Here is a 288,358-nt window from a genome sequence, read left to right as displayed (position 1 = left end):
GGTCATTGTGTTTCTGACAAACACATCTTTTGTTTATTTTATTTTTTTAAGCACAATACACAATTTCTTAGACTTATGAATGTAGGAACTTTTCTTTTAAGTCAGAATGACTTTTCACCTTCCCATATTAAATGAATTACACAATAACAAGCCTTCCTATCAGCCCAAAAAGTAATGAGAACCAAAGTGCAGTTCATTAAACAATGATTGATGATTGCAATTTCTGATCATAATATTATTTTCAGGTGATAAACTTGAAACCAAACAAGCTACAATGGCTGTGTAGCCACCTGGGTCATACAACGAGAGTGCGCTTGGACCACTACAGGCAAATGTCTGGCTTCATTGAAAGAGTCAAAATCAGCAAAGTATTGCTGATGCAAGACATGGACCTTACAGAAAAGTTTGTATGAAAGAGTCTTGATGAAATTGGGAGCATTCCTTTTGAAGGTATTTTTGATGATTTTTAGCTCTGCTGTTTTCGGAGAAAACCCGAGTTATTGTCACAGCCAGCTCGTTGTTCGGCGTCTGCTGTCTACCGTCCGCCTGGTGCTAAAACCTTGACAATTTGCTCTATTATCAAAGTGCTTCCACCTACAACTTTAAAACTTCATATTTAGATGCACCTTGCTGAGTTTTACATGCCACACCCATTTTTGGGTCACAAGGTCAAAGGTCAAGGTCACTGTGACCTTCAAAAAAATTAATATCTGACAAGCTTTCATTTATTCAATACTGCATCCGCAGCCGAGCGTTGGCACCCGTTATGCGGTGATCTTGTTTTAATCAATTATAATTAAATTAGATTCAGTGTTCTAATGGTATAAAAATTATAAACTCAAAGCACATTTAACTTTTTAATATAATGATTGAATAATAAAAGTTTTGTAAGTACCAGATTTAGCAGTTAAATGCAAAATGTTAATGTTGTTCTAGGACAACACATGTATGTGTATATTTTTCTTGCATAAATGTCTTATATCTAATATATATATATATTTTTTTTTCTTAGCACTGATTTTGACTATTTGTTGATGATTAAGTGATTTGATATTGGTCTGGACTGTTATTTTTCCGAGGGCAGTCGTACTTGCCCAAGGCAGAGGGCCAATAAGACTGACCCGAGGACAAATTACAGGGCCAATATCAAACACTTACTTATTAATGATGTTATTTAAATATCTACATGTATGTATAACATTTCACATTTACTTTCTTATTTAATACTAGAATAGATTCAGACTGACTTTAAACAAAATGGCATTTCCCGGAGTTTCTTGCTGAAATCTATATTATTGTTTGGACCTACCTTATCAGCCAATCAAATTATTAAATTTGCAGGCTGTATATCTATATCCCTTTTCAAACCATAGTGGCCCTGCTATAATGTAGACTGTTGTTTTATTGTTCATGGCAGATGCTTGATTATTAAATTGATGAAAATCCGATAAATATGTAAGTGCATTTACTGTTAACAGTACACATTGTAAACAGTTGATGAATGTTTTCAGACATTTTAACATCTGGTCCAGAGACATGTGGTAATGAAAATAGAGCAGAAAGTCAAGCAGAAGTCGATGATGAGCACACAAGTCTTGAATGTCAAGCAGAAGTCGATGCTGAGCACACAAGTCTTGATGCCCCAGATGGCCATGGGTAAGTTAAATTAAAAAACATTGAAACAATGTACTTTAATATCCCCATTGGAGATCAATGTTTTTTAGCTGAGTTGCGCTTTCCAGTGTTTTTACTTTTCTTACTTTTTCGAATGGCTTTCTAAGATCTCAGTACTTTTTTTCAGCGCACCTGATTACAAAATGCTCATTGTGAGCATAGAGAAAACTCATTTTCTGATAGAACAAGAACTAGGGCTTAGATATTTGATGTGAATCTTGTCTATTAGACAATAGGTTGCGTTTTGGTCATGTTTTGGAAATTTATGCTGAACAAGCTCATCTGAGAAGACCAAAATAGCAGAATCCTCGGTGTCCTTTTGATTTAATTATCGCAACTGTAGTGTGTGTTGTCAGAAATAAGGACTATACATTTTGTAATAAGTTTTGAATTAGTGTTGCTTGCTTCTATTTGAATAATATTCTTTGTAACTTTTTCAGAAGCATGGACGAAGATGACCACACTATATCAAATGGGGATGAAGAGGAATTTGAGGGAAAGAGAAAAAGGAAGCCCCCCCAAAAAGGCTGCAAACGTCAGAAATTCACAGAGGTAGAAACGGAGGAAATAAAAACTTACTTTAGTGAATATCTAAAAAGTGGAATTTGTCCGCGGAAACAGCAGGTTGAAGATGCCAAACAGAAAAGTCGTAAAAAACATGGGCAAATATGGAAAAGGTCAAACAACAAGATAATTAAGAAAATTAGTGCAATGAATCATAAGAAGAAATAAAAACATGTTGTTTACTACCGGTACTCGGATGGAACATTATAAGAATACCTTCGAGGGACATTGAAAAGTTCATGCAACAGTGACTTGGCAAATATGGGTGATGTTTGTATGCAAGTGGTAATTTTTGTGTGTGCATTTTATTTGTTGAATTGAAACTTTACTATGTATATGTCTAAAGGTGGAAAAGAATCTGGTATATTATCAAACGTTAAAAATGCTAATACAAAAGCTTAGATACAATATTTTCCTTTTTGCTTCATCGATGCTTTTGGAATGTACCTTATTTATTTTCTTATATACCTGATTTCAAATAATTGATTACAAATAATTTAAGTAAAGTTTAAGGTATATAATTAAAACACATGTTATGAACATAAGGTCACAAATGAATTTTAGAAGCAAACTCTATTTTTAACTACTTAGGAAGAAACATTTTTCCAAATAGATTCTTTTTTCTCCTGTGGTTTTTCTTAGATTCACAACTTTTGTTATTTAAAAAAAAAGAGATTGTGTGTCCTTTCCAAAAGTTGCTTATAATATGTAACTTAAGCTGCCATATGTATGGTCCAAACTTGAAGAAAATGTTTTGGCAAGACCAATATGGAATCTGGGCCATGTGGGTCCAAAAGCTAGAATGTGTGCAAAAATTTACAAAAATAATTGTAAATATGCTTGAAGACACATTTTTTATCCATTTTTTTTCAAGATAATATCAAGTTTGACAAATCTTGAGGAAACTTTGTAAGAGTTGTCTAGACATTTTTAGTTTGAAATTGTTAGTTCAAAATACATTTGCACACACCCTAAGCATGTTTTTTTGCTATACAGTTACTGGTTTGTAATATTTTAAAAGGACGAGGCAGTTGAATAAAACACTGACAATTAGTTTTTTCTGATGGGAATGTTTACCAGTATGATTGGAATAATTTTTGTCATGCCACTGGGATTGAGCTCGATATAGTTGCCACAATTGCACTTGCGTGTCTGTATATACGTTGGTTTAGGTTTTGGGTCAGGATTGCTTGTCCAGCATGTATCGCCCTTATGCATTAACACTTTGTTTTTAAATAACTTGGCATAAATGTTAAACACCATGAGCCGGTGTGCAACACGAAAGATCCAGGTCTCTAGCTCAAAGGTCAAGGTCACACTTCAAATATCGTCAAATATAGATCCGTTGTATGGGTTCTGCGAGTTTGACAGTCCCACTACACAGAAAAAAAACACATGTCCAACACACGGGTGTACGTTAATGCGGCGATTAGAAAGCCTGGTGTTCATTGGCTCGTCGTTTTCATAAACAGGCTTCTAATTGCCTCAGATATAGTCGCTCAAGTCGATATAAGAGTTCAAAGGTAAAAAATTAGCATTATACACCTTGTCCGGTCTGTATCTCCCTTATGCATTGACACTTTTTTAAAAATAACTTTGCATAATTGTTAAAACACCATGAGCCGGTGTGCATCACGAAAGATCCAGGTCTCTAGCTCAAAGGTCAAGGTCACACTTCAAATATTGTCAAATATAAATCCGTTGCATGGGTTCTGCGAGTTTGACAGTCCCACTACACAAAAAAGCCACATGGTCCAACACGCGGGTGTACGCGCATGTGTCTGTTAGAAAGCCTGGTGTTCATTAGCTCGTTGTTTTCATCAACAGGCTTCTGATTGCCTCAGATATAGTCGCTCAAGTCGATATAAGAGTTCAAAGGTCAAAAATTAGCATTATACACCTTGTACGGTCTGTATCTCCCTTATGCATTGACACTTTTTTTAAACAAATATTTCTTGTTGGTTTTTGTCAGGTTTTTTTAATTATTAATTGTGTCTGTGTGCAAACAGGATACCAACTTTGCTTTATTGACACTGTGCTCGACAGGCATCTAGTTCTAAAGTTCATGTCATGTGTGTGTATAGGTAAATGGAGATATATTTTATACATATTAACTGTCTATACATGTTGTAAATAGGATTTATACCGAGTCTGTAGAAGAAATACGACATTCAATTTCAATATTTGTTTGACTTTCCCTAGGTGTTGTTTAGCTCAACTTTTCAAAGAAAATGAGAGCTATTGTACCCACCACGGCATTTGCTGTGGTCAAATTTTTATAAATCACAAATAACTTTGGGAAAATGTTATTTGTATTTGTCAATGTTAGTTTTTCATTACAAAAGCTTAAATTACAAAACTTCAATGTACTGAAAAGTAAGTGTAATCTGAGATTATACTCTGTAATAACTTGAACATATTGAAAATTAACATGTGATCTGAGCAAATATGTGACAAGTATTCAGAAAAGTTGACCAGCGCTGTCCTCTGGCAGCCCTCGTTTTTAATTGTTTTATTTTGTTCCATTTTGTTCTACTGCAGTAAAATCCATTTGCAAACATAGTTAAATCTGATATTAACTAATCTTTACACTCTTCCTACAGAGACGGATATTTTAGTTTAAGAATAAGGTCATTTTTTTTCAGTAACAATTTCATTATATCTTCCTTTGATGACCCACAATAATTGATATTAGGTTCATATTAGTGACATCCCACAACCATTTTGTTCATCTTATGCTATTAAAGTTTGTCCAATATGCCTGCATTTTGTCATTTACTGGTTTGCAACATTGTTTTGAATAGACCAATGATGCACATTACTTTTGAGCATTTATCTTGCAGGCAAAATATCCACTATATGTCTTTACATACACCTCTGAAAAATAAAAAATGTGTAGTTTTAAGTCATGTTGTGTAAATGTACCTGAATGTATGTTGAATTGGTGGGTAACCATGGTCTTGGTGTGTGATGCTTTACCGGGTATGTGGTTTTGTATGGCTGAAGTGAGAAAGAGAAGAAATTACATTATAAAATGTTGCCATTTTTAATGTGTGAATCCAGTAAGTTGTGGTTAAGCGCAATTTGATGCACAATGCGGATCATTTCATTTATAATATTTTTGAACATGATAAAGGAAATTTATGTCAATATTCCTTTTGCTTAAGTTTTGGGGAAAGTGATTACAATGGTTGAAATTTTCTACATTCAAAGAATAGGTGTTGTATTGTTTCTTTAGAGCACTAGCATAGATTGCAAATACTTGATTGTATTAGTTTACATTTATAAAAGTAGGCATTCGTGACAGTTATTTGATACGATATGTTTTTATTAACCAGGTTTTCCGAAGGAAAAAACTGGTTATTAGATTGGCGAATGCGGGCGGGCTGGCTGGCTGGCGGGCTGGCGGAATAAGCTTGTCCGGGCCATAACTATGTCGTTCATTGTCAGATTTTAAAATCATTTGGCACATTTGTTCACCATCATTGGACGGTGTGTCGCGCGAAATAATTACGTCGATATCTCCAAGGTCAAGGTCACACTTTGAGTTCAAAGGTCAAAAATGGCCATAAATGAGCTTGTCCGAGCCATAACTATGTCGTTCATCGTCAGATTTTAAAATCATTTGGCACATTTGTTCACCATTATTGGACGGTGTGTCGCGCGAAATAATTACGTCGATATCTCCAAGGTCAAGGTCACACTTTGAGTTCAAAGGTCAAAAATGGCCATAAATGAGCTTGTCCTGGCCCTAACTATGTCATTCATTGTGAGATTTTAAAATCATTTGGCACATTTGTTCACCATCATGGGACGGTGTGTCCCACGAAAGAATCCTGTCAATATCTCCAATGTCAAGGTCGCCACAACTAAAAATAGATTTAAAAAAAAAAAAAAAACTTACAAAGGGGGTTAATTTTTTTTGGTCATTTCAAAAGTTCAGTTTGAGTTTTCTCCCTTTATCAGATTTTTTTTCACAATGAAAACCTGGTTTTGTGACAATTTTGTCTCTTGTTAAACATTTCTAACATATGTGTCATTTGTTGGTACATGTATTTGTGTTAAATACATAGTTTTCCAGTGGAGTTGTAACTCTTTATTTGACATAATATGATCCCGCAATTTATTTGGGTGAAAATACACGCAGTGATATAGACACAGAAGTCTGAAAAACACACAATGTATCATTCGTTAGAAACAAAAATGAAAAGACCCACAATACGATTTTGATAGTCCCACAAATTATTAGACACACAATGTATCATTCGTGAGCCCGTCCGTCTGTCCGTCCGACTGAAACTTTGTCCGGAGCATAACTTTAAATCTACTGAAGGGATTTACTTGAAACTTGAAATATAAACAGATGGCAACTAGGAGAAGTGCAGTGACTAAGAACCACAACTCTATCTACCTTTGTTTTTTAATTATCTCCACTTTTATATGATTTTAAAGTAAATTTTTGTCTGGAGCATAACTCTAAATCTACTGAAGGGATTTACTTGAAACTTGAAATATAAACAGATGGCAACTAGGAGAAGTGCAGTGACCAAGAACCACAACTCTATCTACCTTAGTTTTTTAATAATCTCCCCTGTTATATAATTTTAAATTAAATTTTGTCCAGTGCATAACTCTAAATGTACTAAAGGGATTTACTTGAAACTTGAAATATAAACATATGGCAACAAGGAGAAGTACAGTGACCAAGAACCATAACTTTATCTACCTTAGTTATTGAATTATCTCCCCTTTTATATAATTTTAAAGTAAATTTTTGTCCGGAGCATAACTCTAAATCTTATTAAGGGATTTACTTGAAACTTCAAACTTAAACAGATGGCAAGTAGGAGAAGTGCAGTGACTAAGAACCATAACTCCATCTACCTTAGTGTTTGAATTATATCCCTTTATTTAATTTCAAAGTATATTTTTGTCCGGAGCATAATGAATGATCTCCATTATTTGTTTTTACAAATATTATTCTACTCTCTAAAACAAATGTTGTCATACAAGCAAACACCTTTTGGCGGGGATTTGGCACTACTGTGACAAGCTCTTGTTTTCTTTGAACTGTCCCTCAATCGGTCCTTCTGTCTGTCCGTCAGTCAGTCTGTCCGAAAACTTTAACATTGGTCATAACTTTTGCAATATTGAAGATAGCATCTTGAAAGTTAGCATGCATGTGTATCTCACGGAGCTGCACATTGTGAGTGGTGAAAGGTCAATGTCGTCCTTCAAGATCAAAGGTCAAATACATGGCTTCAAAGCGGCGCAGAAGGGGGCATTGTGTTTCTGACAAACACATCTCTTGTTCAAAAATACAATCATCTGTGAACAAATCTCATTAAGTAAATGACGCAATTTGCAGATTTGCTATACAGTATACCAGACACCTGTTAAATGAATTAATTTGGGTTATTTTAATTTAATTGACAACCATACAAACATTTTGTTTGTATTACAACACATTTTAAAATGCTTGTTACTCAATATGTTGAATATATGCATATGCTTTTAGAAGCCTTCACCAACTGTTTCAATTTGTAATATAATTTGTGAAAACATATGTACTTTATCTATTGTTTTCTTGTGGATATTAGTAATTTGATTGGTATAAAGTCATCAAAAGCAATATTATTGCATATAACTTATTATTTATTAATTAACTTTGGTAAAGGAATATACAAATAAGACATGCAGGCAGATATCTTTACAGTTACGATAATACGATATCACATACGGATATCTGGATATGAATTCTGGCATCTGTTAAAATCCTTTCTAGTAAAACGGTTTAGGCTCAATTACTCAATTGACACAAAATGAGCTAATTTATTAAAAAGTCGTCATTGAAAACATGAAACCTTTTATCATGATTAATATAATGAATTAATATTGGTTTAATTGCTGGATTCAAGGTCTATGTGATAAGTATAATTTATAATACGCACATGGTTTTAGTCCAATAAATTGAGACTGATTTATGCTTTTATAATCAATGGCACTTTGCATTGCGCATGGTGTTGGTTTTGCAATTCAAAATTACTGAAGTACAGATATAGCTCAAAATATGAACTTATATTGTCTATTTAAATTGTTAATGCATTATTGGTTCAAAAGTTAATCTATTGTTTAAGTAAAGCTTTACATATTAATTGAAGGTACAGCTTTTTCACTTTTAATTACTTTCTTGTTTGAAATTCCAATTAAAAAGAAAGGTCAGCATACAAAAGGCAACCATTAGCATATAAGCACATTGTTCTTCAATACCGTAGGTCTATTATACAAAGCAATCAGTTTTTCTTTGTTCCCGTCATTGATAAACAAAGAAACAAACTTTGGAAGAGTTTATAGGCTTGAATACATTAAATATGATATCTCTCCCTATAGAATTCCGTTCAGCTAAATTGTCATGTAAGCTCAAAAGAAGATATTTAAAACCTGTAATGTTACTAAAATGGAAATAACTTTATCATAACAAATCAACTTTGTTTTGTTTAAAATATACCAACTGATAATGTGTAGGTATGCAAACCATGATACAGCAATACTGTTTACCAGTAGTGCAATACGTATTTAAAACGATGAAAACATTTGGAAATCAAAGCACTGAAGTTGTTCGCTATTGCATAATCTTAGACGCAACTCAGTTTTCAAAATTATGTTATAGCTTTTTACATCGCTAGTTTCAAATGAACACAACCCATTCAAATTTATAAAGAGTGTGTCTTAACGCACGGTAAGGGTATCGCGTTTAAACGGTTGCATTTCTTGCATTACCTAAACAGTAAACGTTTTAACAACAGTCAATATAAATATAATATATGTTTGGGCTCAAATAACATAGCCGACTAGCCGTATGAAGTATATCGATGATGAACTGCGAAATCGGAGTACTTGTGGTAAATAACTATAGTATTTTACACCCATGTCTCATTATTTTTATTTCATGTTAAACTTTTATTTCTTTATATCCATATCCGAATTGTTTCTAGTTGGATTTGACACTTACAAAACTATACATAGATCTTAAGAAATATGCACATTTAACTCAATACGGTTACGTTTTTTTTTTAATGTCAACAAAAATAAGTGTTTAGAAAGTTTATTAATGTAAGAGAGACAGGTCTTTACAATGGAATTCTTTCACGGGAAAAATCGATCACGCGTCGCAGTTATGTAATCCAGTCACATGATACACAGCAGTTAGAGTAGTCCATATAAACGGACTCCCAGAGCCTTTGATAATTTTTGCTATTGCCGCTCTGGGAGTCCATACGCACCCCTTCTTAAACATGGGTGCAGTTCAGCGCACGGAATCCGTGCGCTTCACTAAACAAACGTCGTTCAAGACAAATTGAGGAAAATAATTAATAAACTTCATAAACATGTTAAATTTACCTGAATGGCAACCTATGGATGTTATCCTTTGCATGCACCCTATAAAAACACGACGATATTTCTACACACTTTTCTCGCTGACATTTTTATGTTTAAATTTGAAACAGTGTATTCTGTATCGAATACCACATCGTTATCGACTTTAATAGGCTCCATCACATTACCTGATGTGCGATATTGGTGTACTGCGACCTAACTAATATTGGGTAAATTTTCCAATATTGCGGATACAGCGTGCAAAAGAAAAACTAAGTCAATAAATATAGGATCTAGAACGAGTTGTCATATCATACCATATTATTAAACAAGTTCAGGAATTGTGTTAGTAAGCGAGCCTTTGGCGAGCTTACTAACGAATTTCCTGGATGAGTTTAATAAAATATGGTATGATATGAGAACGAGTGTCAGATCTTTTTATCACATGCTTTTAAATTGAGCAAATTAAATAAATATTAACGCAAACAAAATGATAAATCCTGAATGTTGTTTACATTTCGTGAAGTCATTTGACATTGCAACTTCATTTCAGCAAAATAACAAAATTCGATTGGTCAATAAATGAAAACTAAGCCAATGAAAACGCTTTAAAATGTTGTATTACACATGTGTAATATAAAAAAATATGTAATAGTTGTATTACACGGGAAACAGGGTATAGCATGTGATAAAAATCAATTATTTCTTGCTTTAATGGTAGCATTTGGATGAGTTTGTGGTTTAGACAGGTAAACTTTAATAAGTTCTTGCAGTTTCAGTGTTCCTTAACCCTTGCATGGTTGATAACATTTTGCACCCATGGACAAGAGAGAGAGCGCATTGCAACTCTCAGCAACCCATTGGGTTATAAAGCTGAGAGTTGAATTATTGCAACTACGGTTAGAGTTGCACCCCTTTGAAAAATTTTGTTTACTTTCTACGCAACAATGTCCAGCGAAAATAAATGGCCGAAAATGAAAGGCTTGACGATTTCAAAAGGTATTACCAGCAAAAATAAAAGGCACTGGCAATTGGGAACGGCACCTAGAATCTTTCGGAACGGTAGATATCGAGATTGGGAAAGGTCCGGTGCTAAAATTGGGAAGCCTCCTGTAGGCTTTGGGAAAGGTACCGTTCCCCGGTACTAGTTAAAGAAGGAAAAAAAACGCTTATGTCTATGCAAGCTTGAAAGCTAACATAGTGGGTCTGTACACTTCTTTCAACGCGTCGTAAAACAATCTTCGAAATAAGCACACGCCTGATCGCCCGTGGCGAGTAAAATTAATGCATGACACATACAATTTAATTCATGTTTGTGGCCCGCCAGGCATGTAAATTATTGAAGCAAATTGACAGTTTATATAAAAAATATCGTAAGTTGTTCTTGATATTTGCATATATATTTTTCAATTTTGCGAACAAACACCTTGCTGGAATTTGTAAAACAATAAAATTTGATTGGTTTAGCAACACCCACCTGCTTGGGCAATTTTGTCATCATTATTGTTTTTGCATTTTAGTCACATTCGATTCTTGTTGACAGTTTCTCTAGAAATTTATTGAGTAGATGCTTTTTGAATTTATTATTTCAATCAAGTAATACACTTCCGTTTTTGTCAATCTCAACAATATTCATTGTCAACATAGAGGCTATGCAGTTTCAAGGTATGTTGATGAGGCTAAGCCCAGTAAAATACTTCCAAATTAGAAAATTGACAATGATTTAGAGAAAAAGGAAGCCAAGAACTGTACGAGGACACCAGAGAACGCTCTTTTCAAGAGCACTGGTGTAACAATCGACCTTCCTTATTCTAGTGACTGATTAGATGTCATTGTATTCACTACAGTACCTGTTGAAACAAATGTTCAGTCTGCTTTACTATGTGTAGAATTTAAGTGCTAAAATGTTGTGATTTGTTTTATTTTTGGTTAAAAACGTTCGGGCATGTAAAAATTATGTTGGGCATGCACAAATTCTTAAGTAACTGGCCCGACTGGCATGTGACTTTTCAAAATAATTTCAAAGACTGGTAAAATTTCTTATAATTGTTCCTATTGGCATAGCTTTCTACAGCTTTTTTCCTGACCCAAGCATCTTGCATCTGACAAAATGTATGCTTATGTTGTTGAATGCATCATTCCTGGCTATGGACTTCAGGTTTCTGAGGTAGGCTTTGTGGTCTGGAGGTGGTGTTTCTCATCCAATAACTGCTTAATGTCCTCTCATCAAACCAGTCCTTGTGAAGAGTGTCTGTGGCTGTAGCATAAATCGGCTTTCTGAGTGATGCCCAATCCAACGCTCTTCTAGAGCATTTACAAAGGACAGCTTGCAGCTGGCAGTCTTTAACTTGGCAATGCTCAAGGGTTCAGGGGCCTTCTTTCTTTGCCAACTTTGTTTGGGCTGAATATGTATATTGGGTTTGGTAATGATGAGGCAGTGATCTGTCCAGCATGACGTTTGTCAACGGTTGTTGATTGAGGGGAAATATTATATGTGTTTGTGATCAGAAGTTCATGTTCATCACATGTCTGGAGCAAAAGAAGACAATTGCTGTTGCAGTGGACCACTCCATGGTGTCCATGTACTCCTTACTAGTCAGTGCCAACTCTTGCATTGAAGTCAATTTAAAGTTTAGCTTGTCTCAACTTAAAATTATTTTATTATTTTGGTCACCTGTGATGTTTATCATATTGATATACAAATAATATTCAGACTTATTAAAGTTATTTCTTGTAATTTGGAAAATTATAGAAAATTATAGTTATTAAAGTAATAACATAGTCAATGACAATTTTAGTTGAACATATTTTTTTATTGATTGTCATGAAAAATAAGGTCAGCTTAAGGTCATATTAATCGAACTTTTTGGGGGCCAGTGAAACCTCTGTATGCTTCAATTTGTCAAGACCCTGGGGCGTAATTGTAACATGGTTTAGTGGCTGTCTACTGTGTTTCAATAAATCATGACCCTGGGCTTATTTAACATGTTTTAGTGGTTGTCTACCAGGCCTTTTTCTGCCTATCTCACGGGTCCGATAGTCGGACCCATTCCCAATGCCAAATATGGATGTTTTTTTCCCAATTATCAAAATAAAATTCCCAATTTCCGACCAAAATAATGAAAGCCCAAAAATGCGTTTCCCGGTAGGTTCAGTGTTTCAAATAATCTGGCGTAGTGTTTTAACGTGCCAATGCGTGGAACATCATTGCATCGAATGTTCCATAATGCAATTTTGCGATCTTGAGACTTACGACAAAATGGCGGACGCTTGTGTCTATGCATTTCTTAAGACACATTTACGGTCATTTTTGTTCCGAATTAGCTTTTAAATATTGAAGTGCTGGATTATTCAGAATTATCAGGTATGTGTACGCATTAATTATTGTAAATTGGTTGAGAATCAATATCGATGGTCTGAGGTAAATAAATGTGATAGTTTCACTTTCAATGTTACTGTGGTTCGAAATAGTAAATTAGGGTTAAAAATACGGAAATCTGACACAGTCTAAAAATGTCGCATAATTTGAAGTACTATCGAAGTGAAATCGAAAAATTGACTAGAATGGCACACACAAACTGAATGTTTTGTTGGGGAATACTACCGCCAGTCAGTCTACGGTTAACCCAGAATCTGACTCGCCCATTAGCAAGCAAGTGATGTACATTTGCCACAGCCAGATTCAGAGTCACTTCCCTTTGTAGCTTCTTAACATTTGAATACTGTACATTTATGATATGATGTTCAGCTTTACTTTTGTGTTTCAAAAAATGAATTTTGAATAAAAATATGTTGGATGAAGGTCTTTCGACTGTGAATATTCATAAAAAATCCTAAAAATACTTAATGACATATCGATCTATAATGTATTTTATTTGAACTTCAATCATAACACAGTCTGTGGCTTTTTTTATCATACACATACTTACGTTAGCAGTGGACAATGACTGTTGCATCGTAAAAAAACAGTTTAATACTTTCTTACCATTTTTGGGCAATGCCTATCTATGAAAACCTTAGATTTAATAAGAAAAAATCAGAAAAATAATTTCCCAAATAAAGCTTTTGTCGACGAAAATTCTTCCCAATTTGGAAGATTTTGCGACTCGAAAAATCCCAATTTTGCTAACTACTTTTTCCCAAAATAGACAGAAAAAGGCCCGGTCTACTGTGTTTCAATAAATCAAATCCCTGGGGTGTATGTAACATTGTTTAGTTGCTGTCTACTATGTATCAATAAATCATTACCCCGGGGCGTATGTATCATGCTTAAGCGACTTTACTATGTTTCAATCAATCATGACCCTGGGGACAACATTTGCAACACAGTGAAGGTCGTCTATTTTACATGTTTTTACTAAAGTTGTATCGCAGAATAACTTTATTTTCTCTGAAACCACATGGCCAAAAAATGTAATTATTGGTTAAATTATTGGTTTATGACAATTTATTTTGATAATTTTTATTTATTTTAAGATATTTTAACTTGCAACATTGAGGGTTTTTATCAATACTTTTACAATCTCCTATTTATGTATTCATATACATGTCTTTGGTCTGGAAGTCTTGATTTGTATATACTGATAAATACTACTACTCTAACAGGTTGTTCACTATATATTGTACTAAAATAATTATTACAGCAGTAAAAGTACATGAATTACAGTTTTTTATGTGTATGTGTTTACAAATACAAAGAGGTGAAATCAACTTAAAGTGACTTTAATTTAGAAAAATATCTTTACTTATTTATAAGCAATAAAATATTGGTAATATGAAATGTTATAATTGGAAGGATAACACTAAGAATAAAATTAACCATTTTAACAAATCAGTCACACATAATAACATAAACCAGCCCAATTTCACCATTTAAAGTAATTTATATTTATGGTAACACAAGAAAGCTCACTTATAATTTTGATTTAAATGTACTAATAAATTATGGATGATTTTGGTAAATTACAATTTTATTGTTGTAGTAATTACCAGTACTCTAGAGAAATGTCTGTATGCTATTTTAGAAACACTTTTGTATGCGGTTAACATAATTATTTTCATGGAGCACTTTAAAATGTGTTTAAACCTTTGTACTTCACCACCTCAAAACAGTGTATTTATCTGTTCTGAAATAATCAGCTCCTTGTTTGTCAATACCCAGTTATTATTCCCAGCAAAAGGTGGCGGGATATAGAAATGGCATTAGCCTCAGTCTGTCAGTCCGTCCGTCTGTCACTAACTTTTCAGGGCTAAATCTCAGAAATTAAATAAGATATCAACATGACACTTCATGTGTGTATAGATATTAGTGACGAGAAGTGCCATACACAAGAACCATAACCCTACACTTTCTCAAATAAGAGTTATTGCCCCTTCTTATGATGTATTTGTTCATGGGCTATATCTAACATACCATACAAGATTCCAACATGAAACATCATGGGTGTATATATATCAATAAGGAGAAATGCCTTGTACAAGAACCATAACCCTCCTTTTTTAAACAAGAGTTATTGCCCTTGTTTATTTTTGTATGATGTAACTTTGCAGGACTATATCTCAGATATGGTACAATAATTTAATATGAAACTTCATGTGTGTGTAGATATTAATGAGAATTGCTATGCACAAGAACCATAACCCCACACTTTCTCAAATAAAATTTATTGACTTTTGCTGTTTTGGTATCATGTAACTTTTCATGGCTTTATTTTAGATATGATTCAATATTAATGCCCCCCTTCGAAGAAGAGGGGGTATATTGCTTTGCTCATGTCGGTCTGTCGGTCGGTCTGTCCACCAGGTGGTTGTCAGACGATAACTCAAGAACGCTTGGGCCTAGGATCATGAAACTTCATAGGTACATTGATCATGACTCGCAGATGACCCCTATTGATTTTGAGGTCACTAGGTCAAAGGTCAAGGTCACGGTGACCAGAAATAGTAAAATGGTTTTTGAATGATAACTCAAGAACGCATACACCTAGGATCATGAAACTTCCTGGGTAGATTGATCATGACTTGCAGATGACCCCTATTGATTTTGAGGTCACTAGGTCAAAGGTCAAGGTCACGGTGACCCGAAATAGTAAAATGGTTTCCAGATGATAACTCAAGAATGCACACACCTAGGATCATGACACTTCATAGGTACATTGATCGTAACTCGCAGATGACCCCTATTGATTTTGAGGTCACTAGGTCAAAGGTCAAGGTCACGGTGACCCGAAATAGTAAAATGGTTTTCGGATGATAACTCAAGAACGCATACGCCTAGGATCATGAAACTTCATAGGTAGATTGATCATGACTTGCAGATGACCCCTATTGATTTTGAGGTCACAAGGTCAAAGGTCAAGGTCACGGTGACCCGAAATAGTAAAATGATTTTCGGATGATAACTCAAGAACGCTTTTGCCTAGGATCATGACACTTCATAGGTACATTGATCGTGACTCGCAGATGATCCCTATTGATTTTCAGGTCACTAGGTCAAAGGTCAAGGTCACAGTGACAAAAATCGTATTCACACAATGGCTGCCACTACAACGGACAGCCCATATGGGGGGCATGCATGTTTTACAAACAGCTTTTGTTCAATATTTAACTTCAAGGGTGTATAGAAATCAATAAGGAGAATTGTCTTGCACGAGAATCATATTAACCTTACGTTTTCTTAAATAAGAGTTGTTGCCCTTTGTTGTTTTTGTATGATGTAACTTTTCAGGGCTTTATCTCAAACTACAAGATTTCAACATGAAACTTCATGGGTTTATATACACTACGCACCCGTGATTTTTGCCGCGATTCTCGCATCACCGCAATCGATGCAACGTGACAAATTGCGGTGTATCTCGCTGTTGCGCAATCAGCGCAAATCACGTTGTACCGCAGTGATTCCCCTTTTTAAGCGATTTACGTTGAGGGTTACACTACATTACATGTAACATATATGTATACACTTACATTATACATTGCAATAATAAAGCTTTTGATGTTGTTGTATACAATGGGCGTATTAGCTTAAATACTCCTGTTCCGACATGAACTTGATGAAGTAATGTCAGAAGCTTTAACAGCTCCAAATTAATATAACAGCGCAGAATGATCATGCAATAATTATTGAACATAACATGTAAACATTATTTAACTAATTGCATTAGCAGAATGTTTATTAACAATTACAATCAATTATATTCCAGGCCCGAATACACTACCACTGTTCAAATTCCATATTGTTTTTTTGTCCTTCATGATTGGTGTCAATTGTTAGGAGGCCGCATACGATTAAATTGATAACTTTCAACATGAAATATACACTTAACAATAAATCAGTGCATTAATGGTTTATATATAATTATGTGAAGTATGATTATAAACTTAAGAATTTAGTTGCATAAGATAATGTATCACTTGTGACCAACTCGATAGCTTTAAAATAATTTTGCAGAACAGAAATGTCCAAAGAGTATATTCATTTAACTGAAGTCTGTTGGAATGTGAAAGAAATTTGTAAAAGCTGAATAACATATCTATAATTAACATATTTCTCTTTACTATACTAATGGCAGTACACTGACATTGCTTATTTGATCTTTTGAATTGATAACACACTTGAATAATTATAATCAAAATAGTATACCTTAAAATGTTCTCTGGTCCAATTATGACTTTTGAAGATTATTTAGTACACATGCTTCAATAGCTCTTACAATCAGATTACCCTACCCAGTGAATACCTGTATATTGTAATATAATAATAAGATATAACTGCTCTGCAAATCTCTTTGTGTGAATGTAGCGTGAGGCAATATGAAAAAGATCTAGAATCCATTGAAGTGCTTTCATACCATACATGTACCTGCCACTATGATTTTAAAACAGGAGTCATTCGACTCCTAACTTGTCTATTTGACATGTTCACTCTACATCTACTTTACCCATTGAAGGATTTTTATCAAGTTTTGCAACAAGGATTAGGTGATTGGGACAATGCACAAAAGGCCTGAGTCAGTCTTACTTTCTCAAAATTAAGGTCACCACTTAAAGGTCATAACAATCTTGGTTGACAATATTGCTGTCTCTTGGGTTGCTTTTTAGCTAACCTGATTGCTCAGATGAGCTTTTTTGACCGATTTTATCTTTGTCTGTCGTCTGTCTGTCGTCAGTCCGTCCGTCCACATTTGTTCATAAACACTCTAGAAGCCACATTTATTGTACGATCTTCATGAAACTTGGTCAGAAGCTTCGTCCCAATGAAATCTTGGTCAAGTTCGAAACTGGGTTGTGCCGGGTCAAAAACTAGGTCACTAGGTAAAAAAAAAGGAAAAAACACTGTAGAAGTCACATTTCATGCCCAATCTTCATGTAACTTTGTCAATTTTTTTGTCTTTATGATATGTTGGTTGAGTTCAAAATGGTTCCGTACCATTGAAAAACATGGCCGCCAGTGGGTGGGGCAGTTTTCCTTATTTGGCAATAGAGAAACCTTGTAAACACTCTAGAAGTCACAATTTTTGCCCAATCATCATGAATGTTGGTCAAAACATTGGTTTTATTGATATCTCGGACAAGTTTGAAAATGGTCTAGATCAGTGAAAAAACATGGCCGCCAGCGGAAGGGGCATTTTTCTCTATAGGTATATAGTGAAATCATGTGAACGCTCTAAGTCAAGTCATATTTTTGGCCCAATTTTCATGAAATTTGGTCAGAACATTTGTTTCCTTGGTATGTCAGAGTTGAGTTTGAAAATGGTTCCGGTCCGTTGAAAAACATGGTTGCCAGGGGGACAGGCAGTTTTCCTTATATTTATATAGTAAAAAGGCTTGTAAGGCCATGTAACATGCGAGACAACTCTTCTAAATATTGCATTTAAGTTTACAGTAGTTACTCCCCTTTAACTATTTATGTTTTCATAATAATACAGTGTATTTTCTAGAGGCAGGGTTCGACATTAACTTTTTATACAGCAAGACCGTCAGACCAGCTCCTCTTAAAATTTACTAGCCCGAACCTGATGTCTACTAGACCATAAATGACATAGCAAATGAACACAATTGTGTCATGTAACTGTTTAATCAGGATTTATCAGTAAATAATCAGTGAACACCAGATTTTTTTATGCATAGAGTAAAACAATAAAATAACCCTTTTTTTGCTTATCTTCGTCAAATTCACGCCATGGGAACTGACTCGATTTTCCATCTAGGATAAAATTGACGTTTTCGTGTTTCTTCATATTTACGTTTCGTGTCAGTTAAGCGTCTGATTCTTTTTTATTAACTGATTTGTCGGACAAAAATCCGAACTTGAACAAAGCCATTCTATAAATAAATTACATTATCTTGTCTGCTACGCAAAAATGATTACATTGATGATACTGATTTTCGATACAAGTCGTAAAATCATGCTCTACAGTTTTACGACACTGTAGAAAATCATTAATATTCAAGACAACTTGAATATTATTATTTCCTGCAGAAATAAGCAATTTCTGCAGGAAGCTCTCCTTTGCGTCTAAAAATAGCGATGAATCATGTGAATGCTCCGCGTTTATTTAAATATACTAGTTTTGTTTTAATGTAAATAACGGATACAAGAGTAATTTTACACATTAAAAGTAAAGGTTTTCACAGCAGTTATTTATAGTTTTATGAATCAGTATAGATTTTTTTTTAATTTATGTACAACCAGTCGGACAAGCTAGCCTGCAGTTTTACTAGCCCAACCACCGATCTTGCTAGACAATGTCTGTCGGACGTGCCTTAGTGTCGAACCCTGCTAGAGGGCACATTTCTTTTCCGATCTTCATGAAACTTAATCAGAAGCTTTGTCCCAATGATATCGCGGTAGAGTTCGAAACTGCGTCATTCCGGGTCAAAAACTAGGTCACTAGGTCAAAAAAAGAGAAAAAACCTTGTAAACACTGTAGAAGACACATTTCATGCCCAATCTTCATGAAACTTTGTCAAATATTTGTCTTAATGATATTTTGGTTGAGTTCAAAAGTGGTTCTGGTCTGTTGGAAAAATGGCCGCCAGTGGGCAGGGCAGTTTTCCTTATTTTGATATATAGATACATTGTAAACACTCTAGAGGCCACGTTTTTTGTTCGATCTTCATGAAACTTGGTCAGAAGATGTGTCCCAATGATGTATCGACAAAGTTTGAAACTGGGGCATGTTGGGTAAAAAACTAGGTCACATGGTCAAAAAAAGAAAAACCTTGTAAAAACTGTAGAAGTCACATTTCATGCCCAATCTTCATGTAACTTTGTCAAAATGTTTGTTTTAATGATATGTTGGTTGAGTTCAAAAGTGGTTCTGGTCTGTTGAAAAACTGGCCGGGTAGTTTTCCTTATTTGGCTATAGAGAAACCTAATAAACACTCTAGAAGTCACAATTTTTGCCCAATCATGAAAGTTGGACAAAACATTGGTTTTATTGATATCTCGGACAAGTTCAAAAATGGTCCCGATTGGTGAAAAACATGGCTGGGGCATTTTTCTCTATCGGTATATAGTACAATCATGTGAACACTCTAAAAGTCACATTTTTGGCCCAATTTTCATGAAATTTGGTAAGAACATTTGTTTCCTTGATACGAGAGTTGAGTTAAAAAATGGTTCCGGTCAGTTGAATAACATGGCTGCCGGGGGGGCAGTTTTCTTATATTTATATAGTAAAAAAAAGCTTGTGAACACTCTAGAAGTCACATTTTTTGCCCAATCATCATGAAACTTGTTGAAATGATTGGTTTTATATGTATCTCAGAGGTGTTCGCAAATGGTCCTGATCGGTCAAAAAACATGGCTGCCAGGGGGGGCACTTTTCTTTCACTTTTAACACTTTTACCTGCACTGTTTGCGCACCTGTTAATAATACCCCAAAGGGGAGTAAGAACAATATAGATAGATAGATAAATAAACTGTTAAACTTCGAGAGCTTAGATAATTCTATTGATTTCTTCACAGTGTTTAAAACTACCTGCTTGTAGTGTGTGACATATGGTTTACTCAAACCATGAATTTAAGGTCACATGGTATTTTACATAGTTACATAGAGACGGTAAAGCTTGGTGATATTGGGATTGAACTTGATTTGTGTTGGAATTTATTGTGTTCTTTAATATTAATTTCTTGGGCTGATTAACTTAACAAACTAGCTTCTATGTTTGTGTATAACAAACTATTTTAATATAATTATACTTCAACTACTTTACATGTAAAACTTTATACACAGAGTATCAAAATTGGCGACAGGTTCATTGTCTTATGTTGTGAAACGTTGGCCTATGGTTGAACAGTTTTATCGCACACATTGTGTTAAAATTTATCTGTATTTCAGTGTTAATGTTAACTTCTTAGGTTTATAAACCTTTGGAGCTTGCTTTATTCCTTTCATTTGTTGCATATTTTACAAGAAATATACTTGAAATATTTGAACAAAAAGGGTTTAACTTTATAAACAGAGTAACAAAATGGCAGCTTCATTGTCTTCGGTTCCAAAACGTTTGCGTATGGTTGAAGACTTTTGTTGCACATCTTGTTTAGAGCAGAATCTTGTGGAATCTGCAGATATTTATTGTGAGAAATGTTTGAGGTTTTATTGTAAAAAATGTGTTATCCATCACAATCAATTGTTTACAAAACATACGACATGTGGAAGGGAGGATATTAAGAAATGGCCAGTTTGTAAGGCTGTGGAAGATTTTCTCAGGAAGTGTGAGATGCATGAGGAGAAAACATTGACACAGTTTTGCCATGACCACAGTCAGCTGTGCTGCTCTGATTGTTATGGAACAATTCACAGGTATCTCACACATTTATATTCCTTTAGTTATAATATGTATTCTTTATTTCCTCCGATATCAAAGATTCGAACAACATAACTATACTATAATCACAAAGCATGTCAAACATAGGAAGAGTGGCATAATTTACAAAATATATAATCATGAATAAATACAAACACACACACACGCACACACGCACACACACACACACACACACACACACACACAAAACAAATTCTTAATGATATCATTTCAGCTGTTATTATACATGTATTTACAATATCACATACCAAAGTCGAAAGCGAAAGTTGGTGTAATATTTGTAAACTTATAAACTAATCAACTTATAAAGTATTCAATTACTACACTATTTCGCTATTATCAATAACTTAATTTACTTTACCTTAAACGAAAACGAAAATTCTAGCTAAAGTTAGGTTATCCATAATATACTGACAATATCATCCTGTAAGTTATTACAAAGAAACATTATAGTCGATTTAAGCGAAAATAATATAAACAAGTTAAAACAGATCACATATGGGTTTGAGTGAAACGAAATTGCTAAAAAGGCCATCTTCAGTTACTGTTAATGCAAGACACACTAGATGTCAACTCATTGTCAATACGGGAAGAGTCATAAATAGCATAAATTTGCAGTGCCCGATCACTCTGTACAGTTCAACAATAAGCTTATTCCTTTTGGATTCTGTTTTTTCACAAAACCAGAGAATATGGTTCACAATATTGTCGGTGAAATTGTAAAAGATTGCACATTTACTTGCAAATTGCCTCGACATCGCCATACTTAGGATTATAATTAATAATAATTAAGATGCCAATACATTTGATTCAGGGGTTCCTCTGTCGATCGCCATTGGCGCCAAATGGCGCTAATTTTTTTTAAGTGGCTCCAATTTTTTTAAAGTGGCGAATTTCAAAAAATCGGTAAAATCCTATCCGAAAATGTACTGCGAGTCGAAAAGCACAGCGACCGAGCATAAGCGGCCAGCGTTTGTCAGTTATGAATATTGATTTACGACGATGTAAGCGACCTACAGTGTAGAGTGCACTGAAATCACGGAAGCGTGAAAGTGTTACAGTCGGTGTTTTTACTGCTATTGTCAAGTTTTATGGGGGTTATTATCGGATTAACGGTTCTTTTATGATAAAGAACACTCAATTATGTAACACTTAGGACAAACTGGCACAAAGATCAATGATTATAACGATATATAAGGCGGCTACTCTTTAATCAATACCATGGTAAGTGTAATGTTATTTACACATTAGTTAAAGATTGTTCATATTTTTTTACAGTTTATGTTGATGGCTTTCGTATATAAAGACACATATATGATTACATATTCACAAGCAATCATGGCTTTTCGTGACTTCTTTAATCCTCGAAAGCGTGCTTTAGAAATTGAAACAAATGAAAGCAATGAAAATCCTTCAAAATTGCAAAAACATGATAATTCTGTAGCAAAGCGAAAATTCAATGATTGCTGGAAGTCAGAATTCCCTTTCATTTCATAAGATGCGAAAACAAAGTCAATGTTTTGTGACTACTGTGTTAAAAGCCAGTTGAAAAATGCATTTACATCTGGTTGTAACGTTATGAAAAAGGAGTCCTTAACTAAGCATGTAAAAACAAAGGGTATGTTTGTGTGTGGTAGCAAATTGTTTAGTTTAAAGTGCATATTCACATTGCTTCCCAGCTGTATTGTTTGTATTGAAATTTGATTATACAGTATGGAAATAATAAAAACAAGGTCTCATGGTATTATTTATTTATTCTTTTCAGAACACCAGACTGTTTTTATGTATAAATAAAGCTTATTAAGACTTATGAAGTTACTTATTATTATTTATGTATTTACATACTTTTAAAAGTAATAATATAGTCAATGACATTGATGTTGTAATAATTAATTAATAAGGTAGAAATAACTGACAGTTTCGCGCCGCGAAAAAGTGGCGACAACTTTTTTGGGGCCAGTGGAACCCCTGTGAGTTTCACAATTTTGAAATAAATGATTCCTGCGTTCACCTGAGCCTTAACGCATATACTTCCAGTAAACGGTGATTTTGTTTATATATTCTCAAACAAATTCAATCTCAATATTTGCAAAATTTTGCTTTTGAAATGAAAAATCTTGATTATTGAGGAATAGACAGAAAATGTATTGTAAAACTTTTCAGGACGGCGAGTTGTGTTTGTTCCGTGTAGGGATTATAATAATAAACGTAAGACGGTTCACGATAATGTTGCTATATTTCTTCTTGTTCGATCACCAGACAAAACATCTATAACGTACAAATATATATAAGGTTCACTCTTTCTTTTAGTTGTGTTATGGTTACTTTTTGTTTCTTATGTTAAGTTTGAGGTTCTTATTTTTACTAGATGTTGTCGATTCAGAGTTGGAAATTTGAATGAATCTGCCTTCTGAAACTCCTTCTTTTATAGACAGTATCAGCCAATCAGGCAGCACGTTATGAAATCCAGACCAATGAAAACAATCGTTACAAAATGACATTGGCGTTCTAAAATGAATGATTCCGAGAAAATTTGGCTTCTGATGCAAAACTACAATTATTTACAATTTATGATGTGGCGTTTACTTGATATTTAGAAAGAACAATATTTTATGAATAAAATGGCACCACATATGGTTTCAATAGACAAAAATGTGATATCAAACGCCGGTTTCCAAAATAGACATTGACAGCTTCCAAACAAGATGGCGGATGAGAAATACAATTGACAAGTAAGTTGATTTTGATAACATGAGAAAACTGCATTAAATGCATTTAACAAATACAACTCCATTTAGCCATCAGGTTAAAACAATGACATATTAAATAAATAAAAGGGTGGCCTTTTTCGACGTTTGCTTATATAGCTCATATATGCCAAATTTCATTAACAACATATTCATAAATACATTTGCCACAGTAATGAATCACAGTGTTACAATATTGGTTAGTGACATAACAGTTATATAAATATATTGAATATATTCATTGATGATTTTTACCTAAGCAAATGCTAAGTAACATACAATAAGAATAAATATCATAGCATCATTAATTTGACAACTACTAAGTGAAAATACAATATGAGATAAATATTAGAAATTATTAGATGTTCAGAGTTATGGCTATATAAAGTTTTGTAACAACTAACTTGTTACATTCACCCCCCTGTACCTTAAAGAAAAACTTTAATTTTGAATTTTCAGGAGATCCTTCATATTGTGGAATAATACACTTCCTCAAGTAATATTTGCTCACTGTACCACAATGGCCGTCTTCTCTACAAGTAAGGAACTAAAAAGTCTTATAGTCATTATGGGTAGCTAATCCAATAGACTAAAGAAAACAGTCGGTTGCGCAACCTAATAAAATAAAATAATTCCATTCTAATTTGCCATTGGTACCTATTTCATTCCATTTTCCCATTACTTCTGTGTATATTCCTTCCTCTAAATTCCACAAAGGATTCTCCATTTTCTTTTAACGTTAATTTTCCTATACAACATGTAAGATTAGAATAATTGTTAAATATACGTTCTTTAAGACAATGTGTACACACAATAATGTTCACATTTCAACTGTAATTTCCCTTAATGATTTGAACAAATTATGATAATGCTAAAACTAAACAGTTGAACTAATGTCATCAATAGCAATGTTACATTTAACAATAATGACTTCAGTTAATTGTCCACCACATAAACCGATGCTTTACGTTTAGCACCGCCGTCCACGACGCCCTCGTACATCTCCACTAAAGCAACCGCCTGCGTAACAGACTGGCAACCCTCGCTGATACACTTAAACTTAAGTTCTGGGCTGATCGATTTGTAAAACTGGTTTAGTGCAAGCATTTCCTGCGCCTGATTACCGAAGTCTGGGTATGCACGCTGAGTCATGCATTTTAGGTCATCAGCCAGGTTAGCAAATGATTCCTCTGGAAAACGCTTACGGCCCTCCAAACGAGACATCCACAACGGGTGTTGTCGAGCTCGACCAAACCTTTGGCCCATCATCTGAATGAGCACCAAGTAGGAATCACGTTCGGCCCTACTTAGCGTGACGTAATATAATTGTGATTGACCACGTAGACTTGCCGCTAGGGTCAAAACTTTCTCTCGGGGACCCCAGTTACCCAGCTCGGCGCACAACTCGAAATGATTGAGATAGACTTCCTAATCTCCATCACCGTTGTACACCTCCGGCTTCATGTACACTGTTGAACATGGACGAGCAGGTCGGCGACGAAACAGATGAGGGACGTCCCCACCGGACAGGATTGACCTCTCATCGTCGGATGACGATTTCGGTTGCTCTCGAATGTCGTCCCCTTGTCCACGATTCATTATGAAGACCTCTTCATCATCCGAATTAGCCATAATATTGTTATATTACACTTTGCTTATTAAAATTCTACACATAAATTGATAATCATTAATACAGAATTATATTGTGTTGAGTTCACCTTTTTTTCATAAATAATTTCTGAAATTCCATCAATTTATTTCACCGTTTAACTTGATTAATTTTTTTTTAATCAGCAGAATCACACACGAACGCCGTAAGTATGGTTTATAGTATCAATGGCAAACTTTTAATTCTGAATAACACTGTTAGGTAAGCCATATCTCTAAAAAATATTATATTCTTATTTTATTACGTATTCTTAATTTCTGTCACACGCAAATACGGTAACGTTTGATAATAATATTTGCACTTTTTATTAAATTGCGTCGATTATCCCTTTAATACCGCTTCTCGATTAGGCTTTGGCCGAAATTACTGTATTTCTAAGTTTATTTTCATACTGAATGGTTTCCCACATAAAGCTATTTTTAGACACTCTTGACAGAAATAGCTCTCGATGACGTCTGCAGGCGAAGGTAAGTTGTCCCGTTGATTTACAACGTAATTTTTCGGACGGATATCCCACTTCTGACACCACTTGTAAAACTTTTCAGGACGGCGAGTTGTGTTTGTTCCGTGTAGGGATTATAATAATAAACGTAAGACGGTTCACGATAATGTTGCTATATTTCTTCTTGTTCGATCACCAGACAAAACATCTATAACGTACAAATATATATAAGGTTCACTCTTTCTTTTAGTTGTGTTATGGTTACTTTTTATACGCCCGTCTATGACGGGACGTATTATGGTATACCCCGCGTCCGTCTGTCCGTCCGTCTGTCCGTCCGTCTGTCCGTCCGTCTGTCCGTCCGTCTGTCCGTCCGTCCGTCCGTCCGTCCGTCTGTTAATGTCGTACGCTACGTCAAATATCCTTTGACAGATTTTCTTCAAATTTTAACACAATCTTAATATTGATAAACCCTGATCCCCTTTCGTTTTTGACGGAATTCTGAATTGTCGTTCCAGAGTTATGGGACTTTGTTCGTCAAAATTTCGTGATTTCATTGAATGTCCTACTGTAGCTCAAATATCCTTCGATGGATTTTTTTCAAATTTCAACACAATCTTAATATTGATAAACCCTGATCCCCTTTCGTTTTTGACGGAATTCTGAATTGTCGTTCCAGAGTTATGGGACTTTGTTCGTCAAAATTTCGTGATTTCATTGAATGTCCTACCGTAGCTCAAATATCCTTCGATGGATTTTTTTCAAATTTTAACACAATCTTAATATTCATAAACCCTGATCCCCTTTCATTTTTGACGGAATTCTGAATTGTCGTTCCAGAGTTATGCGACTTTGTTCGTCAAAATTTCGTGATTTCATTAAATAAACTGAAGTAAAAAAATGATTCAAAGGGTTATTTATTACCTTACTACTTCATTGGCGAACGACGGGCGTATCATGCGCTCATGGCGCAGCAGTTTATTGTTTCTTATGTTAAGTTTGAGGTTCTTATTTTTACTAGATGTTGTCGATTCAGAGTTGGAAATTTGAATGAATCTGCCTTCTGAAACTCCTTCTTTTATAGACAGTATCAGCCAATCAGTGAGCACGTTATGAAATCCAGACCAATGAAAACAATCGTTACAAAATGACATTGGCGTTCTAAAATGAATGATTCCGAGAAAATTTGGCTTCTGATGCAAAACTACAATTATTTACAATTTATGATGTGGCGTTTACTTGATATTTAGAAAGAACAATATTTTATGAATAAAATGGCACCACATATGGTTTCAATAGACAAAAATGTGATATCAAACGCCGGTTTCCAAAATAGACATTGACAGCTTCCAAACAAGATGGCGGATGAGAAATACAATTGACAAGTAAGTTGATTTTGATAACATGAGAAAACTGCATTAAATGCATTTAACAAATACAACTCCATTTAGCCATCAGGTTAAAACAATGACATATTAAATAAATAAAAGGGTGGCCTTTTTCGACGTGTGCTTATATAGCTCATATATGCCAAATTTCATTAACAACATATTCATAAATACATTTGCCACAGTAATGAATCACAGTGTTACAATATTGGTTAGTGACATAACAGTTATATAAATATATTGAATATATTCATTGATGATTTTTACCTAAGCAAATGCTAAGTAACATACAATAAGAATAAATATCATAGCATCATTAATTTGACAACTACTAAGTGAAAATACAATATGAGATAAATATTAGAAATTATTAGATGTTCAGAGTTATGGCTATATAAAGTTTTGTAACAACTAACTTGTTACATTATGTATTAAGACGTGGAAGTTTTTTATATCTTTTGCCTGTATTATTGTCTTGGAGAATCCTTGTTTTGAAACTGTTCTTTTGGCCAGGAAAACTGTGTAAGAAAGATTATTATTGTGGTTGTCGGAATTAAAGTTGCCCATAATAATTTGCAAGTAAGAACTACTTAAGATAATAAATTTGAGCCCTGTCTCAGGAATTACGGTTTGGTGTCATTCTTTCAAAGTTTTAAATTACTAAAAATTACTAATTACTAGCTCACATTTTTGGCTGGGGGTATATATTTATACGACAAGATATTCAATTTGGTTGTAGTACTGTGCTTTTCTGGAAACCATAGTACCAGGAGGAAACTCACTATGTCTGCTATGATGATCACAAAACCAATGTGCATGCCGCTAATAGGATTACACTTGCGTCCCCAACTTGAACAGCAAGTGTACAAACTATTGCACTAACGAGACAGCCCGTCTCTTTATAAACACACCTTCATTTGTTAAGCTCTTGCCAGTACTTTCTTTAGGGATCTATACATCATAATTCTTTCTATATTGGCATAAACATATAACTACACACAGAGTTAACATTTTATTTACTTTAATTACAATGAGCCTCCCTTCAAATTAACATACTTATTATTAGTCACAATGTGTACTATCATGTTATACAATGCAATGTAAATTATTTTCATTAAAAGAAAGTTGTGTGGTGACCTTAGAAAGCTGTGCTGATTGAATTGTACCTGCCTTAATTGTCCCCTACCGGTTTCACCGGAGGGGACTTATGGTTTTCGCTTTGTGAGTCCGTCTGTGAGTCTGTCAGTCTGTCTGTCACACTTTTCTGGATCCTGCGATAACTTTAAAAGTTCTTAATATTTTTTCATGAAACTTGCAACATGGATAGATGGCAATATGGACATTATGCACGTCATTTCATTTTGTTCCTACGGCAAAAATTGTGGTTATAGCAACCAAAAAAAATAATCTGAAAATGGTGGAATTTCTGACAATGGTGGAGCCCGGTAGGGGACCATATTGATTGACAATAGCCTTGTTAAAGCTATTTCACTAATAAAGTTTGCTCTTACAGATATTTAAGTGTCACTTAAATGTGTCTCAAAATGAGACTTATGAATTGTCATGTTCATATTAAATTAACAGCCAAAATAACTTTAACCACAAACTTAGGTAAAAAGTAGTAAAGAAATTGTTTGTAATTGAAGAAATGCATACACAACTTGTACAGATCAATAATGAAAAAATGCAACATGTGGTATAATAATGTATATATTGGGAAAAGTGTGTTATCAATAAATTATGTCCATATATTACTCTTGTACGCTAGTTTAAATTAACTAGATAACTTACTTTTTTATCACAACAAATACCATTTTTTTTTAACTAGCATGTATTGCATACGCAATTTTAGTTTTGTGTTATATATCATAGATTCATATCAGGGATATTGCTACAATGATTGTTCTTCAAGTATGGTTTCCTTAGCCTAACACTGTTTTAACTAAGAAGGGTTTATTGTACATGAACTTGTGTTTGTATGCCCCCGGATCGATAGATCGGGGGTATATTGTTTTGGCCTATCTTTATGTCTGTCATTCTGTCCCAAAACTTTAACCTTACAATAAAGTTTTGCAATAACTTTTGAAATATTGAAGATAGCAACTTGATATTTGGCATGCATGTGTATCTCATGGAGCTGCACATTTTGAGTGGTGAAAGGTCAAGGTCATCCTTCAAGGTCAAAGGTAAAAAAAGCAGCGCATAAGGGGGCATTGTGTTTCTGACAAACACATCTCTTGTTATTTTGATATTGCATTGCCATGATATGTGTATAGGTAGCCTACACGCAGACCTAGCTTTACAACTGGGGCTTGTTGGGTCGAAGTCCCTGTTATGACAGAAAAAACTAAACGTTTCTGCCAAACAACTTGAGTTTTGATGTAGGTATTGTGTTGATTGGTAACTCACATGGAGACCTAGCTCAGATTACAGTCAGTTAAAAGTCAAAATAAAAACAATGTTTGCACATAATAACTTAAGTTCTGTTGGAGGATTTATGTTGAAAATTATTATATGTTTTTAGCTTAGTAACTTGAAGACCTGGCTTGGGATTAAATAGTTACAACATTATAAATAATTTTTTACCAATGGGGGTATATTACCCCCACTTTTCAAAGCATGGGGGATTAATTGGTCAAATTGTGCCATGCTTGAAGGGTTATTTGGTAAAAGTAAAACAAGAATATAGCCGGGGTACAGACACACTACTTAATAATGTTAAACACAATAAACCATTAACTATGTGTATTCCTACATCATACATGTAGTAGGTTTCTTAAAGTGTTTCTTTTTTTAAAGGTCCTTGGTTTATAGGCCAAACATTATCAGCCTTGTATTGTTGGCAGATTTTACATTAAAAGTACACTTCGTCCTTATCATCCACCACCTTGAGCCAAAAAAAAATTGCCATCTTCCAGCAGTTGTTTTAGTGTGTCCTTTTTGATTTTAAAACAGAGGAAATTAAATCATTCAGTATTTGCAGTACAATGTTTTTACTCGATACAACTTTTGCCGTATAAAAATAATTCATTTTACTTTGAGAAGTAATTTGTTTGGGCTTCAAAAAAGCCATGCTGACCTCTTCATGTAATTTAATAAACATATAAGCGCTTGACTCAGTCTGTTAAAAAAGCAATACTAAATTTACCATGCGTCTAGATGATACAGAGTATACATACCGACTGCAGGCTAACTTTTTTTACAATCTGGCGCAAAAATTAGCTTTAATTATTATGATAACCAGTCTCATATTTTGATGAAAGACAACCAGCTGTTTATATTTTTTGTTTACGTTGTACGCAGAGAATTTACATCATTTGCGTAAGTCCAGATGGGCTTGCTTAAATGTACGCACGGAAATCATAAATTGAGTGTATCTTGATATATCTAATATGTATATTACGCTGATACCCATCTTATCTGGAAAGCTGTAGTTATTTAGAATTAATAAGCTTTATATCATGGTGGTTTTGTGGGATGGTCATTCTTCTTGTAAGCATTTAATAAAACAATTTGAAGGCCACAGATTTTTAGCTCATCTATTTTTTGAAAAAAATTTATGAGCTATTAATTGTCATCACCTTGGCGTCGGCGTCCGGTTAAGTTTTGGGGTTAGGTCCACTTTTCTCAGAAAGTATCAATGCTATTGCATTCAAACTTGGTACACTTACTTACTATCATGAGGGGACTAGGCAGGCAAAGTTAGATAACTCTGGCTTGCATTTTGACAGAATTATGTGCCCTTTTTATACTTAGAAAATTGAAAATTTTGGTTAAGTTTTGTGTTTAGGTCCATTTTATTCCTTAAGTATCAAAGCTATTGCTTTCATACTTGCAACACATACTATCATAAGGGGACTGTGCAGGCAAAGTTATGTAACTCTGACTGGCATTTTGACAGAATTATGTGCCCTTTTTATAATTAGAAAATTGAAAATTTGGTAAAGTTTTGTGTTTAGGTCCACTTTATTCCTACAGTATCAAAGCTATTGCTTTCATACTTGCAACACTTATTAACTATCATAAGGGGACTGTGCAGGCAAAGTATTGGACGGAATTATGGGCCCTTTATACTTAGAAAATTGAAAATTTGGTTAAGTTTTGTGTTTTGGTCACTTTACCCCTTAAGCATCATAGATATTGCTTTCATACTTGGAACACTCACAAACTATCATAGGGGTACAGTAAAAGGACAAGTTGCATAACTCTGGTTGTCATTTTTATGGAATTATGGCCCTTTTTTGACTTAGTAACTGTGAATATATGGTTAAATTTTGTGTTACGATCCACTTTACTTCTAAAGTATCAAGGCTATTGCTGTCAAACTTCAAATACTTTCATGCTATCATGAGGCTACTGTACCTGGCAAGTTGAAATTTACCTTGACCTTTGAATGACCTTGACTCTCAAGGTCAAATTATTAAATTTTGCTAAAATTGCCATAACTTCTTTATTTATGATTAGATTTGATTGATACTTTGGCAAAACTACTCTTACCTGACATACCACAATAGACTCCACCCAAACCATCCCTTGTGCCCTCCCCCCCCCCCCTCCGAATCCCCCCCCAACAATTTTTTTTTTTAATCTTCTCACAAATGACCAACACACCCTTACACTATACCCCCCCCACCCCACCCCACCCCCCAATTTCTTTTTGAAACGGTTAAAAAACACAAATATTTATTTTTATTATTTTATTTTTGAAATACCGTCCAACCATCGCACCCAAGAATCCCCTCCCCTCCCATCCACCCCCCCTCACCCCCTAAAAAAATTCTATTTTTTGCATTTTTTTTCGCATTTTTGGAAGATTATGTAATAAATGTCCACACCCCCACACTATACACCCCTCTTCACTCCACCCCTCCCTCCTTTGTAATTGAAATTGAGAGTCCCTTCACCTTTAAAAAGAAAATAGATGAGCGGTCTGCACCCGCAATTCGGTGTTCTTGTTTTTCTTTGAGTCCGTTTAGATTATGCTTTAGCATGGTTATTATTTCCTAATGATCAAACAATAATTCTCAGACAGCACTCATATCCCTTGGTCAATGGCAGAATTCAAGGTCTTAGGACATCACATGCCTTGAACGAAAGACAACCTTTAGGTTAACCAGCAGGGGACAAAAATATTTATAAATTGCACTCGTCCTGCAGGACAAGTGCATTAAAATTTTCACTAGTCCTGCAAACACATGCACTTGTCCTTCAAATATGTGTGAAAGAAAGATTGCAAAGGACTGATATGACTAACAATGTTTCCTATATCACTGCTAAAATGCTGCTTACTTAGTTATTCATGCCAGCTGATCACAGAAGAAATGTTAACTTACTTTATTTATGAGGAACACAAAATAAATAAATGAAGACAAATTTGTTTTTTCCTTTTTCTAATGCTTACGTGCTTTCCATTTCGGATGGTTGAACATTGCTCCTGCCCCCTTTAAAGAACGCTCGTATGTCAGACATTTTTCAGATGAAATTCAGACTGGTTGAAAACGGTACTTCGCAGTAAAATAATTCTTTAAAAAAATCAATACTTACAGTGAATGAAGTCAGATGGTTCCCTGTCAACATGGACGCGCAAAAAGCCAATATTTACTCCGGACACAGTCTCGCATAACAACGCGCACCTGCTGTATGAAATTTACAATTACGATTTCCGGTTCATTCGTGTTCTACTTTCGGAATAGATATGCTTTAAGAAATGATTTTATTTAATGAAAAAGAGTCTTACTGGTCAGAAAATACATATTTTAACATCAGTTTTTTTTCACTCGTCCTGTAGGACGAGAGCTTTAGGGAAATTCACCTGTCCTTTCAAGATTTCACTCGTCAATACGAGCGGACGAGTGGAATTTTTGTCCCCTGACCAGAATTCTTTGACGTATAATGTCTCTGAAGTTAAGTTTTTCCAATATTCAATATATATCTATGTATATATCCCTTTTCGACAAAGTATGTAAAACATGCGGTTAACGTACGTTATGCGTTAATTTAGCGTGGCGGTATTGGCACTGCGTTTCATGTGCACTTTTTCTTACCAAGTGAGTTTTTACCAAAACCAACAAGAAACTGCGTCAAATTTGAGCTTTGTGTTGTTAAAGTGTGCTTTTAACTAGATAAGAAAAAGTATGCTTATGACTATGCCATAATGTACGCTTTTATGTGGGTAACAACTGCGCTTTGTATATGTTGTATTTGTATAAGTGGTTTTTTTTGCTGTAATTTCAATAATGACAAGTTGGTAAAAAATACATAATTAGATTATAAATAAACAAAACATAATAGCATACTTATAATAACAGTTTATACATAGGACAAATATTGACTCATGTTGAACAATCAATATACACAAAAATGAATCAAAGAAATTAATATAATATGTTTATCTGGTCTTTGAGGCGACGGAGCGCGGCTCTCATTTTCCTTTACCTCTGCCACATATTGGTCGCAAATCGTTAGAACTCTCTGTAATGAAGTATATGCCGATTTTAAGCTCGACTGTTTTCGGAGAAAATCCAAAGGTATTGTCATAGCCAGCTCGTCGTGTCAATTGTCAACCTACAACTTTGAAACTTTATATGTAGCTGCAACTTGATGAGTTATACATGCCACATCCATGTGTGGGTCACTAGGTTAAAGGTCAAGGTCACTGCGACCTCTAAAAAAAATCTGACAAGCTTTCATTTATTCAAAACTGCACCTGCAGCCGAAGGGGCACCCGTTATGCTTTACTCTTGTTATACTTTTCTATCACAGAAGCTATGTTCTACAATCAAACTACTAATATTAAAGTATGTTAGCAGTTGTTGTAAATAAAATAAGAACCTTCCTTAGATAAAATGAGAAAAACTATTTGTCAAAAATATGCTTGTATATGGGGCATTGATCAAGTTACATACGATTAGAGTAAGACAGTGGACGTCATTCTCCTACTTGCCAACAACCTAGTGCAAGTGATCCAATAATACATGCACCAGTATAACATGTTTGTAAACTGGACTTATGATAAAAGGTAAGTTTGTATCATAATTGATTTATTAAATTAATGTTTAATGTACGTGTATTTTTATAAGAAACTCTCAATAGTTGACAATTTCGCTGCAATTGGTGGCGTAGGGAGGATGGCAGTGCTTAGGGTCCTGTGGATAGCGGTGGTGGCTCATTCTTTTTTCCCCTTTTTTCGAGAATTTCTACCTGCAAGAACATTAGGTGCATGCATTCGGGATACGAAACAATAACATACACAAATTCGCTATTTTGTGCAAGGAAAAGGCTAAATAAGAAACTGCATTGTGCATGCCACCTATGCAGGTTTTACTTATCTTAAACTATATGTAATTTACAGTTGGCCAAGCTTGTGGTACAGAAATATTGGCACACACCTGCAATGTATGTTTACATTTTGGTAAATATATTAAAGTTCATTGAATATAAAACATGTGTACATGTAATAATATCGGTCCATCATGAAAACTCAGTGTGAAGTGCACAGGGCCGACAGAATTGAAATGTTATGTGATGACCACAGTCAGCTGTGCTGCACAAAGTGTGCCTTCAATAATCACAGGTATTTCTGGAATACTTTGGCACATTCGTGTTTGAATATCAGTATTCTATGTCACAATTTAAATGAGAATTAAGTTTTGTCAAGTTGTCAATTTTATATATATCGTATTTTATCAAACACTTTTTTTTGCTGAATTTTTGTGAAAAGTATCAAATACAATTCAATTTTTCGACAATACTTTCTTTCAAATTTTTGGAAATGACTTATGAAATTAATTTGAAATTGTGTCTTTTCTAGACTTGTAATTTGTATTCACAGAAATACTGTATAATTAAGAAATTTCCTGAACTTCTTATTCATCGGAGTTGAATAATTCCTGTGATGGCATTTATAACCTGTTTCCTTAATAACCATGCATCAGAAAAACAAGAAGTTGGAAGGTGGGTTTCAATTCAAACAGTACAGAACTAAATTTTAGTATATATTAAATGCTCAGGTATGGGAGGTCTTTTAGCTTGGAGTTATTATAGAATATCTTAAATTACATTATACACTGGGTTCTTTGTCCAAAGTAGATCTCATGTTTGATTTATGATTGTATTGTTTTAACTTGTAAAACAAAGTGCATTCAACACAAATTATGAGCTCTATAATCACTGTCAGACCAGTCACACTGCATGAGCAATTCTCACAAGCCCTATAGACAAGACTACCTTTATGTGTACTAGAATTCTTGTCTAGTGTTTTATTGCCAATATTGAAGAAATCTCTATCCAGCTGCAATAAGAAATTAAAGCTGTCAAGAAACTACTTATGATTACCTAGATTACTTCGATTACCTAGAAAAAGTGATTGCCTGGTTTAAGAGCCCTGTATATTGTTATGCCCCCCTTCGAAGAAGAGGGGGTATATTGTTTTGCACATGTCGGTCCGTATGTCCGTCCGTATGTCCGTCCACCAGATGGTTTCCGGATGATAACTCAAGAATGCTTAATTAGGCCTAGGATCATGAAACTTCATAGGTACATTGACCATGACTCGCAGATGACCCCTATTGATTTTGAGGTCACTAGGTCAAAAGCTAGGTCACGGTGACTCAAAATAGTAAAATGGTTTCCGGATGATAACTCAAGAACGCTTATGCCTAGGATCATGAAACTTCATAGGTACATTGATCATGACTCGCAGATGACTCCTGTTGATTTTCAGGTCACTAGATCAAATGTCAAGGTCACGGTGACCCGAAATAGTAAAATGGTTTCCAGATGATAACTCAGGAACGCTTATGCCTAGGATCATGAAACTTCATAGGTACATTGATCATGACTCGCAGATGACCCCTATTGATTTTCAGGTCACTAGGTCAAAGGTCAAGGTCATGACCTTGTCATTAGTGCATATGATTAACTGTACACCCAGTGAGCATATATGTTATAGCCTTAACAGTAGTGGGTAATATCAAAACATAAATTCATTCAACATCTTTTAAAAACCCAGCTTTTACCTTAAATGACCTTTACATAATGCCAACATACCCTAATGAATACACTCCATTCATTCCTTTGGTTGATTTGAACAGTATCCCCCAGAACATTGGCAACATAACCACGTCTGTAGTATCGGATGAAACGCTAATCAGAGTAGGGAAATGCTGACTTCTCTTTTCATATTCATTTTGGCCCAGTTACAGTTAGGTATTACAGATAAAGTTCGTCTCCAATACGTTCAGGGTCCATGCTTGGTCAGTAAATTTTCAGGGGAAGATGGACTGTACTATTAATAAATACCTCATGTTGATAATATGATATTGCTGTTTAAGATATCAAATAACGATCCCATGAATTTCATGGAAATAAATTATTGAAAACCTAAAATATATTGGTAAATGTTGTTTGACTTGCATTTGTCTTTCAATTACCAAAACAATATAGTTTGCATGCTAGATCTGAAATCATTGAATTGTGTAGCCACACATACATGACGTACATGTACGCACTCAGTCTGTTTGAAAATCTTTCCTGTAATCCAGAATAGGCAACTGACATTTGCCATTTGGCTATAAATAACTCAGTGTGACTTCAATTTTTCTATTAGAAAGTATTGTGGTTTGATGTTCCATTTACAAGATGCAGAGATTTGTAAATAACAGTGTCATGTACAAATGGGTCTTATGCAATATGCTGCCAGCGTAGCTCCAGTCCAGCAGTCTTTTCACGATATGCATTATGTAGAGAATACTCAGAAGATATCACGAAATCTTGAGCTACGCTGGTCAAATATACTATAAGACCAATTTTTGCATGACGGAAATGTAATAGTGTTATTTGAATGTGTTAAAGGAAAATGTGTCTTAATCAAACATTAAATGTTGTCGCTGCAGTCCATTGCTTATCTCCAATTCAAGACGTTTATAATAAAAGTGGGTGCACTCTTCCCATTCATAGTAAAAACAGCTATTTTTCTCTAAACGATTATTCGTGTCCTCTTTTCCATCGCCGTTGTAATATGTATAATTATAAAATATTATTAGACTATTTATTTGAATTAAGATCTATAACATTCAATGATAAAACAATAACATAAAAACACTTTACTCAATAATAAATTTGTTGAAAAAAGTTTCACCTTTCCAAAAAAGTAATTACACTGGTTGATTTGAAGCTGTGCCGGAATGCAGAGGGGGGGTTTATCTTGAATTCTTTGAGAGGCAGAGACAGACTGAGACCGGTTAAACTGATAAGGCTAGAACTGTTTTGCCAAGAACTTGGGAGAATGATCATGACCCATCAAAAGGTGTGGTTGCAACTTTCTGCAAATAAAATTTAAAAAAACTATATTGTATAATAAAATCTAACAAACCCAACATGAGACAAAATGTCAAAATAGAGATTATTAAAATAACATTTTTATAGCACAACTTGAACAAATTACAATTTAGACAGGCACACAATATCATTATAAAAAAATGATAATATAGGCATATGAAATGGCTGATAAAAAGTAAATAAGAATTCCTTTAAACTGAAAACCTTTTCATAATAGACTAGGGGCTTTTTCTTCATTAGCAATTGGCATTTTTTGCACAAATTTGATGAATTTGCGATGCAAATGTTCAATATTTAATAAGTAAGCGACTATTTTTTTCACATTTATTACAGTTTATAGCACCTAATTTTTTTTTACAATTTTGAACAGTTTAAGACACATATTTTTTTCTCAATTTTAAACAGTAACAACTAATTTGTTCACAATTTTGAACAGTGTGCAACTTATTTTTCCACAACTTTTAAGATTGAGCGGCTAATTTTTCACAATTTTCAACATTGCGAGACTCATTTTTCACAATACTCAACATTGCACGACTCATTTTTTCACAATTTTGAATAGTTTGCGACTGATATTTTCTGACTTTTAAACAATGTGCGACTCATGTTTTCACAATAGACTAGGGGCTTTTTCTTCATTAGCAAATGGCATTTTTTGCACAAATTTGATGAATTTGCAATGCAAATGTTCAATATTTAATAAGTAAGCGACTATTTTTTTCACATTTATTACAGTTTATAGCACCTAATTGAATAGTCGCCACCCATTTTTCACAACTGTGAACAGTGCACGACTCATTTTTTCACAATATGAACAGTGTGCGACAATTTTTTTCACAAAATGAGGGGGCAAAGGTAGCTGCTCAAAGATGAGAAAAGCTCACTGCCAGAAATTTTATCAAAAATAACCCCATTGCTTTTTGGAGCTAAACAACCCATTCTATTTTCAACAAGCACACAGACCAATGACAGTAGGACTACTGGCCCTGACCGTTGGTTAATCAGAATGAAAATGGCTGTCAAAAATTGCAAAAATAATGAAACATGTGTAATGTGTATGTATAACGATGAAACTTACCAACCACTTGACCAGGAAACATATGGTTGCACAGACTATGTGGGATTCAGGATGCTCTCCCACTAATATCATGCATATCATTGGTCACAATAAGGTACACATCATTAATCTCAGCAATATATATCTCCAACTCCAAACACACAGCTTGCAAAATCACTGAATAATGCACAAAAGCAGCTTCCTTAGAAAGTTCAAAATCCACAAGCAGTCGCGTTCCCCACCCACTTTGACTTCGCAGCGAAACCGTTAACATCTCACTACTAAACGTATACTATGGAGATGGACAAGTTGAAAAATAAATCACTCTTATCACTTCCAATTAGCGCACTACGTTAAAATCCCGTTCCATTTAGTTATTGTCTTTATTGTTTGAGATTTTCACTCTACACATTCGCTTTGAAAATAGCGGTTGGTGTGTACTTGGAAGTACATGTACATGTCGAATGTGTTATTATAAAGAATATTGGTAATGCGCTTTTAGTTCAGAAATTGTAATTTTAAGTATCGAATTCTCGCTTCAATTTTTTCATTCAGTTAAATTATGAGTGTTTAAATTTTATTGTTTGTTGCTCACTTGCGAACTATTTTTTATGTGTAAATATGCATAGACACTAGCGGATGGAATCAGGCTGCTACTAATTTGCATATTTTACTACCGTACATCAATGAAATTAAGCAGTTGTTTGTTTTTGTTTGTTTTGTTAATATTTTCATATTTACTTAAATGTGGCATAATAAATAGAGTATATGGTTGGTGACTTTTGATATCATGTGATATCAAAAGTCACCAGTCATATATTCTCTATTTATATCACGGTCAACAGGAAGTTCTTATATCAGTCATGTGTGGAGGATGGTCATATTACTCGGAATCAGCTATAAAGTAATCATTTTTAGTAAAATAGATCAGTTTCAACAAAACAAACAATTTGATACCAAGATGTCATATATTTTAGACATAAAGTGCAACACAAACAGAAAAAAAACACATTTTTTGCAAATATTAAGTGTGCCCGTGCTCATGACGTCATTATTAACACGTCAAATGACAAAAGTCATCTTCATTCCCGCTTAAACTGCAGCTTTTTAGCGATTTTGTCATTATTTCTTTAAAATCGGGGACGTTGAGGTATGATAAACAGAATAACAGGTTATTTTTTATATTTACTAACACTATTATGTGATTTAAAATACATAAACTTTTTACAAACATTTCATGCGGTGGATGTTATGTGACTTTAAGGAAAAAAACAACACAACAATACTGAAACCTTTGTTTTTATTGAATAATTTAGAAAAGTAAATGTGTGTATATTTGTTGAAAATGTGCAGTCCACTGTGTTCAATATTAAGTACACTTTTAATACTGTAAAAAAATGTGTGTAATATAATCATAAACATGTTTCTTCGATTTCATTAACATTAGGAAATTTACATTTTTAATGTGAAAATAGCTCATGAACAGCGATTGGCTCTTGCTTTTCTGCCATTTAACTTTTTTTTTTGCAAATAATGCGAATACAATAAAAGTATATTTTCCACAAATTTTAAAAAAATTGTAATTTTTGTCATGTTGTGTAATATAAAGAAAATTGCAAAATTATTATTCACATATCCCAATTAAAAAAAATTATTGCCACTAGGCTTGCTACTGTATGGTATTTCAATATCACATATAAATAAACAATAGACCAATCTCTCGGATCCTCCTTTAATTTACAATGGCGTCTTTTCTTTTCCACAAATAGATCATGTGACAACAACAAAAGCAAAGTAATGACAATAGCTAAAAATAACAACACAACATATTGGGACATAGTAGACCATGAGGTTGCATGTCATAAGCCACTCATCACAGGCTAGATTGTTCATGCTGAGACTTTATTTAGAAATAGAGAACCCTCTTTTAACCTTTACCACTTAGATACATATTTTGACGCATCTGCAGTCTCTTAGAAAGTTAAATTTAAATACAGACTTATCTTACTACATTCAAGTTTTAAACGCTTCAATTCCAACCCTTGGGTACTGATTAGCAGCAAACAGCATAAAGCCTGAACAGCCTGTGAGTTACTCTCACGCTGTTCTGGTTTATGCTGTTTGCACATAGCCATTTTCACTTTGCTTTGAGTGGGAAAGGGTTAAGAAGCAGGGTTATTTTGTTTTGCATCTGTCCTTTGTGTCCGTTTGTTGGTTGGTCTGTAGACAAATTGTTTCCACATGATATCTAGGGAATACTTTGACTTACAGCCATGCAACATATTTTATGTTTACATGGAGGAAGATTAAGAGGTAAATCCATGTTTCGGTCAATAGGTCAAAAGTCACAGAAGCTTATAACATGAAATTACATGTATAAAGGTGTCGCAGTCAGTTTACGTACCTGTTATACCAATCATAACAATATTTTAAACAGATTTTCATTATCATAAAACACTGTACATGTAGGACAATTGGACATTCTTCATATATATTACAGTACTGCCCTTATTAAATGCTTTCATTCATTGACTTTTAATCCACTTAAGACAGGTGGTTGTGAACAATATATTGACTTTCATCGATGGCTTATTTAAAAATGTGTGGGAATATACATAAACTAAAAGTCATGCCTCTTTTCTTGCATTTGTTATTATTGATAGTGTGGTCAAGGTTTACAATATTAAAATTGAAAACAGTATAAACAACTAGAACATTGTTTTGAGTACATGGAGACCTCTACAATCCAATTTGTCCCACAACTGCACAAATGTCTTAAAATTATGAACAAATATATGGAGTTGCACAAGTTAACCTGATGATTAATATGTTATTGTAGAAGTATCCCTCTATTTGAGTAACGATTCTCACAATTGAAAAAATATTATCATTTGGTTAAAGGGACTGTCACATAACTCTTCTTATGTAAAAAAAAAACTTAAAAAAAATATCAAGGTGCATAATTTCACATGGTGGGTAATACTTTAAGAATAGTTAATCCCTTTTTCAGCTGTTTTCTTTGAGTTACTCACAACACAATTTTAAATGTGATTTCTTTGCTAAACAGGGGCCATAACTCTGGGTATGTTGAAAAAAGACATACCAAACTATGCATGTGGGTTAAATTACACAATGATAAATATTTATGTAAAGTGTTAGTCCTCTAGTAGCAATACTATTATGCCCCCCTTCGAAGAAGAGGGAGTATATTGTTTTGCACATGTCGGTCTGTCCATATGTCCGTCTGTCCGTCCACCAGATGGTTTCCGGATGATAACTCAATATCGCTTAGGCCTAGGATCATGGAACTTTATAGGTACATTGATCCTGACTCGCAGATGACTTGATTTGAGGTCACAAGGTCAAAGGTCGAGGTCACGGTTACCCAAAATAGTAAAATGGTTTCCAGATGATAAATCAAGAACGCTTAATATGCCTAGTATCATGAAACTTCATAGGTACATTGGCCATGACTGGCAGATGACCCCTATTGATTTTCAGGTCACTAGGTCAAAGGTCAAGGTCACGTTGACCCGAAATAGTAAAATGGTTTCTGGATGATAACTCAAGAACACTTATGCCTATTATCATGAAACTTCATAGGTACATTGATCATGACTTGCAGATGACCCCTATTGATTTTCAGGTCACTAGGTCAAAGGTCACGGTGACTCAACTTAGAAAAATGGTTTCCGGATGTTAACTCAAGAACGCTTACGCCTAGGATCATGAAACTTCATAGGTACATTGATCATGACTCGCAGATGACCCTATTGATTTTCAGGTCACTAGGTCAAAGGTCAAGGTCACAGTGACAGAAAACGTATTCACTCAATGGCTGCCACTACAACTGACAGCCCATATGCATGTTTCACAAACAGCCCTTGTTTATTTTACACTCTTCACATATTTTAAAATGTCATTTTTGTCTAAATAGGAGACACTACTACAATTATGATGAAAACAACAGAAACAAAATATAGAGGTGCGCATTAGCTCACATGCCTGGTTACTGTACTTGTAAAGTTGCAGGAATACATGCGAGTTACATACGACAAAAAAGTCACGCAGATGGATGAAAAAGTGCAAATCTATATACCCCCATATCAAGCCCAAGAAGCGTTAATTTATTGTCCATGCATGTTTTTATTTGACACTTTATACTTGTTTGAAGCATTACATAATATCACTGACTATTCCTTAGTATGTACATGTATTAATTGTTTATTTCAGCCAGTGCAGTAAAGTGACCCAGATTTCGGAGCTGACCAATACGCAGCCAACTGGCCTGGAGGGGCTGTCAGTGGAGCTGGAAACTGTTATGGGGGAAATTAAAACCCTGCAGATCAGTCAGGAGGCCAGCATTCAATCATTGCAGAGAACATACAAGGAACATAGTGCAGTTATGATAGAGCAAATGCGTGGCAATTTAAATACTTATATAGATGAATGTGATAATAATTCTGTGGGTACATCAGGCGGAAATGAGCAATATTTAAAAGAAGAGATGTGTAGGAGTGTTCTCTCTATCGTGAATGAATTCGATAATATTACTACGAAGGAACTTAACGAGATGAAAGATGAAGTTATAAGCATAAAAGGGTCAGTTACAAGTTCTATTCATAAATGCATCAGTCTTCACAATGACTTGTTACAATTACTTGAAATCGTTCAGAAAATTGGAGATAATAAGGAGCTCTGTCTTATAGCCAGCATAAAATGTAAGCATATAATACAGCAGGCATTAACTCTGCTAGGAAAGTCAGGCAAGAAGTTTAATGTCCAGTGTATTACTAAGCATAATGTGAGAATACCAAGTGATGAAGATGTATGTTATATTAGAGGCATATGTATTCTTCCCGATGGGCAGGTACTGGTTGTAGACAGGCATAATAAGAGAGTCAAGCTGCTGAACCAGCAGTACCAGGTGGTGAGTCACTGGGATGTGAATGCTTGGCCAAGGGACATTTGTTTGATCACACCCAGTGAGGTTGCAGCGGCTGTGGATACTATCAACAAACATGAGGTCCAGTTTATCACTGTCAACCAGGGAAAGCTTGTTCCTGGCAGGAAGTTACAGTTACAACATGAATGTACAGGTATTGCCCATCAACAAGGAGAACTTTTTGTCACCTCTGGTAAAGAACTGTACAAATACACGCTGGATGGCAAACTGATCTGCAGACTCTACCAAGATAGATCAGGTGATTATACAGGTAAGAATCATGTTGAATCCATCCTGATAACATTCCTATTATGTACAGGTATTTGTCTAACCATTGTGGGAAAAGGAGTCTAGTCAAATTGTGTTATTTTAAATCCATACAATGACAAATTTGTGAATTTTTATCCACTAAATTAACCGAATTGGTATTTATTTTTTTAATCAACAAATGTTGACCCATTAGGCCTTTATCTTGTTATTTTGAAAAAAAAATCATATAAATTATAGTTATATACTTTGTGAGATGATAATAAAATAAAATTCAGATGTAATACATTGTAGCAGAAAACCCACTGATGTATTATAAACTATTTGTTCTATAATTCATATATGCCCTTTGATTTCTGCAGTAGCCAATACAAGATTCAGAAATATTGATTTATAAACATGAGTAATGAAGTATTTTGACTGTCACTACATGGCATGTCTATAAATAGAAACTGAGTTCCTGGGAAAGAGACACTTTCTGACCCTGTCTTAATTTTGTGGTTGTTAAATGATTGTAGATGTACAATATGTTTACCTGTTGATAGAACTGTGCAATTGTTTCAGTTTGTGTAATTGTTTCCATCTGTGTAATTGTTTTGCTTCAATTCATATCTAACTCACCAGTCGCATTTCAACATGTCAAACGTTAACACAATAGCTCTGCTACTGAAGTTTATTGTCACGCTTAACTATTGAATTATTGAAATGTATGCATATATTTTAGATGTGTAAAGGCCTCTTTATAGCAACATATGCGTAATACAATATCACTGCAGTATGTTTGATAAGATTATTTAACATTTACAGTAATTCAATATCTTGATGTTACTCTGTTTTGCAGTAGACAAGTGTGCTGTGAGTCCCACAGGAGACAGGCTGTACATCACCAGCCACTGGCAGCACAAGCTTCTCACCCTGGCCAGGGATGGCACACTCCTGGCTACATACACAGACCCAGCACTAGGGCGCCCATATGGTCTACATGTGACCCCTGCAGGCCAGGTGCTGGTCTGTGGATGGATGTCCCACACTGTACTACAAGTGGGCTGGGAGGGAGAGAGTAAGCTGGCTACGCTGGCTACTCAGGAGGATGGAGTGTGGGGCCCATGGTCAGTCTGCTACAGCAGCACAACATCCTCCATCATTGTGGGACAATATCGGGACAATATCCTGGTGTTCAGAGTGGAATAGTGTGTACATGTATGTATTAGTTGTTGTAATTAGTGATAAGTATTTTAATTACAATGTGTTGTTTAGCATACCAACATAGTAGTGTGTGATGTTACATTACAACATTAAGTGTGTAGTGAAAGATACAAATAATTTATGTACATGTACACATATTGTTATCTGCTTATTCAATGTGAGGGGTTTTGTTGGAACATTAGATCTAATGCATATTATGTTATGTTGTCATAACATTTGTGTCATTATGGTCCTAACATTTAGTTCTTGTAAACTGTGCATGAAAAAACAAAGCATTTCAACTGAAAATTTCATATTTGTACATAAATGCACATGTACATAGCAACTGAGGCTATTTTTAGACTTTTATTTCTATAAACACCATGCCATGTAAGAAATGTATATGGATGAATATTTTTTAAATAAAATATTGTTTAAGTAATCTTTGGAGGAGCATATATTGATATTTTACGCAATGTTTACAGAAAGGTAACACTTGATGTGAGATTTATTAATTTGCCATATTTTAAGCTGTTGAACATCTGTTATTGATTTTTATTACATTTATATAAATTTGTGTGAGTCCTAAATATACATACAAGAAAAACATCAAGCTATTTTGCTGCTACAGTCGCTGCTGAGTCAGGACAAGGATGCTGAGGATGTGATGGACAAGGATGACCTGAATACACAGAAGGTAACAAAGACGTTTTAATTATCAGGCCTTTTCATGGCCAATTTGGGAAAAAATGCAATTTTGGGATATTTATTTTTTTCGTGCGAAAAGTCCATTGATATCAGAAAAACAAATTTAATATAACTATTTCTAATACTTAAAATTAAAAGAATAAAATCATATTATGCTAGTAATATACTTTTTTTTAGATCTTATTGAAATGTAATTGAGACATATTAATCATAAGGCACTTATTATGCCCCCCTTTTGAAGAAGAGGGGGTATATTGTTTTGCACATGTCGGCCTGTCAGTCTGTCGGTCCTTCTGTCCGTCCACCAGATAGTGTCCTGATGATAATTAAAGAACGCTAAGGTCTAGGATCATGAAACTTCATAGGTACATTGATCATGACTGGCAGATGACCCCTATTGATTTTCAGGTCACTAGGTCAAAGGTCAAGGTCACAGTGACTCAAAATGGTAAAATGATTTCCGGATGATAACTCAAGAATGCCTACGCCTAAGATCATGAAACTTCATAGGAACAATGATCATGACTGGCAGATGACCCCTATTGATTTTCAGGTCACTAGGTCAAAGGTCAAGGTCACAGTGACTCGAAATAGTAAAATGGTTTCCGGATGATCACTCAAGCATGCTTACGCCTAAGATTATGAAACTTCATAGGAACAATGATCATGACTGGCAGATGACTCCTTTAAATTTTCGGGTCACTAGTTGAAAGGTCAAGGTCACAGTGACTCGAAAACAGTTAAATGGTTTCCTGATGTTAACTCAAGAATAATTAGACCTAGGATCATGAAACTTCATAGGTATGTTGATCATGACTGGCAGATGACCCGTATTGATTTTCAGGTCACTAGGTCAAAGGTCAAGGTCACAGTGACCGAAACAGTCAGGTCACTAGGTTAAAGGTCAAGGTCACGGTGACTTGGACACAGTAAAATGGTTTCCTGATGATAACTCAAGACTGCTTACTCCTAGGATCATGAAACTTCATAGGTACATTGATCATGACTCGCAGATGACCCCTTCTGATTTTCAGGTCACTAGGTCAAAGGTCAAGGTCACGGTAACTCGACACAGTAAAATTGTTTCCGAATGATGTCTCAAGAATACTCCTAGGCCTAGGATCATCAAACTTCATAGATACCTTGATCATGACTGGCAGATGATCCCTATTGATTTTGAGGTCACTAGGTCAAAGGTCAAGGTCACAGTGACAAAAACCGTATTAACACCATGGCTGCCACTACAACTGACAGCCCATATTTGGGGCATGCATGTTTTACAAACAGCCCTTGTTAAAGAAAGAAAAACGCTTTGCGTATGGGTCCGTTTCACATACCCATAAATACGCCAGGAAAAGACCTGCTTATGTATTCCCTATGTATTCAGAATGCAAAAAAGATGAGGTGGGAAAGAAAAGTATGAATTTACTTAAGATAAAATATCCTCTTTACTTGTTTGTATAGTGTAAACTCGTATACATATTCATCCGAAATTTCGTGGTCAAAGAGACTTTTACGGACATATAAGTTAACTTTGTGGATTTCTCAGTGCAGAAAAATAAATGATGAATTTGTGTCAGTTACTTTTCTGTGTGTGATACATTTTTGGATCAGTGAACCCTTAAAATCAACCAAAATAATGTCCCTCAAATAATAATGGTTTACAGTGTAACCTGTGTATTAAGAATGTTAAAGATGAAATTGACAAGAATGATATGATTTAACAAAACATAAAATGGCGTCTTTTATTGTGTATATCATGTTTACAGCAGGACTTGTTTTAAACTCAAACTCTTCTTCAGCTCGATGCTTTCCAACTTATCATACAGGAACCTCAGTTACACAACACCCGAGAATTTCTGTCATCCTCATTAGACCTTGAGTTTTTATAAAGTTGTGAGATATTTAATTAAGCTTATAAATATGATTCCATGGAATGCATTTGTTCTCAATTAGAAGGACCCCGGCCTCATTCCCAGAACAGTGTAATAAAAGCTTTAGAGTTAGTTTTCATGCATGCAATGGCAACAATGTAAGGTTGCATGGGAAAACAAGACTTAATGCATGTGTGTAAAGTGTTGTCCCAGATTAGCCTGTGCAGTTTGCATATTCCATATTGGCAAATCAGGGACAACACATTTCCCTTTTATGGAGTTTTTAATTTAAATGAAGTTTCTTCTAAATAAAAATTCCATCTATGCAGAAATTCCATGATAAGCCTGTGTGGCTGCACATGCTAATCTAGGAAGACAGTCTACAATCTGTTACAGAGTTGTACAAGGTGATATATTGTGAGCATCGTTTTTGGAAAATGGGGCTTAATGCATTGCAAGTGCAATCCACAGGTAAGCCTATGCAGTGTGCACACAGACTAATCCAAGTATGATAGTTTACGCTTTTAGGAAATTTTCGTTTAAAGGGATTTCTTCTGAACAAAAATCAAGTCTTGATGGAAAGCGTTGTCCCAGGCAAGCCTGTGAGGACAGCGCAGGCTAATTTGGGACAACACTGTACACATGCATTAAGCCCAGTTTTGCCAGAACAGGGCTTAAGTTAAGTCTGTGTCAAATCTGTTGTAGAGGGGTATTTATAAATTCTGATGAGAACAAATATGAGACAATGATGTACATGTACATGCAAATTAAAAACAATTGTTTAACGATACTTATATTAGGAATGTATGATATTTATTACTTACTGTAAATGGGTAGTCAAGCTAGTAAACATAGTCTTATTTGATTGTGGAATCTTAATTTATTTAAATAAATAAACAAGAAAAAATGCAAGAACTTTACAATAAAAACAAATGTGGAGAAGCTATTGATGAATAGAGTCTTGCTCATAGATAAGCAAAATTGCAATTTTCTAATAATTATAATATATTTAGCAGTTTATTAGAGTATTATAACTAAGCATTATACCTGACTAAATAATTAAATTATTTATCTTAATGAACAATCATGTATCAAAATAAATAAAAGTTTAATAAAATAAAGCATTGCAAACACTATATGAACTGTAAAATCGTTATAATTTGTGGGACATTAATTAATCGTTGAATTTGTGGGTTTACTGATGCATAAATTCAATTCAAACCCATTCAAACACCAAAACCAGAAATCCATGAATTTATTGTCCGCAAAATAAAGTTCTTGAAAACTCCAAAATGTTATGCCAACATATTATCTGACTGATGGCAACCCAATTTTCTGTATAAGTTATTGCTGTTTTTTTTAATGTGAAGATAAATATGACAACTTGCTACATACTGTACTTTACCATGTATTCCTTGCTGTTTAAAACCTCAAAATTTCACTTTAACAAGTTGGAGCACGTTATTCATTATTACAATGCTAACTTGTGAAAAATAAATCATTATGCAATCCTAAATATTAAATACAGATTCAATGTTTGGTAAGTAAGGTGTTTCAACATACATCGTCAAGGCATATTCATTTTTGACTAAAACACTATATTTTTAGTTTACTTTCAATTTCCTTTTCAGAAAACATTATAAGCAAACAAGACAAACGTCGCAAATGTTGAGGCAATCCTGACTCCCTTCTTGCACAAATACTACAACTCGCTCAGGAAATTCAGCACACCACCTATGAACATCGCACAAGGCGTCTACATCAATACTTCCAACAGCTGAGTCTTGGTGAGTTGCTGGAGCTGAAACAATCTGATCCACAGATAGAGCTGGCGCTAAGTGACTCGTCTGTTCACGTGACTGACCTCCATATGTTGCTCTCGAATAATGTGAACCTGACACCTGAGGTCAAACATTCCTGGTTGCACAAATAGTACAACTGCTCAGGAAATTCAGCACGCCACATATGAACATTTTCTAGCAAGGCGGCTGAATCAACACTTCCAACAACTTAGCCGTGGTGAAATCCACTTACGTCGCGACGAGTAACTCAAGAGGAAACAATCTGATCTCACAGTTAGAGCAGGCTCGGAGTGACTCGTATGTTAATGTGACTGACCTCCATATGTTGCTCTCAAATAATGTGAACCTGACACCTGAGGAGCATTGTTGTCAAACATTCCCGGTTGCACAAATAGTACAACTGCTCAGGAAATTCAGCACGCCACCTATAAACATCTTCTAGCAAGGCGGCTGAATCAACTCTTCCAACAGCTGAGCCTTGGTTAGCTCGATTTCCGTCCTGACAAGTCGCTCAAGGTGAAACAATCTGATCCACAAATAGAGCAGTAAACGTGACTGACCTCCATATGTTGCTCTACAATAATGTGAACCTGATGCCTGGAGCAGTGTTCTCCTACATTTCCGGTTCTGGTTGGTGACTTTGGCGTCGAGACTCACACAAACTCTGTTTATTGCCCTGTCGCAGCAGCAGTAGCAGCAACAAAAACAGGAAGTATTTCAGCTGTGCTCTGGGAAAAAAGGGCTTAATGCATGTGCCTAAAGTATTGTCCCTGATAAGCCTATTAAGTCTGTGACCACACTTTCTAAATATATACCTTTAATAAATAAAAAAGTCCACACAAGCGGAAAGTGTCGTGGCTGATTAGTTTGTGCAGACTTCACAGGCTAATCTGGAATGACTCTTAACACTTATGCATTTAGCTCAGTTTTTAAGGAGTTTAGAGTTTCATATTTAGTTCACGTAACATCAGTTCTTTTTCTGACCTGTTTGGAGAAAAGTTCTTATTACCAATCAGGAATTTTGGGGTTGTTGCTGTTCAAACTGAGTTAATAAAATGCATATAAGAGTTTATTTGATATCAGTTTTAATCATAGGGGGTCAGCGCATTTTTTCATACTTTTTTGTTTGTTTTCACTTGTATATTAACCCCTTGCATAAATTATACAAAATACTGATGTTTTATTTAAATTAAACAATTATTGAAATGCAGACAACATTTTTAAAAATTAATCTGCATTTCATTTATTATTAGGTTACAAAATTGAATATATTTTTACATAAATTGAAATTAATCACCTGTCCAGGTTTTCAGTTTACAAAAATGCCTCTGGAGTGAGAATATGAAGTGAAGATATTTATTAATTATTGCCCCCGGCTAATTGGGGTATATAGGAATCACCTTGGACAGACGTCTGTCTGTCTTTTCATATGTCTGTGGGCGTTCACTTAAAATTCAACGTTAAGCATTCAAACTTTCAGGTATTGTTATATCTCATACGAGGTTGTGCATGTACATTTTGTATCATAATACTCTAAAAATTACAAAACTTAGACATTCTATAACCTCTGCTACATAGACTTGTGGCATTGGGGGATATTCTATGTAACAATGGTTACAAATTATTGTTTATTCATTATTACAATGCTAACTTGTGAAAAATAAATCATTATGCAATCCTAAATATTAAATACAGATTCAATGTTTGGTAAGTAAGGTGTTTCAACATACATCGTCAAGGCATATTCATTTTTGACTAAAACACTATATTTTTAGTTTACTTTCAATTTCCTTTTCAGAAAACATTATAAGCAAACAAGACAAACGTCGCAAATGTTGAGGCAATCCTGACTCCCTTCTTGCACAAATACTACAACTCGCTCAGGAAATTCAGCACACCACCTATGAACATCGCACAAGGCGTCTACATCAATACTTCCAACAGCTGAGTCTTGGTGAGTTGCTGGAGCTGAAACAATCTGATCCACAGATAGAGCTGGCGCTAAGTGACTCGTCTGTTCACGTGACTGACCTCCATATGTTGCTCTCGAATAATGTGAACCTGACACCTGAGGTCAAACATTCCTGGTTGCACAAATAGTACAACTGCTCAGGAAATTCAGCACGCCACATATGAACATTTTCTAGCAAGGCGGCTGAATCAACACTTCCAACAACTTAGCCGTGGTGAATTCCACTTACGTCGCGACGAGTAACTCAAGAGGAAACAATCTGATCTCACAGTTAGAGCAGGCTCGGAGTGACTCGTATGTTAATGTGACTGACCTCCATATGTTGCTCTCAAATAATGTGAACCTGACACCTGAGGAGCATTGTTGTCAAACATTCCCGGTTGCACAAATAGTACAACTGCTCAGGAAATTTAGCACGCCACCTATAAACATCTTCTAGCAAGGCGGCTGAATCAACTCTTCCAACAGCTGAGCCTTGGTTAGCTCGATTTCCGTCCTGACAAGTCGCTCAAGGTGAAACAATCTGATCCACAAATAGAGCAGTAAACGTGACTGACCTCCATATGTTGCTCTACAATAATGTGAACCTGATGCCTGGAGCAGTGTTCTCCTACATTTCCGGTTCTGGTTGGTGACTTTGGCGTCGAGACTCACACAAACTCTGTTTATTGCCCTGTCGCAGCAGCAGTAGCAGCAACAAAAACAGGAAGTATTTCAGCTGTGCTCTGGGAAAAAAGGGCTTAATGCATGTGCCTAAAGTATTGTCCCTGATAAGCCTATTAAGTCTGTGACCACACTTTCTAAATATATACCTTTAAAAAATAAAAAAGTCCACACAAGCGGAAAGTGTCGTGGCTGATTAGTTTGTGCAGACTTCACAGGCTAATCTGGAATGACTCTTAACACTTATGCATTTAGCTCAGTTTTTAAGGAGTTTAGAGTTTCATATTTAGTTCACGTAACATCAGTTCTTTTTCTGACCTTTTTGGAGAAAAGTTCTTATTACCAATCAGGAATTTTGGGGTTGTTGCTGTTCAAACTGAGTTAATAAAATGCATATAAGAGTTTATTTGATATCAGTTTTAATCATAGGGGGTCAGCGCATTTTTTCATACTTTTTTGTTTGTTTTCACTTGTATATTAACCCCTTGCATAAATTATACAAAATACTGATGTTTTATTTAAATTAAACAATTATTGAAATGCAGACAACATTTTTAAAAATTAATCTGCATTTCATTTATTATTAGGTTACAAAATTGAATATATTTTTACATAAATTGAAATTAATCACCTGTCCAGGTTTTCAGTTTACAAATATGCCTCTGGAGTGAGAATATGAAGTGAAGATATTTATTAATTATTGCCCCCGGCTAATTGGGGTATATAGGAATCACCTTGGACAGACGCCTGTCTGTCTTTTCATATGTCTGTGGGCGTTCACTTAAAATTCAACGTTAAGCATTCAAACTTTCAGGTATTGTTATATCTCATACGAGGTTGTGCATGTACATTTTGTATCATAATACTCTAAAAATTACAAAACTTAGACATTCTATAACCTCTGCTACATAGACTTGTGGCATTGGGGGATATTCTATGTAACAATGGTTACAAATTATTGTTTGACTAGACAGCAATTACACTTTTTTAGCTGATTAAGCATTTTCCAGTAATATTTATAAGGATTAGAAGATGTTGTTTTCTTCTAAGTATTTTGAAAAAAAAGCCATATTTTGCTTTCAGTTTGAGTCAGCCACATAACTTGTTAATTTAATAATTTAATGGTCATGAAATAATTTCTATTGCCATTCTCTCTCTGATTCTAGAATGGCAATTGTTTGTTACTGGCATAAGTATATGTACTCAGTAAGGCCAGGAAAAGGTTAATTTAATGACCACACTACTACGACTAAAATGCATTTTTATGTGTGTAGAGGTTAATTAAATAATGATAAAACTCCTGTACTTTTTAGCTGTTTCCTACAGGACCCCGTACAATCACAGATTGGTGCCCAGCTGAACAACAGGTTCTCTCTCTTAAGCCAGGCCTGAACGCATGGGGTCAGTTCCTGTGTATGGGTGGTATGTATGGATATGTGTCCATGACACACAGGCTAATCAGGGATGACACTTTCTGCATAGACTGGATTTTTGCTAAGAAAAGCCTTCCTTTAAACTAAAAATACAAAAAAAGCAGAATATGTCGTCCTTGATTAGCCTGTGTTGACTGCACAGGCTAATCTGGGATGACACTTTATGCAGATGCATTAAGCCCATTTTTCCCAGAATGAGGCTAATATTTTGCCAACAAACATTATCTTTCGTGATGACCTTATATAAATGTTTTTGTGGACACCACAGGCTAATCTGGGATGACACTTTAAGCACATGCATTAAGCCCAGTTTTCCCATAACGCGGCTCATATCATGACAAGTTTTATAGTCACCAGCCAGATTGTCTGTAGCAGCTCAAAAATATGGTCCTGGAATGAAGGTAAAATTGGCAAATCAACCGTGTCTGCCTTTGCACTTAAATGTAACACAGCCTTTAAACAGTTGAAGTTTGTCGGCATTCTTGTCCTTCGTTTCATTGGTGTATAAACTGTCTGAAAAGTTGGGTCTTTTCTATGCTTAAAAGCAATCAGAATTTCTGCAAGTAGGCGTAATTTTCTCGACTGTGCATATGCATTTGAGTGTACTGCTCACATGGATAAACTTTGTAGTGCTTTGTTGTGTTTTGTTCCTTTGTCTAATTGTATTTCATTGGTGACTATTTCATTGGACAACATGTCAATGAACAAGGCACCCTTCCTTGAAAACCTCACCAAACTAATAAACAGTTTGACTGCGTTAAACATGACCGTTTGGGATTTCAGGTCAAATGTCAAACTAGTACCAATCTGTGCCCAAAAAGCAGCCGTAGCCGTGGGGGGCAGGTTCATGATGCAACCGTGGTCTCATTGCTCTCTGAACATCTCTTTCCCAACAGCAACAGTACAGCAACATGACCTGTAAGGCATATTCACTTGTCACTAATATAACTCTAGTTTTAGTTTACTTTCCATTGCCGTTTTAGTAAACATTATTAGCCAACAAGACAAACATCGTCTAAGTGAATGTTAATGACAATCCCAACTTTCTCAAACAAATACTCGCTTATTGGGTATTATTGATTCATGGTCTTGGAAAATGGTGTTTAATGCATGTTCGTTAAGTTTCTTCCCAGATATGCTTAAATTTCTTTTTTGTTGAGAAGAAACATCACTTATGCAAAAAAATCCATAAAAGAGGGAAGTGTTTTCAGTGATTAACCTCTGCGGGCTGCATAAACGTCAGTTTTTCAATAATTCTTCTGACCTTTTGGGGAAAGGCATCCATTGGGAATTGTTTGTTTGAAATTGGTCTAACTGGGTAAATACCATAGGTAACAGTTGACATAAATCATTATTAAGTTGTGTCTGGTTTTTTGGCTGAAAATAAGCCTTTAAGCCAAACGTTTGTTTTGTTTTTCTCTTATATATGACAAAAATATCCCTTGAATAGAAGGAACAAACATCCACATTTTTTTATTCAATGTCATTTTTATAAAACTTATTTGACAGCTGGACATAGGTTCAGGTTGTGACACTCAATAGTGCTCCACCACTACATCTACCATCTACAGTGTGACTACGTTAACTGGCCATTAACGTTCATACTTTGTTGTTTTTTTCTTTTCATAGTCATATCATACTGTAAATAGTTTATTTTAATGTTGTAAATAAATTGATTTATTGTTCACGTTTATTTGTATCTGGTTCTGGAGGGGTTATTGCGCTGGGTTATCACAGCTTCTGTAACCCTGACCGTTACAATTGCTCATGACTGGCAGATGACCCCTATTGATTTTCAGGTCACTAGGTCAAAGGTTAAGGTCACAGCGACTCGAAATAGTAAAATGGTTTCCGGATGATAACTCAAGACTTCTTACGCCTAGGATCATGAAACTTCATAGGTACATTGATCATGACTGGCAGATGACCCCTATAAATTTTCAGGTCACTAGGTCAAAGGTCAAGGTCACAGTGACTCAAAACAGTAAAATGGTTTCCTGATGATAACTTAAGAATTATTAGGCCTAGGATCATGAAACTTCATAGGTACATTGATCATGGCTGGCAAATGACCCCTATTGATTTTCAGGTCACTAGGTCAAAGGTCAAGATCACAGTGACAAAAAACGTATTCACACAATGGCTGCCACTACAACTGACATCACATATGGGGGCATGCATGTTTTACAAACAGCCCTTGTTGTAATTTTATATAAGTTGACTGACAGAAAACATACATTATTCTATAAAAGCTGGAGAATACATGTAGTGAAGCTTTTGCTGTCTTTGAGACGGCTCTTGTTAAGGTGATATATACTGGTATCATGTTTTGGAATACATGTTTTGAAATAGATGTCTTGTTTTGTTTCCAGGGGTCATACCGTTGCCAGTTCAAGCTTAGAGGACCATGTTCCCCAAATCCAATGTGGCCCTATATCTCAACAGGTGAGTTTTTTCTCATGCATAATTGGTGGCAGTTATGTATTTAATGTGATGTATACTAAGCAATTAGGTTCTGGATACGATCACCCCCCTGGGAGTATTTAAATTGATACTGTACAGCCATTATTGATTCTTGATCTGTAATATTTGTAGATAATTGTAGATCTGCTCAAAAATGAAATAAAATTATCAACAAACATTATGTCTAAAACCTTTATTAATTATTATTTAATCCAGTAATTTAGGATGTACCAAATATTTCTGATTCAACAAATCCACAAAATATCATGTCATAAACATGTACTTTGTTTTTTGATATTTAACATTGTTGCATTTTTAATGAATATATAATTAAACAGTTTTTTTAAATACTTGTAAAGCAATGAATTTGACTAACAAAAATACTAAACTTTTGCTTCAATGTTTAAATGTCTAGTTGTCTTGCTTACAACAAGAGTGCCCAAAATTTGATCATGATCAAGGAAGAAAGAAAGCCACAGGATAAGACCCAATAAGAACAAATAGCTGCTTTAGCATCAATAGCCTATCCCTGTACAAGGCTTTCAAATGTAATATGGTAGTGACATAGTAGACATGTTGTCTTCCTAGCGACTGGGAGGTCAGGCTTGGATCCTCACTCTTGGAGCATTCTTATAAGGAGTCCTCCAAAGACATAAAGTAATCCTTCTAGCCAGAAAACAGGCTCAAAAGTGTCTTCATAAACCTTAGGTTGTTTGAGAATCGTGCTTAATAAATTGGATTAAATGAAATGTGTAGTTATTGTTAATACTTATATTGATACACACATCTTTGGTGAATTATTCGTTTATTGACTGGTTAATTACAACTTTTCACATGCTTTATAATGATGTTATACCATATATACTTGATAAACGGACGGGAAAATCTACCTCTGATTTTAATTTAAATGTTGTGTACCACCCTCAAATTAAACTTGACCTATTTCAAATATGTGCAAGTATTTAATTTGTAATGCAAAGATACAACTTTTTATGAACATTTACATTTTTGCAAATTTCAGTTTTTTCAATATGTTAAGTTGTGTAAAGAATTTAAAGCACTCTTCCTATGAGGTTTGTCTTAAATCTCACCTCTATGCTCAAATTTATTCCTTTGTAGCTCTTCAATTATTTGACAACGCGGCAATCAACATGGTTCCATTCCAGGAATACCTGGCAGAGCTAATGAACAGAGCCAGTGCGTAGAACATGATTTTTAGGAGGAACAGGATCCTAGGCCCAATATCAACCTAGTTCCAATCTCGCGAAGATGTCCACCAGCCCCCCCTAGCACAAGCCTCATTAGCCCCAAGGTGTTGTCATGATGCCCCTGGACAACAGCTCTTATCGGGCTCTTCCCAATAGCAGTAGATCAACATGGCATATCAGGTGGGAACGTCAATTTACAATAATTCACCCCTCACAAACCAAGCTTGGGACTGGGTATATCATTAGCGTTTGACACAAGCGATTATCATATAAAACTTAGCAATTTGGTTAGGGTTTAGCAGGCTTGTATGTGAAACAACCCATTGCTGTTCATAGTAATACTAGTAATAGTGATTGGTATGAGAGATAAAGAAAGTGAAAGGATGAAAGTAAGGTCAGGTTCCATAATGATATGAAACGAAGAATTCGATTTGCAACCGATTACTAATGACAACCCTTGGTATATTGGAGTCACTCTGTCAGTTGGTTGGTAGGTCAGGGGATTTGTTTTAAAATTTATAATAGTTTGTCTCATCACCATAAAGTGTAGATGGTTTTCTCACAGATAAAGGTTTTGATTGGCCAAGCTATGCTTTGTGCCCAATATAAAGTAACATACCCTGTATCATATCGAAGAGTGGCAGTTTGAAACTGCATAACTGATATTCTGAAGCCAATATACTCCTCAAAGTAAGTTTGCGTGGGTTGGTTTGCAGGGGTATATTTGAATCAATCTATCGGTCGGTATGTATGCCTGCCACATTGTACATGTGTACTTTGTGTCGCGTAGTGTTCCGCCTTTTAACATAGAAAATTATTTATAGGTTGTTTACACCATGTAAAAGTTCAAGGCATTGTTTTCATATGTTGTAATATTCTATTAGTTTTGTGCCCTTAAATTTAGACCAATCTTGGTTCAGATACATCTTTGTAAATTTATGTATACTCGTGTCCTGAACTGATCGTTTAGTTTTTTGCATTTCAACATGAAACTTTCTATGTATGTTGTTCATACTACCTGGAAGTGCAAGACTTACATTTTGTCTATGTCACACTACTTGTTGCAGAGTTATGTGCCCTTGAAGTAAAGCACATGATTCAAATAACTAATATGATGCTTTTTGTCTTTGCATGTGATTATTGCAAAGTACCGGTAGCTAATGACAACATTTTTTAGATAAATTTTACTAATACTCAAGTTTTACATCTTCTTGAGTTGTTAAATGATGTCATAAGGTCGCCGTGGTAAATGGATATGGTGTCCGCCTAGCAACCGGGAGGTCACAGGTGCGATCCCCAACGTGGAAGCATTCTTTGGATCTCCCCCAAAGACACCAAGTACTGGTTCTAGGCTCAGGAAACAGACTCGAGAGCGTTTATATAAGCCTAAGGCTTTCGATGCAATCGAGCTAAAGTAAATAGGTTAAAACTAAATGGCGTCATGGAAATAAACTTGATGACGTCATGCAGTGTAGCTAATTTTGCCTTGTTATAAGTTTGATACTGTTAAATGAAACATGTACTGTGTAACATAAATTTGTTTCAGAGCGTCATACTGAATCTGAACGATGTGATACAGAGTAGTGAATACTAGTATATATTTGGTTTACGCTACACTTTCTGACCGTACGTGATACATAAGAAGCCATGTAACCGTAGATTATTTTCTTTCACAGCATGATGCCCCATGATACAACAATTGTAACAGATCTCTCTCTGATGGCGGGCAGCTTTACACGAAGCCAAACCAGCGCTTCATATTTAGCTACCAGCAGTATCTATGCAACCTTGATCACTCAGCAACAGCTAAATCAGCAGCAGGGGTTTAGTCAGCCAAGAAACATGTTCGGGCAGCCTAGCCTGTCTAGGTTGCCTCTCAGAGCCAATCGGCTTGCCTTGTTGCTTAGCCAATCCACTACCTATGTCGCAGCACAATATCTCATCCGGATCAATTCCACTGCTGGTGCAACAGCAGGTCTGTCCTCTGTACAGAGCCGTTTCTATGACGATGAAGTCCTTCAACTTGCCCCAGTACTCGCTTTTGCGTCAGGGTCAGGTTCAAGGCCTCATGGGCTTTGGTGGTCTGGGCAAAATGGGAATGTTAGACAGGTAAGATGGCACATGGACCGTTTAAATTGAGATCTTGGTGCAAACTTTTTGTCTTAAGTATTTAAATAACACAATGATTATTAAATTAATTGTTTGCCTTGGTCCATTTAACACGATGTTGACCTGTATAACTTGTTGTTACATGACATTGTTAAAATATCACAATACAAATAGTAGATAAACTTTTTTTATACTAAACTTTTTTTATACATTTGATTTAATTTATATTTATTTCTCTAGACACAAACAAAAACGTCCATAAAACAAATCTTACAAAAATGTAAGCCATTGCAGCTTAATATCAAATTAACATTATTATAATCCATTGCAGGAAGAGAGATAAAGATCTAAATAGATATTGATCTCAGATATAAATTAACTTGCACAAGTTTTGGCCTCCACAGCTAATTATCACCCTAAAGTTTCATATGTTCATATTTCACTTACGTAAATATATTGGAAAAAAGGCATTATATCAGATAATTTTATTGGCATTTCATATTTTACTCCCTGATTTAAATTTCTGTTCTTAAAAAAAATTCATCAATTCATGTTTTAACAATTGCACATTTTACACCAATGTTTGAAGGTCTTAGTCATTAACATGTTGTAGTGTCCAAGTACCTGATAACTTACTCATCAAGACACATAGAGAAAAAATGGAGTCACTAAGGCACTTTCTATTTTGAATTTTATCCCTTATTGAAAACGTGAATATTGTTTTATACGTTATCAAGAACAAACCTTTGTCCTCTGTAGAATATTGTTTATGGTTTTGGGAATTTGTTATTGTAATACTTTATTTTTATTAGAAATTATTACAATATAATGAGAAACATATTATTAAATTACACTTTTGTATGATTAAACAATTATTTGACAGTTACAAAAGGCTGTTTTCCTCATTCGAAATTACTTTGACAGTTTTTCTAAACATTGGTTTAGTAAAGGTCAAAATGACGTAGGTCAAAAGTTCATCGAAATATTATATTCTTTAAAAAGCCATTGACTGGCCACTTCAAAACCTGACATGTTGGACAAGTGTTGGATGAAGACTATCCAATATTGATGTATTTTACATGTACTTTTTGTAAAGTGACAAAATTATCAAAGTTGGATTACTTTTTATGCGTGTTTTTATTCAAGAATTTTGAAATCAAAATGTTTTGTGTTTTTTTTGTTAAATCAAATGCGTATTTATGCTTTTTTACTTATGTTATGCTGAGCTTTAGTTATATTGTGTTGCTTTATGCTTTTATCCTCACTTATGGCAAATCATATTGTATCGCAAAATGCATAAATGTAGCACAACATTTATGATTGCATTATGCAATGATGGACATAACCAGGCTAGCTAATTCAGTTTGTAAAGTGCGGGACTAAACAACTGAAAATGACATGTTTGACCTTTAGCCAAGCCATATAACATCGGCTGTGATTAGTCATGAAATTATTGCCACGGTCATTCATCTCGTACCTCTGATTTGCGAAAGGCAGTTATCAGTTATTAAGGTCAACCAGAATATAACCAGAAAACACCCCCCCCCCCAAAAAAAAAAGGGGGTGAGTATGTTAACTGATGGCATTTATATGACTGAAATACTGTTTAAAACAGCGGCAAATGCAAATAAAGAATTATATAACTCAATATTATACCAATATATTGTAGTACATATATATTGTATGGTATTGCAATATGCATATAATGTAATGAAAAACAAAATTAGTTATTCCATTGTATTTTGTGTCCCCATAATTCAACAAACAACAAATCCGAGTTGTTTGTATGTTAATGGTGAAAACATTCATTCATAAAAGCTCCGTGAAAACGTATGGGAACAATGTGTATAATATCACCTAAAATCAAAGTGCTTCCACCTACAACTTTGAAACTTCATATGTAGATGCTCTTTGACGAGTTCTACACGCTTTATTTTGGGGTCACCAGGTCAAAGTTAATGTGACCTCTAAAAAAAAACAAATTCTGACAAGCTTTCATTTATTCAAAACTGTACCCACAGCCAAGCGTTGGCACCTGTTATGCAGTGCTCTTGTTTAATACTTTTCTATGCCCCCGAAGGAGTGCATATAGTGATCACACTGTCCATCCGTCTGTCTGTCCGTCACAATTTTCGTTTAGGTTTCGAAAAATGCTCATTACTTCTATATTGCTTTTGATGTAACATTCATATTTGGTATGCATGTGTATATGAACAAGGCCTTTCCATAGGCACACACATTTTTACCCCTTTGACGTTGACCTTGAACTTAGGGTCCGCGTTTGGGTTTCAAAAAATGCATTTAGGTTTCGAAAAAATGCTCATAACTTCTATCAAAGCGTTTATCTGGGCATATGTCATCATATGGAGACAGCTATTGTTTTTATTATTCCATACACTGTATGTTTTGCGTTTCAATAACATATTCAAAGAATTGATTTAAACGATTATGAGTTCCTTTTTAATTACAGTTTTTAATTACAGTTTCATCTTTTGAAGATAACAAAATGACCGCACAACATCACATCAGGAAAAAAATTGACATGTCCTTTTAAATATTGTTCATATGTTTACTGTAAATGAATTGCCTATGGAACACGAAAATATTAATGAACATATACCTTTAAATATTGTTCTGTCATTAATAGTGAACGAGGTAACATCTGAACATTGCATCTATGACTACAATGAGGAAGTGATAGACCCCATGAAAAGGGAGGAGACAAAGAAATACTACAAGAATTTTTAACAGCTTTACTTAAAATTGGTTTTTTAGTTCAAACCTTATTAACAAAATTTTCAGTTGAATGAAGAATGTTTTTGTTGAGAGAAACCTCAATATCGGTGAAAGATATGAGACTTTGCATTTTTAATGCAGTAAAAATATATTAATAAAAGCAATGGTTTTCGTTCAACATCGTCAGCCAAACAGTGTCAGTTACTTTCCTTGACAAATGAAATGCGTGTAGAATATCTACACACATGCGCCATCATAAAATATCAACAAAACTCAATTAGTGATGAAGATGCACAAATTTTTAATGACGCTGGATGACGCTTTTTCCAATCATACTTATGAAAAAAACAATGTTTGACATTTGAACACACACTTTAATGATGTCACAATACACATGTATAAGAAGTTTAAGCTTTGCTTGCGTATTCAAATAAAAAGAAAGTTTGTTGCTTTTGGTGATTGATTGAATACTCGTTTTCAATCATAGTTTTAGAAACTCGTGAACTTGTTTTTTTCTATCACCAAAATCATCAAATATTGTTTATTTAAGCTTGGTTGCATGGAATAACTACACAATTTCTAGTAATTTTCCAACTCCAAATTTAATTGCTAGAAGATTGGTTTTAATGATATCTGTTTATTTAAGCTCGCTGACATGTATGTGAAAGCCTATGAATCTCTGAGACACTCGAGTCTGTTTACTGGGTGGAACCATAACATCGGCCCTGTACATTTGTCCAAAAATGATTGTATTTTATTTGTTCCTTTTTTCAACTGACTTTTTTCCAGTAAACATGGATTGCATGGCATTGAGTTTGGTTTGGAAGCAGTTACTATCACAGAACTTGAGCCAGTATCTCCATGGTGCAGGAGTCTATAAATATTGTGGAGCTTGAACCTTGGGTGAGTTTGCAAGACAAGCGCAGGCTATTGTTATGGCCCCACATACAGAGGAGGGTGGAGTCATATAGATTTCCCTTTGTTCCTCCATATGTCATTCTTTTCGTCTTAATTTTGTCTCGAGCTTAACTTAAAAAAGGATACTAATTCTGCAGTTGATAAAACTCTCCAAACATATAAACCAGCATTTGAACTTGCACTCTTTGATCTTTGTGTTTTGTTTCTTTTGAGGTTAATGGAGTTTCAAGACAAAAGTGGAATGTTGGGGCATTCGTGACCATGGTTTAAAACCCTGTTCCTATTTCATTGAGGACAGACGAGTTTTCTCAGAAATTCTTTTGATAATACACTGTAACTCCATTATAGTGCGGTCCGTTATAACGCTGTGTCCAATATAACGCGGGGGGTCCTTGGATCCCGTTTTTTCTCCAACCTTCCATTTCTGATTCAAATCCATGTTATGCAACTTCATGTATTTTCATAAATTCAAAGAAGCCAGCGATCACAGCTTGATTGCTTTTTCCGTCCGTTTAATTGATTTTAATCGATTAGAGGTTAAACGACACTCAACAGCTAATTGGTGTTAATTTGTTGTGTAATGCCAATAAAGGTGTGAAAACTCGCGAGTCGGTGTTTGTTACATGTATTCCCTATCAGAGCGGTTCGGTGCGCTAATTTCAATAAGGCAAGTGCAAGCGGAATAATTATCAAATTAAAGTTATTTAAAATGATTACCTGTTTATGTTTTGTATTTTTCGTGTATTGTATTTCATTGTATAAACTATGGCTGTGTAAGTGTGTTATCGTTTATTATATGCTACACATGCTTGAATAATAAAAATATCTTTGTGTGTGTTTAATGTTTCAGTACGTATACGAAAAATAAATTGTGAAATCCTGACGATTTATTTACATGCTAACGCAGTGTAATAGTTAACAGAGATGCACTTAAATTTTTGCCCGTTATCAGAAAGTCCACGGAAAGCACGTTTTTTACATGCTGCGTATGATGCAATAAAACATTTTTTTCACATATTTTTTCGTAAGTGATGTAATTATATTGGCTTATCGGATAAATGTGCTCATTAGAAAAGCGGTATGTATACTGTTATCGTTCGATTCAGTTTATATATGCATGTATTTGCGGATGACAACACAGCATGACAATACACAGGACCTATATTATAGGCTATACTATACCTGTTTTTATAGCCCCTTAAATAAATAAGCTCAAAACTTATAACGCTGTCCGTTTATAACGCTGTTGCGTGGCTTGGACCCGTCATCCGCGTTATATTGGAGTTACAGTGTATGTAATATTGTTTTTTACGGCAAAAATTATCTTTTTCCGATATTCCATCCAAAATTGCCAAATTGATGGTTTGACTTAAAGGTATTTAGAATAAAGAGGTAAAAAAGACACAAACATTTAAATATCTATAATTTAATCTTATTAATCTCCTAAACTATGTATTATTAGCTCGGCTGTTTTTTTGGAGAACCAGAGGTATTGTCATAGCCAGCTAGTTGTGTCCGTCGTCGTGGCGTCCGCCGTCCAGGTCATGCTAAAACCTTGACATTTTGTCAAACTTTGAACATAGGCTCTAAAATCAAAGTGCTTCTACCTACAACTTTGAAACTTCATATGCAGCTGCACCTTGATGAGTTCTACATGCCACACCCATTTTTGGGTCACTACGTCAAAGGTCAAGGTCACTGTGACCTCTAAAAAAAAAATCTGACAAGCTTTCATTTATTCAAAACTGCAACCGCAGCCGAGCGTGGCACCCGTTATGCGGTGCTCTTGTTATTTATTACCAGTTAAAGCCTTATAACAAGGGATACCAAGCTATGGCAGAACTGTTCATAATCTCCTGCTTTTATTGGTAACAAAACAAAAAGATAAACTGAAATTTGCAATAATGTGTCTTCCTTTCTTTCAGACGCCAATTGACAAATCCAAACCGTCCAATCAGAAAGACAGTCTGTTGCTGCGGTTAGTCAAATCTAGGATGCTCAGTGATAAACATAAATTAACACATGCTAGTCTCTAATTGCCTGCATTGGCTGTGTTGAAGTCTTGCTGTCCGTTCTGAACACTTACAATAGAAGCCCTCATCTTAGAATTTTGGGAAAGGTCGAAACCCACTGGCATGGTGCAGACTAACATCGCAGAATGACAAAGAAGTACAAGCCCGGTGACCAGCAATAAACTAATGTGGCCAGCTATGTTGTGTCATGTGACCAGCCAAGCTGTGCATAAAGAGAAAACTATAGTTCATGTCTTGTGGGATTTATGACGCTTTCAGTGATTTGCTGTTCTATGTTTTTGTGATATATATAGTTAATTATAATCAAGTGAAGATTACTTGTTTAAAGTAATTATGTAAAGTATTATTTGAAGTTCAAAAGAGTGCAAGCCTGTGTTGCTACTTTGTCTGTATTCCGAAAGTTTGATCCTGATGTTGGTAAAACATAGAACATAAACATATTTTTTAGGGATGCAAGAGGTTACAAAAATCATTAACCGGTTAACCCTTTCCCGTAACCGGTTATTAACCGGTTAACCGAAACGCCTCAAGTAGTGAAAATGATTTAGAGTACGTAAAAAATTTCATACCGCTCGAACAGCTCTGTAGAAACAAAATTTATTTTAAATTTGAAATCGCTTGCGTTGATAACATGCCAGTTTCGTAATAAAATGTATTGTACAATTTATTTGAATAATTTTGTAAATTTATGCTATATATTTTATTTAGTTTTCCTGCGTACATGCACAGGGGTAAAAAATTTAAAAGCTACACAATGTTCATTTTCACGTGTTAATAACTTATTTTTGGTTGGGCCGCTTATTTTACGTTCGCGTCGTATCGCTCACAAAAATGGTGTGTTCATTCTGTTTTAATTTTTGAAACTCAAATTGGCTTAATAAAGACACGTTTTTTTCCCTTTCTATTCGACGTTAAGTGGGTCATGTGTGTCCAATGAATTCGCATCTCTTCTAATTCGATACTTACATATTTTGTTGTTTGCATTTTAGCGTTTGTAGCCGAAGTAGTATCGTTTGATTTTCATTATACAATTAAAAATGTGGGTAAAATAAAGAACACGAATGCAAATTAAATTAATTTTGCACGATATGTAAGTTGAATGTTTAATATAATCAGTACATTTATTTAATAGCGAAGTAACTAAGTATAATGATCGCAAATACTGATAGTTACGTATGTTTGTTAACGTACCATAGCGCGAAAATTTTAAGCAATTACACAAATACTAAATTCAATGGTTTTATTTTGTATCTATTTTTAATTGATGTTTAATTATTTAATAAGTTAATAACTTGTTTTCTTTAATAACACTCTCATCGGACGGTAATGGTGGAATCATTAGACGTAATATTATCATAATTATATTGTTTTTTGATAAACAAAAGGACGTTAACTCGTCAAGATTTCAACTACGGATGCAATTCTTGATAAAAATGTTACTTATAAACACGGTATTTTTGCGAGCAATCAGTGTTGGGTATTGGTAAACAAAACATCAAAATAAGCCGTCTAATAGTTCAACTGTTTTTTTATCGCGAGTTCAATAAACGTGTCAATTACTTCTTCGCTAATAGCTCCCACTCACCGCAATTCGCTAGTTAAATTTAAGCGAGTAAAAAAAACACAAAAGTGTCAGTTATCAAAACGTACCGCCTATTTGTTATCACAAAGGTATTGATTAATTGTTTTATTACTTTGATTGTTGACACGTTATTTATTACCGTCAATCGTGCGGCATGTTGTTCTAACTAGTCGCCAGCGCAAGTTGGCAATATGTCACGCGAAAAAAGTAAAATCGTACGAATAATTCCATGAAAAAAAATAATCAAATATTTTTTCCAGGTTAACCTTTTTCCGAAAATGTAATCGGTTAACTGGTCGTTTCGGTAGGTTAACCGGTTAACCTCTTGCATCCCTAATATTTTTTATTACATTGATTTCAAACTTAAGCAAAGTTGTTTAAATAATATTGTTAACTTGAATAAATTTTCAAACATTTATCGGCTTTTTTCATGAAATAAGACAATCTACAGTATTGTTTTTGCCAGTAATATAGTAAGACGTGCTAGTTAAAAGAAATTGTTTAGAAAGATTCATGGACGCTTCTATTTTGATTTGCCTGTCTTTGTGTCTGTATACAATACTCATCAGTTTGCTCATTATAGTCACTTTTTAAACAAGAATCTTGAGTAGTGTCAGAAAATTATAAAGGAAAAATATTAATCAATTAAGGACAAAATTATTTTATCTTCCGTAAATTCCGTCAATTTTTGTATTGAAAACCGGTACTTTATTAATTAGTTACAATTTTTAATAATTGTATAAAAGCTGTATACATTTTCAAAAAGCTGATAAAAGATGCAAAACCTAAATTATCATCATTTGATGGAAGATTATTTGAATTAAATGAAATTTGGAAGATTATCTTAATTTGAATTGTAATGGTTTGTTAAATAATTAGAAAATATCTATAATTAAGTGGAATGCTTTTAATTTTTTTAAACTTAAGATTTTAATTTTTCTTTTAGTAAGCATGCATCAAGATGACATAACTTGTTAGTGTTTAATGTTCATTGTTAGTTTTGATCTCTGTATTGGGACACAATACTTCATGATGCTTTGTATAAACTGTGCATACTCGTATAAAAAATTAAATTTTCAAGTGAGTAAATGAGTGAATAATTTGACCAAGTCAATATATATTTACATTGTGCCATTGTGGATATTAAGCAAAACAAATCATTTGCTGGTGTCAATTGTAAAAAAAAATCAATTTGATCAATTAACTGTTTTATGTTATAATTTTGATGTACATCTTTTAGATGCAAGGCAATAGAAAGAACCTAAATGACAAATAAAAACACTTGTATACCATACTTTTTATCTGTCCAATAATAATTTAAGCAAATGCTTGAAAAAATATTTAATTAAAAATATTAATACTGGAAAATTTGAAATCAATTACATACAAGGGAAAGCAATGTGATGTGGTTTAAATTTTCAATTACTGCAATTGTTAATAAATGTTTTATTATTACTTTAGATGCAATTGAATTCTCATTGCACCACAAACACTTGTTTATGTGTTGTAACAGAATGTATATGTAATCAAATTTATTTAAAAAAAATATTAAATTTAATGACAATACAGTGTTGATTTTTTTGTAATTCTTACTTTTATTATCACATGTTCTGAAAAAAATGTCACTTTGAGATATATTTTATACTATAACTATGATATAATACTTGCTAATTATTCTATGCTTGATACATGTATATGGCTGATATTTAATTGTGATAGTTTACCAGTTGCGTTACAGTATTCTTCACGTTGACCTCTCCACATTAACCAAGAGTGCAATCACAAAAGCAAGTGTCAATAAATCTCTCGATTTAAAACTGCAACAAATGTCAGACTTTCCAAAAAATGTGCTTTTTTTATTCAAGTTGTTTGAATGGCTGTTTTTGTTCTGTTGTTAATTAATTCAAATAGGTTTTAATATTTAAACTACATGTCATATTTCAATCATATCATATTGATTGTAACATAGAAAACAAAATAAACCTTTTTGATTAATTTGTGTGTATGTTAAGTAAAAGTAAATGCCATTTTAAAATCATGTCTTCATTTGTTCGTCTTACTCAAAAGTGACCTTTTGCAGTGGAAAGGCTCTATTGCATAAAATGAACTTTATCGAAAAAGCCCCAAGGCATTTTTTGATTGCTTGTGTACCACATACTTATCAGGGATTTCTTAATTGACTACATGATTTTTTACACACCAGTTTGACCTTCGTTGATATTTTCTAAATTGTGACCTTATTGTTAAGAGTATTTTACTAGTACATGTTGAAGTATTTCTGTTAAGTGTAACCGAATATTTGATAAAATTATTTAAACATGTTTAACTGTCTTTGTAATTAAATTGAATATTTTCTATAGTAGTTCATTCAATTACCATAGTGTTTTGTTGAGCCAAATCACATTATATGAATCATGGTTTAGGGTCAACCACTACTATAATCAGTGGTTTATTTGTAGAGGGATATAATCATGTGTTTGTATATTTGTGTACTTGATAAACCAAGTTTGTTGTTCCAATGTTGCTAAGGTATATATCTATCCCTGAAGTTGTCATATTATTGTACCTTGACTCTGTGTTGCTATCACAATTAAAAAAAAATCAAATTCGTTTTCCGACTTCTATATAACTTCATTATTTTAAACAAGAAATATCTTTTTCAAAGATATACGGCGTTGATGTTAATTGTTTTTGTTGATTTTAAAGGATCGTCATGAAAATAAGATCAAGTTATGACTCATGTCGGGGATTTTTTTTTCTGAACAATTCTCAGTCGGATGATATGCATATAAGTTTAAATGAGGACGAACATACATATAATAATATCAGAGACCCTACTCCGATACTGTAAAATGTCCAACGAAGGCTAGAATTTGTGAAAACAAGCTTGGAGATAAAGATGTGGTGTGTCACTCTACTTATAAATCGCCTGGTCAACCACACGACATGACCGCTCCAGATATAAAGTACAAGGAATATCTATAAAAAGACGTTAATTGCAAACATACGATTTCAAAACAGACAATTTTATATAATTAGACGTAGTTAAATTAAAAACTAAATAATGCTCAACGTGCACCACATGTTTATCTTGTATCCGTCGTAAATCTATTATTTAGTTAACTGTATTTTTTTATTGCATACACTGTTTATAAAGTTTATACGATTTATTATGGTATATATCGCGATGTGTTCACATATATATTGGATTATATAATTTAAGAGTAGTGTCACTGTGTCTATTTACTGAATAAATAAAATATTTATCAAGCACTCGTTTAATCAGATATGAACAGCTCACACGTGTGGTTAGATAATTACACAATTTTCCTTATATCATGATACTATTCTATTTCGGTATATTTGTTCTCACAGTGCAATTTAACGATAGGTTGTCAATTATTTCTTTCCATAGAAGTCATGTTATTTTATATCTTGAACGCCTAAAAATGCACACTCAACTGGGATACAAACGAATTCTGTTAGTATATCAGTCCGCGGTCACACTTTTATTCAGTTTAAAATCATGAGAATCATTTATTACAGAGCTTTCATATTACATATGGTGGTCGGTATTTATGTGTTGATTTGTGTTTAGTAGGTCAATAGTGACGGCTTTGCCATATCAATATATGTGTCAGAGATTGATTTATCGAAGAAAAAAACGCTTGCAACTCTTTATTGCATATGAACAACGGAAGATATGCGTTATCAATCAACAAATAGCTCGTTACCAAGCATTATGACGTCTATATACGCCCCGCCCCTTTTAGGGGGCATTTGGTAGACATGATATGTCACCCTTGAGAGGATTTTGATAAATATGCTGGTCTATCGTATTGATACCCTTAGAACATTATTTTCTTACCACCTCCAGGATCTATTCAGTCCACCCGACCCCCCCCCCCCCCCAGATAACTAAAAGCGGCTTTGTTAAATTGTAGGGTCTTATTTTTTCGCTACTTTTCTGCTTTCTAAACGAGGAGGCACTTAACTATCTCTAGGTACAAACTACTTTTTACTGTTATATGCACTTGTGTCTCATGAATATTCACAAGTCGACAAAAGTTGTTTTAGTTCTTTACCTCAGTTTTCATGACGATATATAACCCCGTGGATTTCGATCTTTTTTTAGACCGAATGCAAATTAGCGAGAGAAAAAATATTTCACTAAGTAGCGAATACTTACTATTCTAAAACTGCAATTTTCTTTAAGCATTAATGCTTGTGCGTAAAGCGTCGTCCCATATAAGCCTGTTCAGGCTAACCTGTGACGACACTTTACACAAATGCATTAAACCCCGTTTTCCCAGAACGAGGTTCATAACTGCTCCGCTCCTACAAAAATTCACTCAATGTTTATAGTTATATTTTTCTTTAAAATTAAAATCCAAAATAACAAGTTAAAGGTTTGAATATCTTCGTACTTGAACAGAATTCGCATCTGTATTCAGTTTATTTTTCAATTGACAAGTTAACAGATGTTCGTTTTTATTTACAAAACAAAACAACAAAATTTCACTTTATTTAGAAACAATGCTATATTTTTTGGAATTCCGTCATATAACTACAATGTATTGCAGTATATAAATATTCCTTTCACCTGATTTCGGACCCGCGTCGTGTGGATGAACAAATCGTCATGGTTACCACTGGATAATGTTCCGGTGTCGTTATAAATGTAATAAATGCCTTTTCCCAAACTGTCAGCAAAACTACAAACGATTCAAAGATTTATCTTGATTGATTGATTATCATAAAAAGTGCTATTTTTGTTTGTTTAAGAGCTTAATCTGTTTGTTTAAATATAATGTCTGCTTTCTCAATTAAATCTACATTGTTGTTTTTTTGCCGTCTGAACGATCTGTGATTAAAGCCAATTAAGAGGAAAACCAAGTATTAAGTCTTATATTTAGTACTTGTAAAACTGTTGGTACATGTACATGCGTTGTCAGTCAAGACCATTACTGTTAGAAGGTGATTGTGTATGACAAATGCACACGGAAGTGCGGTGCTTCTGTTACCGGTGGCGCTTTTGGGGTACCCGGACGAGCAAGATGGTTCCGTCGTCCTTTCGTATGCACTCCGAACGGATATTGCGTCCTGTCTCGCATCTGACGGCATTATCTCCCGGATATGACAAACGGTCCTGAACTCACAGACCGCATGTGACCTCATTTAACCAATGAAAACGTGTATTCTGTTTTCACGATACGATAAAAATGCCAACGAAAATAAAATAAACATTAACTCATATCTGTGGGTATATTATTTACATTCATGGTGTACATAAGCTGTTCGTACGAGATATAAAGCTCATAGCATTTACTTAGCCCTTAACATAAACCTTCGTATGACACTTTTTGTTGTGGGGAGTTTTTATTTAGCATAATCTATTGGGAAGTGTTTTATGATCTTTAATATTTCCGTCTTCGAAAAAAAACACAAATATGGCTAACGCAGTTTTCGAAGAACAAAGACGATAAGGGAAAATGTTACGCCACTTCAATATACGTCTTATGAGCAAGCAATCTTTCTTGCGTAACTCCTATTCGTTCAGAATTATGAGTTGTGTGCTGACCAACATAAGCAATAAGTTCAATGATCTTGCAAACCATTACCTTAATATTGAATATTAAAAAAATTAACATTTGAAGATAGGTGTTCCTGAAAAAAAAACTTTAAAAACATTATGAACAGTATATAAAGGTTTAATAAAATAATCTTAGATGCCGGTATATGAAAAAAGTATTTGAATAACAAACACGTATACCAAGGAGCCGCGTTCTAGAAAAATGTCCGCCCAAAGTGGGTTTTCGTTAAAGATACATGTATTTCATTTAAACAAACTATTCCATAAAAGCGGAAAGTGCGTCGTCCCCGATTAGCCTCTGCGGACTGCACACTCTAATCCAAGACGACACTTAACGCACATGTCCTAAGCTCAGTTTTCCCAGAACAAGGTTCATAAGGATCAGGGCTTTCAGATAGAAGGGAGTTGAATATTAAGTTACGGACAACACGCCGCAGTTGTTGAATCTTAAAACTAAAAGACACTAACGAGAAGAATGCACGATAACATTGAAACTAATGCAGTAAACAACAAGTGAAAATGTTTGCAATTACTTCTTTAAAAACAGCATTTTGAAACAAGTATGCATTCTTTCATTATTCGACGGTTTATATAGAGGGGTGTTCTCTTTGTCTACACCTTTCTTATTCTGCACATATATACTGTTATAGTCAATGTAAGACATGTATCAGGTTTTGTCATATGAATTGTAAGTACAACGACTTTTTACTTAGCTCAATATACATTTAAGGCTGCGCATACATCGTGCGAGGCAAGTAATCAGCCGTAACATTAATTGATGTTATAGAGTACCATGTTTTCCCAACCATCGACGTAATATTATGACAAACGTTAGCTATACCCTATTTTATTACGTAATTGTGTTTACTTCCGTTGCGTCATTTAACGTTTCTGATTGAATATCAAAAGCAACATGATTTAACATGGACAATTATCCTAATTTTCAGTATACTCGTTGTTTTCGTTGGCAAAGCTAGGTCACATGTACATGTTTTTATCTATATTAGGCAAGTTGCTTTTTATATGCAGTCAGTATCATTAAATGACCTCCTGGAAGTAATGAAAACGTCAAAATGACGTCATTAGATTTATTATAATCTGCTCTGTCTTTACGGTTTGCTTGAAAATGAATGGTGCTCGGTAAGATAAATTTGCTATACGTCTTCTTACTGGCCCGCACGATGTGATACAGGACAGCACACGTATATTAATCACTAACCAATATTAAAGCTCAATTGGTCGTTATCGACTAAGCTACTCCTTAAAAGTAGTTTACTAAATGAACCCTGGGAACGGAAATACGCTTAAAGCCATTTGACTATACCCCAGGGTATTTTAGTATACATCTCCCGTACCCCGTACTTTGTAGTATACTAAAGATTATACCCGGGGTACTTTTAAGTAATACCTCATCCTACAATGACCAATCGATTTATATCAAAACATACGGAGTAAATAAGAAACCGTGTGACAAATTATACACGGTCAGCATGTGACTTCATTTAAATAAAGATAAACGTGTATTCTCTTCGAGCTAGGATAAACATGCACTGAGATCAAAAACATACATTAATTCATCTCTGTGGGTATATTAGGATTAACATTCAGGGTATACATTTGCTTTTCATACGAGATCTAAAACCCTTCGATTGCGGAGTGCTTATTATTCATAACATAGGAATACTAATCCCTTTACCTTATGAGTATGGTTAGTGTCGATGTTATTAATGAACAAGTTAACTGACTGTAATAATTTATTTATTTATATACCGGTACATTAAATGCATATTCTACCACAGTCGAACACGCATGCATATAAGAATGAGAAGGGAGCTTACCGTGGGCTATTACCTCGATATACCAACGATTGTTAGTATGACGTCACTTTGATTATCCGCGCACTGTTTATGAATGAAGACGACGTCATTTGATTTCATCGTTGTGGTGACGTCACGTATTCGCGGAAAAGTGGAGGAAGTTCGGTTAATATAATTCGCATTTATAACCTTTAAATCGCGGATAACTTATTAATGAAATTGTGTTAGAATCCAAATTATCGACGTGTAAGCGTTGGTTATTGCGGTAATAACCAACGGTTCGTCGTTCCGATGCTTGTTTCCAAACAACTCGGGCTACGCCCTCTTGGTTTAATTACTACGCATCGGAACTCCAAACCGTTGGTAATAACCACAATAACCAACGCTTACACGTCGATTATTTCTTTAAAAAAATACCCGTGAATTAATTACAGGTAGTTAATACTCATGTTGCAACAATTCTGTTTGTATTATGTCTCAATCTACACACCTCAAATAAGCCTTTTTCTTTGACAACTAGGTTTAATGCATGTGCATAAAGTGCCGTCTCATATATGCCTGTTCAGTGTGCACATGCTATTTAGGAAAGACACTTTCCGCTTTAATAGTAATTTTCGTTGAAAGGAATTCTCTACTTAAAGTTTATGCTTAAAGAGTTGTATCTGATTTGCCTGTGCACACGAACAAGCATTTAGCTCAGTTGTCACAGACCGATGTTTAAATAAATACGTACTAAGCATGTCCATATAGTTCTTAGCAATCTTCTTTCATCGTTTCACGTGTTTAATAGCGCAGACTTCTCTAAACATATTACTGTTTGTTTTCTCCGGAAACCACCTTAGTCAATTTTGAAGCGAATTGTATTTTAATTTTTATTTGAACGGCGGCTTCATGATACACATTTTGCAAGAATATGACCAGAATATATTAGATAATATCTTATCATAAGGTATAGCTATGGTATGTGAGAAAATCCCTGCACGACAATTGGAACACGATGTAACATCCAAAACTGCGTATGATTTAGTTAACACTTGGTCAAAGTCAAGAACCTCGTGAAAACATTACGCTACGCTCTTGGAAGAATGGATTTAATGCATTCGTAAAGTGTCGTTGTAGGTTAGCCTGTGTAGTCTGCACAGGCTTTTCAGAGACGCCGCTTTTATGAAGTTTTGCGTTTACAGAAAGTGGATTCTAAAAGACAATCCTGTGAAGGCGGAAAGTGTCGTCCCTGACTAGAATATGCGGACTGCACAGTCTTTACCCACATGCATGAAGCCCAGGTTTTCCAGAACGAGGCTCCATTCTGTATTTTACACGGAACAGATCACCAAAGTATCAATAACATGCACGTGGGCAATTGATAATGGCATATATTTAAAAAAATAAAATCGCGTGTATAATGATAAGCGGTAGATCAGCCTCAATTTCCCTGTTTCACTCTCCGAAAATATACCCAATATGGGTAATGTAGTTTCCAAAGAACACAGACGATAAGGGAAACGGTTACGCCTCATCGATATCCGTCTTATGAGCAGTCTTTAAACGACATCTTAGTATTGCGTAAGTCATAATAGTTCAGAAACACGAGAAGTGTGCTGACCAATTAAGCAATAAGGTCCGTGATCTTCCAAAGCAATACCTCAATCATGAATATTTAAAAATAAGACATTCATGGAATGAGTGTTCGTGAAAAAAAAGAAACTTGAAAACATTATTCAAAAAATATTTTATATTAAATACAATAATCTTAGATGCCGGTACATAAAAAAGTTAAATCATTTGAATAACATACACGTGTACAAATGAGAGGCGTTCTGGGAAAACTGGGCGTAATGCGTAAAGTGTCATTATTGATACGCCTTGCAGTCGGCACCGGCTTATCAGGGACGACACTTACCACTTTTAATGATTTTTTTCGTTTAAGGAGGTGTCGTCCAAATTTAAAATCCAGTTTAGACGGTAAATGTCGTCCCTGATTAGACTTACACACTTTCGCACATGTATTTAGCCCAGTTATCCCGTAGAGCGGCTCAAACTATAACGGGGCATATTCTCAATCCTGAAAACAAGGACCAATGCACCTCCATAGAGGAATTTTAATGTAAAATTCCTTTCTAATAAGGAAACGTAAGTTATAGTACATTTACAAATAACAAACATCGATATGCTGTAATAAGAAATCTTTATTTCGAATATCAGAAGAATTGTTTTAATGGCATCTTATACTTGTTTTAATAAATTGTCTTACAATTTTTAATAACCATTATTTTCTTTAATGTTATGGAAAAATATGTGAGTGTTTTAATGAAAATATGCTTTCGTCCCTGTACCAAACTGTAGCTGTGTACGCGGCCCGCTAGGCTCACTCGGTAACTCAACTTGTTTGTATAGCGAGAGATTTAGGGTACATTTTGCACATTCCGGTGACAATTACGACGTCTTAGCGGTTCTTTATACGGATTTTTGTTCATCACATACAAACGTTACAGGTTAGCGGTAACTTACATTTTATATGTGTGCTTTTGAATCTGATCCACGTTAAATTACATAAAGCAGGAGTGCATCATGCTGTTTTCATATGGCCCGGCATCTGATATTGTTTAATATACATGCATTTAAGAACATGTTCAAATATTCAGTGCAATTATTTGTCAAACCATATTTAAAAACAACTTTTAAAATAAAAAAACAACAACAACATATAATTGCGCTTATTGAACGTTGGCATAAACAATTTTAAATACCCGTTTACAGTATATTGTTAACGCCGCATATGCATATGCATAAAAAGGACGTCCAAACCAATGGGCTTTTATGAAAATTGATATGTTTTACTATTGTTGGATCATAACCGAACGCATTGCCTTCTTGAAATGGATACAAACCTGACCGAAGCATAAAGCCTTACGAATAAACCCCTTGATTAATCTTGTATACAAAGAGTATACATATGTCAGTTGTTGTATTTGGTGAGAGTTATTATAATCTGCTTTTTCACACCGAGTACAATAATATACTTAAAAATAATAATATATATATATATTTATTTCACATCAATTTGGTGACTGAGAGAGCTTGGGCCGTTAACCACTGCGGCCTCAAAACAAATTGTTATTAATTGCCGAGCATATTACGCTACACGATTTTTAATGACAATATAGCGCCGTTGAAACGTGTCCAGAAATCATAAAGACGCCATGGGAACACCGAGCGTGTATGTGCACATCGAAGTTTATGAGGTCCTACCGCGCCGGAGGCTGCATTATGTGTGTACCCGGAGTATGTCCAAGCACTAATAAATAATTTACTGACTAGAAACACAAAGTCGTAATTAACTTTTAACTACAGTTGCAGTTTCCAGCTACTCAGTATTTAAGTGTTTGCTAAAATACATTCAATGGTTACCACCAGACGAAATTGACCTTGAGCGGGGATCGAACCCGGGTCGCCAACGTGAGAAGCTCGTTACGAACCAGCGTTAAACGGACATCTTGCTTGGTGGAACAGCAATAGCGCCCCATGTCGCGGGAAATACCTCTAAGTAAAACCCGAAGTTCATCTTACTGGTGGCGTCTTTGCAACAGCAACTCGGTAGAACGCAACGATACACCGATGAGACGCAGACGCTGGGTTTCCGCGGAACGACGCAGAAATGGTTCCTGGATCGCTTGAGACTCTACGACAATCTCACTGCATTCCGTCCATCGGGTCCAGTAATAAACTGTCCCGCCTACGGCGTGCTTATGCCTTATCTATTTTCGTTGAAAGTTTTTAATATGATTACAGAAATCTATAAATTTCGATAAAACGTGTAAATGCATCATTTAGGTATCATTAATGTTCAGAAAATGATTTGTCGAGTTGATGAAATTCTTTTTGAATTGACATTTTTATCGAACAAAAATTTCCCAAGCTTGGTTTTCCAAACAGATTTCAAAGAAAATTAATTTATGGTCCCGCCCGTAGTACGGGGGAGGTAACAGCGCTGTTTACTGGCTTTCTTGATTATCATTAATAACGTTTGATGAAAGTATTAAAAGTACAAATTACTACGCCTACAAGCTTTCATAAGTAATATATACTGCTACAACAGTAGGTGTTTAAAAACAGATCAGTGTAACGGTTTTTGCGGCATGTATAACGGCTCGCACGTCTTGTTGGTCGCATTGTACACATTATTTCAGAATTTAACATGATTTAACTTTTTTATTTTCCGTCGCTTACAAATAATAGTACTTGATTAACGATCTGTTAATATGTTTCACGTTCTATTAATATGGTTCGCGAGTGTACAGACTACCCGCTTTCCGTTGTGGTTTGCGTTTCCGTCTTATCAGTGCAACATTATACAAAAATTACGAAATCTCTTGATTGCATATAATACAAATGTAGGCTTTTGTAGACCTACATCTATATATGGCTATACATATACTAAGCTATGTGTAAAATATATATTTACACTGATTATCGATACTGGTTAGATAAAGCTGTGTACGATATGACATTGGCCCTTATTTACTCAACGAAAAAGGACATCATTCGTTCTTTTTACGAAACTGTTTGGCCCTTTTCACGGTGTTTGGCACTTTTAGTATCTAACTATCGTTGGACCTGAAAATAATTCGCGAATCATGAATATTTCATGACAATGGGGGAAATTTTCAGTGCAAACGTATTTAAAAGAGATATGTATAACAATATTGTTTATACGTTTGTAAAGGTTAAAAATAAAGTACATATTGTCATTTCCGTTCACTTAAAACCCTTTCCGCGGATATGGGCCCTCTGGCACTGCGGTCTTCAATCATATCCCTCGCGACGAATGGAGCAAAAGTGCCTCTTGTTGTGAAATTCATGTGATTATGAAGCAACTGATTATTTGGCAAATTTTTTTCAAGGAAATTGTATGCTTTTGCTGAATCATAATTCGGCATAACAACGACGCTATCACCGAGTTGGGATAAGGAATTTATTTAAATTTTTGGTACGAAATTCGGAGGAACGAATTGATCTAAAAGAAGCTTTTTTCACGACCACATAAAATATTGACGCAGTATACAACGCGGGAATATCGGTTAGCCTTATTTGTAAAGAGTTAGACACTCGCTCATACAAAATGACAAGAGTTAGGAGCATTGTCGCAAAGGATGTCGCAAAGTCGTTTGCATTGAACATCTGAGTCCAAAAATGACAAGAGTTAGAAAAAAATTGCTTTAATAGTGTTTCACGGTGCAAGCAGTCAATAAACCTTAATTTATTCACAAGAAAAATGACAAGAGTTAGAAAGAAACACGTGCTTTAACTGTGTTTTCGGTCACGAGCGGTCAATATACTTTATATATTTACACGCAAAATGACAAGAGTTAGAAAAAACCTGTCGTTTTCATTGAACATCTGAGTCCAAAAATGACAAGAGTTAGAAAAAATTGCTTAAATAGTGTTTCACGGTGCAAGCAGTCAACAAATCTAAATTTATTCACAAGAAAAATAACAAGAGTTAGAAAGAAACACGTGCTTTAACTGTGGTAGGCCTTTCTCATAATACATTCATAATGTTTGTTTGCCATATATTTAAGTATAAATAATGAAATTGAACCACAAGAAGACACTGATACAATTCGCCCCACGACAAGTTCGATCCCGTTTGCACGGCCGTTAATACTAATAGGTTTGAAGTTAGTTGATACCGTGCTCTGAATTGCCAATACAACATGTAATGCAGGTCTAGTTTGATTACTCTTTCTAAATCAGTGATTGCTTTTGCTCAAAATAGCAGCCTCGTACAACCTGTCAATGGCAAAAAGTAAAACATTTTCTGTTGGTCTCATTTATAGGACGCGCAAATTATTAAGATATACTTTTTGTATGGGCTAAATTCTTTGGAACATCTCATCGGGAAAAAGTCTCAAATGTGTTGGACACCAGAACGTCTAAATGTTCATAAATTTGCGTAAAATTGCAAAATAACATTGACCAACTCATTCAGTTTTAGTTCTGAAGTCCATTTTTACCTCAAATATTGTCGGATTGAAGTTAGAAAGGCATAAATTCTTCAGTTTAACTTCTGCTTAAATCTCAAAACAATCACTGACCTGTAGCCATGCCATGAAACTGATTTAAATATGAACCAATCAGAAGAAGGCATTACGGTGTAACGTGTACACGTAATTTTATTTAACATGAGCTTTTAACACCGACTTTTACAAACTAGATCTTGTATGCTAATCTTGGTCGATTTAATGAGCATATGTTCAAAACAGATATGGTGCAGTTTCTTTTCACTATTCTAAGTTTCAGCAAGTTATTTTGCATGTCTTTTTCGCACCTGTCCTCTGTCTGTGTTGTTTTATGTACTTACATTCTACGTTACATAGGACGGTATACTGTACGATCTGTATCAATATTATTTATGTACAGTATAAAATTAAAAGATGTAATTTATTTCAGAACTTTTTAATTGTCATTTTAGGAAATAAACAATGCTAAATTAATCCAGAAAAGTATAATAACATCGGTTTACTATGTAACACTCTGCACCACAACAGACAAACGCAAACTGTATTTTTTCGTCGTTTATTCTTCCACATTTAAACCAGATGCTTTACATCGAGGTCATGTTATCAATGTATATCTACACAGCGAGCTAATCAAGAGAAATTGAAAAATTGAATAGCGGTTGGATTTAAATTGCTCAGGCGTACAAAAATCAAAGTGCCATTCCATAATTTTTATGGAACATTATCGAGAAATGAATTATCTACACAGGTATGTAAATATTATTGCAATCCGTTGATATTAAGTGTCTTATATCGGGGCTTGAATGTTGCGCACAAAATCTTTGCGCAACAATATAGACAAAGAAGGCAAAAATTCCACCATAAATCGAATTGTTCAGCCGTTCACCGCTCCAAATATTACCAATATAAAAAGTAGCTTAATATTTGAGAGCCTCAACAAGTTGGACTAAATTTTCTTGAAGTCTGACCAAATTTCCCTTCCCCCCCCCCCCCCCCCCCCCCCTAAATGCCAAACTTTTGGACCAATAAACTCATTAAGAAGGTTATAGAAGGATAATTTCTTAGCATGTCAAACAGAGCATGTCAAGTTGCTTCTGAACAACAACAGGCTAATTATTGGTTCGCTAATGTTGCAGGGCATATAAGATTGTACGTTGCTATGCTCATCTGTTGCGTTAGTTCTGGCTACCATAACTTTAAATGTCGCTTTTTATGATTTTTGACTGGCGCGACTTTAAAGTTATGGACCAACCCCATTAGGTAAGTCAACCAAAAATTTCCGAAAAGTTGACAGTTAACAAAGACCGGTCCAAAACAGCTTTTAAATGAAGTTATTGGCCCAAATCAACCACATGATCGGAAAGAATGACATTTTTCACATGTAACTGATATATTTTTCACAAAATGCTATCTTAAACATTTGACATTTATCTTTTCTGCTCTAACATATAGAGAAAAACAGCGATGCGAGATTTTATGGTCATATGACGTTATTTCTATTTTTAGTAACATACCATGTGCTCAAGTGTTTTCAAATTCAGAATTGCATTTCCCAGTATTTTAAATTATTTTTGCTTGTTTTGTAAACAAATTGTAGTGTAAATACAAACTCAAAGAAAACAATATTTTAAATTACCTGATTCATTTGAAATCAGTCTTTTAATCCACCAGACGTAAGTTGTTAATCATAAATAATAGATGTCAGAAAATAAAAGTAATGTTTACAATTTCAGCAAAAAATGTCAAGGGCTATCCGAAAGTATCCAAATGAAAACTCGTCACGTGACAAAGCGACAATGGCGACAAAATTGTGAATTTCAGGCTGATAAGAGTTATTTTCATCTATTGTAAAAATGCATTTGAAACAATTTGAACCTTAAAATATGCCCCGATGCAGTATTTTATATTCATTCACCAGTATATGTAGAATTATTATACCTCACTTTTATTGACAATGCTAAACTCCCATAGGCCATCGTGACATAGAAATACTGTCAGACCCAGCGGGAATAAATTTACTGTCCAAAATATACTGTATCCCGCTGCCATAGCAATCACGTGCCACCAGCGGGAAAAAATTACTGTACAAAAAATACTGTATCCCGCTGCCTTAGCAACCACGTGCGGACTGCTTGAAAATTATACTGTCCCATTCGCGCATGCGCAGTACGCAGTTTTGCCTTTCCGCTTTAAACATACGACAAAATGGCAAGTAAACGTTTTTCAACGATAAGCGTGGACGTTTTGAAGGCATTGGATTGTGACAAGGACTCTAAAAACACTAAACGTGTAGTTAAACATGGTATGAACTTGTACGACGAATATCTTCGTTCAAATTACATGGATCTTAGTGATCTCGCGGAAAATCCAGTGGAACTTAACAACCAGTTATTAGGTTACGCTTTTTCTGTGCATCTGTACGTCAAAAAAACAGCGAGGAACTAAAGAATAAAACTTTGGACAGTCTGAAGTAGGGAATATCCAAGCATCTCTTAAGCACGTATATAATTAATTTGAAAGACCAGCAATTTTCATCAAGTAATGAAGCCTACAAGTCAAAAGTCAAGCAGCTTAAGCAAAGTGGACATGGGAGTGTCGAACACAAACCTGTAATATCTGACAGCGATCTGGAAAAATTAAGTGCCAACAGTGTGCCGTTTAATATTAACATATTAACACTCAATGTGGTTTTCAAAACAGGGTGTGGTTTAACTTAATGCACTTCCTTCTGAGGAGAGGTCAAGAGAATTTAGGGTCGTTGACGATTCAACCGGGAGAAAGTTTATACACCAGGTCATCGCAGAATCAACAAAAAATCACGGGTAGGTTCAATTAAAAAATATATATTATGCCAACCTTTCAAATGGTAGTAATTTTACTAAAAGCTGGCTGTTACTGCAAAGAATTATAACTATAAAAGATGGCTGTTAATTTGTTTGACAGAGGGAAAAAACCCATGAATTACATAGAATTTTAGTGGTGAAACCACCTGGGTGAAACCGCTTAATCTTTAAGCAAAAATATCTATTTTCGGTTTCAGGCAATTTTAAATGTCAGACCAGTGTTTTCAATTAAATGAATGCATCCTTTTAGGATTGACGATACGCCTGATGATACCACAGGAGAAGGAAAGATCTATGAGCACCCTGGCAGTACGTTTTGTCCAGTCCGATACTTTGAGAAGTACCTATCTAAACTGAACCCTAAACTTGAAGCATTATGGCAAAGACTGTTAGAATCATTTCAAGAGACCAGTGACATTTGGTATTGTGCTGCATCATTAGGAAAGAATACTTTGACTTTGTTAGCCAGTGAACTTTTATTTTTGTTATCAAAATATAAATAGTTATTCATTGCTGAAATTTTCTACAATTATTGAATCTTAAAATTGTTCATGGTTCTTATAAATTGTTCATGTTTGAAAAGTTTGTTTGTTATAATAAAATAAATATTACATGTCTGACAGGGTAACCCCTGTCAGACATGTAATATTTATTTTATTATACCGAACAAGTGATAAGAAATTGACTGTGTTAACCTTCAAATCCTCCTCGCTTATGGTTGAAAAACGTTTGCTGGCAATATTGCTTGCCATTTTGTCGTCTGTTTACAACGTCATAAATTGCATACTCAAGTGATAAGAAATTGACTGTGTTAACCAGTGTACTTTTATTTTTGTTATTAAAATATAAATGGTTATTCATTGCTGTATTTAAATACAATTATTGAATATTAAAATTGTTCATGGTTCTTATAAATTGTTCATGTTTGAAAAGTTTGTTCGGTATAATAAAATAAATATTACATGTCTGACAGGGTGACAGTAAATTTGTCAACTTTCGGAAAAATACTGTCAACCTCGGCTTCGCCTTGGTTGACAGTATTTCCTCAAGTTGACAAATTTACTGTCCCCCTGTCAGCCATGTAATATTTATATAATGTATCCAAGAAAATGAACTGTCTTTGATTTATAGCGTGACATGAATATTTTACGACTCTGGTTGACTTTCGATATGGGGTTTGCTTCAGCGTACAGGTCTGTCAATACTATATAAACTGTACGCTGAAGTTTCTTTAGCTACTGTTTCTTATGTCATTATATCTCACCTCCTACAAAAATGACCTAATCTGATTGGCTTAGAGGGGTCATGTGCCAGGGTTTTTTATCTTATTTTGGGGAAAAAGCCTGGCATTTTTACGAGGAAAAATAATCGCGCGAAATGCTGGATTTTGGGGAAAAAAATCACGCAAAACACTGGATTTTGGGAAAAAAAAGGAAAGTCCTAAATAATCAATTTAACATATTTTGCTGTTTTTAAAACAAATTGAAGGCAACAGATAATGAAATTATGCATTATGTTATATTTTCTACACTGGATCAGGTTAACTTATGTATTTGTAGTTAAAAAAAAAAAATGGGGGGGGGGGGGGGGGGAGAGGGTCTGGGGGAAAATTTACCTGCTGAGGGGAAAAATATCCTAGGGAAAAGGGCAGTTTTTCGGGGGGTCCCAAAGAAGGAAATAAAGCCCTGCGTGCCCATTGTGTATTTTCCATATACCCCTAGTAATTTCCATAGACCCTGAGTAATCAAGTAGTTGGTTGAGATATAATCGTTTCACAGTTAGTGACTGATGGTGTATGGGATAAACCAAACACAAATAAAAAATTGAACAAAACAACAAGCAAATCAACCAATTTAACTAAACTAAAATGTAGGTCCACGGGTAAAACAAAGCATAGACATTACTATTTAAGTCAGGAAAGTGATAGTGGTGTTCAAATGATTTAATCCGGATAATATTGATTGAAATCATGTCCAGTACTCGGTCAAAGCAAGACTGCCACTGATTGTTTTGCAAAATGTTTTTAAAGGGATAAATGATCAGGCTTACGAAAAAGAGAGTATGGCATGAATGGGATACATGCATGCAGTGATTTTTTTTGCTCAAATTTACAGCCGAATTTCGGCTGCTTCCCAATCGCAAAAATACACGTTTTTTCCCAAAATTCTGACCAAAATTACCCAAAAAAAGCCCAACTTCCAAAAAAAAAAAAAAATTTTTTTTTTTTTTTTTTTTTTTTTTTTTAGAAAGAAGTCTCATATAACTTAATTATGATTTCTTAAATCTAGGTCTCAACTTTATTTTTTTAACAATGTACAAAATATATAACTTAAATTTAGTCATTTTTGTCCATAAACTATATTCCCAAACTTGCCACTTTTATGGATTAAAAAAACAACAATTTGACCCGACTCCTTTTCTAGAAAACTCCCTGAACATGCACTTAAAAACAATATCACTTCTGTTACTTATAATCCTATTAATAATGCTTAATTTTTCCCAATTTCATGGTTTATCGCGCTATTTTTCCCAATTTAACGGTTTATCGCGCTAATTTTCCCAATTCAAATGGCACAGGCTCTAACAAATTAAAGCAAAAAAAATCACTGGCATGTCATGGTGTATTTTTATGTCCACCACTATAGTAGTGGGGGACATATTGTTTTTGCCCTGACTGTTGGTCCGTTGGTCTGTTGGTCTGTTTGCGCCAACTTTAACATTTTGCAATAACTTTTGCTATATTGAAGATAGCAACTTCATATTTGGCATGCATGTGTATCTCATGAAGCTGCACATTTTAAGTGGTGAAAGGTCCAGGTCAAGGTCATCCTTCAAGGTCAGAGGTCAATTATATGTGGCCAAAATCACTAATTTTATGAATACTTTTGCAATATTGAAGATAGCAACTTGATATTTGGCATGCATGTGTATCTCATGGAGCTGCACATTTTGAGTGGTCAAAGGTCAAGGTCAAGGTCATCCTTCAAGGTCAGAGGTCAAATATATGTGGCCCAAATCGCTTATTTTATAAATACTTTTGCAATATTGAAGATAGCAACTTGATATTTGGCATGCATGTGCATCTCATGGAGCTGCACATTTTGAGTGGTGAAAGGTCAAGGTCATCCTTCAAGGTCAGAGGTCAAATATATGTGGCCCAAATCGCTTATTTTATGAATACTTTTGCAATATTGAAGATAGCAACTTGATATTTGGCATGCATGTGTATCTCATGGAGCTGCACATTTTGAGTGGTGAAAGGTCAAGATCAAGGTCATCCTTCACAAGGTCAAGGTCATTCTTCAAGGTCAAACATCATATAGGGGGACATTGTGTTTCACAAACACATCTTGTTAAATCTTGTCCTCCATCTGTAATTTAAATATACGAAGATCATCGTAAGGTAATACGGAAATGTAACACTTATTTTTCCAATCAGATCCCCTTCCTATCCTTTACATTCCCATCCATTTTTACCAAAATATTCACATCTCTCATCTTTTCTAGCACTGCAACTCTCGAAAACTTATTAAACATTGTTTTCCTTTCATGCTTGCAGATGAATTTCTGCGACTCTGACACTCCAGTCTATGTGCTTTTATAATTTAAATTACACGTATTTCAATCTGATAGGTTCCCATTATAATACTGCCAACTTTCAAAACATAATATCTGGCTTTTCCTTTTCCTTTTCCAAGCCTGGCATAATTTTGATGTCATCTTCCAATAATTTCAATAATATTTCAGACACCAGTACAAACATCGTTTTGGCAGCTATATTTCAATAAAGCATTTTTCGTCAAAAGCCCCATACAACAGAAAACACACACTTAAAATTAATATTTTAAGTTAGAATGCAATTGATGTCATCAAAATACTCAAAAAGCATATACCGGTAGGATATTAGAAATAGCCACATAATACAAAGTCTCAGATTGTTAAATGGCTTTTATGTATGAAGAGAAAAAGAACTCTTTAGAAATTAGTCACCACGGAGGGATACTTGACCTATACATAACACCAGCAGACACGATTGAATACATTCAAATATTTTAGTGGCTGATTTGAGAGAAATCCCATTGAACTTTAGCCACATCACTGTGTCTGTGCACAGGGTAAAGCATGTAACACTGTTCAGTGTAAGGAATTCCGGACTACTCTCTCAATGTTCAAATGACACATAGACACGAATTGTGGCTCAGTTACAATTGCACGTTAAAATCCATCTTGCAGAATTTCAGGGTCTGTACGCAGTCACTAAATCGTCAAGGGAAGAGTTAATTGACTATCGATAAACACAGTTTTGCTTTCAAGGTGAGAAAACAAACACTACTGAAATAGAAGTGTCTCAATGAGATGGAAATCGTTTAATGATCTAACCACAAATGTTTTCTGTACTTGGTCAGCACCTCTGGAAATGGTTCCTGAACGCCTGAATAGGCTACCCTAATTTGCCAGTTTGCTATATTTGCTATTTTGAATTCAATTTTATATTGTAAAGCATTGTGCTAAAATGTGCCATTTACAAATAGCAATGAGGTTTTTAAAGACTTGTGTCATGCAAAAATGGGTCTTATGCCATATGCGCTCATTATAGCTATATCCCACCCAGATTACGCATCTTGCAGTCTAGCAAGGCCCTTGCTACACTTTGGAGGATTGGAGCCGGGGCCCTTAGCGGGGGGAATTTCGCATTGTTTTGGGCGAAAAGGGGAATTTTACAAGATCTTTTCACCAACCATTCAACACTTAAAATTGTTATATTTTAATGTAATTTACATAAATATACATTTAATCAAAAGTTAATAGCACGATATCAGCTGGCAACATAGGTATACAAGTAAAAAAAAAAAAAAAAATTTTAAGGGGGGAATTTTTAGCTGAAATAGGGGAAAAAAGTATACACTGTAACTCCAATATAACGCGCTCCGTTATAACGCTGAATCCAATATAACGCGGAGGATGCTTGGATCCCATTTTTTCTCAAACCTTCCATTTTATTTCTGATTCAAATCCGTATTATGCAACTTCATGTATTTTCAGACAATTCAAAGATGGCGGCAATCACGTGTTGATTGCTTTATTCAACCGTCGGTTGAACCGATTATAATCGCCTCGAGGTTAAACAACACCGACAGCTAATTGGTGTTAATCTGTTGTGTAATGTCAATAAAGGTGTGAAAAACTCGCGTGTCAGTGTTTATTACATGTATTCCTCATCCGAGCGGTTCAGTGCGATAATTTCCATAAGTTAAGTGCAAGCGGGATAGTTATACAATTAAAGTAATTCAAAATGATTGAAACATTCTTACTTTGATATGGTTGCAGTTTGACTATATTAAATGAGCGGCTGTGAAATATACTGCCTACTGTATAAAACAACTTTTTCTGTCATTTCATTATCATTCTAGTATTATGTCATTTAATCTTTCAGTTCGTGTATAAGAAATTAAATAATGCAGACGATTTATTTACATGCGAACGCAGTGTACCGGTAATTGTTCACAGCTAGAGTTTCACTTTCATTTTCGCGCGGTATCAGAAAGTCCCTGGGAAACACGATTTTTGCAAGCGTATGACGCATTAAAACAATTTTTTTTGTACATGAGTCGTATTGCATTCAATCTAAATTTAAAGTCGCTCGTCCAATGAAAGCTCTGCCCCATAATGCACTGTACTCTTAACACTTCTGAAAATGGCATATATGCGTACGGTTGTGTTTACGAATTTTTTAAACATATATCGTCATTAATGTTCAAGATTATTATTTTTTAAGTGATGTTGCAATTTTATTGGATTATCGGATAAATGTGCACATAAGAAAAGCGGTATGTATACTGTTATCGATACGATTTGGTTTATATGCATGTATTTGCGTAAACACAGCATGGCAATATACATGACCTATATTATAGGCTATTCTATACCTGTTTTTCTATAGCGCCCTGCAGTAAATGAGCTCAAAACCTATAACGCGGATCCGTTATAACGCTGTTTCGCGGCTTGGACCCCATTGACCGCGCTATATTGGAGTTACAGTGTACTATTTTAAGGGGGGAATGGAGCCGAATTTCGGACCCATAACTGGCCAAACGAGGGCCCTGTCTGATCAGGAGATACATAATGAGACCATTATAAACCACTTTGAGTGATTTTATAGGGGAAAGCTTTGCCTCTGTCCAGACTGCGCAAATGCTCAGGCTGTTTGCGCAGGCGGGGCTTGAGCTGGGCTGGCATAAACGCCATAAGACCCATTTTGCATGAAGCGGCAATGAAAGTATGATTTGAATGTATCAAAACAAAAACTGCGTGTTTATCAAATATTAACAAACTATATATTCCGATGGTAGAGAAATAAACACATAGTAAGCCATGTGAGTGTAACCAGGATTCGACATTAAATTTTTTTACAGCCAGACCATCGGATCAGCTCCTCTTAAAATGTACTAGCCCGAATCTGATGTCTACTAGACCATAAATGACATAGCAAATAAACACAATTGTGTCATGTAACTGTTTAATCAGGTTTTATCAGTAAATAATTAGTGAACACAAGAAAGTTATTTTGATGCACAGATTAAAAAATAAAATAAAACTATTTAACAACATAAATTGTTTGTTATAATTTCACTGTTTATCACCAGTTAAAACAAATGATGTCTGTACAGCAGGTGACATTTATTCAACGTCATCAAATTCTGGCCTCCTTGACCGCTGTGCTCCATGCAACCACAGCTCCAAGGCCCTTTTCCCATCATAATCTGTGTCAGTTTTACCGTCGGATTCTTCTTTATTAACCTATTTGTCGGACGAAAATCCAATTTTGAACAAAGCCATTCTTTAAATTACATTCTCTCGTCTGCTACGCCAAATGTTTACATTGATGATACCGATTTTTGACAGAAGTCGTAAAAACATGATGTAAAGTTCTAAGACACTGCAGAAAATCATTAACAGTCTGCAAAACTATTACTTTCATCTTCATAGCCAATGTGGCTATGAAACTTTCAACATTTCATAGCCAGAGGCAATTTTTCAAAGCCAAACTTTTGTCCATTGATATTATTATGAAAAGACGTCAACAGTCCTTATTATACATGTAATGCAATTAAGGGTTTGAGTTGTGAACAAATCAGTGGTGTTTAGACTTTTATCCAATTCTTGATATCTGGCTTATTCACAAAAGAACTCTACACAGTATTTTGTTATTCTAATCTGAGTCAGCATATGATAATAATTTCAGCATCTGATATATAGTCAGTCTGAAGAACTACATCATGATGCACGGCCACATCCATTGTAACATCAACTGCCTGGTCACATGCATTATGCCAACATTGATGCATCTGTTGATTTGGGCCCAGGGCCCAAAATAGCCCTATGAGGTTTGGCAGGGGTTTCAATTGTCCCAAATTTGAAATTCGGAAAATTAGGCCGGGGGACTGGGGCCCTAACAAATTTCTGATGAATACAATGCGAAATATTATAAACCGTCTGACCGTATCACCGCATGTGTATTAGTCATTCTATTATTGTTAATTAAGAATGTGGAAGATAAATTATAATCGACGACAAGCGGTAACTTATAATCGACGACAAGCGGTAACCGACGACAAGTACTGTATCCGAAAACGACAGTCCGAAAAGGACGTGTTTTTCCCAGGAAATAAAATGTGCAATATCGTTTAACTGAAGAAAATTAAAAACCAGTTACCTAGCAAATACATCATCATTATAGAGTTTGTTTAACATATTGCCTAACAAAATGATATTGCACTGCTTTACTTCGCTAATCGATCACTTAAAACTTTGCATGCTTCGTAGATTTTCTTCTGAAAGTAGTGAAGATTTTTCGTCAGTTGCAGTTCATGTCCGTGCCATCCGCTAACCAATCAGAAATTAATAAATAAAATACCGAGCAAAATCTGTACCGAGGGCAAATTTCTGGAATGCTAAAGCACACGAACGAATTTTCGTAAATTGATTATTTATCGGTTTATTTCCAAACTGTCTTTTCGGATTTTTTTCATCTCAAATCAGGCGATCGATATTCAATTTTTATATCGCCAGAGCTTGGATTTCATCGCATTGGCGATCAGGCGATGGGTTAATTTTGCAGACTGATTAATATTCATGACAACTTGACCAATGAAAACAAGCAATTTCTGCGGGAAGCTCTCCTTCGCGTCTAAAAATAGCGATGAATCATGTGAATGCTCCGCGTTTATTTATATACGCTAGTTTTGTTCTGATGTAAATAACGGATACGAGAGTTATTTTACACATTAAGAGAAAAAGGTTTTCGGTTAGTTATAGTTATATGAATTAGTATAGATTTTGTATGTACGACCAGTTGGACAAGCTAGCCCACAGTTTTACTAGCCCGACCAATGATCTTACTAGACAATGTCTGTCGGACGTGCCTTAGTGTCGAACCCTGGTAACCCAGCAAGAAAAATCCACAAACACAAATGGGATCAAACCCGGTACCTCCCGGTTTCAAATCAGATACTAACGTGTCGCTATAAAAGCTAGCTCACATAGCAAGGCAGTATAAGTTCTCCTTATACCAAACCCAGCTAAATTGTACACAAGCACCCTCCAATTGTGAAATTCATCCACAAATTTCCCCAAGCCACGACATATGAGGGATGTCTGACACACATTTAGGGTTTTTCACGTTGGGCGCCAATGTAACCCAGCCAGAAAAATCCCCAACCACAATGGGGATTGAGCCTGGGACCTCCCGATTCCAAATCAGGCAGACACTCTACTACATTGCTATAAAAGCTAGCTCATACAGCAACTTCAGCAAGGCAGTATAAGTTCTCCATATACCCAACCCATCTTTATGAGGACTATATGATGTGAACTCAAGTAGTATAATTAGCTCTATTAGCCGGAAGAGCTTATGTCATGGCGTGGTTTCCGTCGTCTGTCCATCCGATAAAGTCCACAGTTTTCATCCAATTCTTTTCAAACTTGTTCAGTGTCTTTATATTAATGAGGACTCGAACTCTATTGAAAATGGGTTACATCAGAGTAAAAAGTCCAGAATTATCTCCCCTTGAATTTCAGAAAATTGTGAAATTTAGGGCTTGTTTACACAATAAAGTCCACAGTTTTCATCCAATTATTTCCCAACTTGCACAGTGTCTTTATCTGAATGATGAGTCAAACCCAATTGAAAATGAGCAATATTGGAGTTATAAGTCCAGAATTATCTCCCCTTGAATTTGAGAAAAAAATGGAAATTCAGTTTTTATGCCCCCCTTCGAAGAAGAGGGGGTATATTGTTTTGCACATGTCGGTCGGTCCGTCGGTCCGTCCACCGAATAGTTGCCGTATGATAACTCAAGAACGCTTAAGCCCATGATCATGAAACTTCAAAGGTACATTGATCATGACTTGCAGATGACCCCTATTGATTTTCAGGTCACTAGGTCAAAGGTCAAGGTCACGGTGACTCGAACCAGTAAAATGGTTTCCGGATTATAACTCAAGAAAGCTTGCGCCTAGGATCATGAAACTTCATAGGTACATTGATCATGACTCGCAGACGACCCCTATTGATTTTCAGGTCACTAGGTCAAAGGTCAAGGTCACGGTGACTTGAACCAGTCAAATGGTTTCCGGATGATAACTCATGAACGCTTACGCCTAGGATCATGAAACTTCAAAGGTACATTGATCATGACTCGCAGATGACCCCTATTGATTTTCAGGTCACTAGGTCAAAGGTCAAGGTCACGGTGACTCGAACCAGTAAAATGGTTTCCGGATGATAACTCAAGAACACTTACGCCTAGCATCATGAAACTTCATAGGTACATTGATCATGACTCGCAGATGACCCCTATTGATTTTCCGGTCACTAGGTCAAAGGTCAAGGTCACGGTTACTTGACACAGTAAAAACAATTCTGGATGATAACTGAAGATAGCTTACGCTTAGGATCATGAAACTTCATAGGTACATTGATCATGACTGACAGATGACCCCTATTGATTTTCAGGTCACTAGGTCAAAGGTCAAGGTCACAGTGACAAAAAACGTGTTCACACAATGGCTGCCACTACAACTGACAGCCCATATGGGGGGCATGCATGTTTTAAAAACAGCCATTGTTTTATGTGATAAAGTTAGTAATTTTCATCCAATTCTCGGCAAACTTGCACAGTGTCTTTGTATCCATGAGAACTCAAACCATTTTTTAAAAAGAGCAATATCCAAGCAATAAGTCCAGAATGACTTCCCATTTAATATGAGAAAATTTTGAAATCCCGCAGGTTTTTTTTTCCTTCTTTGTGACTCGCCGAAAATGCCCATTTCCCCTCGCATTTTTTTCCCCTCATGTGGTCAATTTTCCCCTTGATTTTATTTTTCCCTCCCAATTTTTTTTATATTTTTATATATATTTTTTAAACCTTTAATTATATAAAATTACCTGATCCAGTGTAGAAAATAGAAAAATATTGCATAATTAAATTATCTGTTGCCTTGAATTTGTTTTTAAAAACAGTAAAATATGTAAAATTGAATATTTAAGACTTCTTATTTCCCCAAAAATCTGGCGTTTGGCACAATTTTCCCCAAAATCCGGCGTTTCAGGCGATTTTTTTCCCCTCAAAAAAGGCCAGGCCCTTTCCCCAAAATCTGATAAAACCCCCTGTCCCGCTTGTTTACGCAATTAATTCCACAGTTTTCATCCATTTATTTCCAAATTTGCACAGTATCTTTATATCAATGAGGACTTGAACCCTATTGAATATGAGCAGTATCGGAGAAATAAGTACACAATAATCTTCCCTAGAATTTGAGAAAATTCTCTTTGTTTGCGCGATTAAGTACACAGTTTCCATCTTATTCTTTCCAAACTTGCACAGTGTTTATAGCAGAAGAGCGATTCAGGCCCTCATGGGCCTCTTGTTTGTATCGTCTAACACTTAGCGTGGTTTGACTATAAAAACACACATTACATGTGGTGAGTATGCGAAATTGTCAAAAAAAAAACACACAATAGTTAAATTTGTGTTTCCTATTTAATTATTTAGACACGTACATTTTCAAACTTTATTTCAAAGTCAGCATTTAAGTGGAATATCTTTTGTAAAGATATTTCTTGTAATATTTAATTGTTTTTATACCCCTGGTAGGGTGGCATATAGCAGTTGAACTGTCTGTCAGTCAGTACGTGTGTATGTCAATTTGTCCGTCCGTCCGAAAAAAACACTTTAACGTTGGCCATAACTTTTGCATTATTGAAGATAGAAACTTGATATTTGGCATGCATGTGTATCTCATGAAGCTGCACATTTTGAGTGGTGGAAGTTCAAGGTCAAGGTCATCCTTCAATGTAAAAAAAAATTAAAAAATTCAAAGCCGCGTTCTCATGAAGATGCACATTTTGAGTGGTGGAAGTTCAAGGTCGAGGTTATCCTTCAAGGTCAAAGGTAAAAAAATAATAAATTTTCAAAGCGGCGTTCTCATGAAGCTGCACATTTTGAGTGGTGGAAGTTTAAGTACAAGGTCATCCTTCAAGGTCAAAGGTCAAAAAAATAATATTTTTTTTATTTCAAAGCGGCGCAATAGGGAGCATTGTGTTTCTGACAAACACATCTCTTGTTTATATTTTGTTTTAGCGATAATAAAGCATTTTTGTCCTTGTCTATAGTATACCTATAGTTATTTGTGAAATCATGTTCAACGTTTTATAAATTGAGAACTGTGAATGTAAACAAATCTTAGCTTATACTATTGCATTGTTAACACCATTGATACAACGAGGAAAGTCAATAATGAGAAGAAGGTAAACTGTTAAGTTTATATACAAGTGAAATTTTTAAGTTTAGTTGTGCTAATGCTTATTTCAATAGAGAACTCTCTTTTTTGGTGTGGCATAATGATATACTACATCACCCAAGCAAGTTGTGACATAACAATATACTACATCACCCAAGCAAGTAGTAACATAACGATATACTATGTCACCCAGGCAAGTAGTAACATAACGATATACTATGTCATCCAAGCAAGTAGTAACACATACATGCCATACGTCCCGATCTCGGCGGGACAGTCCCGCTTTTGGGCCCTTTGTCCCGCCGTCCCGATATGAGACGATTTGTCCCGACATTCGTAAAAAACGATGTAAGGTCTATAGGTTCCCAATAAAATTCGCTATTGAAGCTCTGTTTCGCTAACACCTACCCCCGCTAATCCCTTTATTGCCCCCAATTAACAATCCGATTCTACTTATCGTGTGTACCAGTGTTATTTATGACACCTTGTCAGCGATTTATCGGCTAATTATTGATTTTATCAGGCATTCACACCATGGTGGTCTTCAAGATAGTGGTCGCTTATTACTATCGATAGTTGTATTATAATGAAATAAATGTTGAAAATGTGTTTATTTTTGTATTTGTTTGAAACGGTTTACAAAACAATTGTTTTGTAAAATTAACTCTACGTAATTAATGAGTCTTTTACATTCAATGTTTAGTTCATAAATAGCGGGATAATCCGAATGTGCAATATACCAAAATCGCAACAAACAGTCCAATAAGTGATACCCATCCTGTCTAGTGTAATTGGGTGTAATTGTAATAAAAACAACAAGGTGCTATGCATGACAGTTTGACCCTACTCCAATTAAGCTAAAAACCACGAGGTGCTATGCATGACAGTTTGACCCTACTCCAATTAAGCCGCGACAATTGACAAGTAACAAACTGCGCATGGATACATGCTTAAAAAAACATCGCAACAAACAGTAAAAGTGGTGCCCATCTTGTCTTGTGTTATTGTAATAAAAACAACGTGTTGTTATTCATGACAGTTTGACGCTACCCCCAATACAGCGCCGACAATTCACAATTCAGTTTAATCTGTGTATATAAGAAGAAAACAAAATATGATTATTAACATTAGAGAAAAAAATTCGAGTAAAGCAGCCATAGACTTCTCTTGTGCTTTTGTTTTTGTTGGTGTAAAAACGGTTGAGGCGTTGTTGAGAGGTAAAATAAACACAAAGACGGTTTGCTTCCACCAAAAACCTACCTCTGAAATGTGTTCGGCCGCGCAATCCGTGTGTAACTGATGTAACTGTTCGGTAGATAGTTTACTGTAACCCGTACTTTCAGTGTACTGGATAGCCTCCCCTGCGTTAATGTTTGCCATTGAAATTAATATCATGAGTATTGTTGTCGTAATGTTCTAGATTTTGTACTCTAAAAAGATGAATATTTTCCTCGTTGTTTGCTATTGTCTTATTTTATAAAACTGTTATTGTTATGTTTTAGATTCCATGCTTCATATCAGATGTTTTATGTCTTGAATAAAAGTATCATGAGTTTTTGTTAGTACTATACTGACTACAGTAAAGTTGGGATGATATATCGTTTTAGGTGTCCCGCTTTTGGGTCAAATGTCCCGACAATTTTTTATGGAATGTCCCGCTTTGGAACTTAAAAATTATGGCATGTATGAGTAACATAACGATATACTATGTCATCCAAGCAAGTAGTGACATAACTATATTCTACGTCACCCAAGCAAGAAGTAACATAACGATATACTATGTCACCCAAGCAAGTAGTATTAACATAACGATATACTATGTCACCCAAGCAAGTAGTGAATGATGTTGTTTATATTAAGAACGAGAATGCCCTAATGACATCACATTGATTTAATTGATGTATTTTGTTTTACTATCAATAGAGTCATGAAAACACCTCAGTAGCTGATAAATGCAATATTCATATTGCTCATGAATAGCCAAGGAACACACAAAACACAAGTCTTTTCCTTAAGGTTCATTTTTTTGCATTCTAAAAAAAATCACTATTTTACACTTGTCTTTACTTCTACATCCTGTATCCCTGATTTGTCTTGTAAAGCACACATAGCAACATATTTGAGCGAGATAATTGTTATATTATTTCAGTTTTATAATAAGATACCATTAATCTTCAATAAAACATTGAAATATATCGGGGGTTATGATGAAAACAGTTCCTGCACCCCCCCCCAAAAAAAACAACAACAATTTCAGGTAGCAATGTTGGTAAGTTGATTTCAATTAGTTGAGAATCTGATAGGGTGTTTGATGGCTGAACAGGTATTAAGGTATTAATAATAAGTATTCACAGAGGTTTGTTGACCTTTTTGGGAAATAACTAATGAGCTAATTATTTTTCTGTTTTGAATACACAGTTGATGTACAGAGGACACTTTGGCAAGCAAGGGCTCATGCATTTTAGGCAAGAGAAATAGAACTTGAGCCAGACGCTGGACATTCACGGACTTTCCTCCTGTCTAGGTGGAAGTGACTGTCGTTGGAAAAGTGGTATTGTAAGCAGCAGAAATGTAACTCAAGCCAAACACTTTACACTATACTGACCTCCCTCCTGTTTGGTTGAAAGTGACTGTTGTTGGAACAGCGGTATGGTGAGCAGCAGAAATGTTACTCAAGCCAAACACTTGACACTATAATACTGGCCCCGTCCTGTTTAGTAGGAAGTGACAGTAGTTGGGATAGTTATCTAGGGAGCAGCAGAACCAGAATTGAAGCCAAATATTGGATATGTACTGACCTCTATCCTGCCTAGGTGGAAGTGACTGTGGTTGGAACAGTGGTCAAGTGAGCAGCAGAAATGGAACAGCCAGACACTGGACCTATACTGACCTCCCTCCTTTATGGTGGGAGTGACTTTGGTTGAGATTGTTGTCAAGTCAAGAATTACAAGCCAAGTCTTGTCAGGTAAGATTACATTGATATCAATAACAGCCACAGCCTCAGTGGCATGCAGCCCAATCACAGATTGCATGCTCAACTGAGGTTAAGTTCTTAGATATGTGCTATTGTGATCAGTCTTTGTCTGCTGTCAAATGTGTGTTGCCTGTCATGTTATGGTAACACAGGAAAAAAGTTTTTAAAAACTGGACATGTGTTTTCAGTTCTAACCCAATTGAGAATGAATCCATATTACATGTAGATACTGTGTGTTGTAAATTTGGATTGGACATTGTAATTTTAGACAATTATTCATCACAGTGTTGTAAGTTGCAAGTTAGTCTTATCAATTATCAAGTCATTATCAAGCATGTTATTTATCACTTGTAGCAACTCAGTCAAATTATTTTAAATGCGTGTTTCATAAATTCCATAAATATACCTCTAACATTTAAGCATGCTAATGACATCTTTAGGTCTTTAGTATTAAGTGTTTATGCAGTGTGCATTCCTGTTTCAAAAAGATATTGAATACTTCTTAAATTCCATTAAGTTAATGGAAAACCTATAATAAACTTATAATTCCTGCATAAACAGAGAAGTTTGGTACAATTTTTAATTATGAGTTGTTTCCCTTGGACTGATCCTAATGGTATATCTCCTTTTTTCCATTTTAAAGTGTAAAATATTGTAACCATCTCTGAATAATATTACAATGCCATGAAGTTGGAGCAATCTATAGCCAGATCAGACTAGAATATGTAATCTACCCTGTGTCTCGTCTAAAAATAGTAGCATATGTTTCTACTCAAATTTCTTTGATGTTTATATATTATCACAGCCAGACCAGTGTGTGCTTTTCACCATTTAGGGAATGGGGCCAGGTCCCTTGTGAAAAATCATGTTGTTTTGACTTATATTGGGAATAAAATACTGATATTTTTATGCTAACAAATCATTAAAAATTGAGAATAAAAGTGATTTAAAAAAAACTTGATAAAAAAACGTTATGAAACCGAAAGCAGAAGTTTTGAACAAAAAATTCAGTCTATCTTACGGAGGTTGCGAAGATAGTCACTGTATGGCCATTGGTTGATTCAGCATACAATCTATCTTGTGGAGGATTCTGTAGATAGTTGATGTATAACTTTTCCATATTTTCAAAATCTGAATACTTAACAAATACTTACACATTTCCTTGAAGCGTTTACGTGTTTGAAACTTCGGTTAATATCATTATTCTTCAAGCACAGTATATCGCAAAAGTTGTTTTAATTTGTGCATATATTTATGATCTTCATGTTTTTATTTATGCCAGAAAATGTGGCTGATATTACGGATTCCAGGTGGCGAGTTCACATGAAAATAGCCTTTATCAGTTGCAACTCCCATGAACCAGAGGGTCAATAGCTGGGAGTTGGAGTATTGGGACAATGTATAACCCTTGAAAGTCTCAGATCTAGAATCATTAAAGTGGGGTTGTTAAAAAAAAAAGAATGATTCTTATCAAAGATAATTGATAAATATAACAAATATTTAAATCTTGGTGAGCAAAATCTGATCATTGTGTTTGCTGCATAAAACAACTAAATCATGAACAACCATACCATTGCAAAGACATTATGTTTTTTATGGTGGTATTTTTATTGATTTTGCGCTCATTTGCAGTTCTAACTGATATCCATGTTTTTAAGATGGCAGCGTTATATCCTCTGTTTATTACATTGCTTAAGTGCTTGCCTGTAACAAAATTGCATGGCCTGGATCTTATTTTAAGTATTTCAAGTTAATAAGTGTAAATTAACCACAATTTCAAATTTTACATTTCTATTTCATTTATTATTATTGAACAACAAACACATATATCTCAGCAGTAACATAAAACTGCTCTGTCATACAAATATAAACAACTGATGAGGAACATCCCTAATGTTATTTAAATTAAAGTTGACTTAAGGTTTATGTTGAAAATAATATTATAACATATATGTTGTCTTTCAAAGCTTTTTTGTGAGCAAGAATGTGGCAGTCCAACTGGTGTTTTTTCATAAAAAATAAAACAGGAGCGTTGAATACATAGGACACTTATAAGGGATTGTCTGATATTATCTGATTTAACTGTAAGGTGGTTAACACTCATACTGTTTAATTTGTTTGTTATTTCATCCGTGAACACTTAATAGCAGATCTTAAACTCAATACATGTACTTCAAACAGTTAAAATCAGATCATCATGCAACTTGTTAATAATGGTTGTAATATATCCGCTGTAATAATGTTAATGTATGTAATATATAGGCTAAGTTTGTTAACCAGCCAGATCCCATTAAGCACATCTGAATTGTTTAAATCGTAAAACAATGCCCAAATTCCCTTTTCCTCTCTACTCCCATAGTTTGCATCTGGAGATCATGAAACATGGTGGTAATGTTTGTTGGCATATAATATCCAACACGTTTGATAACCATCAAAATCCCAGGAATACTTCTGAATTATGGCACTTTAATTATCCCAGGTTTGCCAAGTTTTCTCCTCTATAAAAGTTTTTTTTTCAATTACTCGAGTTTGATTAACCATTATTGATGATATTCAGATATAGCAAGTTTAAATGGAGACCAATCTAAAGTTTGTATTTGATAGGTGTTTGGGTCAAGGACTATTTTACTAAAAATGTATACTGTATTTTACCATGCATAGCGCGCGGTTTTTTACCTTCAAATTTCAAAATAAAAATTCAGTGCGCGTAATACATTGACACAACGCTTTCCTGGTTGCTAAATTGCAAAAAATCCATTTCGTAATCGTAAATCTTCACAATTGCCGCCATTTTTGTTATTGCAGAAAACTACACCCTATAATGTTATAGACTGAAGGGGCCGTTGTCGAAACAACATATAGCGGGAAAGGTTAGGAATGAACGGGGTAGTAACAGTTTTGACAAAAATTAAAAGATGAAAAAAATGTCTTTGTTGGTGTTTTCACACTTCTTCATTGATTGTTCATTAAAAAAAATCGAGGTATATCGATCCCTGTGTGTCGCGGTATTGTTTGTTAAAGTTTTTGTTGTCATGAAAACTCGTTGATTTACAACGCAAAACGTCTTATTTGAACTGAGGCTAATTATTTCAATCATATTTTTCAACTTCGCTTTTGCTTTATTTTGATAATTTAATCCAAAGTTTAATGTTAGCAATTCCGAAAATTTGCACTCTATGTGAATTGACAGTTTGACGTCATCAAAGGAAAGCCTCTTCCTGTCTGAAGCAATAAAATGACAAGTTTCTCGCCGACAAAATTGGCTTCCTTTGTCTAGCAATCAACATGCCGAACCAATCCTGTGTTTGTTCCTCAATGGCAATCGTCCAATTAAATAATAGCACGTGCAAAGCTCCGCCTTCGAATCTTTTGAAGAGAACGGAGGTGGAGTTCAACGGTTAATTGAGCAAGTGTTTTACGTAGGTTGAGTTCCGATTTGCCGAAATTACTCGGCCCTAAGCATTGAAACGACCAATACGTTTATCAATGATTTTCCGATCTCTGCATAAATATGCTACTGTGCGAGTATACTACGTAGTTTACAAACCAACAATAGAGATATAGACTCGTTTTATTTTCTTTCAATAGAGACAAACAAATGATATTTGTCAAATGGCTTTACGCCGATAACGCCAACTGTATGGAATTGAGCGTTCGGGTGTATTGTTTGTCTCACTATAATATCAACTAGACGCAGTGAATGCGCGAAATACCGGGTCAAACTGGATTTAATGGGGAGCATCTCTTAATGGGGAAATATTTAAGTCGATGAAAAATAAAATGGGATCCACGGACGATTTGCGTAAAATTGGACATTGCGATGTTGCGGGTCTGCAGAAGAAGATGTCATACGATGTTGTGAGCGGCAGGAAATGAAAATGTTACACTGTTCAAATGTGAGTAATAGGTAATGGTGGTTCGAATTTAACGCGCAGGGGTCTAAAAAAAAAACACGCGCAGTGCGCAGCAATAAGGACATATCGGTGTTCACGAGAGAATAATCTTAAAAATTATCAAAAAATATAGTGCTATGCAACCCATGCTCCTGATCGTATAAACGCTCCCTACTTTAAAACAAAAAATTAAGCGCCCGAAAAACTCAGATTAAATAATTGCGCAATATAAGAATGGCGGCCATTTTCGGCCAAATTTTCGGGTTTTTGGTCTTGAATTCTTTTTTTTCTCCATTTTGGCTTTAAAAAATCGCATGCGCGTTATACATGGTAGCGCGTTATACATGGTAAAATACGGTAAACAATTTCAGCTCAATAACTTAAGTTTTGATAAAGGTATTGCATTCAAATGCTCTGTGTGGGAAGCTTACATTGAGACCTAGCTTGAGATTGCATTTGGGGTTAGACAGTGTCAATTTTACAACAAAGAGGGCATATGTTTATGCTATAGAGCTTACGTTTGGAAGAAAAGACTGACCAAGCTTTAGATTGCATTTGGGGCTGGTCAGTGTCAATTTTACAACAAAGAGGGCATCTGTTTATGCTATAGAGATTACGTTTGGACGTATAGACTGACCAAGCTTTAGATTGCATTTGGGGTTGGTCAGTGTCAATTTTACAACAAAGAGGGCATCTGTTTATGCTATAGAGCTTAAGTATGTAAGTATAGACTGACCAAGCTTTAGATTGCATTTGCAAGGGTTGGTCAGTGTCAATTTTACAACAAAGAGGGCATCTGTTTATGCTATAGAGCTTACGTTTGGAAGTATAGACTGACCAAGCTTGAGATTGCATTTGGTTCAAGGTCACTGTCTCTTAATGTAGAAAAATAGTTTCTGCTCAATACATTTAGTTTGGATGGAGGTATTGCAATGACATATTGTGAGTAGGTTGTTGTCATGTAGAGTGATTCTATCGTGGAGAAGTACATTGTAGAGACCGATTGGAGTGGTTAATATAACAAATATAACTTAACAAGCAAACAAACAAACATAAAATATTCGATCCTTTGTAACATGACTTTGGTCATTTATGCATTATTGTTTAATAATCCTTCGCACTGTTAGTGCATTGTAGCCTTTTAACCTGTGCATTGTATAAACAACTAGGATTGACTGAAAGCCACTACATTCAATCAGTCTTTTTCAACTGATTGATATTTTGTTGGTTTGTTGTATTCTTTTATAATGTGCTGTACATTGTCATGTTTCAGTAAAAATGCCATATACCTTTCAGCATTTAGGGAAGCGGCCTGGGCCTTGTATCTTGGGGAAAATAGCAATGCTTTGACTAAATTTGGGAAATTTGAGTATTTTATTGCATGCTAACAAATACTTTAAAATTGAGAATAAGTGTTTTCCATATTGTATTTACTTAGTGTCAACCCACAGAGCTTCATAGAGAAATTAAATCAATGTTGCATTTTGTTTTCATAAAAAAAATGCGTGCAAAACTTCAATTGTAAAATTGTAAAATTTACCAATGAATAAAGTTACTTTACATACATGTGTAGTACGTATAACAAGTTGTATAGTACTTTTTTTGTATTGTGTTACTAATTTTGGTGTTAAATATATACTTGCTTCATGAAAACAGCAAAACAAAGCATATAAGATTTGGTTTTCAATTCTATATACTTTTATGGCCAAACTGAGTACAATCTTACCTTTATTGACGCCAATTACCGTATTTTTACTTGTATATCGCGCTCCCATGTATAGCGCTCATGCGATTTTTAAAAGCAAAAATGGAGAAAAAAAAGAAATCAAGACCAAAAAACCTGAAAATCGGGCCGAAAATGGCCGCCATTTTTAGATTGCGCATTCATTTAATCTGAGTTTCTCGAGCGCTTAATTGTTTGTTTTAAAGAAGGGAGCGTTTATACGATCAGGAGCATGGGTTGCATAGCACTATGTTTTAGACAATTTGTAAGATTATTCTCTCGAGAATATGGGGGCCCTAAAAAGGGTCGTTGTGGTCAGCGTGATGGTCTAGGTGTTGTCTATAATGGTCTTCTGTTGATGTCTGATGCGTCAAAACCTTTGAAATCATCGGTGTCATTGTCGCTGTCGAAAAACTTCGACAATAGCAAGTGAACGTTTAAAACTACACTGTTGAACGTTTAATATTTATACACACTGAGGTGCCAATGCATACTTTCAAGTTCTCAAGTGTCAATTAGGGACTCAAATGCTAATTAGCGTCTCAAATTACTCAACAAGTTAATTTACTTATTGCTACATGAAAGATGTCAATTACGAAGTGCAAAGACCCCGTTCACACCTACCTTATCCTGGGAAACACAACTCCTTCACACCTACCTTTATCTGCATTCATTTTATGTCGAAACAGCCCCTTAAAATGCGATCAATGAAGAAGTGTGAAAACACCAACAAAGACATTTTTTTCATCTTTTAATTTTTGTCAAAACTGTTACTACCCCGTTCATACCAACCTGACCCGCTATTTGTTGTTTCGACAATGGCCCCTTCAGTCTATAACATTATAGAAAATGGCGGCATTTATGAAGATTTGCGATTACGAAATGGATTTTTCACAATTTAGCAACCAGGAAAGCGTTGTGTCAATGTATTACGCGCACCAAATTTTTATGTCCCCCACTATAGTAGTGGGGGACATATTGTTTTTGCCCTGTCTGTTGGTTGGTTGGTCTGTTGGTTGGTTTGGGCCAACTTTAACATTTTGCAATTTTTTTGCTATATTGAAGATAGCAACTTCATATTTGACATGCATGTGTATCTCATGAAGCTGCACATTTTGAGTGGTGAAAGGTCAAGGTCATCCTTCAAGGTCAGAGGTCAAATATATGTGGCCAAAATCACTCATTTTATGAATACGTTTGCAATATTGAAGATAGCAACTTGATATTTGGCATGCATGTGTATCTCATGGAGCTGCACATTTTGAGTGGTGAAAGGTCAAGGTCATCCTTCAAGGTCAAATATATGGGTCAAAATTGCTCATGTAATGTCACTTCTGCAATATTGAAGCTAGCTATTTTATATTTGAAATGCATGTGTATCTCATGGAGCTGCACATTTTGAGTGGTGAAGGGTCAAGGTCATCCTTCAAGGTCAAACGTCATATAGGGGGACATTGTGTTTCACAAACACATCTTGTCATTTTGAAATTTGCAGGTAAAAAAACTGCGCGCTATACAAGGGAAAATACAGTATAGAAGATGCGAACATTTTGGTTATAATTAGTGTAAGCAAACTTAACTGTCTTTGGTCAGTTTTCAATAAAGTTTTAAGAGTTTTGCATCGTAAATATTTGATCATTTTAAGAACAGTAATTTGTTTGAAATGTCGCTTTTAATAATGTCAAGGAATTTAGCAAATTAAATATAAATACACTGTAACTCCAATATCATATAGTTTGTAAATTTGTTGAAAGTGCAACCCGTTTCACATCTGTATTGTAGTTAAACACAAACAACCAAGCACAAATCAATATGTTATTGATTAATTTGTAATCAATTTGCAGAATGTTTATCAGTCAGGACTGCATGGTGTTGATCACACATCGTCATCTTTAAATTTTGTTTATTGTCTGTGATCCGGATCCGCTACGTGTTGGCTGTATAATCTGCAACAACACTGAAAAACACAATACACACAATTGGTAATAAACTTGATAACAATTAGCGCTATTCATTACTTTTTTTATCTAAACCCAGTGGACACATTCGATACAGCTTTACTGCGTTCGCATTTTACATCAATGTCAGAAGTATGTTTGCATGGATTACGCTGGATTTTAATGTATCATGCCTATGCTAATTCAATGTTAATTTTGTTTAAACATTGGACATAATTATTCGTTAGGATCTAAAATTCTCCAATCGGTCCACTGGTGAAATAGACAAAAATTAATGCCTGACAAATAATAATGGTACAGTATTTTACAGTATTTTGGTTGGGAGATAAGATGTATTTTGTGACACTAACTTATTAAAATGATTTGTTTTGCAAGTAAACTGGTGAGAATTGCTCTTAGTGATGTTTGAAACATTCTGCAGACTCTTGCATGATATTTGTTTCATGTGTAAATAATTTAACCAAAACATGAAGGACAATTAATATCATTTGCATATTTCAGTTTGTTAGACCCCACCTCCCCCACCCACCCTTACAGGACAGTTTGAAATATAGACCAATCAGAAACAGCTTTATAAGTAGATTAACTTTTTATCAAGAATAGTGTTATGCAACACTGGATATAAACAACTTCATAAGGGTGATGGATGTTTATATTTATAGATGCTTTTGAACTCATTACATAAATGAAACATTAACTATAAGTACCTGGATTTTTTTTTTCAAATTTATGAATTTGATGCACCTTTTTGAGTTGATTTCTCATTAAATAAATGAATTTCTTTATTTACGTACTGAAAGTCCATGAACCAAATGTTCAAGAATTATGGTAAATTGTAGTAAGTGTGTAGTAACTATGATTACTTAACTTGTTAGTCTATGAACTTAAGATTCATGAAAAGTTCATTAATAACAAAAATACTTTTATGAACCTTTTTTGGTTTCATTTGGAGTTCATGAGCTGTTAATTAACTTACATAATGGTTCATGAAAAAATCATATAAATCATGAACTTTTTTTGGGCATGACTTGGACCTGCAGGCTGTCAGGTTACAAATGGCGGTTAACTGAGATTTTTGATGTTGGTAATTCATCTTTACAGCATTCTAAAGATTTGCTGTATGTCACGAAAATAGTTGGGTATCTTGTTGCGCCTCTACGGATAACTTTGTGAATACAAATATTTAGTGTAATTTTATATTAATAATGTTAATTTATACAGTTTAGCTGACAATGATGAAACACAGTATGCAGTATAAATTGGATAAGTAAGTGGATAGTCTTTGTGAAGTTTACTTTAATTTCCATAATTGGAATGTGTAAAATGATTAGGTAAATTTATTTTTTCCCCTGTATTCATCATTTTAGCGATCTTGTATATCCTGTACGTATATATGACAAACTAAATTGTCTCACGGCATATCTTGTTCAGGTGTGCAGGAATAATATACTCTGAAGTCAAATGGGTCACATTTTAAGAGAGCAATTTGACATCAGTCTTTTCACTGTGTCATCAAAGCTTACTATCTATTTTATGTGTTTTGCATTTAAGTCACATGCCCACTTGTTGTAAAACCACCAGTTTCCTAATATCATATCCATTACTTAAAAATGGGTTAACATAGTTGAAACTAGCATATCGACTAATATATCATTGATATTAAAAAACACTTATAAAAACAAATCCTTAAGTCTTTCTAGATCATCATTGACTTTCTTATCAACATGGTCAGAGTTACAGAAATGTTCCATCAAGTACCGAAAAACAGGGTCGGACTTTTTCCTGATCTACTACATCATACGACTGTCCATCGTCATCATAGAACTGATCCTCTGAATGCACGTCATGGTAGTATAGCATCGTCAATATGTTCCTTCTGGCTCTTCATATTTTCATTGACCTCTTGCAAAATCTAGAGGACTTAACAAGTGAGTCTTTAGACATAGAACTTGTGGACGTGGAACACTGAAATTTGCTATGAACAGTTTTGGGTGTATAAATTGCAAACAAACTAATCGTCTTATCTCGCAAGTAGCTTAATTGCACTGACAATTGATCAATCTGCTAGTGCACATCTCATTTGAGCACAGAAGTTGTATGATGTAATAGAATTTATTTTGTGACACTCCTAAAGATTAAGGGATCAATTTTTAAACATTCAAGAGCAACTTCCATAATAATTTATTGTTCATGTAAGAACAGTTCATGCTAGGAAACTTCCATTATGGGCTTGGGCACCCAATATTTTAAATTTGTTACGCGACCAGAACTGTCTGGTAAAAGACGTTGTGAAGAGTATACTGTCAGTTTTAATTGCGCAGATTATTATACACTCTTAAATGTTCGGCGCAAAACACTGAAGCGATGGAAAAATGGGGAAAAAGATTAAATGTTACAAAAAGCTTGTAGTGAAAACTAATTGCCATTATCTTAAATCTTATCTGTTGCCCTGTAAAGGTAAAGTTGTATCTGGGATCAACTTAGATTGTAAACATATCTTGGTATGATAGTTTTAAACTCTCTTTTCCTACCTGAGGCTAATGCGTCTGTTATATTATACATCACTATGATTGAATTTTAAGTTGTAAGAAATATTTCATCCTCATCAAGTATTTAAGGATAGACGCATACATTATTTCTAAACTGCATAAACATTTTATATAATTTAAGGTGAGTATTTTAATAAGATGTGACATGAGGCTTAGCAACAGAGGCATGGCTTGCCAAGCGCTAAAATGTTTTGTGCCCAGTATGATTTACTTCTTCTTTATATAAAATGCTTACTTGATATTTTTATTCATAATAATATTTCATTCTTGATAAACACACAGATATATTGAATGATGCTAAAAGGATCTTGGAATCCCATTTCAGCACTGGTATTATTGTTTACTAACCCGGTACATTTTGCATGAAGTAATAATTATTGAAATACATCGCACTCTAAAATACCAACCAAATAAAGATGTGCTAAAAAGTGATGAAATAAAGCTTATGTGTATTCATTTGGTTGGTTATTATTAGGATCAATTCGGCTGAAAAAATAGGGAAATTGATTCTGCAGGGCCGTGTTAGAATGTCATGGCCTATGACAAAGTCATTTTATTTTTTGAATATTCAGTGTTTTACTTATTCAGCAGTAATTCTAAATAAATTTCTTTTTATGAAACTACAACTAAATACTTTGTATCCTGTAGATTTAGGGAGGATTCTGTATTTATCACTTTTCCTGTTCTTCCGCCTTTCTATCATGTTTGTTATTTTAGGCCATTGCTGTGCAATATAAATAATTAGGTATCCAATATAGAGTAATTCATTTTAAACAGTTTCATATTAAGATTTTAATAAGCAAGCAGCTATGCAAATTTGTAAAAAGAATTAATTTTATAGCATGATTTTTTTACAGTTAGGCCAACATTTTTTTATTATTTGTTTTACGAGAAATTTTTCAAAAAAATGGAGACGGGGGATAAATAAAAATAAAAGCATAAAAAGTGATCAGTCGACCAAAAAAATAAAACTAAAACTGTCTAAACTGAATTTTTATTTTATTTTTGAAAATGTAAAATCTCAGCCAATTTATCTGTATGTATACTTGCAGTAACATTTAAGTGTTTTATATATCTCATTACAATGTTGTAAAAGCTTTGTTTAATAATAATAAACATACTTTCATATATATTTATAGGTAAAAGCACCTTATGCATGTATATTACTTCAATATAGACTAAACACGCCAGGTGTGTATTGTAGTATAGTGATCGTTAAACTTTGGTTGAGTGTATATCATATGTATGTTTATAACAAATATAGCATGCCTTTGACTTAAATAAAAAAGACTATAACAATTTTGACATTATTTAATAGCTTAAACAACCAACTTTCTAACTTTCATCCATGGGTGGAATATGTACATTAAAAACTACTTTTTATACAACAGACTTGCTTTATATCATGATAATTTGTATCAATCATGAAACAAAATTGATCCGCGTAACAGGAAAAAGGACCTTAGGCAATTGCGACCATTTTGGCTCCAAAAGAGCAGTCTGATTGGGATCCAAACTGTTCAACATTCAGTCAGTACTTCTAAAGATGTTAAGCGAACACTTTGGATCCTGATCAGACTGTGCTTGAACTGATCTTGATCCAAACTGGTCACAGTCACCCATAAGTCCCTTTTCCTGTGATGCGGCTGAAATACAGGTTTATCATATTATATCCAACCCATTATTTTGAATACTGAAGACTTCACTCTATCAGACTAGTATTAATATTATTCATATCTCTATAACTCTCTCTGAATATCAAATGAAATGCAGCACATGCTTTTCATAACACTATAACTCTCTGTTTCTTAAATGAAATATTCACATTTTATGTACTAGAACTTTCACTATGTTAATTAGCCTAATATAATATACATCAAAATATGTGTCAAATTACATGCTAGCATAACATGAAAAATATGTATCTAAACATGTATATTATAAAATGTTACAACACACAAAAAGTACAAGAGAAATATAAATATTGTCTGGAAAATAATTATTTTAAATACTGATATGGAACAACTAATACAGTAACTGATCAACTAGAAAGTAATTAATACTGATATGAAACAACTATATAATACAGTAACTGACTAGAAAGTAATTAATACTGATATGAAACAACTAATACAGTAACTGATCAACTAGAAAGTAATTAATACTGATATGAAACAACTAATACTTATAGACTCCCGGGATTGACTAGAAAATAATTACCGGTAATACTAATATGGAACAACTAATACTGTACAAAAAGAAACAATAACTGAAAAATGAGTACTTTATATATGTCATAGCAGTACAAAAACAAACATGGCACTTGCCAGTAGAAAGACAACGCACAAATCCTACATCTATCAAGTACAACTGTTAAAACTTTTATACTATATTCTGAAAACCAGACATAACAACTTTGCAACCATTATGGCACCACGTCATCAGCAAAACCTTTGAACAATACTTGTCACATAGCACTTGTGCAGGTTTTCATAGAACAGCCAAGTTAAAAAACAGCTGAACTACCTGAACTCACTCGGGTAGAAGAGGAGCTGATCAATCTTTGTTTATATATTTATTTATTTTTTTAATTTTGACCTTGCCGTCCAGGATAGCCCATGAAAGTGCAAGCACTTATTTCCAATGGGGTCCTTTTTTTAGTTCTTTTGCTGAAGAGACAGCATACAGAAGAGACAGTATTGAGATACAAGGAATCTGTGTGCGATACCCTAGCTCCTTGCAAATAGATCCCTTGGTTCTTTTACGTGCTGAGTGTATAGCACCGATACATGCGAGAATTACCTGGGTTTCATACCAGTACATCTCTAGTTGGGTGGGAAACACTTGAAGCATTTCTGAAATTTCCAGTGCCCCGGCCAGGAATTGAACCAGGGACCTCTGGAATGGTAGACCAGTGTGTTACCACTAGACCACCACACTGCCAATCAATTTATCAATTTAAAAGGGCCTTTTCATGTTTTGGTAAATTGACAAAATAAAAAAAGTTGTTTCAGATTCGCAAATTTTTCGTTTATATTATGATATGTGTGAGAAAACAGTAATACTGAACATTAAGCATGCTCTAAAATATCTATTATATGCATCTTTTGATGATTTAAAAACCTGCAACGTGAAACGATTGAATAATGTGGAAAGTTCTGTTGTTGTCGTTATATTTTGTGAAACTTGGAGGATTGCTTATATAGAGTAAAAATTACACTCCCTCATAACATGAGCGCGGATGGCCGAGTGGTCTCTGCAAATACGTTTATAATTTTTATGTTCGTTTCACATACAGTACAGCCAACGCCGAACAAACATATTCTGCGATCCGCGGCAGCAAGGCGCAACGAGTCGATGCCAAGTCGGCCGTTGAAGCAGCGTCAGTATGCGGCGGCAAGTCGCATTTCGCCGCAATCTTCGCATCTGTCCGCCGAGACATGCCGAGGCAAGCCACAATCCGCGAAATGACGACGAGTTGATACGCATCTTCAAATCAAAATCTTTTTAAAATGGTTAGTTAGTCAAAGAAATTTAAAAGAACAATTATAATAATATTTAAATCATAATTAATTTAATGTGCGCGGATTCAAAATAGATAAACTAGTTAATAAAAAAGCATGCTGTTTTGTTTTTAGTGATAGCATTCCCGTTTCTCAAGAAATTGCTGTCATCTAGATAGAAATAATTATAATTTTAAAAGAATGCAAATAAAAAAATCAAATTTATAAAAACAAAATACGATTATCACGGGCATGTATTAATAAAATTCCAATAATCATTTGCCATTGTCATTTTTAGAATGGGCTAAAGTTCTTTAAATTACTTTGTGTGCGTTTATTGCGCCGTATGATTATTGTCTTTATATTAAACGATCAACAAACATATTTGTTTAGGGTTTAATTTTTACAACAAAATGTATAAGCATATAAACAATGTCACGTATTTATGTTTTCGCGCATACGAGTGGTCAAGACTCCTGCAGGTGGTGGAATTATTATTGCTTGTTTTTGCTATTAATTGTATTTTAGCTGAGATGATTAGCAGTTTGAAGCCAAATCAATAACCAACACTTAATTGTTGTTTTGTTAATTATCAGCTTAATATAACTATTGTTTGACTATGCGTATATAAAGTAGTTTCATTTTGTTTATATTATACATTTGATATCGCGAATCATTGCCCGATAATCCCGTATATTCCAGTTTTAAAGCAAATTCCGGTAAATATTTACGATAAAAGTGCTCAAGACACACACACATTCGCAATTATTCTTAATAGAGATGACATCGAATACCTATATCGGTATTCGAATATTCGCAAATCCATTAATCGAATATCGAATATTCGCATAAAACGGCTGGATTGATATAACTTTTATTACTCAGTTTCGTATCCAGTTGGGATATTAAACATTAATTGACCCAGAAATACAATTGAATATACAATTGTTGTGTTGAGAAATAGAAAGGAAATGTAGCTTAATTGTAAAAATAACTTTGATAAAGCCTATTTAAGCGAAATATATCAGAAAAGACTGAAACTTGTTCTGTGTTAACTTCCATTGCTTTGTAAGTTATATCTGTTTGCTGAATACGAGGCTGTTTGTTAACGTTGGTATCGAATAATTGTATCGCTGTCGGCTAATGCTATGACCGATACTGTAATCAGGCACAAATAGAAGAAAAACATCATGTTATATAGTTTTAGTTTTATTTGAAATGTTAAAGTAGCGATAGCGTGTATGTTTATATAAAGAAACATATCAATAAGGCATGCAAAGGACACCAAATATTCAAGAACAAATATAAGGAAAAACATCATGTCTTAAAGTTTTGTTTTGCTTTATAACATACTTCAATGCCAAAACGACACACTTTTGTTATTTTTCGCGCTGAACCGGCCCGTTGACGGTTAGAAACCAAGAAGCCCGACGTAGGTTAAGTAAAGCGCGCCTCGATGTAGCATTCTAACACGACACGTGCCAAATTTTATATAAACATAGAAGAAAATCGTCTGTGGTATATTCTGGAATAATAATGGGCGGAGCGTATACACTGAAAGCACGCGCTGTTAATAAATGAAAGTCGGAGATCTGATCGACAGAACAGCTGAAATATAAATTTTGCGAAAATGAGTAAGTTCACACATTTTTATGGCTGTTCATACTGTGATCACAGAAACTTAATTATTATTCGCCAGTCAAATGAAGCCGTTAATTGGCACCCCATTGACCAACACGATTCGGGGCCTTTCTTAGAGTGTGCATATTGCATTGCGCAATCAACGCTGATACGGGCTGCGTTATTAGTTTGACACGAAGAACGTCACATCATACATGTTAATCCCAAGTGATTTCGGGTGCCAATTAGTGAGCGGTTTGCAGGTTATTAAATATTAAGGCTAGTGTTTTATACAGGAAGGAAAAAGGGCGTGGTGCAAAATTTCAAAAAAGGGCACTTTAGCGCGACGACATCCATAACAAGGGCACAAATATATCTGTATAGTGACTTAATAACAAGCTTTGTTACACACAAACATTGTATGTATAGTTTTGAGATTTATTGTTGAATAATTAAACCAACAAAATCCAGAATGTATATTTTATTATGTGTTTTATATTTTCATGTAGTAACAAAAAGCAAGATTAAACACCATAGGATATATATCTTATACAAACTATAGCTTTTCAAAGAAGTCTTAGAATACTGTTAAATGAGTTACCCTCTTAAACAATTATTTATATTTAAAACGTTACACACATTGCACAAACAAGTCCTTTATATGCATCTTAAATGGAGATTCACAAACACTAACACTTTGTTGAATAGTCAGAAAGTTCTGCGTAATGACATTGTTTTCATGACCACGTGTTGTATTGTGTACATTTTATTTCGCAAAAAGTGTAACTAGGAACGGCGCCGTACTGTCTTTTGTTCATTGTCAATTAATTCAATACACGTTAATTGGTCTCCGATATAAACATGTTTTGCTTACAAAGCAATTTGCATCAATTTCTAATTTACGTTTCGTCGAAAGTGGAATGCCAAAATCGGAAAGCGTACGTTGCGACATTCTAAACACGAATGATAAGTGGTACAAGTTCAATATTTTTGTAAAATTCATATCTGTGTTTGCCAATTAACATATTTTGACAAGTTACAAACGGGTCATAATGTTCTTAATTGAACCAATGGTGCAGGCCTACTACTGTTACAACAATAAACAACTTTTGGCTAAACAGGGTCCAAGAAGGGGGATCAACTTCTTTGTCGACATTCACACGTTATTGTAATCAAAACATCGTGACAATAAACAAGCACGTGCTCCAATTAAGCGCGGTCTGCCTAACCGTGAACAGCAAACGTGTTAAGATTGTCGTCTGCTACAATTCATCAACACACATCTACTGTGAGCCTGCGCCAATTGGATAGGAGGCGGAGCTTTATTTTAATCGACAGCTTTAATTTGAGCCTGTGCCAATTGTAATGGATAGGAGGCGGAGCGTTATTTTAATCGACAGCTTTAATATGTCACAGGTTGCTATTTTCGGCGTATGGCCAATTTTCAGGAAGTACAGTGGACATCATGGGGTTTTGTAATCGGCGTATGGAAACAATTATCGGGCGTAATATACGGCCGTACGCCGCTAAGTGTACGCCCTGTAAATTAATTTTTATTTACTTAAAACTGTTTTGCATTAAATTGAAATCCAATCAATATTTTACAGATACAACTGGTGTTTTTTTCGGCGTAAGCTGTATTAAGCCAGCTTTTCACCTTAGCCTGACCTTTGTAAGTGTCCAATAAAACTCAAATAAAATTTTCCGCGGCTAGGTACGAATGAATACACTTCATTTATTCCATTGGCTGATTTGAGTATACCACCAGAACATTGGAAACATATCCGCGTCTTTGTAACACTGTTTTACTGTATGAAACAATTTTATCTCTAATAAAAAGGCTTAATAGATAGAACAGTTTTACACTCAATTCTCGACATCAATACAGTTTGTGCGTACACCTTTGATTTTCAGAGTATTACCAGTGCAAAAGCGTTTATACTTAAAAGGCTATGTTCTCATATTTAGTACTTACTTCCATATTCCTGTCAACATGTTAACATGTAAAAGTATAAAGAGCAGTGGAAGCGAGGCCTCACTTTAAAGCATTGCATTTCAACCCGCGAGTTTTCAGGTCAATTCGCGGACATTCAGAGTTTATATACAGGTCATCACCGGAGTTCGCGGCCAGTAAAATTATTTAGACCAGAAATATGTTAAATGAAGATATTCAGCAATATAATTATGGTATGTCAATAATAGATTCTTAATGTGTTTTCAACAATACAATGATAAATATTATTTTTGATAAATTTAACAATAATTATTCCACCATATTGCCTAATGTACTAAAGTGATATTATGAGCATGTAACAGTTTATAGGTGTCTATCGCAACCGTTGATTATTTTTTATGTTTCTACTTCATATACACTTATATTAATTAATGCAGCATCAACATACTAAAACAATATACCAGAAAGAGAAAAATAATGCATTTGAATATCAACCGTACTTTCGTTTGACAACTGATCATGCGTTTACGAGTTGAACCTAAATTTAGTTTTAGTGCAGATTTGTTCATACGACACAAAGACACAATATTGTTTTACGGATCATTTCGGCTTACATGACTGGGTGGGTCACGTAAGAATATCGAATATAAAATTTATTTTTATAAACAACTGGTAGCAAGGTGAGTTGCAGATAATTGATCAGTAACCACATTTTAACTAACTATTTTGACCTGTTAATTCTTTTCAGCTCAATTCAACAGTGCAAAATGCCCAAAATATCACTTTAAGCATGAGCACGATGATTCTCGATACTGTTAATAATCGAATCAAATAGCAATGCCCGACAAACCACTAAAACAGGTTTGTTCGAAGAAAGCGCCTATAAATACGGATACTTCTCGTGTGGCTGGTTGACTCATATGTTTAAATTTCACTTCCATTCTTCTTTTGGTTTTCTGTTTTGTATCTATAGGTTTATGACCAGCAATATGTTATAATGTAAAATAAGCCGCGAAAACTCCCCGTAACATCCCGTACTGCGTGTGATGCAGCTAAGAACTGCACAGAAAAAGACATTCGCTATCCTTGATCTCATTCATTAAACTATTTAAGCCGTATATCTTTTTTAAAGATATTTCTTGTTTGAAGTGTGTCAATAATAATATGCCTTAAATTGCTTTTTTAACAATGTAACGGTAGAGATCCGTTACAATGGAAGAATAGAATTTGGAAGAGAAAAACATCTCTACCCAGCGGGGCTCAAACCATGTCTGCTAGAAATTCTATAGCCCAAACCACTTGACCATTAAAATTGTTAACATGTTATACTTGATATAAGTGACCAACGTGTTGTAACAAAATTAAAAGAAAACAAGAAAATCATTCAAAATTATCCAGTCGTTTTATGTTCTTTAATCCTTTATAATTGTAAAGATATCAAATGATGATAATTCATAAAGTAGCTGTATTTTCATTATCATTTTTAGCACGGCTGTTTTTGGAGAAAACCCGAGGTATTGTCATAGCCAGCTCGTCGTTCAACGTCTGACGTCCGCTGTCCGCGTCGTGCTTAAACCTTTACATTTTGTTAAAGTTTTGAACATTGGCTCTTAAATCAAAGTGCTTCAACCTACAACTTCGAAACTTCACATGTAGCTGCAACTTGATGAGTTCTACATGCCACACCCATTTTTGGGTCACTAGGTCAAAGGTCAAGGTCACTGTGACCTCTAAAAAAACACAAACAAAAACAAAAAAACATTGCATTTTATTAAGGTTTTGAACATTGGCTCTCAAATCAAAGTGCTTCAACCGACAACTTTGAAACTTCAGATGTAGCTGCACCTTAATGAGTTCTACACGCCACAGTCATTTTTTGGTTACTAGGTCAAAGGTCAAGGTCAATGTGACCTAAAAAAAGAAAAAAAAAAAAGTTCATTTATTAAAAACTGCACCCGCAGCCGAGCGTGGCACCCGTTATTTTATTTTTATCTGTGACAAAATTTTGGAAAATTGTAATTTTGACAATCTGTGATCAAGTCCCTTTAAGTATGGTCATAAAACAACTTAACCAGCATACATCATTATTATTTATATCACGAAGATTTAAATAACTTCATATCATCATCAGGTCACTGTGTTGAGTCACAGGCAGCACCTGTACCAAAAGCTCAAAGTTTTTTTAAAAGTAAGAGTTCAAATTATAAATATGGCTGTAGGGCAGATCATAAGCTATTGTAAGTTTAGGTCAGTACAAATATCATGCATGTTTGAAATAAAATGCTGCAAATAATCACTATTGTGTTGCGTGCAACCCCTGTGTCCTTAGAGTTAATGTACAAGTAAAACCAACATCATTACATAGACCAAATATTTGCAGGATACAATTTGTTCTTGGCTTTTTAATATTTTGATAATAAACATGTACATGTATGATGAGCCTAAAATTTGTTTTATATACTCTTTGTTTGTGTCCAAACATGTCATCTATGCATTATAGGTGATATATTTTACATGATACTTAACATCATGCAAACATTTTCTGATATTTGTTACATTTAATAATTTTTATTTGGGTACACCATGGTATGTTAAGCATTGCAAAACATTGCGAGCCATCTCGTAAGAGAGCCTGTTGTTCCCAACTGTTAAACAGGTGCTGGCGTCTACAGTTTCTGTTAAAACCATTTATTATTTTTCATCCTTCTTAGATTACATGATTCAAAAGCATCCATGTCTAGATTCCTTTGCTGATATGTAAATGGGTGTAATATGAGCACCAAAACTGATATTTTTCAAGCTTTCTGGGTGACACACAATGCTACATGGTAAATAAATTGAAATAATTCCATGCCATAAGCCAGTAAATAAAGTGCTTAACTTGCTTAAATAAAAATGTATAATGGTAAACATGTAAATAGATATAATGAACCATATTTTATGAGGGGTAATATATTGTTGTTTTATTCAAGTCAAACGCAGGTGTTCCATTGTCCATGAAGGGGCCTTGCATGTCATTAAATGAATGATAGCATATTAACATGCCAAGTTCACAAATCTTTATTAATCATTTCCTTTTTAGCTCCACTGGCCAGAGGCCAGCGGGGCTTATGTCATGGTCCTGTGTCCGTCGTGCATGCGTGCGTGCGTTAACTTTTTCTTTAAACATCTTCTTCTCCTAAACTAGTCCAATTCTGATAAAACTTTTCACAAAGGTTCCTGGGGTGAGCCTCTTTCAAATTTGTTCAAATTATGCCCCTGGGGTCAAATTTGACCCCGCCCCAGGGGTCAATAAATTGAACATATGATTACATAAAGCCTATTTTGTGCAAACTTTAAAAATCTGCTTGTCCATAACCTTTTGGCCTAGTGCTACTGCATTTGGTATGTAGTGACATTTAATAGTTCTCTACTTTGTTTGTTCAAATTATGCCCCTGGGGTCAAATGTGACCCTGCCCTGGGGGTCACAAAAATGAACATATGCTGATATAAAGCCTATTTTGTGCAAACTTTAAAAATCTTCTTGTTCATAACCGTAGGGCCTAAGGCTACCTAATTCGGTATGTAGTGACATCTAATAGTTCTCTACTTAGTTTGTTCAAATTATGCCCGTGGAGTCAAATTTGACCCTGCCCCGGGGGTCACAAAAATGAACATACGCTTAAATAAGGCCGATTTTGTGCAAACTTTAAAAATCTCCTCATCCATAACCATATGGCATAGGGCTACCAAATTTGGTATGTAGTGACATCTAATAGTCCTCTACCAAGTTTGTTAAAAATAAGCCCCTGGGATCAAATTTGACCGTTCCCCAGGGATCACAAAATTGAACATATGCTTATATTGGGCCTATTTTGTGCAAACTTAAAAAAATTTTCTGTCCATAACCATTGGGCCTATTTCTACCAAATTTGGTATGTATTTAAATCTTAAAGTTCTCTACCAAGTGTTTTCAAATTATGCCCGTGGGGTCAAATTTGAAACTGCCCCTGGGGTCACAAAAATGAACATATGCTTAAATAAGGCCTATTTTGTGCAAAATTTGTTGTTCATAATTATAGAGCCTAGTGCTACTAAATTTGGTATGTAGTGACATCTAATAGTCCTCTACCAAATTTGTTCAAATTATTCCCCTGGGCTCAAATTTGACCCTTCCCCGGGGGTCACAAAAATATTAAGCCTGTTTTGTGCAAACTTTAAAAATCTTCCTGTCCATAACCATTGGGCCTTAGAATAGGGCTACTAAATTTGGTATGTAGTGATATCTTATAGTTCTCTACCAAGTTTATTCAAATTATGCCCCTGGGGCCAAATTTATCCCTTGAAGGCTCCCATTAAAAAGTTGTTCAAGAAAATTTGATTCGTCAAAAAACATGGCCACAGGAAGTCGTTGAACTTTGCATGTTTATGCGTTTTTGCTATTTATTCATTATGGGATGAATAAACTACTTTCTTCTCAAACCAAAAGTTTATCAAAATACACTTGGAATAACTTTTTAATTATAAGAGATAAATGCATACATGTCGAGTGTGAAAGGTAAACCAACATGTTAACTATCCATAAATGTTAACCCTTTACCAAACGACACATTTTGGACTGCCCCAAAGTGAAAGAGATTGCAGACGAGAAATAATATTGTAATAATAACTATTTATAAATTGGCTGGATGGGGTAGAAATCATTGTGATAAAGGAGATTTAATGTCCACACCCCCACACTATACACCCCTCTTCACTCCACCCCTCCCTCCTTTGTGATTGAAATTGAGAGTCCCTTCACCTTTAAAAAGAAAATAGATGAGCGGTCTGCACCCGCAAGGCTGTGCTCTTGTTTTATTGAACATGAACAATAACTGACGGAAAATCGTCGCTTCTTTCCGAAATTCGTACAAGTCAACAAAACGTTGCACATACAGTCAATCTTGTATTAAGAGACCACTTAAGGGAGTAATCAAAAGTGGTCTCTTAATAAAATGGTCTTTAAATAAAAAAAGGCCATTCTGGAAGAATGCTTACCCTCAATTTTAATCTATATAAAGGATAATCTCTTTTGTCAACAATGATTTAAACTTTTATAATAAAATGAATATAAACACAATACATAAATAATATTTAACTTATAATGTGTTTTATTTTTCACTTATTATAAATTACCATTTATTATAAATGAATTGTGTGTACATATTTATTTGCAAAAACAACATAGACAAGGAAATATTTTTCGCGTTTTTTTTCCACCTTACACATTATTTTCCACGTCTTCAAGCACCTCCGCTTTATGCATAAGAATGTTCTGAATTTGAGTTTTACCGACTCCAAACTCATCTGCGATTTTACGCCCAAAACCCGAATTTTCTCGTTCAACGTTAACACTTTTCGTTTTGACATTTTAATTTCTGCATGTACGCTTAAGGAAATCTGACTCGATTATGATACGTAATGAGCTGAAAAGATTAAAACACGTCAATTGAAAACAAACAAACAGACCTGATTGGAAAATTTATTAAGTAAATAGCAATGTGATTGGCTAACAAATATCTACTAATTAGCATAATTACAAATTGGTAATGTACGGATTTCGACAGATGTTGCCGATTAATAGTTTATTTACCGCACTTCTCAGGAAATGTTTGTCGCGTACAGTGCATTGTTTCTGCACCTGTTATCTATACTCGAGAAAAATCGGCGTTGTCTCTTAACGATCCACATAGTAAACTATTTAAGCTGTAGACTGTGCACAATACGTTCCCCTATTATTCAACTCAATAAATTAATACGCAGTCTACAACAATACCGGTCAGAACCGGTCAACGAGACAAAGCATAATCATAATGGTTGTGAAAACAAAGCAGAGGTGTAACAGTACATCTTATCGGCTTAGATAAACAATTAACACGGATTTGTCCCTGAAAGATCGATAGATTAACCACTTTTACCTCCTAGTGGTCGCTTAATACAAGATTCGGACATCAAAATACACACAAATCAGCGGTCGCTGGTCGCGTAAGACAAAAGTCGCTTAATACAATATCATTATATAGCGAAAAAGCTCCGTGGGATTTCAAAATGGTCGCATAAGACAAAGGTCGCTTAATACAAGTGGTCGCATCCACAAGATTGACTGTATCTGCCATCATGAAATGTTTTTAGTGATTGATTAGCAAACTGCCATCATGAAATGTTCTAAGTGATTGATTAGCAAAGCTGCCATCATGAAATGTTCTAAGTGATTGATTAGCAAAGAAAAGCAGTTCAATAGCGTATTGTAAAGCAATATGTTAACCAAGTTATATATTGATTACATATTTGCATGGTGAATGTTTTCCATTTTTTGGCATTCAAACGATTTGCACATTTTGTTTCATGTGCAAAACACATACATTCATTTTTTGGATTGTCTTTTTTCAGATACAGCATTTTTCACTGTTTTAATTAATGTTGACGTCCATTGTAAACAAACCTATAATGATGAATACACATGCGTTGATATGGATGGTCTGATTAATAATATTTTGCTTAGTGTTCACCAGAAATTGCAACTAGAAAAACTATAAAATAGTACAATTAGGGAGGGCTCAAGAGGTGGGGGGGGGGGCATTGCCCTTCTTCTCTGTTGGGGACCTGTGTTTCCAGATCCTCGGCCTAATTTTCTGGATTTTAAATTTCGGACAATTTAAACCCCTAATCACATGCATTAAGCCTTGTTCTTAAACAAACAAATCCAAACAAATCTTTTGATATTCATTAAAGTCTTCCAAATCAGCAATTCAGTTATATATATATATATATATATATATATATATATATATATATATATATATATATATATATATATATATATGATAGTAGAATTGGGTATAGCGCGAATCATGCAATTGCATTGGTTTGCCCATTGCGCTCATATTCATATGAAAGCAAACACAATTTAATGCAATCCTTAAAGGCTCTATAAAGGTGACAAATCCAATTATTATGCATATCAACTGGTCTGATTTTTACCGGATTTCAGTTACTCTTGCATAAAAACTGCTAAAAAAACAGCTTAGGTACAACGTTGTCAAGAATTATGGAAGATAAACCCGTTTCATAATTGGAAGAAATGTTTACATTTTTGCAACTAACGTGATGTGTAGCTTCAGAGCGGTGACATATGCTAAAAATAGCCGAAAGAATATTCAATTTTAATTCTATTTTAAACAACTTTTAACCAGCAGAAAGTAACTTATTAGATCACTGCAAACGTTTTAACCATTTAGAAGAGACCTACTTTGTGGGTGATACCGGAAAACGTTAAAAATCATCGTTATATTTTTGGTGACCCGAGTCACTTTCACTTTCTCTTTTCCGAGTAAAAAGCGATGTAAATAAACTGATTGTTTGTAAACACAGTTGACTTGGAGGACACTTTATTTTGAGCTCAAAACAAGTTGTTTTGCTTATTTTTTATTGTAATGTCCAATAGCATATATATATTGTTTTTTGATAACCTTTATAAATAAAATATGAAAAAAATATTTAAAAAACCGGTAAATAATTACGGATCTTCACCTTTATAGAGCCTTCAAATAGTATGAATATAAAACGTGTTTGTGTCTTCTATAATAATTGTTTATTGCTGCCTGTTTTAAAGAAATGCATTTAAAGTATAAGATACAAAATTTATTATGTTAATGCGAAATTTAGCTGATTTAATGACTAGTTGTTCACTATTCAATTTTAAAATAAAATTTCCAGAAAATTAATGACAAACATAAGAGAATTTTTGTTTCATGTAACACAGGCTTTTTCCGCTCCATTTTGGGAAAACGCCACACTGGAATTTTGGGAATTTCGCGTCGTGAAAACCCCCATCTTGGGAAAAAGAATAATCGCAAAATTGGGGAAAATTATCGCATGTAAATAGTGTTTCTTATATTTCAAAGAAGCCGTTAACTGGTAAATAACGACTATTTGGATAACTTATTATTAGTTTTACAAAATATTATGAACATGTGTGATAAGTGCAGGTTTTTTCATCTGAATTTGGGGAAAACGCTTGGCATATTTTGACGTGAAATACATCGCGAGAAGCGCTGTATTTTGAGGAAAATAAGGAAAGTCTTAACCCTTTACCACTTAGTTACGCATTTTCAAACATTTGTAGTCCCTTAAAATGTTATATTTAATTTAAGACCTTTATTACTAGATTCAAGTAGTTAAGGCTTCATATCCAAACCTTAGGTACTGATGAGCAGCAAACAGCATAAAACCTGAACAGACTGCGAGTTACTCGCAAGTTGTTCTGGTTTTATGCTATTTGCCCATAGCCATTTTCACTTTGCTTCTAAGTGGGAAAGGGTTAAACAAACATTAACATATTTTACAGTTTTTAAAACAAATTCAAGGCAACAGATAATTTAATTATGCAATACTTTCTATTTTCTACACTGGATCAGGTCAACTTATATATTTTAAGGAGAAAAAAGAAAAAAAAAATTTTTTTTTTTTTAATTGGGAATTATTTTTTTCAATTGGGAAAAAACAACCAGATTTGCATTGGGAATGGGGCCGAAATTTCAGACCCGTGGCATAGGGCGGAAAAAGCCTGTAACATGTGTCTAACCCACTCTTAAAGGTCCAAGTTAAATCTGCTGTGACATAAAAAAGCTTGTCTGGATATTAACTTTATTATTCAGCATGCAGTCTTACAATAACTTTGAAGATCTGTTGGTCTGTCCTTTACCAACTAAAAGGTGCATGGACTATGTTTAGATTGCTTTGACCTACATGTACAGTAATGCAAATAAGTATGACAGTTACTTGAGAAAACAGGAATATGCCAATCAACTAATCCAGTTATATATTTAATAATGTACTGAATTCCTGTGCTGGCTGATTTATAACTTTAGGGTATAGACATCATCAAATGGGTGGGAATGCAGGGATCCATGTTTTGCACAGATCTCTTGTTATTAATTTGTTTTGTTCTTTGCATGCGTATGCTGCTACATGAAGCATGCTCATAGATATTGTGATGGTGGAGAAAATATTTCCACATTTCTTTCAGGGATTGCTGTGTTTGAGAAATAAGCATATAGTTCAGTATTAGTATTATTATTATTGTGAAAACCAATCCCATGTCAGTTTTGAGTGTTTTTTGTTGAAGCCATAAATTGCTTGTTTATTGCAAAATCTGATAATAGTTGTGTGTGACCATCATGATTTAGTGTTTTGCGTACAAGTTACATTAAGATAACATCTTTTGATTTTTAAATCTGCTTCTTATGCCCCCGGTAGGGTGGCATATAGCTGTTGAATTGTCCGTCAGTCTGTCTGTGCTTCCGTCCGAAAACTTTAACATTGCTCACAACTTTTGCAATATTTAAGATATCAACTTGATATTTGGCATGCCTGTGTATCTCATAGAGCTGCACATTTTTAGTGGTGAGAGGTCAAGGTCAAGGTCATCCTTCAAGGTCAAAGGTTAAATATATGACTTCAAAGTGGCGCAATAGGGGGCATTGTGTTTTTTACAAACACATCGTTTGTTTTATCCATAAAGTGGTTACAACATGGCAGTTAATATTGTTTGTCGTGTGTTGTTTGAATATAATTGATAGTAACTGCCCCCCAGTGGCAGGGTGTGAGTGGCACCCGTACGAAAATATAAAGCAGAATCCACCAGGAAATAAGACGGATTCCACCCTGAATATGTGAAAAAATAAGTTTTTCCTGCTAGTACTAGGTGGACACGGATTTTGTTTTAAAAACGCCTAAGAGAATTTGAAATTCCGCCTAAGGCTTAGCAGGAAAATAGAACTTATTAGACGGGAAATGACGGCAATATTTTTTTCCGTGTAAGAAAGGTGGAAAAAACTTTTCTTTCTATGATAACTGGGAAAAAAAACTTTAAAAAAATTGTATGATGTTCTTAGACGGATTCTTGACCTAGTCTCTTTGGCTAGACGGATTTTTGGTCTTAGAAAATGTTTTTAGGAGGAATTTCAGACTTAGGATTTTTAACGAGAATTCTAAATTGTTTTTAAACTTACATTTTAGATATAACTCATAATTCCTATGCACATAATATTTTGTAGATATATATTACACTTTTTTTATTTACATAAAGCTTTAAACACAATCATTGTTTTTAGCCAAAATAATTACATACATTCTGGCTGTACATTTTCCGCATTAAAGCATGCAGAAAAGGAGTAAAAATATGTGGAAATATGCAGAATTATGAAGAACTATGTGGAATTATGAAGAAATATGTGGAATTATGAAGAAATATGCGGAATTATGAAGAAATATGTGGAATTATTAAGAAATATGTGGAATTATGAAGAAATATGCGGAATTATGAATAAATATGCGAAATAATGCGGAAAAAGACTGACAAAATGCGGACATTTGATTTTTGTATGAGATTGCGGACAAATGTCCGCATAATTTGTCCGCATATTGTTGCGGACATTTGGTTTTTATATGTGGAAAGTAGATTTTTTATGCGGAAAGCTTAATGATTTTGTATGCGGAAAATACACTCTTATATGCGGAAAGTTAGGACTTAGTTTATTTCAGGCTATTTCACAGTCAGATGTGTGCGGAAAACACTTTGTCATTTTTACAAGTATTCTGGACTTAGGCATTTTTGTACAAAAAAATCTGAGTGCTGTTTCAGACAAAATTGTTGTTGTTGCTGTTGTTGTTGTTGTAAGAGCAGTAGCAGTTGCAGTTGTAGTTGTTGTTGTATCAGTAGCGGTGGTGGTTGTAGTAGTAGTAGGAGTAGTAGTAGTAGAGGTAGTAGTAGTTATAGCAGTAGTAGTAGTTGTAGTAGTAGTAGTAGTAGTAGTAGTAGTAATAGTAGTAGTAGTAGTTAGTTAGGGCTGCAACGGGTACCCGAAATATCCCATGATATCGGATCCAACTTCAGATTCGCGGGTACGGATCCACCCCTGGAAATTTCGGTTCCGAATATTTATTTTTTCATAGTTGTATGTAACCTAGCGCTGTTTTCACGAGTATTGTTTTTATGCAGAGGGGTTCTGTTTAAAAGAAAAAAAGGTACGTATAAAAGTCGATATTTATTGATGTGTGACAGTCAAATAGCAGATCATTCAAGATCCTTCAGCTTTTATTGCCTAAGAGTGTCATTGGACATTCCGTAAATCAAAACTAATTCAAAATCATGGAGGATTTACACATGACAAATGCAATTCCTAATGGCAATAAGTAAGTTTTGAATCCTTATTGTCTCTCTGAGTTGTATTAAAAACAACGGTAGTGGATCCAGTGTGGCTGGAAAGTTATTCAGGTAAATTTTGCATAATTTCGAGACGGGCGACACGAATTACCCAAATCTACCCAAACCTTCCCAAATCTTCCCAAATCTACACATTATTAGGAAATTACACATTGTCTCGAGTGAAGATGAAGCATAAAACACAACAATAGTGCCCATCACACAAACATGATGCAAGATTATTATTTTTACAAAGTCTTCTGTAGATTTTGGTAGATTTGGATGAATTTGTGAGTGGTGTAATACATATGTATGAGAGCTTTTAACTGAGTTCAGGAGTTAAGTAAAAAGACGCACTGGTGGGCGGATTTATAATGTTCTTGTATATGCGGCTTTGAGGTTATTTGGATGCATATTTGCCTTTTAAAAAAGCCTTTTCACAGATGGTTGCATGTATTGCAGTTTGTCTGTAAATGCTTTATATTAATAAATGTAAACATTGGATCTAAACAGCTCCAGTAAAAAAAAAAATCAAGAATAAAATTAAAGAAAGAAAAAAAAGGAACCCTCAACTGGGCTTGAACCATTGACCATTGCAGTAAAAGTCTATCGCTTAGACCACTCAGTCATCCGTGCTCATACAATGAATGATGTTTTTATACTTTATATCAGCAATCCTCGTCGTATCGTAAAATATAAGGACAACAACAGAACTCTACACATTATTCAATTGTTTCGCGTTGCAATGCTTTATAAGATTTTAGGTTTTTAAATCGTCAAAAGATACATATAATTGATATTAGAGAGCATGGTAAATGTTCAGCATTACTGTTTCCTCACAAATATCGTAACTGCAAATAAAATTTGGAAATCTGAAACACTGTTTTTTTAACTTTATCTATTAGTCAAAACGTGAAAAGCCCCTTTAAGGTGTTTTGTTCGGATTGGCGGTACTGCAATTTTAAATGGCACTTTACAGTTTTGTAAATCAGTGTGTTGTATTTAATTATATATAAAGAATCTACAATGTATGACCTTTTGGACCATCTGGTGACAGCACGTGACCGTTGTCGTCTAACCCTGCCAAGGTGAAACCAGATCTGTATAAACATTGTGCAGTCAATGGCTTCGTAATGTTTTATTTGATTTTTTTAATCTGTGTAATAGGCGTCTACTTTTAACATGACACTTGGGAGTATGACCTCTTCTCCCATAGTGACATGCCATGTTTTGCGTAGCAGGCATCGTTCATGTAATGGACATCAACTTTTAACATGACACTTGGGAGTATGAAGCTTCTCTCATGGTGACATGCCATGTTTTGCGTAGCAGGCGTCGTTCATTTAATGGACATGCACTTTTAACATGACATTTGGGAGTATGACCTCTTCTCCAATGTTGACCTTCCATGTTTTGCATTGTATGCGTCGTTCATTTAATAGACATGTCGATTTTGGGACTCACTTCCCAACAGTGAAGCACACTTTTTGACAGTAAAGTCTGGCTCACATAGTACAGTTATGTGTATGCAATTAGTTTTTTGAACAAAGGAAATCCACGAATTTAACAGCCCATTAAATAAACAAAAACACGAAATCTCATCCTGTCAAATCGTAATGGTTTGACAGTAATTTGTGACTACAATAGTTATATCCTAAATAAACATTCAATTTAGTGTTCCTGCCCTTAACCGATAAATACTAATTATGTATATGAACAAGATCTTACATTATAGTGATGCATGCTGTATTCATGTTTGATTGTTTTTCTCATTTATATATATATATATATATATATATATATATATATATATATATATATATATATATATATATATATATATATATTATATATGTATTTTTTTTTATTATAAAGGTTTAACGGATACAGTAATTTCGCATTTAACTCCCTAGATCGTACACAAGTGGTTATAGTTCAAATTCATACAGTGAAATGAACTTATATTTATTTATCCCTACGTGTCCAGTTTGAAACGCAAACGATTTTTTCACTGAATATTTAATAGTTTCCTTTTCATTTTGTCAACGTTTGTTAACAAGTACATTGTTTAGACATATACAGTGAAAACTCGCTATTAAGACCACTTGTGGGACTTTTCAAAAGTGGTCTTAATAGCGAGGTGGTCTTAATTCTGAGTTTTCATGAATTTGATGGACATATAATTACAACAATGTAAATATTCACTGTACTTTTATCTGTTTGCATACAATATAACAGTCATCCGTTTATACATTGTATTTATACATTGTACGAATATAGTATTTCAAGTTGTTCATTAAAGAAGTGTAAATACATGTATATGTACTTTTCATCAAGATCCTTGATGTTTACTTAACGAATGAGTCAATTGTCGTCTGCTTAGCATTTTGTCGAATAAAAGTCGAGATTTTCTTTTTAGAATAGCTTGAACCCGAGTCTTTCCAATGCCGAATAAATCGTCGTTGAGATTTCCCATCACTTGCGTCGATAAAATCAATCTTTTCTTTTAAACACAACTCTTTCCGTTTTCGCTTATCCATTTTGAATAACGATATGGTATAAAAGTCGGTTTTTATATCCATCACGAACAAAACCGTGTTACTCAAATATCCTAACTGTTAAATTATTCGCCGTAATAAATCTTTAAAGTGTGTACCAAACAACTACCAATTTACCCATCAAAGACTCAATAATAATAATAGCTAATTGTCAATCAATGGTTAAAAATTATAACAAGTGCCGAAAATCTAACACCTGTGTCGCAAATCGATGCCAAAAACCGTTGTCGTTAATTGTGGTTAATTGGGTCAGAATGGCTTCGTTCACAAGCCCGATAGTACCACAACATCAGATCAAGTAAGGTGTGAAAATTACTGGTCGTTTGGCGGGTGTCAATTAAGAACAATATCGATAATTGGTACTGATTAAAGTGGTCGTAATAGCGGATTAGCGGGTTGGTCGGATTAGTGAGTGTAACGACCATTGAAATATAGAAGGAACAAATCGGGACTGAAAAATGGTGGTCGACTTAGCGAGTTGGTCGGAATACCGAGGTGGTCGTAAAGAGAGTGTTCACTGTACTGTCGTTTTTTGCTAAAACATCAATGATGTACAATTGCAGCATTATATATATATAAGATGTCTGTTCGTGCATCGCTTTTTCCTCTGGCTGAGCCGAATAAGTATGTTACACATATGCTTGCAGATTTATTTCCCTTAGCGCCCCCTACTTCTAAATATGACATGTCACCGGAATGGTTTCAATGAAGAACAAGTGGGTTTTGAATAAATCTGATGAGGCAAAAAATACAACAAACAAGACGTACTAATAGTACGCATCCTTATAAAATTATGGTATTATATTGAATGGGCTGTGGTTGTTTGGCTAAAAGTGTTGCCTAAGACGGCTGTTATAAAGTTAACAGAATGGCAGAACAGGTAAAACGAATTAGTATCTCCCCTTCATGTGAAATTGGCTGAAATCATAGGTAATTTTAACAATCAAAATGAAGGACAACATGTGTTGTGCATAAAATTGCAATTTATATGGATAAAATATGCATTTTGTATTGCGCGTTTTGCTCGGATCTGATTATATATCATGTACGAGTATATTGTTATTAGATAAAAACTAGATAAAAACTGGGATCAACGCCTTGAAACGGTTAATGCAAATGATTGATGTTTGTAATCTTTTAGAGGGGTAGGTTAATCTTACACTTAGCCCAGGACAAATAATTACTCTGTCAAATGCTACATGTATAACGAACCAAATTTACTTGCAGGCAGAGATAGATAAGCCTCGTGCGTGTTTGGCATATCGATCCAAAGGTGATGACACATAGGCCGTGTGTCCAGTTTTGAAAATTAGCTCAAATCCACGCAGACAATTAAGCACTTAATTACAAATTAAAACTGTCTACTATATTTACTTTTTTATTATTTAAGGCAAATTAAAACACACACATACGATAGATAAATACATATATATTTTATAGTCATAGTAATACATTGATTGATTTTGTTTAATGACTTAACAATTGTATGCATCATACAGACATCACATCCAAAACAAAGACTAAACATCAATATTTGATAGCCCAATACAAGAAAGTGTCACACTTGCTTTTAAATTGTATATTAATACTTACAAAGAAATTTGCATGAGCGTTTTTTTCGGAAGTGCATTGCAGATTATAATTTTTTTTAAATTCGATAGAATTTTGTTTAATGCTCTTCTTCGGTTTTGAAAACAGAACAGAACAGAACAGAAAGTTTATTCATATAACTTGGACATTTCCAGTTCATCGTTACATATACATAACTTACAATATATAAGCAATAAGCACATGCATAGTAATGCGAAAGTGACCAAACTAGTACATAAAAAGGTGTTAAAAATGCCATCATATCACTCAACGTTTGCATTCAATTTATCAGATCTCATTTTAAAAGCATTTTTACAATATATTGCGAGTTTATAATTTAGGACTTTGGTTTTAGTGTTTGTTAACAAAAGAATAAATTTATGCATACTAGGTCGGTTATAATAGAATTTGTCAATATACATTTTTCTTATATCGGTATAAAGAGGACATACAATTACAAGATGGTATTCGTCTTCAATATCATCTGAGTTACATATAATACATTTGCGTTCGTTTTTAGGACTATTTATATGTCTCCCAGATTCAATTTTTAACATGTGGGACGAAATTCTTAATTTTGATATGTATTTTCTTAAATTAAAGGTTTGGATTATGTTAATGTAATCAGATAGTTCAAATCGATGTTTCAATTGTTTGTATAGAGTTAATAAACTTTTAACATTTAAATCATTTTAAGCCACAAGCCTATGTAAATATCAATAAGTATATTTTAAATATCGGAATAAACTAAACTTTACCTCAATTCATTGAAAAATCGAAAACCTGGTCAAAATCGGTTTTGAATCGATAAAATAATACATGTATATAAATGATCATTAATACATGAAAATCGTTGCAGCGTCGTGAGTTATGCAAATTATATCTATGTTTAGCTTTCGATAAATATTATTAGCATTTGGAATATACCTACATAGATTTAGCAAACTTAATCTCCGTCTGTAACAGATTTATTTGCATCAGTTCTAATATTCTCTCCGCTAAATGCGCCCTTATCCGCAATTTTGTTTGTTTAGGTTTGTTAAGGTTTGAATTAACGTGTCGAATTATGAATATTTATTAGGTCGTTTTCGTAGTTTACCGTCACGACTCCAAAATAAAAATCACTATATTTTTGGTTTTCAACCGATTTCAACCGGATTTGCAGTGATATCCTCAATAAAAACACGTTTTCTTATGATTCTGCCCATATATATAGCTATGAACTGGGACTTTAATAAGGTGCTATCGTTTGAACTTTATATGACCTTGTCTTAAGAGTCAGCCAGCTGAGCATAATTGGGTAACGCACACGTCCATGCCAGGTTACGGTGTGACACATATTGTATCCTCATTTTGGGAGCACTTTTAGCAAAACAACAACAACAATAATTTTCCCAATATCAGTCGAAACGCCGCGAATTTTGTTCCCAATCCATAGGAACTTGGCCGGCATTCCCAAAACGTTGAAAATAAAACACTGCCTATGGTCAAATTTGGTCATTGTAAAACATTTCTTAATATGACTAGAGATTTCAATAGCCGCAGATTATTGCATTTTTAAGCAAATACATTGAATTTGCTTTGTTTTTGACAGAAGGGATTTTTTTCTTGAGTACCAACCCATCATGATCAATATTGTCACTAGTGATTCAACATCAAACATACACATTCACATGCCATTGTAATGACCCAGCTATGTAATTAATTGACACCACTCCTGTGTATTGAAATCACCCTCTATCAATAAAAGTTACCCCATGGGCCGTCACTTATCTTATCTCAATTTCATTCATGTCACTTAAATAAATATTCATGTGGGAACAGAACAATAGGAGCTATATTTTTTTCTCTGGTATGCGATTTGAAAAACGTTCACTTCTTTGAGCTGAATAAATTATTTGACAAGGTTGAGTGCAAATAACAAATTTCAAAGTAGTATATGGCCCAATTATATTTGAATTCTGTGAAAAAACCTTTCAATAGCTCAAAACTGAATTCACCCTCCCAAATGAATATATTTATGGTAAATGATGATCTCATCAAATAACCACATGCTGAGTTATAATTGCACACTTTTGATTATCTACACTTAAGTTGTCAAAACTATCAATAGGATATTTCAGAATGTTTGAATATGGTTATATCCATGCAAACTTAATGACCTGCGTTAAATATTTTCCAAATAACTGCCTTGTATAACTCTTTGCGAAATTGTCATGTCAGGCAATTTCAATTGAAACCCATTGAATGCTTTCATTACAAGTTTTACACTCATAACATCCATGAAAAATAGCCCCATACTTGGAATGGAATCAAATTACAAGTACAGTAATCCTATTCAGTTAACAATTTTGAAATATCATTGTACTTCTAATTAAATAATTGTAAAATGGATATATTGTGGACCCTAAATAATGAAGACCATTCAAGCACATAAAATTAATAATGCCTGAGTCATTACTTGATAGTAGCTGAATTGTGTTTCAGTATAGATTCATACACCCCTTTCGGTTGTTAAAAAGTGCACAGGTAGACTTAAATATGTGAAAATCAAAGTTTGAAGAACAGCAGCTTAAACGCAGTATATCGCCCTGTGAAAATCAGAATGTAAAAAAGATATGTACATTGCCAAAAAGGCAATTCATTTCTGCGTTGAATAAGACCATGTGCATGGAAATCGCTGCAAAATTGATGAAGTTATTGCTGTTCAAAGCGATGCACCCAGTGTTCGGTTGATTTTGAGTTCAATACCTTGTTTAATATATATTTGATAGTGAATTTTCTTTCCAGAGAAGTTGATTTATCGTTATAATTCGGTTATTTTTTTTATTCAAAATGATGTTTATACCAATTAAAACCATAGCCACACGCTAACCACCTGTGGGCTGAAATGGTACAAGGAGGGCTGGTTGGTGTGATTTCATGTGACGAATTTGTTAAGTCAGTTTGTTGGATCATTTCAGTTGATTAATATTCATGTTACAAATGTATTTCTTTATGAAGGATATGTAAAACCTCGGCTTTATTTCCGCATGTTTCTTCTTAATATAACTAACTATGTTTCATCCTATAATAATACAATCCGTAAAATAATATAATGTACATGTAACAAGAGATGTCAAAAGACAGATTTCGACTTTTCGAGTGCTTTACAGTATAACGTAAGCCATCAATGGAAAATTGTTCATATTCAATAAGTTCAAGGTAATATAGTCAAATTCTAAGTGGAAGAGGACCATAATTGAAACATATTGATCCCTTATGTTTTAAAGAAGTTGTACTTTATAGACGATTCCGAGTTCAGGAATATTTGCCACAATCTATTGACTATTTGTAAAGACATAAAACAAACTAATAATATTTTAGTTTAAGTTTGATAGCAATAGCTTGGGTGGGGGGATGGTGTGACGGTCCATCAAAAAAATAAATAAATACATATTTGTTTTTTACCATGTTTAAAACAAATTGGGGTTGGGATTGGGGTGGGGGTGGAGAGGGGGGTATAATGTGGGGGTTTGATCATAAATTAGATGTTCTTTCAAAAATAAGAAAAAGAAAGGAACAAAATAAAACAAAAAAAATTGGGGGGAGGGGGGGGGGAGGTTCTATGGTGGGGCGTGGGGTATGGTTTGGGTGGAGTTCACTGTGGTATGTCAGGTAAGTGTTGTTTTGTCAAAGTATGATTCAAATCTGATCATAAATAAAGAAGTTATGACAATTTGAGCTCAATTTAATAATTTGAACTTGGGAGTCAATTTAATTCAAAGGTCGATGTCTAATTCAACTTGCTTGGCACAGTACCCTCATGATAACAAGAAAGTATTTGAAGTTTGAAAGTAATATTCTTGATACTTTAGAAGTAAAATGGATCTATACAAAAAAAATACAAAATATTCAAAGTAAATTAGAAAAAAGGGCCATAATTCCGTCAAAATGCCAACCAGAGCTGTGCAATTTTATATGAAACATGCCAGCTGTCAATCAAATTGTTCTGGGTTATCATATCAGCCAATCATTGCTGAGGCAGCTGGATACACGCCCTCCACACAGAGGTGTATCCAATAACTGTGCATGTCACAGATCAAAACCGACTGTAGATACTGCTTAAACAACAAAAGCAAAATTATAGAAAAGGTTTCCACATTTCAAAATGAACTCACCACAAATTATCAAAAAGGTTTTCCAAAAAACAACATTTAGAGTATTTTCCTATGCAGGATAGTTTAATTTTTTTTATGAAACTGATAATCCATTTATTTGGCATGGGCCATGGTTTTAGACTTGATTCAGATAGAAAGTTGGTAAAAAGCATTATTCCTACTTCATACGTTGTGGGAGTAAATTTATACTGTATAGTTTTAGTTATATTCATTGAAATTCCACAGGATAAGGCTATAGTATCATAATATTAACCCTGTATTATGCAGTCTTTTAATATGGCATACTTGTCTAACCATATTTCTGTTTCTGTATTTTACATATATGAACATCCAAACACTTGTCATAAATGTACATCCACCTTTTTACATTCTCTACATATTTTCTAAATATGTGTGCACATGTTGCATGTTAACTGCTTATTCATGACCTCTGGGGTAGTGTGGTTTTGTACATTACTTGATGAAGTTAAAAATAGCCATGCTGAGGGATCATAATGTTTTCTATAAATAAAGAAACGTCTTGAAGGCTGACATAGTAATAATTGTTCAACGGTCATTTGAGAATAAAGGTCAATTGCAGTCAACGGTCAGTCTGGATCCCCCCCCACGAAAATCATTCTATAATACACTTGAGAATAACGGTCAATTGTCCATAGCGGCCAACGGCCAGTATAAAATTATTTCACTTCGAAAGTCATGTTTAAACTGAAAACAACGGTCACACGACAGTCGTTTCGAGTCGCAAAAATGAAGAACACAAATGAAACAGGTGCAATAACAATAAAAATGTGCATTCATATCGCAAAAGCATTAGCGCGTGACAAAGTCAATAGATCTTTATCTCTGATAAGATGTAAAAGACAACACTAAGCTGGCGAGTGCTGGTATAAGAAGATAATAAAAGCATTAGTGATCGTTCAGGAAAATATACATTGAATTGCAACTTTTATAACAAACTAAATATTTTTAAGTAAGTTTGTGAACACTCTAGCAGTCACATGGTTTGCCTTATTTTCATGAAACTTGCTCAGGCCATCATTCTGTTCTAATGCTGAATTCAAAAATGGTTCTGGTCCATTGAAAAACATGGCTGCCAGAGGGGCGGTCAGTTTTCCTTATATAGCTTTTGCTTACACTAAGAACAGTCTAGAAGTCATATTGTTTGCCCATTCATCATGAAATATACTCGGAGGTTCTTCTTAGGATATCATGGCACATATTTTAAATGGATGTGCTCCATTTTAAAGCATGCCCTCAAGAGGGCTTTGCAGGAATCTACCTAAAGAAGGAGTTTACATGCTGGGTTTCAGTACACTGCTGCTCATTGGCTGTTTAACTTCGGTATTTTAATACACTATTTCTAATTGGTCGGAGTTAAAAACCATCCTGGAAAGGAAAATTGAAAGATACCAGTTTTTAAATTGTACACATTTATATCAGATTAAAAATAGTTTTGATATAAAAAATTTGCAAGAAAATTTTTAATTAGCAAATCGAAGGTCAAAGGTCGAATGCATATTAAAAAGTTGTGCAATTTTCACACGAAAAACCTCAGATATTGATAAACTGGAACTCTTTTATAACAGAGCCAATTTGGTCCAAGCTGCGAACCCTAGTTATAAACGGAACTGCAAAATGAGTATGGCAGTTACTGGGATGGATATTTAGGACGTTTATAAACATAAAGGTCAAAGGTTTTTGATAATTATGTACTGTTGGCGATCGTATTAAAACTGTAGTTTGGTTGTTAATGTGAAGAGATATGCAATCCAGGTTTGAACTTTTTTAATAATGTTAAAATGTATAACTGACATTAATAAACAACAATAATAATGATGACGTCAACTTAATTTCACTATTCAAGGCGACGTGGCAGGATGTTCCGCCAAAATCACAACATGTGGAGATGCTTTGACCTTTGAAATTCGTATCCACAAAAGTTACGTAAAAGTCTATACAGACTGCGACCAGATTATATATAGAATAAAATATACAATTTTTTTTTGAATCTGTTCAGAAAATATTCGGCATCCTTATAAAATTAGTTGGACCAGATTTTTATTTTTATATATTTTTTTTATGTATAATAAAATTTGCACAGAACTAATTCTGTACCAAAAAATGTAGCTAAAAGTAAAGTAAAATACTGTCAATATTAAACATTTTTATTAGCTCATCTGTTTTTTGAAAAAAAAAGAGCTATAAGTTTTTTTTTATCACCTGAGCGTCTGCGTTGGCGTCCGGTTAAGTTTTGTGTTTAGGTCCACTTTTCTCAAAAAGTATCAAAGCTATTGCATTCAAACTTGGTACACTTACTAACTATCATGAGGGGACTGGGTAGGCAAAGTTAGATAACTCAGGCTGGCATTTTGACAGAATTATGAGCCCTTTTTATACTTAGAAAATTGAAAATTTGTTTAAGTTTTGTGTTTTGACGGAATTATGTCCCTTTTTTGACTTAGTAACTTTGAATATTTGGTAAAATTATGTGTTTAGATCGACTTTACTTTTGAAGTATCAAGGCTATTGCTTTCAAACTTCAAATACTTTCATACTACCATAGGGTACTGTACCTGGCAAGTAGAACTTGACCTTGACCTTTGAATGACCTTGACTCTCAAGGTCAAATTATTAAAATTTGCTTAATCCCTATGACTTCTTTATTTATGATCAGATTTGATTCATACTTTGACAAAACAACACTTACCTGACAAACCACAATAGATTTCACTGAAACCATCCCCCACGCTCCACCCCAGAATATCCCCCCTCCAATTTTTTTTTCCCTTTTTTTTCTTATTTTTGAAAGATCATCTAATAAATTACCACACCATCTAACTATACCCCCCTTTCAACCTTCCCCCCGATCTCACCCTGACCTTCCCACCACCCAAAAAATTCTTTTTTATTCCCCCGAAGGAGGGAATATAGTGATCGGACCGTCAGTCCGTCTGTCTTTCCGTCACACTTTGCATTTAGGTTTCACGTTTATGTTTAGAAAAATGCTCATAACTTCGTTGTCGCTTAAGATAGCAACTTGATATTAGGCATACATGTGTATCTCATGGAGCTGCACATTTTTGTGGCACTTCTGTCCTTATGTTATCTATTGGTTCTCAAAGTTCGTTTTAAGTCGCGTTGTGTAATTTTTTGTTTTGACTTAAATGTCCCAGGTTCGTAAATTACTCATCAGTTTGCAAAATAAGGCAACAAGTCTTTTTCTAGCATATAACAACTTTTATTCTTGATTAAATGTTCGTATATATATATTGTATTGTAAACGTATCTTATTCTTATTAGTATGTAATTCTTCTTTAAGAAATTGAGACAAGAAATAATCATTAAAGAAATAAACGAGATACTCCAACACAAAATATAATCCATCCAGAAAAACAAATGTCCAAATGTCCGTCTCTCTTGCACTATCCCGTGAAGCCAGAAATTGGGATGTTCATTGTGCGCTACCACAAAAGGCTCGGCTCGAGGCTCTAACACGGTCCGTTTTATACAAAAATAGTTACCTTGGCGTTGACCCACTTCCCGTCTGTAGATCTGCCATAGTCATAAGCACTTTTCTATGGAATTCCATAGAAAATATTATGGAATTCTATGGAAATCCATGGAATTTGATGGAATTCCATCCACTTGCCAATTTTCCATCTGAAGCTGTTATGGAATTCCACGGAATCTCGACTAAAATTCCATGCATTTCCACGGAATGTATGGAAAACACCATGGAAAGTTGGACTGTAGTAGCAGTTGTTGCTGCTGCTGTTGCTGCTGTTGTTGTTGCTGCTGTTGCTGCTGTTATTGTTGTTGTTGTTGTTGGTGGTGGTGTTGTTGATGCTGTATTAATTAAAGTAGTAATTCTGCAGAAGTAGGAGTAGTTGTTACTTTCAAAGCAATTTCTACACTTGGACAGGGTTAAGAAATTTAAACTTGTAGAAATTGAAATAGAAAGCAGCAACAACAACAGCAGCAACAACAACAGCAGCAACAGCAGCAGCAACAACTGCTACTACAGCAACAACTGCTACTACTGCTACTTCTATTGCTACTACTATTGCTACAGAAACTGTTAATGCTACTACTTCTACTACTACTACTACCACCACAACCTCTACTGATATAAAAAACACTACTGCTACTACATCAATTACTACAACAACAACACCTACTACAACAACAACAACTACTACTACTAATACAGCTACTACATCTACAACTACTACTACTACTGCTGCTGCTGCTGTCGCTACTATGAAGTCTATTTGGCTATTTGTAAGTGTAAGGTGTTCTATATGTGTTCTTATTCCCCATAAGAACTTAAAGCATTCTAGATGTGTTCTAGAACTACATTTTAAAACATTTTTAGAAATTTTTGACCATATTTTGTCCTTGAAATGTTCTAAAAAGGTTCTTGAAATTATTGGAACAGTTTCAGTCCTAAGCCATTTTCCACAAATGTTCTGGATTTATTCTAAAAAAACTGTTTTGGAACAATTCCAGAACATATGTTTTAGAACACAAATATGGAACAGTTCCAGAACTGTTCCAATTTCTAGAACAAATTTATAATTATCTTTATTGCATTTTCTTTTAAATACAAAATACATGATGCAAATAAATTCATACATGTATTAAACTACAAATACATTTCAGACAACCAGCGAAAATTTTCTAAGTTATTTTCCATTGATTTCCATCCAAGAAAATGTATAAGTTATTTTCCATAACGATTTCCGTTGAAAAAAATGGCTAAGTCCAACTTTCCATGGTGTTTTCCATACATTCCGTGGAAATGCATGGAATTTTAGTCGAGATTCCGTGGAATTCCATAACAGCTTCAGATGGAAAATTGGCAAGTGGATGGAATTCCATCAAATTCCATGGATTTCCATAGAATTCCATAATATTTTCTATGGAATTCCATAGAAAAGTGCTAATGACTATGGCAGATCTACAGATGGGTTCCAACATTTCTGATTGGGACTTCCGTAAGTAAAGGTCAGGAAGTCAGGACTTCCAAAATTTATTTCTTAGTGCAAGCCCTGTTACAGAAGCAAAGGAATGTTTTAAGACAATATAACATTGTTATTGTTTAGTACCATAAGGACATACATGCCTGAATTGTTCTGGTCCAAATTGGGACATTCCATAAAAATCATCGGGACATTTTACTTAAAAGCATGACACTTAAAATGATAAATCATGCAACCTTTACTGTAGTCAGTAATCAGTACACTTGGAGACTTTTCTAACGCAACACTTTTCAAACTTGAATTTCTCAGTAAGCAGGGCTCGCGCTGTCGATCACCACTCGAGCTATTTGCCAAAATATTGAGAATTTGGCTCAAGAAAAATCCGATTTGCGAAAATGCTAAAATCTCGTAAAATTTTATTGAAAACAGCCACCATTTTAACCCGAAACTGGTTTTCTATAATTTTCTCTTTGTTTCACTGAAAGTATTCGCAATTTGAACAGTGAACGAAAACCGGTCTGCACATGTATCGAGACATGTTTTGACCATATTGTTATTGAAGTGCCTATGGTAGCTGGCCAATCAAAACTGAGCTCGCTTACACATAAAATGACGTTGTTGAATGAAACGTAAAAATGGGTGGAGCTTTGAATACACAGTTAATATTGTTGTCTGCAAACAAAATAGCGGCCGGTCGCAAATGTCGCATTATAAGAATAAAAATGAAAATAAGCGTGACAATAAATTAATTATTTCCAAGCTGACTATCGATCTAAATTAAAGATTGATAATTAAATGATTAGTTCTATGTCGTTGATGTTACAACTTTCTGCCGATTTTCGATTGAAATGAAAAGGTGATAATTAATTAATTTGATCGTTTTACTCGCACACTATGCTAACTAACAGCGGCGTATTTTAATTAAAGTTAAATTAAAGTATCGAGTTTGTAACACTTCGGAAGAGTAATTGATCTAGTTGACTATAAAAATGGAAGTAACCACTTTGTCTGTACAGTCTCTAACATGGCTTCTTTAACATTAAAGCGTCCTTTGGACGAAAAAGAGTCTGAGCAACCAAACAAAAAAAAACAATCACACAAAACTAGAGCATTCCAAGAGTCTTGGAAAGTTGATAACAATTGGCTACGCTTTGACAATGAATCAAAATTAATGTACTGTGACTTATGTATTAAGGTGCAGAATTCCAACACTTTCACTGTAGGTTGCAATATCTTGAAAAAAGACTCAGTGACGAAACATGCAAAGTCTAAAGGTAAGAATTTTGAAGATGATACAAATTTAAATGGGAAATTACTTTGAAATGCTATAGTCTTTTATGAATATCTGCAGATATACTTTGTATTTATTTTTTATTTTCAGATCACACTCATGCCGTTGATGCCAGCAAGCAGTCGGTGTTCATGAAGTCCGCCTGTGACGTGGCCATAACAAAAAGTGAGGCAGCGGTAACTGCAGCTCTAAAGAATGTATACTTTGCTGCTAAGCAGAATCTTGCTGGTTCTGTGATTCCTGCCCTAAATGCTCATTGCATAAATCAAGGTGTCTCACAACTATGTGATCTAAGGGTTAACGGCCATACCACCTATGAGCACCACCAATCAATTAGCGAGTTCCAAGAATGTATAGCCGAGTCTTTGCATTTAGAATTGTTGGACAAATTGAAACACTCTCCAAAATTCAGTCTTATGTTAGATGAGTCAACCGATGTTTCTGTGTCACAAAATTTGATATGTTACGTTAAAATTCTGGACAGTGATTGTTTTGGAAAAACCCATCGCAACATACAAATTTCTGTACACTGCTCACTTTATGTGTGATGTGCTCAAACCCATAGCCATTTTGTCAAAAATGTACCAGAAGAAAGACTTGTGCTATTCTGAGGTTACCCCCCTTTTGACAGCCACTATTCAGACTCTTGAGCACCTGTCAGAGACTAGGTCAGGTCCCATGATGACAAAATTTCTGAAGGTCACCCCCAAACACCAGAGTTTGATAAAGATGGCTTGTGCACGTTTGATTATGAAGGTCATACCATCACAGACAGTGTCAAACAAAGAACTGAAGCTGAGTCTGGGTGCACACAGTTCCTTAACAACATGGTCAAAAGTCTCAACAGCAGGTTTTCTGACAACAGTGATGGGTCTGTCCTTACTGCCATGACCCCAGTATTCCAGTCACTCAAATACTGTCAGACATAGACACTGTCTCTGACTACTTAGGGACTGTAGGTATTGAAGGCTCACAGTCTGAACTGCTCTGCTTTGCCAATTTTGCAAGAGCCAGCCATAACTCTGGTAACAAGTCAGTGACTGATATACACTTTGCAGCAAATTTGGCAATTAAAAATGTGAATTCCTATCCAGCATCAGCAGAAGCTGCCAAAAGATTGCTAGTGTCCCCAGTGTCTACAGTAGATTGTGAACGGGGGTTCAGTAGACAGAATATTATTAAAACAGATTTAAGAAATTGTTTGAGTGTTAAAAATTTGGAAAATCTGTTGAAAATCTCTATTGAGGGAAACTATTGTAAAGATGTAGACTTTAAAGGGATCTACAAACTGTGGGCTGGAAAAAAGCAGCGCAGAATACTAATGAAATAGAATTGTACTGAGATATGCTATGACTTGTGTTCACTGTATATGTATTGATGTGTTTGCAATGTATTTTGTGATTGAAATATGTGCTGATATTTTACATGCCATTTAACTATTTTGTCAAAAATGTGCTGATTAAAAATTGCACTATTACTTTGTTAATTTTGATTGAATGTACATCTATTAAATGATGTATGTTTTTTTTGACAAGTACAATAATCATTATTGACTATAAAATTGAAAACTGTATGTTATATTATTATATGTGAAATGTGCTTGCTGTCATTAAAAGAAATATAAAAAAAGCAATAGTATATATTATTATTTGATGACCAGTTTTCACGTGTCGACACACGAAAACTGGGTGGCTCAAAGAAATTTTGGGCCAGCGCTAGCCCTGAGTAAGGGGTTGAGATTTGTATTTAAAATTTTAAATGTGATCATTTGAGTACATTCTGAGCAAGCTCATGATAAAATCATTCATCTGTGACGATTTGACGCTTAAACATATGGGATATGTACAGCTTCGTCTTTTTTGCCATGGAAACGGTGAAACGCAATATTATTCTAAATTTATTTCAATTTCCTCATTTGAGATGGTTTCTTACACCAGGAAAACATAAGATTAATTTAAAAAAAAATGTATGGCTCATATGAATATTCAGAAGCGTAACCACGCATTTTGGCAAATTGAATGCTACCTACCCCATGTGCTTAAGCGTCTGATCGTCACGGATGAATGTATTTATCATTAGCTCGCACCAAATGTAGTCAAATGATCACATGTACAATTTGAAATGAAAATCTTTACTTGTAAGAGATATACTCAGTATATGAATATATAATAGAGATATTCAAGTTTGAAAAGTGCTGCGTTAGAAAAGTCTCCAAAAGTCATTTGCAGGTAACCTGCAATTAGCCAAAATGCGCTGTTGCGCTCCTAAATATTCATGTGACCCATACATTTTTATACGCCCGTTTTTTCAAAACGGGACGTATTATAGTTTCACCCTTTGTGGGCGGTAATGGCGGGCGGCGTCCACAGCAGTGTCCGCTCTCTAATTCAAATAGTTTTCATCTGATCTTCATCAAACTTGGTCAGAAGTTGTTTCTAGACAATATCTAGGTCAAGTTCGAATATGGGTCATGCTGGGTCAAAAACTAGGTCATGGGGTCACTTACTGCATTTCAAGGATTTAGCATGGTGTCTGCTCTCTAATTGAAGTAGTTTCCATCTGATCTTCACCAAATTTGGTCAGAAGTTGTGTCTAGATGATATGTAGGTCTGACAAGTACAAATATGGGTCAAGGTAAAGTTATCAAGTTGCACAAAACCTTCAAACGGGTTTATGTGTGACAGTTTGGCACTCTTGTTTAAAACTATTTTATGTTATCCTGTTGTAAGCATCCACTTAAAGTGATAAAATTGAAATCAATTGATAATAATATTGCATTTCACCATTTCCACGTGCAAATGGATGAAACCATTCACACCCCATGTGCTAAAGCGTTCGATCTTCAAGGATGAATGATTTCACAGTGAGCTTGCTCAGAAAGTATTGTAATGATCACATGTAAAACTTAAAATCAAATTCTTAACAAATTACTGAGATATTCAAGTTTGGAAAGTGTTGCGTTAGAAAAGTCTCCAAGTGTATATTACTTACAAAAACACATAATATCTGGCCTATATAGACGAAAAATGTGCAGTGATTCATTTTGAAACCTACATCAGTGTGTCCCTGGGACTCCAATATTTTGAAACAATGGGTCCAAACTGAAAACAATGGGTTCCAGATTGTGTCTTTGTAAATTTGTTACAAATAATCTACTTAACATGATACGCCTAAGCCAGGGGCTCTTTGTGCAATTTTAGAGTTAAAAATATAGGTTTATAACAAGTACAGGGCTCTATCTTGGCTCAGATTTTAGGGAGAAGTCACTTCTCCCTCAGCTCACAGTAGGGAGAAGTTTTTAAAAATAGGGAGAAGTTTTCAGAATCTGGGGGAAATGTAACGATCGGTCCTAAATGGGACTTATTCTAGCAGATGACTAAAACATAAGGTTTTGTTAAGGCTGTTAATAACTTTTAAAGACAATCAGTCAGTTGTTACATTATAAACTAAAAAAGAAAAACAATTAAAATAACACATCTTTATCCCTAATAAAAATGTTTGTTAGAGAAACAAATTTTCATTATCACTTTTATTTTCAGTGGATAATATTGATATGCGCTGCATATCAGGACAATGACCATGAACTTTAAACCAAACACTAACTTTTAACATGATCTGTTAACTGTTAACTTTTAATCTGTTGTGCATCTGTATAATTCCTTTTTATTCACCTGAGCATTTACACACGGCATATGACAGCCAAAACATATCATATATAACGGTCCGTATTATTTACAGCCATTTTACACATAAACAATATTCTGGTTGTACGCCAGTGGATTTTTAAATTTCTTATCCGAATTACTTGTCCGAATTCAAGTGCTGTCACCTGCCTTGTGATTTTCACTGTTGTTAACGATGCATATTTATGCCCCCCTTCGAAGAAGAGGGGGTATATTGCTTTGCTCAGGTCGGTCTGTCGGTCGGTCGGTCTGTCGGTCCATCCACCAGGTGGTTGTCAGACGATAACTCAAGAACGCTTGGGCCTAGGATCATGAAACTTCATAGGTTCATTGATCATGTGTCGCAGATGACCCCTATTGATTTTAAGGTCACTAGGTCAAAGGTCAAGGTCACGGTGACCAGAAATAGTAAAATGGTTTTTGAATGATAACTCAAGAACGCATACGCCTAGGATCATGAAACTTCATGGGTAGATTGATCATGACTTGCAGATGACCCCTATTGATTTTGAGGTCACTAGGTCAAAGGTCAAGGTCACGGTGACCCGAAATAGTAAAATGGTTTCCGGATGATAACTCAAGAACACATATGCCTAGGATCATGAAACTTCATGGGTAGATTGATCATGACTTGCAGATGACCCCTATTGATTTTGAGGTAACAAATTCAAAGGTCAAGGTCACGGTGACCCGAAATAGTAAAATGATTTTCGGATGATAACTCCAGAACACTTGTGCCTAGGATCATGACACTTGTTAGGTACATTGATCGTGACTTGCAGATGACCCCTATTGATTTTCAGTTCACTAGGTCAAAGGTCAAGGTCACAGTGACAAAAATCGTATTCACACAATGGCTGCCACTACAACGGACAGCCCATACGGGGGGCATGCATGTTTTACAAACAGCCCTTGTTATATTTTAAGCTCATCTTCAGTACTATGTAAAACATTTATATGTATATTGGATTACTGCATAGTAATAATGACCAGTTACATATTAACAGTTATTTTACGATAAAACATCACTTGTCCATGAGACGCCAGTTCATTGTCAGCCATTTGACGCAGTGGTTCAGGGCTCGCGCTAGGGGGAAACGTGAGCGACTAAGTCGCTTTCTTACGCCAATCGTCACCTACAATTTCAGAAATTGTAGATAAAAAGCCACTTCCAGTCTCTCTCTTATAGAAATTTGTTTACATCCGGTTTTCTCGATGTCAAGGTCTGACTCAATTTTCCAATATACTGTCGCAGCCTGGATTGAGCGACAGGTAATTTGAGGTAAACCCCGCCCCGATTCTCCCAACCTCCAAACTTATCGAATCGGCGATCGATATTGATCAAGTCAGCATTCAAGTCACATGGTAGCTGTCCAATCAACATTGAGTTCGCTCACACATAATAATTCATGCTCAGATACTGTATACTTGGAACAATAAAAAAAGATAATTCTCAGTTGATCAAATTACATTTCTACCGACTATTGATCTGAATTAACAAAAGGATGATAATTAAATAATAAGATCTATGTCGATGATGTTACACCTTTCTGCCGATTATCGTTTGAAATTAAAAGGTGATTTTTTTTTTTTACCCACAAACTATGCTATCGTAAAGCAATGTGTCAATTAAATTGTATATTAATTACGTATTTGCTAGGTTTCCGGGTTTCATTATTTTCCTGTCAAACGATATGCTCAAATTGTTTCATGTGCATAACGCGTACAATTTTTCGGACTGTCGTTTTCGATACATTATTTTTCGTCGATTATAATTTAATTTTGAAGTTCTTTAAAGAAAAAATAGAGTAAAAATAATACAGATGGGGTGATGCGGACGGTGTGGTTTATCATATTTCAAATTGTTTTTAGATGAAATTGCAATTGGAAAGACTATAAAAAATAACAAATAATTATTAAGAAAGCATATGCTAAATGTCATTTTTCAAACATAAATATTTATCTGGTCTGACAGTTTTATTAAGCTTATGTTATCTATTAAACATTTCCCATCATTTGAATAGGAGAAATTCATTACCTCTAGGGCATTTTGAGTTATGTGCTTTCTTCTCATATAATGAATAATGGAATGTATAACACAAGTTGGCTGTTTTTTATGCCCATGGTGATGTCAAAATGGTGTGGTTTATCATATTTCGAATTGTATTCACGTGAAATTGCAATTGGAAAGACTATAAAAAATACCAAATAATTATTAAGAAAGCATGATATGCTAAATGTCATATTTCAAACATAAATATTTATCTGGTCTGACAGTTTTATTAAGCTTATGTTATCTACTGCTTCATAAACATATTATCTTTGAAATACTTTAGTCAATATAATATGATATTAACATCAAAATGGATTGAATATAGAGCTAGTAAAATGTTATGTATCTGTCGTGCCTATTATTACTTGGTTAATTAGAACTGCTGGAAAAATTAAGATACACAACAGAAATATAATTATGTGTACTACAGTGGTATACTTCAATAATGTGATACACATGTATGTGTGTTGTAACGCCCTACATGCAAACCCCTGTGTCCAAGTCTTTCCACTTCTCCCTAGAGTCTCCTCACTTCTTCCTAAATCAGTGTCCAGAGAGAAGTCACTAAAATTTGAGCCCAGCGTGAGCCCTGCTTGATACTGTATTTTGGTATGCATTATGCGGTTATGTGTTCTAGATTGTAAAATTCTTGTCTTTATTTCATTGTTGACCTATGATCCTTAAATGGCGGGCATAATTTGATATCAGCACAGAGTGTCATAAGATTTGGTATGTGGCATCCATCAACAATGTTTATTTATTATAAATGACACTGAACTGCGAAGTATCCGTCTACGGTATGCGACAGGCTCAACAGTGCTCGACAAGCACCGTGAATGGGCTTTAGCAATCATAGCTGCTGCAATGAAACACTGCTAACATGGGCATTGGTGCAACCAACCAAAACGTTTTTAAAAAGTCGTCATTCTTATCATCGTAATGTATACCAGTTTCACCTATTTATATCACCTGCTGGTACTCAAAAGGTTGTATAACATTAAATGATTAAAAGAAATAATAAAAAAAAGTTACATAGGGACTGTTTTTAGCAAAAAGTTTTTAGTGGTTCAAAAAAGTTTTTTCGAAGGATTCGAGAATTTATTGAAATTTAATTTTTTTCTGCAGGGTGGGGAGTTTATGTCTGGATTAAAATGGGATTGTAAATAGATACCTTGAATGTTATGTTTGGGCGTGAAGTGAGGCGTGTAATCAGACCATCTAATATTTCTATTGAAGATGTTAAATAAGACTAGATAGTGAATTGTTGAAGAATTCTTCTTCTTTTTTGCGCCTCAATTTTGTCAAGGTGTGACATTTATCATTGCTTAGTCTCATGTTAATGTGAAATTTGGTAATAAATAAAATATTTTCGTGTCTCAGTACAATTAAAGTGGAAACTATTTGACAGAAAATGTATTTTTCTAATATTTATTTGATTAAAGTGCTGTAGTAATTTCCCCAAGTTATGCTTGCTATTTGGTTTTATTGTGTTTATAAAATTTACAACATGTGTATTTTTTTGCAATTATCCAAGAAACCTTTGATGAGATTGTTGAAAATTTGATGATAAAAAATATAGGTCAATGTATTTAAAATGCCATAGCAACCATAAACATAATATATGGCTGTATATTTTTCAAATATGTTATGTTTAAATTATTCAGAACTTGATTTAAGATTTTTGGAATATTTATTAGATATTTTTATATAAGGTATTACTTTATTGGTATTTTTATCACTGTTAGACTCGAGCATGACTATTCATAGACATGATACTAAGCTATTAAATTCGTTTTAATGCCCATTACACATAGTTAACATGTGGAAACACTATGCAATTAAATTGACAGTGTTTTTTTTTCATTTTTACTAATGATCCAAACATTGATAATGTTCACTAAAACAGAAAAATCATATTATGTTTACCTTAATTGATGACCCCTTTTAAACTAGTGGGTAAACTATAAACCAATTTTAGGAAACCTTTCAAAATGGTGTTGCGATGTTTTTAATAGGAAAGTATTATGTTATTGTTTGTGACGGCAGTCTGGCGTATTAATCAATAAAACATGCTTGAAATTAAAGTATTGAATTTTAAAGCATTGTTAAACAACACTTAAAAGTGTACTTAAATATACAGAGTTAAAAGTTTATCATTGCAGAGTTAGACATTATGATCCATTAATTATAAACTTCACTGAAGAATATATGAGTTGTTTTAGCTGTGAAACTCAGTTAATTATAATAAATGAACAGGTATAATGCACTCAGGTATATAACATACACAGTAGATTTGCTTGTAAACAGGCCAATATTGTATTAAGTTTAGTATTTAAGAACAAATACTTGATTATCACATTGTATTCAAAGTAAGGTTGTATGAGAATAAATGTTAAATGAAATAATACATTGTTTAAATTGATTGAGGTACATTACCCTAGTTGCTCTCTGGGATGGCATGCTCAATGATGCTGAATCTTTATTAAAAGTGTTTGCTTGAGTTACAATTTAGTATTGGGTTGTAGGTTACAATTTAGTATTGGATTGTAGGTTACAATTTAGTATTGGATTGTAGGCTTATTTGAGCCTTGCTCTGGGAAAACAGGGTTAAATGCATATGCTAAAGGTGTCGTCCCAGATCACCTTGTGCAGTCCACACAGGCTAATCAGGGACAACACTTTCTGCTTTTGTGGTATTTTTCATTTAAAGGAAGTCCCTTCTAAGCAAAAATCCAGATTTGGCAGAGAGTGTAGTCCCTGATTAGCCTATACAGACTGCACAGGCTAATCTTGGACTGCATTTAACGTACATGCATTTTATTAGCTCATCTATTTTTTGAAAAAAAATTATGAGCTATTGTCATCACCTTGGCGTTGGCGTCTGCGTTGGAGTCTGCGTTGGCGTCGGCGTCCGGTTAAGTTTTGCGTTTAGGTCCACTTTTCTCAGAAAGTATCAATGCTATTGCACTCAAACTTGGAACACTTACTAACTATCATGAGAGGACTGGGCAGGCAAAGTTAGATAACTCTGGCGTGCATTTTGACAGAATTATGTGCTCTTTTTATACTTAGAAAATTGAAAATTTGGTTAAGTTTTGCGTTAAGGTCCACTAACTCAGAAAGTATCAATGCTATTGCATTCAAACTTGGTACACTTACTTCCTATCATGAGGGGACTGGGCAGGCAAAGTTGGATAACTCTGGCGTGCATTTTGACAGAATTATGTGCCCTTTTTATACTTATAAAATTGAAAATTTTGGTTAAGTTTTGTGTTTAGGTCCATTTTATTCCGTAAGTATCAAAGCTATTGCTTTCATACTTGCAACACTTACTAACTATCATAAGGGGACTGTGCAGGCAAAGTAATGTAACTCTGACTGGCATTTTGTCAGAACTATGTGCCCTTTTTATACTTAGAAAATTGAAAATGTGTTAAAGTTTTGTGTTTAGGTCCACTTTATTCCTACAGTATCAAAGCTATTGCTTTCATACTTGCAGCACTTATTAACTATCATAAGGGGACTGTGCAGGCAAAGTTATGTAACTCTGACTGGCATTTGGACGGAATTATGGGCCCTTTATACTTAGAACATTGAAAATTTGGGTAAGTTTTGTGTTTTGGTCCACTTTACCCCTAAAGTATCATAGATATTGCTTTCATACTTGGAACACTCGCAAACTATCATAAGGGTACAGTAAAAGGACAAGTTGCATAACTCTGGTTGTCATTTTTATGGAATTATGGCCCTTTTTTGACTTAGTAACTTTGAATATATATGGTTAAATTTTGTGTTTCGATCCACTTTACTTCTTTAGTATCAAGGCTATTGCTTTCAAACTTCAAGTTCTTTCATGCTATCATGAGGTTATTGTACCTGGCAAGTTGAATTTTACCTTGACCTTTGAATGACCTTGACTCTCAAGGTCAAATTATTAAATTTTGCTAAAATTGCCATAACTTCTTTATTATGCCCCCCTTCGAAGAAGAGGGGGTATATTGCTTTGCTCATGTCGGTCTGTCGGTCGGTCGGTCGGTCGGTCTGTCGGTCCATCCACCAGGTGGTTGTCAGACGATAACTCAAGAACGCTTGGGCCTAGGATCATGAAACTTAATAGGTACATTGATCATGACTCGCAGATGACCCCTTTTGATTTTCAGGTCACTAGGTCAAAGGTCAAGGTCACGGTGACTCGAACCAGTCAAATGGTTTTCGGCTGATAACTCAAGAACGCTTACGCCTAGGATCATGAAACTTCATAGGTACATTGATTACGACTCGCAGATGACCCCTATTAATTTTCAGGTCACTAGGTCAAAGGTCAGGACCCACCCCACCCCCCCCCAATTTTTTTTAAAACGGTTAAAAAACACAAATATTTTTTTTTTTTTTAAGATCATCTCACAAATGACCACCACACCCTCACACTATACCCCACCCCCCACCCCACCCCACCCATCAATTTTTTTTTGAAACGGTTAAAAAACACAAATCACAAATATTTATTTTTATTATTTTATGTTTGAAATACCGTCCAACCATCGCACCCAAGAATCCCCCCCCCCCCCCCCCCCCCCCCCCCCCCCCCCCCCCCGATTTTTTTTTCGCATTTGTGGAAAATAATGTAATAAATGTCCACACACCCACCCCTCTTCACTCCACCCCTCCCTCCTTTGTGATTGAAAATGAGAGTCCCTTCACCTTTAAAAAGAAAATAGATGAGCGGTCGGCACCCTCAAGGCGGTGCTCTTGTTATTAAGCCCTGTTTTCCCAGAGCACGGTTAATTTATTTGTTGAATTTGATTTGTCTCCCTTTAAACCTAACATTGAACATAATAAAGAGTTGAAGTAAGAACACGACTTTTTATGCCCCCAACGGGTGGCATATAGCTTTCGCATTGTCGGTCTGTCTGTCTGTATGTCTGTCCGGCACACTTTTCGTGTCCGCTCTATGTTTCAAGTAGTTCTCATCCAGTCTTCACTAAACTTGGTCAGAAGTTGTACTAGATAATGTCTAGGCAAAGTTCAAACATGGGTCATGCCGGGCCAAAAACTAGGTCACGGGGTCACTTAGTGCGTTTCAAACATTCATCATGGTATCCGCTCTCTTATTTAAGTAGTTTTCATCCAATCTTCCCCAAACTTGGTCAGAAGTTGTATCATGGTAATGTCTATGCCAGTTCGAATATGGGCCATGCCGGGCCAAAAACTAGGTCACGGGGTCACTTAGTGTGTTTTAAACATTCAGCATGGTGTCCGCTCTCTTATTCATGTAGTTTTCATCCGATCTTCACCAAACTTGGTCATAAGTTTTATCTAGATGATCTCTATGCCAAGTTCGACATGGGCCATGCCAGGCCAAAAACTAGTAAGTATAAGAAAAAAATAATTTCTACAGTTGACAAGAAGATATTCCTGTTATTTGCATGCAAAGAATTGGCAGAAAAAAACATCTACAAACTGCAGCAGATAACATATGTAACAAACAACAAAATTTAATTATTGAACATCTGTTATGCAGCAATTAATAGTTTAATAAAATAAAGGCGATGTATATCTCAAAAACATATACACAGTTATGCTTTATGTAGTGACAAAGTTACAGTTTGGGCATCCGTGTCGTGGGGACACATTTCTTGTTGTTTTAATATTTTGTTACAATGTTTTTGGTTGTATAAAATAAAGATTGTCTCTGATGATGCATTACTTGTTTGATTCATCAATATAAATTATATTATGTTCATAGCTTGGCTTTGTTAATGATTGCGTAGTAAGTAGTTAGGCCATAAAAGCTTTCCTTTAATCATCAATCTCAATAAGTGATCATTTCTTCAAAACATTATTATTGGTGTTGTCTATTGTACAAATTATGTATTAATCACTCAGATTTATACACATGTATATGGACATTTTATTCATTTATAGATAACTTTCTTACATCACTTTCATTCAGCTATTAATTATAATTTATTCGAGTGGAATTCATTGTATAAGGGTAACTGTAGAAGGTGAGGAATATACATGTATTCATGGAGTCTGGGACATATTGTTTTTGCCCTGTCTGTTGGTCTGTTGGTCTGTTTGCAGCAACTTTAACATTTTGCAATAACTTTTGCTATATTGAAGATAGCAACTTCATATTTGGCATGCATGTGTATCTTATGAAGCTGCACAGTTTGAGTGGTAAAAGGTCAAGGTCAAGGTCATCCTTCAAGGTCAGAAGTCAAATATATGTGGCCAAAATCGCTCATTTTATGAATACTTTTGCAATATTGAAGATAGCAACTTGATATTTGGCATGCATGTGTATCTCATGGAGCTGCACATTTTCAGTGGTAAAAGGTCAAGGTCATCCTTCAAGGTCAGAGGTCAAATATATGTGGCCCAAATCGCTTATTTTATAAATACTTTTGCAATATTGAAGATAGCAACTTGATATTTGGCATGCATGTGCATCTCATAGAGCTGCACATTTTGAGTGGTGAAAGGTCAAGGTCAAGGTCATCCTTCAAGGTCAGAGGTCAAATAAATGTGGCCCAAATCGCTTATTTTATGTATACTTTTGCAATATTGAAGATAGCAACTTGATATTTGGTATGCATGTGTATCTCATGGAGCTGCACATTTTGAGTGGTGAAAGGTCACGGTCAAGGTCATCCTTCACAAGGTCAAGGTCATCCTTCAAGGTCAAACATCATAAAGGGGGACATTGTGTTTCACAAACACATCTTGTTTTTTTATATTTCTTATGCAAAGCATATCTATTGGTATTTATTAGATTATAATAAAATTGCATATACCAATAATGAAAATTGAGAATTATGTTTTTCAATAAATAATTACAACGGTGAGGGGGGGAGGGGGGTTGAAGGAGGATGAAAACTTTTTTGTCATTGATTAATAGAACAATAAATGATAGTTACCATAATTGTGTGATTTTGTAACTTCCAAGACAGGGCCCTCACACTACTTTGGGGGAAGGGGTCCGCAGCCCTTAGGAGGGGGAATTTTCGCGGCGTTTCCCTTTTTGGGGGATTTTTTTACTTACTCTCTCATTATTTCATTTGTACATGTTTGCACTATATTCATTGCATTTTTCATAATATAGTTTGTTTGAAAAGATTAATTTGAAATAGAATTGAGATATAATAATCATGAGACACATCTTTCTATTAAAAAAAAAAAAAAAAAAAAAAAAATTTTTTTTTTTTTTTTTTTGGGGGGGAGGAGGGAATTTTTCCCCCAAAAAGGGGAAAAAAGTATACTTTTCAGGTGGGGGACTGCCGCCGAAATTCAGTGGCAGATTTGATAGATTGAGGGCCCTGCAAGAATACTTAAATACAAATAATATGACCAAGAAGCAATATGATGACATCATGATCATCAATAACAATGACAATTATAATAATTGCAAAATCTCATGGTACACTACGCGACCCGTGATTTTTGCCGCGATTCTCGCATCACCGCAATCGATGCAACGTGACAAATTGCGGTGATTCCGAGCAACAAGAAAATGAATGGGTGATGTCTTGGCGACCGTCGCGCGATGTATCTCGCTGTTACGCAATCAGCGCGAATCACCGCTAATCACCGTGAACCGCCGTGGTTCACCTTTTTAAGAGATTTACATTAAGGGTTACACTACATTACATGTACATGTAACATATATGTATACACTTACATTATACATTGCAATAATAAAGCTTTTGTTGTTGTTGTATGCAATGGGCGTATTAGCTAAAATACTCCCGTTCCGACATGAACGTGATGAAGTAATGTCTGAAGCTTTAACAGCTCCAAATTAATATAACAGCGCAGAAGAATGATCATGCAATAATTATTTAACATAACATGTAAACATTATTTAACTAATTGCATTAGCAGAATGTTTATTAAAACTAACAATCAATTATATTCCAGGCCCGAATACACTACCACTGTTCAAATTCCATATTGTTGCAATATACATGTAGCGTAGCACTGTGTAAATTGTAAGTTGCATAGTGTTTCGTCATTGGTCAGTTATAAATACCTTGTTTCTCTACATGGTATTTGATTTAAACTTTGATCTTACCGTGTGTGTTAATTGGCGTTATTAATTATGTTAATACTTATTTTTGCATTTCATTAAGAATTATAACGTGTAGCCCTTTTGTTAACAGTGTTTAGCAAAATATTTGCGCCTTAAGACACGGGAAATTTAAACTTTCATTTAAAGGTTAAATGTAATCGGTAGATTACATCTAATTATTTGGACTGAAATATGCTATACTTATTTATTTTCTGTTTCAGGCTCCAATACGGATAACTCGTGTTACTCGCGTTACTTTCCGAGCGTTGTACATACACTGTAACTCCAATATAACGCGCTCCATTATAACGCTGAATCCAATATAACGCGGACGGTACTTGGATCCCATTTTTTCTCCAACCTTCCATTTGATTTCTGATTCAAATCCGTAATATGCGACTTCATGTATTTTCAGACAATTCAAAGATGGCGGCAATCACATGTTGATTGCTTTATTCAACCGTCCCTTGAACCGATTATAATCGCCTCGAGGTTGAACAACACCGACAGCTAATTGGTGTTAATCTGTTGTGTAATGTCAATAAGGGTGTAAAAAACTCAAGTGTCAGTGTTTATTACATGTATTCCTCATCAGAGCGGCTCAGTGCGATAATTTCCATAAGTTAAGTGCAAGCGGGATAGTTATACAATTAAAGTTATTCAAAACGATTGAAACATTCTTACTTTGATAAGGTTGCAGTTTGACAATATTAAATGAGCGGCCGTGAAATATACTGCATACTGTATAAAACAACTTTTTTCTGTCATTTCATTATTATTCTAGTATTATGTCATTTAATCTTTCAGTCCGTGTATAAGAAATTAAATAATGCAGATGATTTATTTACATGCGAACGCAGTGTACCGGTAATTGTTAACAGAGTTTCACTTTCATTTTCGCGCGGTATCAGAAAGTCCCCGGGAAACACGTTTTTTGCATGCGTATGACGCAATAAAACAATTTTTGTACATGAGTCGTATTGCATTCAATCTAAATTTAAAGTCGCTCGTCCAATGAAAGCTCTGCCCCATAATGCACTGTACTCTTAACACTTCTGAAAATGGCATATATGCGTACGGTTGTGTTTACGAATTTCTTAAACATATATGGTCATTAATGTTCAAGATTATTATTTTTTAAGTGATGTTGCAGTTTATTGGATTATCAGATAAATGTGCACATAAGAAAAGCGGTATGTATCTTGTTATCGATACGATTCGGTTTATATGCATGTATTTGCGTCAACACAGCATGGCAATATACATGACCTATATTATAGGCTATTCTATACCTGTTTTTGTATAGCCCTGCAGTAAATGAGCTCAAAACCTATAACGCAGATCCGTTATAACGCTGTTTCGCGGCTTAGACCCTATTGACCGCGCTATATTGGAGTTACAGTGTACATTCACAATGCTTGATAAGCCAGAAATCGAAAATACATTACTGTTCTATTTTTAAGTACATGTTATTATGACATCGTGGTAAATAATTTGTTGGTATTAAATCATTGCCTATATATTAAAGCCGTTAAACATTGTGTTTGTTTTGCTGAAAAAAAACACGAGTATATCAATTTATGATGATGTATAATGTACATGCATTTCTCTGGGTTTTCACGCCAAAAACAAAAAACCCTCAACATTTGATTATTTAGTGTGTACTGTCCAGCGGATGATAGTGTTTGTTCAAGTGTCTAATTGGCACTATTTGTACGTGTTCAAACTGTGAAAAGATGTGACAATCACAGAAACAACAGGATGGCGCTGCCAATTAAGTGCGATAATGGATCAAAGGGCATTGACAAAAAATAACAGTTTGGATATATTTTTCGGCGTTTACTCAGATGGTCTCTCACAACAAAAAAACTATACAAGTCAAGGTATTATGTTTTACTTCTATCAGTAACGCTACGGATACGGCGTGTTTGATTTGAATTGACTTTAAAAGAAATATCAAATTGTTGGCGATATAACTGTTTTAAAAATACCAAAGATACATTTAACTGAAATCAACAGAATTCAATGTTCTCTGCGCTACGCAGTTTGTATAAAAAATCAATACTTGCACACTCGTATACCTTGACCTTGTACATTGCCGCATATTTTTCGCGCTCTTTTGTCGGGAAATATACATGATGACTATATTGAAAGCATTTGTAAACGTCGTGTTAACATTAAAACATCGGAAGTGTGTTTCGGATTATAAATTTTTATTATCATTTGGGAATTTAACGGAACATTTATACTTATGGTATATTTGTTTTGAATTGTATATTAATTTGTTACAACGCTTTACGTGCGAAAAAAATGTTTTGATAATATAATGCATTAATAGCACAATTTCCAGGAGGAAAACGTTTTTACATGAAGGCGTATGACGCAATAAAACGTTTTTTTGTAAGATCGTATTGTATCAATCTAAATTTAAAAACGCTCGTCCAATGAAAGCTGTGTCCCACATTATGCGCTGTACTCTTTACACTTCTGAAAAATGGCGTAGTCATATGGTTGTTTTAATGAAATTCTCAAACATATTTACCGACATAAATGTTCAAGATTATTTTTTTGATGTTGGATTATCGGATAATTGTGAACATTAGAAGCGTTATGTACATGTATAAAGTTATCGATGCGATTCAGTTTCTATGCATGAATTGGCGAGTCATCGTTGTCACTGCGATCACGGCGAATTGCGGCGAATCGCAGCGAATCACCACAACATTGAGGGGATTTAGCGCGAAGATTATCTTGCTCTCGCGCGGCGTCGGAGTGACGAGTCATGTGAAATCGCGGTGATTTTCCACCCAAAAAGCAAAATGCCCGCCTTGACTTCGCAAATTAGGCAAAAATCACGGGTCGCATAGTGTAATAGCTTGCATGTAGAAAACTAAAGAAAAAATGTTTTGTAAGTGATATTTATGTCAGGTCTAACTCTTTCAGTGCTGGAACGGAATTTTGAAGGCCTTTGCAAACAGTTTGGATCCAGATGAGACGCCACAGAACGTGGCGTCTCATCAGTATCCAAACTGTTTGCTATTCTGATAGTATTCTTTGAAAAAAATCTAAGAAAATGCTAGTTTTAGAAATTCAGCAGACGGCATTTTAGCAGACGACAAATTTCCCAGCATGCAAAGGGCTAAAGTGATAGAGGACAGAAATAATTTCATGTTGAATGGCAGCTTGGCAAAAATTGGTTCCTGCAAATGTCACAGATTACTATTATCTGGGGACTCACATTTCAATGCCCATGAACAATCCTGTGTATGAAGTTTCTGATGTCACGCCAGGCGGGTTTCCCACAACGGCCCACAGCTTGAAAATTAATTATTTGCAAACTGTTGCAACAAGGGTCAATATTTTGAGGAAAATAAACTTACTGGAAATCGTTCAATGTAATCCTGATCCGGCGACATATGTTTCAATTATAGTTGTTAATGCTTTTGACACCAAATGGACTTGATATTGGAAAGGGTTTTACATGAAATAAGTATCATACCGTGCTTGCTAAACAGTGGGTTATGATAATTTTCAAGTGTAAGATTTCTTAATCAATTAGAGAACTCTAAAAAAAATTTGCGTTGATATTTGGGACAATTAAGTGTAATTATACTTAGATAATTAAACAATTGGTTAAGTTTTTTGTATTGGTCCAATTAACTCCTATAGTATCATAGCTATTGCTTTCAGACTTGGAAAACTCACTAACTATCATAAGGGGACTGTACAGGGAAAGTTGCATAACTCTGGTTGGCTTTTTGACGGAATTATGGCCCTTATTTGTCTTAGTAACTTTGAATATTTTGTTAAATTTTGTGTTTAGATCCGCTTTACTTCTAAAGTATTGATACTATTGTTTGCAAACTTCAAATACTTTCTTACTATCATGAGGGTACTGTACCTGGCAAGTTGATGTTGACCTTGACCTTTGAATGACCTTGACTCTCAAGGTCAAATTAATAATTTTTGCTTAAATTGCCATAACTTCTTTATTTATGATCAGATTTGATTCATACTTTGAAAAATCAACACTTACCTGACATATCACAATGGACTCCATCCAAACAGCCCCAATGCCCAACCCCAGAAGCCCCCCTCGAAAAAAAAAAATACTTTTATTTTTTATTTTTGAAATCTTAAAAAAATGACCACCCACCCACATTATACCATCCTCTCCATCCCCCCAAACTCCACACCCCCCTACACCAAAAAACTTTTTTTTTTTTAAACATGGTCAACAAGAGATTGCCAAGCAATATTGTCCCCTACCGGTGAAACTCCACCATTGTCAGTAATTTTTTATATTTTGTTGCCATAGCAACCAGAATTCTTGACGTAGGGACAAAATAAAATGACGTGCATAATCTCCATATTGCCATCTATCCATGTTTCAAGTTTCATGAAAAATATGAAGAACTTTTAAAGTTATCGCAGGATCCAGAAAAATGTAACGGACAGAGAGACTGACAAACTGACAGACAGACTGACAGACAGACAGACAGAGCGCAAACCATAGGTCCCCTCTGGTTACTCCGGTAGAGGACAAAAAAACAACACAAATATTTATTTTGTTTTTAAAGGACCGTCCAACCATCCCACCCAATCTATTGCTATCAGACTTGAAATAAAATCATATTAATTTGTTTTATGTCTTTATAAATGTTCAATAGATTTTGGAAAATATACCTGAACTCAGAATCGTCTATAAAGTACAACTTCTTTAAAACATAAGCGATCAATATGTTTCAATTATGGTCCTCTTCCACTTAGAATATGACTATATTACCTTGACCTTTATGTTGAATATGAACAATTTCCCCATGATGATTTACATTGTACTGTCAGGCACTCGAATAGTTGAGCACACTGTCTACTGACAGCTCTTGTAATATTTTGGTATTGACTGTGTATTTTAGCAACTCTAATAATGCAAATAGATATTGTTTTTTTATATTTAAAGCAAGTCTTGTTTCAGAAATTAAACTGTATAAGTTTCTTCGATATGGTTTAACTGACCTACAAAATCATTGTTTTGACAGATGGCATCCATTGTTAATTGTATGAAGTATGCAGAGAAGCTGACGAAATGTATATACACAACCGCGTAGAAGTAAACATATCAGCGTATTGTCTGTATCTGTTTCTAATGTTTGTTAATCAGGAAATTATTTAATATTTGTTATAGTAAACAATAAATATTTGTAAATATTTTTTCTCTGTGATTGGCCGTGTGTTAAGAAGCCGTGTGATTCGGTTGATCGATGCCGAGGCAGAAACAGACGCGGCGTCACACCGTGAATTATGGCCAAGTGCCTCGGCAATATGCTGAGTGAATACTCCTGTCAGAAACATCGAACACAAAAGAATCTGTGTTGGTATCGCGTGAGCAGTTAACTGTAACTGGGTACATATATAAATCTTGATTTGCCAGAGTGTCACAAAAATTTAGGTCCATGTCTTTGGAAATGCTTTCTTTATATACTATCCCTTTCAGTATACAAACTATACATACAAAATGATTTAGATGGTTATGTTGAGAGTAAATTATTATCCTGCAAAATTTGCAAATCATGTTGTTTTTCAAGGAATTTATTGATGTGTTATTACACTGACAGTTGAACAATGAACATCTGTTGGTATGGAATAATGAATATGTGTTCCTGTAATATATTTATATGATTTTAAGGGTTTAAATCCACACACCTTGAAATGAAATACATGGCATATTAAATTTAAGTATAAATAAGAAACATATTGTTTCTATGCCAATTAGAATATATCTGATGGTTACAAGGTAGAAATCCGTCTTTGTTTGCGCTTTAAAATGTAAACATAATTGCGTTTGTCGAAAAGGACTTATACGTCTAGAAATCCTACTTTCGGTTTTAAAAGCGATAAAGTTTGAAAAATAATAAATAACTTGCTAACTAGGCTATAGATTTAATTTTATCGATGCCAATTAGAATATATCTGGTGGTTTCAAGGTAGAAATCCATATTTATTGCGCTTTAAAACTTAAAAATAATCACGTTTGTCGAAATTGATGTATACATATAGAAATCCTACTTTCGGTTTAAAAAAAATAAAAAATTACTTGCTAACTAGGCTATAGATTTAATGACAATTTTGCACACTTTCAAGTATAGCATGTATATGCATTGATTAACATGAATTTCATTTCAAGGTGTGTGGCTTTAATAGATGAAAACAACATATTCCAAAACAGGTTATTTATCATACAAAGTAAACGGATATCCCCATGCTAAGTTGATTCACATTAATTATGATGATAAAAGCAACCTTTTCAATATCATATCAGTAATCATAAAACAGCGGTTTTGTAATTGTATGTACCAGTTCATGCAGATATCAAATAAAAAACATTGTCAATCGGAACATGATACCAGTGTTTTTTTTTCACTTATAGGGGAATTGTGGCGGGGGCCGTCCAAAGGGGATTTAAATGCGTCGTTTTTTAGGGAAAGGGGAAAATAAAAAATTCACTCTTTTATTTGTAATGATATTTATTATATGAATACACATGTTTGTATGAATATAATATTCACAGCAGAATGTCTCTGTCCTTTTTCTGAAATATATATCGATGATTTTTTCAACATTAGTTTCAGACAGTTCAGCCTTCATGCACAATCTCAGTTTCCTTAGCCATTTTGAGTCGAATTGAGTTTTTTTTTAAATCGATTAAATGGCAAATTTGAGCATTTTGTATCAATAAAATGGACCAAATTGGAATGTTTTTATCAACAAATATTGACACAATATAAATACATCAGGCCTTTTCCTGGCCATTTTGGGAGACAAATGCATTTCATGTGAAAAATTCACTGATTTTGAAAAAAACTAATCTAATTTAATATAACACTTTATAATAATTAAAAATCATATAAATTATAGTTATATAATTTGTTAGTTATTTATGAAATAAATTTGAGATATATTTGTCATGATTATGAAACAGTTCTTTCTATAAAAAAAAAAAAATAATTTTTTTTTTTTTTATTACTTCTAGAGGGGATTTTTTTTACAAAATTGGGGAGAAATATATACTCTTTTTTTAGGGGAATGGGGCCGAATATCGGCCCCGAAATGGCCATAAAGAAAACACTGGATACTATTACCAGGAGTGGTGATGCAGTTTATATGGCTCAAACCAAATGAAACATCGTAATGCTGGGCGCTATTTATTAATGGATTTTTTAGGTGTAATATATTATTGATGATTGCTTTTTATGATTGAGCTCAGGTGTTTAGTAGCGAAGTAGACGCCATGCATATAATTAAAGTTCCGAAACTACCTTAAAACGTCTCATTTAAAATATTCATTATACTTAACCACAACTTACATGTAATGTAAATGCCCCAGGTTGGTTTTACTTTATCAATGGGATATATCAGGGCATTAACAATCGACAGGGTAAGCTGTTTGCTGCTGGTGAGAAAAGATCACAACATTTTATAATTCCCATCACCCTTTATCATGTATCATGTATTTGTATGCTAATTTCTCTAAGTGAAGGCATGTGTATACTTCCAGAAAGCATTAAATTATTGGTATCCATAGAAAATGACTTGAAAACTGCAGTTGGCTGACAGCAGCTGTAAATAAATGATTCGCACTAAAAACAATGTTTGTTTAACAAGAGACTTGGGATAAATTATAATCAGTTGTGATACAGGCTTTTTCCGTCCTATGCCACAGGTCTGAATATCGGTTCCCAAAGCTAATCTGGTTGTTTTTTTTCCCAATTGAAAAACACATTCCCAATTTCAACTTCCAACGATTGCAAAGTATTATACATAATTAAATTTAAATTGCCTCTATGTGAAAGCCTCATGAATTGTACTGAAATTTCTGTAATTGCAATGTATCAAATGACTGCTTGAATAGCAATTTCCTTTTCTCCAAATCTTTATGCTCCCTTTCGAAAAAAAGGGGGCATATACAGGGATTTCAATAGATGCAGAATCCTGCGTTTTGACGCGAGCAAATTAAAAATGACTCGTTTTTGACACTACCCTTTTTTCTGCCGTGCGTCATTTTGACGCATTGAAAATTTGACCCGTGCGTAAGTCAGTTAACATCTCGAGTTCCATGGTAATAAATCCCACTGTGCTCCTAATTGAAATTAATGTGTCAGTATTTAAAACTCGGTCTATAATCGAGGGAATACCCCAGGCATTGTTTATCTTATCTCATCTCCTTCAATACACATGTCACCTTCTTAATAGTGCGTGCGCACTAACTGGGTAATTAGCAGCACGATTACGTGATAATTGATTGACCATCCGATAATTGCAGGTTTTTTTGCAGACTTGCATATGGCACGGTTAAAGTAAGTCGGCAAACGTAATTAAAGAAAAAACACAATTTATAAAAGGTCTATTAATTACGTAAATCCACAAGTAAGTCCAGCGAGTTTTGTCAGTTTGTTAATTTACCGATAATTACGAGTACCACCCATCTTATATAAACTGGAATCACAGTTCATTTTTTATACTAACATATTTCGGACATGTGTAGTTTTCGGATAAACAGTAATAGATATACTAGATGTTCCATGCATTTTGATTGTGTTTTGTTAGAAAAGCTACCATAGGGATTATGATAATATAATGACGATAAATATGTGATGAAAAGGTGCTACCGGTACATATCTTAAATTACTTAAATGTGTTAAAAGGAAGTAGATTTAATGTACCAATTCATTAAAATATGTTGTGTTTTTATGTCCCCCACTATAGTAGTGGGGGACATATTGTTTTTGCCCTGTCTGTTGGTTGGTTGGTCTGTTGGTTGGTTGGTCTGTTGGTTGGTTTGTGCCAACTTTAACATTATGCAATAACTTTTGCTATATTGAATATAGCAACTTGCTATTTGGCATGCATGTGTATCTCATGGAGCTGCACATTTTGAGTGGTGAAAGGTCAAGGTCATCCGTCTAGGTCAAATATATGGGTCAAAATTGCTCATGTAATGTAACTTCTGCAATATTGAAGCTAGCAATTTTATATTTGACATGCATGTGTATCTCATGGAGCTGCACATTTTGAGTGGTGAAGGGTCAAGGTCAAGGTCATCCTTTAAGGTCAAACGTCATATAGGGGGACATTGTGTTTCACAAACACATCTTGTTTATCATGGTATTGTTATTTTATAAAGCAATATAACTTTTTAAGATATTATGTTACTCTTAGAGCATATTTTTATCTAAAAAATTGAATAATACAGACAAAAACACAATTAACGCGCTTCAAAATTGACCCCAGCATTTTTCAATTTGACTCCGCAAAATTTCAGTCCAGGGGTCATTGACTCCTGGTTTTTAAAATCTATTGAAATCCCTGCATATAGTGATAGGACTGTCCGTCTGTCTGTCCTTCTGTCTGTCCGTCTTTCCGTCACATTTGGCGTTTAGTTTTGGAAAAATGCTCATAACTTTTATGTCCCTTGAGATATAACCTTCATATTTGGTATGCATGTGTATATGGACAAGGCCTTTCCATACGCACAAAAAAATTTACCCCTGTGACCTTGACCTTGAACTTAGGGTCCGCATTTAGGTTTCGAAAAATGCTCATAACATCCATGTCCCTTGAGATATAACCTTCATATTTGGTATGCATGTGTACATGGACAAGGCCTTTTCATACGCACACAGATTTTTACCCATGTGATCTTGACCTTGAACTTAGGGTCCGCGCTAAGGTTTCAAAATCTGCGTTTAGGTTTCTCAAAATGCTCACAACTTCTATGTCCCTTGAGATATAACCTTCATATTTGGTATGCATGTGTATATGGACAAGGCCTTTAATACGCACAAAAATTTTTACCTCTGTGACCTTGACCTTGAAGTTAGGGTCAGCGTTTAGGTTTCGAAATCTGCGTTTATGTTTTGAAAAATGCTCATAACTTCTATGTCTCTTGAGATATAGCCTTCATATTTGGTATGCATGTGTATATGGACAAGGCCTTTCCATACGCACACAAATTTTTACCCCTGTGACCTTGACCTTGAACTTAGGGTCCATGTTTAGGTTTCAAAATCTGCGTTTAGGTGTCGAAAAATGCTCATAACTTCTATCAAGCGTTTATAGGGGGGCTTAAGTCATCCTATGGTGACAGCTCCTGTTTCTTTATCATTTGGCGAATCTCTAAATACAGTTTCCTTATTAAAGTGGTAAACCGAGGTAAATAAAATGTTGGGACAAATATCTTACAGCTCAGGAACAGTTGGTGACATTTTACAATATTTTTAAACCTATTTAACTTAACATTTGTGCTTTTTATACGCCCGTATAAAATACGGGACGTATTATGTGAAACCCCTTGGCGGGCGGGCGGGCGGGGCGGCGGGCGGAAGGCATCACTTTGTCCGGACTCTAATTCAAATTGTATTCATCCGATCTTCACCAAACTTGGTCAGCAGTTGCATCTAGTTGATATCTAGGCCAAGCTCGAATATGGGTCATGCCGGGTCAAAAACTAGGTCATAGGGTCAATAAGTGCATTTTCAAAGGGGCCACTTTGTCCGGACTCTATTTCAAATTGTATTCATCCGATCTTCACCGAACTTGGTCAGCAGTTGCATCTAGTTGATATATAGGCCAAGTTCAAATATGGGTCATGCCGGGTCAAAAACTAGGTCATAGGGTCAATTAGTGCATTTTCAACGGCGCCACTTTGTCCGGACTCTAATTCAAATTGTATTCATCCGATCTTCACCAAACTTGGTCAGTAGTTGCATCTAGTTGATATCTAGGTCAAGTCCTAATATGGGTCATGCTGGGTCAAAAACTAGGTCAAAGGGTCAATTAGTGCATTTTACTTTGTCCGGACTCTAATTCAAATTGTATAAATCTTATCTTCACCAAACTTGGTCAGTAGTTGCATCTAGTTGATATCTAGGCCAAGTTCGAATATGGGTCATGCCAGGTAAAAAACTAGGTCATAGGGTCAATTAGTCCATTTTCAACAGCGCCACTTTGTCCGGACTCTTATTCAAATTGTATTCATCCGATCTTTACCAAACTTGGTCAGTAGTTGCATCTAGTTGATATCTAGGTCAAGTTCGAATATGGGTCATGTCGGGTCAAGAACTAGGTCATAGGGTCAATTAGTGCATTTTCAACGGCGCCACTTTGTCCGTACTCTAATTCAAATTGTATTCATCCGAAACTTTTAAACAACTTTTTATCCTGCGTCAAAGTGGTATGGGGGTATAAGTCACATTCAGTGACAAAGCTCTAGTTCAAGTTGAATTCACCAAACTTGGTCAGAGGTAGTATATAGATTATATATCAGTCAGGTCTGATTGGAGACATGCAACCGATTAACACATGCAATATTTTTATGCAATATTTTTATCCAGTTTTATTTTGCGATATTTTCATCGGGTTTATTTTTTATGGATATGTACGATTAAGCTAACTCAAAGCAAACATAAAACGCAAAACGTCTTCCTCGGGACAAATGGTTCGATTTGAGTTGTGGTAATATATGTACTGTAAATGACGATAGCTATGCAAATGTGTGCTTTTATTATACGCCCGTTTAAAAAAAACTGGACGTATTATAGTTCCACCTTGGCGGCGGGCGGGCGGGCGTGCGGCGTCCACAGCAGTGTCCGCTCTCTAATTCAACTAGTTTTCATCCGATCTTCACCAAACTTGGTCAGAAGTTTTATTTTGGACAATATCTAGATCAAGTTCGAAAATGGGTTATGCCGGGTCAAAAACTAGGTCACAGGGTCACTAAGTGCATTTCAATCATTTAGCATCCGATCTTCACCAAACTTGGTCAGAAGTTTTATCTAGACAATATCTAGGTCAAGTTTGAAAGTGGGTTATGCCGGGTCAAAAACTAGGTCACAGGGTCACTTAGTGCATTTCAAGCATTTAGCATGGTGTCCGCTCTCTAATTGAAGTAGTTTTTATCCGATCTTCACCAAACTTGGTCAGAAGTTGTATCTGGACAAATTTCTAGGTCAGGTTTGAATATGGGTCATGCCGGGTCAAAAACAAGGTCACGGGGCCACTAAGTGCATTTCAAGCATTTAGATGGTGTCCGCTCTGTAATCGAAGTAGTTTTCATCCGATAATCACCATACTTGGTCAGAAGTTGTATCTAGACAATATCTTGGTCAAGTTCGAATATGGGTCATGCAGGATCAAAAACTAGGTCACAGGGTCACTTAGTGCATTTCAAGCATTTAGCATGGTGTCCGCTCTCTAATTAAAGTAGTTTTCATCCGATCTTCACCAAATTTTGTCAGAAGTTGTGTCTAGACAAAATCTAGGTCAAGTTCAAATATGGGTCATGCCGGGTCAAAAACTAGATCACGAGGTCACCTAGTGCATTTCAAGCATTTAGCATGGTGTCCGCTCTCTAATTGAAATAGTTTTCATCTGATCTTCACGAAATGTGGTCAGAAGTTGTTTCTAGATGATATGTAGGTCAAGTTCAAAGATGGGTCATGGTAAAGTTATCAAGTTGTCCAAAACCTTCAAACGGGCGTATCTTGTGACAGTTTGGCACTCTTGTTGTATTTACAATTGTATTTGTTTGTACATGATACAAGACTCCATAAAACTCATAAACAACATACACAAGCACACAGTGCTCTAAAAATGTTTAACAAAGAATTGAAGATTAAGATTTCTCATTATTGCCCTGTAGAGACGGCGTCCTGCTGTGTGTCAGTCTGTCGGTTTGTCTGTATAATATGTTCTATGTATGTGAAGCGAACTATTAAGTGTAGATGTACAGTACAGCCAACGCGAAACAAACATAATCCTCGGTCACGCCACGGCCAGAACATTAGTACTCGGCGGCGGCCGCGGCGTGTGTTCACGCGGCGTATCAACAAGGCACACAGCATCGATCCGCGCAACGATGCCGGGTCTGTATAAACCTCGCTTACTTTCGCGACATGAATCTGCATACGTACGGGGCGGATCGAGTGCAAAGATAAACACCTACATGTACATTTGTGTAGCGTCGAAACCTGGATTTACGCTACTTTCATAGTTATTATTATCACGTTCTTTATAGACTATTTATATAATTTATGTAATTATAATTATCACTCAAATATATTCGACATGTAATGCGCCTTAACAAATTATCGTTGAATTATTACACACAACTGTAAATGTTTTGTTCGATTCTCAAATGAGCTATATTTAATTTGTAATCCAAAACATGTTTACGAATTAAAATGCTAACGCGACATTAACAGTTAAATTATAGCTTCAAATAAACGGTGCTTTATCCTTTGTCTCAATAAGAAGTGCACGAAAATTATGCAGACGTCACATGTAGAACGTCGCATGGAAAGTATGGGTGTATTTTGTGTTGTATAGAAACATGAACATCACGTCAAGCGATTTACGCGTGTTCAGTGGAAAAAAACCCGTCCTCATTGGATGTTATTCATCACATCTTTAAATAGAAACAAATGCCAAACTGTATTTGACACTTTAAACAAAATGCAAATGTTTGCATTAGAACTTTTATCGTAAATATTTACCAGAATTTGCTTTAAAACCCAAATATACAGAATTATTGGGTAGTGATTAGCGACGGAAAAAATAGTTAGTATTCAGTAATAGATACATTAAATTAATAATGATTTTAAATATTATTATAATTGTTCGTTTCAAATTTATAGACTAACTAATCATTTTAAAAATATTTTTATTTTATGATGCGCATCGACTCGGCGTCATATCGTGGATCGCGGCTTACCTCGGTGGACAGATGCCAAGCATCGCGGCGAAATGCAACGTGCGGCTGCATACTGACGCGGCTTCAACTGCCGACTCAGCATCGACTCGTTGCGCCTTGACGCCGCGGATCGCGAAATATGTTTGTTCCGCGTTGGCCGTACTGTAAATGACACAATTTTCAATCGCAGTAATGTAAATGCTCCTGAATCATGTGCACATGAACTTAGCCATGGCAGGTTTGCAAAGCCTCTGTCAAAGCATTGGATGGTATACATGGGTAATGTTTGTTACAAATCTTTCTTTTTATACGAGACAGCTTCAGAAACAATGATATAGCAGGGGTGGCGAAATCTCAATAAACTATACTTGTCCACGGACAACCATTTAGGAAATTTAACTTGTCCGTTGCTGAACTACACTTGTCCGTTATATGTTTATATGAATTATATGATTACATGATTAATGTAAAACAACCTGGAATATACCAAAATGAGTATGATTTGCTAGTTTTGTTTATAGTTGTATTTCAATAGTACATTCATTATAGCAGTATATTATAAACAATATAAAGACTTTCTTAAACTTTTAATCTTGCAAAGCTATTGTTATAAAAACATGTGTTGAACATAAGTACATCGTAATCTTAACAAATTAAACTAGTCCAATATGTCGACTTAATCAGACTGAGGCTCTGCGCCGCTACTGGTAGCAATTTGATTATCATCAACTGGTAACCATTGAAAATCTGTGAGCCACGTTTCTTGAAAAGTTCTGGTGCGTTTACTTAGATCATATTTTTTATCATAATCTTTCTTAGTTTTTTTGGGAGGTGGACTGCTCAAAGCTTGGGATTTCTGCTCAGTTGTTGAAGATTTAAAAAAACTAAATGTTCCATTTTTACCATTAAAGTCGTCTTAAATAACAAGTTAGACCGTATTTTGATACTTTTTATTTCCGTCTGATTATAAAAAAAAAGAAACCAGTCTGTACAATGTCTAACAGTCGGGCCAAATGTTAAAAATGCGGCATGCTCCCGGTCTCTTATAGAATAAGGGAGATCACTGCGCAGGAGAGTGCCCGTATTTTAGCTTGATTGCTCCGCAAATAGCACTGACAATGTAATCGCATGTCAACATCCAGTTTTGTAAAACTTAATTAGGGCTTTAATACAATGTATTTTTTTGTATACCTTGACCCGATTTAAAAAAAAACTTGTTGTCCACGGACAACTTAATTGAAAAAAATCAGTTGCCCAGACAAGCAAATGTACGACTCGGGCAACTCGGACATTTGATTTCGCCGACCCTGTATAGCTGTTGAAATGGTTGAGTGTATGAGTGTGCATTTGTGTGTCTGTTATTGTATGTGTGTGTGTTTAGGTTTGTACAGACAGTAACTTCATCATGCAGCATGCAATTTTATAATAAATAATTACATAAGACCATTATTAGGAGAAGGTGTTTACCTTACTTAAAGGTCAAGGGCACACTTACAGGTCGAAGGTCAATCCAGACTGATACTTCAATAGTAATTATGCACTTCTTCAAAATAACTTGCCAAATATGTTTAACAGTTACATGTAGAAACCTCTTTCATGTTCCCTTTTAAGGTAAGGTAACTTTTAGATGTCATTTGTCCTATTTCAGCATTATACAGCATGGCGAAACTTAAAAATGGTCACGCATAAGGCATGTCTCCCTAATAATAATTACAGCGGATTATTTTCAGGTTTGCAGAAATGATATATTTTGATTTCAGATAGATCATGTGTTATTGCTTATTTAAAAAAGTCCTTTTAACATGCAATTTCCGCTAAGTAACCAGTTTATGTGATTTTCATAATAATAGCGTGTTCATGTCAACTTGTTGTTATTGCCAATTTATTGTACATGCATATCATATTCCTTTTTATTCAGTTGATTGAGAAATTTCTGAGATAAGGAAACATCTTACTTAATCCAAAGCAAAGTTGTCCACCAAAAATGGACTTAATAAATGTTTCACATTTACATTTACTGTATGCTAACTTGGCAGTAGCAAAGCCTGATGGAATGTCTTCAAACAAAGATGGTGGTACTGTCAAGGTCACAAAGATGGCTTGGTACAGCTCTGGTTTGTTGACTTTCCTTTTCAGTGTTCACGTCCGGTATGCAAAGTAAGAATTACTCTACCTTATTTTAGCAAATATCTTTTTAAAAGGAATTCATGGAAAGGAGTTTATACTCTGTAAAACACTTGCTTTTTTATTAATGTTTTGTTATGCATTTCATTTTCATTCTATGCAATTCAATTGATAGATGAAATTTACAAATTCCAAAGCAGGGTATTTATCATACAAAGAAACATTATATTCCCGTGGTAACTATATTTACATTTAAACATTTCGTAACCATATCAGCTATAATCTCTTTTCAGCCGAATAGAAACGTAATTGCCATGTCATGTGGTGATTTAAAGAAATAACATTAAAAAGGATACAATTAACAACGTCTGTAATATACTTTTGATATCACATACCACATCAATTATGTTAATTTGTTTTGGATAGGTGGGTTTATTTCAGAGGGATAGCATATTTTATGTTTGCGTTTTATTGCTCTCAGGTGTTCAGTAGCCATGTAGTCGCCTTGCATATCATTAAAGGCAGGATAGCATCTTAAAATGTCAAATATAAATGAAATATCACTTTTCACATGTACATGTAGTTTATAGTCACAATGAAACATTTAAATCTATATTTGTGTATTTGGTATTGCAGGGTATGTTTGTATCAAAACTGAAACTGAAACTGATTTATTTGATTAAATGCCTCTTTTTATGCTTGTATATTCAATGGCGTTGTACATGTAAAAATAACATAAATTTCATACAAGTTACGAGGTAAAAAGCTGACAACATATAAATATAGGCAGTAACTAAAATCTGATAACAACTTTAAAATAACCAAACTAAATAAATACAACAAAACACTATTTAAATTAAGTTAAATAAATAAGTAGATAAATAATTAATGAATTAATGAGTGAGTGCATTGATTTTGGGGTTTAAACACACATTAAATGAGCACATTAAAAAGTTTATACAATTTAAAACAGTGTGTCAAACTTCCTAAAATAAAATGTCTTCAGGTTTGTTTTGAACAAATGCAATGTTTCTTACTGCCTGATCTCTAATGGAATAGTGTTCCAGACTCTTGGGCCAGCAGTCCGGAAAGCCCTTTCGCTGAATGTTCATCTTTTGTTTACAGGGACTGTGTAGCTCATCACGTTATTGGAGGCAGATCTCAGGTTCCGCTTCGGAAATTGGAGCATTAATAGTTCCGTTAGACAAGCCGGCGCGTTTCCGGGGGAACAATTGTACATAAATGTCAATAGTTTGAACTCTATTCGGTATTTTACCGGTAACCAATGGAGGTAAAAAAATGCTTGCCTGGAACTATCGTATTTTTTCCCATGTAAAACTAGCTTTGCACGGTATTTTGAATTATCTGCATTTTATTAAGATCACACTGGGCGGCTCCATACAACAACACGTTACAGTAACCTAGATCTTAAACAACTAATGATAAAACAAGAATCTCTGTGGCTTCACTTGTTAAATATTTTCGAATGCTTTTGATTTAAAATAATTAAGCATGGCTGTTCTACATTTACGCGTTATATGCTCCTTAAAATTAAGTTTTTCATCTAGAAAGGCACCAAGATAGCGTATAAACTTTTGTTTTGGAATTGCATCATTTATAATGACAACCCACTCAGTCACACACTTGTCAAGTTGTTTCCGATTACCAAACATTAGAAATTCTGTTTTTGAGTTGTTCATTTTGAGCTTATTTCCATTCATCCAGTTGTTAATGGTTATTGTGCAATCTTGAAGGTCTTGTATTGCTTTGCGTTCCATTGATGGTGTTGGAGTAAAGCGTATATTTGCAGTGTGATCATCAGCAAATACATACACAGAAATATGCGGCGGAATGACATTGAAGAGAGTTCCTGCGTATGTTAAATATAGCCAAGGCCAGAGACAGCTTCCTTGTAGTATCACCTGTAGTGAGAGCTCTATTCTGTTAACTCTGTATACAAAAAACGATCTTAGTGAGAAAAAACAGAAAGAAACTTGTACATGTATTATCTCTGTAATACCGTTCTTTAATGGACAAAACAGTTTTGATAATACATTAATTTTCTTAATGTCACCTGCTCCTCCTACACTATTAGCACTAGAACCTTGAAACTTACACACCTAGTAGCTATGAGCATATGTGCGACGATGACAGTGACGGAATTTTGATCTGACCCCTGGGTCTAAAGTTATGGGGGTTGGGGCGGGGCCGGGTCAGAGATTTTCACTCATTTTGTGATGTTATTTTACATTAACTTCTTCATTTCTGCACTGATTTACTTCAAATTGATACTGAGCCTCTCTTATGACAATACGGTCAATCTCAATATGCATGGCCCCCATTACCAACCCTGGCGCGCCCCGGCCACATAGGCCATGCCAACCCAAAATTGCCTTTTACTATAATTTCTTCATTTCTACACCGATTCACTTCAAATTGATACTGAACCTCTCTTATGACAATACGGTCAATCTCAACCATTACCAACCCTGGGGCGCCCCGCCCATAATAGGCCACACCCACCCAAAATTGTCTTTTACTATAATTTCTTCATTTCTGCACAGATTCACTTCTAATTGATACTGAACTTCTCTTATGGCAATACGGCCAATCTCAACCATTACCAACCCTGGGGCGCCCCTGGGTCAAACATGCAGCGTGGGGATACGCGTCCGCCTCTGCCGCAACATCTCTAGTTTTGTTTGTATTCAGTGTACTTATTGCAAATGCTAAACCTGGAAATATGAATACAAGTATGTTTTCATTTAACCTTGAAACTGTTGAAAATGCGAACATTGTTTTTTTTAAATGTAGGACTCATTTTTTAAGTCTGTGTAGCCCTTCTTTCACTAAAATGTGCATGTTTTCTTTGAATAATCAGATTTTTCTTGCATCAAAGAGTCGAAAAATTGTCATAGGTGAAAATAAGGATACCTGAGCTGAGATTCAATTTGTTAACTTATTATACTATTTAAAAAAATATCAACAAGATGCAATGCAAAATATGTGTAATTTACTGATATTTTAGTCATAAAGCACGGTGCATCGGAATTTATCATACCACCCTAGCTATTGATATCTGCCTGATATAATGTTGCCTGATACATTTGTTTATATGATGGTCAACAGGAAGATCTTATATCAGTCATGTGTTGAGGATTCTCATATTACTCGGAATCAACTACAAAGTAATCATTTTAGTACAATTGAATCAGAGTCAACAAAACAAACAATTTGATACCAAGATGTAATATATTTTTTATTTTATATTTTAAACCCAAAATGCAACACAAACAGCAAAAACCATTATTTACAAATATTAAGCCCACATGCTCATGACGTCCTTATTTACACGTCAAACGACAAAAAGTATTTTTTTCTGCTAAAACTGCTGCTTGTTAGTGTTTTTTTCATTATTTCTTTAAAATCATGGACGTAGAGGTATGATCAACAGAAAAAGAGGTCTTAAACTCTTAGTTGTATGTTTAACAGAAAAAACAGCTCTTAAACTCTTAGTTTTATGTTTAACAGAAAAAACAGCTTTTTCAGTCTTAGTTTTAGACCAATCTCCATGAAACTTGGTCAGAACATTTGTTCTAAAATAGCTTGGCTGATTTTTAAGGCCACGACTTTTTTTTTTATTGGTTTACAAAAATTATTTTGAAAATGGTCCATCGGGCGGTCGAAAAAAAAAAAAAAAAACATTGGAAAAAAAAGTTAATACTAATAACATCAGAACAAAGACAACATATCTTTTATAACCTTAACACAGAGACAAAAAATCAAATTATGCAATGAAACACATCTATATCTTTAAATGAAATGAGTCCTAACAGCACCTTTTGTAACATCAGGCAATTTTAAACACTCCATTACATGACATGCGTTCTTCTCTCATTAAAACGAAAAACTGCGCTTCATTTCCATAATTGGATGCGCACCATTACGCAATGCGATGCCCGTTGCATAAATCTTATATAAGATAAACTACTCATACACAAATTACCCGGTATGTGTTTGCTCTTACTCGACTTATGAGATCGTACATGAACAAAAAATCGAGGTAGATCGATCCATGCGTCGTCGCGGTAATGTTTGTCAAAGTTGTTGTTGTCATGAAAACTCGTTGATTTACAACGCAAAACGTCTTATTTGAACTGACGCGAATTAATTTAATCATATTTGTCAACTTCGCTTTTGCTTTATTTTGATAATTTAATCCAAAGTTTAATGTTAGGAAATGTTTTTTTACTGGAATTGTAAACAAGGAGTCAGCTAAAGTCTTCCGAAAATGTGCAGTCTGTGTGAATTGACAGTTTGACGTCATCAAAGGAAAGCCGCTTTCTGTCGGAAGCAATAAAGCGACAAATTTCGCGCCGAAAAAAATGGCTTCCTTTGTCTAGCAATCAACATGCCGAACCAATCGTGTGTTGGTTTCTCAATTGCAATCCTCCAATTTAAAAAAGCACGTGCATAGCTCCGCCTTCGAATCTTTTGCAGAGAACGGAGGCGGAGTTTAACGGTTAATTGAGCTAGTGTTTTACGCAAGTTGAGTTCCGATTTGCCGAAATTACTCGGTCCTAAGCATTGAAACGACAAATACATTTATCAATGATTTTCCGAGATATACCGATTAGTTCCGATTTCCAAACTTTCTGTACAGGTCCTATAAACTATGGCGGACGTGTTTACAAAATTCCTAAACACATATATCGTAAATAATGGTAGTGTTTTATTGGATTATTTATACTAATTACCAAATACTTTTTTATCTACTATAATATCGGGTTTGTTTAATATAATTAACATGTTAAACAATATAGTTGCGTCACAGACTCGGAAATAAATTTTGATGGGGTCGACATTTTACTGACGCTGATTTTCTTATTGTCTGTAATTTTTACCCGAAATAAATTTTGACAAGTGCCCATAAAAGGACTGGTACATAATGTGTCACATTGAAAAACATCCCGATCTCTGCAATATATGTGAACCAATCGTTGATTGTACTTACTTGATTTTATTCGCAACCGTACTCAAACCGGATTGTTTTTTTTCTCGTTTCGCTCGTTTTGCAGTGCGGTCGGGAATAAAATATTTTTAAAAAAGACGATTTTCCGATTTTATTTTTTTTCCCATTTTCCAAAAATTAGGGTCGGCGGTTTTGTAAACCAAGAAATATAAAAGTCGTGGCCTAAAAAGGTTGTGGTACGTCAAAAAATATGGTCTTTAGTGGGCGGGGCATTTTTCCTTATAAAGCTATAGCAAAACCTTGTAAGCACTAAAGAAATCACATTTTAGTTCAGTTAATCTTCATGAAACTTGGTCAAAACATGATGTCTGGGCTGAGTTCCCAAATGTTTCCCATCCGTTGAAAAACATGGCCGCCAGGAGAGCGGGGCATTTTTCCTTATATGGCTATAGTAAAACCTTGTTAACTCTCAAGAAGTCACATTTATGGTCCAATCTTTATGAAACTAAGTCAGAACATTTATTCTAATGATAGCTTGGCTATAGAATGCCTATTCATTTCGAAGGTCAATGTTTCAGGGGGCATTTTCTCGAATTAGCCAAGAGGTTGTTTGATTTTATTCATTCAGACATACCGGCGGGAAATTTATTTTAAATTTGATTGGCTTCTGAGAAGGTCGTGAAAGGTCAAAATTTATGTCATGTTAAACAGCTAAGCCGAAAAAAATGTTTACCTGATTATTAAGATTCTGTGTTTTATGCCATTAAATTTGAATCCCAATATGCTGGGAAGAAAAATCACCTTCTTTGCAGTAATGATTTTTGTTAACTTTTTATATATTTTTGTACTTTGAAATTTTTACTTATTTTCAGCTGACATGCACTACTTTGAAATTTTCAAAGTCCAACAGTTACTAAAAAGCTTGCGCAAGCTTGCATCCAAAAAAGCTTGCGCAAGCTTGCACAAGCTTGCAGAAGCTTGCAGAATTTTGTATTAAAATACTTGCAAGCTTGTGCAAGCTTGCCGCAAGCTTGTACAAAGTAAAATTTAGCTTCGCAAGCTTGCGGCGAGCTTGCCGCAAGCTTGCCGCTAGCTTGCCGCAAGCATTCATTTTGGTTTGGGCACTTCCACACTATACACCCCTCTTCACTCCACCCCTCCCTCCTTTGTGATTGAAAATGAGAGTCCCTTCACCTTTAAAAAGAAAATAGATGAGCGGTCTGCACCCGCAAGGCGGTGCTCTTGTTTGTCTTAGTCACTATAAATTTTTTGTTAAATTTTGTTTTTTGATCCACTTTACTTCTAAAGAATCAAGGTTATTGCTTTGAAACTTCAAATACTTTCTTACTATCATGAGGGTACTGTACCTGGCAAGTTGAATTTGACCTTAACCATTGAATGACCTTGAATCTCAAGGTCAAATTAATAAATTTTGATAAATTGCCAAAACTTCTTTATTTATAATCAGATTTGATTCATACTTTGATAAAACAACACTAACCTGACATACCACAATGGACTCCACTCAAACCATCCCCCACACCCCACCCCAGAATCCCCCCCCCCTTAAAAAATATTGTATTTTCCTATTTTTCTTTTGAAAGATCATATGATAAATGACCACACCCCCACATTATACCCCCATCTCGACCACCACCCCTACCCCATCCCCCACCCAAAAAGATTTTTTTCAAACATGGTAAAACAACACACAAATATTTATTTTATTTTTGAAGGACTGTCCAACTATCCCATCCAAGCTATTGCTATCAAACTTGAAATAAAATCTTATAAGTTTATTTTAAGTCTTTAAAAATGTTCAATATATTGTGGAAAATATACCTGAACTCAGAATCATCTATAACATTCAACTTCTTTAAAACATAAGCGATCAATATGTTAATTATGGTCCTCTTCTACTTAAAAGATGACTATATTACCTTGATAGTGTTTTTCCCAGGCCATTTCAGCGTGGCGAAAAGCCACGTCGCCCTCCCGGATCGCCATGCTGCCCTTTTCAAAGGCAAATTTCGCCACGCGCCCTTCTTTTCAAAGGCAAATTTCGCCACGCGCCCTTATCGATAACATCTTTACTACCTTACGATCACGATCTAACTTGGTCCGCAAAATCAGCGTCTTTGATTGTCTGTGACTGTGCTTGATTTACTTGAGAGACGTCAACGTCTAATCGACCATATTATTTGAGCAGATTTAATCTATTACAGTGCTCGATTTATAGGTAGACTGCTCCAAAGCTTTGAATTAGTCATGCGTGAATAACTCCGTGTCAGTATCAATCGATAATGCAAGAGGCTATGTTATACCAAGCGCACTTACTTCGGAGACTTTTGATGAAAAACTCGATGTTATGCTCGTGGCTATTGTGCATTGCATGCATTATTCAGTTATATCAAAACATATATTTTTACGCATAATTACATTTAAAAACACAAACAAATTTATTCTTTATCGCTTTTGTCTTTAAGATAATTAGATCTAATTATTGAAATAATTTTTGAGACGTGTACTAATTTAACAAAATGCGAATCGCGTATACGATTTAACGTTGCCATGCGCACCTGTCGCTTATATCATTTGACATTTGAACAACATGGCGGACTATACAGAGTTAAATTGCGACTCGGCAAAAATGGCAAATAACGTCGAAAACGATCGAATTAACGATGGAGATTATACATTAAGAAGAAATTAATGAAATGTCTGTGATAATCAACGATGCATAAAAATGTTTTAGATAGCAACAACATTATTTATTTATTTGTAATCTACTTGGTGGATGTATGTCACGGAAACGAGTGTTTGCATATTGTTAGCGATCAATTTACTCGCAATGTTATTTTAAACATCTGGCAAGATTATTGTTATAAAATGGGATAAGACAAACATGGTTTCATTTATATGTTAGTGGATCTGTGTATAATCAGATTCATATGCATATATTGCTTTATTATGTTTGTCGTGCTGTACAGTTTATTGAAACAGCATGGAACTTAATTGTACATTGCAAGGTAAATATATTAATATAAATCATAGTAAGTTAAATGCATCAATTACCATTTAATGTGCTTGTTTATATGTTATATTTTCCACAACTGCTTCAGATGCGATTACATGTTTCCCCGTAATTCAGGTATTCAGGGAACGTTTTTGCCCTTTTTTGCCTAAACTGCGCGCTAAAATGCCTTTTTTGGAAGTTATGCGACATGCCCCTTTGCCCTCCTGGGAAAAACACTACTTGACCTTATTGAATGTGAACTATTTCCCCATGATGGCTTAGGTTATACTGTCAAGCACTGTCTTCTGCCAACTCTTGTTAAGTATAGCAGTTATATTTCCAAGACCCACTCACTGCTGGCATTAATGATTTTGATGGTAGTGATTTTGATCATGATGTTGTTGTCCTGATCAAGGCAAGTCTCAAACGTGCAAGACCAGCTCTCAAATACAAAGAATGATGGTAGTGTAGTCAATTGTTTTTTATGCCCCCCTTCGAAGAAGAGGGGGTATATTGCTTTGCACATGTCGGTCTGTCGGTCGGTCCGTCCACCAGGTGGTTTCCAGATGATAACTCAAGAACGCTTGGGCCTAGGATCATGAAACTTTATAGGTACATTGATCATGACTCGCAGATGATCCCTATTGATTTTGAGGTCACTAGGTCAAAGGTCAAGGTCACAGTGACCCGAAATAGTAAAATGGTTTCCCGATGATAACTCAAGAACGCTTAGGCCTAGGATCATGAAACTTGATAGGTAGATTGATCATGACTTGAAAATGACCGCTATAGATTTTCAGGTCACTAGGTCAAAGGTCAAGGTCACAGTGACCCAAAATAGTAAAATGGTTTCCGGATGATAACTCAATACGCTTATGCCTAGGATCATGAAACTTGATAGGTAGATTGATCATGACTCGCAGTTGACCCCTAATTATTTTCAGGTCACTAGGTCATAGGTCAAGGTAACAGTGACCCGAAATAGTAAAATGGTTTCCGGATGATTACTCAAGAACGCTAATGGCTATGATCATGAAACTTCATAGGTACATTATTCATGACTTGCAGATGACCCCTATCGATTTTGAGGTCACTAGGGCAAAGGTCAAGGTCACGGTGACCCGTAATAGTAAAATGGTATCCGGATGATAACTAAGGAACGCTTTGGCCTAGGATCATGAAACTTGATAGGTAGATTGATCATGACTCGCAGATGACCTCTATCGATTTTCAGGTCACTAGGTCAAAGGTCAAGGTCACAGTGACCCGAAATAGTAAAATGGTTTCCGGATGATAACTCAAGAACGCTTATTCCTAGGATCATGAAATTTCATAGGTACATTGATCATGACTGGCAGATGACCCCTATTGATTTTCAGGTCACTAGGTCAAAGGTCAAGGTCACAGTGACAAAAACATACTCACACAATGGCTGTCACTACAACGAAGAGCCCATATGGGGGGAATGCATGTTTTACAGCCCTTGTTAAATTTGTGATCCGAAACACTCTTCCCTATTTAATTTTTACTCGACGTTATCACATTCTTTAAACAAACTGTAAAAGTACAGTGTGTTTTGATCTTTTCTCTCGAGAAAAGCGCGCGCAAATTATTCCCTACATGAGCAACGTCACGTCAAACGCATGGAAAGCGTGCGTGCATTAAATTTCCGTTTAATGTTCCGTGGTTAAATTTTAACAGAATGATATAGCGAATGATTTGGAATTCGACATTTCCTCAAAATTAATCGCAAATCAAACACACACTGTATATTTATCGTTACGGACGTATACATAAGTCACTATATAAACAGTTATTGTACTATATACTGGTGCAACAGAAAATCCAGACAAAACTGGATTAAGTGTTGGGTGTTGTCAAAACGAATCCCGGAATAAACCCCCTTCGGAATAAACACCCTTCCCTAAAAATAGTAAAGCGGAAGAAACCCCCTTTCACAATTTGCATAAACGGAAGAAACACCCTTTCATAGCGAAACAAACCCTCTTCCATTTTTCAGACAGGCGGAATTAACCTCCTTCATGACTGTTATTCAAACTGTTCGAAAACATTGACACGTAATTCGATTCACAATTTTCCTGTTGGAAGCAATAATAAACATTTTGTATATTACATGCTCACATTAGTATCACTACATTATATATATCAGAGACAAAATATAAACTGTGCAGTGACAATCTTGTGTCAAGCTCGTATGTATCAATAGGGGTCGTCGTCAACCGGGTTTCATGTTTTAGTTGTATACGTATACCAGGCCACTTTTATCTACTGAAAAGCATTTAAAACAACAAAATTATGAAAAAAATAGTGGTTGATGTATAACAACAAAAACACAAATAACACTATTAAAAAGTGTTATAAGCGGTACGTTGACCATATCTTGTGTCAATTTCATAGATCTGTATGTGGGCTTTTAATTGCTAATTATATATAAAAAAACAGATTGACATAATTATACACCGAAGTTTGACAGGGAGTTATGTAGGAGTCACGCTGTTGGGCGGTCGGTCAATTGGTTGGTCGGTTGATTGGTTTGGATGTTTGTCCGAAGCAAATGTTTAAAGTTTGTTGAGCGACTTCATTTGTCAAGCTATTGAATCGAAACTTGGAATATTTATTCCCCTATAAAGTGAAGATGTGCAAGACACGTTTTCATGAGCAGTGATCCACACGTTCTTGAGTTATTTAGCCTTGATAGTAAGCCTATTATGGCAAACGTATACAATTTTCTCCGTTTGTAATGTGATCTTTTTCCATATTTCTCAAGAAAGATAGAATTGAAACTTGAAATATGGCATTCACATGAAGTGTATGATGTTCAAGACACAATTTTGTTTGCTGTTTCAAAGTGGTGAGAGAGTATGTTAAGTCATGTTTGTGACAAAGCTGTAGTTTATGTAAGTAAAATGCATCACGTATAACGATCATGAAGTTTAAACTTAATTAGTTTTAACCCAATTCCAAATCATGGAACAATTGTTAAGAGTTTAATGGGCAGATATATTGACTTTAATTTAACATAAATGAAATAATGCATATTGCCACTTTTAACCTGAACATGTTTTTAAATAAACCTTGTAAAATTCTACTTGCAAATTATCTGATAACCTGTGTACTTCTAATATTATGCTTGCAAAAACTGTGCATATTTCTTTTAAATGAGACACTGCATACATATATATCAGCACATGTAATTTAATCATGAATAAGGCACACTTCTAATATTGGGAGATTAATCTCCAAGTATATACATGCTTGACATTGATGTCAATAGATGCTACAAAGTGGTTCACTTCTGCAAGATTCTACACATCCATGTTCTCAACAAGATATTGTTCCCAAACAGTCGATACTTACAGATAATTCTTACTCACTTTAAGATCAAAACCTTCGGTGGATACCGTAATCCTGATAAGTAAACAAAGATGAGAAGCTATTTATCATACGTGATATGGAGAGTCCTCAGTTAATCTGCACTAATCGGAGCAAATTATCAGCTACATTTGTTTGAGTGGACAGAAACCAACGCGTTTATCTTGTAATCTAAAAGTGCTCAGTTTAAAAATTATTATAGGGCGGTTAACTGCATTGCTTGTAAAACTTGGTTGACAAATTAAATTGTTGCAAAATTTTGTCCAGATCTTCGACTTGAATCTGAAAAAGCCATATATACATGAACATAATAATCTGCAATTCTGTCGTGTGTGTTTCTTTCCCCATAGTAATACGGTATTCGAATAGTAAAGCTTTATGCGAGTGAACTCGTTTATATTCGAGGGTGAAGATAGCTTACTTATAGCCCTCTACTGCTTGATAACCCAAGCTAAAATAAGTCGTAGCTTGCTGATTCAAGCCGAAATAGGTAACAGTTTGCAACTTCGATGATACGCGTGTCACAGTACAGAATGCATGCTTAAATATACGTAGTACGTTTGAAAAAAGAGTTTTGCTAAATTATAATTAGTACTTATAAAACAAAGTGTATTTTATTTCATTGAAACGAATTTGGTTTGAAGAAAAAAAAATGTGTCTGTTCAAAAGCGCTTGGTTCGATATATATGTTTACTTATTTTTGCGTGTGTACTTAATCGATTAACTCTTAAGGCTTCTAGCGCAATCGCTTGTATAATTCTATCTATGCAATTAATTATAGCAAATTGTTCGTTATTCTACCGATTACAATGCTTTTTTTTTCAGTAACGTGTTCATCTAAATCATTTTTTTTCAAGTGTGTTTGGAATTGGATTAAAGGTAGATCCAAAAGTGTGCTTCTGCTTGTTGGCGCTGTTCGGCAAATGTTGCTGTAATTTCACCCGAATTATATTTTAAGTTGTGTCCAAATACATCCTCGCTTGAAATTAATTCCTGAGTCAGACAAAAAAAATGTGATAAAAGTCATAAAACTTATCCTCGGCGGTAAAACAATTTGGCCGCCTGTGAGAAGTTTGTTTGAAAAGCTCTCCAAAAACAAGGGTATTATCATTAAGTGTGGGAAATCTTAACTCTGCACAAATGTAAAGACAATTATCCCCATCAAGTGATATCTACTGATAGCATGTTCTGATTTCTTCGCCAAGCTGTTTGTTTTCACTGCTGATGTGTGCACAATCATTTTATCTTATCTGAGTACACATTGCTCACGAAGACCTTTTGTGACAATATTGTGTGCGTTGTCTGTTCGTTATCATGTACCATATTAACACTTCAGAGCACACATGGATTGCTCAACTTTCACGAAACTTTTTCAGCACATTTGTCGCAATGATATTTCGGACAACGTCACTAGGTCAGATTTAAAAAAAAAGGTCTTGTGAAAACTCTAGAAGAAACATGTGTTACACAATCTTAATGAAGCGTACCCAGAACATGTGTTTTTATGATATATCAGCAGAGTGTTTGGAAACAGTTTTTGTTCGTTAAAAACATGGCTGTCTGCGGGAGGGGGGTAGCAGCTGTTATAACATGGGTATAGTCAAACCTTGTGACACTCTAGAAGTCTGATGTTTTGCACATTCATTATGAGACTTGCATAGAACCTTTTTTTCAAATGAGCATATCAGCATTGTTTGAAAATGACCCTTGTCCTTTTAAAAACATGGCCGCCGTTGGGTAGGGCAGTTTTATGTGACTATAGTGAAACAAGGTGGTGAGGCTGTTGTTCGAAGCTATAGTGATATATTGTGCCAAATGACTTTCCACGAACCAGGAAAATGGCCACATAGCGTATGTAGTATTGGTTACCATGATTACCAACACAATTTTAGGCATTTACTTTTGTTAAGAATGAAGCTTGTAAATGTGGCTATATAATAAAGAGGTTAGTTATCACAGCAAATGTAAAGCATTCGATTTAAAAAAAGAAAATGATATGTCAATACTCAAATTTTCGTTTATTTTTCCATTTTGACCATGAAATGACCTTGACCATGACCTTTGGTGACCTTGGTGATCTGTTTGGTAGAAGCCCTATATCAATGGATTACTTCTAACATATATTAAAGTCAGTACATATAGGTGTTCAATAGACAAATTCAATTCATCTTTATTAGTAATTGAATCATAAAACGGCGGCCATCTTGGACGCCATCTTGGATTTCTAAGCCCTCCAGCACTTTCCAGAAAAACAACATCTTGTTCTGAAATCTACAGACCCTGACGAACATTTTATATTAAACCCTCTGTTTATGAGTTGTGGCCAGTTAGATGTTATAAAGCTTAACAAATTTGCTGCAATAATATCCTGAAACTCTATGCGCATAAATATCTCAAGTCTTCATGAAATCAGGACAACAAAAATGTTTTTAAGTCCTTAATTGACCTGGCTATAGTAATGAGATTATTATAAGCTCAATTACTCTATGTATGTCATATGCTTTGTGTTTTGTAAACATGCACACAATATTGCAGGTACATGATAGCAATAAATAATAACAAAGCCATCCATACTATAAAGGTCAATGGCAAAGCCTGTGAGAAAAATTTCAACGCATTGAGTGTAATTCCCCCAAACAAACTAGACTTACCTTAAGTTGACGTTTGGTTGGAATTCTGTGTAGTCATATGACAACTGGAGGGATCAAATGAGATGTGCACGAGCAGATCGATATATTGTCAGTCTTCAACACGATTTCAAAAAAGTTATGTCCATATCAAATGAATACAGATGAAAATTTTAAACTCTCACCAAATAAAATAAAGGGTGGTGAGGGAGGGCATTTGATCCCTCCAGTTGTCATATGACTACACAGAATTCCAACCAAACGTCAACTTAAGGTAAGTCTAGTTTGTTTGGGGGAATTCTATTACGTCATACAACTTCCGTGCTCAAATGAGACTTCAACACTGAAGGACATGACTTTTTTGAGCTACGATATAAATATGGGCCAATATTTAAAGAAAACCTTTAAATATTACCTTATAATAATGTGTATCTATTGCAGCACAGCAGATTGAAAATCTTCACAGTTCTCTATTGGCTTCTCATAATACTGGGCAAATGTTCTCTCACTTGACCACCCAGCAACTTTTAGAATCTCCGCCAATGGTAAACCACTCTGCTTAGCTTTCGAAGTTGTAGCACAACGAGCACTATGCGTTTTAAACTTATTTACATCAATCCCAGCTTTACTCATCATGAATTTGACCCATCTAGCAATAGTAGTAGGTCCAACAGAGTTATAAGGCTTAATATAACTGATAAACAAATTCATATTTACTCCACGTAATATCCTTGTACGTGAAATATATTCTTCAAGTGTAGTGTACACACATATAGCATTATCTAAATTGTATTTCTTTAGCATAACAAAAGGGTTTACTTTACCCTTACGACATTGCTTCAATAACCCACTATAGTATACAACAAAGAATGAATCTTCTTGTTTCATTCCGTCCAAAGTTAATAAACTAACTGAATGTGAACGACTTGCTTGAGTGAGCACAATAAGAGTTACTAATTTGCAACATAACATCTTCAAAGTCAAAGATGAAACTGGTGTCAACGTCTTCAAATAACGCAGAAGAATGGCCACATCCCAGGTCTCTGTATATTTAACACGTCTTGGCCGTAAATTGAAAACTCCTGTCATATATCTGACAACTAATGGATGTGAACCAACAGAATGTCCATCTACTAACTTACACAAATTTGACAATGCACTACGAGCAGTGTTCAATGTTTCATAGCTATATTTTTGTTTGTATAAATAAGTAAGAAATTCTATTACTGATTCAATAGTCGTTTGAAAAATATCACTTTTCCTTTCGCAACAGAAGAGAACCCATTTCTTGATGTAACACTGATATTGCTTCTTAGTGGATTTTCTCCAAGAAACCATGAGAATTTCGACAGATTCTTCCGATAAAGCTCGGCTTTTGAAGGAATTCCTGATATATGACATACCATCAAATGCAACTTGTTCACCAGAGGATGTACCTTTTTGGTTCCTGGAACATTCAAAGTCTGTTTCTTCACCTTCAAGATGAGAGGATCCTGTATCAACATCTCGAGGATTGGAGTAAACCAATTCTGCGTTACCCAAAGAGGTGCCACCAGGACCATCTCCGCAGCATCCGCCCGTACTTTCTGTACTAGGCGTCCCAGCAAACTGAAAGGTGGAAATGCATATATCAGCATATTTGACCAGTTTAATGCAAATGCATCCACAAAAGCTGCATCAGGATCAGGTTTCCAGGAGACATATCTGTCAAGTTGCTTGTTGAGCCTGGAGGCAAATAAGTCAATTTCAGGCATTCCAAAGCATTCGATTATCTCATTAAATAACATCGTATTTAACATCCACTCTGTATTATCTTGAAATTCTCTAGAAAACTTATCTGCAGAATTATCAACACCAGGAATATGGGTGGCAGACAACCAGATATTTTTCTGACAACACCATGACCAAATATCATTTGCCAAGGCATTCAAATGTTCTATTCTACCTCCCATATTATTGAGATATGCCACTGCACATGTATTGTCTGTTCTTACTTGTACATGACAATTTTCGATAGATTTGCAAAATGACCTTAGTGCATGTGAAACAGCTAACAATTCCAGGTAGTTGATGTGATTTTGGTACTCAAGGTCTCTCCATCTACCTCCTATTTCATTTTGCTCACAAACAGCTCCCCAACCATCATTTGAAGCATCACAAGTGATTACTAAACTTGGATTTGCATGAATGAGTCTCCTTTTTTGGTGACCAAGATTATCAATCCACCATTGGAGCTCATTTTTAATGCCCTTACAGACATTCATCCACGAATCAAAATCACCCTTCATGTTTTGTAAAGATAATATTTTTTGTCTCTCAATTACTCTATAATGAAGAGGAGCAAACTCAACAGCAGAAAACGTTGAGACCATGAGACCCAAAACCCTAGCAACTTGTCGAATTTTTGCGAAAGTCATGTTTTGCAATTCTGAACATGCTTGGACAATGTTTGCAACTTTTTCTTTGGGTAAAGTTACTGTCATGCTTACAGAATCAATTAGATTCCCAAGAAATATTATTTGCTGTGTAGGGACCAAAACAGATTTCTGTTCATGTGTAATGAAACCTACATCAGTTATCAACCTGACAGTATCTTTAACATTTCTTTCACAATCTTGCATAAAAATAACTTTCAGCTGTTGTGTCGATCAGATCCGCGACTTTTATTTATTTATTGCCGAATTATTACGACAAACATATGATCCCTGAAGTGGACCCCCTAAATATGAAATCAAAAGTATATAGCATTCAACTTGAAAATATATTTTATGTATAAATCCGTGTAAGTCTGTTAAGTCAATTAAACGTTAAAAAACGTATTGAATCTAGCAATTTTCTTAAACAAAAAGGAATAAATCAATGTTCCTTAGACAGAGAACGACAATAGCAATCGGTTTCGGCAGTCAAAGAGTCGGTTGGCTGATGACACAAGAATCACAGCTTCCCGAATGTTATGAAAAAGTTTTGTCATCCCTGACTATGACCTGTCTCACCGTAATTATCTAACAAATGCCAGTCCAAATACATTGCAGCTTAGTTTCTTAACAAGATATTCAAAAATCCTATTATTAAATGATACACATATCTATTTGTGTGGCTGTTATTGCAATTGTAATTTCTATTTTTTATCGTTGTCAATCGCACCGTCAAGACCTTTTTTACTGCAATGAAACCAGATTATTTTACAACTATTATCTGTAGCAGGTAGGTTATGTACAAAGTTTTCTGAACCTACTGTCCTGTACAAAGTTGAATAGTTTTGCGAAGACTGTAACGTTAGTCACATATCAATTCCTGTCAATGAAATTGCATTACTATTTTCACCACAAAATATGTTAAATGGTAAATGCAGTGTGTTTTATTCATCAAAACATAAAACAAACATAATAGTATGTTTACCAGTTAACATGAATGTGAGCAAAAAATATTGCGGTCATGTTTCAGGCAATATTTTGACGATATAATTGAATTTGTAAAAATTACTAAGTGTGTTCTGTTTTAGTATAGGAGTCAGTGTGCTTTAAGTGTGTCATACAAATCAACCCAAAGCTTTGATACAAAGGTACAACAATATTAATTGCTTTTTGTACAAAAATTGTGCAACCTTTATCTGTATATCATATGTAAGGGCAAAGTACAAATAGTTTAATCACCCCATGTTTTATTAGTGGAAAACCAATTGATAAAGTCTGATACTATTTAAATTATCTTACATTCACTTCACCTTTATAAATGATCTCGTTGTAAAACACCTGACATGAATAAACAGGTTAACTGTTCGAACATCAACAGGACATTTTGGATTATCGTCCTTATAATCATAGAAACATATTAGTTCAGATTGTTGACGTTAAATATTTATCTCAACCTAAGATAACTACAATATGGGATTGAATTTATCAGCTTAGTTAGGTATGAAAAGTCTTTGTACTGTGATTTCACAAGCTCTGATTTGATTGTGGTGTATGGGGTCAGTACATGTAAAATTAAGGGCCCGTAATGTGTTGATAACATGATTCATTTAATTCAAACCCAACAAACAAACAATTGTCAGCTCAATAGGAGCAGTTGATCATCTATTGCAGAATATAGTATATGATGCAAACTGATGATCGCTAAACTTTGGCTGACAAGAAATTCACCTTTTGGACCGACAGGCTAACATATTCCCAAAGACTGAGAAATCAGATCCAACGTAGACATTTAAGAGGTCGAGAAAATAACATATAAATAAGCCATTTTCTGGGGTCCTATAACATTTGACATGACCTACACTGACATGATGCTACATTTATACTGAGTTTACCCTATAAAAGACAGAATATGACTAAAAGATAAATATTTTGAGTTAAAACACATACAGGATTTTAAATGGTGTTTTTACAAACGATTATGACCTCATCTTTCCAACCATGCATACTTAAATATAAGAAAGTATGGTCATGCCGTTAATTGAAATAAAACTTTATACTCTCTTTATAGAAAGACATAATTTATTTGTTATTAATTGAAATAAAACGTTACACTCTCTTTATAGAAAGACATAATTTATTTGAATATTTGTAACTTTTATGTTTTTATGCCCCCCTGCGAAGAAGAGGGGGTATATTGCTTTGCTCATGTCGGTCTGTCGGTCGGTCTGTCGGTCGGTCCGTCCACCAGGTGGTTGTCAGACGATAACTCAAGACCGCTTGTTTCAGGGAGTTTTCTCATATTGTGTCGTGTTTATAGAAATCAAGAGTGTATATATGCAATAATTATTGATATTGTATAAATACATCATTGAGTGTATTTAAAATATACACTTAATATATTTAAACGTACTTGATCATTAAACAAAAATGAGTATGTTTCGAGTAGTTTGTTGTCACTGGGTATCAGGTTGTTTAGCTCTCAACTAGTTTCACCCTAGGTCGTTTTGCTTTTTAGCTCATCTATTTTTTTGATAAAAAATTATGAGCTATTGTCAACACCTTGGCGTCAGCGTTCGGTTAAGTTTTGCGTTTAGGTACACTTTTCTCATAAATTATCAATGCTATTGCATTCAAACTTACTAACTATCATGAGGGGAATGGGCAGGCAAAGTTAGATAACTCTGGCTTGCATTTTGACAGAATTATGTGCCCTTTTTATACTTAGAAAATTTAAAATTTTGGTTAAGTTTTGTGTTTAGGTCCATTTTATTCCTTAAGTATCAAAGCTACTGCTTTCATACTTGTAACACTTACTTACTATCATAAGGGGACTGTGCAGGCAAAGTTATGTAACTCTGACTGGCATTTTGACAGAATTATGTGCCCTTTTTATGCTTAGAAAATTGAAAATTTTGTTAAGTTTTGTGTTAAGGTCCACTTTTTTCCTAACGTAGCAAAGATATTGCTTTTATACTTGCAACACTTACTAACTATCGTAAGGGGACTGTGCAGGCAAAGTTATGAAACTCTGACTGGCATTTTGACCGAATTATGGGCCCTTTATACTTGAAAATGTGGTTAAGATGTGTGTTTTGGTCCACTTTATTTGAATTGCGTAATAAGGCAAAACGCTTGTTATATATAGCCCTGGGACATGTTTAGGCCCCTGAAGTAGGGCACATATTAGTCACACTGTAAGTCCATGCCTGACTTCTTGTGTGTGTGTGAGTATTATGTCTGAAATTAATATCATTTATGTAATTTTTGCATTCCTTTAAAGATTTTAATGCCACTTCATATTTTATATTTCCCTGACTACCAGACAATGTGTCAAACTAAATCCATGCTCTAGGTTAAAGTGTCTTATTTGTAACATAAACATGCCTGGGAGGATTTTCATATAACCTAGGAATATTATCTTCCTCAACCATACCGAGTCACTCATTAATACATAAGGCGAACAAAACACTGAACACATACAAGAAAAGCATAGCATGAGTGCAACTGCTAGAAATCACCCTAAATAAATGTACATGTAGAATACAATTAACCCTTTACCAAATAGATACGTATTTTGACGCATGTGTAGTCCCTCAGAAAGTAACATTTAATTTAAATCAGACCATTCTAATTAGATTCAAAATTTAAAGGCTTCATGTTCAATGGAGCACTTGGTAAAATTAATTGACCATTCCCCAAGAATCACATGTATGGATTCATTTAGCATAATAACTTCTTCTGTTTAACCACAATGTCTACAGCGTTGATATTTTGTATGTGAAATCCAAATGTGTTCCACTAAACAGACTGTTATAGATATGTTCCCCAGGTTTCTGAAGTGGAAATGCTTCATTGTCGCATAATTGATATAGATTGATACATGTAGTTGAATTATTTGTAAAATCCTCTCTATACAAGCCAAGTGAGAGGTGTAATAACATCATATAGTGTTCCTGTACCTACATACATGTAGTTGAATTATTTTTTAAATCCTCTCTACAAGCCAAGTGAGAGGTGCAATATTTGGCATGTTACATCATATAGTTGTCCTGTACTTAGTTGGATGAATCATTATTTAGGATTCAAATTGACCATGTCTGTAGTTGTTTACACTGAAATATTTCATAGTGTACATGTATATCGTAGTATAACAACTTAACCCTTTGCATGCTGGGAAATTTGTCATCTGCTAAAATGTTGTCTGCAGAATTTCTAAAATTAGCATTTTCTTCGATTTTTTTCAAAGAATACTATCAGAATAGCAAACAGTTCGGATACTGATGAGACGCCACGTTCTGTGGCGTCTCATCTGGATCCAAACTTTTTGCAAAGTCCTTCAAAATTCGGTTCCAGCAGTGAAAGAGTTAACATACAAAAAGCACACACATTTAATGTGGTATGTGATGTCAGATATTTTTTTTGGACCTCGATAAAAAACTGTTCAACACATGCCCCTGGGGTAAAATTTGGCCATGCCCCATTACACAGGTGAGCGATCAATGCCATTCTTTGCCCTCTTGTTTCAAAAAATAAATAAATATAACGATGTTCCTTTTTAAATGTCTGCTTGAAAAGAGAGAATATGTATTGCTTAAATAATTTTTATGGTAATTGGAAAATATTGTTGTTATACCCCTTTAAGCTACTGTAATTCTTTAATAGTTCTTAAACAATTTAAACAGCTTTATGGTAAACAAAATAATGTTCTTTTGTACTGACCAACATAATAATCAATAATGCATGTGCTTATCTAACATTTAGGGATAAAACACACGGGATACTAGACACTTTGGGCTTGTTTGGGCCATAAAACGCAATCCCGGTGGCTTTTTTCAGTAGCACAGTGTCCAGAAACTAACGAGTTCGGGTAATAAAGCACAGAGATTATGATCTGAAAACTGCATGGAGTGTGAAATAAAAACAAAATGCCGACAAATCAAAAGATTAATCGCCTAATGTTACAATTCAATATTTTAAGGTGGGGTTCTCACTGCATTTCTTGTTGCATTCGCATACGCTTGTATTACTTGTTATAACTTATATTCTCGTATTATTTATTAGAATACAGACTTAAAATTTATATGGTTGGAATTAGAATTTATTTCTCTACAATATTTACATTGACACAAATGATGTGAAATGCAAGAAACTAAGTGAAAATTAAGCCTAAACAAGACAGGTGTACTAGTTGAGAATGTTTCCATTATTTTCCCAATAACCCTATTGAGATGGTGTAGTCAGGCTTATCAGCTGTATATGGAGTCACTGTTATCAGAACAGCAGGACTGGTATTGGCCTGGAGTGGCAGATCAGATAAGAGGTCTATCAGGGAAAGGGTTAATACGTCCTTGGGAAGATGTAAAGAGGACACAGTTTTTATATGAGCCTAGCACTGGGAAAATGGGGCTTAATGCATGTGGGTAATGTGTTGTCCCAGATTAGCATGTGCAGTCCACTCTGGCTAATTGGGGATGACATTTTTCGCTTACACTGGATTCTTGCTTAGAAGAGACTCCATTTTAAAGGAAAATACCTTTGAAGTGAAAAGTGTTGTCCCAGATTAGTCAGTGCAGTCCACTCTGGCTAATTGGGGATGACATTTATTTAAGCTTAAACTGGATTCTTGCTTAGAAGAGACTTCATTTTAAAGGAAAATAAGATTAAAGCGTAAAGTGTTGTCCCTGATAAGCCTGTGAAAACTGCTATCTATAGCGATTTTGTTTTTTATTTAGCCCTACTTTTTAATAGTACAAATCACTACTTTGCCCTACTTTTTGCTAAAATCTTGCCCTACTTTTGCCCTAGTTTTTTGTGGAGAGGCAGTAGAAAGCCTGAACAATTCTACTTCTTGAAATTATGCTGTTTTTTACTCATTTTAAATTTTAAATTGTCTACAAACAACCACTGTTGACAAAAACACTTAAAGGTCACTTTAGTTAAAACCAAATTGTTTTAGCTCAATTGTTAGCTTTATTGCATCATAACAGCCCATTGCTTATTCAGACTCTTGAGTCTGTTTTCTGGTTGGAACCAGGTCTGGGTGTTTTTTTTGGGAGATCTTGAAAAAATAATCCTGACTGTGTATAGAACTCGGTGATTTCCTGCAAGGTACACACCTCATAAACTAATCCTATGCAATCATTGGTGCAGATGGTTTAATACTGATTATTGATATGGTCAGTCAGCTTGCAAAAAAACTCAAATATCAGCTATAAGAATATGCATATGTTCATCAACTTCTGTTTGAGTCAGACTCATAAAAAAATCTGTCAAAAACCAAGTTGAGCATGATGAACAAACTCATCTTAAAATTGAGGAAAAACTTTTTAGTTCTTTAGAGTCAGAAAATTGAGTTTAGTATTTTTGTGGTACAATGCCCAGGTCACAGTGGATTGCAACAGTACTGCTTTTAATGTACATTCAATGCACTTAAAAAAGAACCATGTCTCATGAAAACGTTTTTAACCCTTTCCCCCATAAGAAGCAAAGTGAAAAAGGCAATGTGCAAGCCGCATAAAACCAGAACAGCCTGCAAGTAACTCGCAGTCTGTTCAGGTTTTATGCTGTTTGCTGCTTGTTATTAACTAAGGGTTGGAAATGAAGCCTTTAAATCTTGCATTTAGTAAGAAAGGTATTTAATTAAATGTACCTTTCTAAAGGACTACAAATGGGTTAAAATACGTATCTAAGTGGTAAAGGGGAAAACACTCTCCAGGAAGTTTTATTTGGATCCTGGCAAACATGACCTTAAACATAAACCTTTTATTGAATAAATATTTTAAAAGCCTCCTTTTATAAATGAATTGGCCATACTGTTAACGACGTTAACTGCCTGCTATGTTGCCTAAGTGAAACAGATTTGGGTTCAAAAGTTGATCTCATATGCATGCTGTTGTTACGGAGACAATATAATTTTAGTTTTGAGATCGATATCTTCAATATTTTGACGCCTCCGGTTGTCCTTGCCATGGTGGAGTAGTATTTTTTGCTAATCCTGTCAGCTGAAGATGTTCCATGAAGATCACTTGTCCCCCAAGCCACATATCCCTAGTGTTATGAGAAAAGCATGTTCGTTTTTGAAAGTCGTGTCCAAAATGACATGTTGAGATAGGAAATTAAGATAAGACATACCAAATAGGGCAAACACGATTACTGGGGCTTTTGAAGTGAGCTTACGGTCGTCTAAAATTGATCATTTAGATGGGAAAGTTTATCAGTGACCGAAAATCGATGTGGAATTTACTGTCGAATATTATTCAAGTATGGGGAGATATGGACCTGAAGTGTCAGTGGAAAACACATACCCTGACTTAGCCATATATTAACAGTCATTGAAAATGTCAAAACAAAATAAACAGACTCTAGATTTAATGAAAAGCATTTATGAATTTTTTTTTATGGAAGAATTTGGCGAAACAATTTCAATAGTCCATGGTTGTGAAACGTCAGAATTGCAAAATGGAGATGATGGTATTTATAATCAAAACCAACTGGTCTAAGTGGACAGTGTTGCCGTCCTTAATAGATGATTAATTGTGGTGCTAAAAACGCTCCTGTCAGAGAGTGATTTATTTTTGCCATTAATTTAATTTACACGGTTTTCATAATAGTTCATTATGAAATAAACGCAAATAATGTGAACAAGCGTGTATATGTGAAGAGTTTAGCTGCTGTGACATGCCATTAGTTTAGAAGCTCTTTAAAATTTCTCTCGAATGACTCGCTAATTGAAAAGAACTTTGTAACATAGTGTTTTTTTTGCTGGTTAATTATTAAACTGACAAAAACTGCTTCAGTTAATTGATTTGCATTATGTTTCAAACAATGACATGAAATTCATGTCATATTAATCATTGTGAAAGAATGCCAGGCTTTGACAAAGAGAGATAACTCTTGTCAAAGGGAGGTTACTCTTGTTTCGGAATGATGATACTATGACTGAATTTGTTTTATTTGAACAGATTGTGTTTCACAGCAATTTGTGTGCAAGCCAGCAGTTTAAAAAAGCATAATTATTATTTATGATGTTTCAGCTTTGTTCAACATTTATTGACATTATTTATCAAACTTTAAACAACATAAATGGGTTGGTATTTTTTCTTAGCAGTTATGAAAATTTTACACTGTAACAGCATTATCATTATCTTGTTAAAATAAAAAAAAAGGTTTGCATTTTAAGTTTTAAAAAATGTTTGATTTAAATATTATTACAAAGTGACCATTAGTTTGCATTGAAAATAAGCAACACAATTTTTGCAATTGGATTGGATAAATTATGGCGAGAAATCTTGGTTGAAAGTGACTGTAGGCAGCTGATAATTTCACAAGATCATTGTAGTATCTGCTGATAAGCCAATTATGGCTTACATGCAATAATATATCATCATACCTAACATGATTATAATGTGTGTTTTTAAGTTATCAACATTTAAGTTTTCAGGAATCTTTCAAGGCTGCAATTTAATTGAATTTTTAGTACAACTTAACTTCAATGTTTGTTTTTCTGCAAACAAAGTTTGCAATTTTGAAGATTGCATTAATCTTATCGCCACACGTTGATGAAATATTACAACTGGGGGTATTGATAAAACATGCCATAAATCACGCCACATAGTGAGTTTTACCAAAGTAATTATCAAAACTTCGAATTCAATAACTTAATTCACACATTGTAAGGAAATTACTCACACACAAACATACAGTGGCGTTATCAGGCCCCACTGTTTGTCTGCCAACCGTCGCAAGTATTTTTGAATCGTTCGGGTTAGGGCCTGTTTAATACTGCGTCAAAATAGGTGATAAAGCTGGCAATGAGCCCTGCATGGTGCCTTCAAGTTGGATTTGATGAAAACACTGTAAATCCCTCAAAAAGAAGACCAAAATTATGTTAAATTCTTTAATCAATATGTCTGGTTTTTTTTTTAATGCAATGCTATAATAATGTTTATCTTTGAAATTTGCAGAGCAATTTAACCCTTTCCCACTCAAAAGCAAAGTAAAATGCTCTATGACAAAAGAGCACCCTGCCCTTTGCAAATACAAGCTGAAGGACTGCTTATTCCTTTCCCTCTTAAAAGCCAAGTAAAAATTGCTATGTGCAAGCAGCATAAAACAAGAACAGCCTGCGAGTTACTCGCAGTCTGTTCCGGTTTTGTGCTGTTTGCTACTCATCAGTATCTAAGGGTTGGAAATGATGCATTTAAAACTTGAATCTAATAAGAAAGGTCTTTAATTAAATTTAACTGTGTGAGGGACCACAAGTCTAGTCATTTAGAAAGTTAAATTTAATTAAATACCTTTCTTACTGTATTCAAGATTTAAAGGCTTCATTTCCAACCCTTAGATACTCATGAGCAGCAAACAGCATACATATGGATTTATTTGTCAATTTAAATTAAATTGGGGAACATAAAATTGTCGAATTGATAAAACTTGAACATCTCTATTTACAAATGGGAATTTTCGGACTGTATTTTGGAATTTTTTTTTTAGCATTCAGCAACAAAAAGGGCAGGGTCGTAGGTTTGAATCTTTGACAACAGGGGGCTTTACGCTGCCGCTAAGGCCTACCTGAAGCACTGTATAAGAACTTAACCCATTTATGCCTAGTGGACTCTCACATTCTTCTACATTGGATCAATTTATTTCCAAAAATAGGGACGTCTAGTATATTTAAGCCCCCTTTCGAAGAAGAGGGGGTATATTGTTTTGCACATCGGTCCGTCGGTAGGTCCGTCCCTCCGTCCACGAGATGGTTTACGGATGATAACTCAAGAAAGCTTACGCCTAGGATCATGAAACTTCATAGGTACATTGATCATGACTGGCAGATGACCCCTATTGAATTTGAGGTCACTAGGTCAAAGGTCAAGGTCACAGTGTCTCGTTCTTGGATGCAGTTTAGAACCACATTTGCTGATTATATTATGTACTGGTGTCGCGGGGTCTATCTACCAGAGCTAGTGCTGTCCCAAAATTTCTTTGAGCCAACCAGTTTTTTAATTTTCGGTGTGCGAAAACTGGTTTGGAAATAATTATATATACATGTATTATGAACTTGTTATGCCCCTGTTCGAAGAAGAGGGGGTATATTGTTTTGCACATGTTGGTCCGCCGGTGTGTCGGTCGGTCTGTCCATCAGATGGTTTCCGGATGAAAACTCAAGAACGCCTAGGCCTAGGATAATGAAACTTCATAGGTACATTGATCATGAAAGGCAGGTGACCCCTATTGATTTTCAGGTCACTAGGTCAAAGGTCAAGCTCAGAGTGACTTGAAACAGTGAAACGGTTTCAGGATGATAACTCAAGAATGCTAAGGCCTAAGGATCATGAAACTTAAACTTCAAAGGTACATTGATCATGACTGGGTGATGACCCCTATTGATTTTCAGGTCACTAGGTCAAAGGTCAAGGTCCCAGTGACTCGATATAGTAAAATGGTTTCCGGATGATAACTCAACAATGCTTACGCCTAGGATCATGAAACTTCATAGGTACATTGATCATGACTGGCAGATGACTCCTATTAATTTTCAGGTCACTAGGTCAAAGGTCAAGGTCACAGTGACTCGAAACAGTAAAATGGTTTCCTGATGATAACTCAAGGATAATTAGGCCTAGGATCATGAAACTTCATAGGTACATTGATCATGACAGGCAGATGACCCCTATTGATTTTCAGGTCACTAGGTCAAGGTCACAGTGACAAATAAAATATTCACACAATGGCTGCCACTACAACTGACAGCCCATATCGGGGGTATGCATTTTTTACAAACAGCCCTTGTTAACATAGACACTGACTGGTCAGAAAAAATTCTCTAACACTTTTTGATGACCATTATTCAAACTTCAATTTGTTGTTGCCAAAACAAAATAAATGCATACAAATTGGTGCAGATTTTTTTTTAATATCATAGGAACCGTTCATTAATCATGCAGATCAATTATAGTCCGGTTCTCAAATATAAATTGTTTGTGGGTCGGAGATTTTCATTGCGGGTGCATGCTTGTTATGCCCCCCTTCGAAGAAGAAGAGTAATATTGTTTTGCACATGTCGGTCCGTCGGTCTGTCCACCAGATGGTTTCCGGATGATAACTCAAGAACGCTTAGGCCTAGAATCATTAAAATTCATAGGTACATTGATCATGACTGGCAGATGACTCCCATTGATTTTCAGGTCACTAGGTCAAAGGTCAAGGTCACAGTCACTTTAAATAGTAAAATGGTTTCCGGATGATAACTCAAGAATGCTTAGGCCTAGGAACATGAAACTTCATAGGTACATTGATCATGACTGGCAGATGACTCCTATTGATTTTCAGGTCACTAGGTCAAGGTCACAGTGACTTGAAATAGTGAAATGGTTTCCGGATGATAACTCAATTATGCTTACGCCTAGGATCATGAAACTTCATAGGTACATTGATCATGTCTTGCAGATGACCCCTATTAATGTTCAGGTCACTAGGTCAAAGATCACGGTCACAGTGACAAATAAAATATTCACACAATGGCTGCCACTACAACTGACAGCCCATATGGGGGGCATGCATGTTTTACAAACAGCCTGTGTTAACATAGACACTGACTTGTCAGAAGAAATTCTCTTTTTGATGACCATTATTCAAACTTCAATTTGTTGTTGCCAAAACAAAATAAATGCATACAAATTGGTGCAGAGTTTTTTTTTAATATCATAAGAACCGTTCATTTACCATGCATGACAACCAAAGCCAATACTGTAAAAACAGGCGAAAATTGCAAAAGGGTACTGTGTGTAATATGGGTCAATTATGGTATTTACTTACTTTACGACGTACATTTACCTCCTAAAATAGACCACCTAACTTTCCATAATATGCCTACATTGACCTCTCCCAACCATTAGTTTTGTGTTATCAGCAAATTAAAGTTAGAATGTCACCTTTTCCGACAATTTTTCAAATGTCGCCGCCAATGAAATCAAAATTTGTTTATTGATAAATGTGTTACCTGGGCCTAGTGGCTTTTGATTAATCATAAGTAAATTATTTAACCAGTGAGGAAGGCGACATGAAGTCAGGAAGTAGCAGATTCAAATCCTGACGCTGTCAAGGAACGGAATTTGTTGCCCTAAAACTTGTAATTCTGTTCAAACATGCTGGAACATCTGGCATCGTAGTGGCTGTGATTTTGGTCCAGTTATACAAAAAGGTACCATGGGAAGGTGTGCAGTGGTTTTTGTTATCACAGGATAATGTGTCATAAGCTATATTAACTGCGTTATCTTTAATAAGGCCATGTCCCCCTGTCATTCGCATTGACAGGTCAACTCTCAGGCATTATTGCAAGACATAGATTGTAAATTATATTAGGGATTTATAAATGTGACACCCTCTGCTTTTTTTTTCTTTTCAATATAGTCTCTTCTTAGCAAAAAACCACTGCCACTCACCGCTACCACCACCACAGCCACCCACCATCACATCTTCCACCCACCACATACCAACTTACACCCACCACCAACCATCACCACCACCTACCACCACCAACCACCACTGCCACCCACCACCAACACACACCACCACAACACCAACAAGATCGAGATGGTCCAACACAGGGCCGCTTGATGGGTTACAAATGACTACTCATTTCACAACAGTGTCACACACATGCTAGACAAATTAGGGTGGCGTTCACTTGAGAACAGAATGTATGACTCCCGGCTACTGATGTTCTACAAAATTGTCCACGGACTGGTTGCTGTACCAATGCCTCCCTACGTCACTCCTCCGACCCGGCTCACTAGACATTTGCATCGTCTTTCATTCAGAAAAATCCCCACCCCAATATTGTACAGGCACCTACCCGGACCAGTTTAGGCAGGGGTTGACCAAACTATACCACAGTTTCTAAGCAGGTTGGCTGTTTTTAACCTTTTATCTGAATATTTCTTCTTTTAACTAACACTATCACCTTTGTTTCTATGTCTCACAAATACATTATGTATTACTTTTTATCTCCTATACACTTCTTCCTTTATTTTCTTAATTTCCTAGCACTGACACGCGCATGCTTGTAATGTTTACTGTTGGCGACTAGCTGTATATAAAGATAGATAGATAAACATGAATGTGAGCAAAAATATTGCGGTCATGTTTCAGTCAATATTTTGACGATACACTGTAACTCCAATATAACGCGCTCCGTTATAACGCTGAATCCAATATAACGCGGAGGGTGCTTGGATCCCATTTTTTCTCCAACCTTCCATTTGATTTCTGATTCAAATCCGTAATATGCAACTTCATGTATTTTCAGACAATTCAAAGATGGCGGCAATCACATGTTGATTGCTTTATTCAACCGTCCGTTGAACCGATTATAATCGCCTCGAGGTTAAACAACACTGACAGCTAATTGGTGTTAATCTGTTGTGTAATGTCAATAAAGGTGTGAAAAACTCGCGTGTCAGTTTTTATTACATGTATTCCTCATCAGAGCGGTTCAGTGCGATAATTTCCATAAGTTAAGTGCAAGCGGGATAGTTATACAATTAAAGTAATTCAAAACGATTGAAACATTCTTTCTTTGATATGGTTGCAGTTTGACTATATTAAATTAGCGGCTGTGAAATATACTGCCTACTGTATAAAACAACTTTTTCTGTCATTTCATTATCATTCTAGTATTATGTCATTTAATCTTTCAGTTCGTGTATAAGAAATTAAATAATGCAGACGATTTATTTACATGCGAACGCAGTGTACCGGTAATTGTTAACAGAGTTTCACTTTCATTTTCGCGCGGTATCAGAAAGTCCCCGGGAAACACGTTTTTTGCATGCGTATTACGCAATAAAACAATTTTTTGTACATGAGTCGTATTGCATTCAATCTAAATTTAAAGTCGCACGACCAATGAAAGCTCTGCCCCATAATGCACTGTACTCTTAACACTTATGAAAATGGCATATATGCGTACGGTTGTGTTTACAAATTTCTTAAACATATATCGTCATTAATGTTCAAGATTATTATTCTTTAAGTGATGTTGCAATTTTATTGGATTATCGGATAAATGTGCACATAAGAAAAGCGGTATGTATACTGTTATCGATACGATTCGGTTTATAATATAAATACATAAACTTTATATGCATGTATTTGCGTCAACACAGCATGGCAATATACATGACCTATATTATAGGCTATTCTATACCTGTTTTTTATAGCGCCCTGCAGTAAATGAGCTCAAAACCTATAACGCGGATCCGTTATAACGCTGTTTCGCGGCTTGGACCCCATTGACCGCGCTATATTGGAGTTACAGTGTATATAATAATTGAATTTGTAAGAATTACTAAGTGTGTTCTATTTTAGTATAGGTGTCAGTGTGCCCAGTGTGTCATACAAATCAACCCAAAGCTGTGATACACACGTATAATAATATTTACTGCTTTTTGTACTAAAATTGTGCAACCTTTATCTGTATATCATACAGTACAGCCAAAGCGGAACAAACGTATTTCGCGATCCGCGGCTCAAGGTGAAACGAGTCGATGCCGCGTCAGTCGTTGAAGCCGCGTCAGTATGCGGCGGCAAGTCGCATTTCACCGCGAAACTTCTCATCTGTCCGCCAAGGCATGCCGCGATCCGCGACATGATGCCGAGTCGATGCGCATCATGAAATAAAAAATCTTTTAAAAATTATTAGTTACATGTAGTTAACAAATTTTGAAAGAACAATTATAATAATAATCAAAATTATAATAAATTTATTGTGCGCGGATTTTATTAGCATATACATGTAAGCATAGTAAATGTGTCTGGCCAATTAAGTTTGTTTCCCGCCCGTAGTGTATGTATTTCACACATAAACGAGGCCACGTAACTATGTTTTCGCACATACAAGTGGTCAAGGCTCCAGCATATGGTGGATTTATAAATTAATTGCATTTTGATTTTGCTATTATATTTAAGCTGAGAAAATTAGCAGTTTGAAGCCACATCAATAATCAAGACGGTGAGGACGTATTTGTTGTTTTGTTAATTATCAGATTATTATAACTATTGTTTGAATATGCGTATATAAACACGTTTTATTTTGTTCATATTATATACTAAATATCGCTACTAATTACCCAATAATCCTGTATATTCCAGTTTTGAAGCAAATGCTGGTAAATATTTACGATACACAAACATTCTCGATATTTCCTTTAGTATCAAATACATTTTGGCATTTGTTACTATTTATAGAGATAATGAAATAACGTCTAATCGGGGCGTTTTTTTTCCTACTGAACACGCGATTTACGCCTGACGTGATGTTCACGTATTTATACAACACAAAATACACCCAAACTTTCCAAACGACATTCTACATGTCTGCATAATTTTCGCGCGCTTTTTATGAAACAAAGGATATTTTAGCACCGTTTATTTGACGCTAGAATTTGCCAAATGTCGCGTTAGCATTAAAATTCGGAAGTGTGTTTCGGATTACAAATTTAATAATGATAATCGAACGAAACATTAACAGTTGCGCGTAATTAATTCTACGCTACACATACATGTATGTAAATGTAGGTGGATATCTTTTCACTCGATCTGCCGCGTACGTATGCGGCGGATTTACTCCTCGAAAGTACACGAGGTTAATACAGACTCGGCGTCGTTGCGCGGATCGATGCCGAGTGCCACGGCGTACTAATAATCTGGCCGTGGCGTAGCCCCGGATTATGTTTGTGCCGCTTTGGCTGTACTGTACATAATGAAGTTAACATAGACTTAACAATACAAATTTGATGTTTGAGACACTAAGATTGTAAAATCTATAGAAACTTTAAGTTGAAATTGGTTATGGTTAAATTAAAATTGTTAGAATTGTAACCCTCTACATATTCATGCTCTACATACACATAATTGCTGAAGGAATTTAGTTGTTAATACCAAGTCATGACCACACACTTCAGTCACTTCTTGAGAACTGTACGAATTCTTCTAAACAAGGAAGAATACGGACAGCTGGTCTATTGTTAATGAGAGGTGTTTAATGGAAATTAAGTGATGTCAAAGCATATACAAAACAATATCATCCCTGGGATTATGCTTTTGAATATGTATTATTTCATCCTATGAAAATCCCTGTGCGGTCAACAAGTTTGTTTTAAGAAGGTGACATGTGTATTCTATTTTGTCAATTTTATTGTAAGCGCAATAAAATGCAATATACAAGTTTTAGTCAAATGACTTGGCACGCAAAGGACCCCAGCCTATTATCAATATCATTGAATAAAACTCTGTTCACAGTGATCTGCCATTGCTTCAACAAATGTTCCATTTTAGCCCGCGCAATTGAGAGATTCGCACTATTTTTCCAAATATCAAGGACATTTTCAGCATGAGGAGTATGTTTCAAGATCACAGGGATATCGTCTTTGCCTAAAAGTTTGAAAGCTGATTTACAATTTTCTGTCAACATGTAGTATATCTTTACTTAACAGCCTAAGGCAGAGCGTTGTTGTATTGGCAAATCAATATTGGCCAATGAGAGCGCACACTTTGAACGAGCGACAATACTCGTGAACAGTCGTTACCTGCATTTAAATAATGCAGACGACCCGTAATGTAGTTGTTTTACCACACTAATTGGACTCTACGGTAAAATCAATGAGGTTTATTAGAAAACTGATAATGGCAACTGGATATAAATTGTGCATTTTGTGCATAACATTGTCAAAATATGTATTCGACCCGTAAAACGTTTTTACAAACTATTGTTAAATTCACTACATCCAACCGTAAACGTTTTGTTGAATTCTCAAATTAACATAAATTAACATAACTGAATGTTTAATCCAATGTTTAATCCAAAACACACTTCCGAATTGTATTGTTGATGCGATATTCACAAATTCAAATACACAATATTAAATTCTAAATATGTATAAACAATTTCTCAAAACCCTCATATTTTGTAGAAAAAAAATGTCCTACATTTTTCCTTTAGTTTGATGGTCCACTGCCAGTAATTAAGGTTATTCAAGCTTGAATATTGTTGCGTTAGAAAATTATCTAAATGTAATACATTGTATTTTAATTAAAATAATTTAATATGTATGGAAATCATGTTTTATGGCACGGGCAATATTCATGTAGTAATTTAATGTTTCATATTCATATTTATTGTTATGCCCCCGGTATGGTGGCATATATCAGTTGAACTGTCCATCAGTCTGTCTGTCTGTCTGTCTGTCTGCCTGCCTGCCTGCCTGCCTGCTTGCCGTCCTGCCTGCCTGCCGGCCTGTCGGCCTGTCTGTCTGTCTGTCTGTCTGTCTGTCTGTCTGTCTGTCTGTCTGTATGTCTGTCTGTCTGTCTGTCTGTCTGTCTGTCTGTCTGTCTGTCTGTCTGTCTGTCTGTCTGTCTGTCTGTCTGTCTGTCTGTCTGCCTGCCTGCCTGCCTGCCTGCCTGCCTGCCTGCCTGCCTGCCTGCCTGCCTGCCTGCCTGCCTGCCTGCCTGCCTGCCTGCCTGCCTGCCTGCCTGCCTGCCTGTTTCTGTCTGTCTGTCTGTCTGTCTGTCTGTCTGTCTGTCTGTCTGTCTGTCTGTCTGTCTGTCTTCTGTCTGTCTGTCTGTCTGTCTGAAAACTTTACACTTGGCCATAACTTTTGCAATATTGAAGATAGCAACTTTATATTTGGCATGCATGTGTATCTCATGGGGCTGCATATTTTGAGTGGTGAAGGGTCAATGTCATCTTGAAAGTCAAAGGTCAAATATGGTTTCAAAGCGTCGCAATAGGGGGCATTGTGTTTCTGAAAACCACATATCTTGTTCATATAAGTATGTAACTATTATACATATTCATCATCAATTATTTCTTAACATTTATTTTATCAGATGACTAACAGAAAATGTACACTTCAATATCAATGTGGAATTATAGCAAGCATTGTCTCTTGAGACAGCTGACCATCACAGCTCTTAATACGTAAGTTGTCTTATGATGGGCAATCCACATGTATTTAATGTATGTGATGCTCATATTGAAGATTGCAAGCTCATCAGAGCAGTTTAAAAAAAAGAACATCCATGCCATCTGTATCTGCAATTTATCTTTTAAGCAAAAGGAAATGACCATCATTGTCAAAAACAATCTTCAGAGAATCTCCTACGTAAAAAGCATGATATTTATAGCCAAAATTTCATCATTGCACACTTTAAACAACTGCATTCGGTATGTGTTACACTCTGGTTTAAACAAATCAAATCGTCCTCTAGAAAACATAATTCACTTAACCAATAACAAAGTACCCCATAATCACATGACCTAATACTCACTGACAGTGAACACAGTTGCACAGTTTACTGCTATTAGGATTTTCAACATCATTTGGAGGTTAACTCCGTTTTTGTTTACTTGGAAAATTGAATTAATTGTTGTAATAGCATTTAGTGTGTGTTTACTGATATATTAGACTTAACATTTAACATTAATAGTTTGTATAATTTTCAGCTGAAAAGTTTGTGTTTTTGAAATAGAATTAGCAAAATGGCATCATTTTCTGTGCCTTCTGTTACTGAAGGTTCTGATATTGGTATAGAGTATTATTGTACAGTTTGCAAAGAGGAGCAACATATTTATATAGACGCAGATTTCTATTGTAAAAATTGTGTAAAGTTTTTCTGTAAAACATGTATTAATTCCCATACACATGGTGGCTGGCGAGCTTTGTTTAAACCATCTCCCTATGGAAAGGATAAAATAATGAAGTGGCCACTTTCTGAGAAGATGGAGAAGCTTCTTAGGACATGTGACTTACACAAGGATGGAACATTAACATTGTACTGCCCGGACCACAGTCAGCTTTGCTGCTCAAGATGTATTGAACCTAAGCACAGGTAACTGATGATTCCTGTGCTTACGCCAGTATAGATAAGGGCATTTTTGTATTAATTTACTGTCAGACATGTTCACTTATTAAGATTATTGTAAGCAGGTATATGGCTATTTTCTAATCAATATATATTTAGTTTTATTGAACAATTTCAGAGAAACAATTTTGTACAGCCTATCTAAAAGGCATAGATACATGTTAAAGGAATTTAAATAAAATGGAGGCTAGGTATTTTACCTTAATGATCACAAATTCACAAATTAATATATCCACTGTTGTTACAAGTTCTTATTGTCAATAAATGTCATGCTGGCTCCCTCAGCTTTGACAAGCAACTGTAAATGTGTCCTAAATCATGTCATCAATCCCATTCAGCATAGTGGGAAAGATTTTATCAATCCTTTTTCTGGGCCTGTCTGTACAATGTCTGCTCTTGTTTACCTCATGTTTGAAGTATTGATATGGAACATGGCTGAGACATTTACACCTGCACCCGATTGTATAAACAGTTAAACCGGTGGTTAACCACATACCGGCGGTTAAAAGTCGGTAACATGTTGGTTACTGGTCGGTAAGCGTTTGTATAAAATTTGGTAAGTTATACCGATCGGTTAAAACCCAGTTAAAACATACCCTGCTTCCCTAGATGGGTAAGTACAAGTAACCGAGGGGTAACTTACACAAAACGGCCGCGGCGCGCGACATTATAAAAGCTAACCATCGACGACCTTCACAATTTCGACGAGTAAACAACAAATTGCAGCGACTGACACTTTATTTGACTTAATTTACAGGGCAATACGATTTCCGACTTCGGACGACGAATTTAAGGACGCACAGAACGTGTTTCTTATATTCTGTTATGTGTATGCCGTGTGTGATCCGATGCATCAATGGCGCCCATGTTAAAAGCATTTCTCCGAGAACAGGGAACATCAAAAGTACAAACAAAAAACAAAACACGTTCGAACTAGTATCTTACCTTTAATAATCCTTTAAAATCCATAAATAATCCATTTAATGCAATAATTGACGGGTTTGCATCTAGGGTCTTTGATAATTATTTTAGCATAGTTAAATAAAGACCCTTATGCCATAATATCATTATATTCAAATGAGAACTCAATAAACTTTCTTCTTCGTCACACGCTACGTCATGTACTCTATGTACATTACTGCTGTTAAAATGAACCGGAGCAGTTTATCAAATGTGTCGTGTTCTGAGAAAAATGGGCATAATGCATGTGCTTAAAGTGTCGTCCCATATTAGCCTGTGCAGTTCGCACATGCTAATCAGGGACGACACTTTCCGCTTTTATGACATTTTTTTGTTAAAATGAAGTCCCTTCTTAGCAAAAATCAATTTTTGGCGGAAAGTGTCGTCCCTGATTAGCCTGTGCGAACTTAACAAGCTAATCTGGGACGACACTTTACGCACATGCATTATGCCCAGTTTTCTCAGAACACGACACAAATAATAACCGTTGGTGAACTCGGTTGCATTTGCAGATTTCTGCATACAAAGATATATTTAAACTTGAACAATGTTTTATTTGTCTATTGTATATTCCCTTATTGTACAAGAAAGTGAGTAAGTTTATTGTAAACATAAGCCAAATTAGAAGAATAGTCTAGCATGTTACGACGACCATGTATAATTTTTATGTTAAATCTAGAACAACTTAAAGAATAGACGTCTTTGTAAGCACTCTCTTGCAGTTTGGAAGCACCAGGGATTCCGCTAAATGATGCAAATCCCGACATCATTATCAATTTGTCCCTGGTCATTTTGATGAACTCATAGTTAAAATTTACACTTTATTTTATTGTGAATTCATTTGTAAATGAATTTGATAAAACAATACATGTCGCTGTTTATAAGCGTGACACTTCGCGCGAAAATTACGTCATTAGAACATGCATTGTGGGAATGTTTTGGTTAAAATTACCGGTGGTTAAATTCCACTATGCGCGGTTAGGTTACTTTGCGGTATATCGTGTTTATACAATCGAGTTACCTTGAAGGTTACTATACCTGAATAACCGCAAACTTACCAAGGTTTGAATGTTACCGAGCGGTAACTTTAACCAGCGTTTATACAATCGGGTGCTGGTAGATTATTGAATAGGGCACATGTCCGGTATGCTTGCTCAAGATCAAGTTAAAGTTCCAATATTCTAGCCTCAATTGTGAGTCTACCTACATGGCTTAACAGATGAAGTGTGGGCTTCATTCCGGTCCAGGATGATTATGATGATGATAATGATTATGATGATTGGTTGGTGATGAACATCAACTAACATCCCGGGTGTACTTTGTCCAGGGTTTTCCATGGAAATCCATGGAAAATATGAGGCTGGAGTATTCGGACTAAGTTTCCAGCCTTTTCCAGCATCAATATTTAAAAAAAAAGGGTGGAAAATTGTCCATGGTATGTGGAAATAGCCTGGAATAGTTTCCATGGTTTTCCAGGCTCCCTGGAATAATTACCATGGAACAATTTCCAGGGTTTTCCAGCCAGCATGGAATAAATACCGTCCGAATACTCCATGTAATCTGGAAAACCATGGAAAACCATGGATTTTTTTCCAGGGTTTTCCAGATTACATGGAGTATTCGGACGGTATTTTTTCCATGCTGGCTGGAAAACCCTGGAAAATGTTCCAGGTTTTTTCTTTGTTTAATATTCCATGGATGCCTGGTATAACATGGAAAATTGTCCAGCGTTTACCATGGTCACTGAATAGAAAAAGAAATTTCTGGTCTAAAAACAATATTTATGTATTAAATGAATACAATACTCACAGCTTAAATAAATCATAATTTAAGGTTAGATTAAAACAAAACAAAAAATCAACATAATGCCTTAGTTTCTTCGATGTATTATTTTGTTCACAATTCATCAAAATATAACATCAGATTACAAATTGTGTTACATTTATTTAACAAATTATTCAGATCAAACAAGTGTTGTTTAATACATGCTTACAAAGCCTCTAGGTCCATTATCATAAATCAGGCCCTTACATAACAGAACAGGCGCTACTTTAAAAGTTAAAAAGTATAATGCAACCTAAACAACATGTATTCAAAGTAACAAAATACAAGCAAGTCAAGTAATATACAGTAACAATTCACGAACCCTGTACAAACGATATACAAGAAACAAAATGAAAAATTTAAGTTATTTTAGCTACTTCATGTTTGTCACAATATATGTAGCTGCCCATGAGAACAATTAAGGATACTATTTTTCTCAGCTACTTTCACTTTAATGCAATTTAGGTGCTCAATTTCATTAAAATACTTTTATATAATTTTATTGTTCAAAGAAATTCAGAACATGAATGCATGTACATGTATTACTTTCCAAGTGACAGTTAGTAAATTATAAATACCCAGGTGGGATAAAATTACAGTTTTTAAAAACTTTTTTGTTAATTAGCTGGGCTTCAGTAGGTCGTGGATCTTTTATAGAACTTGTACTGCTGTTATACTGTACGGCTCCTGCATGATCTCTGAAAGAAAAACAAAGCAAACAATATTACAAGAAAGTCATAAGTTTTTTACATTCATCTGTAAAAGTAAAAGTGCAGCAATCATATGATTGAATATCTATACTTCAATGCTCATTCACATTTTAATCTATTTTAGATATTTCATATCACTGCTCAATTCGGTACATCTGGCTTTTTTGTATTTGAGCGAACATTTACGATCCTAAGTAGTTAGCAATTATTTCTTTTCCATTTAGTGAAATTTATTCTCTTAAAGTTTGCAAGCGGGCTTTAATCTACTTGCAAACAGGCAACCACACAGGAAAACTGAGACTTTCAAGTGAATAAATTGTTGATTTAACTTAAATTTTTATATGACTCTCTTTTATTTTGAAATTTATATTGTTGTTTTCTTAAATGCCCCAAAACGGGGTACACTAGCATGTATCTGGAAACTCAAACATATATAGGAATTTTATATTCAGATATTGCTATATGAAAGATATGCTAATTTGCTAATTCATATAAAAATAACCTGTAATTGAAACTAGACCAAAATATTGGATACCAAAAAGACAAAATACTTTCAGGTGGTTAACACTAAATTACTTATATGAGCCCGGGGCATAACAATATTTACCATGAATTTGTGGCCATGTTAGTCCTCTTGGTAAATGCGCCAAAAGAGCCGCTTTGCTGTCTTGGGTTATTTCCCTGCCAAACTCTGCAGTATCTTCCATCAACTGGTCAGCTACAGTTAAAGCACATAATGAAAAAATGTATATAGAAAATAATTCAAGTATTGTTTTAAATATTTAGTAAAATTGTCTTTAAATAATAACTTACAATGAAGTTAATACATCACAAAGCATAGCATAACAAAATTTGTAGGTATGATTAGTACAAATTTATTATTGCTATAATTAGAATGATGTGTAATTCTATTGGTATGAAAATGTACAGTGAAACCTAAAAAACAATGCTATTGGTTTAATTAATTTATTTATAAACATTAACAGCATTAATGAGCATTGAGTTCTCATCATGCACAGCACATAACTCCCTTAGCCTCAGTTCCCTAGCCATGCATTATAAACTTCCGATACTACATTCAAGCTTATTAATATCTCCACATAGGACTTCCTTTATCAAGCTGCAAACTGCACTTAGTGAAAATGTGTGTGACAGCTGCTTTTAAACTTCTATATTTGCCATACTTTTACCTAAAATGTCACATAAAAAAGGTCTACAATGATGACATAAGAAGAATAAATTTAAAGGAATATTTAGAAATAATGAAAAGCACAAACCTTCAGTTGTTGTTCTATTCCTAGACAGACTTCTGAAACACTTGTATGCATCACTTTTTAACAACATTTCATGTCACTTTCCAAATGATATCCATACATTATTATTTTAAGAAATTCTTGTTAATGGAAAAACTCATTAAGTTAAACTCTACTGTTTGTGAAATTAAATTAACTTCATTTTAACAACAAGTTTAACCTGCATTTTTTCTTCAATACGCCTTCTCCATAATTTCAATCTAACAGGTAAACTTTCTGTATTTGAACTCAGCCAATCAGAAAAGGCTGTGATATTTTATAACCAATAGATTAGCCGCAGACACATCTGACTCACACACAGGCTTTTCAGATAGTTTGTTAATTGCAAACCTGGACTGTAGTTAAATATTGAATGTGTATACACCTTGAACAGGGTTAAGGAATTTAAACTTGTAGACATTGCTTTGAAAGTTACTACTTTTACTTCTACTACTAGTACTACTACTACTACTACTACTTCTGCAAAACTACTACTACTATTACAACAGCCACAACAACAACAACAACTACCTACTACTACTACTACTACTACTACTACTGCTACTACTACTACTACTACTACTTCTACTTCTACTACTACTACTACTACTACATCTACTACTACTACTACTACTACTACTACTACTACTGCTGCTACTACTGCTACTACTACTACTACTACTACTACTTCAACTACTACTACTGCTTCAACTACTACTACTACTGCTACTGCTGCTGCTACTGCTGCTGCTGCTACTACTCCTGCTGCTGCTGCTACTACTACTACTGCTACTGCTGCTGCTACTATTACAACTCCTGCTGCAGCGACTACTACTACTACTGCTGCTGCTGCTGTTACTACTACTACTACTTCTACCACTACTACTGCTGCTACTTCTACTTCTACTACTACTACTACTACTACTACTACTACTACTACTACTACTACTACTACTACTACTCCTACTTGTACTTCAACTACTACTGCTACTACTACTGCTACTACTACTGATGCTGCTGATGCTGCTACTGCTACTACTGCTGCTGCTGCTACTTCTACTACTACTACTGCTGCTGCTGCTAATGCTACTTCCTTAACTACTACTACTACTGCTGCTACTAGTATTGTTATTATTATTTATACTACTATTGCTACCATTACTGCTACTATTCCTGTAAATGCTAAAACAACAACACAATAGTAACTGCTACTGTCACTTAAATTTGCACCAATAGTATAATTATCAGTAGTTTAACTGCTTGTACAACTTATACAACAACCACTTTTACTTCTACTCCTACAACATATTCTACTGCCAGCACCAGCATTACTACTTCTACTACTACTACTACTACTACTACTATAACTACTACTATTTCTGCCCAAACTATGCACATTGTTTTATGTTTTATTCATATGTTGTGTAAATTGTTGAACTCTGATTTACTTTGAATAAAATGTGTTGCATTTTTATAAGTTATTTTCTCCTCTTATAAAGTCTAAGTTTTTTCCAGGGTTAGCTGAAAATGTTAGAGTCTTTTCCATGCTTAAAAAATTCTATGTTCCACTTTCCATGCTATCTGGAAATATTTTCCAGGGTTATCCAGCCTAAATCCAGCGTTTTCCATTCCTTTTCCATGCTTTTCCATCCAAGGCTGGAAAATGCTTGGAAAAAAAGTCCACGTTTCATGGACATTTCTAGAACAAAACCCTGGAAAACCCTGGAAACTGTTTCAAATTCCAGGGATTACCATGGAATTCCATGTTATACCATGGATTTCCAGCCTAAGTTCCATGATTACCCTGGACAATGTACACCCGGGATGTTTTATGCTTTCTGAAAACCCATTATTAAATATTCTCAATATTTCATTTAGTAAATTTTATTTTGAAGACAATTATTTAGGGAAGAAACAACTGATTATAACTTGAATTGTGTGTGGGGGGGGGGGGTCAACAATGTTGTGCTTATTGTTTAGATCGGTCTCATTAGCTGTTCGCTTGCAGATAACTAAGGTTAATACCATGTTCTCAAAATCGGTTTGAGCTAGGTAATGATCACAGATTAAAATTATGCCATAAGTTTCTTCCACTATATTCTTTCACAAATCGGCACATTATGTGAATATCGTTTAAATGGACTATCTTTGAACAGAGCGTGTATAGAAACAATCAATAAACATTTTTTAATCATACATGTCGCCGAAGAGAATTTTTATGAATGATTACTAGTTGACTATTTGCTGCGTCTCAATCACATGGTATTTTTGCAAAAAGCAGGTCATTCAAAATCTGAGCTATTTATGGACATGGGAAAATTAAACTGCTGATCAATAAGTATAGTGGAATATAGTGGAGACTCCAATACACTATTACATGTATGTTGCCTAACCTCGTTGATAGTGCTTGCTAGTACAGCGGGGTTTAATTTTATATGTCTGGGAAACGCTCTTTTGTTCTCAACAGATAGCGACGATATATCATGTATTATCAATTGAATGGATGATAACAACGCAATAGTATAAGGTTAAGCTTGTTTATATTCAAAGTTTTCAATTTATAAAACGTTGAACATGAGTTCACCAATAACTACAGGTATACTAAAGACAACGACAAAAATGTTTTATAATCGCTAAACCAAATATAAAAAACAACTTAATATAACACTTTATATCTTTAAAGATATTCCCCGTAAATATGACTTGGCTTATAAATTGAAAATGTACGATTCTAAATAATTTTATTGAAAACGAAAGTTTTACTATTGTGTTTTGCCACTTGTAAGTGGCATATTCACTGCATGAAATGTGTGTTCTATAGTCAAACCACACATTAGTGTTAGTAGAAACAAATTATACTACGGAAGTTCACATCATATGTGTCCTCACATGGCTTTTTATGAGTTTATTTCTTAACCATCAAAATATAATATATGTTAATATTTAATTGACGTGAAGTTTTCTTCAAACACATTCAAATCACACTTCCAAAGCCGCATCATGCAAAAATGGGTCTTATGGCGTTGCGGCCAGCATTGCTCGACCAGCCTGCGCATTTGCACAGTCTGGTCAGTGGTGATGCTGTCCGCTATAAATTCAATGTTATATGGTCTTATTATGGATCGCCTGACCAGACTGAGAGATGTGCAGGCTCGCAGGGCTATAGATATGAAAGGCTCATATTGCATAAGACCCATTTTCGCATGATGCGGGCCTTTAAAAATCTCATTGAGAATTGTACATGGCTCATTTTAGCACAATCCTTTTGGATATACAATTGAAATCAAACTTGCAAATAAGGGTAGCCTATTCAGGAAGTCGTGAATGATATCCAGACATGCTGACCATGTAATGCAAATATTTGTGGTTAGATAATTAAACCATTTGTCTCTTATCGTGACACTATACTATTTCGGTAGTGTTTGTTTTCTCATCTTGAAAGATAAAACAGTGTTTTTCGAAAGTCAACTTATGCCTTCCCATAACAATTTATCGACCGAATACAGACCCTGAAATTCTGCAAGATTAATTATAACTAGAGATGGCAAATTTTTTTGAATATTCGATTGAATGGTCAGTATTCAAATTACATAATTGATTATCGCATATTCGCATTTTTTTTTCAAACGTTATTGCACTAATATTTAATGACCTGCGAGCCGATTACTAATTGGCACCCGATATCATTTGGGATTGACATGTTTGATGTGATGTTATTCGTGTCAAATTGATAATGCGGCCCGTATCAGCATTGATTGTGTAATGCAATATACACACTCTAAGAAAGGCCCCGAACTGTTGTATGGCAATGGGGTGCCAATTAACGGCTTCAATTGACTGGCTAATAATAATTAAGTTTATGTGATCACAGTATGAACAGCGATTAAAATGTGTGAATTACTCAAATTGCGCAACCCAATATACACACTCTAAGAAAGGGCCCGAACTGTTGTTTGTCAATTAGGTGCTAATTAAGGGCTTCAATTGACTGGCGAATAATAATTTAGTTTCTGTGATCACAGTTTGAACAGACATAGAAATATGTGAATTACTTAAATTTAACAAATGATATAATTTCAAAAAGTAATTTTTGGTAGAAAACTTCAGAGCAATTATTTGATGATATCGTTATTTTGAAATTTCAAATTTCAAATAAAATTCTATGTCATGAGGTTTTTTCCTTATATTTAGTCTTGAATATTAGGTGTACTTTGCATGCCTTATTGATATGTTTCTTTATATAAACGTACATGCTATTGTTACTTTAAAATTTCACATAAAAAAATTGTGCCCGATTACAGTATCGGTCATAGTATAAGCGATACGATTATTCAATAGCCATGTTAATAAACGGGTATAACTTACAAAACTTTGAAAGTTAACACAGAACAAGTTTCACTCTTTTCTGATATATTTCGCCTAAATAGGCTTTTTCAAATTTTTTTTTTACAATAAAGCTACATTTTCTTTCTTATTCTCAACGCACCAATTGTATATTCAATTGTATTTTTGTGTCAATTTATATTTTGTATCCCTATTGGATACGAAACTGAGTAATAGAAGTTAAATCAATCCAGCCGTTTTATGCGAATATTCAAATATTTGATTGAATGGGTTTGCGAATACTCGAATACCGATTTAGGTATTTGATGCCATCCCTAATTTTAACGCGTAAGTGTAACTGGGCCACAGTGTGTGTCTATGTGTCTAACATTCAGAGAGTAGATCGGAATTCCTTACACTGAACAGTGTTACATCCTTTACGCTAGGGCTGTCAGGATACGCCGTGAGTGTACCGCGGTATATCGTGGTACGGCAACACTGTATCGGGGTACGTACCGCGATATTTTACAGAATATGTATCTGTGAAGAAAACAGCAGAATAACAAGTTTTACAAACTTTAATAAACTCAATAATCAGAAAACACTGGTATCATAGTATGACTAGAAACTGTAAAAGATTAAACTGTAATAAACTTGATAGAAGTAGTCATTGTTATTGTTCGCGTCTTTTTCTAAAATGTCCGCCATGTTGTTTACAATAGCTGTAACTACAATCTGTGTAAATTGAACGCTTCAAGGGCATGTTCAAAATGCGGAGTCAGCGGGCCCAGTATTGAAAATCCGTAGCGTTCTGTCTCTTCCTGGACTTATTCAGAATCTTAAGATAACATGATTCGGAAGTGCCATGCTTTGAATGATCGATATACTAAAGAAAGAAAATAAGAAATAGAATAAACATCTTTTGGATAATTATGAACTTATTTGCAAAGGAAATCTGTGCCTAATTCCAAAAAAGGTACGGACCCATACATGGCCGTATTTTAAACGTGAAAGTTAAACATCTACAAGTGGAAGCGCTTGCTTGACCTGGATATTAACGGATTATTTATTTAGCCCTTTTGAATCGCTTCTACATTTTTCAAAACGATATCTATATCAAAATAATTATGTAATGTATTTATATCTGTGCTAATATAATAATATTAAAAAAACTGGTGTGGCAACGCCGTACCGCGGTGTGATTTTTTTCACGACATACACCGCGATATACCGGTGAATCGTGACAGCCCTACTTTACGCACAGTGCAATAACGCAGTGATGTAACCAAAGTTCAGGGCATGTTTCTCAAATCATCGGAATTCCTTACACTGAACAGTGTTACATCCTTTACGCACAGTGCAATAACGCAGTGATGTAGCCAAAGTTCAGGGGATGTTTCTCGAATCATCGGAATTCCTTACACTGAACAGTGTTACATCCTTTACGCACAGTGCAATAACGCAGTGATGTAGCTAAAGTTCAGGGGATGCTTCTCGAATCAGCCTATGAACTATTTGAATGTATGTATTCATGCCTGCTGGCATAAAGGTCATTTATAGTTACATGCCTGATAAAACAGCCAAACAGAAAAAGCGCATTAGTATTGTATACCGATTTTAAGGTCATGAGACTTGTTGATACCGTGTTAAGTGCTAGGGTAACAAGTAATGCATCACCAACAGTATACGGATCAGCAGCGCTGTCTTTATGAATACCTTATTCATAAGTAAAAAGTATTGCTCGCATATTTATTTTTATTTATTTTCATTATATATCTTATTTTATATTTTGATTTTGTATATGGTGTCAAAAAATATAAAGTTTTGTGAAGGGAATTTCCATCATGAAATCATTTTATGTGTGTGATAGGTATTCAATATTCAAACAAGATTAAAGGGATCTTTTCACGCTTAGGTAAATTGACAAAATTGAAAAAAGTTGTTTCAGATTCGTAAGTTTTCGTTTTAGTTATGATATTTGTGAGGAAACAGTTATACTGAACATTAACCGTGCTCTAATATAGCCATTATATGCATCTTTTGACGATTTTAGAACCTAAAATTTATAAAGCGTTGCAACGCGAAACGATTGAATAATTTGGAGAGTTCTGTTTTTGTCGTTAAATTTTGTGAAACTACGAAGATTGCTTATATAAGGTATAAAATACATCAAGGATGTGTACTCGGCGGAATAGCTCAGTAGGCTAAAGCGTTTTTACTTCAGGACTCTGGCAGGACTCCAGGGGTCACTGGTTCGAAACCTTTTTACTGGAGCTTTTACGATCCAATGTTTACATTTATCAATATAAAGCATTTAATGAATAAGTTAAAAAAATGCCAAAATCTGTGAAAAGGCCCCTTAAATTTAATATGAGAGTGTTTGCAAATTTTATTTTATATTAACTGGTTCTCATTATACCATTTTCATTATATTGTGTTATAATGCTTTCAGAACGTCAACAAAGGGATGTAATGTTGTTATTTTGTCTAAGTTATCTCTGTTCTATAGGTTTCTATTTAAATCCGCCTCAGGAAAAAATAATAAACATAAGCTATTGCACTTTTCAACTATATTATACTTTTATTATTACACTATAGTTATTTAAATATTTCACAATATACTTTACTTTTCATATAAAGCATTAAAACAACTCTTTTCTATTATTCCTATTGTTTCTTTAAAAATATTTCCATGTCTATGCTGCTTTCTCTATATAACCTAAAATTTAACTGAACTAAAACAAAGCTTATTCTAACAGCTATTTTAAATGCCAATTTGCTACAGGAAACACGAGCATGGTGAAATTAATTCTCTTTCAACAAAGTGATATTTGAAGTAAACAACAGGCAACACAATGTTGTTATTAATTTCATGGTTAAATGCTATCCATTAATTTCCCTGCAGAACAATCTCTACAACATAAATAGCATGATAAACAGTGCACACACATCTCGATCTGTTCGTTAACAAATACTCTTTATAAATTTGAATGGGTTGTGTTCTATTTCAAACTTGCTAATTTAAAAGCTATAACCTAATTTTGAAAATTGAGTTGCATCTTAGATTATGCAATAGCAAACAACTCCAGTGCCTTCAGCGCTTTGGTCTAGTGCCTATCAGATGAAAAGCCACAATTTCTCTCATTAGGGAGATCGACTTTTATGTTTGCAGAATAAACATTCACAGATTCTTTAGGAATTTAGTTTTTTTTAAATATATGTGACTTAATTGGTTTCAAGTCATTTTGTACTGTTTAGATTTAGTACACTACATACAGTGTCATCTTATCGAAGAACTTTTGAACTGGTTTTAGCCTTTATGAACATAAACATTATTGGTTATAAACTAAGTTCATCATCTTAAACATGTGGCCAATATTTTCATGGATGGTTTATACATGTACAGGCTCCATATATGTGTTATTCACTTACAACAGTTACTGTTCAAGTTAGTACAATTTTGATTAAGGTAGTATTTGCATCCTGGATGCTTAAATTACCAAAACCTACCAGTCAGTGTTATGAAATGTCTTAATTAAATGTATGTATGCACATATTGTTTACAAGTATGGTGTTTTCTATATGTGAAAATTTCTATTTAAAAACATAATTGTCTGAGCATTACATTACAATCTGTTTTTTGTTTTTCAGACTGTGCTTTCAAGTTACCTCAATACTTCAGGCTTCCAAAATGAAATCAACCAAAATAAAAAAACTTTCTGTCAGAACACAAAATACTCTTTTGCACGTGGCACAGTTTGAGACCTACCAGGAGGACAGAATGAGGTCTCTTAAGGTTTCATACAATGAACATGAGAAAGATATGGTGGAGGGCATGCGTCTGAATATAAAAACATTTTTACACATGTGTGAAAACAGTACAGTGAATGAAACACATGAGCAAAACAAATTTTATGACATTCGTGAGAAAATCATCTCTATATTAGTTGATTTTGAGAAAAGCACTGTTAAGGAAAAAAAAGAAGAGCTGAAGCTTAAGCAAGCTCCTCTCATGAGTGTGAGAAACAGCTGCGTCAGGCTTCACGATGAATTATTACAACTCCATTACGCCATACAGAAAGTACTGGGTAGACATGAACTCTCTTTTATTGCCAGAAAAAAATGTCAGGAAAAAATACAACAGTCTGATACATTTACCAAAGAGAACTTTCCAAACTATGTGTTCTCTGTGAATGGGAAGACTGTGCACAATGTGAAAATGCCAAGTGATTCAGACACATGCTGGATCGAAGCAGTATGTGCTCTCCCAGATGGACAGGTTTTGGTTGCAGACAGCAATAATTATACTGTTAAGCTGCTGAACCAGCAGTACCAGGTGGTGAGTCACTGGGATGCGACTTATTATATAGGGGACATGTGTCAGATCACACCCAGTGAGGTTGCAGTGGCCATGAATAAGAATGCTAGTAACATTCATGAGGTCCAGTTTATATCAGTCACCCAGAGCCAGCTCGCTCCAGGTAGAAAGCTTGAGTTACAACATACATGTAGAGGTATCGCCCACCATCAGGGAGACCTGTATATCTGCTCCCGTACTGCCCTGTACAAGTACACATTGAGTGGCAAAAAGGTCTGCAGACTCTATGAAGATAAATCAGGTAAGAATCATGGTGAATTCATCCTAATAACATTCCTATTATGTACACAGGGATTTTTCTAGCCATTGTGGGAAAAGGAGTCTAGTCAAATAGTGTTTTTTTTAAATCCACACAATGACAAATTTTAGATTTTTAATGACTAAATGAACCGAATTGGGATTTTTTTTTAATCAACAGATATTTACCCATTAGGCATTTATCTTGTTATTTTGAAAAAAATCATATAAATTATAGTTATTTACTTTGTGAGATGATTATAAAATAAAATTCAGATGTAATAGCAGAAAACCTGCTGATGTATTATAAAATATTTGTTCTATAATTCATATCGCCTGTTCAGCGCAAAACTGTTCTAACTCCATTTTTTTACAAAAATGACATTTTTATGTTTTTGTAACTGGTTTTAATAAATACACATTATTCAAAATGAATTTCAACAATATTCTTAAAATTGGGGCCAAAAAGGGCCAGTTGGCATTTTGCTCTAACTCAATTTAGCTGTAATGATCAGTGCAACACTGTTCCAACTTGAGTTGGTACAGTGTTGCACATAAGAAAATGACCAGAATCACTTACATTTTCAGTGCAATACTGTCGTAGATTTAATTTTTACAGTATACTTTGTTTGAATAATGACATCATACTAAAACTATGGTGTCACTTTTGTTATATACATGAATTTGTATTAGACATTTATATCCATAGCAATTGTTTACACTTTGAATGTGTTTTTTAAACCTTTAAATACCATTAAAAACGGTATCTCATTACAATACTGGTAACAATAATAACAATACTATTTAAATTAATTAATTCTAAAAAGTATCAGTTTTATTACAATTATTATTATTACTTTATTATTAGTAGTAGTTAAGCAGTAGCAGTAGGGCTATTAGTAGTATCTTGCTAATCTATTTCTCCATAATTACTGGCTGGAAATCAACAAAACATATAAATGACTATGAAGATGTCTGAATTAAATCACATGTTTGGGGTTTGCAGTACAATTAGTTAAAATTTCTTGTCTTTATGGTGATCCTTATTTTAAATAAGAGCAGGTTGCAGTCAGACATTCTCTTGAGTTATGGGACCTTGAAGTTAGCTTCAATTTGTGTTCACATCATATAAAAGGTATGACCTATTCATGCTTGTACACAATTTATTCTCAAAAACAGTTTTCACAAAAGATTTGCTTTGCTCAAGTTGTAATATTGCCTGACCAAGGACATTGGGGATAATATATCAGGTTCAAAATAATTCTTGCAATACTTGTTTAGAATTAAAAATTGTGTCCTTGATGCAAATTCTTATTTTGGTTTTTCAACTTATTGTCCTCAGAATAAACTTGATTATTAGCAATATTGGTGAGAAATTTGCATAGGAATATTGTTGACTGTAATACATCTATGTCACATTGTTACACATGGTACCAATCAGTGAGAAAAATAGCATCATACCCTGATGAACCTGTGCTTATTCCATAAATTAAGTCAAATATATTAATTGCATTCATTCATTACCAAAAGTACTTTGTAAACTTTGCTTGTTACATTAAACATTAAAACATATATGGTGCTAAAGATCACTAGCCTCATCGCCATGATGCTTTTATCATTGTGTTAACCACTGTGAATGGGTCTTCCGCATAAGTCGTCAGGGCGTTACTTCTTATATCTTGGGACTCAAAATAACAGTTTCAAATAGTTAGTCGCATGATTTCTTAGAGAAAATATACATAATAGACGAACATGCAAAATAACACTTGTGACTACACAATTAATGTGAAATAAGGTTTGATTCATTGATGAAAAAAACGATCAATTATTTAGCTTCATCACTTTTTTGGAAAATTAACCATTCACTTACATTGTTTCAACAATGCACTACACAAAAAGTGTAGCCTCAGTTGAGTTATTTAAATTGTTATCTGCATTTGAAAAATAGTTTTATTTTAAATACCGTAATTACTTAAAAGTTTTGGGACACTTAAAAATAATATTTAAATTAAAATAATATTCAGATATACAAGTTTCGGAAAATTAAGAGACACTCTAAAAACATTGAATTGACGATCGGATACCGGTATGCAATGTGTAAAGAGTCAATTGTTTAAATGAATGACAGCACGTTCTTGCCAAATACCACGCCATAAAGTATACTTTTTTTTTTATATGATTAACTTAAGCTATTGGGTGAAACCATTATCTATTACCGGTAAACAAAGTTATTTACCCAATAACGCAAATGTAATGGACATAATGCATTAAGGCATTTGTCTGCCAAGTTTTATTACCTTTATCCGGTTGTAAAAACGCATGATCACCAGAAGTGTCACAAGAAGCGCAAAAGGGAAGAATTCTGGTAAAATGGCATTTTAAAATTAACTGTCCGAAAATTATGGACGAAAACCAGTACGTCCGGAAATTAAGTCACGAAGCATAATTATTTTGTCTAAAATTGGGATGTCCGAAAATGTAGAGTGACTCAAGAACAAACAACAAAATCATAATGTTCATAGCTAATTTATTTAAGTTAAACAAGAAATATCTTTAAAAAGATATAAGGCGTTGATGTTGTAATGTTTGCGACCAGTGAAAGGAGATGGAATGAAGCGACCATGTATTTTAATGAAGGTAGTGAGTGATAATAAGATAATATATTTTAATGTATTAACAAATACAAATGAAGAACAAGAAGAGGTGAAATTGTATGTTTTATTGACAATAAGGATTGTAATGACTAGGTTTTCATAATTGAACGAGTAATACATTAGTTTCAATAGGAAAAGAAAACATATTCGCCACTGAAATACTATGAACAAAATGTTGGAATATATTTCCTTAGTATCGCGGTCTACCACCCCCAAACCCCCGCTTTGTTGATAGTGGTATACAAATGCGTACCGGTAAAGTGCAATCTAGCCTGTTTTTGTAGTGTTTAGTGTGGCAGCTACGGCATGTTAACAATAGATTCTTTTAATTGTAAAGACATGTGATTAATGCTATACTGCTTCGTAAACTAAGAAGAAACGTTTCGATGTAATTATTAGAGGATGTTTTGTGTCATGACAGTTTTTAATTTATTGTAATTTAAATGTAATTTACACTATATTCATATTTCAGTTCAAATGATATGCATCTAATGTTTTAGTCTGGGAACCAGACTACCAATGTTTACGGTGATTTTTGTATTATTAGCCAATGCACAATTCGGGTTTATTCATTTCGGACCTATCATGAATGAAGGTCATCTAAGGTGAAAAGTGACATTAAACAGCTACGCCGAAAAAAGTAGTTCATACTTCAGTACATGTATAAAAATTATCCTAAATGAACGCAATTTTTACACCATTGATACATCTAACTAAAGATGTATAGAATAATATTTCTTAAATTCCAATATATTGATGTGGATGAATCTTTAAAATGGTTAAAATTAGAGGAATGAAAGAAAATATTTATATTTGAAGTTAGAATAAGACATCAACCATAGACTAAAATGTAAGTAAAATAGACACAAATCGACTGGCATCAAATAAATTAAGTTTACTTTGAAACCGGTGTTTCATTGGATTTTTGCTATCATAAAAAGATGAAGCTGATGCAAGCATGAAAGCATTTTAAAAAAACATTCAAACTGATAAAAATGCCATTACTGTTAATGGAAAAGTTCTTATTATACTAAACCTATAGATAAAATATTTAAAAACAAAAACATTTAGAACATGAAATAAACAGTTTTGTTTGAGAAAATCACAAAAATGATTCCCATTCCAAGTTTGATGTCTTACTCAAAATTCACATAATACAATGGCATAGATATTTTATAAGTATATGATTTATGAAATTCAAATAGAAACTAGTTCATGTTATAAATTGTTAAGGCTATACAATGTTCACAGTATTGTAATGTATTAAAGTTTCAACCCTTGATTTTATTATTTGGAAATGTTTATTTATGTTCCATGTTTGAGAACTTCTTTTTTAAGAAAAATAACCAAGAAGCAGTTTTGCACTGAAATGTTGGTTAGAACAGTTTTGCACCAAACAAAAGTTCCCAATTGCTAAAATTTATAGTGGGAAAACTGTTCTAACTCCAATAATGATAAATATCTTTTTATAGTTTGTAATATTATTTCATTTATGTTGAATAACATATTGAAATGATATGTTGTAGTAATATAAGACAAAAAATGTGTTGGATCTCATATAGTATACATAAAGGCAAGTTTTTTCTACTTCCTGAACAATTTTGAAAAATAGAGTTGGAACAGTGTTGCGCTGAACAGGCGATATGTGCCCTTTGAATGCTACAATACATTGTAGCCAAAATAAGATTCAGAAATATTGATTTATAAACATGAGTAATGAAGTATATTGACTGTCACTACATGGCATGTCTATAAATAGAAACTGAGTTCCTGGGAAAGAGACACTTTCTGACCCTGTCTTAATTTTGTGGTTGTAAAATGATTGTACATGTACAATATGTTTACCTGTTGATAGAACTGTGCAATTGTTTCAGTATGTGTAATTGTTTCCATCTGTGTAATTGTTTTGATTCAATTCATATCTAACTCACCAGTCGCACTTCAACATGTCAAAACGTTAACACAATACTTCTGCTACTGAAGTTTAATGTCACACTTAACTATTGAATCATTGAAATGTATGCATATATTTTAGATGTGTAAAGGCCTCTTTATAGCAACATATGCGTAATACAATATCACTGCAGTATGTTTAATAAGATTATTTAACATTGACAGTAATTCAATATCTTGATGTTACTCTGTTTTGCAGTATACAAGTGTGCTGTGAGTCCCACAGGGGACAGGCTGTACATCACCAACCACTGGCAGGACAAGCTTCTCACCCTGGCCAGGGATGGCACACTCCTGGCTATATACACAGACCCAGCACGAGAGTGGCCAACTGGTCTACATGTGACCCCTGCAGGCCAGGTGCTGGTCTGTGTAGGCTGGCCCCACACTGTACTACAGGTGGGCTGGGAGGGAAAGAGTAAGCTGGCTACGCTGGCTACTCAGAAGGATGGATTGAGGAGCCCACGGTCAGTCTGCTACAGCAGCACCACATCATCCATCATTGTGGGACAGTCTTTGGACAACATCCTGGTGTTCAGAGTGGAATAGTGTGTACATGTATGTATATGTTGTAATTAGTGATTAGTATTTCAATGACAATGTGTTGTTTAGCATACCAACATTGTAGTGTGTAGTTAAAAGATACAAATAATTTATGTACACATATTGTTATCTGATTATACAATGTGAGGGTTTTTGTTTGAACATTAGATCTAATGCATATTATGTTATGTTGTCATAACGTTTATGCCATTATGGTCCTAAAATTTAGTTCTTGTAAAATAAAGTTCTTGCATGAAAAAACAAAGCATTTTAACTGAACATGTAATATTTGTACATAGATGCACATGTACGTAGCAACTGAGGCTATTTTTAGACTTTCATTTCTATAACCACCATGATGTCATGTAAGAAATGTATATGGATGAATACTTTTTTTTATAAAATATGAAATTGTTTAAGTTATCTTTGGAGGAGTATATATTAATATTGAATGCAATGTTTACAGAAAGGTAACACTTGATGTAATATTTATTAATTTGCCATATTTTATGCTGTTGAACATTTGTTATTGATTTTCATTACATTTATATAATCGTGTGTGTGTTAATTACTTTTTTTATTAATTTGTGTGAGTCCTAAATATACATACAAGAAATACATCAAGCTATTTTGCTGCTACAGTCGCTGCTGAGTCAGGACAAGGATGCTGAGGATGTGGTGGACAAGGATGACCTGACTACGCAAAAGGTAACATAGACCCTTTGTCAGACCTTTTCTTTGTCATTTTGGGGAAAAAATGCCATTTTGAGTTTGGCATATTTTCCTGTGAAAAGTCAATTGATTTGGGAAAAACTAATTTAATATAATTCTTTCTAATTTATCAAATTATACGAATAAAATCATTTTATGATAGTACATACTTTGTTAGATCTAATTGAAATATGATTGAGATATAATAATTATAATGCAAAAAAAAGGGGAACATCACATCAGGCAATTTACACATGTTTAGTGGAAAAAAAACGCCCCGATTGGTCGTTTTTTATCACATCTTTACACAGTAACATATATGCCAAAATTTGACAACAAATGGTGAATGTTTGTGTTTCTTGGAAATTTTGAGCACTTTTATCGTAAATATTTATCAGAATGTCTTTTTAATAATGGACTTTACAGGATTATCGGGTAATGAGTAACAACTGTAAAAGTAGTAAGTTGGCAGTAATAGATAAAAAGTATGGTTTCATACGGATGTATTAAGGAATCGATCAAGACGCGATTATTCGTATCTATGCGGGAAAGGGTTAAAACAATTTTTAGCTCGACTATTATACATGAAATATATATAGTGGAGCTATCCTACTCACCCCAGCGTCGGCGTTTCCATTTCCGTGCCGTTTCTGTTTCCGTTAGCGTGCAAATGTTAAAGTTTTCATACTACCCCAAATATTTTCAATGTCCCTTGACATATTGCTTTCATATTTTGCATACTTGTTTACCATCATGACCCCAACCTATAAACAAGAGCATACAACTGTATCAAGCATTTTGACAGAATTATTGCCCCTTTTATACTAAGAATATGCATATTATTGATAAATCTTTGTTAAACTTTGCGTACTACCCCAAATATTTTCCTATATCCTTTGACATATTGCTTTCATATTTTGCATACTTGTTTACCAGCATCACCCCAACCTATAAACAAGAGCAGACAACTGTATCAAGCATTTTGACATAATTATGGCACCGTTTTACACTTAGATAATTGAACATTTTGCTTAAATTGCCATAACTTCTTTATTTATGATCACATTTATTATTACTTTGACAAAACAACACTTACCGGAATACCACAATGGATTCCACCCAAACAATACCCCACGCCCCTACCCAGAATCCCTTCCCCCCCCCCCAACCTTTCCCCCCATTTTTTTATTATTTGTTTTAAACATCATCTTATAAATTACCACAATCAACCACCCCACATTATACCACCCTCTCATCATCCCCCGTACCCCCCCAACCTCCCCCCAAACCTCCCCCCAATTTTTTTTGTTGTTTTAGCATCATCAAATAAATTACCCCACCCCACATTATACCCCCTACCCCCTAAAAAAAAAACCTCCCCCCCCCCCCACCAAATTTTTTTTTGTAACATCATCTTTCAAATTACCCCACCCCACATTGTACCCCCCTCTCACCCCCCACCCCCCTTCCCCCCAAAAGAATTTTTTTTTCATTTTTTTTTTCTTTCGAAAGATCCTCTAATAAATGACCACACCCCACATTATACCCCCTCTCACCCCCCCCCCCCCCAACAAAAATATTTTTTTGTTTTCCTTTTTTTATTTTTGAAATATTGTCTAATAACTTATTGAATATGAACAATTTCCCCATGATGGCTTACGTTATACTGTCAAGCACTCGAATAGTCAAGCGCACTGTCCTCTGACAGCTCTTGTTGTTAAATCTGATTAATGACTTTATTCCTGTTTTTTCTTGAAGAGTCATAATGCACCGTCATAACGTCATTTCACTCTAAAAAAAAAAAAAAAAATATGTAGGGTGCAGCCCTCCCCCCCCCCCCCCCAAATGGCCCCAGGGCGTCTGAAAAAATTCCTGTTGTAAGCATTGTAATTATAATAAGGCACTTAATTATTTAAAAACAAATAAAAATGCTTCGGGTATGGGTCCGTTTTACTGACCCATAAATACACCAGGAACTTGTGTATTTCCTGTTTATTAAGAATGCAAAAAGACGAGGTGGTAAAGAACAGAATGAATTTACATAAGGTAAAATATCCTCTTAAATTGTTTGTATATTGCAAAATCATGGATATTCCTCCTCATGAAATTTTGGTGATTACAAAAGTTTTTCATGGACATATAATTAGTTAATGTGTGGATTACTCAGTTTGGAAAAATAAATAAGGAATTTGTGTCAGTTCATTTCCGGTGTGTTTGTGATAAATTTGTAGATCGGTAAAACCTTAAAATCAACAAAAATTAGCATCGAACGCATAAGAATTGTTTTACAGTGTTACATCTGTATTAAAAAAGCTAAATATGAATCATGAACATGAATATGAGATATGATATCATAGAAGTTAAAATTGCGTCTTTTTTTTATGTATCGTGTTTACAGCACGACTTCATTGACTTGAGGATCAATAACTAAAAAACTTTTTCAGCTTGATGCTTCCCAACTTATTCATAAGAAACCTCATTAACACAACACCTCTAGAATTTATGTCATTCCCATGCAGACCTTGAGTTTTTAAAAAATTGTGAGATATTTAATTAAGCTTGGAATGCCTTGGTTGTATAGAGCCTGTTTGCAAGGAGATGTTAAGTTTTTAGTATGTATATAGTGTTGCTGTTATTTGTCGAATTTGTGGTCTGAAATCGACCCCATTTACAATCCTAAAACAATGTATTTTTCCCAAACAACTGCCTCAAATGTCCAATTGAAGATAAAGAAAAATAAATGTATCACAATATCAAGTTAATCTCCCTACCCAGCTCTATTACTTGAACCTTATTTCATGTAAATACAATTTTGAAAACGCTTATTCTCAATTATATAGTATTTGTAAGCAAAAAACCAACAACATCAATGTCCCAATTTGTGGTAAAAACACCAAGAATTTTCCCTATTAGAAGGACTCCGGCCTCATTCCACAAACTTAAGTTAAGTCTGCTTACAGTCTGTTGTTGAGTGTTTTTTCAAGAAACATATGTGCCTCCCTCTGGGATAATGGGACTAAATGCATGTGTGTAAAGTGTGGTCCCAGATTAGCCTGTGTAGTCTGCACAGGGATTAAATGCATGTGCATAAAGTGTGGTCCCAGATAGCCTGTGTAGTCTGTACAGGGACTAAATGCATGTGTGTAAAGTGTGGTCCCAGATTAGCCTGTGTAGTCTGCACAGGGACTAAATGCATGTGTGTAAAGTGTGGTCCCAGATAAGCCTGTGTAGTCTGTACAGGGACTAAATGCATGTGCATAAAGTGTGGTCCCAGATTAGCCTGTGTAGTCTGTACAGGGACTAAATGCATGTGCATAAAGCGTGGTCCCAGATTAGCCTGTGTAGTCTGCACAGGCACTAAATGCATGTGTGTAAAGTGTGGTCCCAGATTAGCCTGTGTAGTCTGTACAGGGACTAAATGCTTGTGTGTAAAGTGTGGTCCCAGATTAGCCTGTGTAGTCAGTACAGGGACTAAATGCATGTGCATAAAGTGTGGTCCCAGATTAGCCTGTGTAGTCTGTACAGGGACTAAATGCATGTGTGTAAAGTGTGGTCCCAGATTAGCATGTGTAGTCTGTACAGGGACTAAATGCATGTGCATAAAGTGTGGTCCCAGATTAGCCTGTGTAGTCTGTACAGGGACTAAATGCATGTGTGTAAAGTGTGCTCCCAGATTAGCCTGTGTAGTCTGTACAGGGACTAAATGCATGTGTGTAAAGTGTGGTCCCAAATTAGCCTGTGTAGTATGTACAGGGACTAAATGCATGTGTGTAAAGTGTGGTCCCAGATTAGCCTGTGTAGTCTGTACAGGGACTAAATGCATGTGTGTAAAGTGTGGTCCCAGATTAGCATGTGTAGTCTGTACAGGGACTAAATGCATGTGCATAAAGCGTGGTCCCAGATTAGCCTGTGTAGTCTGCACAGGCACTAAATGCATGTGTGTAAAGTGTGGTCCCATATTAGCCTGTGTAGTCTGCACAGGGACTAAATGCATGTGTGTAAAGTGTGGTCCCAGATTAGCCTGTGTAGTCTGCACAGGGACTAAATGCATGTGTGTAAAGTGTGGTCCCAGATTAGCCTGTGTAGTCTGTACAGGGACTAAATGCATGTGCATAAAGTGTGGTCCCAGATTAGCATGTGTTGTCTGTACAGGGACTAAATGCATGTGTGTAAAGTGTGGTCCCAGATTAGCATGTGTTGTCTGTACAGGGACTAAATGCATGTGTGTAAAGTGTGGTCCCAGATTAGCCTGTGTAGTCTGCACAGGGACTAAATGCATGTGTGTAAAGTGTGGTCCCCTTACCTTCTGTCAACGAGTTGTACAAGATGATACCAGGTGAGCCTTGTTCTGGGATAATAGTGCTTACCGTAATTACTGTATGTTTTCGGACACTTAAAGATAATATATTTTTTTCGTGTCCGAAAACTTAGATTCGAAAAATATTCACAAAATACAGGTGTCCGAAAACTTAGAGTCGAAAATTGAAGTGTCCGAAATAGCGTCAATTGTATCAACGACTACGGGTAATAGCACGCGCTTGTAAAATACCATGCCGTATTGTATAAATTACAGCTATATGTGTTTGCACTGCATTTTGAATAATTTTAAATGCTTAATTTATGTGACAGATCGTTACTACAAGGTTGTACTTTGACCAACGAGTTCAAAGATGAGCATGTGATGTACCGATACTCGCTAGTATGAACCTGTAATTAACGCAAAAAAAAGCAAACAATGAATTGTTTGTTCATTTCCGATAGTTGTTGTCTTACACCTTCCATTGTTCGTAAAACTTGCAAAAGGGAGCATCACACTTTGAAGCGTTTAGTATTTGTCACAGTTATTTTACTGAGAAGGGGAAGTACCATTGCGGTAGATAATAGCACAGTTCTGCTGTGACGTCACAAATTGCTAAGCTGACCGATTCATAGGTCACGTGGTTTAACCACAGACAAAGGATTCACTCATGTGGATTCACTCATGTTAATTGGCACTACCCCTGGTAATTGTCATAACGCTTATGTAATCGGGCGAAACAATTGATTCATACCAGTTTACAAGGTTTTTTACCCAATAACGCAAATGTAATGGTCCGTTGCCCTCAGGCATGCACCTGTCATGTTTTATGATGTTAATCTGGTTGTTAAACCCCATGATCGAAGTGTCATTAGATATCGAAAACAAGACCGAAATTTGGTAAAATAGCGCTGTAAAATATACTGTCCGAAAACTTAGAGACATTAATAATGGACGAAAACTTGTGTGTCCGAAAATTAAGAGTCACGAAAAATAATTTTTTTTGCTAAAAAACGGGGTGTCCGAAAACTTAGAGTGTCCGAAAACATAGAGTAATTACGGTAATGCATTTTAGTGCCATCTGCAGAATAGCCTGTGCAGTGGGCACACAGAGTAATATGGGATGATACTTTCCGCTTTTTGTTTAAAGGGAATTTGTATGCCCCCGGTAGGGTGGCATATAGCAGTTGAACTGTCCGTCAGTCAGTCAGTCAGTATGTCAGTCTCTCCGTCCGTCTGAAAAAAACTTTAACATTGGCCATTACTTGCGATATTGAAGATAGCAACTTGATATTTTGCATGCATGTGTATCTCATGGAGGTGCACATTTTGAGTGGTAAAATTTCAAGGTCAAGATAATCCTTCAAGGTCTAGGGTCGAAAATACAAATCCAAGGAAAGTAATAAGCTTTAAAGGGAGATAATTATTATATACAATACATTTTCGTTTTAAGAGTATTTGTATGCTCCTGGTAGTGTGGCATATAGCAGTTGAACTGTCCATCAGTCAGTCAGTCAGTATGTCAGTCTCTCCGTCCGTCCGAAAAACAACAACATTGGCCATAACTGTTGCAATTTTGAAGATAGCAACTTGATATTTGGCATGCATGTGTATCTCATGAAGCTGCACATTTTGAGCGGTGAAAGGTCAAGGACATCCTTCAATGATATAGGTCAAAAACAAAATCCAAGAGAAGTAATAAGCTTTAAAGGGGGATTATTTCTATACCTGCCAAATGATAAATACAAATTATATTTCAAAGCGGCGCAGTAGGGGGCATTTTGTTTCTGAGGAACACATCTCTTGTTTCTAAACAAAAATCAAGTCTTAGTAAAAAAAAGTGTCGTCTCAGGTTAGCCTATGAGGACTCCACTGGCTTATGTGGGAAGACACTATACACATTCATTAAGTCCCGTTTTTCAAGAGCGATGCTCAAGTTAAGTCCGTTTAAGGGTTGTATTTATACATTCTTATGAGAATAAATTTGGTATAACAAACAATATGATTAAAAAAGTGGTTATTGGGACAATGGTGTTCATGTTAATGCAAATTAAAAATAATTGTTAAGAGATACTAATGTAAGCAATGTGTGATTGAATTCAGAGCGCTTAAAATTGAATGGCTCTTGTGCTATTTTAAACTTTTCTCACAGTGGTGAAGTCTTAATATATTTATAAATTACTGTAAACGAGTATCCAAACTAGAAACCTAATTCGTATATAAATGTGGAAACTTAATTTATTTGAATAAAGAAAGAATGAACATAAAATGCAATAATAAATACAATTAAAATGAATTAAGAGAACCTATGAATTTTGACTTGTTCACAGATTAGCAGAATAGTAATTTTCTAAAAATTATAATATACAGTCAAAACCTGTTGGCTCAAACTTGCTTGGCTCAACTTTCCGGTTTGTCCGGACTATCCTCAAAGCATCTATTTTTGTATTGCTAAATATTCATATACATTTATGTCAAATGGCTCGAATTTTCAGGGGTCAAATAATGTCTCATATTTTTTTTAAGTCCCCGTCACAATTTTCACGTTGTTTTGTTTGCCTGGCTCTAAAGCACCTAGGGTCGCATAAAGCTGTTACTTGATTATGAGCACTTGATTTAAGGCTCCCTATAATTTCAAACATGTTATTGACTCAATCGTTAATTGATTTGAGTAAAAGATGACAATCTGGCGTTTTTGTAGATGCTATAATATTATGGCTGGAACAGCTGCATCACAATATGGTTTATTAAACAATCCATCCAGAAGGCCAAAAGCCCAAGAGGACAAAGCAAGCATACAGTGTTTACAAAATACACAGTTTATGATTATACAAAATAAAGATCTACTATAATAGTTAGAGCTACAGTTATAATATGTCAACTTGAATAGACAATTTTGTATCTATGCGTCGTCATGTCATTCTTAAATAAAAACACAAGCAAATAAAGTAATACATGTGTTGTTTAATACTTGGGCAATGTGCATATAATGCTTACATATTGCTTTGTTTCTTAGCGTTATTCCTTACATAAGATCATTGTTTGATTGTTTGTGTAACTGTTTTAAAATAGTGATTACTTAAAAATGTCATGTATATAAATTCTGTTCTTACTGATTCAAAAGAAGAAAGTAGTACGGAGATTAGGCAGTATGAATACTCTTCAACTGGAGATGTAAATCTATTGCAGATTTATGTTAGTAAACACAAGTATATTCAGATCGGTTGGATCGAATTCTGGATGGCTAAAACTTTTGTTGTCAGTCCAGCCAAGTTAGAGTCATTGGGTTTCGACTTTATTCAGCAATTAATATTTGCATTACACCGGACTAAAAAAAATCTCAATTATTGTTCTTAATGAACAATCATAAATTTAGATTAAAAATAAATATAATAAATCTTGTCAAACACATTTCTAAAAACATGTTGATTAAGTACTGTAAATTTGTTATAATTTGTGGTACACTAATTAATGTTGATTTCGTGGGTTTACTGATCCACTAAATTTACTCAAACACATAACAAAATGATCCATGCAAATTCATGTTTTTTTCAACAAGTAAGAAATGAACGAATTTACATGTCCACAAAAAAGTATTTTTTTGAAATACCTCCAAGTGTTATGCCAACTAATATAAATGATTTTCCAGGATCAGGGGTATAGCATTCCAGTCTCTAGCTTGAATTGTTGACCAATATTTTGCATCTGTTTCATCAGTCAGTGCCTTTTTTAAAGTTGTAGTTTTTCCTTTTTATGGAATTACAGTGGTTTTTTTTCAAATTTGAGAGTTTTGTGGGTCACAATTCAAAGAAATTTGTGACTAGAATTTTCGCATGTTTAAGAAGTTTGCTACTCATTTCTTCACTATAATTAAAATTCGAGAATCATTTTACTTTCTTAAAATGAATGGGTCAAAGGATGATACAAAACATGACACAAAACACGTCCTGTGATCGGATTTGTGTTTGTGGGCAATTGGGTAATATGTTTTCAGAAACTTGTGTTTTCCCTCAACATATCAAACAAAGTTTATGATAGCAATTTACTTGGAAAAAATCGTTTCTTGGTATTGGTTACTGTGAAAATGTGGATTTTTAGGCGTCACCAAAGAACGGGCAAACTAGTGTTGTCAGTGTGTAGTCGTTAAGGGCAAGTGGCCTATAACATAATTTAAATCCAATGTATATGAGCAGTACAATATATGGAAAAGTAAAGTGATACGTATAATAAGTACAATTTAAAAACAATGTTAAGAAGATGATTTTCTATTATTTTTTAATTTTATACAGGAAAAAACATCTTTAAATGGGGCTTAATGCATGTGCTTAAATTGTTTCCGTTGTCCTAGATTAGCTTGTGCAATCCACACAGGCATATTTGGGACAACAATTTCATATGTTAAGTATTTTTGTTGAAAAGGAATATCCTCTTTATGAAAATCCAGTCAAAAAGTGTCCTTCCTGATTAGCTTGTGTGGACTTCACATGTTAATCTGGGACGACTATTTGTAATATTTAGGAGCCGCGTATTGGCTAATGAAATTACATCATTATGAATATACAGGTTGGTATACAGTGTTTTATTAGCCAACAATGTTTTAATGCGAAATGGTTTGATGATATTAATTTTCGTGCTATTGAGGACAATAAACCAATGAAATGCCAGATTAGAAATTCATTAGAAGGAAATGTTGCCTATTAAACACCTTCATAACCAATCAAGAGGCATAGTTTCGTATAGATTGTAATATAAACATTTTTTACAAGTTCACATCACCCACTGTGCTGTTGTTTTCAGGACAGCACCACCATTGATATCGAGTTGGCCCAGCAACAGCACCAGTCCGGCCTGCAGGAGCCCCAGTCCAGGACGACCCATCCACTCCCCTGACCCATAACTCATCATACTTGATATTCGAAAAAATGGGGCCTTATGCATGTGCTTAAATTGTTATCACAGATAAGCCTATGCAGTTTGCACAGGCTAATAATGGACAACATTTTTCTCTTTAAGGTATTTTTTGTTGAACAAATAATCCTCTATGAAAATCCAGACTAGTCAGAAAGTACCCTCCCTTATTAGCTTACTGGTATGTGAATTTCACATGCTAATCTGGGACGACACTTTCTAACATTAGTGATCCCTATATTGGCTTATGAAAATACATTTCTAGAAATGGAGTAAAGATTATAGATATAAATTTACAGATAAGTATAACATTAGCCAACACTTTTCTTGTTTTAATACAAAATGACTACATTGTATTTATGTTTATGCTATTAAGGACAAGGAACCAATAAAATGCCAGAATAGAAATTCATGTTTTTGAAAACCTTCTCAGCCAGTCAAGAGGCATAGTTTGTTATAGCTTGTAATATACTTTGTTACAAGTTCCTATCACCCACTGTGTTGTTGTTGTTTTCAGCAGAGCACCAGCATTGATATCGAGTTGGCCCAGCAACCGCACCAGTCCCGCCTGCTGAAGCCCCAGTCCAGAACGACCCTTCCCCTCCCTTGACTTCTAACTCCTCCGCCTTGACCGCCTGCCTCAAAAAGTCAGCATCATTGAACAACTCCGTTGTGCAGGAAATTCTTAGCATGATTCTGTTCTGAACAAACGCAATGCCAACGTCAAGTTGTCCACACATAAGCCTGGGTAGTTTTGTTAAGCTAGAGTTCCCCGTGGGCCTGAGAGGGACGAGTGTTACAGACACGAAAAGTTATAGCAGTAGTTATGGTAACGTTAACAGTCAGTTGTTGCTGTTGGACATCACAACAAATATCATGAAGAATAAAAATTTCAATAAGTTGTTCCAATCTTTATGGGACAAACAGAAATTGAACGGAAGAAAATCAAGGAACAATAAAAGCGTAAGCTTTCCTAGTGGGATCCATCTGCTGTTGATAGTTTGAACAATTGTAGGGTAACGGACTGCCCCAGATTGTCCTCTCAGCGGCCTGAATATCATAATAGAACGGACTTTTGGCAATATTTCTGACAAAGAAAGGCAACTTGGTTGTGAATACCCAGAGCACGATACATCCATGCTGACAAAGAAAGGCGGTAATGACTTGGTTGTGAACACCCAGAGCGCGATACATCAATGCTGACACAGTAAGGCAGTAATGACTTGGTTGTGAACACCCAGAGCACAATACATCCGTGCTGACACAGAAAGGCAGTCATGACTTGGTTGTGAACACCCAGAGCACAATACATACATGCTGACACAGAAAGGAAGGAATGACTTGGCTGTGAACACAGAACACGATACACCCATGCTGACACAGAAAGGCAGTAATGACTTGACTGTGAAAACAGAGCACAATACATCCATGCTGAAACAGAATGGCAGTCATGACTATGCTGTGAACACCCAGAGCACGATATATCCATGCTGACACAGAAAGGCAGTAATGACTATGCTGTGAAAACCCACAGAAAGATATATCCATGCTGACACAGAAAGGCAGTAATGACTTGGTTTTGAACAACCAGAGCAAGTTATATCCATGCTGACACAGAAAGGCAGTTATGACTTGGCTGTGAACACAGAACACAATACACCCATGCTGTGAACACAGAGCACAATACATACATGCTGACACAGAAAGGCAGTAATGACTTGACTGTGAGCACAGAACACCATACATCCATGCTGATACAGAAACACAGTTATGACTTAGTTGTGAACACAGAGCACAATACATCCTTGTTGACACAGAAAGGCAGTAATGACTTGGCTGTGAACACAGAGCACAATACATCCATGCTGACACAGAAAGGCAGTTATGACTTGGTTGTGAACACAGAGCACAATACATCCTTGTTGACAAGGAAAGGCAGTAATGACTTTGCCGTGAACTGAGAGCACGATACATCCATGCTGACACAGAAAGGCAGTAATGACTTGGATGTAAACACCCAGAGCACAATATATCCATGCTGGCACAGAAAGGCAGTAATGACTATGCTGTGAACACCCAGAGCACAATACATCCATGCTGAAACAGAAAGGCAGTAATGACTTGGTTGTGAACACAGAGCACAATACATCCTTGTTGACACAGAAAGGCAGTAAAGACTTTGTTATAAACACTAAGATATCCATACATCCATGGGGTGTGCCACAGACGCAAATTACGCCCACCATTTTGAACAAGGTGCTTAAAGTGAACACGTCTGGTTTTGCTATGAGCACTTAGCACTCCGAGTTCAAAAGGCCTCACATTGAATTGATGCAAGAGAAGGCTTTGAAAAATAACAGCAGTTTTGTTGTGTGGTCCAGTACGCCCCCCGACTCAATACCTGAAGAAAGCAGAACTCAAACTTGTCTCTTAGCAATATCAGCAAGGCCAGCATGTCATCTCAGCTTCTAGAGCTTCAGGTGAGACCTTACAGTGTAAATTATTTTGTTGGAATTGGGGCCGAAATTTAGCCCCATTCTTATCTCAAAAAGTCTATATTTATGATAACTGGCTTAAGTTCTCAATTCATGGTTTCCCGGAAGAAAAAGAATGTTTTGATAGGTTGCAACATTGAGTTAATCAGAACTCAAATTAAGCCTTTAGCAATATCAGCGAGGCCAGCATATCAGCTCAGCTTCTTGAGCTTCAGGTGAGATCATACAGTGTTATTCATTTTGTCGAAATTGGGGCCAAAATTGAGTCCCATTCCTAATCTTAAACAGATTATTTTTTCCATTATTACTGGCTAAAGTTCTCAATTCAAGGTTTGACCCCAAACAATGTTTTAATAGGTTACAAATTGAGTTTGTTTCCATATGCAGCTCTATAAGTTGAACCTTAGTGCAATTTATCTTGATAGCACTTATTCTCAATTTTTAAATTATGTTTAGCAAAAACTACAAACATTTTCTCAATTAAATTCAAAACACTATAATTTTTTACGAATTGTCCCAATCCAAAAACGTAAAAAATAAACTCTGCACAGAGCTAGTCCCTAGTTATAGCACATTTTAAAGTTTTTTATCAGAATAACTGGCTTAATTATACCCCCACAAACAAAGTTTAGGGGGGTATATATGAGTGAATTTGTCTGTCGGTCTGTCTGTCGGTCCGTATTAAGTTTCCGCTCTCTAATTAAAGTAGTTTTCATCCGATCTTCACCAAACTTAGTCAGAAGTTGGAACATGGGCCTTGCCGGGTCAAAAACTAGGTCACGGGGTCACTTAGTGTGTTTTAAACTTTCAGCATGATGTCCGCTCTCTAATTCAAGTAGTTTTCATCCGATCTTCACCAAACTTGGTCAGAAGTTTTATCTAGATGATCTGAATGCCAAGTTCAAACACAGGCCATGCCTGATCAAAAACTAGGTCACAGGGTCACTTAGTATGTTTTACAAATTGAGCATGGTGTCCGCTCTCTATTTCAAGTAGTTTAAATCCGATCTTCACCACACTTGGTCAGAAGTTGTAACTAGATGATGTGTAGGTCAAGTTCGAACATGGGCCATGCCGGGTCAAAAACTAGGTCACGGGGTCATTTAGTGTGTTTTAAACCTCACCATGTTGTCCGCTCTCTAATTCAAGTAGTTTTTATCCTATCTTCACCAAACTTGGTCAAAAGTTGTATCTAGATGATGTCTAGGTACAATTTGAATATGGGTTATGCCGGCTCAAAAACTAGGTCACGGTGTATCTTGGTGTGTTTTAAACCTCAACATGTTGTCCGCTCTCTAATTCAAGTAGTTTTCATCCAAGCCTCACCAAATTTGGTCACAAGTTTTATCTAAATGATCTCTAGGACAAGTTTGAACATGGGCCATTCCGGGCCTAAAACTAGGTCACCGGGTCACTTTGTGCATTTTTAACATTCAGCATGGTGTCCGCTCTCTAATTCAAGTAGTTTACATCCAATCTTCACCAAACTTGGTCAGAAGTTTTATGGAGATGATCTTAAGGCCAAGTTAGAACATGGGCCTCTCTTGGTCAAAAACTAGGTCAAGGGGTCAAGCATGGTGTCCGCTGTTTTTGTGAAGACGGCATGCAAAATATTATGTGTCAATGCGGCATGTGGGGGTATTCGTCAGGTCTTTGACAAAGCTCTAGTTTGTTTATTTCACTAAGTTTAATTACTATTTTGAACTTACATCTATTGTTTCTTATTAAATGCCATACAGGTGTATTGTCTCACATTAAAAGTTGTTAAGTCTCAGGTATAAGTCATAAACTGTCACATTTAAAGATGTGCAGACTCACACTTAAATATGTAGATTGTAACATTTATAGTTGTGTTGTCTCACATTTTAAGTTGCTGAGTATCACATTTAAAATTATGTAGTCTCACATTTAAAGTTCTATAGTCACACAACTAAAGGTGTACAATCTCACATTCTAAATTGCTCAAGTTATGCCTGTTTTTGATTTACAAAAAATAAATACACAACACATGTATAACACCTTGCTACAAAACCAAAAATTCCAATTTCAAGTTGGTGCGTGTAAAAATTGATACTACGTTATTCTGAGTTCTAATTGGTGAAAAATTAATTGCAATATTCTAAATATCAATTATAGGCACAATGTTTGGCATTTAAAAAACAGGTCTGTAAAGTAAGGTGTTGCAAGGCTTATTCATGTGTCCCTAAACAATCTGGTTTTAGTTTACTTTCCATTTCCTTTTCAGTGAACTTTACTAGCAAACATGACTAACGTCATTGAAGTGAAAGTCGATGACAACCCCCTTCTTGCACAAATACTACAACTCGCTTAAGAAATTCAGCACAACGATGTCTTGCGTCAGACTACCAAGCCTCCTATCAATGTCTCCTCCCATGTTGGCTTCAGCAACACTTCCAACAGCAGAGCCTTGGTGAGTTCGACTTCCGTCTCAGCATCGATGTCGCTTAGCAACAATTGGATGATGGGCGTCGACAAATTAGGCCGGACAAGTTGCTCAAACTGAAATGATCTGATCCAACAGGTAGAGCAGGCATTGCGTGACACGTCCGTTAGTGTGACTGACCTCAATATGTTGTTCTTGAATAATGTGAACCTTAGGCCTGGAGAGCAGTATGCGATTGACGCCATTCAACAACAGTTGTTGTTGGCAATTCTCGGGTTTGGGGTGGCGACTTCGGCGTCAGGACTCGCTCCATTTCTGTCCATGGCCCAGTCGCAACAGCAGCAGCAACTGCAGCAGCAACAAGAAAAATAAGTAGTATCTTAGGGGTGTTCTGGGATATGGGGCTTTATGTATGTGCTTAAATTGTCATCCCAGATTAGCTTGTGCAGACTACACCTACATAAAGTCCTATTAAAGTGTCATCCCAGAATAGCCAGTGCAGACTTCACATACATCAAGTCCTATTAAATTGTCACCCCAGATTAGCCTGTGCAGACTGCACACACATTCAGTCCTATTAAAGTGTCATCCCAGATTAGCCTGTGCAGACTGCACATGCATAATGTCCTATTAAAGTGTCATCCCAGATTAGCCTGTGCAGACTGCACATACATCAAGTCCTATTAAAGTGTCATCCCTGATTAGCCTGTGCAGACTGCACATACATTAAGTCCTATTAAAGTGTCATCCCAGATTAGCCTGTGCAGACTGCACATACATTCAGTCCTATTAAAGTGTCATCCCAGATTAGCCTGTGCAAACTGCACATACATTACGACCTATTAAAGTGTCATCCCAGATTAGCCTGTGCAGACTGCACATACATTAAGTCCTATTAAAGTGTCATCCCAGAATATCCTGTGCAGACTGCACATACATTCAGTCCTATTAAAGTGTCATCCCAGATTAGCCTGTGCAGACTGCAAATGCATAATGTCCTATTAAAGTGTCATCCCAGATTAGCCTGTGCAGACTGCACATACATCAAGTCCTATTAAAGTGTCATCCCTGATTAGCCTGTGCAGACTGCACATACATTCAGTCCTATTAAAGTGTCATCCCAGATTAGCCTGTGCAGACTGCACATACATTCAGTCCTATTAAAGTGTCATCCCAGATTAGCCTGTGCAAACTGCACATACATTACGACCTATTAAAGTGTCATCCCAGATTAGCCTGTGCAGACTGCACATACATTAAGTCCTATTAAAGTGTCATCCCAGAATATCCTGTGCAGACTGCACATACATTAAGTCCTATTAAAGTGTCATCTCAGATTAGCCTGTGCAGACTGCACATACATTAAGTCCTATTAAAGTGTCATCCCAGAATATCCTGTGCAGACTGCACATACATCAAGCCCTATTAAAGTGTCATTCCAGATTAGCCTGTGCAGACTGCACATACATTGAGTCCTATATAAGTGTCATCCCAGATTAGCCTGTGCAGACTGCACATACATTCAGTCCTATTAAAGTGTCATCCCAGATTAGCCTGTGCAAACTGCACATACATTAAGTCCTATTAAAGTGTCATCCCTGATTAGCCTGTGCAGACTGCACATATATTAAGTCCTATTAAAGTGTCATCCCAGATTAGCCTGTGCAGACTGCACATACATTAAGCCCTATTAAAGTGTCATCCCAGATTAGCCTGTGCAGCCTGCGCATACATTAAGTCCTATTTATCTGAGAATGAGGCTCATATAGTTCACTTAACGTCAGTCCTTTTTCTGGCTGATTAAGGAAAAGTTCCTAGCATAAAATGTGAATTCTTTGATTTTAAATTTATCAAACTTGGTAAATAAATAGCAAATAAAAGTTAATCTGATATCAGTTTTAATCATAGGTCAGGGCATAGTTGTGCCCATTTTTCTGCTGAAATTTAGCCCTTGAACAACAGTTTCTGCTTGCAATAAATAAATCCACTTTAATTATTAAATTCTATTAAATTTAAGTAAAACAATTATTTAATGCCTTCAGCACATTATAAAATTATTATCTTCATTTATTTTCAATGTTTATTTTAATTGCCAAATTTTGTTTAAGAGCTAGTTCCTAGCAATCATAGGTCGGTACCCTGCTGAAAAACATGATCTCTGGTCAGCTGGGCCCAGATGCCCAGCAACACTTCCTAGCCCAGGACCTTGGGGCAAATGCTCAACATGTCCTATCTGCATGGTGAAGCCAGTCTAATTCTTGGGCTCCAAACTCTCCTGCTGTGGGGCCGAGATTACCTCATCCATAAGGTACATTGGTACTGTCATTTACTATGTATAATGTTCAGTTTTTATGCCCCCGGTAGGGTGGCATATAGCAATTGAACTGTCCGTCAGTCAGTCTGTCCGTCCGTCCGAAAACTTTAACATTGGCCATAACTTTTGCAATATTGAAGCTAGCAATTTGATATTTGACATGCATGTGTATCTCATGAAGCTGCACATTTTGAGTGGTGAAAGGTCAAGGTCATTCTATAAGGTCAAAAGTAAAAAAATACAATCCAAGGGAAGAAATAAGCTTTAAAAGGGAGATAATTTCTAAACCTGCCGAATGATATATTGAAATTTTATTTCAAAGCAGCACAATAGGGGGCATTGTGTTTCTGACGAACACATCTCTTGTTTACTTCAAATTTCAATTAAAATAGTTTGTGCGTTTTATATATTAATAAATCTCTATCATGGCTGCTAACTTAATAAAATCATTATGTTACCAATTTGTCTTGCTGTTGAAGTGCACTTAATAAATATTGGTTTCAGATGGATGAAAAATGTTTGCTTCTAGTGTACAGTATATAGTAGTCTATGTTTGTATGTTTGTATGAAGTGTTTTGTGTATATATAATTTGTATCAAGAGTTTTCAAACATAATGTATTTCTTTTTTTACTCAAACAAACTTGATTTACATCCAATGTAATTGATGACATTCCAGAATGCATTGAATTATTTGGTTTACAGGGACACATTTCTAGGATGCACTAAGGTCCTTTTATCTGTTCACAGAGGGCTTATACTCAGAAGTTCAGGCCCAGAGAACGGTGTTCCCCAACTACAACACAACCAGTACGTCTCAATAGGTAAGTCCTCTTCCCATCGCAAAAGAGGTCACTGTGGCATTGCCTAATACTTTAGATGGAATCAAGTTTTAACAAATAAGGTTAAACCCTATGCAAACTGAGGTTTCTGCTCTTCAATTAATTTACCAGTTTATCTTAACTAAGTTTAAGGGTTCAGTCACAAACTATTGTATTGTATATAGACATGTGAAGAAAATGCATAAGGTTCAAGCTTGACCCTCAAATTTGTATTTAAAATTGAACATCTTTAGCTACCATTTGAATTGTTTTCAATTATGGAACATTTAGATTGATTTAGAGCATAATCAATTCCATATGTTTTTTAAGTAGCTGAAAATAAAAAAAAACTTAAATGTAAAGATTTTGCTCTAAAGCAATTTAAATGTTCTATACTTGAAAACAAGGCAAATTCATCATTTGTTTTTAATTTCATTCACGAGATACAAAATTATGTCTTTTTTATGCCAACCTCAGCATTGTTGGGTTACTTTTGTCTATGGCAAAGTGAATTTAATGTTTACACCAAGACATTAATCAAAAATTAAAACAGAAATAACAAGGCGTTAAAAGGATTAGATATAACAGATTATGTTCACTTTGTGTTGTAATTATCAGAGTAATAGAAGCTTTAAAAACAGATATGAGCCTTGCGCTGGGAAACGGGTTGAATGCGTAAAGTGTTTGACTCCAATCAGGGACACCACTTACAAATTGGATTTGGCTAAGAACATATTTCTTTAAAACAAAAATTCTATAAAAGTGGAAAGTTTTATCCCTGATTGGCCTGGTTATTCCTGAAGGTTCATGTATAATAGAACAACCAGCAGCAGCTGCATGTTGGCTGTTGGGCAGTTGGCATCCACTATTACATCTGCTCTCTATTTCAAGGCAATTTAAGTTGATTCTTTATGAAAGTTGTCAATAATGTTTGTGGGCAGAATTTTGTGTACAAGTTTAGTAACAAGCCAGATTCTCTGTACTTGTTTAATGAAGAAAAAATGACCAGTAAACATGTGTGCCAATGTACTCACGATCAATGTAAACCAGTCTTCTAACTGGGTGCATTTTGTTGGCATTCTCGTTCTTAATTTATTTTTGTGTATGAACTGCCTAAAAAAATGCGACTTGTCTGAGCATAAATACCATCAGAATTTATGCAATCGGCATAATTTTCCTGACAGTTTATACAGTTTTAAGTGTGCTGTCACATTGCAAAACCGTGTTATATTGTCTTGAATAGTTTATGGCCTGTGTGGATGCTATATTTTTAAATCTTTTTCTATAAATAAGGAATGTAGTTGACACTTGTTTATAGTTTCATTCCATTGTTCCACAAAAAGTTGTAACTCTGTTGCTCTGGTATCTTCAACACCATTGAGTAATTAAATGCTAATTAAATTGAATGCGTTTTAATTCCCTTTTATTACTGTTAAATTTGAGTTACAATGCTATGAGGTTAAATTTCATTTACACTTGGATGTATTATGAATATTGCTGGGCCAAGTGTGAGGTTGAGCGATCCAAAACCCGTTTAAACCCCCAATGCTTTGCATTGACCGTTTCAAGGCGGTGACCCCAGCTTTATTCTTATTTGTGTTTATGTTGTTTTGTATTGTGCTGTTTTGTACTGTTTGGGCAATCGGTTACTTGCCTTAAATAAAGGACCTACTAATTGTTTATAATAATAATTCAATACTGCTCCAGCAGCTGGAGTTTCACTCCTTTATACTGTGTCTAATGTAATGTCAAATGGTAACTTGTTGTCAAGGTTGGACCTTGCAGTAAATATAAGAATGACCTTCTGATGATGCAACTAGATATTCACTTCGTTGATATTTGATTTCAGAGGACACCCTTCCTGAAAACCTCGCTGGGTGCGACTGCGCCATATGTGACCCTTCAGTGAAATGAGATTCCAGGCGGAATGTCAAACCGGTACTACTCCGGTCTCCAGCAATAGCCTCAGCCTTGGACGCAGTTTTTGGAGAGGGTATATTGGAGTCAATTTTCTTTAAGTTGTTTAGTCAAAGCAGCATTTTTTGCATATATTATAAAAAGATTTGTATCAAATCTAAATTTCTCAAAGGATTAAATTGGAACTTAAATTGTGTTAAACCGTTGAACAGTAAGTGATAAGTGGTGATTTTGTTGCATGCAAAGCCCCATCGTTTCATTGGCCAAGTCACTCTTTTACCCGGTATTATTTTACTTTCAGTATCTCACTATAATGGGAAATCAGAAGATATGAAACTTATATTCTAATCAGGGTTTTAACTAACATTTTGCCCACAGTTGCGTTGTAACCTATATGCAATTCTCGGTTATAACTAACATTGTGTGATTGTGTCCACAGTTTTCGCAAAGTTGTTTGAATAGTAGTGTCTAAAAACAAATAAAGCATAGTCACTTGCATCCCTTGTAATCAATCATGTTCATGAAGGAGCCATTGTGAAATATTATGTTGCATTTTGACAAATTGCCAAGCATATGTCTTTTAGCTTATCGTGTTAAGTGTTTGGCAGTACCAAGCCTAGTCGACGCAGCAGCAAAAACAACAGTAGCAGTCTAGTAAGCTGTCTTACATGTTTGAGCTACCTAGTTGTAGCAGTTTTCAGCAACGTTGTCACAATATGGATTGTTTTAATAAAACCTTATGGAGTTATAGAGCATAATTACTGATTCTCGTGTAAGATCGTACTTTTATAACGTACTTTCATCAACAACACTGATGCATATGCATGACAGCTAATACAAGTATAAATGCACAAACTAAAGTATGAATTTCTTTATAATTTAATTTATTCGCAAACATTAGTTTCAAAACATATTTAAGCATATCAATATTTGTATGCCCCCCTTCGAAGAAGAGGGGGTATATTGCTTTGCACATGTCAGTCGGTCTGTCGGTCGGTCCGTCCACCAGGTGGTTTCCGGATGATAACTCAAGAACGCTTGGGCCTAGGATCATGAAACTTCACAGGTAGATTAATCATGACTCGCAGATGACGCCTATTGATTTTGAGGTCACTAGGTCAAAGGTCAAGGTCACGGTGACCCGGAATAGTAAAATGGTTTCCAGATGATAACTCAAGAACTCATATGCCTAGGATCATGAAACTTGATAGGTAGATTGATCATGACTCGCAGATGACCCCTATTGATTTTGAGGTCACTAGGTCAACGGTTAAGGTCACGGTGACCCGAAATAGTAAAATGGTTTCCGGATGATAACTCAAGAAGAATACGCCTAAGATCATGAAACTTCATAGGTAGATTGATCATGACTCGCAGATGACCCCTTTTGATTTTGAGGTCACTAGGTCAAAGGTCAAGGTCACGGTGACCCGAAATAGTAAAATGGTTTCCGGATAATAACTCAAGAACGCATATGCCTAGGATCATGAAGCTCCATAGGTAGATTGATCATGACTCGCAGATGACCCCTATTGATTTTGAGGTCACTAGGTCAAAGGTCAAGGTCACGGTGACACAAAATAGTAAAATGGTTTTTGGATGATAACTCAAGAACGCATACGCCTAGGATCATGAAACTTCATAGGTAGATTGATCATGACTCGCAGATGACCCCTTTCGATTTTGAGGTCACAAGGTCAAAGGTCAAGGTCACGGTGACCCGAAATAGTTATATGCTTTCCAGATGATAACACGAGAACGCTTACGCCTAGGATCATGAAACTTCATAGGTACATTGATCATGACACGCAGATGACCCATATTGATTTTCAGGTCACTAGGTCAAAGGTCAAGGTCACGGTGACCCGAAACAGTAAAATTGTTTCCGGATGATAACTCAAGAACGCTTTTGCCTAGGATCATGACACTTCATAGGTACCTTGATCATGACTTGCAGATGACCCCTATTGATTTTCAGGTCACTAGGTCAAAGGTCAAGGTCACGGTGACCTGAAACAGTAAAATTGTTTCCGGATGATAACTCAAGAACGCTTTTGCCTAGGATCATGACACTTCATAGGTACCTTGATCATGACACGCAGATGACCCCTATTGATTTTCAGGTCACTAGGTCAAAGGTCAAGGTCACGGTGACCTGAAACAGTAAAATTGTTTCCGGATGATAACTCAAGAACGCTTTTGCCTAGGATCATGACACTTCATAGGTACCTTGATCATGACACGCAGATGACCCCTATTGATTTTCAGGTCACTAGGTCAAAGGTCAAGGTCACAGTGACAAAAAACGTATTCACACTATGGCTGCCACTACAACGGACAGCCCATATGGGGGGCATGCATGTTTTACAAACAGCCCTTGTTTACTTTGCTTTAATTTATTGTTTGATTTTTATCATGTTGCCTCTCTTTTCCTAACCAGGTCAAGGGTCACCCCACAACGTTGAGTGCCTAGCGATGAAATCATCCACCGTTACATGTAGTTGGTCAGTAAAATGAGCGTTTTTGTCTGCATATAACGTAAAAAGATTTTATCAAACAACATCTACATTTCTCACGGGATTAAATTGATACTTCAGTTGTTTGATCCCCATGAAGTCTTGCTTTGATTGGTAGATGGTCATCTTGTGACAAAGCCCTAAATTATCATTGGCCAAGTCACTTTTGCACAAGATCAAATTAATATCACTGTATCTCACCACACATGGGATTCAGAGGCTGTGTAAGTTATATTCTATTCAGGGTTAATAACTAACAAATAATGTTGCAAAAACTTGTAATCCAATCCCATGCATATTTGATGCAATAAATACGTTTAAACTAACTAACATTGTGCCCACAGTTGTGTAAAGTTGTGTGAATATTTTTGTTTAAAAGAAAGAATAAAGCATTTGCATAACTTGTAAGGAAAAATACAGTGACAAAGAACAGTAACTGTTTATAGTCTTCTTCTCTAATTTCCTCGCTTTCTTTCATTTCTTTATATTTTATTCTCTACAGCATATCTCAAACACTATATAAATAATTGATCCTTAAAATATAAATGGATGGCACAGGTGCCATGTTTTACAAATATTATTCTACTCTAAAACAAATGTCATACACGCAAACACATGTCGGCAGGGATTTGGTACTATTGTGATAAGCTCTTGTTTTTCTAAAAAATGCAAATGTGTGTCGAATATCAATAGGACATGGTGTTTGTTATAAATCAATTTAAAATATTAAATTAATCTACAACAGCGCACTCATTCTGACACGTTTTTTCCACCATACTTTTTGTCGGTTTGTAAGGACGCAATTAAAAAGAGTGTGTATCTGTCTTTGCATCAGACCCCTATTAGAAGTAGCGCCCTGCCTATAAAGAGACTAATCAGTACCGACCTGTGCACATGTCTTTTGCAATGAACAAGCTGTCATACTTTCACTTGTCGTATTCTCAGATGAGTCACTATATCAATGTTATCAAGGTTAATTTTTACTTTAAAAAATAACAGTGCGTAAATGTAAACCCTGTAAATTCAAGTTATTTCAAAATAAAACACAAGTAAATTACTTTTAAACTGTTCTCACGTTAGTTTTTTTTATTGTACTGAAACATAGAAAAGTGTTGCATTTGGTAAATCTTCATATATGTATAACACTTTTTCTTGAACAAGTATATTTAAACCATTTCTTGTTAACCCGCCACGTGTATTTTATGCCCCACTTTAAAGGAGAGGGGGTATATTGTTTTGCAGGATGTTTGCAGGTCTGTCGTTCGTGTGCTGGTAGACCAGTTGATTTCCTATAACTAACTTGTCAACGAATTGATATATTGGCTTCATACTTCACATGTGCATTGGTCTTGGACAGTAGATGACCTCTATTGAAATTGGGGTCACTTGTTCAAAGGTCAAGGTCACTGTCAAAATAATTGTGAAAATGATCTGATCAATAACTCGTCAGCAAATTGACCAATAGGCTTGTTACTTCACATATGCATTTGCCTAGGACAGTAGATGACCACTATCGAAAATGGGGTCACTAGGTCAAAGATCAATGTCACAATACATGTGAAAATCCTTTCCGATCAATCAATCGTCAACAAATTGACCTAGTGGCTCGATACATCAGATGTACATTGACCATGGACGGTAAATGTGCCCTATTGAAATTGGGGTCACTAGGTTAAAGGTCAAAGTCACTGTCACAATAAGTGCGAGAATCGTTTCCAATTAATAACAAATTTACCAATTGACTTGAGACCTCACATGTTCATCAGTCTTAGACAGTAGATGATGTCTATTGAAATTTGAGTCACTAGTTCAAAGGTCAAGGTCACTGTGACATTAAGTGTTAAATTGGTATCAATTTGATATGTCATCAAAGGATTGAGTGATGGGTGTCAAGGCTCTGTTTTAGGAGGCATCTGTCTGAGACCGCAGAGCTCTTGTTTTTATTTAAACATTCTTTAAATAAAGTTTGGTGATAAACCAAAATGAACTAATGTTCTCTCTCTCTATTGATTTTAGCTTCAATGCATTGAATGCATTCACAGTTTCAACAAGCTTTACAACTCTAGAACATCGTGGGCACAAGGTGGGCTTTAGTTAAATCTTTTGACATTACCTTTTTGATATGATAGGTCGAGGCACTGACAAGCGTTTTGTCGGGTTGAAATCAGTTGAAAACACTAGTATTGCCTTGAATTTGTTTTGTTTGAGGCATGATTTACTTTTATTCCAGAAAACCTGGGTAGCAGAGCAATGAGTATGTCCCAGGAGCATTTGCAGTCATCGTCTCCAGATTATGAGATTCCCATGCTCCACAACCCTCAGTCTATGAACATCATGCAGAGCGAACCTAGGGTTAGTATTCCTTTTTCATGGCCTCACTTTCAGAGATTGGTGGGTGCATGTAGATTTACCCTTGTGTGTCAATACATCCTTCAATCCAGCTGTGGGTTTTTTGGTCGTGTGTTATCTAAAAAAGTATTGCTCCTAATGTGATAAAACCAGACATATTTACAATCATGTGAACTTGCCTTCTTGTTTATTATACCCCCACAAACGAAGTTTAGCAGGTATTTGAGATGAGCTAGTCTGTCGGTCGGTCGGTCTGTCGGTAGGTCTGTATTAAGTGTCCGCTTCTAATTCAAGTTGTTTTCATCCGATCTTCACCAAACTTGGTCAGATGATGTCTAGGTCTAGTTCGAATATGGGTCATGCCGGGTCAAAACTAGGTCACGGGGACACTTGGTGCGTTATAAAAATTGAGCATGATGTCTAGTACGTTTTAAAAATTGAGCATGGTGTCCACTCTCTTATTCAATTAGTTTTCTTTTTTTTTATTTCATTTTTAGCTCGATTATTATATATGAAATATATATAGTGGAGCTATCCTACTCAACCCGGCGTTTCCGTTGGCGTGCAAATGTTAACGTTTTCGTACTACCCCAATTATTTTAATTGTCCCTTGACATATTGCTTTTATAATTTGCATACTTGTTAACCAACATGACCCCAACCTATAAACAAGAGCAGACAACTGTATCAAGCATTTTGACAGAATTATGTCCCCTTTTATACTTAGAATATGCATTATTGATAAATCTATGTTAAAGTTTGCATACTACCCCAACTACTTCCTGTGTCCCTTGACATATTGCTTTCATATTTTGCATACTTGTTTACCAACATGACCCCAACCTATTAACAAGAGCAGACAACTGTATCAAGCATTTTGACAGAATTATGGCCCCTTTTATACTTAGATAATTGAACATTTTGCTTAAATTGCCATAGCTACTTTATTTATGATCAGATTTTATTAATACTTTGACAAAACAACACTTACCTGAATACCACAATGGATTCCACCCAAACAAAACTCCACGCCCCAACCAAGAATCCCTGCCTCCACCCCCCCCCAAAAAAAAAAATATTTGATTTTCCTTTTTTTTACTTTTGAAAGATCATCTTATAAATGACCCCACCCCCACATTATACCCCACTCTCAACTAAGGGTATCACGTTTACAGATTTTTCAAAACGTTTAAACGAAATTAAATAAACGAAACGTTACTGTTTAAACGGTATCCCTATGTCCGTTTTAAAAGCATCAGTGCCTTTGCATCTCCAAACTGAAAGTAGCAATTATTTCCGGAAGTCATATTTAGTGCATATCCCATTCGCGCAATGACGTCATATTAAAACCAACTGTTCTCGTCGTTGTCGAACCATTGGGTTACACTTTGTCTACTTACATGCCGTAATATTTTGTAACAAAGACGAATTAATATCGAACCAACATTCCTTAAATAAGAGTAAACCTGTTTTAAAATTGTCAATGTTTTACTTAACACGATGTACATCAAAAGATGCATAATTCAATTAAGGTAAAAATATTCCTAGACGGAGATTGTTCGCCATATCTCTTGAAATGAATGCCGATGAAGAAACGTCGGAAAAATTTCCTCGTGCACTTTGTGCCGACGCGCGTCGAATGGTCAAGACGATTCCGGTCATGCTCATGCAACAAAAGGCTGGAATTTTGTGATGACGCGCGTTAAAAATTCAAGACGTCTAGTCCGTACATAGTGTATTGTTATGTTTATGGTATTGTGAATAAGGGGCATGTGGTGCACGTGATACAAATAGTTTTTAATACGAGTCTTTTTCAGCAGCTGTTAACAAGCTTTGCAACGTCGTAACGTAATGAACTAAACTGATTTATATTGATATTGACTGTCGTTTAAACGTTTACAGTTTTTGTAAACGTTTTTGACCAAAACACGAAACGCGACCGTTTAAACGTGATACCCTTACTCTCAACCCCCCTACCCCAGCGAAAATTTTGTTTTTCCTTTTTTTTTTATTTTTGAAAGATCGTCTTATAAATTATTGAATAATTATGAACAATTTCCCCATGATGGCTTACGTATACTGTCAAGCACTTGAATAGTCGAGCGCGCTGTTCTCTGACAGCTCTTGTTTATTTCCTTCGTAAACATAATACATCTAGCATATAACATAATACATAATATGTCAAATATACACACAATAAGTATGTTTGTTTCACAATGTATTACTATATAATGGTACATAGCATTTTTGAAGACTATGATTGTTGTAGATAAAGCATGTGTATTTTGCCTATTATATATTACTAGAAATACATACATTGAGCAAAATGTTTCACAAAGTTTTTTATATTACTTGTGATACATAGCATCTATGAAAACAATAGTTGGTGTGAAATGAATATGTTTGAAATAGTTTCAAACAATATTTAAAAGTTTGCAAAAATGGTGTACACAGGTCAATAAAGGTTATAATACAAATATACAAAAAAGAAAGAAAAAAGGGGTGTTTGTTGCTTTAAGTAAGGTAGGTGTTCTTATGTAAGTGAGTATGTGTAAAGATGTTTTTAGGGCAGGTGTATAAATTGGGCATAACAAGTGCCCAGCGAGTATTAAATATATGTAGTTTGTTTTGTGTTGTTGGGATTAATTCCTGGAGTTAAATTCTAGTATTAAAAAATAGTATAAAAGTTTCTACTAGTGGTGTTGTTTTCTCCTGTTTGCATTTAAAGATAAAATATTTAGCCAACAATATTATGAAGTTAATGACATGTGAATTGGGTCAAATTACAAAATGATAAAGTCGCATAATTTAGCTCCAAGTTTTCTAACCTTTCTAACTTGTCGTAAATAAAGTTTTTTATATCCATCCAAAACTTTTGAATAGGATGACAATCCCAGATTAAGTGAAAATTCGTTTCTGTGTGCATATTATAATGCTGATGGAACGAGATTGCATTTATGGAGGAAAGAATTGTTTGGTAAAATGTGCATGAGGTATTTATATTGGAAGTTTCTAAGTTTGGTGTCAATAGTTAATTTGATTGGTTGGTTGAAGATGGTTCTTTGGTTAATGTTTTGATTATTCAGAGTTTCTTTCCATTTATTAAATTGTTTGAATACTTCTGGTTTTTGTTTTAGTATAAGTGCTTTATATACCATTTTGCAAGCTTTTGTATTTTCTGTTATATTGTAAATTTTCGTATTTCGTAAAAATCTGAAAAATGACCATTATTTGTAACGCGTGATGTTGCATCTTTATAAAATAGCATTACCCACTGTAAGGTGTGCTCACAAAATCCGAAATGGCGAGGCATTTAAACATAAACCCATGATCCATACTGTCGAGGCTTTATTATATCGGAAAAAATAGGAGACCGTTTTCGTTACTTTCATACATTAGTTCAATAATTTCATGCAAAAGTCTTTCATTTTCGCCATTATATCTTCCTTTGATAAATCCTGTTTGATTTACACTGGTTATATTATTTAAATGAGGTTTTATACGATTGGCAATGGATTTTGTAGCTATTTTGTAATCAACGTTAAGAAGCGAGATGGGCCTCCAGTTATCGATCAAAAGGGTGTCCTTTCCGGTCTTAGGTAGTAAAGTAATTATGCTTTGTTTTTGCAATTCTGTTAGAAAAAATCTGTTAAAATCTGTTAGATTTATCTTCACCAATAATGGTGTCTAAAGAATAGTTAAGAGAATTAATGACATATTGCTTAATATAATTCCAAAATATTTTGTAAAATTCTGCAGATATGCCATCTGATCCTGGACTTTTATTGTTTTTCATGTCTAGCAGTGCTTTAGCGCATTCATACTCTGATAGGTATCTTTATTCATTTTGCGTTTGTTCTGGGTTTATTTTATTGCAGATATTGGTATGGAAACGTTCATGATGTTTATATCTATATTGTTGTCTTTTTTATAAAGATTTTCATAAAATTTGGCAGTGTTTTAATATTTCGTTTTGATCACATATTACGGCATTATTATTAGTTTTTAGTTGTTCAAGTAGTTTTCATCAGAGCTTCACCAAACTTTGTCAGAAGTTGTAGCTATATGATGTTTAGTTCAAGTTCGAACATGGGCCTTGCCGGGTCAAAAACTAGGTCACGGGGTCACTAAGTGCGTTTTAAACATTGAGCATGGTGTGCGCTTTTTTTGTGAAGACAACATGCAAAATAACCTGTGTCAATGCAGCATGTGGGGTATTTGTCACGTCCGTGACAAAGCTCTAGTATTGGTTCATTTATTTTATAGTAGAGAAGTTTTCAGTCAAAAGTAAAATGTGGTTGCATCGGTTGCCTTTTGCCTACCTCACACATACATCTCAGTAAAACTCTTCTCCAGCACGTTTTATTTGCTTTGGCTAGTTGGCCCTTTCTTATTGTTATAAATGATAAGGTGATATTTTTCCAATGGAAGAAATGCATGTTTCTCGAATATCAACCCATATTTCCTGATTGATGATGAGATTTATAGTTAGTTGGTAATAAAGTGGTTATGATTAACTTTAAATGTAACTCAATGTATAAAAGTGCTATTCTTGTTCTTGTTTATCATCCGTAACACACATACAATGAACAACTGACATTAACTGTTATGAATCTTTCTTTTTTCAGACGTCCCTTGACGAAATCAAACCGGCAAATCAGAAGGACAGCCTGTTGCTACCGTCGTTATCATATTAACCCCATACCGAAGAAGCTCAGAGATATAAATGCTGTTTAAGATGTGCTAGTCTCTGCATACCCCATGTCTGGTGTGAACATGTACAATTGAAGGTCTCTACATACCCCATGTCTGGTGTGAACATGTACAATTGAAGGTCTCTGCATACTCCATGTCTGGTGTGAACATGTACAATTGAAGGTCTCTACATACCCCATGTCTGGTGTGAACATGTACAATTGAATGTCTCTCTATATACCTCATGTCTGGTGTGAACATGTACAATTGAAGGTCTCTACATACCACATGTCTGGTGTGAACATGTACAATTAAAGGTCTCTACGTACCCCATGTCCGGTGTGAACATGTACAATTGAAGGTCTCTACATACCCCATGTCTGGTGTGAACATGTACAATTGAAGGTCTCTACATACCCCATGTCTGGTGTGAGCATGTACAATTGAAGGTATGTACATACCCCGTGTCCGGTGTGAACATGTACAATTGAAGGTCTCATTTTTGAAATTGGGACAGGTGGAAAATTAATGAATTGATGCAGACAGAAGTCGCATAATGACAAATCACAACAAAAAGTGGAAATCCAGACAGTCTTGTGGCCAGCCATGTTCTTATGTGACCATCCAAGTTGTGTTCAAAGAAAACAATAGTTCATGTTTTATTGGAACTATGATGCTGATAGTCATTTTATGTAAAATGCTTTTATGAACTATATTTAAATACTCAGTATAATAAGATTAAGATTACGTGATAAAAGCAATAATGAACAATATAATTTTAATAGCAAAATTAGCAAATCTATCCAATTACATTGTCTGTATTATGAAATTTTATTTTGGAAATGTTAAGGAAAATATAATGTTTCTAAATATATGTCTATGAATATTGATTTTAACATTTGTCAAAGCTGTTTAAATGATGCTGGTAACTTTGACAAAATTAAAAGAAAATGTATTCTTTTCATGTAATGAGACATGCTTCAGTTTTTTTGGGCTTAACATGTAATATAAAGGTGGTAGTTACACACATTGTTTAGACAGGTGGATAATTTTAATGCTTAGGCTTTGATACTCTTAAGTGTGCCCATTGGTGTCAGGTGTTTTTGTCAAGCATCTTGTTTATTATCTTAGTATTTGAAGACAATATTGATTAGTTTTAGACAAAATCATTTAATCTTCCTTAAATTGTCTATTCGGTTTTTACTACCAGTCATTTATTAATTTGTTTGAACATGATTTAAGAATGACTTTTTTGTTGCTTAAATGCTTTATATGTTTTAAAACTGAGCATTTAAAAACGAAAATATAAGATGTGGGAATAATGTCTAAAGTTATGATAATTATTTTTTGTTTTTGTAAAGTTTATTATGCTTTATATGTTTGTGTATAGACATTTAGACGACCAGATTAACCTGACCAAGAATTCTTGATCAATGTGTATATCGGTCACTCCATTAGTCATTTGTATATAGAGCGATTGCGAAATGATTGTATTGTTAATGAAAATCATGCGTTTATTGTTGCCATTTTGATTTTCGCTGTTAACATGTATTTGTACAAACAATTTTCATCATGAACATCTTTTAGATGCCAGATAATAAAAACAAACATTGCTTGTGGGAATGCTCATTTAAAACTTTCTTAATGATACAGAACAACACATTCTGAAGAGGCAAATATCCTTTAGACAATAGGAATATCTTGTTACTAGTATATGTAATGCCTTTCACTAAATAAAGTCAAGCAACTATTGAAAGATTGGTTTAACTTTGTTTTGCATTATCTTAAGAGAAATTAATATATTCAACTTGGAAATCAGTCAATTGCAAATCAAGCGAGAGTGATGAATATTTGTACGCAAGATAGAGGGATGTTTTTGCTTGAAAAAAGTTGTATCTCTTGTTAGATAATAATGTTGTTCATCTCTCAACATTACAAGTGCATTAATAGAGCTATTAAAAATATGACACACTTAATACTCAGCCATCAGTTTGTATTGGGGTTTTGTGGAATACTTACTAAACTATTATACGTCTGTTCAATGAATTAATAGTTATGGTACAATATGATACTCATTGTTAAAAAACACGTGTAATAAAAATATAATGGCATTTATTTGAAATCATAAAATTTAGTTTTCCATACAATGCTTACAGTTTTGCAATTGCGACGATAAAGGAAATGTTCTGCTCAAAATGTCTGTTCAAGACATGTGCATATTGTAGCAATCATATTGTACTTGTATTTATATTATACATGATAAGAATTGACTTATGGCTGATGATAGCGGCAGTTTACTATTTGTGTTACAGTTTGTTCCACTCGACCATTAGACCATATTTCCTTAAATATGTGATTGTTTATAATGAACTGTAATTGAATGCATGCAACATTGTTGTTCTGTTGCTTAACAGCTGAAAATAACATAGAAAATAAAATTACATTTTGTGTTAATTTAAATGCATATCAAACAATTGTTACCATACAAGCATATTTGTATTTAACTTGATTTATACTTTAAGATGCAGTTTTTACAATAATGTGTAAATATTTTCATCTTTTCTAAATGAACATTTTGCATTCGTAAATATAGGGTTTATATAAACTTTATAGAAACTTATTAAATGCTTTATATAAATTGATTGTGTACCTCATATTGATTAAAGACTCTCTTATTTATTGCACAGTTGTGTGTGCATATGTCTGACTTGTGTCTTCATAGTCCTTAAAGTTAAATTACTGTAAATACTATTTTAATGATGTTAAAATATTTATCTAAACTATAACCAGGTTATCTGTTAAATTAAGTTTCATACATTTCCATTGTCTAGCTAAATAATTATGCCCCCCTTCGAAGAAGAGGGGGTATATTGCTTTGCACATGTCTGTCGGTCGGTCCGTCCACCAGGTGGTTTCCGGATGAAAACTCAAGAACGCTTAGGCCTAGGATCATGAAACTTCATAGGTACATTGATCATGACTCGCAGATGACCCATATTGATTTTGAGGTCACTAGATTAAAGGTCAAGGTCACCGTGACCCGAAATAGTGAAATGGTTTCCGGATGATAACTCAAGAACTCTTATGCCTAGGATCATGAAACCTCATAGGTACATTGATCATGACTTGCAGATGACCCTTATTGATTTTCAGGTCACTAGGTCAAAGGTCAAGGTCACGGTGACTCGCAATAGTAAAATAGTTTCCGGATGATAACTCAAGAACGCTTAGGCCTAGGATCATGAAACTTAATAGGTACATTGATCATGACTGGAAGATGACCCCTATTGATTTTCAGGTCACTAGGTCAAAGGTCAAGGTCACAGTGACCCGAAATCGTAAAATTGTTTCCGGATGATAACTCAAGAACGCTTATGGCTACGATCATGAAACTTCATAGGTAGATTGATCATGACTCGCAGATGACCCCTATTGATTTTCAGGTCACTAGGTCAAAGGTCTAGGTCACGGTGACCCGAAATAGTAAAATGGTTTCCGGATGATAACTCAAGAACACTTATGGCTAGGATCATGAAACTTCATAGGTACATGGATCATGACTCACAAATGATCCCTATTGATTATCAGGTCACTAGGTCAAGGTCACAGTGACAATAAACATATTCACACAATGGCTGTCACTACAACCGAGAGCCCATATGGGGGGCATGCATGTTGTACAAACAGCCCTTAAATGTTAAATTGAAGTGTTTATATTCTCGCCTACATGTAGTGTATGGTTTAGACAAAGCACATTACACAACTTATGTTGTTTTATCCATCAATACTAACCAGTGTTTAGTCCGTAGAGGTTAAAGTATACTAAACATTTCGGTTGTGCAATGCTATGCTCTCTAAATAAATCAACAGCATTTATTGATTTTCTATGTGGGCACTTAAATTCTCATGACTTTATTTGTGAATATTTCTTTGAATGTGCGGTAGGAAAAACATTGTTTGCTTGAAGGTTTAGAAACTTAATGTTGACATCTTGAACGATGGCAGAAAACATTTAACTGCAGAGTAGCTGTGAAAAGATGTATGTTTAATAATGTAAGAAAGAACGCCACGCAAGATATGTCATGCATTCGATATGCATGAAATATCTTTTTTAATTAATTTGGATCGGAATTATCTTTTAGAAATGGTATGGTTATGATGGTCTCTATGTGCAAAATGTTGTGTACAAGTTATTGCTTAAACATTGAATTTGTTATGGAAATAATATAGTTTATGTGACTCAAAGAGATATACATGTTTATGTTAGTGATGTTTTTTTGCTGATCCAAGTCTGTTCCTGCACACTATTTAAAGTAGATAACTACAAGTTATCTCATTTAAATGGGAATAGTATTGTACTGTGGAAAAGTGTTGCGAGTTCAAATAAAAATACTATGAACCATTGTATTAGTACTATATTGTCTCCCCTATTGAAACTAGGGGACACATATTGATTTTGGCCTATCCGTCCATTAGTTCGCCGTCATACTTGGGTCGACATTGGTTTACAGTCAATATCTTAAGAACTATTCTGTTAAGAGCTTTCAAATTTCACATTGTGATTGGCGTTTGCGGAGATTTAATATAGTTTGATTTTGGATTTCTCCGGTAAAGTGTCAATGTCACAGGGGTCTCTAATGTGAAAATAGTAAAAATGACTGGATTAAGACTTGAGCACACCATCGTCTTTGCATTCAGTATAAACTTGACGTAACGTTAAGGAAATCGCTTTAAGGAAATACACCACTAAGACGTTTGCACACTTTTCATCAAGGTGACAGAGACGTTATTGAGACGTCGTCATACATAATAATTTTACTAAATCATGCTGGTAAATCCTAAAATTTGATAACTTATGTGATGCAATTTGATGCTGACGAAGTCATGTCGCCAGAATAGCTGCATGCTATTGGTCAAAGCAAAATCTGCAAATGCAGAGTACTCTCTGTTGATAACACAGTATTGTTTTCAATATATCAAATAACACACATTTTAGGGAAAGACATTTATGAAAACCTATCGGTAAATGCCATTTGTCTTGTATTGTGAGACAGAACTACTTAATAGTAGAGTGCCCATGATACATGTAGAAGGAAAATCGTTTAATTATCTAACCACACATGTGTGACGTATGCAAGTCAAAATAGTCTACGGACATGTTTTCCAGTTTGCTATAAACAACACAAGGTGAATTCACTTTTCTATCGGCAAGTATTGTGCTTAGATGTTCTATTTATAAGACGCAATGAGATTTGTATACGGGTCATGCAAAAATCGATCTTATGCAATATGATCCCAATGTAGCTTCAGCCAGGCCTGCGCAATCGCACAGTCTTGTAAGAATATGAATACTGAATAAACTACTCTGGAGTTATTACCAAACCTTGCGTACCTTTTTTTAAAGCGGAAAGCGTAGCCATTGATGGGAAAGTGCGCAGGCTTGGCTTGAGCTACTCTGGCCGCATATGCCATAAGACCGATTTTCGCATGACGCGGATGATATAGTTTTATTTGAATATGGGGAAAAAACTGCGTCTCAAAGCCTAACAACTTATTTGGCATATTAAATGTAAGTATAAATAAGAAACATATTTTATCTATGCCAATTAGAATATATCTGGTGGTTACAAGGTAGAAATCGGTCTTTTTTTGCGCTTTAAAACTTAAAAATAATCGCGTTTGTCGAAATGGGCGTATACGTCTTGAAATCCTACTTACGGTTTTAAAAGCGGTACCGTTTAAAAGTAATAAATTACTTACTAACTAGGCTATGTATTTAATTTTATCTTTGTCAATTAGAATATATCCGATGATTACAAGGTATAAATCCATATTTTGTTGCGTTTTAAAACTTAAAAATAATCGCATTTGTCGAAATGGACGTATATGTCTAGAAGTCCTACTTTCGGTTTATTTTTAAAAGCGGAACCGTTTGAAAAATAATAAATTACTGGCTAAATATAGGCTATATATTTAATTTTATCTATGCCATTTACAATAAATCTGGTGTTTACAAGGTAGAAATCCGTCTTTTTTGCGTTTTAAAACTTAAAAATAATCGCGTTTGTCGAAATGGACGTATACGTCTAGAAATCCTACTTTCGGTTTTAAAAGCGGTACCGTTTGAACAATTATTAATTAATAACTTGCTAACTAGGCTTTAGATTTAATGACAATTTTGCACATTTTCAAATTGCATCTATATGTATTGATTAACAAGTATTTCATTTATGGTCAGAGGCAAAGTGTGTGGCTTTAATCAACAAACCATATGTTTTGATCACGAAGAAATACATAATAAACCATGTGAGGACACATGATGTGTTCTCACGAAGTAAAATAATAAAACAGTACTTAAACTTTTGTTTTAACTTTAAAAACATAGAACGTCTATTTTCTACCTTTATTTTTAAGTCAGGATTATTATTTTTTTAATTTCTGGTGTGGTTTTGTGGTGTTTTTTTTTGTTGTTTCTTTGGGTTTTTTTAGGGGGGGGGGGGGCAGTAGGAAACCCCACTTGTGCGGTATGGTGACAACCAACCAAACTCACATGCCGCCAAGAACGGGAATTGAACTGGATATGGACAATGTTTGATTCAATGCATTTTATTTAGTATTATTTTGATATTTTATTGACACGCGCAACGATGGACAAGTCCTGAGTATAGGAATTATCACTATATGCAGATGCTTACTTGTGACAAAAATTATTGTAACCATCCGCTTTTCTTTTATTTTAGACAAGTGACGAATGTCCTACACGACGCATAGAAGAGCCGCGTTCTGAGAAAACTGGGCTTAATGCATGTGCGTTAAGTGTCGTTCCAAATTAGCCTGTGCAGTCCGCACAGGCTAATAAGGGACGACACTTTCCGCCTAAATTGGATTTTTGCTAAGAAAAGACTTCATTTAAACGACACTTTCCGCCTAAATTGGATTTTTGCTAAGAAAAGACTTCATTTAAACGAAAAATGACATAAAAGCGGAAAGTGTCGTCACTGATTAGCTGTGCGGACTGCACAGGCTAATCTGGGACGACACTTAACGCACATGTTTTATGCCCGCTTTTCTCAGAACGCGACTCATATGGTTAGGGTTCTTGTTAATTTTCTATTACTAAACATGTCTTTATTCCATACGCCGAAGAGAGTTGTGTAAATATGCATTAACAAACATGGCATTGTTTGACCAATCATATTGACTTACAACACATAAAAAGCTTCTGATACGAAACATTTTATTTTGACAATCTTTTTATATAAACGATTGAACGGTTTTACATTTTACAATATATTTTCATAACGATTTTCCACACAAGAAATGACAACGCACGACAAACCCATTAATTATGAGTTTCACCAAATTAAAGGTTCACACTTACGTCCTACATTCCTGTTGTAAATCTTGACGCTTCGGATGAGGAATAGCTGCTCGAGATTCACCCATCATGAGACGTTGTGAGACGTTTCGAATTACGGCAAACTTATGCAATATATAAACGCAAAATCGATCAGGGATTTCTTCGATTACATTCCTAAGGTCGAGTCTAAATTACGAAAAATAAACGGACAGGAAAAAGCATTTCCAGTTTTAAGCAGTGCCTTTTTTCCTTACTCAGATATTAAAAACGACACGTGGCCTGGATATTTTACAACGCGGAATTGGCTGAAACGATTCACGCGCGAAATTGAGCTGCTAATCCGCACAGCCGACGTGTTCAGCGTTTCAGCCTTTCACCAATACAGGACACCCAAAACAGTCTGCGCTGAATTCTCCAAATCCTACAAAGGTAACATGGGTAGGCTGCGGAACGCCAGGCGGGACGTTGGTATGTTTCAGCATCACGACGGGATCACCGGTACGTCACTTCCGTTTGTTGTCTCAGACGACGAGGAGCGGCTTACCAACGCGTTCCGAAAGGCGCGGGAAGCGTTGGCCTTCGCGCTCAGTCTCTTGCTCGCGAAGGGATCTGTACGCTCAACGACGGCACTGAAACACAGCTTCGACAAGGAGAGTCCAAGATCACTGCTCTTGTTGAACGAATTGAAATTTCAGGTTGAAAATTTGAAAATCGTAGTTGCGAATCCGGTTGAGCATGCGCGCAAGGGCGTTGTAAGTGTATGCATTGCTCAGGGTCATGAAGTGGTAACGGATGATGAAAGAAACATAAAGCAGTACCAAGCGTCCGAACCCATCCTTCCCACACATAATGGACTGAGTATTGTGTCGCTTTCTGTGAAACTGTTAACGTATGAGGTCCGGACATTTACAATCTCAAAGTCTGCAACAGGCCAGAACGACGCCATCGAGTCAAGCGTTTTATTTTTTTACGAAAACAGCAAAAGCTTCATGAAATACATATTAATCGAAAACGATTTCATTAAAGTACAGTTTGACGTTAGGTTGGGCAATCTAGAGAGCATTAACGATATGAAGACTGGAACATATACGGTGGTTATTTAAATACAACCCGGGAAAGAGCGGCGCCTACTTGTTCGAGCCCAAGGATCAAGCCCAGAGATCAAAGTTCTATACGATACAACGCCAAAGATCTAGGTCATCAGTGGAAAGGAATTCAGCTTGACCTACAAATCCGGATTTTCACAGAAATTCACCAAGTACAACGTCAAGGCGACGTCGGTGTTCATCAAGAACGAAATCGACTTGAACATCGAGCCGTCGCTTGTGAATACCGAAATCATAATGCGCCTTCAGACGGACGTAGATAACGGAGACATCTTCACCGACCAGAACGGATTCATGTTAATGGGCAGGCGAAATAACTGACAGCGTCCGATAGAGACCAACTACTATCCCTTGACAACGATGGCGATTCTAGAGGACAAGGGCAAGAGGGTAACTCTGCATTCAAGGCAGCCACATGGAGTTGCCGCCCTTGACGATGGCTGGCACGAGGTAATGCTCGACAGGAACGTGTTCAGGGACGACCGGAATGGGCTGGGGCAGGGGGTCACCGAGCGCGTGCTCACAAGGACCGAGTTCGCCATACAGGCATTTAAACTCGACAGGAACGTGTTCAGAAACATTTTGGTTTCTCCTTGTTTTCTCATTTATTTTACCATGTTTGAAATTTACATAACATGTCATTTTTGAATATACAAAACATTGGTATTATAACATCTTATAAAAATTATATCTGATCCCAAAGTTTTTAAATTATCGGTTTGCTTAAACAGACCACACGTTAACATATTGTTTGACGTAGGGCTCAAATTAAATTTTAACTACTTTTTTACTAAATGCTATTGGATCATAAATCTTATATAGTGTTCATAATAGCACATTATTTTAATCGGATAATGAATACAAATGTATATAAATAATCATTGTGTTTGCCCGATTAATACATATAATAACATTCAACATATATATCGTTTTAAAACATGTACACTGTATGTAAATTTCTGGGTATTCCGTGCATAGACCATATTTTCATGTTCTATTTTTCAATGTTTATGGAATACCTTCGGGGGCCTGTCTTCACATTTCAATTTTAAGACACACGAACAAGCTTCATTCTTGAAAGTGTTTTGTTATTTTAAGTGTTTTAATATTTATATTTAATATCATGTAATTCCCATTATAACGACCCACAGTTTAACTTACTTGTATGTATAAAGGCACCAACAGTGTAATGCACATGTCATGTTAATAACCAACGGCGCAAATCTGTTTGTAAATACAATATGAGTCTCGCTCTGGGAATACGGGGGCACCTGCCCAAGTTGGCCCAGAGCGACTATACATGCAGTAGCGTTTTATTTCGCTGCTTTCGTCCGGTTAATAAATCACGTACGTGTTTTACAGGTGGAGTACAAGGAGGTTACGGGTCCCGTAGTAGAGCCGTGTTTTACATACGTCCCGCTGAATAGCCTGGTCGTCAACGAGCATCTTCTAAACAAGTTGCTTGCCTTCTCCATAGAAAAACGAGCCGAAAAATTCACCCGGAAGTTAAAGCTACTTCAATTGAAATCTTTCCCATGTGATCTCACGGTTGCGGGACTAAAACAATTAGTTTCGAACGATCTCGAATCAAGTCGTACGAGCCTCGTTCTTCACCAGAAGTCGCCGCATTGCACATTTCCAGCGGGAAAGGTGCAATGTTCGATCTCGAATGATAAAGTATTTCTCTTGAATGTTATACGTGCCTTAGGTGTGAACCACAGTTTTTAACGTGACTGAGACTTCGCTTTCGCACTGAAATCACGTAAAGTCGTTGACGTTTAATGGAGATATATCTCCCAATTATGGGGAGCTCAGAAGTATTTTGATAAAATAAAAAATGGTAGTGTTTATATTACATTGCGCCTCGTTCTGGGAAAAATGGGCTAAATGCATATGCGTTAAGTGTCGTCCCAGATTAGCACGTGCAGTCCGCCCCGGATAATCAGGGATGACACTTTCCGCTGTGACTGTAATTTTCGTTTAAAAGAAGTATCTTCTTAGCGAAAATCCAGTTAAGGCACTGTCTTATCTGGGACGAGACTTTACGCTCATGAAATCAGAACCAGTTTTCCCAGAACGAGGCTTCCTGATTGACGTGTTCATTGCTTGCATTAGTAAAACTATTATGTAGTGTTATTCATGAAGAAATTCCATTTTGAAATGATGTGATTTGAAAAATCTGCGCAATTATACAATGCATTCATAAAACTTTTTTTTTTACTACATTGTATACATAATGTTATTGCCGGAAAAAACAATCTACAATTTTTTTTCAAATCCTGCTGTTTGTGGTCCGCACTCCAAAGAGAAACAGTTCAAAGATGCTATTATTAATATAAATCACGCGCCTATTTGCTTCGTTCAGCTGTAAATGAACGGCTGAAGTAAAGAATGAGAATTAATCGCATCAAAATATCTGACAGGACGTCTAAAACACTGTGGCTAATGCATAATACAATTTAACAAATGCATTATTTTATTAATGATTGTGTTATCTTTTATTGTGTTAAATAATCACCATAAAATGCATGAACATGTAAGCATATTTTCAAATAAATATTTGACGTTACATGGACAAAAAATTGACAAGTACTGTAATATAGTAACATATACATGTATATACATGAACATAGTTAAAATGTATATTAACATAAATTAACAATTTGAACAAATAATTGTAGAAACAATTAAACACGCCATGCAAAATGTATACATGCATATCAATACATCATTATATAAGCAACGTTCTGTGAAAACAGGGCTTAACGCATGTACGTAAAGTCTCGTCCCAGATTAGCCTTTGCAGTCAGGGACGAAACTTTCCAAATAAACTGGATTTGCATTAAGAAAAAACTTCATTAAAAAATCCATAACAGCGCAAAGTGTCGTCCCTGATTAGTATGTGCAGACTGTACAGGATAGTCTGGGACGACACTTTAAGCACATGCACCAATCCTGATTTTCCTAAAGTGAGATTCATATAACAAATGACAACTAAGTTAACAACATTCCGTTAAATAAATGCGCACAAATCAAGAGAAAGGTTGGCATGGACAGCATGTCAAATGCGTAATGTAAAAGTTATCGGTACAGCGCTGTGTTATTTCGTCTGCATATTGAATATTGCAGTACTCCTTATATCCATGAAGGGCAAACAATAATATTCACCATCGTATGGAAAATACACAGCACGATATCTTTATTTTCGAAACAGTGTGCGTCTAAAGTACCAATATCTATTGCAAATCTAATGTTGACATTGTATAAAGTTGTTTTTGTCATTTCCACAAGCCCTTTTATATCAGGTACATACAGATCACATTTAAGCGACTATGTTCTAAACTGCAAAATTACGCCGTAACTTAAAATTTCCTACGAGATCTTTGATACAACAGAAGGTCTCAGCTCAAACAAGACTCGGCTTAACTGCGTGGGTGGTAACGATCTGTCTGCGAATGAGCCGCGTGACGTCACGAACGTTTCCGTCTGACGCAGATTTTAAGTTCCGCCTCGCTTTTAGGTGACATAAACACATTGCTAGTGACGTCACCAAAACAACGGATGCTACTGCTGCAGGAATGATTATCACCGGAAGCAACATTGATGCGTCCGCACCTGTTTCCTTGTCTGAAATTGATAATACCGGTCAAGCCTTTTTTATTATACCACTACATTGATATTTGCCTGATATAACGCTGCCTGATACATTTCTTTAATATCACGTCATGTTTGGAGGTAGGTCATATTACTCGGAATTAACTATAAATTCATCAGTTTTGTTAAAACAAGAATCAAATCCAACTAAACAAATAATTTGAAACCGAGATGTTATATATTTAAGACACAAAAAGCAACACAACAGCTAAAAACGCACTTTAAAAATAATAAACGCAAGTGCGTATGACGTAATTATTAAAACGTCTAACTTTAAACATCATATTTAATCAAGCTAAAAAAAGTAGCATCATAGCGATAATATTTTATTATTTCTTTTAAAATATTGACGTAGATGTATGATACTAGAAAACAGAAAAATAGGTCACTGCCCTATCGTTGTGCAACATAAGAAACTCACTGTTCTTGTATTCTAAGCCTCAGCTGATATATTTACACATCGATATGACAGTAACTTGTTATTCTCTATAAGTTTGCTGACATCAGTTCACTCTAGTAAAATGCGTAGAATGCAATTACGTTTCGCCATTATTTATTGGCGCTAACAATTAAAAACAGAAGCAATGTTTCTCATTACGTGATAACATATTATTTAAATTATAAACCGTGTTCAAACAGAGACTCAATAACAAGTAAGAACCAACTATTGGGGACAAAACATTTTCAAAAAAACATACTTACTCTGAGTGTATGTTTTCAGCCGACCACTGCATACGATTACCGTAAACAACGTTTTGATAATCTGACGACATAACGACACTTTACACTGGACTATGCGTAAGGAATATAACAAAATCACCGGTAGAACGTAAATGCGTTCCGTAGATCTCTTCTGACCATTGAGGCACTGTGTAAAAAGTATGCACATAAACTTACTATTCACAGCATCGAGCGATGTGAAGATGTTTTATCTTGACTAAGTACTCACACGAGGGTTGAAGGTCCAATGGCATTGAGTGGTCATGGCAGTATTGGGCGGTCATGGATGTAAGAAAGTGTAAGATTTTAAAGGTACTTGAGTAGTTTGACTAACCAGAATGACATAACAAGCACATTTGATAGCGGCTGTATATTTAAATAAAAAAAACAACAACATCAAACTAAAAAGTATACCAATATATTGCATTTCATATATTTTATGTACCATATGTACAAATTGTCATCGGTATATGTTATTTATTTATTTTGGCGCAATTGTATGTCACATGGTAATGTATGACGTCATGACGTCATCTCCTGTCATTTTTGACGTTGAAAAACATTTACTTTATTGATGTACAAGACAATAATAATAATAATAATTTTATTTGTGCACATAACAAAATACTAAAATCCATATGAACAGTTATTAACAATTCAGAAATAGCACAGATAGTCACCATCATAGATAATATACTCTATTACACTTTATCACACTTAATGGTCAAAATTAAATTATATTGAAATATAGATATAAAAGTGCACTGGATAACCCGTAAAGTTTTGACGAAAGATCGTATAAAACTTATTTCCAACGGGGTCCAAAGCTGTCACATGTAGATCTGAGTGACGTAATATTATATCATAAATTCGTAATATATGATGGAAAAAAGTGACAACGGGTTCACAATGTCATATTATGGTATTAATAAAATAATTCTTGTTTTTAAATACGAAAACACATCGTATGATAATGAAACTTGACAGGATTGCATTAACACAGTTTAAAAATGTATTACAAAATGGTTTACAGTTTTAAAATGTATAGCAATATAGTTTACATTTTAAAAATGTATTACAATATGGTTTACAGATCTAAAACCAAATGATAAAAAGTTAATAATACAAATACTCTTGTTTCTCAACTTTTTCCATTTCTTCTAATAAATATTTCTTAACAAGTTTTTGAACGTATTCTTATACAGTAAAAAAAGATGTAGTAAATTTATATTTGTAAACCTTGATAAAGCCCATTTGAGCGAAATATTGGAATAATAAGAGTGTTTTTTACCATGAAAATATATATCTTTATCCCTACTGGATATTAAACTGAGTATATTTTATAGTATCGCAAAATGCTTTTAATGCTTTAAATCCAAATAGTTTGATCCAAATATTTATTATCCCAATTTAGAACCCAAAAGAAGGCTTTTTAATTTTTTAGTTTAACTGTGTTTAATTCTAATTTTAGGATATTCCATAAACTATAGTATTGCTGTCTGAATATTATTCAATGTTGTTCTATCATAATATGCTCATGAAATGAATGCAGAACAGGACATCAATAAGATCAATCTATGAACATTTCACTAATTGCTTAATATTTCTCAATTAAAGTAAAATCCCTTTCCTTTTAAATATTGCTCCATTGTTCTACTGTAAACGAATTGACTTCAAAAGAGGATTATATGTTTAAACATTTCCCTTAAATATAGTTCTGAAATTAACAGTTAACAAGATGACTGCACAATGTGGCAACCAAGTCTGCAAGGTAGTTATTGGTATACTGTAAGCCTACTTTTTATATGCTTTTAGTTGAGTAAACAATTTTATTACTTAAAGAATATTTGGTTTCAGCGAAAAATATAAGATTTTAAATGAGTCACTGCAGTAAAAATATAAAAACAATTATTGCAATATTTGTTGTTTAACGTTATCAGCCGAGCCAGTGTGAGTTACTTTTACAAATACAAATGTGAAGATATTATACACAAAACATGTTATTGTCCTAAAATCATTCTAGATTCTAATCTACGAATTTTATCCAGAACAACCCACCCGATAAATACACCGTGACTACGAAGGGATACTCAATGTTTTAGTTGAATATAACCTACAATGAGCAGTTTATATTTAAAGACAATTTTTTGCATGATACTGAGTGCGAGAATATCCCTGTTCGGCACAATAAGAGCCATATTGTTTCAAGCAATCGTGTACTAGAAGCCGCGAGTGATATAGGTGTGCATACAGCCGGCGTCAGTGTTTGTGCTAAGCCGGTCCTTACGAACATTCACAGCGTTCCCCCTGTAACCCTGTCAACGACTAGTGTGGTCTCGACAGCCGCCGCCAGAGTTTGTGCTACGCCGGACCTTACGATCATTAGCAGCGTTCCCCCTGTAACTCGGTCAACGACTAGTGTGGTTTCGACAGCCGCCAGCGTTTGTGATATGCTGGACCTAACGAACATTAACAGCGTTCCCCCTGTAACAAGGTCATCGACTAGTGTGGTTTCGACAGCCGCCGCCAGTGTTTGTGCTACGCCGGACCTTATGATCATTAGCAGCGTTCCCCCTGTAACTCGGTCAACGACTAGTGTGGTTTCGACAGCCGCCAGTGTTTGTGATATGCCAGACATAACGAACATTACCAGCGTTCCCCCTGTAACACGGTCAACGACTAGGGTGGTTTCGACAGCCGCCGCCAGTGTTTGCGCTGCGCCGGTCCTTACGAACATTAACAGCTGTCCCCCTGTTACGTTGTCAACGACAAGTGTGGTTTCTACAGCAATGCACTACAGCGACAGAGTAGAGAGTGTACCGAACCGCAACAGTATAGACAGTGATAGCGAACGTGTGTCAGTAGTGCCTGGACATGTCCATGGTCAACCGTTGATGTATCTACCGGCGGGCACTAGTGTAAGGAGCTTTCCTGATCAGCATCCTTTTTGTACCACGTCAAACATCGGAACATTCCCAGATAGCGCAACGGTCGGAATCGAGTGTTAGTTTTGAACCTAGTAGCGAGTCTCCAAAAACGTTAGGGATAGCTTCTTTTAATTGTAAGAACATTGTGACTAGTACACTCGCCATAGCGGACATTTTTAAGTGTAACGATATTATACTTGTGCAAGAACATTGGCTATTTCAGTCTAAAACTGATCTCTTAAGTGAGGTTCACGAAAACATAAACTCTGTTGGAAAAGGTACAGATTACAATGACCCATTATTGCCTACACAGCTTCCGCGAGGTTTTGGCGGGGTAGGTGTTTTATGGAAGAAAGAACTTGATCCAAAAGTGACCGTGCTTGACGACGGAGGAAACAGAATTCAATGCCTGCAACTTTCTAACTTCAAGGACAATAAGGGATTAGTCATAGTGTCTGTATACATGCCCTGTCGAGGGTTGAGCGGTAATGTGACCGAGTTTTGCGATTGTGTGGACCAGATAAGGGAAATCATTTTAAAATATAACACTGACAATTATATCCTTTTGGGCGGCGACTTTAACGAAAATCTTGGAGGGGCTCATGGATCTAGAAGACTTAATTACTTGAAAGAACTGGTAAATGACTTTGATCTTAAATTTGAGAATTCCGGGGAAACATACCTTGACCCTCGAGGCAATGAGTGCACCGAGATATACTTTTTTCTGTACAACGTGCCATCAGTGCTAATCACTTCAAGAAAGGTCGTACTTAATGACCTGCGGACAAATACATCGGATCACTATCCTATAAAGGTTGAACTTTTGTGTAATTTTACTTTAAATATAAAGCCAGAAGAGAGCGTAATAAGCACTAGGGTGAACTGGAGAACTATTGATAAACACGTATATTCCATTAGGGTCAAGGACGGTCTCGCAACCCTAGAAACTGAAATTGATGATGATAATGTCGAGGAGGTTGTTAAAGATTTCTGTGAGCTTATGAGTGAATCTGCGTCAAATCTTGCCAGTAGAAGGAAACCGTTTAATTCTAAACCTAAGTTAAAGGTGTGGAACCCAGAAATTAGAGACAATGTCATGAACATGAAAAATGCATACAAAGCTTGGAAGCGGGCGGGTAGACCGCGTGGAGAGAGTAGTTTATTAACTGAAAAGAACTTGGCTAAGAGGGCACTACGATCCAGTGTTAGGCAGGCAATTGCGAAAAAAGACTATGAACTAAAACAGAAGATAATTGAAAGCAGGAAATATGACTCTAGAACATTTCATAAGCTAGTGAATAGCCAACGTAACAAGCAGGGCAGGTTTATTACTGATTTATACGTAGGTAACCAACGGTACCAAGAAGATAAAATTTTATGTGGTTTTCATGATCATTTTGAAGCTCTTGGGCAACAGGCTGCCAATGAACTTTTCGACAATGTATATGATGAAATCGTCAATATTGAATACGAACTGACTGTGAATATGAACCGCAATCAATACGTCCAACCTGTAACTAAAATTGAACTTGAAAAAGCAGTTAAAAGTCTGAATACTGGTAAAGCGCCTGATGTTTACAACATGTCAGTCGAACATTTATTGAACTGTGAAGACAGCACCTTTGAGTATCTTTTAAAGGTTGTATCCCATGTATTTGCTAGTGGACTGTTTCCTGCGGCTTTGAAGAGAGGTGTGGTGACTCCCATTTTCAAAAACAAAGGTGAACCCAATGTTTCAGGGAACTATAGAGGCATAACAATTCTACCGGTGATTGGCAAGGTCATTGAAGCAATACTGCGCGATAGGATAGCACCAAACATAAAGAGCAGCCAGAATATATTCCAACGGGGCTTTACTAAGAACTCTTCACCACTAAATTCAGCTTTTATAGTAGAAGAACTGTATCGTGAATGTCATGACAATAGATCCGAAATGCACTTGATCTTTCTGGACGCGAGATCTGCGTTTGATGTAGTAGACCACAAACACCTTATGCGACGACTGGGTCACATTGGAGTATACGACAAACATTGGTCCCTAATCGATAGCTTCCATAGGGACTCCACTAGTGCAGTTAAGTGGAAGGGGCGTGTCTCGGCTGAGTTCAGTGTTCAGCAGGGCGTTAGGCAGGGTGGAGTACTGAGCACCGACCTATACAAGGTCTACGTTAACCCGCTGCTTGATCGCCTACAAGAAGCCAGGGTGGGATCCACTATTGGTGACGTCAACTGTTCGGCCAGTGCTTGTGCGGACGATATATGCTTATGTGCCGAAACGGCCAATGAAGCGCAGGAACTGTTAAACATTTCAGCAGAATTCGCCAATATGGAGCGATACCTGTTACAGCCTACCAAGAGCGTGCATATCCATGTTAGTCACCAACGTAAAAAGGGCGTGTCTACTCCCCTCTTCATGAACAATGACGAAATTCCATCTGTGCAAAGAGCTATACATCTCGGTATTATACGAACTGACTCTATGCTGAACAACCAAAAAGCTAATGTGGATGAAAATTTAAAAAAAGCAAGAAGGAAAGCATATAGTATATTCGGTAGTGGTTACAAAGGGCAAGCGGGACTAAATGTACTGTCCATTATTCATCTTTACAAATCTTATGTTCTTCCCGTGCTTTTATATGGATTGGAACTGTTATTACCTCCTGAACGCATTATAAACTGTCTTGAAGCATTCCAAAGAAAGTTTGTTAAAGAAATTCTTAGACTACCAGACAACACAGCCAATGCGGCAGTATATCTTCTATCCGGACTTTTACCGATCGAAGCACAAATTCACATACAGGCACTGACCTTCTTACATACTATATGCTCGCAAGATAGAAACAGTATTGAGTGGGCGCTACTTGAACGTCAGATTAGCTTTAAATCAGTTGACAGCTCATCCTGGTTCATACAAGTTCAGCATATAATGTGGAAGTACGAGTTGGGGACTGTTGCTGACTTAGCTGACAACACACCCAAGAAGGGAAAATGGAAGACACGTGTACTCAAGGCGGTTCATAGCTACTGGAGTGATCAAATAGACAGTTTAACACCCTTATATTCTACATTGTTTTTCCTGAGACAAGATAAGTATGTGCCTGGTAAGATTCTCCCTTTGCTCTCATTGGAATATACGGCCAGAGAGTCAGAACGGTTAAAAACAAAGGTACGGTTACTCACAGGGACTTACATGCTCCAAACAAAACGTAAGAACTTTAACCAGTATGACATAAACCCAACATGTCAGATGTGTGGTGAAGAGAACGAAACCGCAGAACATTTTGTGCTCAAGTGTAGTGCCCTACATAGTGTTAGACAGTCAATTATGGTAGACATAGAACGACAGTGGGGGGCGATAACAGAGACTTCATTTAATACTTTACCCGTAGACGAACAGCTCTACATACTCATCAACAGTTGGCCAACTTTAAAGACTTTCCTGAAAACCCATTTGTCTTCAGAATTTCACGAGTTTGAGAAGCATTGTGGACGGTTGTTGTACGGTCTGGACAGGACACGTCAGTTGCTCTTGGTGACCAATGCAAGCCAGCGACCACCCCGTACCAAACACACACAAAAAACAAACTAAAGAAGGGCATGATTTTTAATTAAACTGGCAATAGTGTTTATTGGGTATTTTTATTCAAGGCAATACAATTCTAATGTATGTACAGAAGCACTCTCCGGCCTTCCGTAAATTCATTTAATGATTTATTTTTATTTTTATCTCATTTAATATTTTAACAACTAATGAAAAATCGCGCGTACAGTTCTAAGTAGCATATATTCGCGATTAGTGGATAGACTTATATTCTAGTGAAAGGTGTGTGATTTAAGGAGTGAATAGTGTGAACGTGTAATATAGTGTTTATATTCGGTGGAGGATTATTCACTGTCTACAAACGATTGTTTGGTTCCTCTACAAAGGCATTGTGTACACACCGGTCTTACTGACAATAACGTAGTGACGTCACCATCTATGTATAGAATGCTACAAAGGGGGTTCAAGAAGAACACAGAACAGAATGGCGGAGTTAAACAACGCATGTTGTATACGAATATAAACATAAATTTTAGTAACGAATACAAAGCTTATAATGACATGACAAAGGTAAACATTTGTTTCTTGCTTCTATTAATCTGAAATAAGTGTTAATTAACGATGGTCATATTCCTACAATGACAATATTCTACACAAATGAATCGTACACTGACACTGTACATTTGGTCAAGTAAGATGAATGAGTTGCTCCCCTTTTCTTTCAATATCGTACGGTGACAAACTATCGATAGGGACGTTATATCGATGCTTTTGCTTCAGTGTTTTTTTGATGAAATATTCGGCGTTATTCGGCCCCATTCCCTCATCTTTAGAGTATATATTTTCCCCCCAAATATTTTTAAATTCCCCTCTCGGAAGTGTCATTCAATTTTAATCAATACCTCGTTTAAATATGTCTTTCATTATCGTTGAGTGACCCGAATCGACGCTGCCCCAATTCGACGCATTTTTTGTTTTGCCTTTGTTTGATACATGAGCGACATCCGTTGACGTCACACAATAGCACATGGTACTCTACGCACAAATTACTATAGTTATTGTGTGTTATGTGGAAAATAGCGGGTTAAAAGGTAAGATATGGTTGATCGGTTTGCAAATGATGGATTTTTATGTACTTTACTTAATGCAAAACTTTTGAACACTTTACACCCAATTGTCGTTGTTAATAAGACCGTGGGATAATGCATCGGTTTCGTATGCAAAAGTTCACCATTTCATTCATAAGTCACGTGACTGCCATTTGACAAAACATGGTATAAATAGATTTATTTTCACTATGAAAAAGGTGTACGCGTAAACTTTCATTTGAAGTCCGGATATGTTTTTCGTTATGCTGTAATACAATTTTAACTATATGTAGCACGTGTTTATGTTGGTAATTGCATATTATGTTTATTACTAATTTTCAGTTAATTAATTATAAGTGCAGGTTCCACAAAAGAACTACAGGTTATATTCACATATCTTCCATAAACACAGCTTATGACAGGGTTGCTGACACAGGCCCCTATTAAAACCACTGCCATACAGTATGGCATCACACAATTAAAAATCTTAATTGATTTAATTAATTTCAGTTTCATATTACTTTTACAGCAATTACACATTTAAGTAGAACAACCATGAGTTATTATTTTATTCATTCAGTCTCCACAGGAGTGATATTTACATTGAAATCATATAATCAATCAGATGCGTCGTTTTAGGGCACTCTCAACAGATATGGCCGCCGTTACATAGATTAATGTCAATTCGTTTTTCAACGAATTTTTGTTGATAGCACAATCGATTGAATTTAAAATGTGTAAATAAAAGATGCATGTGTAATGGAAAAACAAAATTTATTACAAAAATCCCTATATTGAGCAACAAAACTTCAACAAACTGTTTATATGCGTCGAAATTGGGCACTCGAGGATACGAATTTTCCTGAACTGCATCCGCGTGTTTACTTTATTTTAGCCTTTACCGCAAACCGTATGTAGTTCATTATCACGACTTTCGCTTTACCACATCTACCGCAAACCATACGTATTCCAACATGTCGCACAACAACAAAAGCTATCGTTAAAAAATTGACAAATCTGTTTTAACTTAAACATAAATTGATATTCTTTTCAAACAAATACAACTAAAAAGTCAGTCTTCTTCAAATGCCGGCAGTGAAACGCCAGAAACGTCCGGTCAAGAGAGAATTGAAAGACTGTTTAGTTTGCGCAACCTGCTTTGAACGCCACAGAGAAACAGGCTTGGGAAGCTACACTGGAGTCCCTGATCAGACTTTGTCTGCACACGGAGAGACTTGGTGAAGAGGAGGTCACCAGAATAATTGATAAATTCGCTGAAAAGCCCAGAAATGTTGAACCTTGAACATGAACATAACATGTTTATGAATAAAAGAGTTTGAATTATGTTTTTCTCCCTCTGTATGGCGAATTATAGTGTTAAAACTTGATTTTGTACTGTTACTAGCTAAGCATAGAAATTTCCCCCTTTTCCCCTTTTACGCGCAAATTTCCCCCCCCCCCCCATCAGGGGACCCGACCCTCTTCCCCCAAAACTGAAAAAAACACTGCTGTTTACATTAACAAGAGACCTTCGTGATGATGTCACATGCATGCACTTTGTCTAATTTGATCCAGTATCGACACATCCATTGAAAATAAATAGAAAACAACCAAACTGGGGAAAAACATGTATTACAGTTTGTCAACAGGTTCCGGATTATCAGCAGTTCCGATTTATTTGTATATAATTTTCCATAATGCCCCAATAAAAACAAAATGATAAGTGTCTATGGTATACATTAGGTTAAGGAATAAATTGACAAAGTTTTAGCAAGAAAGCTTTTGTATTATGCTTACAGGGGGGGGGGGGGGATAAATGCAGCAAAAAGTAAACCAGAACTGATTGAATGAGTTACGTTTTGAAATGTGCATATGGATATAGAAGGCTTTATTATTTTCAAATAAACTTTTTGCCGATTGAAAACATATGTCATGACAATGTTTTGAAATACTAATTCTGTAAGTTGAATGATTTTTTTTATAATTTTCCAAAGGGTGAACTTTAAAGCGACTGTCCAACAGATAAAGCGTCGTATTGACGCAAAAACGATATTTTGGAAAACTACGAGGATTGCTTATATAGCTAAAAAATACAGTTGATCTAAGCATGAGCGTCGATGGCCGAGTGGTCTAGGCGGTTGTCTTTTTACTCCAGGAATACAGGGGTCAGTGGTTCTAGCCCTGTTGAGGGTTACTTTTTTTTCTTTTTTTTAAATTGTGTTCTTGTTTTTTTACTGGAGATTTTTAGTTCAAATGTTTACATTTATCAATATGAAGCATTTAAAGCATTTAATGACAAGCTTCAATACATGCCAAAATCTGTTGGACGGCCCCTTTAATTGGCTACTTTTGACAAATACTGCATATGCCGTTTTGCCTAACCTGTTATCATACAAAATAAATTTTACCCTTTATTTTTACATCTTTTCGCATTGACACTAAATCCCGAAAGAAATTATTGTGGTCAAAAGAATTAACGTTTTTAACCAGGTGATTCTAAACTGGTTGACTGACTGTACTGCATTTCAAAATCGTACTTAAACTAAAATAATTCGAATGTATCCATATTCCATAATTTTTCACATTTGTCTGGTCCCTTCAAGAAATTTCTTAATAAGTTGCATAGGTTAGCTGACAAATGCACAAGTGTTAACACACCACTAATGTTGCCTAATACTATGTACTAGTAGTAATTTCCCTTAACTGTGATTACACTGGAATTAGTTCGCCCATGCAAATTGTTTATACTATTACAGTTTACATGAGCTATCAGCTCTTAAACTAAAACAGTGTGCTAGTAAACACATTTGACATGGATTATTGGCAATTAAAAGCCTGTTAACAATTATAATCAATGACTATTTCGTACACTATTTAAAAAATAAACTATAAAACACATACATTATCAGTGCTCCTTATAGAAATAGCCAAACTTTCAATGCTAGATCGGGTCTGGTAACATAGATTTAACGTGTTACACAATGCTCGTTTTTATTTGTTTTTGTGTGACAATATATGGCATGTGAATGTCCCACTACGATAACTGAACATCCAACAGCGTCAGACCCTTGTCAAAAAAGTGAACAAAATCCGGTTATAACCCAGTTTTAAACTGGGTTTAACCCTGCGGTATTGGCACCGAGCTAAAAGCGAGTCTTTTAAACACACTTTTTGCTTACCGACTTGGTTTTATCTGAGTTGAATCTTGGTTTAACTCGCTTAAAGCCAACATAGTGGTTTTTTTAACCGTCTTAAGTGGGTTTAAAGTGAGTTTTTTTTCAGGCATCAGTGTTTAACTCTGCGGTATTTGCACTGTGCTAAAAGCCGGTTTTTCAGACACGCTTTTAGCTTACCGACTGAGTTTTTTAGCTTACCGACTTGGTTTTTTCTGAGTTAAATCTTGGTTTAACTCGCTTTAAACCAACATAGTGGGTTTTTTAACCATCTTAAGTGGGTTTAAAGTGAGTATGATTTTCTACAAGTTGTTTTTTTGAGGTTTTTTAAACATGCTTAGACCAACTTCTGTCTGTGGAGTTGGTTTTAAGTGGGTAAAAAGTGTGTTTTTTATGTGAGCTATAAGCAGGCTAAACACGGTTTTTAAGTGAGCGAAAAGTGAGCTGAAAGCACGCCTTTGTTAGTTTTTTTCACAGTGAAAACATGCTTTTAACTCGCTTTAAACCTAGTTATTAACAGGATTTTATCTGCGAAAAAAACAAAAGCAATTTGTGGGTTTGGGTAAGTTGATTTTTGTGGGTTTTAACAGTGTTTTAGTGAGTTTTTTTTAAGAAAGTAGGTTTTTTGTGAGCCTTTTGTGGGATTTTGCAGTGTGAAAAAAAAATAATTTTGGACTGATATGTTCTAGAAAAAATGGTTTTTGTGAAGCAATTACAACAGTTCATTATAAGCCCCATGTGGTTAAAAGGGAAAAAAACACAATGTGTACGAAAATTATGTTTATATGACAAAAATAGTACACCGCAAATTAATACAAACAGATTATTTTTACAATACATTATACAATAATAGACATTTATGGAAGATTTTAAAGCAAAAGGTTGACCGCAATGGACCACTGCGGGTGGAGTATTTAGACCGCAGCTGCTGCAGAGACCTGGATCTCAGCTGTTGGAGGTACCTGAACCGCAGTGGAATGAGGAACCTGGATTTCAGCTTATGGAGGGACCTTGACGGCATACGGTGTTGGGACCTGCACAGCAGCTACTGGAGAGACCTTGACCGCTAGGGGACCTGGAAAGCAGCCAGTTCAGGGACCTAGACCTGATCTTGGCGGGTGGAGGGACCTGGAAAGCAGCTGGTAGAGACCTGGAAAGCGGGCGCTGGAGCGACATGTAGTTGTACCATTGATGCTGCTTGTGTCCTTCTCCTCTTGAGCATCTCTTACGCCAGTTGATCTGCAAAGGATTAATACCATATCACTTTCAAAAGGGCAAGGCATTCTTCAAACATGTTGATTGGTTATGTTTTCGTTCCACTTAACTATGAAATATTGCTGTTATGGTAATCTTGTTGCTTTAATAATAATAAATTTAAGTTATTTGCTTGTTGTTTTTGTTTGTTTATTTTTGAAATTTTAATCCCGTGATCACATGTGACTTAGCACTTTTCATCAATTATTAAAGAAATTGCGTTTGGTAGAAAATGCAGTGTGAAAATGTACCAAGATGCGTGGTCTCATTTGGCTGTGTGGTCTGGTGGCATTGTAAATGCAATAACCTGTATAGTTTACCTCTCAACAAATCGAGCTTTCTTGGTTAAGGACAGGGCGAGGTTTTCCCACTCTTGTTCCCCTCAAGTTTGCCAGCTTGTGCAGGGTAAAACCAGGTTTAAAAGTCCATACATCAGGCAGGCGATGATGCACATTCTTTCCAAAGGATCTTCCCATCGATGTCAATTTTGCCTTGTGGCAAGAGTTTAACCTTCAAAATTAAAATATATAAGTTCTAATTAAGTATGAGGGAAAGAAATCCGTTCAGTAATAACCAGAAATAGATATAAATAAAATTTTAGATGACAATAGCCATGAAACACAACCATAGTTATTCACTGTACACAACATTTACACTTTTTCATGTGTAAGTTTATCTATTTTTGCTTCAAAATGTGTTGTTTATCCTTTAAATTGCAATACAATAACTTATCCATTTACATTTCCCAGTGACAATACATAAATATGATAATGATCATAATTAATTCAATAAACTAAATAAAAAAAGGGGTGAAGAAATTACAATACAAACCTGTTAAAACTGTTCTTCAGTATTCCAAAAAAAAACAACAGGCAGTTCAACCTCCTTTCCAACCAACTTATTATTGATTTCCACATTGCAGTAAAAAACACATTGTTTTCATCACACAATACTTCATGCTGACAGAATTTCAAGACATTTTACACTACCATTATAAGTCTTTTACTTTTTTATATTAATGTTGCTGAATTAAATTTAGCTCAATATTCAATTGCTTACACCAGCTTGTTTTTCAAAAGTTGTTGTTTTCAAAAAGATAACTTCCTCAGTGCAATAGCCAATCAAAAGCCTTATATCTTATTCCACACAGCCTTATGTCTAGGCAAACCCCATCAGTAGCCTTATCTACCCCTAGATAATCAGTGCCCTGTTTAGCTCTAATGCCTGACAGATTGTTATCTTTTTATTGTTAGTGGTGTGAAATAAGGGTGTTTTAAGGTATTGTCTTGTTATTTTGTTGACAGTTTATGTAACACAGGTCATGTTTGGCATTTTATTATTTTATTGCAAATTAAGAAAATGGATATGATGGTATCATATGCAAATATCAAAATCTTGCATAACTTATGTACAAAAATAAATAGATTATTTCCAAAATAATGTTTCCAATACCATAATTATTTAAATATGCAGATTTAACAAGTAAATATTGTTTTAAACAAATATAAACAATCATATGAGATTGTTTAAAAGAAATAAAAAATTAAGACATAAAACAATCATAAGATATTGTTTATAATAAAAACAAACATAAAGAAAAAATTCAAAGTGAAACACAAACTCTTTCATTTTCATGTATAAAACTAAGCTTGACCATTGTTATAGTTTTTGTCAGTGATACTTGTTGTCCATCTGTGAACCTGTGATGTTCTGAAAGAGCCATTTTCATCCAATATTCCCTTAAAATTATGGGGAGCACACAAATGTACAATAGGGACAATGGCAAACAAGCTGTAAAAAAAGCCCCTTTACAATTGACTTGTTTTATTTATGGCTATAAACATCAAACAAAGACCCAGTTGAAGAATTATTGTTTCATTGATGAGTTATATTAATAAACAAAAGACCAACTTGTTGAAAAGTGTGTTAAAATGAGTCTTGAAGCCTCGTTGCAGCTCTCAACTTATTTACAAAAAGACCAAGTTAAACTCGCTTAAACCCACTTCTGTTTAAAAAAAGACCAACTTCTGTTGTAAAAGACTCGCTTATTAAACAAAAAGACACACTTAAACACACATAAACCAACTCATAAATAAAAAGGCTCACTTTTGACACACAAAAAAACGACTTCTTACAGAAAAAAACTCGCTTAAACACACATCTTCTTAAAATAACCAACTTTAAACTCAGTTAAGCACAGTTTAGCGCACATAAAACTCACTTTTATTAGCAAAAACCAACTTCCGCGAAGAAAAACTCAGAAAAAACACAGTTTTATGTTGGTTTAAGTGTGTTTTGGTATGAAAATGGGTTATTTTTTGACAAGGGGAAGCAGAAATAGTGTTCCTGTAGTATTACTAAAATGCTCCTTAATAAAGTTTGAAACTGCTTTAAATTTAAAATGTATTTGTTTAAATGCCATAATACCAGTTTTGCGAGAGTAGATTGCATTTGTTTTAATACTCACAAAAACAATCAGGATTTAGAAGTGAACTGTGTAATTTATAAATCTGTCTTGAAGCAACTTTTTCTAATATTTTTCAAGGTACATGTAAGAAGTGTTTTATTAAAATAAGATATATAGGTGCAAAGAAGCTGGTTGTTCTGTTATAAATGCTCTTTAAAGATAACAATAAACATATCCAACATAACGCACAATAATCAAATTCCATTTATTCAAGATGTTTCAGTATAAATAATAATGCATGTTTTGATCATCAATTAAATGTTCAACAGTACATTTTACCTTTTTTATAAATAGTGTCTTGTTTCTGTTCTCCCCATAAGTCTGTCAACACTTTCAGCATTTAATTTATGTTTTTAATATGAACAATTTAATAGTGTTTTAATAAAACTCAGCGAATCAGCCAGACATGTTGCAAACACACTATACACACAATGAACTTCTTAAAATTATGCTCTGGAAAACAGTTAAGTATGAACAGAAATAAAGGGAATTACCTTCAAAACTATGTCGGTCATGCTGCTGATAAATGCAATATCTAAGAATTCTATATAGCTATTGAACAGCCAAGGGACACAGACACAAATACATTTTTCTTAAGCATTATAAAAAAATCATTGTGTACACTAGTCTGGACTTCTACATCTTTCATCTTTGATTTGCCTTGTGTAAAGCAGTCATACCGTTTATGAAAAATCACCCCCACCCCCTTCCGCCATTTCCAGTTATTTTTTGGGTTAAGTTTGCACGAAAAACCATTACATTGGGCAAATTTGTGTTGTGAAGTCTTTATGTTGTGAAATTGGTGTATTTGATTTTTTGCTCCTAGTACTTTAAAATTGATAACTAATTTTTGTTTTGGAAACCTTCAATTGGGCATTTTCAGAGAGCAAATAGAATATGTGTCTTTTTTTTCATATTGGGAAAGTGCTGTTTTGTGGTAAATAATAAAGAAGGAAAAAATCACTTATCCTGAAAACAATATCGTATGCACAGGTACATGTAGTACTGGCAAGTTTATTTAAAATATGGGTTTTAAATGATTATTTGGGAATCTGAAAGTGTGTTTGATGGCTATTGAGGCAGTAATGAACAGGGCTATAGATAACTCTCTGGGTATATTGGGTAATTCATCCCCTGTTTTGATAACAATTGGGTTTCTGTAAATTCAATAGAGTTTTAGCAAAAAATTTCACCCCCTACTTTTGAGCTTTATTGGGTTTTTCACCCCCGTTTTTTTATAATGTGAAAATAGTGAGCTCAAGCAGGGGGTTGAACCCACGACCTCCACAATTGTAGTCAGATACTTTAACCACATGACTAAAGAGCTAGCCCAACAGCAAGGCTGTAGGAAGTGACATTATTTCACTACATTCCACCACCTGTTAATGTTTCAAGGCCCAGACACTTCCGCTACAGCATGTCTTGCATCCGCATGGCCCTCCCAGAAACCATTAAACAGCTCAGACCCAGTCCTGCATTCACAGTTCTTTTTTTACCTCGTCGCCATTAATGTGAAAACACTGAGCTGAAGCCGGGGATTGAAGTCCACAGTAGTAGTCCAACACTTTAACCACGTCGCTAAAGAGCTAGCCCAACAGCAAGGCTGTTGAAAGTGACCTCATTTTCACTACATTTAACTCAACTGGGTAATTTAGGGACTGACATATATAATATAATAAAAATCTACTAAGGTTACTATATTATATATACATATGGAATTCAAAAAGGTACCTGTACATAATAACAAACCATTACTGAATTTCTGATCAAAGTTTATTCATTTTTGCGTTGAATAAGACCGAGTTCGTGAAAATCGCTGCACAATTGATGAAGTAATGGCTGTTCAAAGCAATGCACCACGTTTTCGGGTCATTTTGAGTTGAATACTTTGAAAATGAGAGTAGAAATCGGACAGGTCTACGAATAATTACAATAATACCCCAAAGATTGATAAACGCTGGAAAGACTGCCTCCTTTTCTTCATAGGACAGCATAATTATAAACTATCCGATACATTTTTGTACCAAACATAACCAGTCTAAAAAATACGCCTGGAGTTGGTAAGAATTGCGTTTCGTGATGCAAGTTTTTTTGCCGGAAATTACGTTATTAAATTTGTATTTGCTTTTGTGTACGCTTTATTTTGAATTTAATAATTGCGTTTTTGGTTATTTTAATTGCGTAATAATGCGAATACGCTTGTTATCTATAGCCATGAATGAACAATATGTTTTCAGAATGTGTGTTTTGCTCACCTGGGCACAACATGCTCATGGTGGCCTTTGTGATCGCTTTTTGTCCTCGTGTGTGGTCCGTTAGGTGTAGTCAAAATTAACCTTGTTTACATTATAGGTGCCACATTTAATGTCCCATCTTCATGGAACTTGGTCAGAACATTTGTCCCCATGATATCCTAGACGAGTGTGAAAATGGTTCCGGTCTGTTGAAAAACATGGCCACTTGGGGGCGGTGCATTTTTCCTTATATGGCTAAAGTTAAACCTTGTTAACACTCTAGAAGTCACATTCATTGTCCAATCTTCATGAAACTTAGTCAGAATATTAGTACCAATAATACATGTAACTTGAATATGATAGAAAATAGTTCCGGTCTGTTGAAAAACATGGCCACCAGGGGGCGGGCATTTTTTCGGTACATGGCTATAATAAAACATTGTTAACACTCAAGGTATCATATTTATGATCCATTCTTCATGAAACTTGTTTAGAATATGTGTCCTAATGATATCTTGGACAAGTTAAAAAATGGTTCTGGTTGGTTGAAAAACACTTCCGTCAGTGGGCCGGCCAGTTTCCCTTATATGCCAATAAATTAGTAAATACTTCTTAACACTCTAGACGTCACATTTATTGTCAAATTGTAATGAAACTTACTCAGAACATTTGTTATCTTATAATCTAATAATATCTTGGATGAGTTTGAAAATGGTTCCAGTATGTTAAAAAAACATGACTGCCAGAGGGTGGGACATTTTTCCTTATATGGCTATTCTAAAACGTTGTTAACACTCTTGAAGTCACATGTTTAGTTAAATCTTCATGAAACTTGGCAGAACATTTGTCCTCATGATACCTGAGCTGAGTTGGAAAATGGTTCTGGTTTGTTGAAAAATATAAATGCATGGGAGCATGACAGTTTTCCTCATATTTCTGTAGTAAAACTGTGTTATTGCATTAGAAGTCACATTTATGGTCCAATCTTTGTTCTGTTGATAGCTCAGCTGAGTTTGAAACTGGTTATTGTTTGAGGAAAAACATTGCTACATGTATCAAGGTGCAGGGAAATTTTCCTTAAATGGCTATAGTTAAACCTTGTTAACACTCTAGAAGTCACATATTTTAGTGCAATCTTAATGAAACTTAGTCAGAACACTTCAAGGGATAAAAGCAAAACGGCTCTAACTGACATTTTTTCACACGGTGACTTTTGAACTCGACTTATCACTATTATATTTGAAATAGTTATATTAAATATATATAGTGGAGCTATCCTTCTTACCCTGGCGTCGGTGTAAGTGTTAGTGTGAGCATAAGTGTGAGCATTGGAATGTTAAAGTTTGCATACCACTTCAAATATTTTATCTATGTCCCTTGGCATATTGCTTTTATAGTTTGCATACTTCTTTACCAACATGACCCCAATCTAAAAACAAGAGCAGACAACTGTTTCAAGCATTTTGTAAGAATTATGGCCCACCACTTAGAATATGCATATTATTGATAAATCTATATATATGTTAAAGATTGCGTACCTCATCAACTATTTTCTATGTCCCTTGACATATTGCCTTGATATTTTGCATACTTCTTTACCAACATGACCCCAATCTTTAAACAAGAGCCGACAACTGTAACAAGCATTTTGTAAGAATTATGGCCCTTTTTCCACTTAGAATATGCATATTATTGATAAATCTATGTTAAAGATTGCGTACCACCTCAAATATTTTCTATGTCCCTTGACATATTGCTTTCATATTTTGAATACTTCTTTACCAACTTGACACCAATCTTTAAACAAGAGCAGACAACTGTGACAAGCATTTTATAAGAATAATGGCCCTTTATCCACTTACAATATGCATATTATTGATAAATATATGTCAAAGTTTGCGTACCACCTCAACTATTTTGTATGTCCCTTGACATATTGCTTTCATATTATGCATACTTCTTTACCAACATGACCCCAATCTTTAAACAAGAGCAGACAACTTTAACAAGCATTTTGTAAGAATTATGGCCCTTTTTCCACTTAGAATATTATTGATAAACCTATGTTAAAGTTTGCGTACCACCTCAAATATTTTCTATGTCCCTTGAAATATTGCTTTCATGTTTTGCATACTTTTTTACCAACATGACCCCAATCTTTAAACAAGAGTAGACAACTGTAACAAGCATTTGTAAGAATAAGGCCCTTTTTCCACTTAGAATGTGCATATTATTGATAATCTATGCTAAAGTTTGCGTACCACCTCAAATATTTTCAATGTAAAAATACTTTTGTTTAATAAATTAATTATATGCATTTATGATAAAATGCTAGATTGTTATCACTCCTTATTACTAGTTTTTTTTCCCGTTTGTATTCTAAATTGTATTTTTATTGTCATTCAATCTAAACGAAACGAAAATTCATTCAATGTAAAAAACAATTACCACAATATTTAGAAATAGAAATGTATTCCGCTTTTTAGGGCTTTGTTTAATAATTGATTAAATGCACCTCTGACAGTCACACTATTGATCACTGATGAAAATAAACACTATCCACACCACTTATAATTATAATAAAATGAATATATGTTTTATTAGTGTTGAAATATAATTTAATCCAGTCTTATTATCAGAAAGAATACGGCTTATTTAAAAGAAGCCCTTGCATGGCAAAACAGTGTGCAATTAAAGAAATTTGACATGAATTTTAAGGCATTAATCATTCAATGTTGCATTGTGTGGATTAGTTCAGAGATTATGTTAACTGTTTTTGTATGTTTCACTGTTAATTGTTCACTGGGGGATATCTTTTTCCTGCAAACCCAATCCCATGAATCCCAAGTGATGATTTTGAAATGAAAGGTATAAATAGAGATTGTTGAATTTATAATATCTATTTGATTGAATTTCTGAACAATATTTATTATATCAATTTAATTGAAATGTGTATGCTAAGGATTATCTGCATTATATATATTTAATTGTCTCATTATTATTGTTCAAAAGTTAATAAATTTAACCATATATTTTTGCCAATATTGATTTCTAGTTATATTAATCTACAATTAAAATAAATAGAATTTCTTATTTTATGGGCATAGGTCTTATTCATGAATAGTAGTCAAACAATCTGACATGCGTTTCAATTTGAATTGGTGTTTATGTATCGTATTTCTACCTGTGTCTTCTTCCATGCTTCGTTGTGAAGAAAGAATCGTGTCAAAGCAACACGCATTATTTCCCTCGTATGAACATAAATTACTGGCATTCAACAGACCAACATTGGTAGCATTTTGTTTCAATAAGAAACATAAAACACAACATATTTTTCTGGAACCAATCTCAGTCAAATCCAAACTTGATCCAACATAACACATCAATCATTTTAAAGTAGAAATTATATTGCACTTTTTGCATCAATTAAATATTCAACAACTAAATTTCACTGATTTTTAATCAGCATTTTTTTTTTACTTTCTTTCCAACTGTCTTTCTTAACTTTCAGCATTTTATTTATGTTCCTAATCTGAAAAATATTATTTTAATAAAACTCAGCGAATCAGATGTGCTGCCTTACTTTAGATAGCTTATAAAGGGTGATTATGCAAAGCACGCTATGTAAATGTTTGACAACTCGATTCACTGATTTTTATTCAGCATAATTTTTTTCTTGCCAACTGTCTTTCTATTTATTCAGCATGTATGTTCATTTTTTTCATTCTAAAAACATCGCAATTTTACATTTGCCTTTACTTCTACATCCTTTATCCTTGATGTCCATTGAAAAAACAACAGACATAGCATGTGTTAAATATGAGTTAAATATGATTTTATTTCAGTTTTATAATAATATATAATAAGCCTTTAATAAAAAAATGAAATATATGATATAAGTGGCTATGATAAAAGCACGCCCAGCACCCTCCCGAACATAATCAGGTAGCAATTTTGGTTAGTTGATTTCAAATAGATGTTTTTTATACATAATTTGAGAATCTGATAAGGTGTGTGATAGCTGAAAAGGTATTAAGGCATTAATAATACATGTATTCACAGAGTTGTGTTTACTTTTTGGGAAATAATTAATGAGCTAATTATTTTTTTCTGTTTTGAAAACACAGTTGATGTACAGAGGACACTTTGGCAAGCAAGGCGCTCAAGTATTGCAGGCAAGAGAAATGTATACAATTTAAGCCAGATGCTTGACATTTACGGACCTCCGTTCTGTCTAGGTACAGTGTAGAATTGACTGTTGTTGGAACAGTTATATAGTGAGCAGCAGAAATGTTACTCAAGCTAAACACTTGACACTATACAGGCCCCCTCCTATTTGAGGTTGAAGTGACTGTGGTTGGGATAGATATCTATTGAGCAGCAGAAAAGGAAAATTCAAGCCAAACACTGGACATGTACTGACCTCTAACCTGTTGCGTTGGAAGTGACAGTGGTTGTCTAGTGAGC

General features: G+C 35.1%; 1 protein-coding gene and 3 long non-coding RNA genes across 5 annotated transcripts in view; 3 read left to right on the top strand and 1 right to left on the bottom strand.

Annotated features, from left to right (window-relative positions):
* LOC127864281 (uncharacterized) overlaps positions 1 to 505 on the top strand; it is a 1,904-nt gene extending 1,399 nt beyond the window's left edge. The window contains exon 3 of the long non-coding RNA XR_008041674.1: positions 246 to 505. This is a non-coding gene — a long non-coding RNA (uncharacterized LOC127864281). The remainder of the gene's footprint in view (positions 1 to 245) is intronic.
* A 23,100-nt stretch (positions 506 to 23,605) lies between these two features.
* Positions 23,606 to 25,362, top strand: LOC127864283 (uncharacterized). The gene is made up of 3 exons (XR_008041676.1): positions 23,606 to 24,182; positions 24,657 to 24,736; positions 25,172 to 25,362. It is a non-coding gene; the product is annotated as an uncharacterized LOC127864283 (long non-coding RNA).
* Positions 25,363 to 45,473: 20,111 nt separating this feature from the next.
* On the top strand, positions 45,474 to 258,768 carry LOC127864276 (uncharacterized). 2 transcript variants are annotated; one of them, XM_052403946.1, is made up of 13 exons: positions 205,477 to 206,035; positions 218,829 to 219,796; positions 224,599 to 224,957; positions 225,585 to 225,650; positions 234,748 to 234,963; positions 235,376 to 237,338; positions 239,599 to 242,065; positions 242,820 to 242,893; positions 244,740 to 244,883; positions 245,392 to 245,461; positions 247,248 to 247,311; positions 249,554 to 249,675; positions 254,301 to 258,768. In XM_052403946.1, exons 1-3 carry the CDS (start codon positions 205,686 to 205,688, stop codon positions 224,946 to 224,948), a joined length of 1,668 nt encoding a protein of 555 aa, XP_052259906.1. In that variant the 5' UTR covers positions 205,477 to 205,685; the 3' UTR covers positions 224,949 to 224,957; positions 225,585 to 225,650; positions 234,748 to 234,963; positions 235,376 to 237,338; positions 239,599 to 242,065; positions 242,820 to 242,893; positions 244,740 to 244,883; positions 245,392 to 245,461; positions 247,248 to 247,311; positions 249,554 to 249,675; positions 254,301 to 258,768. The 2 variants fall into 2 exon arrangements, 1 of the variants encoding a protein (XP_052259906.1); XR_008041670.1 differs by lacking the exons at positions 205,477 to 206,035; positions 218,829 to 219,796; positions 224,599 to 224,957 and adding an exon at positions 45,474 to 45,503.
* Positions 208,899 to 211,827, bottom strand: LOC127864280 (uncharacterized). Its single transcript, XR_008041673.1, has 3 exons — positions 210,840 to 211,827; positions 210,170 to 210,280; positions 208,899 to 209,550 (listed from the first exon to the last, which is right to left on the bottom strand). It is a non-coding gene; the product is annotated as an uncharacterized LOC127864280 (long non-coding RNA).
* Positions 258,769 to 288,358: the final 29,590 nt, after the last annotated feature.

Source organism: Dreissena polymorpha, chromosome 1 (assembly GCF_020536995.1).
Source record: "Dreissena polymorpha isolate Duluth1 chromosome 1, UMN_Dpol_1.0, whole genome shotgun sequence".
Lineage (NCBI taxonomy): Eukaryota > Metazoa > Mollusca > Bivalvia > Myida > Dreissenidae > Dreissena > Dreissena polymorpha.
The sequence above is the reverse complement of the archived record's forward strand: the minus strand, read 5'-3'. Positions and strand labels throughout refer to the sequence as shown.

Excerpts from the sequence above, each read along its gene's own strand:
- LOC127864276 (XM_052403946.1), top strand. The coding sequence starts at position 205,686 with ATGGCATCATTTTCTGTGCCTTCTGTTACTGAAGGTTCTGATATTGGT. Across the intron at positions 206,036-218,828 it reads TGTATTGAACCTAAGCACAG|ACTGTGCTTTCAAGTTACCT; the intron begins GTAACTGATGAT and ends TTTGTTTTTCAG. Across the intron at positions 219,797-224,598 it reads ACTCTATGAAGATAAATCAG|TATACAAGTGTGCTGTGAGT; the intron begins GTAAGAATCATG and ends TCTGTTTTGCAG.